Here is a 288,358-nt window from a genome sequence, read left to right on the forward strand (position 1 = left end):
ATAGGCCCTCTGCTTTAGTTCTGCCCCTGTAAAATGAAATGAAAGAGCACTTTCTTTTTGCAGTTTTTCCTGTGTTTTGCCTTTTTGGTTTGTAAGCTCTTGAGACCAGAGTTTCTGTCTTAAACACACTGTCTGGCTTGTTTGGACCCCAGTGTTATTCCAGAAACTTGCTGTAGCTTCACTACAAGAAATTTATACTAATATAGTATTATTGTAGGCTCTTTGATCAGCATTTCACAGCATAATGAAAGAAAAATATGTTTAGGAAGAGGAGTGTATCTCGTAGGAATGATCATTTGTTTGACCTTAATCTGTCATTGGCAAAGCTTCCAGGCTGCACTGTATTAGCAGATGGATAATCGGCTCCAGCTGAAATTACTTGCACAGTTAAGTAGTTTATTTTCTCATTTCCCTACAGTGAGAGTCTTTAAGAACAGGGCTGGCATATAAGCACTCACATACGTTCCTGTATAGACGTGTTAGGCTCACCATTTGGACTGTTTGCATGAGAAGCCGAGGTGTTACCCTCTCTTCTCCAGTGCTTTGTGCAAGGAACAGAAGCTGGAGCCAGGTCACTGTTGCTTTCCTTTTGCGGGGGAAGTCTGGCACAAATGTACAGCACCTCATTTGGGACCCATTCCGAAGAACATGGGGAGAGAGGTTTTTCCACAGACTTCACTGGATTTTGGATCATCTTCAGGGTTTTTTTCTTAGAATAGCTTGCAAAACTTCTCTGTATTGAGCTTTTCGGTGATCTCTTTGTGCCGTGTGGAGAGAAAGTAATTAAAAGAGGAAATTTACCATAGCAGTAAACAAAATTAGAAAATCAGAAGATTCAGAGAAAATAGGATTCAGGTGATAAAACCAGAGAAAACAGTAGAATGAACACTCATTTTGCATGCATACAATCTTACTGTCTATAACTTTTGTTAACAAGTCAAAGAGAGATCCTACAAAGGTTTTTATAAAATTGTAAGCAACATGAAGAACAAAAATTATCAATGCTGCTAATTACACAGCTTCTGAAAACTTTGACATCTCTGGAAAGGAATTCCTTGCACCATGACTGGATCAGATTTGCATAGTTTTTGTCAAGATGACTACTCCCCTAAATGTTCAAATACTATTAGGGCAGAATTAAGTGATGTGCAATTCCTGTCAGTGTCCCCAAAACAGTCTCTCATTTGAATACGAAGATGTAGAGTGCTACGGATTATAAGTTAAAAAAATGTAAGCAAATCATGCATAAACGAAGAGGTGCATCCAAGAGTTTTTTTAGGGAATAATGTATTTATTTACTCAGGAATGACATAAAGAAATTTGCATCTGATGAATAATAATAAAGATGCTTAATAATGTAGTTACAGAAATGTTATGTTTTTGGTATAGTAGAATATTGTCATTTGAATCTGGCTTCTCTCCTTGGCATATAAACCTGACATAATTCTTACCAATGACATAGGGTAATTTTAATGAAACATAATTAGAAGAAATTGAAAGGCAGGTTCAATTTGGAACTCCCATCTCAATTATATTAATTCTGCTTATATTAACCACAGACAAAAGAAATTAATTTACCTATGCTTTATTCCTAACAGAATCATGGGTAAATGACATTCAAAGAAAACTGAAAAAGAGCAGTTTCTCTCCTTAAAGTTGTAGAAGCTGAATAGAAAAAGGATTTTTTTTTTTTTTAAATAAGGAAAAGCTGTAGCAACTAGCAAAATAGTCACAGATTTTGCAAGGATATTCAGTCATTCCAGATTTTGTAATGTAAAGAAAAATGATTCAGGAAGACAAGATGAAGCCAACACTGTTGCGACAAATACAGGCTGGTGGTGCTAGTCTTCCAAATTATTTTAATTTGTGTATGAATTGCTTGTGTTGTGTGTCTTGTTAATATTTAGATGCTAAGAAATTGTTTGGAGAAAACATGCTCCTTGGAAAAGCTGCTGCAAATGGAGCTTGCTCAATCTGTTGCTACTCCGTTGTACCCAGTTCTTGATGTACTGGACCTTAGTGTTGGCCTGAGGTTCCTAGAAGAAGGGATTGCCCTTAAAGCTGTTTGACCATCCCCATTTCAGGTCCGGTTTATAGGTGAGGATAAAAAAATTTACCTTTGGAGTGTATCCAAGCAGGGAACTGTTCTCCCTTCTCCACTTAAAAGACGATCTTCCATGATCAGTTAGTATCATAAGTGGATGCCTGTGTCATAAGAGGAGGCAGCTCTAGTGCCTGGTGGGGGAAAACGTTCCAAGAACTGGAGCAATGAGTTTCAGTTCAGAGAAGTGTTTTGACATTTTGGGTTTGGGTGCATGATCTGGCTGTTCCAGTACGGGGCTAAGCCATGCACCAGTTTTTTCCCCTACTCTTGTTTGTTAGGAGTTTTTTTTTAAAGAAAACAGGTGCAAAGGTCAGATGGGGGTTTAGAGAGGTTCTACAAAGTCCCTGGTGTGGTTAACTGTGGGACTGGTATGGTCAGACATACAGTGGTCAGTTTAGAGGCAAGTAAAGAAGTATGGGAAGAACTGAATCCTCTGATGTAGAGCAGAAAGGAGTAAGCCATGACATGAAGTCACAAAGAAATACAATGGATGTTGAGTAAAAAAAAGTATTGGATCAGGAGCCACAGGTATTTCAAAAAGAGACTTTGAGCTCTTCAAAAAGATCTTTGACCAGTTTGGCACCCCTAAAAGAGTTGCTACCCCTCATGTGGAAAAGCCTTGCGAACGTAGGAGCCTGCAGTCTCACTTGACCTGTGGCTTGCCCACACCTTTTTTGCACCAAACCAGGAGGTGCAGAGCTGAATTACTCCAGCACTGAAGCAGCTTGGTGTTGTGTGTGAGCTCCCAGGAATTAAAAGACTTGAGAATTTGATTTGAGGTTCAATTTTCTCTGATTGCAAATATGCATGTTTTAGTGGGGGTAGGGCATCTGCAGCATTTCTGCTACTGCTATACAGCACACACAAATTAGCCCCAACAATAGGTTTGAGAAATCTTTCTAGATTGCTTTGTGGCTATATATGATTGATAAGATCAACAGAGCAGAAGCAGATGGGATAGTTTTTATTTAACTTTAGGGAAGCAAAAAGCATAGGCTGTGTCTACACTGAAAGATTTTACACTGTGATAGGAGCAGGTCAGTGGTATAAATGGTGATGAGCTCCCTACATCCATGTTGTGTGACGCTTAGGATTTTTACATGAGGTCACATGTAGTCAGATGCTACACAAGGCCCACAGCATATCTGTACCCTTCTGACACAGCAGCTGGGAGGGAGGTGGGATGCTCTGCTGTGGGATGCTCTACCTATATCTACATCTGAGACAGTTATGTGGGCTCCAGCTACAGTCAGTGGAGTCTTGCAAGGACAGTCAGTGGAGACTAGGTGTGACTCTCCACCGACAGCATTAGGTGGATCCTACATCTGGCCCAGATATATGTACTGCACTGTGACCACCCAAAATTAAGCAGTAAAAATCCTACCTACCTTTTAGCAGTTAGCCTGAGTATTGCAGCTCTGCCTGTGCTGCAGACGTCAATGGTACAAAATATGTTAATTACATATTTCTTGTACAAATCATCTGGAGACTGCTGTTGGTCAGAACTATTCAGGATTCGTCTAAGGGCAGGGAGAAAAGGTGCTAAAGAGTATGCATGCAAACGGTAAGTGAATGAGAAAGATTGGTGTAACTGGATATTCCCTGTAGAGGCACATGGAATTTAAATTTTTTTAAAAAGGTCATTTTTTTAAACTTCTATCAACCTTGTAGTGTGAAGTCTGTTGTTCCAGTGTAAATAATTATATTCTTAGTTCAGTGGCTGAATCAAGTAAGAAATAATGATTTCTGTTTGTTTGTTTTAGAGTAAAGTGTTGGAATGACAAAAATACTTGCAAAAACTATATGAAACTGTATTTTTGGTGGATTAAAATTTACAGGCAACATTTTCTCTAGTTCTGATGAGTCCCTGGACTTTGCATAAATCAACAAGCACTGGCATTTTCTTAATGTCACTAACGGCATTTTAGCCAAGACGGTCTCAGCTGACTTTGTTCACTACAGAATTGCACATGGCCTGTCCTGAGGGGAATTACTGCATCACTGTGTTTGTTTACATTACTCTTTAAGCTGCTGTCCCCAGCAAGTGTAATTAGTTGTCCAGTGAAGCAAGATCTTTCATTACAATCTTTCCTAATGTTTAATTTAGGAATAATTCTCTGGGATATTTGCTATATATGGAATAAAAAAAATGTTTTCTTCTCAGTGTGGTGAATAAAGTTACCATCATCAAATGCTGAATGCTGAAAGACAGTTTACCCAAAGGCACTGTTTTCGGGAGATAAATGAGGGAAACTGGACATTGATCTGATGTAATGTTGTCAAGGTTATTATATGGCAAATTTAGTTGAGAACATATTATTCCAGCCTCTTACAGAATTATATCAGCCAAGGGGCCATCTAAGAAAGTAATAATCTCTTTCCAAGAGAAAGAAGACCACACCGAGCATTTGATAATAACCGTGCTGTTACTCAAGTGATGGTGATGGATTAAGACAAGGTTAATGTAACCTAGCTGAACCCAGAGCTACCGATGTATAGAGGAGGGAGCTCTGGTATTGCCTCTAGCCACCACTCTGGAGAGCAAGAGGAGTGTGCTTACTGTTAACAGTCATACATCTTTATCACAGCATCCAGGCAGATTGAGTGCTTTTGGTGTCAGCCTTCAGTGCTTTTGGGATAAGAAGAGAGTAAAAAGTGCTCCTGCAGAGTAGTGAGGTTTTAGTAAAACATCTAAATCACTTATGAATCAGACTTGCATTGGAACTTGTGGGTGTAAACCACTTCAAGAGTGTTGTGAACCTGCACCCAGGATATCTGGCCTCCTACCAGTAGGGCAGTTCAGCCATGGCTCTGAACGTGAGCAGCGTTTTAGGCCAGCGCTGTGCTTTTAAATATCCCACCTTAATTACTTTTTTCCAATGAATGTATATTGACCTCTTTCTTCTGAAAAGGTCAGTCTCTGCCTAACTGGAGGGCTATGCTGTTACACAGTGTGTGGTGTCTTTTGGCACATCATACTTCTAAGGTCTTAACACCTTGTCTCTTCATTGCACAGACTGTGTTAGGGCAAGACTGTGTTAGTACTGATATCCCATTGGTCTCAGAATAGTGACATTAGAGGGCTCAACCTAATAAAGTGCACCAAGTCCAAATGGATGTAAAAAAGTATCTGACATCTGAGAAAGGCTTCAGTTCATAGGATCTGTGCTTTCTGTGCTCCATAGAGGTTAGTTATTTCTTGAGAAAAAATATTGTTGCTGAATGGCATGTTGGCCAGGAGGTTAAAATGCTCCCCTGTTTAATTGGTTTACTGATTCTCTTTACCATTAAGAAAAATTGCACCAGTTTTACTTGGAAATAGGCAGTAAAAGAGGCGACAGAACAGCTCATTAGTCCAGGGACCACTACCCGTGACTCAGCTTCCACAGGCAGAGAAAGTGGGGAAGAGACAGTAAAAACTACCAAGGTGGGTCAGGGGAAGTGGGAAGGCAGTTCTGACATTTTTTTCAAAATCAAGGTGGTAAGCCAAGTCTTCATGTAGGATTTGATTTATAAAAGATACAGCCTTGCTAATATTTTCAGGCAAATGAGTAACAGGGGTGGGTTTTTTATTTGATCAAAAAGAAAGTTATCAGAGAACAAGTAAGCAAAACATTACTTTTATCAGGCTGACACAAATGCAAAGAAAGGGAGAGAGCTTGCATTTAGATTCTGATGCAAACAGGTTGGACCAGTGGAGAGGTAAGTAGAGTGCTCGTTGCTCCTCCTTTAAAATGCTCTTCCCTTCTTGTCTAAACTTAGTTGCCTGACTTTCTTTTTAACTACACTGTCAAACAACTCCATGGCAGTTAGAGTAGTTTGGAGGAAAGGCAAGTCGTCCCCTTGCTTGAACTGTTCATCTGTCATGGCAGAACCTACGGAATAAGGAGGTGAAGCCTGCCATATAGCACTTGGCATGAACAGAGGACAATTTGCCTTGAATTGTGTCCCGAATGAAAGTAATGCAGTCTCTGGACTGCTGGTGTAATGTGGTCCTTCCCCCTAATTAGGTAAAAGACCTAATCAATTCTAGAGCATGCACAGTTCAAACATGTTTCGGGAGTATTAATTAACCATAGTCTAGGTATATACAGATGGAGAGAAATTGGTCCAGCCAAAAAGAGATTAAATAAGTGACTCATGGCCCCACTCACCCCTTCCTTTCCTGAATCCTCTGGCATTTGTGCTTCTTTACTACAGGATGAGTGTCTCACCTTGAGTAGTGGAGGAGGACTTCAACCTCAGCATACTCATGTCCTTAATGCCCTTTCAGGATCTCCTCTGTCTTAGCTGGAGAGTCTCTTCTGAGGAGAGGCTGGGGATGGTACAGTCTGATACCAGGGAATTTGCAGAAGACCTCAGATGAGCAGTAATCCATCACCCTTCCAAATTACTCATATCCCCTCGAGCAACCAGATTGGAACCTACATGTAGAAGCAAAAAAGGTACATCAGCAGCAGCTGAGTCTCTGCCAGCATGGAACAATGGCTGGGTAAGCAAAGGCCTTCCACCTGGAGGAGGTTCACACAGTCTGCTCAAGAGACTTGACAGTTTCTACTACTGCCCCAAATATCTGAATTCCAATCAGAAGTGATGTAGGTTTCAGTGCCATAAGGCATAACGCATCTTCTGGAAGCAGCCTGAGGCAGAAGAGCCTTCCAAATAGATACCAAATTGCCGCAATAACGTTGAGAGCTGGTGGTGGTGAGGGGTGTTTATCCCAATGTTGCAGTAGACAGCAGCCCAAATTCATCAAGAGGATGTCACTGTGACTGAGATTTACTTATGGAGTAAAGTTAGCCTTGAAAAAATCCATCTTAAGTAGAGGGAGACCTGCTACCATTAGACTATACATAGGGAAATGGGCAGAAACAACACCTGAACTGTGTTGCAAACTGGTTAGCCCAGGGATGTGATTTTCTCTGTTGCAATTTGCCATCCATCCTGCACATTACACCTGGGAAAGGTAACTGTTATGTTTAGATGGATGGTCCTCGAGGTCTGGGCTTTTTCCTGGTTGTCCTGCTACATACCAGCAATGCCACTAGTAACTGACTGCAAACTAGTCTTTAAATCACAGTGAGGAAAATTCTGCTCCCTCCCGAATGGGGCAGCGCCCCACTGTCAGTGCATAACAAAATGCCAACGCTGTACAAGCAGAGAAATGGAGGCAACACCAATACTCCTCCTTGTGATGAGATGGCATCACGGCTGAAAAACTGTGGGGAATACCAGGTTTCCAGTCAGTCTCCCAAACCCTGTTTCTTGAAGATTAGTGTAACACTAATTTTTAACTGTACCTGTTGTTCTCTGTCCACTCATGAGCTGTGTTTGATAAAGATTATGCTGTAAATACATCATTGCAAACAATGAGACTGGACAAGCACAACTGAAAGCATTTGCCTTACAAGACCTTATTTATTGATTTGCACTAGAGGAAGTTTTCTGAATGACCTGTTTCCCACAAAAAAATGTGGGGTTTTTAGATGCTTTGCAGCATTAAACGTGTTTAACATGTTAGATGGGAGCAAATCTATACAACGGCTTTCACTATCTCACTAAAGTGTTTCAATAATATTCAAAAACCATTAGAAGCAAAACAATATACATTTTTCTCTAACTTTGCCATTGTAATTTATTCCATTTTGACTTGTATGTGGTATTAAACTATCAGAATATACTGGTTTTAATGAATTTATTATGTATTAAATTGTAATATAAAAATTCAAAGTTGAAAATGCCAGGATTCCATTGCAGAACAGAAATTCTATTTTTCAAACAGCTCAGTAACCAGGCATTGCAGTCTGTGAAGAGTAGTTTGGGCTTTCAGTTGTAACAGCATGTTTTCAGGGCTGGTGGGTGGTGAGTCGGGATGTCCCAGAAGTTAGTTAACACATTAGCTTGAGACTACGACTGAGGTTCGTTGCTGTGCAGGCCTTCTGTGTAGCTATAGATGGATCACTTGCTCTTTCTGGGCCTCATTTCTCTAGCTATAAACATGTGAATAAATTCACAGATGTGAATTCACAATTTTTTTGAATTGGATCCTATGATGATGGGATTTCTTCACAGTATTCCTTACTTATTTAAGTCAAGTAAGCATAATAAAAATCAAACAAAGTCTGACATGTATAAGCAGTTTGAATCCTTTTTTTTACTCTGTTTTCAAGAAAATGACTGACAATTCAGTATTAACCTGATCATCACAGACTTTCATGAGAGACAAGAGCTTAATTTCTTCTTTAATGAAGAAAAAAAAAGTTTTTTGTCAAATCATCTTAAAACATTATACAGAGGAAAAAAAGCCATATACACAGCTATGGTCCTTCGTTTCTTGGCAGAGTACCTGAAATGTGAAGGGAAACATCTTTTATAATAGAAGAACATGTTATGGGATAAGTCTTTCCCAAGCAGTTACGTTCTTTCACAGTAATGCTTTCATGAAAGATAATATGGTAAAATTCTTTTGGTCAGGAGCCTATTTTTAATGAAATACCCTAAGGATATCTCTAAAAGAGAAAATATTTAGCTCACTTGGTTTTAATGGCTGTCAGTAAACCCTGAATGATTCACGTGGTCAAAGAAGCTGAATCTGTGAATAAAGCCTAACTCACCCCAGCCTGAAATCTATGGTTGGACAGAAGGGTTATAAAGTGAGTTAAGGAGACTCTCTCTGCTGCACAGACTTCTGGAGGCTGGGGAAGTACCTATACCTTCTTGCCCTGCCCCTATGCTTCTCTATAGGCATCTGGTATAGGACACTTTCAGATGGACCATCGGTCTGATGTAGTGCAGCTGTTCTTATGCTGCTATGTTTAAACTCCCTCGAGTTTCACCTTTTGCATACTCAGCGGTCTTTTGGGTCCCAAATACAATGAGAGTTCAAGCATGCTCTCCAGAAATGTTTATGCACAGCTCTGATGATGGGCAACTGAACATATCAGGGAGACCAAACAGTGATTTAGGGTGCCTACATCTCAAGTACAAAGGGGGCCTGAAATTTTTATATATGTATGTTAGACTTAAATATATATATGAAAAATACATTTACATATATATACAGAATACATTTTAAGGTTGTTCATACAGATTAAATGCTTACTTGAGTTAAGACACACAGAACACACAAAGGTCCCTGGGAACAAGTGTCTGGATATTTTAGTAAGATATTTTTGGGTGCAGCCAACAGAGGTAGCAGTTTGGGCAGCAGACTCTGCACTCTGCTTTGGGAGTTTCTGGACCTTTGGGGGACAAGGTCCAGGATCATTTGGTACACCTGGGGACCCTCTGAGAAAGTGGAGGGTGCCTGCTGCTGCCAGGCAAGGATGAAGGAATGGGAGCCACCAGAGTGTGGTCCTAAGGAAGCTCTAGCAGCTTCAAATGAGCATAATCAGCTGCCCTTGACCCAGGGTGCCTGGAGCCTTTGTTGCAGCTGCCCCTGATTAGGGAGGGTGAAGCAGCCTTTAGCCAGTGCTTCAGGAGAGGACTATATAAGAGCCATGGCCCAGAGCACAGCTCCTAGGGCAGCCATTTATGCAACAGAATGTGAGGAAGGGGGTCTCAGTTGAATTTGTACTGTTATGACTGTTTAAGTTCTGGTGGTGACATGCCACAGGACAGTATACCCAGTGGGTGTTGGAATAGCTGTCCCTGCTAGGGCAGAGGCTTAGCTGCAGACTGAGCTCTGGATAGCAGATACAGCTCTCACAAGTCCTGAGCTGCAGGGAGTAGCCAGGGCTTCTCTCTAATGCCAGGAGAGATGCCCTGCAGGATGTGTGCCATCTTGGAAGAACTCAGCTGCCAAATGGAGGAGTTACAGGAGAAACTGCTGTGCAGCATCGGAGAGAATGACAAAGGAGATATATGGGGTCTTCTCTGAGGCACAGCACCTCGACGGTGAGGTGGATCGAAAAACTGACTGAATGGCTGGGCTTAGGGAGGGGTGATCAATGGCAGAAAGCCTAGTTGGAGACTGGTAATTAGCAGTGTAGTCTGGGGCCAATCCTGTTCAACACCATTAATGATATGAGTGATGTGGCAGAGTGTAGATGATACTGAACTCGGAGGAGTGCTGATAAACCACAGGGTCATGATACACCCAGAGGGACCCTGACAGGCTGGAGAAATGGGCTGACAGGAACCTCAAAGTTCAAGGGGAAGTGTGAAGTCCTGCACCTTGCTGGGGAGAAAAAAACCCCATGCACCAGTACAGGCTGAGGAACACCCAGCTGGAAAGCAGCTTTGCAGAAAAGGTCCTGGGGCACACCAAGCTGACTGACCCAGCAATGTGCCTGTGCTGCAAAGAAGACAAATGCTATCTTGAGTTGCATTAAGCAAAGCATTGCCAGCAGGTCAAGGGTGGTGGTCCTTTCTCTCTCCTTAGCACTGGTGAGGCCACACCTGGTACACCGTGTCCAGTTCTGGGGTCCTCAGTACAAGAGAGACAGCCCTACTGGAGAGAGCCTGGTGAAGGGCTACAAAGGTGATGAAGGGACTGGAGCATCTCTTCCAAAAGAGGAAAGGCTGAATGAGCTGGGACTCTTCAACCTGGAGAGGAGAAGGCTCAGGGGTGACTTTATCAGTATGTCTATATAAATATCTGAAGGGAGGGTGTTAAGAAGATGAAGCCAGACTTTTTTTCAGTGGTGCTTGGTGACAGGGTCAGAGGCAATGAGCACAAACTGAAACACAGGAGGTTCCCTCTGAACATCAGGAAACACTTTTTTTACTGTGAGGGTGACTGAGTGCTGACACAGGTTGCCCAGAGAAGTTGTGACATTTCCATCCTTTGAGAGATTCAAAAGCTGCCTGGACATGGCTCTGGGCAGCCTGCTCTAGATGACGCTGTCTTGATCTAGGGGGTTTAAACCACATTATTGCCAGAAGTCCCTTCCACCCTTAACTCTTCTGTGATTCTTCCTGTTACTGCCACAGGGCTTTCTGATGGCAAGACTAGAAATGGTATTTCACATTCTGATTTCACTTCAAATTTTTAACTGCATCAGAATAGTAAATTTTCAGAGTGTTACCTTGAGACAATACTCTAATGAGAATATGCTCATTACAGATGGAGCTGTCTGAGCCCATTAGTTGTACACAGAAGAGTGTGTCTGAAAAAAAGTCCTTAGAGCATTAAAAAAACCTTTGCCTGATTAAGGCACAAGCTGAGACTAACACAGAGGTGTAACCTCATGTGTAATGTGCCAAAGATGGCCACATTGCATCAAATGGGCAGCCACTCAGCAGCCCTAGCAGTTTGGCCTTTGTCAGAAGAGTGATGGACTCCATCTTATGGTGTTATACATGTAATTTTAATTAATTCAGCAGCTAGAAAGGAGGTTTGTATTATGTGTGGCTAACATAGCATGCTGGCTGTGCACGCACTCATCCTAAAAATAGAGGTGGCCATACTGTCAATGGTACAGTGAGTTGAGTTTAATTTGGGGCTGACACGTGGGCTCAACATCAGCAAACAGAGCCAAATCAGAATACACTTCACCCAGAAGCAAAATTATAAATTTAATCTGTTTTAAATTTAACTTCATATCATTATGCTCCAAAAATTTTCTAAAGAGGAAAGAAACAGCACTTGGGTCTTCCACTGAAGATTTCTTCTGTTTACAAGTATTGATGAAATAATCCCCACAGTAAATAAAAGATGTATTCAGTTTCTTTGAGGAAAATGAAGCAACCAACAGTATAATGAGTTTCCCCAGGTCACACTATTTATTTATGTTCCGTTTAGAAATACAGATAAGACCTTTCCACTAGCTACAAGCCCCCCTTTCCTGAAAGTTCCTTGAGAAAATAACATCTAGATTAGGAGCCAAGAAATGCTTTTATCTACCAAAGCAAAGTTTGTAGCACAGAAGCAGACATGGTTTGAATGCTGCTAATAAGCTAATCAGTGAATCTCCATTTCTCCTGATCTTTGATGTACTAAAAATATTGATATGAAGTTTCTGATTAAAGTGAGTATTTCAGCAGGTACTTATTAATCAAGTCCATTTGTTTTTTACTAAGCTTGAACAAATGTTCTGATCATATGCAGTTAACATGCTTTTAGTTAAAAACAACATAGAAGCCTTAATTCAGGATACTATTAAAAATGTAACTAATGTATAGGTCCATCTTAAAGAAACCTTGTGAGTAATAGTTTCTTTTTATTATTTGAGAATGATATTTCTTTACTGGTAACAGATATTGAGTGGTCAGGATTTAACCTACAGTGTTAAGAAAAATTGTGAGTTATTACAACCAGCCACATCCTGAAAATGGTCACAATCAGCAGGCTGGCAGTCAAATTGGACTGTTTGGCTGAACTGCTGCAGTACTACCATATTGTTAATGACCAATTTCCACAGCAGTGAGTTTTCTTTCTGGAGCTGTTAATTTTTCCCTTGATTCTTTCATAGGACTCTGGTTGTCTTTTAGGCATAATACTGTCTTGCTAAAGTATGCTTAACAGTCTATAACGGCTGTTTAAAGCATCTTTTTCTCTTCCGTAATTTTTGCAATGTTTAGGAATAGAATACAGTGCATTGGATTAGAAAATGCATTTGTCTAGCTTGGGTATTATTTGCTCTTGGGGCCCTCAATACTTACCTGTTTCAAACCACAGGTTTCTCTTTGAAAGGAAGTCCTCTGCCCAATCCATCCTTTTACTGTGGTGGACTTGAACACTAATGCTCACAGAGCCAAAAGTGCATTTCCATGGAAAGACAGTTGTTCTAAATTTTAGAAAAGTTTTCCCAGCAAAATCACAAGATAGGGATCTGCTCAAACTCATCAAGGAAGACTTACAAAAGAAATCTGGAAAGGTAAAAAAATGCTGATTAATTTTTTTAAACCATTTTAAAATCAGAGCGGGTGCTGGAAGAATCAGATGGAAAAGAGGTCAGCAGGTGGGATGCAGAGCTACAATTCCATGAAGAGGGTCCATGCTGCAGAATCGTGCTTGGGGGCTATTGCTGTCCTCCTGCTTTATCTGTTCATTTTGTTGACTGTCACCTGTATGATGTGGTGTCCCTGCACTGCTCCAAGGGCAGACTGGGCTCAGGCACCCACTGAAAGTAGGTTCCTATTACATGCAAACGTATTTTCTTGAGTTCTTTAAAATGAGGACAGATGCAATCCTGAACTGGCTGTACATCTGTTACTCTCCTATCTTCCAAGACCGCATCAGCCAGTGCTAAAAGGAGAAGTTTTCATTCTCTTAATAAATCCATTCCTGTTAAGGACCCTAGAGCCATCTTATATGATGTTACAGCAAGGGCTGCTGATGATAGATTCAGGCAAGACACATCCAGCCATACCTGCTGCCATTCCTCCAGTTCTGTAGAGAGGAGCCAGCTTGAATGGTTGTTCAAGGGAATATAGTACAGATGCTTGCTTTTCCTCCGCTGTGCTTGGGGCGGGGAAGTCAAAACTCATGCCTAAATGTAGGCTCATGTCCCAGGTCTAGACATCTGGGAAGACGAGGGCTCCAGTCAGGGTAGTAGTGTGCTCAGATGTGAAGAGGTGAAAGGAGAGGGTGCTGCAGTGCACTGAGACCCACATGCAACACCTGTGGCAGTCACTAAACCAAGTCAAGTCCTGTTTTCTGATCTGAACTGCCATTGGTACAGTGTGTGTGCATACAGCTCTTCCCTCCCACCTCCCAAAACCACATGCTGCATCCAGACTGTCAATGGGAGCAGTCCCCCACTCACACCTGGGAGCTCTTTGGCCAGGTGCTGCCTGGTGCAGGCAGGTGATGTCCTGGGGACCATGCAGCAGCTCTGCAGGATGGTGGTAGGGCTGGTGCCCAGGGCTTAGCGGGTGACAGCCATGGCTCTAGCAGCTGGTGACACTGAGGCTGCATGGAGCTGGCAGTTTGAGAGCAGACAGAGCAGCCAGCTGCAGAAGACCAAGCAAAGTGGGTTGATGAGGTGAATTAAATTGCTTGTTCAATAATTAACCTCCCCCTAAGAAAGTGCCTTTTAATAAGAGGATGAAGAATGCCTGTGCTTTGGTTTTTTTACAGGGTTTTAGCATTCTATATTTGTGCCACAGATTATAATAGCAAAGGAAAATTTTTTTTAGTGCCTTCAACAATCCAGATGCTTTCTGGGGAAATTTTGGCATAAAGCAAATTGTTAATAATACTATAATATGATCATCAATAATAATGAGTAGACATAATGAGGTCATTATTATGCTATGCATAGGGCTTTTATTATGCATTGTATATAACTCCTGCTAAAGGGGCCTCCTGTCCTGAAGGATTTAAAGTCTAAGGCTCTAGTCCTGTAATTTACAGTATAGGAGTGCATTTCTTAATCTGTATGCAATGCCAATGCTGCCAGTTGCATGGGAGCAGTCAGTCACAGGACTATGGCCTTCCTAGAGCAGAACTGAAAATTGCCTGGTAGGACCCAGTGCTCATTTATTTCAATTTAGCTAATACACTTTCTTTTCTTGTAAAGTCAAGGCAGCTTTCATTTTAGGAAGAGTAGGGCAGCTCCAATAACTCACTGTGATTGCCAAGTGAATACTGTTGTGATGAGCCTCTGTAAGTCCCAGAAGGTCTCTGGGACCATGCCTTTCCCTTAATATGGAAATGGTTATTTACAGCTGGCAACTGCACTGAGAGTACAGAGAAATGAACAACTTGCCTAAAGCGCCTGCAGTTTCTGCCCTCTGACTGGACAGACAGAAGCCCCTAAAGCACTGATCTTAATAGTAGTCTAAAAATTGTCATTAGTAAATAGTTACCATAATTTAGTAGTACCAACTTTACTGCAGGATAAATGTCTAAGAAGTCATGAATTTTGTTTATTCATAGTGGCTAATGCTGGTGAAGGCACATCACTTTGCATTCTTTTATGCTAACAGGTCAGTGGTAGTGGAAGGGAAATTTTGCCATGTGTGATCTGATGCTTTATTTGTCTATTTTTGAATTTGCAATCACCATTCTCTGGACTGTCACCACAGTTTGACACCAGCTGAATGAGGGCTCACTTGGAGGGGACAAAGGGAGTCACCTGTGAACCAGTGGGAGGGGACCCTTCAGGGCTCTGAAAGGCAGCTGAAACCAAAGTGCTTGTTCAGCAGTGGTATTTATGGCCCAGCCTTGTGGTCTTCCAGTCCACTCCCTTGTTTTGCTGCCTGTGTGAAAGCTGAAGAGTCAAGTTCCATGTGTACTATGAGCACTTTCTTGTGTATTTTGGAATACAGAGCACATATGCACAAGAAACTCACTTTCCCAGCTGTGTAGTCAAGCAGTTTCTGAAGTAGAAGATCAGAATAAGCCCTATTTACTGCTGTTGTTTGTAGACAGCACCAATTAAAACATCTCTTGGGAATAACCATGTTTCATCACTCAGAAGTCCACTCTGACTACTACTTTTCTTAGACTTCTAAAAGAGAATGCCTGTATTTCCTTCTTTCACTCCCTCAAAAACCTTGACTGGAGTAACCGGTATTTCTACTGCATCAGATGCAGCTATCATGCTAAAATGAAAATTAGCTGTGTGGGTTTTTCCATTAGTTCTGAATGTGCATAACTTAAAATATAAGAAAATTAAGTGTGAGGAGGGAAAATAGTGTCTTCAATTGTTGTAGAATTTTTTGTTCATCTATCATATATTGTAGGGTTTTTTGCTGCTCTAAAGGTGGGTGAGATGTAGCAATACATCTTGGAGTTTCTGTTTCTTTTAACACTGGGTATCATAAGACTTCTTCAAAACTGAATTGCTGCCAGCTAACCTAAATTGGGCCTGTGCTTTGAGGAAACCAATTCCCCAGCAAGTGTGGGTGTAGCCTGTTGAGGGATGGCAGTTCTTCCTCTCTGTCCATCTGCCAGCTGCCTCAGCCCACAGTCTGCTATATTCCCAGCTGGGAAATAATGAGCTTCAAAGCAAGGTAGCAACATAGTTGAGCATATTTTGAAATAGCTAAACCATTAAAATGTCTATTTAGAAAAAGAATACCAGCTTGGAAGGTACCTCAAGGATCATTTTGTCCAGCCTTTCTTGGTAAAAACATGGTCTAGACAAGATGGCCCAGCACCCTGTCTCCAGTTGAATCTTAAGTGTCCAATGTTGGAAAATCCACCACTTCCTTTCCAACCTGGGATTCTATGATTCGGGCTATCACAGCTTAAAAAGAGCAAAAATCTTTGTATTAGTCTTTGTGCTACTTAGAGATGATATAATCAATTATTCTAGGGCAAGTTTACCTTCCAACATGACCAGTGAAAAGTACATAAAGCAATATATATAGCAGCTTAAAAGTATGTGCATTTAAAAAGAAAAGGAACAAAGAGTTAAGGTGAGCATGATGAACAATTAAATAGTTTGTCCCTATGTAGTCTTTTCAATAAAAATGTAGTTATAAAACCAATCTGTTTCCTATGAAAAAAATCTACATGTTAACTGCAATTTACTTTGTACTACACAGTGATATGTTGTTTCTCATTCTTTCTATACATGTATACATGAATATTTTTTCTCTCATACCAGCACTTAGAAGTTAGTTGTACTGCTACATATATAGAAGATGAGATCTTGGAGTACTGCTCATACTGTGCAATATTATACTTTCCCTCTGTCAGCTTTTCTCCTTACCCCCAGCCCAGCCTGATGTGTGCAATAGCAGTGCTGCTTGCCAAGCTTCATTTTTGCTACCAAAATATCTCCTTTTCAGTGTGAGATAGCCAGAATGCCACTCTGTGCAGCAGCATGGGAGGAGTAGACATTGACAGCACTAACACAGTATGTAATGTAGAATCTGACTCATTTGCAAAAGTGATAAGAATATTTATTGACTGTCTTGGTAGTTAGTTGAACACGAACGGAAAAAGTGTGCTTTCTTTATGGATACTTATAGTGTTTCTACTCACAGTTGCATAGGGAGGTGCAACCCACTTGCATCTGAAGCAATGACCCCCAGGGGAGTCCCAGTCAGGTCAGACTGAATTCTCATCCCAGCTCTGCTTCCCAGCTGTATCAATGCCTTCAGTATGCCCTGCTGGCTATTTGGCTCTGCTCTCCATTTGTCAGGTATGATTAATTGCAGTCAGATTTTCCTTTCTGCCACCAAGATTAGAAGGGTAAAGACAAGCATGTCTGTGAGGGAGTTGGGTGACATGTTGTTAAGAAACCGTTTTGTGGAAGTCACTCTTTAGCAACATGTGGTCAGGCAGGAATGTCTTGGATCTCCTGTCACCCTTCTCCACTAGGGAAGCCAAAAGCATAATCTCATTAGCTAATCTGCATTGCTGCACCTTTGTATTTTATCTGCACAGTGTTTTGCAGAAGAGCAATGAAATCTGTTGCAGGGGAACAGGGGAAAGGCTCCTGCCATCAGTGTCTGTGCAGAGGAGCAGCGCAGCTATCTTCACTGTTGCCTACAAATCACAAAGTGTGAAATGGAGAAAGGAGAACTGACGGGGCCTGCCATAGCATGCTTTTACTGTCTAAAGGCTTTTCATATAAAAGAAACCCATGCCCAGGTGATTTAAAGCATTGTTTTCTTTGTCCATAAGATTCTTCCCTGATGCTGCTCTGAGGCTTCTATAAGATGTTTGGTGACTATGATTTTTCTCCCTCTCTCAGGATTTTTCTCTTACACTTAAGGGATTCTCTGACCCCCTTAATACAAGCACGATGATGCTAGTTACCTGTCTTCTGAAGTTCAAACACACAGGTACAAAGATGCTGTGCTCTGACCACCAGCTAAAAGCGAGGGCTTCTATGTACAGCCTGAGTGCGTGAAGCCTTGTTGTCCCGTGAACACATGGTTTATGGTTGGTCACCACAGAGGTGACATGAACTCCAGGATGCCATCTGCCTAAGCAGAGGAGTGAGTATTACTGATGTCAGTTTCGTATTTAGCTAACCTGTATTTACAAGTTTCTAGCACCGAAGTTTTCACCGTCTCTCTGACATCGGTTTATTCCAGATCTCCATCATTTTTGAAGAACAGTGTCCCTGTCCCATCTAGGCATATATCTTCAGCAGGGGCCTTACAAGCACTCAGCAGAATGTAAGAAGCACTTGCAGGATTACTTGTAGGTCTTGTTCACTAGTCTCCTGTTCATACAGTCCTGCATGGCACTCACCTATTGCACAGCAGTCTGTCACAGGCTTGTGTTCAGTTTACGGTCCACTGTAATTCCCAGAATGTTTTCTCCAACACTTCCTATCTATTTGGTCCCAATTTGTACTCATGAAATTGATTATTCCTGCTGAAGGGTAGTGCTTTGCACTTGTCTTGACAAAATTTCATCTTTGCTTTTTTTGCAGTGTGTTTCTCCAATTTGTCAACTTTAAATTCAAATCCTGTCTTTGGTATGGGGGAGGGAGGTAAAACAGTGATGTACCAAATATGGTCACAGTAACCTTACAAACTTAGGAAACTGGTAAAAAAATGCAACAAAAGGAGAATTCAAGACTTGGCATGTTGCACTGACTGTTCTACATTTGCAGTAGGAGGGAAAAGCAGTGACTAGAAACTTTTTTCAAAATCCAGAAGTTTGTCCTCTGGCAGGCATTCGTAGCTGAGTTCTGCTTCTGCCCCTGGCTACCTGCACAGCCCAGTGGTCCCCCGAGGATGTCAGGATATGCTGGTGTGACAGCCTGTGCCCAGGCGTGCTCCAGCACCCACTGTCAGCATGTGTCTCTTCCCACTATTTGAAGTCACTGAAACTACAAAGTGAGGCCTGTTTGAAGCTAAGTGTGCATTTGTTTCTATGCTGGATCAGGGTCTTAATCAATCTTTAGATGCGGTGTGAATACAGGAATACAAGTAAGATTAACTGCAACCAGATTTTTCTACCTCCTAGTAAGAAGGATAAACCTAGCATTTCTTGGTTTCACACTGGTATTGGGCTGACAGGACAAAGAGAAGTATGTTATAAAATTTCACTATTGGCCCTTAAGCAAAGAACAATGCATGCTTTTCATAAACATACTCATGGTAAATATGCAGACTAAGGAGGTTGTACTTTTAGTCTTGCTTTCAGCAGGAACATTGTCTTGTTTACAGGCAGATTTGTATATTTGAAAATGATTCTCGTATTTAGCAGTGGCCTATTTTGGCCTATTTATTTGGAAACCTCTAATGGCTTAGTCTGGTTGAGCTAATTTCAGAGCTTCCCCTATCTGTGGGGCCATCTGTTATCCACCTCACTTCTTTCTTTCCTTGATTGGTTTCACACAGGCCCTTTAGTTCATTTTAAGTTAAGGTTGTTTGAGAAAATCATACTGTAATCTGCAGTTGTTGTTCCCCCACCCCCCCTCCCCACCCCCAGTTAGATGGGAAACATCCGATGATGAAGAGGATTGTTGAATTTACCAGGCTTAGTGGCAAAAAGGATGTGAGGGGGATTTTCTCCAAAGATGGAAGGTTTTTGCAGGTAAGCCTATAAAACCTGTGGAAGAGGGTAATAATTACAAGCCTGTACTGCCATCCTAGGTGATTTGCAGTATTTTTTCCACTAGACAGAATAGCTAAAAATAGAGACTCTCTTTATTCATACTGTTGACCTTTTATGCATATATGCACACACATTCATACATATATACACATACTGTTGACCTTTTAAATATATACATAAATAATACATAATTTTATAAATATACATCATATGTGTATAATATAAAAAACCTTGTCTCACTTCCTTGGGGATTTTCTCTTTAATTGAAAAATCTCTGGCTTCCAACAGGTCATGACTGAGGCTGGAGAAGTATAAGGGAAACAAAGAGTTATTAGAAAATTCCTAGGAGCCTCCTGAAAACTTATCTCCAGACAGATGAACCTGGAGGCAGGCCTGTTTTGTTTCTGGAAATTGCTTTTTTTTTAATAATTTCAGACTCTGAGCAAGAGCTAGAGAATGCTGAACTGGGGAATTGCTACTGTGGGAAGATTTTTAGAAACAATAGTTCAGAAACAGAAGAGCAATGCCAAGATAAAGGAACCTTGCCTCCCTTCCATTGTCATTTTGTCATAATGAATGGAGTCCTGTGAAATCCTCTGGGCTTTAAACAATTCACTGAGGGGGGAAAAAAAAGGTCAAGGAATAGCTGCCAATTTCTAATATCCTCTGTGTTGTCTGAAATAGTGTTGCAATAGACCAAACCATTGACAAGCACAGGAGTGATCTTAATTTGAGATGTTAATTTTCAAAGCACAAAGTTCACTCACTGGCTGCAGGAAACAGGGTTTTTGCTCATGGCACGTTACTGCTGTGGGTTTTGCCTGAGCGCAGCCATTCTGCCTGTCCTGTGGTGCCTTCAGTCTGAGTTTGGCGCAAGCTCCTCTGGTTGAAATCTTCTTGTATCTTTATTTCATAGCCCCAGAGAGGAAAGATGCAGGCAAAATGTGAACATCAGCCTGGAGGCATTTCCATTTTGGCTGGAAGTAGGGTGCTGCATGGCTGAGGCTGGCTGGGGAGCCCCTCGGCAGGGGGTTTGGGAGAGCTGCTATGTCTCCCCTGCCCCTACCCTCCTACAGCCAGACCATAGGTACCTGCCTGCAGCCCCGGCTTCTGCCATCCCTGTCTGCTCCTGGAGCCTGTGGGGAGCAAGAGGAGAGCACTGAGCTGCTGGTGGGACAGGGAAGGTTTCCAGGGTCCCTCGTGGGGTTGGGAAAGAAAACCACCACATAAAATGGGAAAAGGCGGGATGAAGGATGTGCTCCAGGTTTATGCTGGGAAGTGTTTGAGAGCTACCCCTGGTGATGTAAAGACACCAGGTCCCTCCAGCAGTTAAGGAAAGGGCTTGTGCAACTGTTTCGTTACTGACATATCACTGCATCTCTGGTGCTATGCCTTTCCCAGGCAGCCAGGCGTGAGATGCCCAACCACAGCCTGCGGCAGGCAGGGATGCGACAAAGAAGAGCCAGGGTCGCAAGGCGAAGCCGTGGACACCTTGTCTGGGGAAAGACAGCCGGTGCTGCCGGGCTTCGCTGGAGCTTTCACAGCCCCACCTGGTGTCGGGCCGCGGCAAGGGAAGCGTTTCCAGAACTGTTCCCATCCCAAAACCTCCCTCTGCCCTTGTTTCTGTGCCTAACACAAACTGCTTCTCCGTCAAAGCCTCCTGAGGTGCTTGGCGAGTACCACCACCCCCTGCCCAGGGCAGCTTTGCCCCTTTCCAGGAGCAGCGTTGGTACCAAAGACGTTTTAGCTTTGCAGATGCCATGGGCAGCTGGGATTTCTAAGAAAGGATCAGTTGGCATTTGACTCTTAATGCCAAGTATCGCTTACTGGGGTAAACTGGTGGTGGCCTTCTCGTTTATCAGCATGACCAGGCTGTGAGCAGCAACAAACCCTGGGTGCAACCTGAAGCGTGCTTCTGCACTACAGGGTCATGCAGTAAAAGAATGCACTGACTCAGTTAATCAGGCTTGCTTTCTGTAAGCAAGAGGAGCCACAGCTAAGGGTTTTTTTTAGTAACTGTGTTTACAACTTGCTGCACTGCTTCCCCTACAAATCCCAGGGTGAGGAGATGGAGGAGGTAGCCAAGGAGCTCTTTGCCTCCTCCCTGCAGCTGCTGCCTGGGTGATTGCACATGAGCAATCCCATGAGGAACCAGGGGGAAACCCAGGTATTGGGGAATGGGATCCTGAATCTTCAGTTCTGGGGTTTATGTCTGCAACCAAACAATAAAGCCTGATTTGCAGGATCTCATATTTTTCAGTTGTACACAGTAGCAGTTGCTTTTTTCCACTATCGAGTGAGGAACTTTATAGCAGCATCATCTCTGCTCTTACCTTGCAAGAGTATTGAGTTTAAATCGGTGTTTCTACCTGACTCTTCTGGTTTCCTATGTAGGCACCTCCAGCCTAGGAAATGCAACCCTGAGGTAAGGTATCCTGACTTCCCTGGCTGCATCTCCATTCCTGTAAGACATCTAAATATCCTTCTTACTTTTGCAAGGAGGGAATCCCTGTCAGGTTTGGGACAGGAGGTACAGCTTGCAGAACAACAAATTCCCAGAGGCAGCCACAGAGATTTTCAGAGGCAGCCCTTCCAGCCGTGGGCTCTTGCTTATTCTGCTCATAATCACGCTGGCTGTACCCATTAAGACCCTGCTTCCAGAGCAGGAATAGACCAGAGTAATCCTGGTGCTCAGCAGCCTTACAGATAGTTTTGTAATTCACAGCCTCGTGCACAATATCTTAATTCATCTCATTCTGCCGAGGCATTGCCATGTACAATGCATATGGGTGTGATCTGCCACCCGCCTGCCAAGGCACTGCTGTTCTCCATCCGTGCCACAGACGTGAGAGGCTGCAGCACCACATGTGGACACTCAGCTACAAATCTGGTTTTTCCTACATTTGAGTTTGCAGTTTAAATGATGTTGTTTTAAAGCAGCTCTTTTAACAGAGCTTATAACTGCATGTATGTATTAGGTGGACCCTGGATTGATTGACACGCTTTTGCTTTGCTAACAGCTTTTGCTGATGTGAATGGAGTTGTTGTCTTCAGATATGTCCTATTAGTGTTTCTACATTGCTTCTGCTGGGGCAGGCAAGAGATATATCTGAAGTGAGACACTTCACTGCACAGTGCATTTGGAAGGCATGAAGAATAGCACATGCAAAGTTCTGCCTGAATGTCTGGAAAGTGAAATAAACAACCATTAAAAGAAAATAACCTTATTCTTCATGCACACTTTCAGGGAAGCATGTGCTGGGGTGCTGTGTGCACTGGGATGGAAGATGCACCTGGTGAAGTGGGTGAGGGTGGGTGCTTTTCCTTTTCACTACAGTCAGGCCACTGCTTGCTTTGCAAGGCTGTGCCTTGTCATGAGAGACAAAGCGTTTGCTAGGAGACGTGCAGCAGGATGGTTCAGAACTGCAAAATTAATGAAGAGCTGAGCAAAGTGGGGTGTTTTGCTTGGCTGGGGAGCATTTCTTGTTTTGGAGGTAATACTGTAACAGTACAGTGGAGCAGTTCCTGCTTTTCAGTGAAGATTTTGAGTATCAGTAAACAGAATCAGAAAGACCTGGGATCACGCAGCTGCTGATGTGTTGGGTAGGGATACTCAAGAGGTGCGGATGACTGCAAAGCCATGGGCCTGAGTGGGGAGAAAATGGGGGAAAGACTGCAAAGAAGTAACAGAGGAGGGAAAGAAGCCCACACCGAGGAACAGAGGGATGTAGAGACCACAGTGTGTGTGTGTGTGTGGTGAGCGCAGTACTTTACCTGCAAACTCATAATGATGTGTATGTGCATGTGCGTAGAGTCAAGAGAAACTGGGCAAGACATGGAGTTTGACACTGTAATTCAGGCACGCGCAAGTGCCTGAGGACCCTTTCTGACCACACGCAAGCAGCGCTTCTGTTCCATGTCTCAGCTGAGAGGCTGAGCTTCCGAACTTGATGCCACTGGGGTGCTGTTTTTGTGCTGAGCTTGATGAAATCCCATCACTGATGAGCTCAGCAAATATGGTGATCCTGAATTATGAGTCCCTGTGAGAGCTAAAGCAACACTGTTTTCCCCATTGGCAATTAATGAGCGGGCTCTCCATTTCTCCCCTACACTCTCTTTCTCTCTATCCCCACCCCATGTGCTTGGGAAGCCTGAGATGGTGTGACCATCTGAGCATATGCCAATCTCTTCAAAGGGCATCTGTAATCCCCTGTGCTAATCCTCCTGCAAGAAGAAGGATACTTGTAGACAGCACTTGCAAATCCACACAGAGAATATTAAGCCTGTTATAAAACCTGCCTGTCGTTGTGTCTGATGACTCTTGTTTCCAAAGAAATTGTTGCAGGTGAGTAAGTTTTTCCTTCCTGTGGACCTCCTTTGTAATGTTGCTTCAGGTTAAAGTAATATTGCCTGTTTCACACACCCTTATGAGAAGCAATAGCACCTAGGGACATCCATCATTATCCACTGCACTAATAGTGCTGAACATGATGGCCACATTTTCAAAGCAACCTCTAAAGCTGTACAAGTCTGCAGATGAAGCAAAAGCAGGCGGCTTGATCAATGTGTCCAGACATTGACTGCTGGCCCCGTGCAGGCAAGGATCCCCCAGGGACTGGGGTACACACAGGGCCCCCAAGGAGGAGCTGAAGTTCCCTGTACCAGCACAGAGTGGAGCACACTTAGGACATGGCCACACGGCAAGTGCAAGAGGGACTTCAGCACCAGCTGAAACATGCAGTTGACACATGACTTCTGTGTTGCTCTAAAGCTTTTGAAGTGGTGAGAGTGCTGTAAGGTCTGTGCTACTTTGGCTCCCCATTACCTTGCCCTGTGTGGCAGTTCATCTGCCAGAATGTGGAAGGGCTCCAGCTGGCTGTGGTGCAGTGATGTGGGACTGGACTCAGCTGGCTCGCCTGGCAGTGTGAGGTGCTTCAGAGGTTGTAGGTGGCACAGAGGGAGGGACACCATCCTTCATGTGCCCTGTTGACAAAGGGTTGAGTGGGCAGCAAGGGGACAGCCTGCTCCAGCTGATCTTTGGCTCAGGAAATACAATCCTATTAATGCACACAAGGCAGGGGCAACAGCGACCCAAGGACAAAGGCCTGACAGAAAGCTGGGACAGTGACACGCAGAACAGCGCTCATCTGCTGCTGTAGCCTTAGATGCATTCACAGAGGGAGGGAAATGTAATTTGTGTCTAACAGCTTTCAGCCACATAACAAATTAATAAATACTTAATTCATTAGCTCTTGCTTTGGGGTGGGGACCTGTTACTGTGGAAAACAAAGCAGAGGCAGTAAATCATGTATTTTTGGAGGTGGTCCCATGTTATTGTGCCTCTGCTGTCCTCTGCCCACTGGACACTCAGACCCTGCTCTCAGACCTTCCCAGAGAAGCAGCACTGGTAAGTGGCCACCTCCAATGAACACATCCAGCACCTTCGTCTGAAATCCTGGTTTATGACATTGACACAGGAGGCCCCGCTTCAGCCTCCCTCGCACCTCTCCTAAACCTGCTACTCCTGCCCTCATGCCGATGCCTTTGGGGCTGCAGCCTGAGGCTACGTACAATCCAGAGTACCTGTGGGTATTGACAGAAGGGATGCATGTTTATACTGAGTTTCTAGAAGAGACAGGTGAGGAACCTTGGCTCTGAGCAGGTGGCAAGTACTGCTCAGTCAGAAGGCTCAGAGCAAAGGAAGGGTAGAAGGAACAGGCAAAGGATCAAGGATCTTAGAGCAGCAACTGTGAAGGTGCTAGGGCTTAAATGGGAAAACCCATGCGAGCTCAAGAACACGCATACTAAAACTTCAGCATGCAAGAGGACGTTTGATTTACTCCTGGGTGTTTAACGGTGAATTCCCAGTTCTGTCAAGTGAGAATGTTTCCTGTCAATATTCCTGCAGTGATACATCTTGTCACTGCTGTGTTCGGTTTGTGTGTGTGGCAGGGTTTCAGTAATGGAAGATGGGGCTACAGCAGTGGCCCCCTGTGAGAAGCTTATTGAAGCTGCCCTGGCTCCAAGTCAGACCTGCCTGTGGCCAAGATCGAGCCAATTAGTGATGATGGCTGCGCCTCTGTGATAACATATTTAAGAGGGGAACCTGAGATGAGGAGTTGGAGTTGTGAGGGAGATACCTCTGCAAACACCGATGTCAGTGGAAGAAAGGAGGAGGGGGAGGTGTGCCGGAGCAGAGACCCCCCTGCAACCCGCGGTGAGAGGTCAGTCTGTGCCCCTGCAGCCCATGGAGCTCCATGGTGGAGCAGATGCCCACCTGCAGCCTGTGGAGGACGCCACACTGGAGTATGTGGCTGTGCCCAAAGAAGGCCGGGATTCCGAGGGAAGCCCGTGCTGGTGCAGTTCATTGCTGGGAGGACTGCAGCCCACAGAAGGGACCCTGGAGCAGTTTGTGAAGAGCTGCAGCCCATGGGAAGGACCCACATCAGAAGTTGTTCATGGAGGACTGTCTCCCATGAGAGGGACCCCATGCTGGAGCAGGGCAAGAGGGTGAGGAGTTCTCTCCCTGTGGAGGAAGGCGTGGCAGAAACAGTGAATGGCAAACTGACCGCAACACCCATCCCCTGCCCCCTGCACCACTCAGGGAAAGGAGGTAGAGAAATTGGGAGCAAAGCTGAGCCCAGTAAGAAGGGAGGGGTGGGGGAAGGTGTTTTTAAGATGTGGTTGTATTTCTCACTGTCCTACTCTGTTTGATTGGAAAATTAAATGGTGGTGTTGGTGTTTAAATTTATGTTCTTTTTCTTCCCCTAATGAGTCTGTCTTTTGCCTGTGACCATAATGGGTGAGTCATTCTTCTCTGTCCTTCTCTCAAACCCCAAGACTTTTGTTTTATTTTGTTCTCCCATCCCTGAGGGAGAAGGGGTGATCAAGTGGCTGTGTGGTGCTCAGTTGCTCTCTGGACTCAAACCACAACAAATATGTTTAAGCACAGATGGTTATGTAACTTCCATACAAATCTGGCATGTGAGGGCAACACCAAGCTTTCAATTGCTTTATCTTTAAAGATAAGGATGATACCAACCTGATAAACTGATCTAAATCTGATGAATCCATGAGAGATCACATGGAGACACAGAAAGAGGAATCAATAAGGCATTAACTGATGCTAGAGTTGCTGCCTGTAAATCAATTTGGAAGTGTCCAGTGTTCTGGCTTGTAAAATACACCTTAGGCTGTAATTGTGGACTAAGCTACAAAAGAATAATCATCCAGATCCAGGAGCCAAGGATTTGCAGCAGGCTCTGAGCAGTACACAGTTGAAGGAATAAATCAGCTGCACTCCCTTGTAAGAGGAACCAGTGAGGTCTAAACAGTCTCTGACTTCCCTAGTTACTATCAGCACCTGTACTGCTCCACACTAGTGCTTTGGGATGAGCTGGAAGGGCAACAAAACTAGAACTCAGAGAGCAAACGATGAAAATTAAACTTTGGTCAGGGGTCTGGTGAAGGGAATTTTGAAAAATCTGCTTATACCATGAAGAATATTTTTATAAATTGATTCATGTGTGGTAAAGAAATTCACTTCATGTCCCTGTAGAAAACAAAGCTGATTCAGCTGAATATGTGCTACAGATTTTGAGTGTGGCATCTTAGCTGAAGTTTAAGGTAGCAGGGAGTAATAGCAGCAATGACAAAAAAATTGAAATTCAAGTGTCTGTGTGCTTCATCTTTACAAAATCTCTCTCTAGCTCAGTAACTTCTGCTGAGTGACGCCCAGGCTATCAGCCTGGATACCACATCTCCTTCACTGGAGAAAATGAGTTTGACACATGGGCTCTAGGGCTAAGGAAGAAGAAGCAGCACCACTACAGAGGCGAAGTAGCAGAGCTGCCCTGAGATGAGTACAGTCAATCTTACCAGCGGGGTGCTGGAACCCCCCACCTCCCTGTTCAACGTCCCCTGTTTCTGCAGTCCAATGGGTGAGTGTTAACAAAGCAGATGCAGTTTAAGTCTTGGCTAGAGATGAGGCAGTTTCTGCACAGCATATGCCCTGGGGGAGTAACTCCCTGCTGCAGGACAGATTGTGGTCTGCCAGGCACTGGCTGCTTACTCCATACCCTATGTGAGGCTAGATGCAGAGGACTTGGTTCCAACTTTGCCAAATATGTTGGGGTGGAGCCCAGCAAAAATCTGTCACAGTTGCAGGTCAAAAGCTGTATTTTCTGCCTGCCAGGCCTGCATGGGTTGTCTGGGGCCATAAGCCAGGCTGCTTCCATTTTGGCTTTTGCATAGTCCCAAGAAGTTTCTTTTCATCCTTCAGCTTGCTTTCTCCTGCTCTGTGGCCCTTTACCCATCCAGAAACATGCATGCTGAATATGGTAAGGCCTGAGAAAGCTGTTACAAAACTTACTTTATTTATCTTTATCAGAACCATGTTTAAAAGAAGGAATAATTTGAGCTTTCACTTTTTTTTCCTCGTTTCCAGGAGGAACTGTGAACACAATACAACTCTAAGTAATGCTTTGTATCTAAGGAATAGAAGGAATGCCTTCTCTTCCACGTTAGAGAAAAAATAATTTTATTCAAGTAGTCAATATACTACTAAATAAATAAGTGGCTGCAGAAAGCCTGCAAGGTTTTGTTATCAGTGATGGAAAAAACAAATACAAGCCATGAGTGAGGGATGCTACTCCACGCGTTAGCCATGTGGGGAAGGGTGCTGTTGCTCAGGATGAGCCTCTCACTCCTGGTGGATATCCATCAGAAAGATTTGAACCATAAGGGCAGTGTGATTTCAGCATGGTTTCAGCCTCTCACTCTAGAGGGGTACCAAGTGGCTTTGCTGGGTTGGGATCACTGAACCTGTGTTAAGGTTCCTGTGTTAAGGTTCCTGTATTAAGGTTCCTCCCTCAGGGTATGGTCCCCAATGTGCCAACAGCTGGATTATCTAGCAGTATGAATTCCGTCTGGAGGAGGACACAGGGTGCTACATTTAAGGAGTTCTCCAGGAGTGCTGTATGGACTTTATGTTGGCATAATGTATAGGCTATTTCCCTGTCGTACCTTCTGCTTATCCTGCAGTTTAGGACTGTTCTGCTGCACTGTGAGGATATTTGGGGCTGGTTCCCACAGAGACTTTCTCTGGAGATCCATACTGCCCGGAAAGAGCCTCTAGAAAAACACCACACCACTGGCATGCTCAGCATTGCAGCTCTGCAAGGGGGCCAGGCCATACTGACATACCCCCATGCTGGGAAGCTGCAGTCGGCAGTCCTGCCTGGGGAAATGCAGCTGTGGAGTTTCCTCTCTCCTCTTCAGAAGGGACCATGGAGACCAAGATGTGTCAAACTTGGAGGTGTGTTATTAACCACATTGCCTGCTGACAAAGTGACAACGGTGTTGGGCTGCAGCCAGCACAGTGCTAGGGTGCAGAAGAGGGTACCCCACAGACTGGAGACCACCAGCTGGGAAAGGTGATGTAGCTGCAAGTCTGTGGCGATCCCGCTCCTTATTTGATGGGAAACCAACACAAGCATGCCATTGCCTGGAAGGAAAAGTGGTGGTGTGAACTTTTGTAATGTGACAGCCTTTGTCTCCCATCAGTCTGCTCCTGCAAAGTTTGCAGCCAGAATACATAGGGGCAAAGTGGCTCATGGAACGCTCTTACCCTGCACTGTCCTTGATTTTCTTGTAAACCTATTTCAGAGGCTTAATCTTAGCCCTGTGCTGTTCCCAGCCCCGCTGTGGTCTGTGCTAATGCATTTGTGAGACAGTTTTCAAGACCCCGAAGAGGATTTCTGCTCCTTTCCTGAGCCCAAGTACTGTGGGTACATCTCTCTGGGTCCCGGACAGTGTCCTAGACTCGGCCTTCATGTGGCAGCCTTATTTTGATTAGTCAAGAGAGAATATTTTTGTTGTTGTTTCATGATACCAGGAACTGTTTTTTTAAAGGAAAATAACCCCCTAAGATCATTTTGAATGATTTAAAATGTTGTTTAGCAGAGCAAAACATCTATTCTGATCATGATTCTTAAATATCAATTTAATTTATAAGTAAACAAAATCAAAACGTTGTCTCATCTTTACTCTTAAAAAAATCTGCTTGGATACTTTGTCAAACCTGACTTTCATAATTTTGAAGAAATGATATTTTCCAGTGGAGGTGGTCAGAACAATTTTTCCCAGCTGTTCTTATTACTCTTTTGATAAAATGTGCTAACGTTAGCGAGCGTACTCTAGTATAGCATAGATGAAATTGCAAGGGCAGCTGGGAAGTCTTCACTATAAGTATTCTGTATCCTGTGAAGTCAAAGATCCTCAGGCAAACATAGCTAGAGACAGCAAATCTCTCAAAGGGCTAAAATCCCAGCTGAGTCTCAGATTCACTGTGCAGGAGAGAAAGGGTTGTAATCTGCTAATGAAAGCAGATGTACAAGAGTCATTCTGGCAGCTACATCTGTCATGCTGCCTGCCCCCAACCCTGCCTTGTTAAACCCACTCTTCCTCCTAGTCATATGTGCTTTTCTCATAGATGACAAAAATAGGCAAGCACAAATGTCAATCATGTGAAATTTATTCCTTAGGACAGGCGTTCTTTTCTCATCCTACATTGCAGTCTTATTGAGTCCTAATGCTCCCTCAGCCTCTAGGGGAAGGCTCTCATAATTTTGGCCAAGTAAAGGGCAGGACTCCCGGGGGTGTGCTGCAGCCATGCAGCTCCCTCCCACACCGACCCCTGCGCTGCATGTGCACGGGAGCAGTGCTGGGGAGAAACACACATCCTGGCCCCGTGCTGTGTAGCGTGCTCCTTATGGATCCCCTCACCTCGCGTGTGGCGGGAGGCTGCCGGAGGGGCTGCCGGCTCGCACCATGTCTCTTGTGTCCCAAGAGGGAAACAGGTATCAGGGGCTCAATGGTGCTGAGGAGGCTGATGTTCCTCCTGCCCTGTCGCTAACAGGCGTGTGCTTTTGGGGGCTGGCTCCCGCTCGGAAGCCCCAGGCAGGCACACGTTGCACTCAGAAAAGAAACCAGCCCTTGCTAAAGCTGATGAGCAGTTCAGGCCTGGGTCTAGCGAAGAAAAAGTAGGCTGCCCTCAGCGTTTGCTTTGCTCCTTTATGCCAGAAACCCAGAAAGCTACAGAAAGGTACCAGCGCCCTCACGGAAAAACAGCTGGGAAAAACAGATGCTGCCAGACTCTTCCCCAGAGGCCACACGGTGTGGGGCACCCCCCACAGCAGGCCCACAGCGGGCCTGGGCCCAGCCTGCTGCTGCCGAGGTTTGAGCTCACACCCAGGGCCGGGTTTCTGGCTGCGGGTGCTTTCCTCCGGCTGCCAGCCCCTTCCGCCGGTGCTGGGCAGCCTGCTGCCATCTTCTGCTGGTGCCACCGGCCTCAGCTCCACGCACGGCTGCCCCTGCTGCCCCTCAGAGACCAAGCATGTCCCCGGAGCACCAGGGCACAGCACTTCCCTGGGCTCTGTGGGTCCTCCTCTCGTCCCTCAAACAGGGTTTGTAACCCGGTGTGCAAAAGCCAGTCTCACACACAGAGCCGAGGTAACGGTTTTATTCCACAGCTGAGCAAAGATGGGTGCTACGGGGTAATTCCAGAAAGCCAGCACGCCACACCAAGGAACCACAGCCTATTTCTCCTATTACATGATTAGTAAAAACCTATCTAAGTTTACACTCATTGGTCTGTAATTACCATTCCATCTGCTATTGGTTAGTTATATTTAAATTAGCCTCACTTGCTGTGTAAATTAGCACACATGCTACTTCGGGTGGGGGGCAAGTTTTTCACTCTTGAATTGAGTCGGTGGTTGTGATCTACCCCCACTGCCTCTACGTCTCCCCGTTTCCACATATTTTTGCGGACTTCACGCTTCTTGGGCAATCATCCAGCCTCTGGCGCCTTCTGGGGCGGGATGCTCACCTCTTATTAATCTTTTATCTCTTCAATAGTGAATTCGTTAGCAAGGCCTGGATCGTGTCAGGCTTACACAATAGAGCCACGAAGTATCGGCCTTACACAGTGGAGCCGGTGACTAGCGGTCCTTGTGCTTGACGAGACACTTTCGTACCAGCTACATCCCGGCCGCTGCCGCCGCTGCCCGGCACCCGGAGAGGGCGACGGGGCCCGCGGCCTCCCCGCGCCGCCGCTGCGCCCTCCCGCCGGCAGGTGGCGCCCTGCCCCCGCACTGCGGGCCCTGCCGGCTGTCGCAGCCGGGCCGGCGGCCGCCTGCCCGCAGGTGACGGCGGGCGGACGGGCGGGCAGCGCGCCCGGTGCCGTCTCTCCGCCCCGACTCTTCCTCGGGTTTCCCGCCGCGGCGGGCCGGGGCTGTTACAGCCCCTCCCCGCGCTAGGAAGCAGCGAGGCTGCCGGCCGCAGCGCGCAGGCAGCGCGTCCTCCCCTCCCGGAACCGGGCAAGATGGCGCCGCAGCCCGATCGTTCTCTGTGGCAGGAGCGCCCTCAGTAAATATGGCGCCGGCTCCGCCCCCGCTGGTCACGGGGCCGCAGCGGCCGGCCCGCCCGCCCCGCGATGGCGGCTCCCTGCGCGGTGTGGCTGGGGGACGCGGTAAGGCGGCGGCGGGGGTTCCGCTGGGGCCGTGGGGCGGGGGTAGGGGTGGCGGTGCACGCTGACCCGTGTCCCGCTGGCAGGTGGAGCGGGTGCCGTGCCCCTATGACGTCCATCACCGCGTCCCCCGGGCGTCGCTGGAGAGGCACGCCGCGTCCTGCCGGCTCCGCAGGATGGGCTACTCCGCCGAGGAGGAGGTGGGCGCCCGGGGCGGCGGCGGCGGGCGGGTTACCCGGCTCGGGCGGGGAGGGCATGGGGCTGGCGCTGCTGCGCCGGGGACGGCGCCTGCCCGCCCGGCTCAGCGGGCGGCAGCGGCCTAAGGGCGCGGGCTGGGGGTCCCCGCTGGCCGGGGGCGACTCGGCGGCCGAGCCCGGAGCCAGTGTCGCTGGGGGCAGCCCTGGGGCCTTGACTGAGCCGCTTGGTCCCGCAGGCCGAGATGTACGACTCGAGCTTTTTCTACGAGAACCTGAAGGTTCCCACCGTCGCCATGGGTGAGCGGCAGCGGGGGCTTTGCCTGACGGGACCGTCCCCGTCCCCCGGGGGCGGCGGGGGGGCATCGGGGGCTGAGGGGAGACCCGGGGGGAGAGAACAGGGGATGGGACTGAGGAGAGACCCCCGGGGAGGGGCAGGGGATAGGGCTGAGGGGAGGTTCCGGAGGAGGGGGCAGGGGATGGGGCTGACCGGAGACCCCGTGGGGCAGAGTCCAGGTCCCCGCGGTAGCACAGTCCACTGCCTTGTCAGCTGTAAACTTTCCAAGGCCTCCTAAAAATACAGTGTTTCCATCAATTTACCCTTGGTATGCTTCTGTCCCTGTGTAATTCTGCTCTGTAGGTCACTTGGCTGTTTTCATCTTCAAATCCAAGGAGGATCTTTTTTTCCATCTTAGGTTATTTTCCAGGTTCTTCCTGTGTTCTCTTTGCATCAAGTGCAGAAAGTGTATTAAAATGCATGCTCAGAGGTGGAAAAACTGGCCCTAGAATTTGGGGATATAGGAATGGTACAGAAGGAGAGTTTTCTGTAACTCAGAAATCCTTCTTTTTTTTTTCTTCCCTTAGTTCAAATATGGAATAGATTAAAATTATGTTTTTAGTTCAGACCTTCCCTTATGCATAAATAAAACCACAATGTTTTGTAACATAACATGTCTCATAATAGAGGCTGGGGAATAAAGACTAACCCTACCAAGTACTCGATGTAAAAGTTCTGTGATATTTTTGACTTCTCTGTCTGCAGATAAAGATCTACAGTTTCATATTGTTAAGCAAGCTAGAGCTCAAAGTGCAAAAGAAGGTACAGGCTACAGCGAAGGTACGTAGCAAGCAGATACCGAGATGACTTCGTCAGCTCCCATGTGGAGAGCTACTCTTGTCTGCCCCCTCGCAGCTGCCTTCGTTCCACTTGTGTACTGCTGCGAGGACTTTTTCTAATTTATTTTTAATATTTCTTCCCTTGTATATTTTGGAGCATAACTACTTTCTCTAGTCGGGACAACTAGATAAGAGAAAATGTGAGTCTCTTGTTCTCACACCTCCGGTTCTCTTCAGGAGTGGAAAATTAACACTACAAAATTCAGGAGTTTCTTAAAGCACTAGTCCTTCACTTCCCATCCCACTACCTACACTTTGCTTTCTGCCTGTGTGTTCCGATATTATCCTTCTGGTCTTTGTGGCCCAAACTCTTCTAATGCTGCCTCCAGATGTGTTCTTCATGTGATGGTTCTTCATGTGATGGTTCTTCATGTGATGGTTCTTCATGTGATGGTTCGTTTAAGGATTAATTGCTAGACATGAGCTGTGTGTGCTTGTCCACTACTCCTCAGATCAAAAACCAACGTGTATTATTAGGTTGGATTGTTTCAAGACTGTCCTAAGAAGTTGTATAAGAAATATCCTGATACATCTACAAATATAATTGTGTCCTTTGCCACTGCTCTCAGCTCATTAGTTCCTTTATGTTTCATTTTTCAGTGGGTTTTGTGACCAGTCTGGGAACCAGGTTAAGACTGAGCTGTGCTTCTCTTTCAGAACTCAGACCAAGACAGAGTAGAAAAATAGGGCTACCTATAGAAACCACTTCAGACCTGCAGCATATAATTTTGAAATTATTGCAACACCTGAAGGATACAGCATTTACTGTCTGCAGTCCTTTAGTTTGGTAAACCTATATGTGCAGAAGGAAAAGTGCATTCGTTCTACTTTCCTTGTAGGTTGCTTGTGCATAGTTTTTCATGTTGTCTTTGTTTCTCTGGCATAGCAAACGGAGCCTTAACAGACAGTTGCTTGGGCAGGAGCTTTCATGTGATGGTCACTTGTTTGGAGCGTGTCGGGTGCGTTTCCTCCGGAGGGAACTAATTAATTTGACACAAGGACGTCCAAGCAGAGAACTGACTAAACCCTTTCTCAGGTGGTGCATGGCCAGGATGCATCAGTGAGCCACTAGATGCCAGTGTTTGCCGTCCAGTTTTCAACACAAGCTTACATTTCTCTGAAGATAACACTGAAACTGTGTTGGGGTGGTTCTCGTGGCATCCTGGCCTATTGTAAGATATACTGACTTGGAATTGTTTAATTTAGTCTTTGGCAACAGAAACGAATGGAAAGCATTCTTCATCGTATGTTTCCTTTTGACTAACTATCAAAGGAAGTAATTCTCTTTCTTTGTTTTTAACAAATTCTAACCATATTTAGAATATTAGAATAGCTATATAATAGGACAGGAAGGCCGGTCTTAATCACAAGTTGTGAAATTGTTGTAAAACCACAAGCACGTAACTATTAGGGCACTTTTATGGGCTTCCATGACACTGTAAGAACAGCACGTTTTAAAAATAAAATTCTAGTGTTCATGCTTAAATCTGTGAGTTTGGATTAGAGAAGTTCTGGTTTAGGCTTCAAGTACAGTAATGAAGAAATCTTGAATTTTAGGTTTGTTGTTGTAGAGTTACTGTGGCTCCTCTTCTTTGGTGTCTTTAGTTAAAGCAGGATGTGAAAGATTGCCCAGCTTCCGTTAAGTGCTGAATAATCTAGAGAAGCAGTAGCTTTGCTGTTATGAAGGCTCCTGCATATGCCCTGTCTTACGTGTTGGCTCTTGTGTTTGCCTGGAGACATACGTCTGTGTGGGACTGCGCCTTGCAGGGAGAAGGTTGCGTTGTGGGGAGCAGGATTATGGAGGTCAGGTCAATGGCTGCTGGGAATTTGAATGTTCTCAAGTAAAATGCTTTTCTGCAGGCAATATCCTAGAATACTGTATCCTGTATCTTGAGGGAAGTTACTTTGCTGCCCTTGCAATGGGTTGAGAATGGATATATTGTTTGTTGGGAGGATATGTGTTTTAACTGGGGAATGGGAAGAGCGCTGGGCTGATCGTTCAGGGAAAGAAGAGTGTGCAGTCAGCGTGTTTTCATAACTTTAGTTATCTGAACTAATCTGGAGCATTCTGAAAGTGCCTTTGTAGCCCTTTTAGTTATAAATGCCTGTGGCAGTCTATTCTAAAAGCTCTGCAGAGAAAGTGACAGTGTGAGTGAGACTGATTTGCACAGTGCCCAGTTATCTAGTCTCCTAGAAGCTTTCATTCTTGTTGGCAGAACAGGTATTTTGCAGCTAGTACCTTATAGAAAATTCTGGGATTAAGACAAACCCACAAGTTAGAGCTGTAGTTTGTAAGCCAAGAGCTGAAATTGATGGGACAATACAAAGTGTCCTTTCGGTCTAATCTACTACGATCCCTTCAAAGCGTATGAAAACCTGTAGCTAACATGTAAGCTGTCAAGAGAGGTTATACAGCCTGCGTGGGGCTGGGGAAGGATTTGGGCCTTTTTTTTTCTTTTTGTTTGAGCAATTTTTATCCTTTCAAATTAAGAAGGTTGAAACTTCTTACAGATATGTAGGGGAAGGATGAAAACAGCATGGGTGTTTACTGCATTGTTTGTTTGTTGAGCTTCTCAGTGTTTTCCTAGATAGTTATGCTATTTTACTAATAACAGCTCTCTGTTCAACCTCCAGGATCTTACTCATTACTGCCTGTAGAAGTTCCTCAGAATCACAAGCGTTTCACCTGTGACCTGACTCAAGCTGATCGCCTTGCTCTTTATGATTATGTTGTTGAGGAAACAAAGAAACAGAGGTCTAGATCCCAAATAACGGAAAATGACAGTGATCTCTTTGTGGATTTAGCAGCAAAAATCACCCAAGGTTTGAAGAACGATCTGTTGTTGAATTTATGGCTCAGAACTTTCACTTTGTCTAGTTAGATAACTTTTGTTGAAAGCCAAACAGAATCGCTGGCGCTATTTTTATTGTGAAAAGCATACTGTTCTTAAAAGCCACAATGACAACCTGACGTGAGAACACACTGGTTTGGTATCCTTTATGTTTCCTTCTGAGGAAGCCTCAGTGCTCTGCTCTTGGCACATGCATTGTGTGTATCTTAGTGGACGGATCTTTTTGTCTTTGCTGCAACTGACTTCAGGTTGCATAATGTTGCCAATTTACTGCGCAGCTTGGAACAGTATTTGCTGTGAGAGATGATGATCACTTAAGACTAAAAGCTGAACAAGAAGGGTTGGCAGTCGTCCGATGGAGCTCTTAAGCAAAATACAAATGGGTGTATTGGACCGAGGCCTCTCATCCCTGTTGAGTCATGCCAGTCTGTAACTATACCGAGTGCAGCATAAGCACCTGTGTTACCCTGTGGGTCTCGCTGTGCCTAGGAGGTAGGAGATAGTGTTTGTCGTCTACACAGGTAAATCTTTTACAGAATCTGGCTTTCTCAATCTTTGTGTCTTACTGTAATACTGGCTTTGAAAACGTGGCCTGTATTTTGTAGGCACTTCACCAAATCACAAGCCCATATGTTGATTTGGATCACTGTTAGCAGACTGGCATCACATAACAGCACTTGCTTAGTGGCTCTTTAGTCTTGTGTAAACTAGCAAGAAGGTTGGAGAGGAAGGTTGTGCTAAATTCGTAATAGTTACTAAATACCGGAAAAACTTCAGAAAGAACACTATATTTCATGTTTCAGACTTTCATCACTAAAGCACCAGACTTACATACCTGCAGGTGCTAATGTCCTGCTAATGACCATGTGTTTTGCTTCCAATTTTTTGCTAGATGATAGTCAGAAAGGTCCAAAGTCCCATCTTGAAATTCTGGCTGAAATGCGAGACTACAAGAGGCGGCGGCAGTCATACAGGGCTAAAAATGTTCATATAACAAAGAAGTCCTACACTGAGGTGAGATCTGAAAATAGGTTTTTGGACAAAAGTGCTTATTGTATATCAGCAGAAACAATGATATACCCTTTCAGACAAAGAAACTGTCTCTCTTTTTCCATTTCTTATGCCCCGGTTTATTAGAGTTGCAAACTATAGAGGAATCTTTTTTTTTTTTTTGATTTCTGGTTTGTTGCAAATAACAGGAGCATTTCTGACGTACATTTTGAATGTGAAAATGCCAGCGAGATACAGTTCACTGTCTATTGTAAAACAGTGCTATTTAAATTTGTGCTGAAATACCTGTTTCTGCAAATAAGACTTTCCATTCAAACATCTGATGTACAGGGTTTGGGGGGGATTTTTTTTTCTGAGATGCTTACCTTCTGCTGTCTAGTTGCTAGTTCAGGCCACTACCACGACATGCTGCTTTTCTTGTTGTTTGTTTTTAATATATCTTAATCTCCAGGTGATTCGGGATGTGATTGGTGTGCATATGGAAGAACTCAGCAATCACTGGCAGGAGGAGAATCGGTTGGATAATGCAGAGATAAGTGAAGGAGGGAAGTCAAAACCCTCAGGAAGGTATGTCGCAGTTGGCAAATTCCTCAGGGATGTCAGCAGCCTGAGCCTGTAATGTTATCCTATTACCTCTTTCTAATAGGCCATACACCAACCTGGGCTGAGACATATGCACAGTTTGTTTTATATTAATTCTGTTAAGCGCTTGCTTGAGAAGCTCTGTCTGCATGAAGGATGGGGAAAAATGAATTACTAACTTTCTTTCAGTGGTAAGGAGGAAGATTGCAAGTGATCCAGCTGAAGAGGTAGTTCCTGGTGGAGCTGGGGAAGGAATAGTGTTCCCTCTGTGTCCAAATGCATACATATATGTGATAGCTGGGACAGAGGACACTTGAAAATAGACATACACAATTTCTTCCCCTCCCATGACAGGACATGCTATGGCAGATATAATATGAAATACCTCAGAGAAAAGGTTTTCATAACTTACTAAATATGGTGACCCTTTACAGTTCTTATGACTGTGAATTGCCCAGGTGGCCAAGAAGGCCAATGGCATCCTGGCTTGTATCAGCAATAGCGTGGCCAGCAGGGACAGGGAAGTGATCTTACCCCTGTACTCAGCACTGGTGAGGCTGCACCTTGATTACTGTGTTCAGTTTTGGGCCCCTCACTACAAAAAGGACATTGAATTACTCGAGCGTGTCCAGAGAAGGGCAACGAAGCTGGTGAAGGGTCTGGAGCACATGTGGTACGAGGAGCGGCTGAGGGAACTGGCGTTGTTTAGTCTGGAGAAGAGGAGGCTGAGGGGAGACCTCATCACCCTCTACAACTACCTGAAAGGAGGTTGCAGAGAGCTGGGGATGAGTCTGTTTAACCAAGTAATAAGTGATAGGACAAGAGGGAATGGCCTCAAATTGCACCAGGGAAGGTTTAGACTGGATATTAGGAAGCATTTCTTTACAGAACGGGTTGTTAGGTGTTGGAATGGGCTGCCCAGGGAGGTGGTGGAGTCCCCATCCCTGGAGGTGTTTAAGATTCGGGTTGACATAGCGCTGACAGATCTGGTGTAGCTGGGAACTGTTAATGTTGGGTTGGTGGTTGGACTGGATGATCTTCAAGGTCTTTTCCAACCTAGATGATTCTGTGATGCTGCTGTGCTGCCTGGGAGTGTGGTTTATGTATACGTATTTCTTCCTGTGTCAAGCAACACCGCAGACTCTTCCAAACGTTTGTCACTGAAATGAAAATTGAATCATGACCTAGTGATGATAGTCTATTTGTGCTTCAGGAGATCTTTGAGATGAAAAGGTTGTTGAAACAAACTAAAAGGTGACACTCGAGGTGTTTGTTTTCAGCATTAAAATGAAGGTGAATGAAAAGGCTGTACAGGTGATCAGGCTTGCTGGGATCTCCCAACTGTAGAGAGCAGCTTAAGGCAGGTGGTTGAAGAGTCAGGGATCTAAAGCAAAACAGAGAGAATCCCTTGTACTGTCTCCTGTTTCATGAGCAGAGGTGGGACAGTGTTTGTAAGAAATAACTGGATTAAACAGTGTGCTGAGATGCGCACATACAAGAGCATGGACTTGGGGCCTCTTTTGGGAGGTACTGTATTTCTTAGGGAGATAGAGAGGCTTAATAAAAGATTTATCCTCTGACATCATTAGTAGGTAATTATATTACAAAACTGGTACTGAAAACAATAGTGACTGTGAAACTTTTTATTGAATGAAATCAATCTTTTTTTTTCAGAAAGGAAGACAGGCGGTCAGCTTCAGTGGACTCACGGCAGTCTGGAGGAAGCTGTAAGGATACTGAACGCACCAGACATAGGAGAGAGACCAGCAGGAGTCCAAATAAACGAAAAAGGAGTCACGAAAGAGGCAAAGACAGAGATTCTCGGAGAAAAAGAGAGAGGTGAGCATAAATAGTGACAGCTGACTCCTGCTTCTGAATCAGGCAGCTGTAGCCATAGTCTGTGAGAATTGAGTGCAGAGAACTAGAATATCTTGTCCAATTAAAAAGCTAGGCTCATCTCATACAGTATAATAAGCCAGTGGCATGAGGCTACTAATACTAAACAGAACATGCTGTGAGATCATAAACTGTGGGCCAGAGTTCAGAATTTACTCTCACATCTGAAAGGCAACACTTTCAACAGCACACGACAGGATTAGCACACTGCTGTCACAGGCTGTTTTACTCCTTGATCAACATAACATACTGCCCATTTAACCAACTAAGGGCACTTGTATCTAATGCTGATTTCTGCTCTGGTTTGCACTGGGACTTAAGCAGGATTATTTGTTTCACTAATATGTATATACATACAATCACTTGACTAGCTTTTCTATGGTATATGCTTCAAAACAGGGCTATTGCGCTTCGGTAGCTCTGGACATATTTTTAGGCAAAAGAAAACAAATCTAGGCCACACCTAATACCATCAACAAGGGCACATTTGCATCTGCAAGTCTGTAGGTGTGTGGGACCTGTGTTTGAGCAAAGACTTAGGCATGTGCAGAAGGAATGCTGCACTATCTCTAGAGCATGGGGAAAGTGCTGTAGATAACTGCATGGGTGGAAATGACTGCTTGCCTCAAAATTTGCTTCATTACACAGTGATGCCATTCATCCTAAACTAATTGCCCCTGTGGCACTGTATGGCAAGGCTTTGATTAAAACAGCATGGGAAAAACTGTTTTAAAGGAGTTCACTTTCCTTCCTTAGGAGAGGACATGATTACATTTAATGAGAGCTTTCCATTTTCCAAGTATTTTTTTTTTTCCCCTTCAGATTCTGTCAGTCTGAATCTAACAGCCCACACGATGTTTGTGGTTTTGTTTCAGGGATGAAGACAAGTATCACAGCCATAAAAGAAGGAAGTAGAAAGAAGAATCTGATCATTTTGTTTGTCAGCTCTTCAAAGAATTACTCGCACAGGAACTATCATAACTGCTGTTGTGCCAGGGACAGTGACACCATTGACATAATATTGGTGCTGCATCACAGCTGTGCTTGGAGACAAAACTGAACTACTTTCATCCTGACAAACCTTAATGCTAGGATATATCAGAAAATGTGTACATCTGTAACACTATTGCATCTATTAATAAATTATATTGATCTCTCTCATCTATTTGAGTTTAATCTGATAAGGCTGAAGAATGAAATGTGAGAGGCTGTACTAATTTGCCTTCCTGGCCCATAATTAGTGGATATAGAACAGAGCTAATCCCTGGAGTCTAGGACCAAGTGCAAACGGAAAAGGCATGAAAAGAGCTCCCCTCCCACCTGCCAGTGTCCCCTCTGGGAGCAATGTTCCAGAAAAACAGCACCTACTGCCTAGTTACAGCATGTACCAGAGGTGAGAGGGCAGATCTTAGAGTTCTCCAACTGGCTAAAAAACCTTCAACTGCAGCTAGTGGTAAAAGGGCAGTAATGGGAAGGTTACTGTTCCCAAGCTCATGCTAAAGAAATTTAGGATCAATGTCATCTGGCAAAGATGATGAGAATACAGCTCTCCACAGAAACTAGCAGGGAGGCACCAAGGACTGCATTTACTGACTGCCATTTTCAAACACCAGGTACATGCCCATTTCCTTCCCAAAATAACCAGAAGGAGTTCCCATCCTGTAGTCTAACATATAAATACTAGTGATAGAGGTTGATAAAACAGTAAGACTTAAGACATGCAGGTACATGTTAAGGGTGTGCAGGAGGATTCCACTTAACTTCAGTGAGACTTTTATTATATCAATTTCTAGTCCTGTTAATTCCACACACAGTCTACTACAGCAAAGTCACATCATCAGCAGCCAAGCTTGTTACCTCAACGAACAAGCTTGCAGATCCAGCTTTCCTACACTACTTCCTTCTGTTTGATCGAGTTGCCAGGAGAGGGCACTCCACGTGCTCCTGGTTTTGGCCGCCTCTGTCCGTGGCATCTCTCCAGTCTTACTGTAGCTACTAGTCTCTTGTCTCTTACTTCAATTGCTTCTGCAATTAAGTGTGATTATCTGTCACTAAATACTTAGTCTAGCTCTGATTGATTTAGACTTCTGTACCTACTACAGCTGTTCAACTCAAAACCAAAGTGAAGTCTGTCAGGCATTCCTCACCTAAATGACAAATGCAGTAGATTTTCTGGTCAGAAAACAAGACATATTTTAAAACAGATCCTTAGACAAGTCTATGTAAGAATGTAAAAAGATACTTAAGTTCTTGAAAGGGTCCTAATTAGAGTGAAAACAATAGGGAATTATTGCTGTCCTTCCTTGAGTTGATGTTTCTTCTACCAGCTCAGGCACAGGGTTTTCATGAAGTTCTCTGGAGTAAGGCTTGGTAAAACTATTCATTTAATAGGTCACGTTCTTGCAGACAGGGTAGTCAAAAGACAAGCTGTATTTGTGTAAGAGTCAAAAAAGTGTCAGTGCTACCAGAGCATAACAAGAAATGCAGCAATTGTAGCTGTCCAGTGTTCTCTAAATTTAATTCTGTGTTTTACTTCTTAAAATCACTGATGAAGTATAGGTAGGGAGATTCATAAAAAAACACCTTTTACTCAATATAAACGGATGAGTGAAGGTACCACTCCGTGGGTGTGAGCACAGGTAGTTGAGAGGCAGGAGAGCACTAGAACCATGTATTCAATTAACATCCACTGAAGGGCAATTTCAAGAGTGGGATAAAGGAAAGGAAGTGCCAGAGAAGATCTTCTTGTATTATAATGTGCAAATAACGGTCCTTTGAACACATTATTTTCATGCACATATTTATTGCCTTTTTTTTTTTCCCCTATCACCTGGTGCTGAAGAGTAGGCTTCCTCAAAACAGTGTTGAGGTCTGGGTCAGAAAGTTTCTGAGCAGCACCATGCCAGCTTGTTGGTCACTGGAAAGGAATAAACCAAATATTTTAGAACAATACTTTAACATAGTAAATCCTAGTGCGTTGGACAAGATACCTTTGAGGGTTATATTAATTGCAAGCAAGAGCAGTGTTATTAAAAAGTGATTCTTTCTCACTAAAAATTTTTAATCTGGTAACCAATGACAAACCAAATCAGTTCATTTGTGTGCTCATGCATTTTTGAGCTCCCACGTACATGGACCTTTTTGCAATCTAAGAGAGTGTATGGGGTTTGTGTGGCCAGGTTTTGGTAGCAGGGGGGCTACAGGGGTGGATTCTGTGAGAAGCTGCTAGAAACTTCCCCCATGTCCAGCAGAGCCGCTGGCCAAGGCTGAGCCCATTGGCGACAGTGGTAGCACCTCTGGAATAACGCATTTAAGAAGGGGGGAAAAGAAAACTGCAATTGCAGCAGGAGAGGGGAGAATATGCGAGAGAAACAACTCTGCAGACACCAAGGTCAGTGAAGAAGGAGGGGGAGGAGATGCTCCAGGCGCCAGAGCAGAGATTCCCCTGCAGCCCATGGTGAAGACCATGGTGAGGCAGGCTGTGCCCCTGGAGCCCTTGGAGGTTAACAGTGGAACAGAGATCCATCCGCAGCCCGTGGAGGACCCCACGCTGGAGCAGGAGGGGAGTGATAGAGCAGCTTTGGTGGGCACCTTGGCATCCAGCCAGGGTCAACCCACCACAGACAGAAAGACCAATTCCAGATAGATGAATCTGGTAGGCAGCTCTTGGAAGACAAGCCTGTTTCAGATCTTTTTAAATTGGTTTAAAATAAAATGCATTTTGTATGACCTATGTGTAACTATGGATAAAATGAGTGGTGGTTTATCACCGAGAGCTGGATTGAAGACACTGTCATTTTCATACATTCCTAATGCTAATTCCATGCTAATTCTAGCAGGAATAGATGCAGTTTCTCAGTGGATCCTTTCTTCCATCTGCTAAAAAGTTGAGAGGTTTTGACACTGAATTTTGTGGGCACAAGACTTCACATAACCATTCAAAGTCTATTAGAGTTGAGATTTTCACTTGCAGCAGTTAGCATGAGTTAGGTCTAGTTAGTAGAGCTGTTAGTACAAGCCTGTGAATTTCAAGTTTTTGCTGTTGTAGAAGTTGACAAAAATGTGATTAGCCATCAGTCTAAAGCAACAGAATAGTGCTGATGAGCTCAAGAAAAAAGGTAGCCAAACTATGCAAATAGCTTGTTGATCATCATAAAGTGCAGGTGTCCAGAAGTATTCAGAACAAACAAGCTGTGAGTGCCAGTGATGGTGACAGCACATCAGAAAGTGGCATTTGAATGGACTGATCATCAACAGGGTATTCTCTATCCAATCCTGTAAGAAGGACTCCTAATAATATTGGGGGAAGCTGTAATTTGCTAACAAACTACTTGATGAAGTCAAGAGGTGAGAACGGGGTTGCCTCTTCATTATGAAGCTAGCCAAAGATTGCACAACAGCACAGAAAAGACCTGAACACAGCTGCCATTGATAGCAAACCAGCCAGGTTTTTGCTTAACCTACGCATCTCCTGCTGTGAAGAACCGCATCAATTCATGGCTTACCGACAAGACTGACACCAAACTATAAACTCACCTCAGAGCAAGCAGAAAGAGGAGCACAGACTAGACACGTACCCATCCACCCCAGCTTGGTGCAAATAGCAATACAGGATGAAGTATTTGGGTGGGACTATGTCCTGCTTTTGTCCTTTATATCCACAGAAGGCAACCAACACCAAGAGCATTCCAAGGACAATCTACCATAGCCAACACTACAAAAATTGAAGCGCCAAACCATTTAAGACCAAGTGCATGCTACATGTGTTCTCAAGAAAATTTCAAGGGAGAAGGCAAAACACAATAGAAACTTCGGTCTTCAAGCAGGAACTCCTAGTTTCTCTCTCTGGTTTATGATCTATGTTAAATCAAAAGAGTAGCCCATAAGATGCTGCTGGTTCCAGTACCAGTAATATGCAGATGATACCAACCTGTATATAATTGCTTCCTACAGGAAAAATTATACCACCAGGTAGTGACTTCAATATTTCTAAGATGGGTAAATAATAATTTATCGTTTAACGGTTCAAACCCCGATGTTGACCACTTAATAAAAAAATAACTCTGTACACTTTCACTATAACCTTAGTCAACCTTTACTCCTGTCATTATGGCTACACCCAAAGGGAAGATAAGACTCTTCACTTGAAATTAAAGGTTTATGGAGAAACCAAAGGCGATCCATACATTAAAATTCTATGCACAGATTTTTACTTACGCTTGTTCTTTAATTCTGTGGAGGAATGCTTCAGTTTTCTCCTCTGGTATATCTCCGTCGATACTGGCCAAATAGGAGTAGAGGAATGAGAATGTTTCAAAGGGAATGCAAGCCGCTCCTCCTTCTGGGTCCCTTGTTAAGATTTCACAGGCGTGTTTCATTGAACTCAGTAAAGACTGCAGGGGGTTCAGTCAAGAAATGAGAGGAACAGTATCAGAGCCATGAACATTCTTTCCATACCCTGACAAAATCCACACTGTAAGCCACTAACAGTGACTGTAAAGGAGATGAAGGCTTTATCATCGTTACCTAGCTTTCAACACCAAATTTACCCTCCAGTGCAGGTCCAAGGATGGAAACGATAATGAAGTTCTAGTAGAGACAGGAGTAAAGAAATACCAGAATCCCATGATGTTTAAAGATTGAGCCGAGTAGTCTGAGCCCTGTCTCCTGTATGGCCAAATTGCTCTGTTCTGCTACTGTGAAAGCTCCAACATCACTCTACTTAGTGATATATATATATGCGTGTGTGCCTGCATGTGTGTGTTTACTTATTATCTCAATGGATCTAAATGATTTCTCTGCAGCAGTTAAGACAGACAAATCTACAAACCCCAGAAAATTCATATGGGTTTGATGATTTTTATTAGGATGTAATATTATATGATATTAATTTTTAGGAGTGCTGATATTTACTGGTTTCTCTAGTTGTATGCAAGTTCCATTGTAGTAGTTAGTAGAAAAAGCACTGAGGCAAAAAGCATTTCACAAATATTTCAGTTTAGTCAAAGCCAAATAATGTCTGAGCTCCCTTAAAAACAAACATGCCTCAAAGTATTAGTTCCAAATATACTTTGGAAAAATCCTTTATTCAATACAGTGTCTATAACCCAGTGCCCTACACATGCTGAGCTATACAGGGAAATGTGTGGAAAAATTCAGCATTGAGCTTCATTGAGTCAAGGACTGGTTGGATGCCATTAAAACAAAGGAACAAAACCCAAAGAAATCACACAAGTGTTTAACTCAAGTAGTAATATTTTTGCTGTAACTTTTTCAAAGCTTACCCTTACCTCTTCATTAACAAGGAAGCAATGATTTTGTAAAAAGATAAGTATTTACTATCAGTAGAACAGCAATATTTAAAATAAATGCAATACCTGTTCAAGATCTAGAACACAGGCCAGAGAAATGTCATTTTATAATCCCTTAACAGTTTTACTTAATGCAGTTCTTCTCCCAGTAGGCCCCTCTGGGTAAGGAGAGGCAGCTGCCTACATGCTGGCAGACTCTACCCTCTGCTATTTGCTACCCCTCTACTGCCATTCCTGCTCCTGCTTCTCCCAGCTGCCACTCGCTCGCTCTCACAGCGCAGCAAAGTTATTCACATTGATTTTGCCACTTTTGAAAGGCTACCTGTGTGGTCATTTCTCCAAGGCTGTAAAAACACGTCAGTGCTTTGCAGAAAGATACTTCAGATGACTGGTGTTATTAAGAAGCTCATACTTGTCTACCCTTGTATCTTTCCTGTGACCCTATTCAACTATGAACACAACCTACAGCTGCAGGAAAGTTAATGCAAATTTCTTGTGTGCATCTTCCTCTCTGGTTTAGAAAACTTAAGTTTAGGTTTCAATATGTAGAGCAGAAATCAAATCATTCACTTAATATCTGAAAGGATGGATAGATGGAGGTAAATTTAGACTGTCTAGCTTCATCAGAATGATGTTCCTGTGACTCTGTTTTTGGTTTAAATTTTTTTTTTTTTTAAATAAGTAACATTGCTGTTACTTTTTTTTAAATGAAGAAAAGGACCCAAACTACAAAATCATATTGGTAAGAGGACTGAAACCAAGAAATACAGTTAAAATAAACAAATACTTATACATGATTGCATCATCAGGCCAGGTTAACATTCAGGGCTTCCAGATATTGCAACATTCTCAAAATATTATTTAACATGTATTTTCTTTTCAGTACCCCTTCTTCCCTACTGTAGAAGCCATTAAAAATACTATACTTAAGAACATCAGCTTAGTACATTTTATAATCTCTCATTCTGTTGAAATGCTCTGCTGAGATTTTATTACTGACATTAAAAGAATTAAATGTAGATTTAGTAACATTAACTGCTTCTGTGAAAATTTAATTGACTACACAATCAATTAAAAATTGATATTTTAATTTCTCCCTCTAGTCCTCCTCCACAGACATTTGTACTGATGCTGTAAGCATAATTCCTCTATCATCCTCTCTCACGGTCCGAGCTCCCTGCAGACATGCTTGCTCTTCTACTGCCATCCCAGCAAACTGAGGACTTAGCCCTCTTTCTGGTTAAGCTCCCCTGGCCAAAAGCTGATGAGGAACAGAAGTAAACACACAAGCCACTTTGCCAGCTGCTGCAAAAGCAATCAGCATTCCCCAAAGTCCATTTGCAATAATTGTTCTATGGTCTACCTCACGTATGATCGTATATGACCGTTCGCATTTGGATACGAGGGCTCCTGCTGTGAACATACCCTGCCGAACACGCTGCACCCAAGCGCCAGAACCTTCATCCATTCCACCTCCTCACTGAAGTCGTCCAACTGCAGGATAGCTTTCAGCTGCTCTTCTGGCAAGCACAAGTGCTTCCATTTCTCCTTCAGTTCTGCAACACTCACCATGCCTTTGGGAGACAGCTTTAAACAAAACCATGGTACCACAATAAGAACTCCAAAAGCCAAAATGAAACTAAGAACACACAGTCCCTCCCCAAAATACATCAAAATACTTGACAGTCAGTCTCCTCAGCCATCCTCAGCGCATCAGCGTTCCACATTTGATAACGGCCAGTTTGTACCTGCTCGTGCAAGATTTTAAGGAGTCCTGGGGTCAAACCAGCATCTGTTTTCTCTGTTGCTAAAGGCATTTCAATCCTTTTCTTCACAGGAAGGGGCTCGCCTTTTGACAATGCTGAAAAATACCTAAGTGAATGGGAAGAGCAACACACTTCAGTGCCCATGGCTGTTATAAGCTGCACAGAAGTAAATGCTCTTACAGTTCAGTGTATGAATCCACACGCTCCAGCGCAGGAGCAGCAGCACTCAGCAAGCTGCCCCCCCCCCCCCAACTCCCATCTTCCCGTGCCCAGATATCACCTTTCTTTTTAGTGGAAACCACAATCTTTAGACTTTACACACTCCTTTTTATGACATTCTAATAATTCTTAAGGCATTTAACTTACTTTGTGCATGATATACTCAAACTTTCTTGGCAAAGGCAGAGTGATTTATTAACATCAGAGTGGGCTTGCAAACCAAAGTGCAGGCTTTTCCCATTTGACTGATAAGCACCTTAGGGCTGATTTGTTTAACATTCCCCTCACACACTACCTGAAAAGCACAACTGGCTATTTGCGCTGCAGCTATCTCATCAGCATTTCTGTTACTTCTGTCCACTCCAAAGTAAAATTTACGACTAGAGCAGAAAGGGAATTAGATGCACATCCTTTTAATTTATAAGGCTACCATCACCTTAAGAGCAACCACCTCTGCCATAACTGGTCAGCAATCCAAACCATGAAAAAAAACCCCACCACCTTTTGTTTTCATTCAGTCGATAGCAGGTCTAACTTAAGGGTTTCTCCATTTGTCCTCCCTCATCTGCCCTGGTCACCCATGTCCATGCCCAGGCTATCCCATGCTGTGCAAACACTTGCCAAAATGCACAGCAAGCAGCACTGCAGAACTGAAGTAGCATGACTGCAACAAATAGATGCACAGTATATATGTATGTATAACGCCTGGGCTATTTTTCAGCCAGATCCATTTCCCCATCTGATTATTCACAGGGACAAGCACTACAACACTGGCAGCGGTGTGAAACTGCAGCCTTGCTCTGCTTGGCGTGGCTCCCAGGTCCAGATCGTGCTCCACCCCAGGTGCTCTCACACCAGAGCATATTCCAGAAAGAGGGATGTGCGACCAGCAGCAGTCACCCATCCATCTGCGGGGGCTCCTCCGACTGAGCTGGTGCAATCTTTAAGCAGAGGCGGGGGTCTGGCCGGTGGCGTGGCCATGGCAGTGCTGCGCTGCCCCTGCTCTCGCCAGCCCCAGGTCTCAGCAGGCTCAAGCTACCTGGTGGCTGGTGCTTCCAACTGCTCAGTTGGGGCAAGCTCCCAGCACACCCATCACCCGGACGTCTGCCTCACCCCACCTCCATCATGTTCCTAAGAAACGCTGTGCCATTTTAAGATGTTCCCACCACCTTTCTCCAACACTGCAGCTGTAGCAATTCAGCTTCAAGGTTTTTTTAATTCTTAATGGACAAGCCAGACTCCAGCATGGCTTTGTTAACAGCCTCCCCTCCCTCATGTACATGGTACAGCCATTTTCCAATCCCCCCAACTGAGAACATCTCACAGATACCCTTCTAAGAGCTTATTCACACAAACTGTAGGACAGGAAGAAATGATAGCAAGTGGTTGAGGTAAAAGAAAAAAAGAAAGAATAAACATTTAAATCTCTTAAATCAACTTTACAGTGAGAGATCTATCACGTGGACTATCACCTAAAAGTTGCAACTTTTCAGGCTCTTTTCCTATTTCAGTAACATTAAGGAGACCCTTTAATTTTGCTCCTGGAAACAGGAAAAAAAAAAATTTAAGCAAGCTTAAGAATTAGAAAGCTATTTTCTAGGTTTCCTTTAAATTCCAAGAATTAAGTCTCACATGAGAGGAGGAAAACAAAAAATTTAAGAAAAGGTTTGTCTTCAGGATAGAGAAATAACAAAAAAAAAAAATTACAATGCATTTTTCTGTATGGAAATCAACATATTCTAGAAATATGCCAGCCCTAAACCTCAGCAAAACAGAAAATAAATCTACTACACTATTTTTAAAAGGCTCACATGCTGCATTAACGCAGAGAAGCGTGTATGCAATATACAGGTTGATTTAATACTCAGCCAGCTCCATTGTACAATAAACAGAAGCAGTGAGATTTTGTGGGTCCATACGCATAGCACTACATCATTATGTGAACATCATACTTACGCAGCTGCCCACTGCAAAACATCATGAGGTTGAGTCCTAATAGCAGCTTTAGTAAATTGCTTCAGAATATCAGGTAGCTCAGGGGGGATTTTGATCTGCTGAGCACAGAACATGGTTTCTGGAAGAGGCATGGTCTGTTTGTGTTCAGTTACAGGGACCTGAAAGAAATAATAGTAAAACAGCAGTTCATAGATGCTAAATGTGAATGAAAAGCTGTGTGTGCACATGGGGGCCAACAGTGCTTGTACCCAAACTCCCTCCTGCCCTACTCGACAGCTGGGGCTACTGCAGAACTGAGTGACTCAGAAGGGTAAACAGACAAGCATTGCGCACCTCAACAACTTAAACTTGATAGTAACACCAAAGAAAAGACTGGAGCTCAGACAGCAACCACAGCTCCGGGTAAGGAGAACTACTATTTTAACAGATAACTTTAGATAGTTTTAAATCGATTTTTCTCCTCAAACCTACCACAATATGAATTTGTAAAACAGGTAGTGCAGACAAGTCACACCACACATGCCAACGTGAAAGCTAACGATGTTGACAACTCACTACTGCAAGCCAAGAAGAGTCTTGTCAGTTTGGTAGAGAAGCTAGAGTATGCAGATTACCAAGTTTCTACCGCATTCACATATTCAAAAAACTGTAGCAAAAAGTTACTAATTTGTGCTGCTGGCATACTTCACATTAAAAAATTACAGTGATGAACAAAACATTCACATGTGCTGCAATCACGCACTGTACTTTGCTCATATAGCTTTACAGGTAGGCTTGTCTCAGGGCATAACTTATTTGTTGCAAGGAATCCTGTTCCGCAGGATCCAAAAGAAGGGACAGCCATAGGTTATTGTATTGCCCTTCTCCCATTACAGCAATGGAGCACATTTGGTGGGAAATCTGGGCACTTTCCTCATCGTTTCAAGGACAAACTACAGCCTACTTAAACTGATTTAGCAAAAAGATCTGAAAAAATGTTAGTTATTTAAAAATGTTAGTTATTTGCAGAAGGGAAGAGCAGTGAAAGCAATGGCGTCAATGTAAAAATCAGTGTAACAGCAGCATCCTTTAAACGTTTAGATTTATTTTTAATTTTTAAAATTAAAATAAGAGTATCTGGCAGATGGCTTTCTCCCCCTATCATGTGAATTCTCCTGCAAAAAAATTAAAAGTCAGCGATGGAGCAATGGGACTACTGTGACTCAAGGCTCCTTTGAGGATCAAACCATACTTAGAACTTCACTTCTGGAGAAACACTGACAGGGTACAGTGTCTTCATTACTCCAACGCAGCAAATTTGCATCAGGGACAGTCTTCAGAGTGTGGATTTAATTGCTACATTGGTCACCCACTTCCAGTAATGATTCAAGAATGCAGCTCTAGCCAAGGGACTGATGCTGAAGGCAAAAAGTTCCGGATTTCAGGATAAGCTAGAGAACAGGAAAACCTTGAGGAAGCAATAGACAAGAGTGTGCACCTGTCCTTGGGAAGCAGTCAAAAAAAAAGAATAAAAAAACTAATCAGAAAAGAAAAATTAGGGGGAAAAAAAGAAGCATGAGACCTGCTTTTCTATAGTAAAGTCATTAATCACAGAGTCTCACAGAAGGGCTGAGGTTAGCAGGGACCTCTGGAGATGCTCTGGTCCAACGCCCCTGCTCAAGCAGGGCACCTACAGCCAGTTGTCCAGGGCCGTGTCCAGATGGCTTTGGAGTATCTCCAGGGATGGGTGCTCAGTCATCCTCACAGTGAAAAAGGGTTTTCTGGTGTTCAGAAGGGAACCTCCTGCACACATACACACCTCATGAGCAAAGGAAAACGCGTTCAGCTCAGAGAGCCTTCGCAGCTTTTCACCATCAGCCCACAGCAATACTCCAACTCCCCTTGTACTCCAACACGGGTTGCTCTCTTGCTGAACACAAAGGTCATCTAATCTCCCCCACCTCCTATTTGCTCTTATTTTCTATTTTTCTGCTCACGCACCCAAAACTGGCCCCAGGCGCTCTGGGGGCTGAGACCAGCCGGATGGGCGCGCAGCCGAGGCGGCCGTGCCCTGCCCTACCCTGCCGCTAGCAGCCCACAGGCCTCGGTGCCGAAAGGGGGGCCGCCAGCTTCGCCCCGCCGCCCCCTCCTCCCGGGACACCCCAACTGTTAGGAGCCGCCTGACGCACCCCCACTCCTCCCCCTTCTCCGGAGGCCGCCGCCAGGCCCCGGCGCCGGGAAAGCTGCGGCCGGAGGGACCGCGACCGCCGTCCCACGGCTCTTGGCCGGCGGGGCAGCGGCCCCGGGCACTCACCCCCCCCACCCCGCAACGGCAACACCCGCCGAGCCGGCCCTGAGGGGCCCCCTCTGGCTACCCGGGGCTCGGGGGAGGCCCGGGCGGGCCAGGCCGCCTCACCTGCCCCTCTCTCCGCGGCCCCGCTGCCCCGGCAACGCGGCAGGGGCGGGAGGCCGCCCGGGTGCTTAACGGGGAAGGCGGGGGCCCGGCGGGGGAAGAGGGTTGTTGCCAACGTTGCTGGAAATGCAAGAGCAACACCCGTTTTCTACAAACCTCTGACAAAACCTGAAGCGCCTCAGCGCTAAGTCAGCGGCAGAGCCCGTCGCGGGGAGGTGGGGCGCTGGGTCCCCGGGGCCCGCCGGCCCCCCCAGCGTGTCCCCCGGCCACGGTGCTGCACCGCCTGGGGAGCGGTGGTAGCGTGGCACATTCCTTTTGGCTTCGGCTCTCTCCTACCTCCTTCCCAGGCTTGGATAAGAGGGGAACAAATTGCCTGAGCTGCCAAAACCGGGTAACGTATTGCCTCAAATTCCTGTTACTCACCCGAAGCTGCTGCTTCAAAGGACAGCTCGGCCACAAGCACCGGGTGCCTCGGCCTCAGCAATGGCGCTGGCGGGCTGGGCTACCCCACCAGTGCCCGCTGCTTCTCAGCACCCGCTGCTCCAAACCTGGCACCACACCTGCTGACGAGGCGGCGAGGGCTGTCCCCCTGCTCTGGGACGGCAAGGACCTAAAGGGCCCTCTCTGCCTCAGAGTTTTGGTGGAGGACTACAAGACCTCTGCTATTTCCACTGCCGATAAAAAGAGCACTGGAGGTAACCTGAAAGGCGTCCTCTGTAAACACACCAGCGCATCTCTTTATAATAAAGCAGTGCCCCTCCTGTCTCTTCTGACAGGGCTCGAAGTAGCCCGAGCACTCCAATGAATTTGGTAATAGGATTATTCACTTCAGAAAGCCTTCACAAGCCATTGCTCCAAAGAAACTTTGGTGCCACATGCTTGAAACAGGCCAAACAGTTACTGAAAAAAGAACACGATCTTATCTGAAGCCAGCCCTTCTTAATCCACGTTATGTCCCCATTGATGAACATGCAGGACAAAGCTAGAATAGTGGTCTCTGGAAAACAAAAAGCACACATTTTAACAATTGCTTAATCTTTCATAAAACATGAATACTCCGGTACAGGCCAAGTATTTCATGTAGTCCTGCAGCCACATGAAAACAGCAAACTTTCGACATCATGACATACCTGTTCTTTAAATGGGTAGATACTTTAAAACAATTAGGAACACTACAGAAAAAAAATATCTGTACCAAACATTATCCTGCAGGGGTTTACAGAATGGAATCTAATTAAATTAATTTCACAATGCAGTTTTTCAAAGGGGTCTAGGGATAACAGTTAAACAGCAAAAGTTTCATCTCTCTCCCATCTGCAGTCTTTGAACACCCTTGGAACTATCCTAATAATGCTCAAAAAAATAAATGCCATACCCTCAATTTTTCCAGATATTTGATCCAGCGCAGTGAAGTCATGCATAAAGCTGCTAGACCATATTATGAGAAAAAGCAGCATGTAGGTGGAAAGTTTTTCTATAAATATTTCATGAAAAACTGTGTATTCTTAACATGTTATATGAATTGCAAACTGGTGGAAAAAGCAAAAGGCTAGTATTTTCATGTAAGAGTGAAAAATAAGTGGAAAATAGGAGACCAATTAATCACATGCTGCTCCAGAACATGCTTAATCTATAGAAACATGACTAAATTAACCTAAATGCTTACATGTAACAAAAATTAACAAGACATACTGCATCAAGTAATAAAAAAACCCTCTGGGGAATACGCTGATTGCTCTTCACAGAAAGAGGAGTGTGGGCATTGCTCTCCTCTCTCCTTTGACACCAACTGGCTGGAGATGAATGCGTATTTAACTGCGGGTGGCGGGGGGAAGAAGGATGGACACCCACAACTGGATGGATCGGGATGGGGTGACAAAAACCTGCAGTTACATGAGTTCCGATCATCCTTACTACAGAGTCTCCTGATTTATAAGCAGAACCAGATGTACTGCACATTTTCTACTCATTACTCCTGTGTTAACAGCACACAAAGTTATGTGCATAATTACTCATGTTGTTTTAACTCTGGCATATTGGGATATCGAGTCCCTTTTAAGAAGTCATTTATACTTCAGGGAACTAATTTTTAGCTACAAGTTGCATACTTTTCACATACAATTACACTAAAACATCTGCTTAAAGATTACTGTAATTCATGGATATAGAAGGGAGAAGACTAAGCGTAACAAATAATAAAGAGGAATAACCTCTGAGAAAGTTGGTGAGTAAAATTAAGAGCAAGAGGTAGGTGAGGGAGGGAGGCTTCAGCTTTGGTTTCAAGTGTTGGTGGTGTGACAACAGTTGTTAGTTATACGCAGGTTAATGCAAGGCTGTTTAAGAAACTCAGGATTACACAGGTAAGTAATGTGGCTGTTAGGTCAACAAATCCCTTTCAATGAGGAAGAGAGAGAGATCACAGAAAGCACAGTGAAAGGGACACTGATGGACCATATTGAGAAACTTGGCCCAAAGTCAGAAAGGTAGTAAGGCCTAGACAGTATGTTAAGAAAAAGCTGATCAAACTCTATGAAGACACAGGTACTACAAGTGTAGCTTCAGTGAAAGAAGTAACTCAGGTTCTTCTGAGGCACTGAGTGCCTCCCCCCCCCCCCCCCCCCATGCATTTTACTGATTACTCTGATAAACAGCATTTCAAAGTACATCCACTGACATAATTGTTGCTTTATAGTGGCATTGCCTCATTTCAGCTTCAAAATTCTGATGCTGCTTCTTGCTTCTATGACTCCTGGTCACAACTAGCCACAATATCTCACGTATACTCCATTCCAATGCAGCAGTATTTTTAGATTCAGCTCATTTTTTACTGAATTTCATCAGGCCTTTAGGCACTTGGCACCTGCTGAACATGGCACACCAATGAGGATCTTCACTATTTGGGTTCTGATACATAAATTCCATTCAATATAAATAAATAATGAGCTTTGCAGTGTTCGCTGTTTTTGTAAGCAACAAGGAAGTCTCTTCTCTCTAGGTAAAACTAGGATCATTTTCCAGGAATAGAAACACAGTCCTTGAAAGCCAAGTGATACAGACAAGTAAGGTTAAATGCCCCCACCCCCACAATATCAGACAACTCTAGATGTTTGATTTTTCCTTATACAGGGAAAAAAACCAACCACCTATGCAGCTTTAGCACTGACCACTACTCCACAAGAGGTAACAGCAAGCAACCATTTAAGCAGCAAAACTGATGCGCAGAGTTGTGAAATTATCTTGCCATTGCTCCATCCCTCTGTATTATATTGAATTCAAAACATTCAATCTATTTTGGAACAGTATTTGGCCTCTGGAAATACCATCTTCTAAAAATTTCCATTATTGAGTAACTTTGATTTTCGCATATCGTTTCTCAATTTATGGTGACTTCTAAATGAAGCAAAAGAAGCATTGCTTGTCTGGAATAATCACAGACTTAATAAAATTGCTGTTAACTATGCAATTCTTTAGTTCTAGTTAATCTAATTAAGAACTGAAATATCAAGAGTAAAAGAGATCTAATTTACCATTATGCTTTGTAAAAGTTGTTTCCTTATCTGTTTCAGAAGATGGCTTTTTCTGCATCCTGAACTTTATCATACTACCAAGATTCAGTTCCCTGTTTAATGTTTTTACTATCTGTACTATCATTTCTGCCAAGAACCCCACTCATTGCTCAGGCTGCACAGTGCCCGCTCACAAGGCAAGCAGAACAATAACACTGACCCTGCCACAAACAATTTCCAATCTAGATATAAACAGACAGACAGACAAGGAAACAGAATGACATCAGCATGCCAGGCAGTGGAGTCACCAAACAAGCCATTTGTGCTTTGTAAGGTAAAGGGTATTTTAGAGTTCTCTAAAAAAAATAGTGGGGCTGCTGTGCAGATTTTTACAGAGACCTTTGTTCAAGCTTAGGGGAAAGCGAGGAAGGAGTTAACACACTCAGCTGAAGTGATGTGAATACTGTAATTGGTGTTGGAGATGGCACCTTACCCAGGAAGTTACTCACAGAAAATAGTTATAGGTTCCAGAGGGCCCTCAGAAAGAAAAACAAGTAACTTAGGCTTTACCCAGTGGAGAAGGGGGAGTCAGAGAAAGGATGCAGAGTTTTAACTATTTTTAATCAATATAAAATAATCTGTGTAAAACCAGTCAAAGCCATGCTGCAATAAACTTCTTTCAGCATGCAACAGATAGCTACAGAGCCATCTGACAGTTCTTGGATGAAGGCCTGCAGAACTAGTGACAGCATTAGATTCAACACCACAGAGGGGATACAGTGAAGCCAGTATGCATCTCCCACCCCTCCATTTAAAACCCAAGGTCAACACAAATTGTGCTGAAAGCACACACAGAGAATCTTTCCCACTTGAAGAGTAATACGAGACCACTGCATGCTGTATTACTCTAGCACAGATGGGAGCCACTGGTACAGAGCTCATCAGCTGTCTTAGTAACAGGCAGTTAACTTACATGCTTACTATCAAGTTTCTATCCCAGAGGAGTACACACAGCACAACAAGGCAAACTATTAAAATTTAAAACAATAAAAAAGTAGTGTTATTTGATTCTTGTTCTATACAACCCCCATCTTCTTTCCCAAAACACATGTAAAAATAAGAAGATAAGGAGATGAGATTTTCTGAAAATTCACAATGGACAGTTTCAGAAACAAACTTCACCTGGGATCTATAAAGCAGTGCAAAAGCAAGCACAACAGTTTGATTTGAAACCAGTTCTCCATAACAAAGAGTGAAAACAGATAATGTAAGCTACATTAAAATAGCTACAGTTCACATTACATGACTGCCCTGATTCAATTTCTAATGTCATGACTTGTAAAATAGTAATAAGAAACAGCACAAAGGCTTTTTCTTAATAAATTTTAATGTTAAGACCAGTTTGTCTGGATAAAAACACAAGGCTACAAGAACCACACTACTGCAAATTCTGCATGATGCACAGTAGTGCTCGCAATATTTGAGTGGCAAGACCATTTTGGAACTGTTTACGAAAGATATGTCAAAGAGAGAATCTTGGCATAAGTAATAATGTATGTTACCAGTGAATTTAATATTGTGAAAAAATATCTGTCCCACAATGTACACCACTGTAAATAGTCAAATGCAATTATTTGTGCACATCAAAAATATATGGGGCGAATACTCACTTTAGCATTTAGTCAGCAACAGGGAATGAGAGAAATATTTTGGTTATTTTTCTATGACTTAATTTCACTGGAAATTTCCTAATAAATCACTCCAAAGGGTACTATTTGTGGTTCAAAACCATCAGGACAACAGAAATTCTGTAAAACAGTAGTTTCTGACCTTCTGACAGTGACAGCCCAATCCTCCTGCCACTAGATTCAGATGCATTTGGCTTGTGCTCACTGCCTTAGAACATGAGTTCAGACACCAAAAAATGAAATACCTCCACCACAGCCTGGACCACATTAACTCAAAATATGTCAGATTAGAGATGCAACATCAATAAAAGGAGATGACACTCTCAAAGCCTCTGCCAGATTCTCAAGTATTAATTATATACACATATGGTTAAGTACAGAATACTGAAGGACAGTGTACCGAGTAGCAAGTTAAATGTTCCATCAATTCTCTGATTACTGCGATGGATATTCACATTTTCCCCATTTAATCTAAGAAAGATACTGCAATCTAAGCATGTGATTTGATGCTACTTAAAGCTTTGCGATACTGTTATGTATTTTAAAATATCTACATAAAAAAACCCCAAACATTACTGCAAAAGAACTCTATCTACATATAGAAGTAACACAGACTTGATTTGGTGGCTCGCTTGACTGTGTCCTTGCAAAGAAATCTGCTAACTCTTCCTTTTCTGTTTAATAGCATATGTATTTCCCTGCCCCACAGGCAATAAATGGTACGTGATGAATCACTTCCTTCAATATTATTCCCATAAAAATTCAGTGACCAATTCTGAAAGAGGTTTTTTTTTTGTTGTTGGGGGTCCTTTTTTAAGTAATTGTGCAATATAAAATTCATACTACAATTTGCAACTTTGGTAACTTACAGAAAAAAACCCCCACTTTTCAAGCTCTTTAATTAAGGACCAGGTCAGAACATTGATTACACTACACTTTTTGTTTCTGTGCACACACATCAGATAAGGTTCTTCCCTCCTCCTGAAGGCCTTAAAAATTCTATTATTGATAAGAAATTGGCTACAATTTAAGTTGTGAACCTATCTAATTTTCCTTGGTACCGTGAAATGCTTCCATCACCTAGCATTCATAAATTTTTTACTTACTGTTTCAATTCAGGAAATCCTGATTCCCAAAGCTAACCTCTGCCTGTTCCCCTTCCTCCCCCCCCCACCCCCACCCTAAAGAAAAACCCAGCTGAGCCTCAACAATTACATCTGAATTCTCAGAAGAGGAAATATTTTCTCGACTTAACAGCAACTGTACAATATTACAAACTCAGACACATGAAAAACAATCAGGCAATAGAAAAATGTACAACAGCTTTGGTGTTATACAAAATAATAAAAAAGACTTGACAGCAAGATACATAGTTCATTATGTTCTCACTACAGCCACTTCACTGCTGACTGTAAGACAATTATTTACTTTTGATATTCTCTGTGTGGCCTTTCCACTCATGAAAAATCATACTATATTACTACAATAAGAACTGTTATGAACACCATAAAGTAAGCTCCAAATTTTATAAAAACATCTTGCCTCTTCGCACTATTGCTTTGTGGCACATTGTCAACAGAACAGCAGTCCAAAATAAAGTGACAACTAGATTTAATAAATTAATATACTTTTTTAAAGATGTACAATGCACATTCTTTTTAATCCAAGGTTTTAGGGTGTGAGGATACTTCTATTTACACATATACAGACCTCAGACAGCATTGATAACATCAGAAAATGCAGATAAGGATCAGAGCCTTAACTGCTATCTGGATGCTACTAACAGAAGCCAAAACACTGCTGAGAGTATTATTGGGAGAGATATCCAAAGACTGAAGAAGAGTCTATGAAAAAAGGACAAGTAAAGGCAAAGGGAAGGTCACGATGTTTAATATGACCATCTATTCTTGTGAAGACTGAGGTGGAGTTGTTGATGTGCCTTGTTTACCAGACTTTCGTTCGTAGTTCACAAGTCGTTGCCCAACAAGGTACCTGGGATTATAATAAAAACAGTGAAAAATTAACAAAAGTTAATACAATTCTGTAACACAAATTCACTCTCCTTTGATGCAGAAGTAGCTTTCTCATTGTATGGCTTTGGTAGTCATACAATTCAGGCATAATCTAAATAAAGATATGAAATATAGAGTGTGTTTGCATTATTTATATACCCAGCCCCTTTGCTGCGTGATACTTTTAAGAGCATCTTCGTCGCAGTGTCTGTTTGAGCCACTGCCACTTGAACATCTGGAACAACTCAGATATAAAACCAAATGAGAGTGCTAATGAGGTTTTAAGTTCAAAAAAGAATCTGCCACTATGTAGCACATGCATTGGGTAACAGTAAGAGGCTCAGCTCACATATAGAATGAAAAACACCCTGAGTGAAAAGAGTAAATATTGTAAAGTAAGAACTTTTACTGCAGCTCAATCTTTCTTAAAGGGAGATAAGATAGCCTAATGCTCAAGCCTAAGGGCTGCGAGATTCCTTTGTTTAAATTCTGTTTCAACATCTCACCATCTCATCAGTTTAGCGGTTTTCCTACCTTTCACATTATTCCTTACTTCCTCTATATCATTGTTTCACACTACTTTTTGCAATCTAAATTCCTTCCCTTGCCTCCTATTTGTATTCTGGTTCTACCTGTAGATGAGCCATAATATACCTATAAATTCTTCCCCTGAAACCTGTCATCTCCTTTAGAAACTTTTTCACCACTGCTCCTTTTCTCGCAGTACCATAACCAAACAACATCATGTACTTTTGTACATTTTAGAATGTCACAAGAACTTGTATATGCTTTTGGAGTTTGTAAAATGAAAGATTTAATTAAGCATATTTCTAAACCATAAATCTCTACTGGCTAGCATGACTACGCTTGCTTAATTCCTAAAATGAGATCATTAAGTTAAGTTGTACAAACTTCTTGTCTACAAGGATGGTTATAACATTTAATAAATTCATTTAATATCAAAGTAATTTTCACTTAGATATATTTTCACAGCTTTGTATACTGTTTACATGCCTTATTTACACAAGAAAGCAACTTACAACATGAATGCAAGTTGCTATTCAATACACATTCTGCCTGAAAGATACTAACATTTAGCTCAAACCCCATTTGTAAACATAAATACCAGCTTACTACATTAGGCCAAGTACTACAGAACACATTATGAAGGCAGGTGGGGAACAGGATTTAAATCAGCTGATCAAATAAAAGGTGCTAAAATATAAATTGATCTGTTCAGAGTTTTAATTTATTTACAACTCTCTTAATACTTCTAGATACTATTACTTTCACATTTACAGCCAACACTTAATGTATCAGTCACTTCCTATCATTTAAGATTCAAAGAAGTTTATTTTAGGTTTGACTCCTTTTGTAGTCAGTGGAAAGCAAAACTCTTCTAGGGTAACTCAGGATATGAACACAACAAACTAATTTATTCCTTTTCAATACAAAAGCAGCCTGGGAAGACTAGTTGCTGGGATTCAAAACTTGTTTTTCTAAATAACCAATACATAAGGTAATTAGGGTAACACAAAAAATCAGGTACCAAAGATAATACAAAAAAAAGCTTAGAAATTAAGCAGGAGAACCAGAAAAAACACTGGTAAAATTAATATTTTATCATGCATCTGAGTAATACAGAGTAATAATTACTGAAAACATCAGAAAACAGTACAAGATTTGGTAAGGACAAACTCTATCAAATCAACTGAATGTTCCTTAGCAGGTTAATTGGACTAACGAGTAGAAAGAATAAGAAAAACAGTTATGCAGAAAAGGTTGGAGAAATGGTTTTATAAGCGGTAGTGAGACATGGTTTTACTTCCAGATACATCATAATTATTACATTCACTTGTCATTCAAGCCCACAGAGGAGGAGACAAACAAGAAATCAGCTTGTTTTGTGGTAAAATGCATTCAAGTTAGACATAGGGGAGTGTCTTCCATTTATAAAGACAGTCTGTTCCTGTGTTTATTTACCTGAACCACAGATCAAACAGTTGGCAAGAAGAGTTTAGGTCTGCCTCAGAGGGTCACTTGTCTAGAAAGCTTCTTAAGATTCATTTTAGCCCTAAGTATCTACAACACTTGAATTCAATTTGAAGTTATCATCACAATTTAAAGTGGAAAAACACCCACATTATATACTTACTTGTCATTTTTAATATGTTCATAAAGGCGCTTGAACTGGCGGACTTGGAAGGAGAGAATTCCCATCAAAACCACCACCATAAGCAGAAAAGGATAAATCCGTCGCTGAACTAGGTTTTGCATTTCAGCAGTAACTCCTACAAAACAAGACAAAACCCTCACATAACCTAACACTGCTAAAGTAACACACATATTTCTGCTTCTGTACCTGCTTCTATGCTTTTTGTTATACTGTAGCTTCAGTAGGACTATGAAATAAAAATACATCAGTTTTTCTCATAGATCCAACTTGACAGCTGCTGTTTATTTTTTTCATCCGAAGCATTAAAGTTGAAAGTTTTCCATTAACATGGTGAAAATCCACAGTAAAAAAATTGGGCTTATCAGCTCTTCTTATTGATATCTGTATACCTCACATCAGAAAAAAGTTGACACCATAAAAGTCCACATTAACGTGAGAGGTTGAAGAATAAAACAGGACTTCTTGAACATATTGTTAATATCAAAACTAACTAGCAAAAGACAACTGTTGATGAAAAAAGCACATCTACCCTGCTTCTAATAAAATTATTTCCTTCAGTTATGAATAGATAGAAAAGTCTAAAAAAACCCCTACATTTACAATTTACGTTATAATACTGAAAGAAAACCTCAAAGCAAAACCTGTATTTGCACCTGTTCTAAGCTTCCTCTAGAATGTCACAAGTCGGAAAAGATGTATAGCTGTTAAAGAGAGACTAAAATTAAAGGTTCATTGTCCAAAGAAGAAACTAATTAATCACCCCTTTCCCAGACTAGCTAGATACCTACATTACTGCTGTTAGGTATTATGTGGTCCCATATTATTGATGTATTCTGCATTTAGTTTAATAAAAAGCCAGTCAGAACAATGTATTGCATTTCTCAAAAAATCCCCAACTTTTAAGATGACACAGCAATCTTCAAGCATTTACATTTGCTGGCAGAATAGTGAGTTGTTTTTTTGTTTGTTTGGGTTTTTTTAAGTAACTTAGAGCTTGACATTTTATTTCCAGATATATTTACATTGCTCTAAACCATCAGATGATAAACAGGTATTCTGAATGTATACATACCTAATAAAGGTACAACACCAGAAGCTATGATGTATGGTACACACAGGGAAAGTAACAGAACAGAGATTACAGGTGCTGCCAGTTTACGGATTATGAAGTGTAAATCAATGTTACGAATCCCATTTGCATATACCTAAGAAGAACAAGTTAGAAGCAGAATGGATCAACCAAGAAAGCCATGATTTGCGTTTACAGTAATAATTACAAGGTTTTACACAATTCTCCTTGTGTAACTTGAAGAAAACCAGGATGGCCACAGTCAAAGAAGAAAAACTCGGTGTCAATCTACATCATGAGGGTTCCAGAAAGTCATTTAAATAGTGCCCAGGAGAGCAACTTAACCTGGAATAGTGTCGTGATTTGGTTGCAGGAGTGCAAGAGACCAGCTGAAAGATCATTAAATAGAGCTGTGGATGGTGGTTTTGTGGGTGATCTGGGATCACTTTGTGCTGTTAACCTGCTGAAAAATGATCCTGTGTATGCTTATAGAACAAATCTATTAAATTCAGTAACACAGGCAGAAAATAGGATCTTATTTTGTACTTGGTTGGGCAGACCAGAGCCTCTGCATGTGGAGTCTGTGCCTGAAGACAGGGCCTCCACAATTCTTGAGTTTCTGCAGCTACTCTCAGGAGCTAAGGTCTCAACATGACTAAACATGGGAAAAGACCAATTTCAAATGGTTACCACATATAGCTAGTCAATGGCCTCTGCCCCACAGCCTGGATGTAACCATTTCTAAGGATGGCTCAAGGAGAGCATGTGTATAACAAAAAAAGGCCATGGAGAGCATTCAAAATGGAAGAGCCATGGTATGCCTCAAAAGGTACTCACAGAATTAAGACTACATTTCTCCAGTGTGACACCTAAACTGATCAGTAAATGGTTTAATAACTAGGACTATGTGCTAGCCTTAATCAAGAGAGGCACCTTTTGTACAGAGGTCATGACGTGCTCCACAGCCATTACATATAGTGCAGGGCTGAAGTTACTTTCTGACAAACAATTGAGATACTTCACTGAGACAACAGGGTAGAACTTAAAGGTTATAATCAAGAAAATACTTCTGCCAAAAAAAGCAACAGGCCATGTGACTCAGAACTGCACCCAGAAGCTGTTCTGTCTTGCTTAATAATCAAAGGGGAATGGAAATGGTGTCTTTCATATGCACTTATCTATGAACGAGGTAACCTCTACAGATCTGGAGAAGGCAGAAATTATCTGTTCTTGAGTGGTGGACATAAATAATGTCCAGAGTTTGGACACATGTGAATTCATTTGAACAAACAATGATGTTTCTCACTTTAAATACAAACCTGATAAAATTGCACAGATGTATACACAGCATTTTCTTGATTTCAGAGTTTTACTTTTGTGTTATTGTTAAGTGTACCTTAATGGATTAGGCTATACAGTTTAAAATGATGCTACAAGACAAGTTTTACTCAATTACTCCATTACTACAACAGTAACTCTGTTTTCTGACTCACACATTCAAAAATCATTCAAAATGTATTATACAGATAATTCACATGGACAATTTTTTCCTACCTGTTCAATAACAGTTTTCAGCCACCATTGGGGACCCATCAGTGTTATGGCAGCAATTATTTTGGCATGTAGAACTCCAAGAGCCCAGTCCTAATTTCATAAAAACGGACTGTTAGCATTAACGTTTTTAAATAGTTTGACAACCAGAAGCTTTTAGAGCAACTTGTTCCTTATAGGTGAAAAGATAATTACTTTTCTATTTACACAGTACATTGTTTAAAAGAGTTGACATCTTTTGGAGACTCCTAAGAAAGTTGCTCTCAAGCTTAACTGACATCTGTAAAATACTCAGCTTCCGGGAACAAGGAATATCAGCTACTACTATTAAACCAAAGGCAAATACAAAATAAAAGCATTACACTTACTTAAAGCAACAGACTAACATTCTGGTACAAACTAATTAAGACTAGTAACATTTACCTAGAAATAAGTTCTTTTGATTCCTTTAAAAAAGAAGAGAAACAAGATACAAAGATGCTCACACAAGTCAGGAAACAAGGGTTTTCTTTTAAACTTGAATTATTCACAAAACCCTACCTGATGTGAGAAAAGCTAAACAAAGCAAGGCAGCGCTCTTCACAAAAGAACATCACACTATTCAGAGGAAAGTTTATGCTTTAACATATACCACAATTATTGTGGCATGGAATTAAAAGAGCACAATATAACTACAGGCTTCTAGTAAACACATCATGAATTACACACATTTCTAAGAGATTCTTCAATAAAAAACACCAAAAATAGAATGCAAAGCATAGGTTGACAAAGCAGAACAAACAGCCACAGAAACAGTAAGACTTAAGACATCATAGATGAACTTTCTTAAACTGCTGGGGAAATATCTTTAACCAATTATTTAAAAAGACAGCTTTTGTTAACATCTGCTACCCTAGATACATTGAAAAATTTAAAAACTTGTCACAAAAAAGTCAGTGTTAAAGTTGCTTTCTGTTTGCTCAAGCATTTAATCCTTGTATTAACTATTCTCTTCTGTGAAAAATGGAACTTATTCTCAATTTCAATAGCTCCTCGTTGATTTCAAACAAGTCTCAAATCCCTCTAATCTGGTATTTTGAGGAAACTCTGCCACATGAAAATAAAATCTTTCAGTATATTTAATTCCAAACTTTTAAAGAATTAACATGCAAAAATTAAGAATTTTTAGAATCTCTAGCACTACAAATTCTTTCCAAAACTGTTTGGAAACCATGATCATCTACCACTGCAATCATATGACATCCTGACTTATTAGTCATTTAGTTAAACAGATACCCCTGAAGTATACTCGTATTATAAAATAATGGAATAATTAAATTAGCAGTCACATTCTTCTTTGTATTATGGCTTTCAAAGATTTGGCTACTGAAAGCAAATGAAAGCTTTTTTATGGGCAGCTCAGAAAATCACTATCCCTGAACACTTTCTTGTTATTTAGTAATATGCATTCTAGGCCTTTTGAGTTATGGTTCCCTCAGTGTTTCTTTGAGTTACAAGTTCTTTCATAATTCAGCCTAGGTGATACAAGCATTTGTCACTCAATCCACTGTACCTTCATTTCTTCCACCAACTTGCAGGAAAAAAGTTTGCACTCCCTTAACCTGTGAGACTTGACTGAAGAAAAACAAAACACTACTACCTTAAAATCTTGTATTAATGATTTGACATTTCAACCTAAAACCAGAATGATCCTAAAGCCTACCAAAATTACAGAGTGTGTATCATCACTGAAATAAAACCTTGTATAGCAAAAAAGATCAACTAAACCTCTTCTTACATAGCTGTAGGCAGAAAGTTTTCCAGAAGGGTCAGACGATTTGTATGTCTGTGCATATGTAGATACAGCTATACTAACTTCTGTACATAACTTTACAATTATGCTACTGAAAAGAAGTGTCTATCTGATCACTGAAATGCAAAGATCCTCTGATATCATCCCACAAAGTTCAGCTTTTCATACTTAAAAGTTCCTAAGCATATTATTTTGGTTTAAATAATCCTCACACCCAGACTGTCTGTCTTTTCTCTGCCACATGGAAACATACTTATGGAAAATGCTCTGAGGCACCAAATCAACATGAAACAAGAACTCCCATACTCCTCACTTTTAAGTAAAGAAATGTATCAACAGCAGAAAAATGGGAGCAACTGACCTGCCAAGGATAGAATAGAGGTGTTTGATCCAAAGGAACTCTCAAAGGTGCAACGATGACCAGTTCAAACAGAAGCCCGAGCAAAAGCGGAACCACACCAGCTAGCAGTATAGCCACTATTAATGTCTTCATTATCTAAAAAACCCAAGACATCTAATAAACATGCTTATCAGGGGATTCACTTTATTTAAATTTCAAAATGTAACATAAACTACATAAACATATAAAGCTGGAGGAAAAAACCTGCACAAACCTTTAATTCATACATATACACCCCTAGAAATAATTTATTACATAGTTTTGCAATGCAAGTTTTCAAGATTGGGTCATATTCCATGCCCCTGCCACAAAAAGGCATGACTGTGTCTCCTACCTATAGTTTTAAACCATAAAGTCACGTTTGACCATTATCAGTAGGGAATACTATCCAAATGCATTTCACTATCTTAAGTATTCTTGTATGTTGGAAAATTAGAGAAGAGTCTTTCCAAAACTGCCCATTTTTCTCCAGTGAAATCCAAACCTTAAGAATTCACTCATTATAGAATAGTTCTGACTTGGAATACCATGCTTGAATCTTTCTTTATTCTACAATTCTCTTGACTTACACATATCACCCAAAAATCAGACACAAAACTAGTCTGAGTTAACATGATCAGGAGAAGGGACAAAGGACAAGTAGAACATTACATTTTAGCGCTGAATTTTCTTAAACAAGCTTAAGATTTCCTAAATGAAAATGATGGATATCTGGGAAACATCCTAATACATGAAATACACACTTATGTTGCTCTTCTGTTTCTAATAGTCCAATAAGCACACAAGCATGTCCATCCCAAGATACAATTTATGCTATGAATGTTTAAAATTACTATACTTAGGCAAGAAATCTACTATAGAAATCATCAAAACCAAGATAAAAAGGTGGGATATAAATCTGTTGCCATGGTGAGAATCTGAACTCCTAGTAATAAAAAAGGATATTTTCTTTAAAAATATTAATTTGAACAACACAAAGATCTGACAACTCATAAAGATCTTTCTGAAAATACGCATCAAGCTACTTTGTAGAGACACGCTCATCATCTATCAGCTTTATTAGTTTTTTTATTTGATAATGTCAAGTTGCTAAATGAGTAATAGTTAAGCTTTCAGGTGTATGTGAAAACGTAAATTTATTTGAGGACACATCACATATAGGATACTATAATGCAACATATTGACTTTTGAAAGAAAACAGAAAAACGTACATGCCTATATAAACACATGTGTCTATATAGGCCAACTTATTTACACTCATTGCTTAACATTGTGCTAAATGGCTTCCAAAAATACAGTTAGCCTATGCAATGGGAACATATGCTGCAAATGCTTCAAAATAGTCTGAACAGGAAAAAGTAGTATACATTACAGAGTAAAACATGCAAGCAAAAAATGAAACAAGTATTGTTAACTACTTTTTTGATAATTCAGTAAAATTTTTTCACAAGACTCACCATGAGAGACCATTCTTTGACCTTCTGAAAAATCACTCTACGACCCTGTGGCATCCAGGCGACCAGCACTGTCACTGCTCGGATAGTTAGCCAACAGACATAAAGACCACAAGCAGCTGTGTACAGTTCATGGATTTTGGCAGTCCCCGTCCAAAATGACATTAACCATCGGCCAGCAAATACTGAAAACACAAACACTGTTAAATAGAGTAATGCTTTTTGATGTATTAAGGAAGGATGCCTATTGAAAAATACTTACCAAAGTTATTGTTAAATATAAATAGCGGCACAAATAGTATTCAGCATAAAACAGTATTTTGGTACTATACCCATAAGGCATGAATGTGTGAAGCACTGTGTAAATAGTTATGTAGAAGACACCAAATACATATGTAGATTTTTTTTTTTCCCTTTGGGAAAATTTTATTACACCAGCAATGTGTTCTGAACAATTGCACTGAATACTGCACTATTCAGAGCCTAAACACTAATCTTCAGAACTGCAAAGGCAATAATGGATTAGCGCATAAGCTTGAACTTGCATCTTATGAGCTATGTTTGGGTTACTTCACTGCCTCATAATTTAAGACTTAATTAAAAAGTGGGGCTTCTGAAGCTCTCCAGCAAAAGTGGCAGACTCATTTGCTACATTTCATTTTTTAATAGTGTTTTGACTCACTAGTATTGTAGTGAAATTATTTTATGTACTGCTATTAAAACCATCACAAAATTCATAAGTGATCTCAACACATCATTGACTTTAGGATCACTAATACAAGGAGGTAAAAACGCAGTGGTAAGATGATAGTCAGGTTATAAAACTCAAAAGAGTTCACGTCTTAATTTATTTCAAATTATTTAAAAAACATTTTGATTTGGTTGAAGTACTTATTCATACATATTTGGGAAGTGGCATGTATATCACTTCAAAGCCTCATAGTGACCTGTCGTAATGACACCTTCAGAACATTTAATTAAAGAAGATGCTATAGAAGACCTGGTAACAACCTACATGTTTTCCTTCTCTAAACAGTGAAGCAGGTGCAAGAGTTTCAGTTCTCTTTTTCTCTCAATACTACTACACAGATCGCCTCAGCACTTGGAGCCCTAGCCTTAAAAGAGAATTATTCTACAGCAAAAGAAAGTAAATGTCAATCTCTATCATTTAAATACAGGTATTATCTCTATCATTTAGATTATTACAATTTGATGATGTACCATTAAAAATGAGACATAATTTCCCATGTTTTCTCCTTTTAACCTAAACAATGGTTTCAAAACATCTGCCATTGTTGAGCATGGCAACATGCTGAGTTGTTTTTAATTGCAGTTTTACAATAACAGACTTACCTGGTAAGGTAAGGCAGATAAGACTAGCAATCAGTAATGTTATGCACATGAAAACAATCAAAAGAAATATCTGAAAGAAGAAAAAAGAGAAACAGTTTATTAGAAGGTTACTTAACCAAAGCAAAAAAAAAACATTAAAAAAATGTATCATCCTAGAAAGGCAGCTAAACTACAATGTTGAAATACCAGCTGATGTTTCACTTCATAAATAACTCAGCAACAAGAAACCTATCCACAGTACATGTGGCACACCTACAGTGTTCTGTATTTCTTTTAAGAGTTTGCATCAGTTGTCACAACAGTAGAAACATTTGAATCCAGAATGACTGAAGTTCCTTGTTATGTTACATTAAAAAAAAAATCTCTACTTCTGCACTGACCAGCACAATGACTCTCAATTAACCCCGAAAGGTTTCCAGTTCTGTATGCCAGATTAGCAAGACAGTGGTTTTATAAGGAAAACCTTGCTGATAAAATTCTTCCAGATGCCCTCAGATTTATGTGACCAGCAGCTGACAGCAAAGCTGGTGGCTCCTTAGTCAGGCTTACAACTTATCAGAGAATTCTAATGTACTTGAATTCTTTAAATATTTGAATGTCTCAAGCACCATGTGCTATGAAGTTCTGCTTCACTAATCAAAGCCACACAACAAGCCAGCTAACTATGGGAAAACTAACACCTTATCATAACAGACTACTAAGAGAAAGTTAAATCTGTAACACATTTTCCTCGATGAGACTTTTGGGGATAATGTAGATCAGTCTCATCTCTAGGTTGGGATCTTCAGCACTGCTTAAAGGAAAAAAAAGCTTGTGATTTTGTAGACATTAGCCTGTGCGAAGAGGAATGATTCCACAATACCCAATTACTTGCCAGGTGACAGCCACATACCCTCTTTCACACAGAACACTTTATGTAGGGTTAGGAATCCCAAATGACAGAAAGAAGAAAACCAGAGTAGCTGACAACTGGATTGCAGGCAAAAATGTTTCTCAGTGGTGAGAAACACATGGTGTGACTTGCTTGGGACCAATAATGTCTAAATAGCTACTTAGGGAATGCTGGGGAAACGTCAGTCAATGTGGGAATAAACAACACATGAAGGACTAAAGCTGATAAGGAGTTTTAAATGCTATAGATGGCTGCTTCTCAGATCGGTGAGCAAGAGAACATACAAGAAGAGCAGCAACTCTTGACTTGGACCTAAACAATGCACAGGCAGCTAGTCACACATATCACAGAAGCACTGACAGTGACTGCAATATATTTAGACTCAAAGATCTTGCAAGGACAGCCCTCCTCTCTCCAAAATCAACCATAATAATATTATTTCAAAAAAGAGAGCTAGCTAAATTGAGGACATTTATTAAAAGAATATTGAAAATAGTAGTCAAAAGGAAAAATGCTCAAAGGAGATACATTTAAATATACTAAAGTGAAGGTTTGGCACAAACTCACACTAAACTTAAAAAAGAAAAGTCTCCCCAAAGTTGTCACAGTACACAGTAAAATAAAAATGGCTTCCAGAAAAAGATATTTCCAGAAGTTGAAAATAAATCCACAGGGGGAAAAAAAAACCCAAAAGAACCAGAAAATGGATGAACTCTGGCAAGTGAAATTAAAAACTGCAGTAGGACAAGCCAAAAGGGATTTTAGAAATAACATACCAAGTCTATGAAAAGTAATGATAAATTTATTTTTATAGATGTTTTTTTTTAAAGTATCAACAATAAAGTAATAAAATCTAAAAGTCCTCAAAAGAAAGCTTGCCAGAGAGTTTGTAGGCTCTCCTGACAACTGTGGCTTATGAAAGGAAGGATAAAGGAAGACAAGGCAGTAGCAGGAAAATTCAACAAATTCTACACATCAGCATTTGTTCTGGAGAGGCTTTGGGAAGTCCCCACATGATAACATTTATTTTAAAAAGTAATGAGTTGGAAGAATTGTCTAGATAACCCAGTAAAACTGATGATAGGCTTTTATGTAGAATTATTAAAAATAACTTTTATTTTGTTCGAGATTAACAGTATGTGCTTAAATTTTAAAACAAATAATCAAAACCAGTTTTACATGCTTATTTGTAACTGAAATAACATGAAGGATCAGTCCTTATTGCTCAATCCATATGGACATGATGAGTAAGTTCTAGTGGAAAAAAATTCATACATAATAAAAACTGAATATAAACCACCTTCTAGGTTCTTACAACTTGGCTAAAATGAAAAAAATTAATGAAAGCATAGAGAAGATCAGATGTTTACAACTGTTTGGTTTTTTTTCTTCTCAAATGCTTAAAATCCCATTTGAAAAAGTAATTAAAATATGATGTTGTTCCAGAGCAGAAGTCTGTGTGGGAGACATTTTCCATAAGATGAACTTAACCAAGTAGAACCAACATCAATATACCAAAAATCATAACTGAAGCACCTACAGTGATCTTGTATGATTCATTATTTAAAGTGGAATCAGGGACATAGAATCATTTCCGTGAGCTACCATGTGTTCGAGATTGTGCAAGTGCTCGTCATATCTCTTGATGAAAACAATGGAAAGAAATTCAGTTAAATCATCTTCTTTTATTTCTACATTCTGTAGAAGTCTCCAAGAACAACTTAAAACATCTAGGGGAAGGTAAGTAGACCAGAAGAAAGTGTCTTTGACAACTGAATATGAAACTGCTTAGTTATTATCACCAGTTCAAGGTTAGCACCCCAAATTACTGAAAGCTTATACTATGCAATGGCTTCAGAGGGGAAGATGATTTCAGCCATGTCCTTATCCAGAGGCATCCACAAAAACAAAATAACCCATGCAAAGGTAGTTCTAGAAAGGATTTAATGAGTCCCTAGTTAACACACCTATTCCTTGAAAGCAGCATGTCAGTGAGAATCCACTTTAATTACCTCCTTAGCAGCCAAACAGGGAACTCATTTTAATTAACCTGTCTGTCATCCCAGCAACTTCATACGAAATTCACTCAGTCTAAGTGAAAATGTCACAAGTATCACATTTTCTTCAAAAATAACACTATGAAGTCTTATCTGAACTTTCAAATGTGTCTAATGCCCTCTGCATATTACCTCAGTTTTCAGCTGGACTGGCTTGCTGTTCCAGCTCATCATGTGTATGCTCTAGCACAGCCATTCATGCTAAGAAGGGAAAAAAGGAGCAACTGCCATGGAAAGAAGACTGGCACCACTCCTTTTAGCAGTAAGCGCATATTTATGCTAGGTTAAATTGGTCTCAGTCAGAGCATGCTTTGACTTCCTGTTATGACCAAACTGAGGTATGGCAGCAGCTGCTGTGAAAGGGGCAAATTCATTCTGCTTCCCCAGCCTTTTCACCCCTGAGCTACTTCCTCCCACTGTTTCCTCTACAAGAATGTTGTAGCTCATGCGTTCCTGTGGAGAGCCATTTAGAGGGTAAAAACAGCAGTGGAGGGAATTAACACCACCCCTCACCCCCAAAAAAAGCCCCAACTTCAAACACCCAGAAGCTCAACAGTTGTGAAATCCTAAAATACTTTCAAATTTGCCTTCAGTTCTACTAGGTTGAGATTTATAGCGAAAAAAAAGCATGCTTTATATTGTACTTTGTTACGAGAATTGTGGCAGATTCAGTAATTTAAGGAAACTTCAGGGGCAACACTACACTGTTCTAACTTTAGCCATTACTTCCATTCTTGAGCTGTACCTCAAACCACAGTAAATGAGCTGTGTTTAAGTTTGTATTTGATTAACTCAGAGTTCTGGTGACAACAAACCAATTTATCTAGTTTGACCTATATATTATTCTAGAACTTTAAGTATTTGCCAACATTTCCTTTCTAGTCATAGGGATTTAGGACTTTCAAGTATTAGAACACCTCTCTATGTTTAATACAGATGCAACAGAAGTTCTCCATTTAATTTCTTAATAAAGCAAAATAGTTTAAAATACACTGCAGCTTCAAGACCGAAGTATGCCCTCTTGAAAGCCATGCCTTGTCAGAGACACTCCTGAACTACCTGTTTGCTGGCGGTTATTATATTTCTCTCCATTACGAAAATAAGATGTGAACTAATAGATAATGCACAACATGTATGGGATCTATAAATAAAATGGTAATTGAACGTCTTAAGTTAAAGGCTGAAAAAAGCTATAGGTGAGGATAACTGTAAATCTACTTTTTAGAAAGATGCAACCTATACAAAACACAAAACAACATGACCCACCACTTGACTTCTGATAACATGGGGGCTAAATCTTTCTTACAAAAAACCAATTATACCCATTTTTCAAATGCCTTTCCCTTTTCTCTTAATGCATTAGATATACCTACCCTGAGTGGGAATTTTAAAGGCCTACGATAAGGCTGAAAACCCACAGGTCCTCCTTGTTGAAGTATGGCTTGGTGGGCTGCATGAAGACCTTCTCCCACAACTGGAATGGCATTATTATTGCGAGCATGCTGGTTGTTAGGCTGCTGGTTTGCATTGTTTTCATTCTCTTCCTGGTCACCAAGTAGGTAAGAATGGAGATCCCTGTAACAATCAAAATTTCAGTTTTGTTCTGTTTGATACGAATGAGAATCTTACAGAAAGACAGGCCTACTCAGAATGAGTACAAGTTGTACAAAAGTTATACTGGAGTACTGGCAGAATCTTGGTAAAGTAAAATAAACCATTTTCTGATAAAGTACTGAGTCATCCTAAACACAGAATTTAGAGGAAAAATGGTAGCGTGGATGCAGATGAGAACAGTGGGAATACAGACACAAATACAGATAAGCGATCTTTTTGACTGCTTTAAAAACAACATCTGGTATTAAAGTTGTTGTGCATATAAAAGGAAAATTGCATTGATACTTCAGTTTGTGTAAGCAGGCAGCTCAACTGACAGCTTTTATTTTACTGCTACTAAGCTCTATTGGAAACAATTGCTTTAAACCTAAATTGTACAAGGACAGTACTGTATTGCTGAAGACACGTTTTCGAAAGTACAGTCACAGTCTTTCAAGAAGATTCTAAACTGCTCAAAACCTGTTCACAACTTTCTAAGAACATCAATCCTAGAAAGAGTCAATCTACTTTAAAAACTATTCTGTTGGTATTTTCTGCACACACCATTAGATATTTATTAAATAGATACTTATTTGAGTCTGATTGAAAACCCCCAAAACCCAATATGAATATTTAGAAGTTAATTTTCCTCAGCTTTAGCAGAATTATTAGCAGTAAGATGCATGCAGGTATTCTGCTGGCAGACAATGAAATAATTTTCACAGTGGTTTGCTTTTTAAGAAAAACAGAGGAAAAGATTTTCATCTTTGCTCAACTAAAATTGCTGAAGAGATATTTCACAATTGTTCTTAAGAGTTGCAAGAGTGCAAAAAGCAAAGCCATTTCTACCATCATCTCCAAAATTCTCTTCTTGCGTCATACTCAAACACTACCAAAACATGGACAAATTCATTCAAAAAATAGCTTTCTAAAATGCAAACTAAGGGAACAGGGGTGGGCAGAGTTTCCATATGAGAAGCTAAAATAAATATTTTGAATTGCAGTGGGAGAAAAAGGTCTTTCATTTATTTTCTCAGTCTCAGGCATAACTTAGCAAAGAATAAATCTTCATCCTAATAGTGCTGCATTGGCACGACCCACAATGAGCAAGACGGTGGGAGAATGCCAATATACTTTGAAGTTAAATTTAAAACTTTACAGAAACAAAGTCAACTTTAATTTTTTCTTGACTAATTTGACAAACAACATACAAACTAAAAAATAATTTCAAGTGCTAGAACTCTGCCTGGCAGTCTAAATTAAAGAAACTCACAAAGATAGTTTTATCCTTCTTTAGAGACTGAACTTTTACCTTTAAAATATCCAATTTAAAGGCACTCACTTCTTCAGCTTAATGTTCTAACATGAATTTTACTTAGATGATTCATGGAAATGCTCTGCTGACACTTACCTCTTTCATTCTTCCACATAATAGGAAGTTATCAAGCTGGTAGTTGTATTTTTATAGATTTTTTACTAAGCAAATGCTGTAATAGCATACCAAAAGAATTACCTGTCAAAGACTAGACCAGAAGTTTGTAAAACTATTACTTAGAAGGTACTTCCATAGGAAATCACTATAGAAGTTTCGTGTCATGTATTTATCTGTAATATAGCTATTAAAGCTACTTGTTGGGATAACTCTCCTGAAAGCATGTTCCTGTCACATTAAAAGGCTAAGCTGGACACAATGCTTGTAGCTGATCTTGGCTTTCTGTACTTACAGCAAGTATCCAGCGGTAACAGTCCATGCTCGTACAAGACCTTTCAACCACTGTCTTGTATGTCCTTGTTCTAGCAAAGCTGGAAGCACCACCTGAAGCAAGAGGAGCTCTAGGGAAAGTTCACTTACTGGAGCATCACTAGAAACAATGGGAAGAGCAGTAAATCAAACATAAGGACCATTCTGATAGTAATCTTAATCATACTAACACCACCACAATAAAAAAATATATTGGATACCAACAGGAACAATTCTTAGGTTTTTGCAGCCATTTTTCCCTATATACTACTCTGAGCACAGGTTAAGCATTCATGAGTGTTTAGGCACTTAGGCACACAAGAAATTTAAGAAAAAATGTTGAGAAAGATTGTATCAGGGAATATGATTTGCTCTTCTATTTTATTCTATCATTGCTGTTTCAATATTATTTAGAAACAGAAAGATACTGCTATCATTAAAAAGAAATTCAGTTACAGGTATTCTTTTATTCTTGAAGCAATGATAATCAGAAATGAATGTGAAAAACAAACATGGCAGCAACTTCACTATCAAAAAACTGAAGGGGAAAGGGTTTTGAGGGCATATAAACACCAAATAGTTACCATTACAGAAACAGCACAAAATGCCTTTTATTTTTCTTAGTAGCTTTTTATTTGACAAATTGTATAATGTATCCGTATCCTCTACCTTTTTACTTTTCTAGAACAATGAAGTTTAGATTAATTGAAAACAAACAAAACATACCAAACAATGCCACACTAACGCTGAGAGTGCAAATAGACATTTTTCTAGTTAAAGGGAGACTGAAATAACATCTTTCTTACATTAAGTGCTTACCTGTAGAGCATAACATTATATGGAAGAAAATTAGGTAGCAGATACTTAATGATACGTATAGGAAGCCAGAGCATGAGCAGTACAATTGATCCAAAGACAATCTGCAACAAATAAGTAAAACAAGATTGTCTGAATAGCAGAAACAATCAAACATAGTTTCCCACCCATCTCTGACATGTTTCCTGTGTGTGGTGGGTTAGCCCTGGCTAACAGCCAAACATCTACCCAGCTGCTCACTCACTCCCCTCTCCGGCTGAATGGGGAGAAGATAGAAGGAAGGCAAGAAGACTCACGAAAATAGATAACGACAGTTTAATAGAGAAAGAAAAAGCTGTGCGCACAAGCAAACCAAATTGGAATTCAGTCACTATTTCCCACCAGCAAACAGATGATTAACGTCTTCCTGGAAAGCAGGGCCTCAGCACATGTTAACAGTTGCTCAGGAAGACAAACGCCATAACTATGAACATCACACAACATGATATGGTATGGAATACCCCTTTGGTCAGTTTGGGTCAGCTGTCTCAGGTATATCACCCTCTCAACCCCCAGCTTATTCACTGGAGCAGTGAGTGAGCAGGGCAGAGCAGGAAAAAGGAAAAGCCTTGACACTGTGCAAGCACTGTTCAGCCACAGCCAAAACAACTGTGTGTTAGCAACACTTTCAGCCCCTAATCTGAAGTACAGAAGGACATGGGCTACCATGAAGAAAATTAACTCCATCCCAGGCAGACCAGTACACTGTGATGCCCTCGCCAAATAGGACTGCAGCTGAACAAGCACTGACTGGCCAGCTGACAGTTAGGATAATGTCAGACAGTTCTACCTTCTTCCCCCTCCCCCAGCACCGGGATTACTAATTTACGATTCCTCTCTTTTCTTCGCAGCTAAGTTTTCAAGCGACTTGTAGACGCCTCAAAAGATCTTTCAGTTTCTATTTGCTCGCATTTTAAATTGGCTGAAAGATCAAAATTTAGTAGGGGAGATCAGGTGCATGAAGACCCTGAACTTCTATAAAATCCTGTTTCCTTAAAATATACTTGATTTTTAATCTGGTTCCTTAAACACATTCTTACACTTCATATAAATGCACCACCAGAGACTAAAAATGGGAAAAAAAAAGTGTTTAACTATGTAAAAAAGAAAAATCAAATCTCATTCTTCTTGAAACTTAATTGTTTATGTACTGCACAAGAAATTTCTTAAAAATATTGAGAAAGAAACACAAGTTGAAAAGTGTGAGTTGTTTTTGAAACAATAAGCTGTAAATGATTGCTATTCTGGGTCCCATATTCTAGCACGAGGCCAGTAAAAGTTCTGAATTAATTAGCTAAGCAAATCAAAAGTTCAAGTAACTGCCAGTTCCAGCACAATCTGAGAACGTATCTCTAAGACCTTTAGCAACAAGCACATCGCTGCTTCTACTTGGGCCACTTGCTGTGACGCGGTTTCAAGCAGCTAAAGCATTATGATTATCTAAGGAGAAAATACTCTGAAAGGTGGACAAGTCAGCTCCTCTCATGTACTGAAGGGCTCTCTAATAGAACTAATATCTCTCTATGAGCTTTCACTGCTCAAAGCACTTTAGGTGTATTAATACAGTATGTCAAATAATAATGTTTCTTGTGTGTGTCAGTTTTCCCAGCTGATGTGACATTTATGTCAAAGACAGCCTTCTCTTACTGCATGCTAGGCAAACTTCAGATAAACAAGCAAAAGTAAAAAACTTTCATTGTTTTCAATATCTTACAGTGATAATTTGGAAACAGACACCACTGGCTAGATCAGCATAATACAATCCAAAACACTCTACCTCTGCTGCACTGCTTTAGCTGAATTGGACAGACAATGTTTACTGCAATAATAGGAGCTTCATGAAAGTTACCCAGTTTACAATATCCATAATAATAAACACTTGTCTGAATACACAAACATTTCCTGTGATTTTGCATAAGGAGAAGATATCACAGAAAAATTGTTTTAGAAGGGACATTCTAGAGGTAAACTACAGCAGCTCCCTGCTCTGAGCAGACGCTGTTACATCAGGTTGCTCAGAACCTCATCGACTTGAATTTTGATTATCTCAAAAGACATAGAATCTGTTGGCAACCTGTTCTAGTGTCTAATCACCTCCATGGTGAAAATGTTTTTCCTTAAATATGTGGTAGCATATATGGGAGCTAATATATGAAATAAACAAATTGTTGAGAAAAGTTCCTACCACTGATAAGATAAACCTCCTGAGATGTCTATAAATGGGCAAGTGAATCATTTCCTGCACAGGGTTGAAGTCTGGATCATTCAAATTCCTGAGAAACCATAAGACACCAGGTCTCAATACCTGAAGTAGAAAATAGAGAACAATATATGAAGAGAAAATTATCTTTGTATTCTTTTTTATTCTAGATGAGACTGCTGCAGCAAATAAGTTTTAAACATAACAAGGGTATTTGTTGAACAAGGTTCCACAAAATGGTACAGAAATAGAATGAAGAAGCATTAAAATAGAAAAGTAGAAGCAATAACCAATTACAAGTTTAATTTTCAAATATTAATCAATCTTAAACAACTGAAATTTATTTAGATTCATTTGAAGGCAACACCCATGTTTAAGGGCTCTTCGTAAACTAAAAATCTCTAAGTAAAATATACTCTAAATCATCACTTTTCACTGCAGTAAGTATCAGTGTGACCCTTTTACCATAAAGTTGAAATCCAATATACACATACAAAACACAGTAGCAGCAATACCCACATGTGAAAGATTTAACTAACAGTTCAACATGCAAGCTTCTCTAACTATGTTACATACCAGTCTTGTTCTTACAGACTTACCTCTCTCAGTAAAAGAATGAAGGATGCAAAATAAAAGACGTAAACCATTCCAACTAACCAGTGCAGAAACATTGTGGTACCTGGGGCAGACTGAAAGCTCAATTCTCTATCTTTCAAAGTGGCATCAAACATCTCCTAGAAGGTAAGTAATAAACAAACATGAATAATGTTTGGCAAACCTCCACATTTACTCACTTTGTTTACCCTAGTTCATATATACTACTAGACATTTAATTTAAATGTTTGCTTTCTGCTAATGCATAAATAATTATAGCATTTAATTAGAAAAAAGGCAATAATTTACTGTGAGAGACTGAAATGTCCTATTTACAAAAGAACAGCAAATAAAGATCAATTCTGATCAATTTATTTCTTCTGACAGAAAGAAGAAAGAAGTCAGCTCAAACACTAACTGACACTACATAAGTTATAAATCAGTTCAAATAAAGCGGCACTGTGATGGAAGCAAATACTTATTCCCTTAAGTAAAATTCTATTTCTACTAAGGCTAGAAGAAATTAATTTCCTCCATTTGAAATTAATCACTTAATTTTTTTTCAGGACAGAAAAACTGTTCTCAATTCCAAGAAAACACAGCATGTATCTTGTTCAAAAAAGAAAGAGATTGGACAACTATTAAAATATGAAGTCATTACCATTTCACATAAGATGGCTATAGTTATAGTTTGCCTATAAGCAAGTTCATTATCACGGTGGTCTTGTAAATGCAGTAAAAAGGATTAGGATCTTATTATTTTAATAACAGTACGTTAATTTGTATTTAGTAACATAAAAGAAAACAAAATTAGCATTAAGCAGTACCTAAAAACCCTCCTTCCCTCTGGAAACACTATGTTTATAAAAACAGAAGAGTGCTATTGAATTCCTGTCAACAACCCTCTTTCTCATCAGAAATTTTTTTTCTTTAACTGTTAAATAAGATTTTATCCCATTTATTTCCATTCTTACCAAAGAGCATATATCCAGCCACCAGCCACAGATGAGAGGAAACACACCAATTTCAACCACCACTAACAAGGAAACCTTTAAGAAAAAAAGAGAAAAGAACATCTCACTAGTTTAACAGAAATTGCTAAGAAAACTATAATGTTAAATTGAGAGGGTTTTTTGCTACACACAAAAAAATAGGGATTACCTTGACAACAATATAGCAAACTCCTAATAAACGACGTGATCGCTGGAACTTAACAAGTGCTGCCAAACCCTGAATAGTTTTGTCAAGAAAATAACACTGAAGAATATTTTATAGCATAGTATGATTAATATGAAATACTATATTATGTGGCTTTAGCAACAGGAAAGTTTATAAAAGACAGAAGTGAAATAGGAAGTATGTATTTTATTGGGGCTCTATTTTCAAAATTGGCTGTGATTCTGGAATTCACAATCTGATGTGCTGGATAACCCCCCCAAACATGCATCTAAAATAAATGATTAAATAAATAAGTAATATTACCACCCTTCTTAAATTAAGCACCCAAGAAATAATCTAAGAAATAAACAGCTGCCTTTGAAAACATCTGACACAAGTAAGCAAGTGCCTACCTTAAATGCTAGCTTTCCTTTTCATGCAGTCTGAAAAGAATTCTCACCTTTTCCAAGAAAAGCTGGATGCATATTACAGTTTGGGCATTTGTTTTGTTTTCTTTTAAGGGGCAAAACAGAGACAAGCAACTGTTTTACCACCTTTGCACTGCATTTTGGTATAGCACAGTCTAAAGTTGATGTACTCCTCTGTGTACTCTTGAACAGAAAACTGCTAACAAATGTTTATTTTTTCAAACTGAAGTTGGTGTAGTCCCTTTACAAACATGCAGCTAGAATGTAGACCTTTTACCTGTGACCAAATCCTTCTAGCTTTCAGGACTCTGCCATTACTTAATTTTCTCTGTGATAATGAGGGTTATCACCTGAAAGAAATCCTTGCTGCAAACTCTCAGTGGTTCAGAGACATAAAAGAGAAACTGGAACAATCCACACTAAAGATCTGGCAGGATCAAAAAGATGTGAATAAATTTTCTATTGTACCCTACATATTTTCATAATCCCATTTCTCTTTTCGCTGCAACTATGTAGCTCACAGCAATAATGTAAGGACAGTGAGGAAAAAACAATTGTTCTATACTCTTCCCAGACAGTCCTTCAAAATCTGATTGGAGGCCTTCAAGCAGGCATAAAAGCCTATGATTTTGTGTGTTAAACATGTGCAAGTGTTCTGAAGAACGCAGTCACACTGACAACTTTTAAACGTCCAAGAGAACAGAAGAGACCTTCTCTTCTAATTTCATCACCAAAAGAGCAGAGCAAAACAGTAAATTAATTGCAACTGCATCTTGCCTGTGCCTCCTCAAAATATTGCCAGAAAAACAATTTATATGTAAAATCTGAACCAGATAACTACTGACAAAAGGATACATGACAAACAATAAGAGTCACCGCTAGCAGAACATATCCGACTATAGTTGTAATCAGGCCTTCAAAGTGAGAAGCTTGAACCTGGAGGGGAGGAGGAAAAAAAAGGGAAAGTTTATCAGTCTTCTAAAGATTACATCTCTCTTTTATGTCATTAAGATAAATTCTAAATCTCAACTCTTCTAGAATAATTACAAGTTTCTTTAGTTTTTACATATTTTAGTAATCTACTAGTTTTTTGGTATCTCCATCAGGAGTAGAAAATGTTTACATTTACTGGAAAAGTCAAACAACTACTTTCTTCAAACATGAAACAACCTCTATATATGAAACAAAAAGTGTCACCTTATACTGCCTCACTACCTCCTAACTTTCACTACCTATTACTATTAACTATGAAAATTAATCAGTACAGAAACTAAAAATGTACATGAGGAACAAGAGGCTGTTAAGAAAAAAACAAACAAAAATGTATGCATTTTTTGTAAAAGGTTTCCCCTCTCCTGAAATATAAATAACAGAGGAAGTGGGAAAGTGTGAGAGAACATTTTTGATCATAGGTTAGAAAGGGTTTGAGGAGAAAAAAAGGAGACACACTCTAGGTTACTTTTGCAATCACAAATAAGAGTGGAAGAATGCTACAAAAATACTGTGATTAAATAAATAGCAGCAGTTTTTCCATTCTGAAATTATAAAACAGTACTTACATATTCCTCAAAGCCCAGGCCAACAATGGAGAAGTGACCGATATGGTACGGACAAAATGCTGCATAACATAAGCAGAAAGAAGTGGAAAAAAGGCCATGAAAACTGCTAAATGGATCGTATTTGCAGGATGTGTATTGTAACATGGCAATTATTCTACTTCTCATCAATTTTGTGAAAACAACAAAAATTACTTTCTGTGCAAATATTTGGAAGTGTTATATTTCTATAATTTTATAAACAGTGAAAATCAGATCAGAATTCACACTGAAAGACTACAACAATGTAAAACTACATAGAATAAAAGGAGAGTCTTTTCCTTGTTAGTTCATCTTGCTGTGTGTAAATTAGTTCAATTTCTCTGTTGTACGTACTAGGGGGGCATTGGGCTCAGACTGCTGTAGGAATCGGTTCTGTATATTCACTCTTTCCCATGCACTAGAAGACTTAAGTAGCCATTTTACATCTTGGTCAGATGGGACTTGCTTTATCAAGGTTTCAGTTTTAATGCTTTAACTTTTAAGAATACTGTGAAAAATGCAAGCCCTACAGAAATTTGCAAAGGGAAGAGAAGATGAGGTAGAGAAAGACAATGCTCCAGTGAAGGGATAAGGAGCAACTGAGAGGTCTTTTACTTTGAATTAATGTACTAAGAACTGTCATCATTCCTGAGAACTCATTCTTGCCAATGCTGAGGTCTCAAGAGGAATGAATTAAAAAACACAGCACTTTCCCTATTTTTTGACACCTGTGTATTTGCAACAGGATCAAGTAGTTGTTTTAACTCACTGTGGTATTCTAACCAAGCTATGAAAGACTACAGAATTCAACATCACTTTCCTACAGGAGGGAGTCAATAGGAAGTAAAGGGGCTGCAGTAACTGCAAGCTTTTATTTTCACCTATAGTGTCTTCACTGTATCACAATAATCCACTCTGGGGACTACTGTAGACTAAACATACCCTCAAATGAAAAACCTGATGATTTTCTCTCCTTCTCATTTCCACATAACCAATATGTAAAAAAAAAAATAGAAAAGACTTAGCAGGACTTGTGTTACCCCAATCAGTGATCAGAAAGTTTTAATTTATGTCCCTTTCAGAGAAATCAGAAGTTACCGGGAATAGCAAAACCATAAAAGATAAAGGGAGGACATAAGCTTTTCCTGCCCAGTAAGAAGAGAAGCAAGATTAAAAAGAAAAAAAAAAAAAAAATCACACTCGCAACTCCTATAAACAGACTCATGACTTAAGTTGTATCTTTTTGACAGTGCTGTATGAGATTATAGTGCACATTTATCATGTTTTTTTAAATAACTTCACTGAAAAGATTTCTAATAGATCCCTTTTAATAAAAAGCACAAAGGAGTACAAACCCCTCTGCGAGTACTAAAATGAGCTATAAAAAAACATAAATTAAGTTGAACTTAATTAACTTGTCCGAGAAAACATCATAGGAGAATTTCTGGACTAGTAATTAAGGTTCTAAATGCCTTCCTTCTGTTTTATCTTCAAGAAAGTACCTCCTGTGACATTTGAACTCATCAGGACTGTAATTATGAATAACAAGAGATTTGGCAGTTGTAAATTAGACAGTATTACTTAGTGGGAAAGATAGTAAAAATAGGATTGAGATCATTCCCCTTCTCTTTACTTGTTAAAGCACACTTAGAGCTACTGAAAACATCTATATGACAACCATATTAATTATTCTTATTACTCACTTATTATTGAATTTAAATCAAGGATTTAAAAATTTCATATTTATTATCTACTTATTTAAAAAGCCTAAATTTTATAGTAGCTAAAAGACCTAATTAACTTCTGATAACTACAGATTAAAATAGACTAATTATCAGAAAAATAATTAAAGTATTTTCCAACTCCTAGTAGAACAGTTATAGTTTTTTGTGAATTAAATATACGTGATAATTCTTTTTGTTTTCTTTTGGTCTGCTGATTCGTTTCCATAACTAGATGCTCAAATCATCAGTATTGTGAGCTTTACTTTGTAATCAAAAAATTCTTATCTACAGCATGACTTCAGTTTTTAAAGCTCAAACTCTTCTGCCAAGAAAGACCACTCAAAAAACCAAAGCAACCTAACCAATCCCTTTCTAAACTGCTAATTCAGAGCAAGTGAAATTTTGTGTCCGGTATCTATTCTAGTGTGTAAAATGCTCTATCTTGTCACTAAGATGCTGCTGCTTCTGCACACAGTTGCGTCAAATTAACAACACTAATAAGCTTGAGCAACATAATCCAAAAGCTTCTGTTAGCAGCAAAACAGGCAAAATTGAGGCACAGGGAAGAGCTGGTTTTCTCCCATGTCACTCAACAACAACAAAAAAAAGAATCTGAATCATAGTCTAATGACTCTCAGGAGGGTCCCAAAAAAAAAAAAAAAATTTCTAAATTTGTTACTGTCCTTTCTATAGTAAAACCAGAGTAGAAATGCAAATTTACCCTACATATTTTAAGCAGTAAATACAAAATTGGAATTCCAGAAACTCTCTAGGTGGATCTTACTGCTATTTACAATAAGGCAGGCATTTTACCCTTTTCTTTTAGGGTTGAAATGACTGAGAAATATGTACCTACAGTTTGGGATTTTTTTAAAAATTTTTTTTTTTTTATGTTTTGACAAGTTTATGTCCTGGAAATTTTCCTAGTACTAACTATACATGGAATCAAACATGGCAATATTCCTATCTTGTACTAGAAATAGAAAGAGTCTTGCAAACATTTAAAGTTGCAGTTAAGCTTCAGCATCCTCAGGAAGGAAAAGGGAAGGCAAAATAAAAACACACCACTGATTAGAATTTACTGTTTTCTAAAATTTAAGTGAGTCTAATTTTATGAACTAATGAAAGTTGTTCCATAGCAATTCTGGACACAAAATGAAAGTATATTTGACAACAGTACGCGTCAGCTACATTCTTGTGTGTCCCATCTCTCCCAATTTTGACCTCCAAAAAGGATTCTTGATGGAAAAAGTGATTTAACTATATACCTAGTGAAAACTGTAAGGAGAAAAAAAAAAAATCCTAGCTATTCCTGAAAGTACTATATTTGCTCATAAATTAAATTCCAGGAGGCTTGTCCTTTAATTTAACAGTATTCCAAACAAGTATTATTTTCTGTGCTTTGGTTGACACCATTAAGCTTTTGGTAGATTTCCTATTTTAAACTTATTCACTTAAAAGAGATTAAAATTACAAAACTAGAAGCAATAAAGATTAATTATTCATATTCCCAGTTAGCTTGTGGTTCCATTTTTAGATATCACAACTTCATTTTTCGCCCCGAGAGAACAGCCTTAAAAATAACCTGCATTATCACTTCACAACGAAGGATCTTTTTAAAACCGAAGAGCAAATGATACTTACCAAACACAAGTATGAACAACGTATTTAAAGATACCACCCAAAAGACATGTTCCTGCAAGGAGTATGGGGGAAGGAGGGAGGAAGACGACAAGGAAACAGTACAATCAGTCATTTAAATAAGTGACTTTACTTTTGTATCTAAACTTCTTATTTCAACTGCCTATTATTACTGGAACTTGCACATCTCATGTTAGAGCCAAGAGATTTGCTCTAACACAAAGACCAAAACATGCAGGACAGATTATAAAAGCATCTGTTTACGTTCATGGACATTTACCTAGATAAGATCATTTGTACTTGCTTTAACACTCCTATTTTGTAAAAGAACCTTTATTTTAAAATAATCAATACAAATAGTTCTACCCTTCAAAACAAGTACATGAAATACATGTAGATATTTGTTTTATAAACGAGCAAATGTTCATCTGAACTTTTAATAATTAGACTTTGTCACATGAAAACATTAATAAAAATGACAGCTCTCACTCTAGAAATGACAGCAATTTCTATTTTTTAATATTACTTTTAGTTAAGATGTAAACTCAGCCACAAGTACACTGAAATTTTATTTCTTTTTATATTAATATTTAAGGTCAATCACTAATGACATAATAAGCTACATTATTTTAAACATGAGACATTACCTTAAAATATGAGACATTGTATTTGAGACACGAGACATTTATCCACTACAGTATCTAATAAACACACTCCTATTTAAGAATTATATTTCTTTCACACATTAAATAAAGTAAAATTAATACTGCTGGAAGAGAGCACAGATCTTTTTTTCCCTTTTATAAATGACTTCTCTTTCTAAAGTGATCTGGCAGATGATACCCTATCAATGTAGCTGGGATGGGTTAAAGTTTTGTTGTCATTGACTCTCTACACTGTCTCCCCCCGACCCTGAAGTCGGAGTGAGACATCTCCAAAAGTCAGCTAGGATGGGCAGAGTGCCCTTCAAATAAACTATAACAAAACCCACAAGAAGATATGCATTATATATGTAAGAGTTTTGTCAGGGAGATAATCAACACAGGTTCACCCACAGACAAGTGTTAAAAAGCCAATAGCCTTTTTAGGAGTGCTTTGCTATATTATCAGAATCATAAAGATTTTTGTAACCAATTTAAAAGATAAGTGCTTCATAAAACAGACTAACTATTGTGAAAATTTAAAAAAAAAATTTGATACTGATATCAATTAAAATAATATTCAAGAAGGTAAGAATTTCAGGGAGGAACAAGAAAACCCAAACCCTAAGTAAAGTCAAGAAACATAAATGAATATCTTAAATTTTAAAATCTAGTCTACACTAAAAATTCACTAGTGGTGTTCTGGTGGCATTAGGGCAAATCAGAGAGGTCTGAATGAGGACACTATTTTAATCATAAAGAGCAAAATTTAAGGCTAGAACAGATATATATTTTCAGTGTATGCTTTTTTAAAGGGTCCTACTTTGATTTACAGTGTAGTACGTGACCCAAAGTTAACGATGTCTTTTAAGAAATTCCACTTTTAGGTCACACACACAACTCTACTCTGTGAAACTCCTAAAAACACCGTTTGAACATGACATCATGTGAAAGCCTCATTAAAGAATACATATCATATGAAAAAAGGGACTTCAAATAGAATGACATAATTTTTAAAAATACAGTTTCCTTTTAAAGTAGTCTTCTATAGAAATTGTTGAAATGCAGGATTTTACTTACTAAAAAAACCAGAGATCCATCAAGTCCAAGCATCTGTGAACGTAAGTTAATTTACTTATCAGAAAAACCAAGCAACAGTCATCTAAAATAAGTCTCATAGAAGCCTCTTTCACACTAACTTTTAATGTTCAATAGAGTCAAAAGCTTTTTTTATTGCTCAACCAATAGAACCTGGACATAAAGTCTTAAAGATGAAGATAGAAACTAAGTTCTTGCTCAACACAGTAAACTCAGTTGATCAAAGGTGATACACATGTGGAATATCTTAATACACATATATTTATATATGGCAAACCAAACATATAATCAACTAATTTATAGGCTATTTCTCTCCAAGACTTTGAAGACTGACAAAGATTTTGTATTTACAAAAGATTTTAGTGATCAAACTCTTAAAAACTTGCTTAAACAACTCAATATTAAAATACAAGAGCAAGTGGTTTTTTTGCTTCCTAATTGCAAAGTATCAGTTTATGTTGCACTGAGAAAAGTCAAAGGTTAATATTTTACTTTCAATGTATAAAAGCAACTAGTAACAGGAGAATGTTGCTACACTGTATGTTAAGTTTAGAACAGAATTGGTTTACAGCTAGGGAAGACAGGACACAAATCCTCTATCACTGCACAGCTGTTACCGGGATCATCCACAGACGAGCCAAAAATAGAGCATCTATTAAAAAAAATAATCTCTCCTTTCCCCCCACTTCAAGGATTTCTTACTATTTCAATCCAGATACTCCTACTCCATGATTACTGGTAAAGTACCAGGTTCAAGGCTACTTTGTACCAGGATTTTGCATTAAGTTCCAAGATATTGAAGTTGTACACATTTTACGAAGTAAAGCAAGATACAAATATTTCTGAAAACTCAGAAAGCTTGCATGCTATTTTCACAAGATGAAATAGCAGAAAAACCTACCCCAGTTTTGATACTAAATGCCAACTAGGTATCTATTGGCTATGCCAGCACATAGGACTGGAGAGGGTTATGAGATTTTGCTGAAACTAATTTCTATATTAATGGAGAAGCATCAAAATATTTTCAATTAGGAGTACATCAACATTTCCCAGCACATAAACTGGGTTCAGAAATATAACACTTTCAGCTTGAGATATACAGTAGAATGGTTCAGAAAGCTGAATTTATATATGCCCCTTTTTTACTAAGGATCTTTCAAAACAAAACAACAAGTTTTCACTAGATACAAAACAAAGATCAGGACCTCTCCCTGGTGATGAAAACTATTTCTACTACACTACAATCAAGGCAACAACTATATCACAGCCTAGGGATACAGTGACTAGCTTTACAACTGTCTGTCATAGGCACTAGTGACACAGGTAAATCTGGTGAAGCTGCTGTATCTACCTTCAGGTAGATTTCTGCTGCCTGTGGTGAGCTTTGAACTCAGATGTTGGCTACTTCTAAAACAGATATAAAAAAACCTAGTTCTTTTCTACACTGCTCTCTGATTACAGTGTACACGCATCTCATGCTCTAATTACAGAACCTGTGATCCATAAACAAAACAGAAGCAATGTTACATTAAAATGTTCCATCTTAAGGAACAGAATTTGTCTTTTGTAAATAAAGACAGAACCGGAAGTTTTGCTTAATTGCTTTAGTTTAATGCTTTAATGAAAAAAAAAATTAATCATTAAACTATATATAACACAACACCTATGTGCTCCTAATCTGGCCTTGCATCCTCAATGCAAGCTGCAACTCATTTCTAAACCTGGCCAAGCTGAAAACTCCAAAAAAGTCTGTGCTACACCATGTTTTAAGTTGCTACTATATTTCAAATCAAAAGAAATGTATTTTTGGTAGTTAACAAGTAGCAGAATAACATTTTGTTTTCAATACAATTACTTTTTTAGGTCACTACAATCTCTTACTGGTAGTTTTCACACTGGACAATGGCATCCAAATTATCTCAAATGGATTTTAACACAGCAATACTACAAATAATTTCAAGTATGAGCCTGAATTATTCAAGAAAGTGATTCTTACTCACTCGCTCCCAAGTAAGCTCTTCTGCTGCTCGATCCCATTCCAAAGCATTCCAGTTCATGTCATCTGAGGAGACAAGAGCCATTTTTACAGCTGTTAGACTCACCCAAAACAAGATGTAACCACTCCATGCTATGCTTTAAACAAACAAAAAGACTTAAGTGCGTAACATTCCACTCATAACTGCTGACAGCTTTTCAGCAAGCAAATGCTTCAGCATTCAAAAGAAGCATATGAAATTTGCAAAACCAAGATAAATTAGCTGAAGTGAGAATTTACATAACTTCCTTGAATTATGACAGTTCTATTTCAATGGTTTAATTTATGTTTGAAAAGAACTAGAACATTACTGTTTTGAGTCACCTGTTACCTTGTGCTCCATTGTTTGCATCTGCTGCATCTTCTACTACAGCATCTTCTTCATCTTCATTATCATCCTCCTCTTCATCTACTTGTTCTTCTTGAATTTCAGGGTTCTCGCCTACAACTACATTCTCAGCAGCCGGGTTAGCAGGTTGATCAAGCACAGCGTTTTCAACGCCTCCATTTACAACAGCCTGAGCCTACAGAAACAGGATTTAGTATTCAGTTAAATTGATCAATCTCTCTCTGTACTTTTATCCTGTGTATAGAAAAAATGAATCGTATTAATGTTAATAATGTATTTTTTAGATAAGCATTAAATTTGGGACCACTAAACCTTTTGAATGAGGAAGAGAAACATTTACATGAGGAAGAGGTTGGAAGGGGCCTCTAGAGATAGTCTAGTCAACCTACTCACTCAAAGCAGGGTCAGCTACAGCAGGTTGCTCAGTGCTGTTTCCAGTTGGCTTTTGAGTAATTCTAGAGATGGAGACTTCACAACCTCTCTAAGCAACCTGTTCCAGCAGTTGATCACACTTTCAGTGAAAAAACCAAACTACTTTATTTTTTCCTAAATGGAATTTTCTGTATTTTTAATTTGAGCCTACTGCCTGTTGTCCTGTCTGTCACCCAATACTACCAAGATGACTCTGGCGCTGTTTTCTTTACATCCTTCCATCAGGCATTTATACACACTGATGATGTTCACCCTGAGCCTTCTCATCTCCAGGCTGAATGGTTCCAGCCCTCTTAGCCTCTCAGTATGTCAGAGGCTTCAGTCCTTCAATCATTTGTTGGCTCTTCACTGCACTCACTCCACTATGTCCATGTGTCTCTTGTACTGGCAGAGCCTAGAACTGGATACAGCACTCCAGATGTGGCCTCACCAATGCTCAATAGAGGGGAACTCTCTTGACCTTATGAAAGCTATCATTGTATTAGAAAGACGATAATTCAAGGACAACCCAAGTCAGTCATCAAGCTGAGAATCTCTAACTGTCTTTAAAAAAAATTGATGTTTATTACAAAAGAAAACAAAATGTTAATTATTCCCCCCCATGCATGTATTGCTTATATCATATCTTCTCCTGCCCAAGAGGATCCTGTAAGCACTAAAGGGGTGCATGTGGGCGTTGGAGGGTGGGGGGAGGGCAGAGAAGCTCCAACTTCAGAGGTTTCAACAAAATCTTCAACTGCTCTGAGAACAGTTAATTGTTACCTCATGAACTACTGAAATACTTATGAAAAAGATAAAATAAAAGCAAGCTGCATCTTCGTTGATTATGGCTGACAATTCGTCTTTATATGCACAAAATTATCTTTAAAAAAAGTGTAAAGATACAGACATAAGGATCTAAACAATGTTAAAAGTTACTTTACAAAAATTATACTATAACAAATCCATTAACATTCCATTTTACAGAACTCCAAAAATATAACAGTGGCGTCACTGAGTTTATACAAGAACACACGTTCAACTTCTGCTGACATACCCTGCAGCAAAATAACATTACTGTTGGGTTCTGACAACGTATTTATTCACAAAAACACGTTTTCTAAATTTATCATTTAAGTTTTACCTCATTTGGTTGACCAACACCATTGAGTGGCTGTTGCTGATTTTGTTCCAACCACTGTGGTGCTCCTCCGTGGACGATCTGTTCACGTAACCAAACAAGGCTGATAAACGCACACAGAGTGCATGTTACCACAAAACAGCCCTGCAAACAGTCAGCCAGCAAGTTCTCCCTGTTAAAGAAAGAAAAAAAGACAAACATCAATGACAAATATATTTTGCTAATAAGACTAAACTTAGTCATTGTTAACTAACACAAACAAATCCTCCTAGTCCAAATCAACAAATAAACTGGTATTTGTGCAAAAAGCTGAATTAATTTATGTGTCTAGGTGAAGAAAGTATCTAGATGTAATTTCAATTAAAAAAAAAAAATCTGTTTAAGCAAGGTTTCTTTTAGGAAGGCTGTACATACCTGTGTACAAATGGTTTTAAGTGCCAAGATAAACAATGATTTGGAAAAGATTTTATTTCCCTCTGGTTTGGTTTGTCAAATTACTACTGTTTAACATAAATATTCCTGCAAAACAGGATCTGACTCAATATGAAGAAAAGCTTCAAGAGTAGTTCGGGAAAAACAATCTTCAAGAATAGTGAAGAAAACACAATAGTCGCTAAGTAAATGACTTGCTACAGTAAAAGGCCTGTTTAAATGGCTAGATGCATAATATCCAGTCCACTGAAACATTTTCTCTGCTGAGCTACCCTAACCAAAAGAATGGAACTACAAGGTTTGCCTTCGACTGCTCTATGTGTCGGATAGTCTTTGGCCCCAGATACTATCTCTATACTTTAAAAATCCTAATCTACAAGTCATACATAACTGTAAAGCAGTAGCAAAACAAAGTTCAGCTAGCCATCTGAAACTAGGGTTTCATGCAATGCAAGAGGTACTTACATTGGCTTAAGCAACCTTCATCCCTAACTCCAGGTACCCCCTCCCACTTGTTTCCACCCTTGCACTACTCCTTGACCACAGTGAATTTGCTCACAAAGCTAACCAACTACAATATGTTCTTCAAAATAAGAAAGAAATATGCCATCATAGTACTCTGCCATCCCCAAAGAACTATCAGTCTGGCTCTCCATGTAGCTGCACAAACACTTATGCCTGCACAGCACAGTGAATAACATGGGGATCAGAAGTCCAAAATTAAAAGATGACACAAGATGCTATTGAAATTGACTCTGTCAAAGAAATACATGTTAAAGAACAGCTTCACATGCCATTAAAATTTGACACATACTTGAGTCATTCATTTTCTCCCTAGAGTCTAAAAGATATGAGAAGAGGTAGTCTAGGTTCAGTTGTTTCAGATTCTTCTCAGAAAAATAAAAACAAAATCTACACTTACTGGGAGATAACAGTATTTTTCCTGTTAATCTCAAGTGTGCATCTCTCTCCATTAATAAAAATTAATTAAATGTAACATGATCTGATGTCTCAAATCAAATAGCCCAACTGAGATGACTTAGCTGAACTACACAGGCCATTCACTCAAAATTTGCTTGATGTGCAACTGATTGTACTCAAACTGAGTTTCAGTTCCTCAGGTTCAAGATAAAGAAAAAGGTAAGAACCAGACTGAAAATCTGTTGTGTTGGTATTTACTGATTCTTTAAGTAAAATTGATTTTAAGAAGACAAAAGACAGACGATATTCGATAGCATATAGCTGGAGGATTAAAATCTGTCACCTAGAAGGCAATCTGATAAAAAGAAATCCCTACCACATAACAGACTCATGATGGATAAAATTAAATTCAAAATATAAAAATGTAACAAAGCAAACAGAATGTGACATTAATATTATTAGCAATATATATTAATATTCTACTATATGGCATCTGATTTAAACCACAGGAGGTTTTTTTAAGTGTAATTTTGCAGCATAAGTTTCCTTGACATCAAATACAAATCTTCATTAACCAGGGCCCATTTTGTAAAGCCAGTTTTCCATCTCCAAAGAACCTGCATAACAGAACTCCAAAGTGAGATGATTTCTACTGTAATACTGTTTGCCATACGTCTCATTATACAAGGGTAATGGGCAGCTATTCATGTAAGATGATGGAAGATAACAAACATATCTAGAAGAAAGGGACACTAAGTTCCAAAGCAACCATTTTGATGGTAACCTGACTAGAACACTTATTTATATCAAACTGTTTAAGTACTTACGTTGACAGAATATCTAATGGCAGTGTCAGTAGTGAGCTCACAGAGCCAGTAAACAAGCACTTGTAGATACGACCTGTATGAAGAAACAGAAGTGTGATATAAATTCGATTTTGGTTACAGCCTCACTTGGAAAGGACCATAGGTACCCTCTTTTCACCTGCTGTCCTAACTAAATTTATGACAAGGAAAAAAAAAATCTCAACTTTCAATGAACTAACAGAACTCAAGACCATATGCAACCACATGGAACAAAACTGTGTTTACTTTATCTGAACATTCTTTATGAAGTATGCATTCAAAGTGTAAGAATTGCCATACTAGGTTAGACCCAAGATTCATCTAGACCTGTCTCCAGCACTGGTCACACCAACGGATGCCTAAGGAAGAATATGGAAACAGGTTAAAGATACTTGCAGCAATACCTCCTCAGTATATTCTCATATGCTTCATGCAAAGCAGCTCAATTCCTGTGCCATAATATCTCAGTGCTAATTAATTCTTGATGATTCCCCCCCCGCCCCCCATTTATTTGCTCAATCACATTCTGAACCTGTATAAACCTTTGGTATTATGACACCTTGTATCAAGGAGTCTTACCATTTCATTACCTGTTTTAATTAATTCTTTGATTGGTAAAAAAATGTCAACTGAATCAGTCCAGAAAAATACATTCATGTGCCATATCAGGGTACGAACAGTGATTTCTAGAATTTGAGATAAAGGAGGCACTTCAGACAATCCAACTCCCACTCTAGCATTTCCTACTGCCTCAGTGTACACATTCACTTTACTCAGTGTGTACACCTCTTTCTTACCCTGCATACTGTGTAGGTACCTTGGATATTTCACTCTAGGAACCATGCAGCTAAATACAATTATCACAGAGAATAAAACCATTTTGGATTAAATTGGCCCAATTAATCCTACTTTTCATCCATTAACATAAATATGCTTTGTGCTAACAGAATAGCAACAGCATACCAGAGCCTGCTGGGAGTAGGCTGAGGATATGCACAAAGAGATAAATTCCTTTTACTCAACACATAAGATGGGTATGCAATAAAGAAGTGAAATTACCAAAAAAGAATGTAGAATTTATCCCATAATGGGATAACTGCATGAGTAGCACGTTTATCTGGAAGACAGATTTGTTCAACCATACATCTCCTTTGGTATGTTTGACAAGTTTTTTATACTGCACCTTTTTCTTCCAGATATAAAATAATGAGAATACTTCCTTGTGAAGCCAGCCACACATGATTCTGTGAACCATATGACAGAAACAGGGAAGGCAAAAGACTACATTAAAAAGTATTTAAATATTACAGAAAATGAAAGATTACATTAAAGGAGTTTAATGCAAGATGACAAGATCTATACAAAATCACATCCACAAGGCAGATCCTGACAAATTTCAAAAGTAAATGGATTTTTCAAGGTTTGTTAGACTGAATGGCTCTATCAGGTTGGGTACCTTCCTGTGCAAATATGTTACCCTTCACAATACATTAATTCTTAAAGGAATACATAAATAGGGGTACATGTGCAATGTTAGACATAGAAATTAAGACAGAACAAAAAAAAAGGTCACTTGCAAATCAAAACCTTAAGTCAGTTATACTGGATTAGTAAATGAGCATTAAAAACCAAAAATGACATTTGTTAAAAAAAAAAAGGTCTCATAACTAAGTTATAGGTGGTGACTTCTGGTAACATTTCAGTATTACTCAAGAGCCAGCATCAGGTTTACAGACAGTTATGAAACATAATTACCTTAATTAATCTATTGAATATTATTTTGCTGTCCCTCAGAAGCTTTAGTAAGAAAAATGTACAACACTTGCATTTTGAAAGACAACAGTAGAAAACCAACATTTGTCTAAAAACCCAAGGAAGAAACTTGAAATATTTTTAGTTTTAATGCTTCAGTTTGCTTGCTCCATGCCCAAAAAATCTTTCTTCCTCGCACAGGAAGGACAAGCTGCAGAAACCAGATCACTTTTATAGCTGATGCCAATATTGTGCTATTCTCAAACTAAGCCAGTGCCAGATACAAATAAAAGCACAGAATATATTGAGAAACTGTCTAGGAAGACACATTTACTGGCTCCCCGGTCTTTTGTTCAAGGGGTATATTACTGTTTGTAAAGATGCACTTCCAATTGTTTCCTTGACTGAACACTATATCCCTTTTACCCTTTTTCATCTTCTTTATATTTTTAGATTGTTGAAACATCGATAGTTCTCTTTGTATTTGAAAAGTGAATTTCAAACTGGATACTACAGTAATTCAAATGTGTGCTCTCTTTTTCTGTTAAATTCCTTTACTACTTATAGACCTTTGTTTAAGATTTTTTTAAGAGGTGTTTTATTAATCACTTTATGTATGACTGCAAAGGAATTTCACTTTTCATACTAAACAAAATATTGCACTTTGATTTATAGATGCTTAGAAAAACCAGGACAATTATTCTATCCTAATATTAATAAATGGTATCAAATAAAAACTTCCATGCAGATTTTAAGGAAGATAATTGAGAAGACGCATTTTACTGGAATAAGAAGTTTAAAAGCCCTTTCAAGCATTTTCTCCTGTCTCCTACCACCTTCCTGGATTGCACCACTGGCTTAAGAGTCAAATAGCTAGAACTTCTGAGTGAAAATAAGTGAAATAATGTCTTTGATTGTTTTTATAAATAAACCAACCATGGTCTCATAAAACTTTGTTGCATCAAGTGGAATGTTTTCCTGCGTATAAGAGTATTACAGTACAAAAAATTAATACTTACATGCAGTAAGAGGTACTACTCCCAACCATGCAAAGGCCACAAGTGTATAATGAAACCAGTATCGTATTGCTGTGCCAATACTTGTAACCAGTCCAGCAAAGATGTCTTGGATTGGAAGCCGTGAAGGCATATCTGGGGAATAAACTGTGTAGAAAAGGCACTTATGAAACAGTTGTTCTTTTAAAGAAGCATTTATGTAAAAGTCCTGGCAACTACAAAATGTTTGTATTTGGCAAAAGCTTACTAGAAGAATAAACATATTTTATAGATTCCCAAGAGATTACACCAAACAAATAAAAAAACTTTAACATATGTTACATTGTGTACTGAGTGGAATGGCAAAAATTAATAAACGTCATGCTAGTTTTTGACTTAGAGAAGTTTTCTTAATAGCTTTATTTATCAACTACAAACTCTGATTATCTCAAAATAAGCTCAAGCCTGCAAGGAAAAGCAGATTCTAAATTCAACAGCCCTCCCACTCAGCACTACCTCAAAGATACCCCTGTCTGTTATTTATAAACCTAGTTCAAGGAAAGAGCACAAGGAACAAGAGCAATTAGTAATTTTGCATATGTCAATTTGCTAGATAATTTAGATTCCACTTGATATCTAACAGCACCAAAAAAAAAAAAAAATCAGCAAAATGAAAGCACCACACAGACAGGAAAAATGAAGGAAACTGATTAAGTATCTACAGACACCGAAATTTATACAGAATGACTTTTACTTTCAACAGGTATCTGTTTCATACCATGCAAGACTTCTTCTAAGGGCACTCCTGTTACAGAACATAACGCAAATCTCTCAGCCTATATAGACATTTTCATAGTAGTAAATTTTCTCGACTTTTTAACTTCCAAATATATATATATATATCACATAAACCCGTCCCTACTCAAAAGTCAAGAAAAACAGTGACACGGCTTCTTCTTTTGCAAACGATTAGAAAACATCTATCTCTAACAATTTCACAGCATTTAGTTAGCTTCTACACAGTCACATGGATGTCGTGAAGTGGTAATGCACCGTATCAATAACGGATTCGAATAAAGAAGATAAACTACAGCTAGGAGTTGCACAAAGACGTCGCTGCCTGGATGTTTAACAGTTATGTTGGAAACAGCTGAGCTTGAAGACTTTAACATATTTAATTAATGGACTATTTTTTAAAATACCACATACTTTTAAGTACCTAAAGAAACTAAATTTTTGTAAGAACTACTCAAGAAAAGTTTTGCTTCCCTCTCGTGGACAATCCTTTGACTTAGAAGTCTGAGAAATACTGCTTCATACAATCTACCTGCATCCCCCCTTTTCTCTAGTGAACATCCCTGCTACCTTTACCTACATTCCTAATCATTCTTTTACTAATCTCAGAGAGGAAGCCTCTACAGGAGAAAATTCTCTTCTCTCCAGGGATATTTCCCTAAGTTTCTCTATTGTAAAGAGAACTCAAGCACATAGAAAAGCAGTATCAACATGCACAAGTAGCCAAAAGAAGGTGGAATTTGGCGCATTTCAACAACAAGTGGATTGCATTGACACAAAGTAAACACAAAACAGTAACTATAAGACAAATAGTAACCGGTTTTAAGTTTCAGAGGTTCTTAGTTGTCTGCTACCTAGCAAAGAACCAGAATTCCTAAAAAAAGTGCTAAAAATATCGCACTAGGGAAGTGTAGCTGTGAGAACATAAAGCAGTAAATTGAAAGCAGGACACAAACATATTTTGACACTGTCTGCCAACTTATAATTTTCTTATTATAAAAACAGATTTAGGACACAATTTGGTAGTATCATAGAAAATGCCAACTGAAGACTTAGTAATGATCTCTCAGCTTACAATGAACAAATACTCTGGAAAATTATCAGAGGAGACAAGCAGACCTTTGTTAAGGGTGCTAGAAGAATACCTACCTAGAGTATATTTGTTACACATTTATGGTATCACTCAGACAAAATTGAACTAAGCAGATATCTTGAGGCTTATTTTTCATTTTCAAAAAAATGTATTTTCATCAAAACTTTGGAACTGCAATAGAGGCTACAAGGAGAACATTAACTTTCCATTAATGAGTTGTTAGGGGGAAATTGGGTAGGTTTAAAGTTTTTTTAAAAATGCATCTTTCAGGAATTACTGAACACTTACACAGGGGACTGTAAAAAAGGATGCCCGTCCTAACTCAGTAAAGCTGAAGTCATTATAAATCTTAGCACTTCTACATGCTTGTTTTTCTAATGGCTTTAGGATTACAACTGAGCATTCAAATAAATGCCCAATGTAGCTACTACTCAGAGAAGACAAGCTACATTCCCCAAGTTTTAATAATCTGGTGATTTTTGATGATTTCAAGAGCTGGGGGCAGGGCAAGACTGCTGTCTTCTCTGCTTTGCCACACCTCAGAGGATATAAAGCTTCCACCCCTAGAAGCTTTATACCAGGATGATAAGATAAGGTCCTTCTATGTCCTACAACATTCGGGTGGGTGAAACAAAAAAATTCCTAGCATGACAGGAACCCCTGGTGTGCAAGCACACTGCAGCACTGAAGCTTGCTGCCAGTGATTTTCATAGCTAATCCTCCTCACTTGTGTCTGTCATCTATTGCCATCTTTTCTCTCCACATGCCACCCCCTTTTATCTACTCCCCATTACCACTATGAGGCCTGAGACTTTGACCCCTGCCTCCATGGTATACATCCTCTTCATTCCCTTTCGCACACTTGTCCTCCTCATCTTTCCTCCATTCCTTAATTCTCATCCCAGTAATCTCTCATAACTCAGTTTGAGAAAGCAGTTTCCTGCATTATTTACAAGTTCCTCCAAATAAAAACATCTTTACTAGAGGCCAATCAAAGCAATTTTTTTTTTCTATTACAGCATGAAATTCAAACAGACTTTGGCTGAGCTTATGTGAGCTTTCACAGCTTTAGTTCAGCAACTGTTCAGGCCATGCGAAAACTACTAGAAAGCTTTCTGGATACTCAGGTCACACCTGTGCAGTGTAGCTGCTATTTTATTTGTGAATACTCAATTTGGATGGGTTTTTATTGCTTAGCTGGTTTGTTTTCTGGGGGTGGGTTTTTGTTTCACCCTTTCCCACCTCCCATAAGCCTAACTTTTTCAGGAACACAATTAATTTTGCTTCTCCAAAGCAGATAGCTAAGGACAAAAATTTGCTATTACATGGATACAAATAAGGTAGGAAAAATACAAGGCTGTCTTTAGAATTTTTCCTTCTTTCAGAAAAAATAAGGAAGAAAGCATACAATAATGGTTAGTAGCTTTCAGGGAAACAGTTTGGCAGTAGATTTCAGCTGACAAAAAAAATCCAGAACAGGAAAGCAGAAAAAAAATTCCCAATGCTCTAGGTTGCTAAAGTGATACCTTTAAGTTTATTACAGGAAGCTTTCTCATCCCCATTTCCTCAGAGGCTATTTAGTACAAACTGTACAATCACACAACTGTACTTTGACAAACACAATAGGGACAATCTGCTGAACCTTAATGCTATAATTCCCACCAAACTTACAAAGAAATAAACCAGACTAACACTTTCAATTTAACCTCTCTTTCCCAAACTTTTCAAAGTATCAAAACTTAATCCAACCAAAAACTATATTGCCCAAACAATTTCCCTTGCAAGGTGATATGAGAGATATTTAGTCATGACATGGGCAGTACAGAAAAGAGCTCTCATCAGAGCAGTATCTGAGCAATAAGAGGGGCTTTCTGAATACCTGTATGTTCTGTTATGATAATGTAATATGTAAGGAGTATTTTATAAATATTAGCAAACCTGGATAGTTTCAAGACTTCACTTTTGTTGCTTGTATCAAAAAAGAAAAAAAAAGCAGCAGCAACATCAGGAGCACTGGCACTCTCTGTAGTCATAAATGCCAGCTACCCAACAGAAAAAAAAAAAAAACAACCAATACAGAGAGAACACCAGGCTCTTCCTAATCCTGAAATTCTCTTGCTCCTTTTTCCTGTCCCACACCAGCAGTAGAATCCCTGTACAAACCCACTTTCACAATGTATCATCAGCAATGTGTAACTGATCACAAAACAACCATCCAAGACTTTTCCTGTCTAAGGGCTTACTCCCAAGGAATAAGGACAGGTTGTGCAGGTTTAAATATGTGTATCTCCCCCATTTATGGCTAGTTCTGCCACGAGGTAAAAAGTGGATACTTTTGGAAGCATGAAAACATTTACAGAGAAGCCAGATATATGATCATTATGAACTAGTATAAAATACTATGGATAACTTTCCGTTGTTTTCATGTTACTGGCCAGTAGCATTCTGAAAATGTAAATCTTCCCCCTAGAAGGAAATAAAGATCCTAAACGTATTTCCCCAGTTTATGTTATACCTACAGATTTCATGTCTTCCACAAGTCCCTTCCTATAGTCTTACTCTTCACTGAAGGAAGCAGAGCTGCAGAAAGACACTAGAAAAGCAACAGCCTTCTGACATACGCAGTATCAAAAAAACGCTACCACTATTCATTATGAAGGCTCAAATTTTGTTATAAGTCTTATTTTTCTCCACAGCTGTCACAATGCAACTGTGTCCTATTTCATTTCTCACTCTTTCCCCATCCAAGTCAGCCTATTTATTTGCCCATAACCTAATCAGGTGCTTGCCTAGTGTGGAAAAAAGCAAAACATCTATCTTTGATTAGGTAAAACTGTCATAAAAACAGCCTACTTCACAGAATCTCCACACTTCCAAGTCCTCTTACCCATAGATATTCTATTTACTACTACACTTACAGCCATTTATATGCCACCTCAATCATCCTTGTACACTGATCACGAAATAAGACTATGTTACTCACTAGTAAAAAACGTGTTTTACAGTTCATGGGTTAAAGCACTGGTTTGGTAAAACAGGGGTTGTAAGTTATTCTCTAGGTTGGACTAGATGATCTTCAAAAGACTCTTCTAACCCAAACCATTCTACGTTTCTGTTTTACACTCTTGAGACATACACAGACTTCACTCCAGACTGCTAAGGTAAAAGGAGAAAAAAAGCTACCCCTTATCATGCAAGCCACGGGTCTAACAAAACATACGAAATGACACTCATCTGCATCTCAACTGCATTGTTACTCTGCACCCTGGAGCTGGCACCAGACATGTTGAATTCTGTGCCAACATGTAGTATTTTGTTTCAGAAGTTTATGCTTTTCCAAACTAGACTCTTTAGAAATGCTGAAGTTATGGACTACAGTGTTAAAGTTTGTCAAAATGAACAAATTAAAAAATCAGCCCATTATATCCTTCAATAAAATCTTAATTACTTTGAATCATGACCCCAACAAAATGGCCCACTTATTTAATATAATTACATAGCTTCTTACAGATCATTTTGTACAACATTAAAGATCCGAAAGTTCAGAACTTAATGATTGTTACTACAAACAACATGCAGTTGCTAAGTGGTGGTTTTTGCACAAATTACTTAAAAATACAAATACATAACAGTATTTTACAATTATGTCAGAATGATTCTCATTTTTCTTTGCCTTAAAATCTATGAACCATGAACTCTTTCACATTAAGCTAGATATGCTAGTCATATCTGGAAGGCTTTAAGATGATCAAAAAAGTATCAAGGCTTATGGATTAATTAAAAAAATCCCAACCTTAAGTATCTAATGTGGAGAATTTCAGTATGCTATAGGATAGCTTAGGAGCTCAATCAGTCCAAATGATTCACAGGAACAAATAGTTCCTGATCCAACAAACTTTCATATCGACAGTTACATGTGAACAAAGGTGGCCAACAACAAGAAAGAGGAAGAACAGTAACAAACCAGGACTACAACAATACAAACAGTGAGGTCCAAGTGCATGCAAGCCTTGAATTAGTAACTTCGCATGCATGAATCAAAAGCTTATTTCAGATTATAATGATTTATAAACTGGAGAACATCCTACCCATGTGGCTTCCCTCCATTTTACAATCTTTGTATGAACTAAGTTTGTGACATTGTATCAATCACTTAGCAGCAATGCAGCTGCTTAGGAAGCGGAATGAACCCATCCCAATCTCCAGCCAAAGATCAGGCTAGTCTACTTCTATATTTGCATTTTTGAAAATATTTATATTAATGTTACCTTGTACATTGTACAAAAGAGAAGTTTTGAAAACTATCTTCTCATAGGAAGTACAGCCTCACCTTCTATCACGGGTCAGTGCTTATGAATGTTTAGTGTGACATCAAGAAAAGTGCATCCTAGCACATGACAAAGGAAAGTGCATGTGTGGGGAGGAAAACAATATAGAGTAGTTGCTCTTTAAAAACTCAGAAGAAAAACGTATGAGTTAAAAATGAACAAGCACCTTGACATAATTGAAAAAGTCCAAAGCTGTTTTTAAATAGTAGTATTAATTCATAACTTGAAGAACTGCAGAAAATGAATTAATAATAAAACACATAAAATCTAGCTTCAAAGTGTGCATTTGGAAATCCAGTCATTTGCTTACATGACAAAACATTTTTAGAGAATAATTCTATTATTCAAAAGAAAAATCAGTTCCTTTGTACTCCTGCCAAGACTCAAGCTGAGCCTTCTACTCTTTCCTTCCTTCCAAGCAGTAACTAACCTAGTAGTTCAGGTGCTAAAGAAGTCATAAGATGTTACAGAACTTAAAGACAGTGAAGGACTTAAAGAATATATGCACTAGCAATATTTATGAATACTCCATAGACAAAAAGTTATACTAGCAAAGGATCATTTTTGACAGAATGATAGCAACAGCCTTAACAAGCAAACCAAGCTAAAAGAGGAGTTGCTGGTATTACTGCACTATTATTCTCAACTTAGTGCCTGTCTGTTGAAGCACTGATACTAATTATGTACATGCATTTATTCGACCACATCCCATGGTGAATTAACTTATCTGAAAGTGCTTTAAATCTGGTATGGTTATAGGCCAGATCCATCTTTGTTTTGGATGACTGGCATATACCTCAATCCCACCTCTCCCTTGTTACTCTCTCTCCAGCACCTGTGACACTTTCCCAGCTCCCACAGGCAGATCCAGCTTCCAGACTGGACATCCACATTATCTTCCAAATAAAGAGGGATAAGAGAAACTAAGGAAACCATAACTGCATGAGTATTGGCTGCAAGGGAAACAATGAAACAAGACACACTGGGCACAGAGGGCTGGAGGAATCTGTGCTAGGCACCTGACACATGCTACTGCTGTGTGCAGCCTGGTAGGAAAAAAGCACACTGTGCAATGTGGGAAGCCAAGAAGAAAACATTATCAGCTGAGGGTGCTCAGTCTGGGGAGTGGCCAGCCTGTGACAGGAAGATAAGCAGACCTTTGCTAGAGGCTGAATATGGAGGAAGTACTCTATTACACAGGAAAGAAAGAGGTTCACTTATCAATTTCACGGTTCCTATAACAAATGGTAACTTGTTAAACCACAGTAATTCAATTATGTTTTCTCACGTGTCCATAATCTGCAACTACATTACAAGCTGTGCGGGTAACAGCTATGTCAGTCAAGGATTAAACTTCTGCAGGAACACCTCTGTTGATAAGGGCAGTGAATAAGCTTTCTAGTATCAGCAGTAACACACGTACAAAGTGTATTTCATTTAGGACTTGTCATCCTCTTTTTTCTATATCCTAAGGAAAACACTATACACTTTTGTCTTTTTTTCTCCATACAAAACTAGAAAGTCTTCTTTCTTCTTAACAACTAGTATATCACTGAAATGCAGTTTTCTGGTCCTGCACAGAAAATTCTGTAGAGGACCTAGTAGGAGAATGCAATTTTGAAAGTGGCTAATTAGCTGTAGGAAGTCCAGAACTAGGGATCACTCTCAATTTGCAAAGCTTATACGTCTTTACAAAAATGTTTAACAAATAAAACCTGCAAGCAGATGACATCTCTCTTACATTTCTTATACAGGTCTCTGTAGTATTTAAAAAGAATAACCCGAAAGCATTGCTGTCATCAACGTAAAACATGCTGTTCTCCTCAGTGGTAAGACAGAGTTAATACTGTACATTTTTCTACCGACCATTTAAAAAATGGTCTAATGTGTTTAATTGTTGGCAGAAATGGAAAATTCTGAGGTTCAATATATAGAAGGAAGGTAGATTACAGGATTTTTAGAACAGAAAATACTTGAACCAAACCATCTGGCTCTTTAGCCTCAGTCTTCTCTAACAATGTACAAAACTAGCAAAAAAACCCCGAAAAAGGTGAGAGGGGAGCAGGAGAGGGGATGAGCACTTATCTTTCTAACTGGGACCTACTGTCTTGAAAAGGAGCTTTGATTTTTATTGTACCACACACATAAAATAGTCAAACCTCATCATCTTTCCCATCTCAAGACAGCTTTTACAGTGCAGATACTCCTCAGTTTAAAAAAAAATTTAAATTACATATCTGCACCATGAAGAACAGAGCTCAGCAGTTGTAAAGAATAAATCAGCACAAATAATTATAATGAGAAAAACATGTAGCACAAGAACTACTTTACCTGTTCTACAGGCAATAAGTTGGCAATACTAAATAATGAGCCTAGTCTGCCACCAAACCAAAGGACCTCACTTATTTCTACTACTATTGGTTAAAATGTAATTAAGAATCCTCGGGGAACTATACAAAGATACAGTCATTCCTCATCACAAGTAGCCTAACTTATTTAGTTGAATCTCAACATAAAAGGCAATGTAATACTGGGTAGTTACTGTATTTTGACTGAAATGCAAGTGGAATAATTATCAAGACCATTTGAATTGAAACTGACAAAAGTCATATGGTAGTGTTGCAGGTGGACAGTACAAAGGTAACTGAAAACTGGTTTTCAAATTCAAATTTTGCAGGGGTTTCACCTTAACATTCAGACTTCCAAACACTCACATTTATCATTGAGGCTGAAAACATGCCATACACTCTAATGCTGGCAATAAAAGAATGGGACTGAGGCAGTCAGAATAGATACAGAATAATACTTCTTTTATGGCTCACGTAAGATTATGAAAGAACCAGATTATTCATTATTTAAACAATGTACACAGTCTGCAATAATATGCATAAGAACTGCAATTCAAACAAGAATATAGAAGTTAAAACACAAGTTTGAATCTATCATGCTGAATGAAAAAGTAATCACTTCATACATACTAAGACAAAAATAAAAGAAATTCTAAAAAAACCCCCAGTAAAACGTACTTACTTGGTGTGAAAGCAAATCTGTGCTTACATAATTCACAGTATTCTTTTCTGCTGTGTTTAAGCCACTGAACTAAGCTGCAATAAAAAGTGGTCATATTAAAACATGCTATTGCATCCCTCCGCCTTATCCCTCCCATTAAGGAAAACACATCAATTCTCTGTTTTCAAATATAGATCAGGATGTTGGTACTATCAAGGTAGGCCTTAAACTAGCATGCTTATTAAGTCCATTTAGGCCATCAAGTAAGTTTCAAAAAGTAAAAGTTAAGCTGACTGAGTAATAGTGACTCTTCAGTTACATCCCTTACATTACCAATAAAGCACACCCACTAGTGACTCCAATCCCTATAAATATTTCAAGATATGACACATATACATACACAGCTAAGATTCAGAACTGTTGTATTTGTGAAAAAATGGTTGTTAAAATACCATCAAAAAGAATGTGTGCTATAGACCAGAATTATAGTTTTCACTTTAGCATTTTCCTGATCAACCATGCACCTCAAAATGACCAAAAAGTACTAGAGTATTTTTATTTCTTGCTATGAGGTTAGATGTTCTTTTTATTCATAAGTGGGCAGTAAAAGCCCAAACATACTGATTTTTCTGCTTAATTTTCATAAAGCTGACATATGAGTAGAACTGTAGTCCTAAACACAAACAATTAACAGTACTTTTCATAATTAATTATTAAATTCTTTGTGAAGTGTAATGAACCATCATGTAAAAATCAGCAAAACCCCTAAGACATTTCCACTGAAAACTGGATTTTCTTACTAGTTAACCTGAAGACTTAGGAAGTACTGTTTTTAGAGACATGTTAATGTGTTATATTAAAAAAAATAAATTAAAAAAACTCACAAACACAGAACTCACCATTCCTGATGGATAAATTTAATACTGCCAGTACACACACATGGATGATAGAGGGGTTTCTCAGGAGTTCCTTCAGACCGACAGACTCTGCATATATCTGCTGACAAGGACACAAAGCTTATTACACTACTGCTTAAAGAACTCAAATTTACAAGACAAATTATACAATTAAATTCTAGAAACTTTGCTATGTAGCAAAATGAAGCCGAAATCAATTGAAAGAGGATGAAAGACAGATTTCATCTCATGCAAGACATGAGAGACTAGACAGATCACCAGAAAAAGCAACAAGAATGTTATCTGCCTGATCACATTATAAAAAACACAAACCATGTCTAATTATATTTTTAAGATTTTTAGGAAATAGACACAGTAAAACGACATGCAGAGGTGCTCTTTGTCTAAAAAAGTTATCAGTAAAACAACATACAGATTGTTTAGGATAATCTTCCTGAAAGTGAACACTTTGAAATGGAAAAAGTCTATCTGAGATTTGAACAAGTTAAACAGAGGCTGAGCAGAAGCAATTTACTAATGTTTAACAATGACCTGAACACACCATTTGCTACTCTTGAACCTAACATGGATATTCCTTGGTGCTCTTGATGAAAGGGAAAAAACCACATCAAAATAAACAGAAATAGGTATTTTGTGAGTTTGCCACCTGAGTTGAATAAGGCCATCCATTTAGCAGTCTACAGTCCAGTCATAAGAAGAAAGATATTTTCTGTTTCTTATTTCAGTTTCAATAATATTTCAATAGGTCCTGCACCTTCTTTATTCTCTATTTTTGACATTTTCTTTCAACTAAAGATTGCAAGATGTTTTGTGGACAAAGTAGTGAGTATAAACCTCTCCCTCCAAAGAACAGATGTCTATTTCAATACCATTCAGTTATCCAGAGCAGATATAAATAAAAATCAAGTATTTTATTTGCTTATTGACAGATGCGCGGTATCTTCCCTTTACTCCCCCTTTTACTTCTATTAAAGAAATGAACATAAAATGCCCATTTCTATAGAAGATTTAAGTTTAGGATTTTCTCTTTTGTTAATTATTTCTCTATCAACCAATATCCAGAAAATCTGCAAGAATGTAACATACACGTCAGAGATCTTTGCTAGAAAAATACCAGCTTAAAGTACTGATGTAAGAGTACTCAAAATATGCAATTTCAAGTTTGAATCACCTATCTCTGTTCTTGGTTGATATCTCCAAAAGTCAATGTTTGTCTACACCATGCTCTAAAAGGTGTAAAACATGAAAATATCTTTTTTTCTATAGAGAAGTCACAATAAGACCGTATCAATAGTTCGCTCAGTATTAGACCAGTTTCTACACACAAAGCATAGAATTCAAGTGATTCCCAAGAAAAAAATAATTTTTTATCTATAAAAGGATTTGAATTCACTCAGGCAGGCCAAAACCATAGAATTAACAGAAACATGTATTCAGTACCACATCAGTGACACTACAGAGACATAGACAGTACTTCTGTCACAGCCACAGTGAGCAACGACGTATCGCTGCAAACATCAAGAGCCCCTGGTTTCTCCACCAACAAGAACAACCAGAAGTGCTACTTCACCTAACAAATGATTCTTCTATCCTAGAAAGTACTTCCAGGTAACTGCACAGGACAGGTCTCTTCAACTGACGGGCAGGACCTACCCACTAGCTGTGGCATGCCCACCTTCCTCCAGCACTCTTCCAAGCCAAGCTATTTCACTACAGTAAATTGACAACTTTGTACACTGCATCAGCCTCACAAAGGGTCAGACAAGCGCTAGAGCCAGCACAAGAGACAGGATGCGAAACCGCTGCTTTAAGAATACTTTCTGGCACCAAAGAAAGCAAGTTAAAAGCACACTGTTCTCTGAAGACCCCCATAGCTCTCTGAACCCACTCATTAATGGTCCATTGGCTTTCACAGCAGACTGTTCACTTATTCTCAAGACCGCTGGGGAAAAAACCCATAATTTGCTTTACTGAAAACATATGAATTCTTTATTTGAAAAAGGATTTCCTCCCTTAAGTTACTAAAATAAGGTAAACCTCAATTTTATTTTTTCAAAGGCTATGAGAATTTCTAGCTATTCCCACTTGTTTTATAAACCCAAATAAACATATTATGAGTGCAACAATCTGGACTGTTAAGTAGCCGATCGCTTCAAATCAATAAACCCCAATGAAGTACATGTAAAGATATGCACCTTATGATCTACTGTCACATTCAGAGGGAATTCCACTGTGTAACAGATGCTATTTTTCCACTTGTTCACACACTCTGCACCCCATTCTTCATGTGTGCGTTTTGGAAAGAATGACCTTGGGTAACGCAGTCCTTTTTTGTTCCCCCTGGGAATGATTCTCTGCCTATCACCTCTCTTAACTGCATGTTCATCACTGTAGTATCCAAAAGTGAAGATTATGTTACGTAGCAACAAACTGATTTAACTAGAAAGACAGAAATATCAAAGCCTGGTATCTGGTGCATTTGGGTGCTATGGAGAAGCAATTTTCACATTCATTCCAAGGCGAGGAAGCTGCCACATAGGTCTGACCATTATTACCCTAAACTGCCTCTTACCTGACCTCTCACCATCCAGTTAAGTTTTCTAGCTCCACAATACAATTCAGTCCAGCAGAAACGCACCAGAAACCAAATGGCCATACTACCATTAATGGGGTAGCAATAGTTAGGAAAGTCCATCTGACACTGTAGCAGAAGTTCAGGCACAAAATAATGTTAGAGCATGGACTCCATCTCCCTTAATGCACTAGCAGTCTTTCCTGCTCCTAGTGTTTAAAGCTTTCTAACCTTGGGAAGTCTCTTCAGCATTCTGGCAAGTGTCATGAAATTCCAATAGTGGGAAATTCCAATAGTTTGAAACTGTAGAAGTTGTAACATTCTAGTGGTATTTATGGAAAGTGAGTATATAGACTAGTTACTTTCATCCTACTACTCAGAGCTTTCGAGGGTAATATTGATAAAACTACAATATAATATCTAAGGCTACATGTATATGTGTTTGTGTTTGTATAGAAAACCAGAAAAGTCCAAATTCCAAGTGCAGAGTTTAACATGAAGATTTAGTTAAAGAAGACAATGCCTTCGGATGTAATTAACATCCCCCTCTTCTTTCTCTTTCTTGTCTCTCCCTTCACCTACTTAAGTCCTGTAAAAGCAGGTAAGATCAAAGACTACCACTGTTAACAGCCTGTAACAAGCCATCAACTATGTTCTTTCAATTAAATCTACAGAGAGGGATTTACCAACTACTGGAGTGGTCCTTCAAAAATGACGTACTCAGCTGGTCATTTCCGAGTATCCACAGTTTGCAATAATCTAGGTTTTCTGGGCAACCAGAGGCCAAGCAATCAAAGTTTCACTATGTTAACTTCATCAGTGTAAGTAACTGTTGGTCTGCAGAGGCATGACAGCATTGCAGCAAGCAATTTTAAAAACACTAATATTTTGATAAACCATCTGTTTTCACAGGTACTAAAGATGTCTACAGCACAACCCAAGGGACATTTCTACAAAGCTGCTGTCATTTCATCTGGTGTTTCATGTTTTTCCAGCTTTTTTTTCTTTTTAATCCTCTCAAACTGGAAAATCAAGTGCCACTAGATAAAAAGCTACATTGAAAATGATGCCAAAGTAACAAAAGCCAAGACACAAAACACTTTCCTTGGAATTGACTCACTACTGCAATGTGTATTTGTAGTTATTGCTTAAGATGACAAACAAAGCTCAAATACTGCAAGAAACATAGCACAACACACATCCTTTATTTATTTTGGTTTACGCTACAATATGAAGTCCTGGTTTATGAAAGTTCTGCATTATCAGCTTGAGCTACGTAGTTCCTGAGCATTATCTGAGCAGAGCAAAAGTGCTGACAAAACATACCCACATTTGACCTCAAGTAAAGCAATACCCTTAAAAAAAGAAACTACACATTAAAACACCATGGCTATGATCTCTTGGCAACTTCTTTTTTAAAATGAGGAAAGTTACTATGTATCTCTTGTAGAAGAGACAGAGAAACACGTCAGCTCCTGCATCATTTTACTATTTCAGTTTTTCACGCAGATTTTCCAGCGTACAAAGTTAACCTTGCAAAAGCAGCAGCTACAGCTGCTGTTACTGTTCAGCCGAAAGTGGAAATTTAAAACACGCGAAGTTACACCAGCGGGTACGACAGCGTCTGCCGGCCAAGAGAAAAGTGGGTCTGGCGACGACTTTGCGCGGCTCGGGGCAGCCCCTTCCCTTCCCCCCGGCCGCCCCGCTGCGAGCGCCCCGGCTTCTGCCTCCCTCCCGCGCCGGCATTTCCTCTCACAAAACCTTTAACGCGCCCCCCGCCCCGCCGCCCCCGAGCGAAACCCCAGCCGCAACAGGACGCGGCCGGCGGCAGCCTCCGGCGAGTCCCCGCCGCCCGAGGCCCCTGGCCGAGCCCCGGTGAGGGCCGGCGCCGCGCCGGGGTGTTACGGCGGCACCACCCTCCCCACCCCCACGCAGCGCCCGGCTCCCAAGGGCCGCGGTTATGTAAGGGGCCCCCGCGTGCGCACCAGCCCGCGCGCGCGTCCGCGTGTGCCCGTCCGCGTGTGCCGTCCCCCCCGCCCCGCCCCGCGCAGGCCGGCGGGCCCGGCAGAGGAGGGGCGGGGGGGCAGGGGGCGGCCCGGGCACCTGCCGCCCCGGTGAGCGAAGCCCCGCCGGGCGTAAACAGCCCCCGGCCCGCCCAGCGGCTACCGGGCTCAGAGCCGCGCCCCCTCCCCGCCTTCACCCCTCGCGGCAGCGCGGGCAGAACCCCCGCTCGGCCGGGAAAGGGGGGGTGCGGGGGGTGTCAGCGGCGGCGGCAGCACGAGCGCGGTACCTTCCTCGGCGGTCTCCATCTTGTCTGGCTGACGCAGCGCCGGCCGAGCGGGTGGTGTGACCGCGGGGGGCGGGGCCGCGCGGGGAAGCGGTGCGGGCACCGTAGAGACCGCACCACCGAGCCGGCAGGGTTAGAGCGCCGCCCTCGCCGCGCGCGCCGCCTGGCGGGGGTGGCGGGGCCGGGAGGCCCGGGGGCGGGGGGACCGTGCGGGGCCGCGCCGGGTTGGGCTGCCGTGCCGGGCCGTGCCGTGCCGGGCCGGGTCGGGCGGCGGGCGTGCAGGCGGCCCGACGGTAGCTGCTCCGTGACTGCCCCCCTCCGGCAGCGCCTCGCCCTGCCTCTGCGGGCGGAAGCGAGTCAGGGCGGCACAGGGCGAGTGGGAGAGCAGGGTTGGTAGCCACGGAGGCGCCGGGCGCGGCGGAGGGACGCGTTCGTGCTCTGGGCAGCGGCGGTGCTGGGAAGAGCACGGAATTCAGACAAAATAGAGCTAAAACCGAACCTAAATTCTACCCCAAACATCGCATTCATACTTGAAGTCGGCCGAGCTTTCGGCAGGGTCAGTGTTTTCACGGACCAGGAAAGCGCAGGCCGCAGGATTCCTTGGGGAGCAGCTCCCTGCCTCCCCGGGGGAAGCAGTTAAACTGTGCGCTTCTTCAAATCCCAGCTCTCCTTCCCAAGCCTGAAATTTTCAACAGAACTATTAAGCTCTTCAGTAAAACTCAGAAATCTCTTTTAACTTAATCATTTATGTTTTCAGGTCTTGCTGGCCTAAGTAGCTGAGACAGCATACATTAAATCTTCGTAGTCTGCAGGGTGCACAGAGTTACCGGGTGGCCTCTGGTGAGTGGACAAGAATCTTATTAAGGAAGAAAACAAGTTCATTTTATTAAGGGTAAAGAGAAATTCTATAGTGATGAAATGCATGTGTGTATTATTCTAGTTTTCCATTGTGGCAGCTATTTTAACCCCTCTAGTTGATCAACAAGTCATAGCAACTTTCAGCTCTCTTTACCACATGACCCTTTGTGTCCAACCAGTCATTAAATCCTTTGCATTAAACCTTCGGCCATCATGTCAGCAGTAGAGTGGATGGTAGTTCAAGTCTGGACTTAAAGTGCAGAGGTGGCACATGCCCAAGTTACAATTTTTATAACTCTTTCTCCCTCAATTTTAACCACATTAGAACCTTCAAGATTACCTTCTTCAAGCTGGTAGGGTATATGATACTGGCCGGTGTAAGCAAAATATATCAGGAAAATGTGAAGGCTTGGTGTGGCTCTCCAGTAGGTGTATAATTAAAGTGCTGCAATAAAACACATGGGCTATGCTATCATATTCAGCCCTTCCGTGTCCTCCCTCTCAGAAAGGCAAGGTAAAAAAACTCCCACTTTTAACTTAAAAAAAAAATCAGTTTATTGTAAAAGTAAGATCATTTTCCCCTTGACAAATTATTTTGGCATATTAAAAAAGTGCCAGCATAGTACTGAGGATATGAGAAATGCCAGTATATTCAATTTGTCTGAACAAGGGAAAATCGATAAAAAAAACAGACGAAGAAAACAAGAAATGGGGCCCTTCGGTTTCCAAGTACATTCGTAATTCCCACTCTTTATTTCCCAAACGTAACCATTATTGTTACTCTGCTGTGATAAATTAAATGTCATATAGAAGTTTCTAAATTAGCATTCACATTCAAAAGACCATGGCAGGATTAATGTATATAATTTTCCCATTTCAGTCTTTCATGGTAGGCTTTTTTAAATTAGATGAAAGCTTTTGAAATGAGTTGCTATATATTGCCAGTGAATAATTTCATTCCTGTCTGGATCTATCTATTCAGCCATTTAAATTGCCTAACAAACATTACACGTATACCATCTTCTCAGCATTTTGAGAGAATTAATCCCAAAATTTTGTTCTTACTCAGTGTTTCAGCATGGGCCACACAACAGCTTACCAGTAAACATGAGTTGAAGGCAGGCCGTTATATTGTAAACAGAAAAGAAAAAAAATTGAATCCTTTGTTGTAAACTGAATTAAATTAAATCTCTCTCTCTCAGCCTTCTTGGTGGTTTTGGTGAACATATTATTAATCCTCATCTATTTGATAATATGTTAGGTCTTCTTCACCTCAGAAATACCCATGGCTTAAGTAGTTCTTAATCTTTGGTACAAAGGAAGATGTTAAGAGATTATTATTAGCTTCTGACTGTCATCAAGGTCAAGAATTAGTGCCAACAGGCACTGGACAAAGATATGGAAAAAATAATATCTGCTCCAAAGAAGTTATCTGGATAACAGAGGAAATAAGGAAACTTTACAGGTGGAAACTGAAGACAGTAATGGATGTAACCCCAAATCACAGAAGGTTATGGCAAAAGGAAGACCATATTTAGAGTGGGTGGGAGGAGCAGAAAAAATACAAGATTCTTTTGAACGTGGTTTTATTTCGGTAAAACATTTTAGATTTGTAACTTTTAAATGCTTAGAAAATATATTGTCTTTTTTCCAAAATTCTCTTAAAAAAATACAAAGTAAATATTGCAAAATTGAAACCATCCAGCTTTTGTACTATTGAACTATCCAGCATATGACATTTCTAGTGACTTCATAAAAATTATTCCCTTACACTTTTACAGTTATTTTGAAAAAGCCAAACAGCAAAAGCTAATGCTTTTCAGTTTTTCTTTAGCTGAACATTTCAAAATGCATTTATTTTCTTAATCAGTTGTTTGATTTATTTCAGTGCTGCCCTAGTTCTTTTCCTCAGCTGTGAGTGCCTGAGTCTCACCACAAAAATGGTTCAGCTGGTTATGAACAGCAAGTTACAGAGATGTGGAAAACATAATGGATTATCTTACGGAAAACCGAATGGATGCCACTGTATCTTCAAAAATCAGGCAGTATTTGGGGTAAACATGTATCTATTTCTGAAACAACTGATGCACCATGGCTAGGGAGGTCTAGAGCTTCCGTGGCAGGAGAGAAACTGTTAGAGCAGGAGCTCTGGCATGTAGCACAAAGTTTGGCCTACAGAAAATTAGCCTGGCACAACCAGAAAGCACAAAAGTCTGTGGACTACAAAAACACATGGTGAAAACCACGGCCACCGTGCACTGCAGGGCCTTTAGAGGACATGCTTCCTGGTGACTGGCCATTTTGCCATGCCATCTCATAAAGCTGCCCCTAACCAGCAGGTAGCTGCTGTGCCAGCGGATTCATGGCACAGAGATGGAGAGAAGTAGTCTCAGATGTACTGCGTCTGTAATAACGTTTACTGCTGCGCCAGGAGGGTGGCCCAGGCTGTTGCACTGATGCTAAATACAGACTCTGAAGCCTTAGTATTGACTGGTGTGTTTCCTTTCAGCTGATGTTCACTTCTTACCAAACCTAGGCTATGATCAGTAGCTTCCTGAGGAATCAACCTTCCTGAATGAAAATGTGACTTGTGATTCATGTTTTGCACACCTGCTGTATGCTATAAAATGTGTAGCAGTACTTCACTGAACATAAATATAGGGATGGACATAATGGCTCAGCACCATCAGACACAGCCATGATATAGGGTCTAGATCTGCTTATTTTAGAAAATATTTCTGAGATGCTTGGCTGTGCACTGGGGTTTGTCCTATGGATTATTAACATTTCAACCAAAAAAAGAAACTATGCCCTCTAGCATTTTCATTAAGAGGTGAGGTTTGGCTAGAGTGTAAACTACCTAGTCTAAAATGATATTACAGGAGAAATCACCGTGTAATAGGTTTGACTGAGAAGAAAATCAAGGCTGTTTATATATGTTTAGATTTCAAGAAGCTAGGTAATACTTGGATGATTGACACTTATCTGTTTCCAGGCATTAAGGAAATATTTTCAGAACTTCATGACTCTTCTCAAGATCTGCAGAACGTGCATCACCAAATTACATTGTTTAAACACAGCAGGGATCTCTTCACATGTATTAATTACAGTGGATTTTCTGTTTAAAACATAGGTCCTATCAACTTGGTTGGGATCCCGCTGTCATGCTGAGAGTGGAGCGGATGGCTGTCATTAATCTACTTGGGATTCAGAGCTCTGTGGCTGCTGTTGGTCGGTGAAGGGCTCCTGGGTTCAAAACAACAAAAAAAAAAGGGCTGTATTTGTCTTCTGGAATATCCCATTCCTAATAACTGTAGTATCATTTGAGGCATACAGTTCTTTACCTAAGACACTTCCATCAACTTCAAGTGAATCTTTTAGAGAGTTAGATATTTGTGTCATTAGATTAGAATGTTTTTGGTTTTGATTTTTTTGCGTATTTCTCCTTGCTCTCATTGGTAATAGAGGGTGTGGTGTGAACCATATTACCATTGTCAAGCAACTGCTTATAGGTCCTTCTGAGGACATGTTAGTTCTCATGTCTTTAAAAATCTGTGAAAATATCCTTAAAGATGATAGCAGTTAGGGATTATCCTCAATATTTAGCAGGAGCAATCTTACTTTGCCAGAAGCCTTTTTTTTTTGACCTTCCAGATGTGATTGGAGGTTATGATTGCCAACCAAATTAAATTGAACTCCTTAGGGCAGGGTTCAGTTCTACTTCATTTAAAACTGTGAGCTTTGCCAAAAAGAAAACGTGTCTGTTGTGGAGAATGATCCACATCGTCACCACAGATACTTTCTATGACAACACCCATGTTTCTGCCTGTGCTTCTGCTGCACTGACTAGGAGAGAAATACAGAAGGACTTAGATTTTTAATGACTTGTCATTACTTTTTCTGAAACATTTGCAGCAAAAGGGAAAAGGATGGCCAGGGAGAAGTGAGCTATGGTCTAAAGGTCAGAGTTACTACAGGTTGATCAGAGTCAGTGACCTCTGTTTTATGAGGTTGTCTGATTTCTGTAGTAACTTTCACTTCACTGTAGCTTGCACACTGAGAATTTGGGCATAAAACCCACTTTTTGCTTGCTTTCCTATGGCAATAATGCATTTGCTGTGTGTACGACCTTCAATGCAGGGTCGGTGAATACAGTAAAGAAACCACTGATGTCTAAAGAAGAGAGCAAAATGCTTGGTTCAGTGAAGTAGATTTTCAGCTGGGTGACTGACATGGAAAATCAAACATTTACCACTCAAAATCTACATTTTCTTGACTCTTCTTATTGGATCAATTAAACATTTTGTTCTACTCATTTTTTTAATGCAGTCATGATGTCAGATGGGCCTCTGCCAGGGCCTCAGCCTGGTTAAAGGTGCTAAAGAAAGAGTCATCTCACAAGGATGATGAAACACACAGAAATGGTAGTGCATGGCATTTCTTTCTCACAGCCTTATCCTCAGAGGGTCTGAAGAGTATCTGAGGAGCTTAGCTCAACTTCCCCATTCAGCTCCTGAGAACAAGTCTGGAATCCATCCTTTGCAAAGCAGAACATCTGGGAAAGTCCCTACTTTAGAAGTGTCTGTCTAGTTTATCCATGCTTTAGAAGAGTCTTCTGAGAGCCTGTATTTTCTGATTCATTATCAGCTGAATCCTGAGAACACAAATTACTGTCAGAAACCTGCACCAAATTTTCTAGTCAGGACTTTCATATTCAGGTTGGCAAATGGGGTTCTCCTTCTCTTTCATTTTTCCCTGGATCCTCAAATTTGGTTCCCTTCCTCCTTTCTCCTCTTCTGTCACTGATCTGTCACTGGAGGGAAAGCAGGGGTCTTCCAAGTTATTTACAACCTCTTGAAGATATGCATTATCTCTGCTTTCCTTACATACTCCTGGTCCCCCTGAGCCAGTTCCTGATCCTGCTTCTGTGGAAGGGCAGGGGACAATTTTATACAGGAAAGGGCAGGAGGTTCTCTGGGAGGCCTGAACCTCACAGTAGCTTCAAGGAAAGCAAAGGCTCATGGACAACTCCCTTTTCCTCCCTCAGTCTCATTCCTGAGCTGTACAGATGCAAAGCGTGGTGGAAAGGATTATGGTGAATAGCATGGCCAAGATGAGTCTGGCAAGTCAGGAGGGGTGTGTGTGCAGGTGGCTGAGAGGAGAGGGGGAGAGAGACTAGAAGAAGCCAAGAACTGGTAATAGGCGGAGGTCCTTGAAAATGGGGAAAAGGCAAGTGTCACGGCCATCTTCAAGATGAAGAAAGAGAATCCAGGGAGCTACAGGTCAATCAGCCCAATCTCAGTCCACAGGAGGATTACAGAACGTGCAGTGAAAGAGCCTCATGGCAACAGAGACCTGGAGACGGGGAGCAGGAGCACGGGCAGATCCAGAGAGGTGGCAGCTCTACAGATGCCACAAGAGGTCACCTCTGCTCCAGCCCCAGGAGGTGGTTTAGCAACTTTGAGAAGAGGGTGGCAGAGGAGATGGAGCATCTCTGGGGCGGGCAGTGGGTCAGCCAGGCAGGGACCATGGTAGTATGTACCCAGCTGGGGTCATCTGGCAATTTGATGGGCCGTGAAACGAGCAGGTGCAGAGGTTAGGAAACGCATTGCCTCGAATGCTGCCACTTGATAAAGCCTATTACCTGAGGGGCCCCAGGGCATTTCCAGGTGTCTGAAGCCTTCAACATCAGAAGCAGCATCCTGCACAGCTGCCCTGCACCGGCAGCAGCAGCAGGAGTGAGTCACCAGGGGCTTCTGATCTGCTGTTCTGCTTCAGGCTGCCCTATCTTGCTGTATCTTCACTGCAGTAACCCCCAGATCACATCCCACAACTGCCAGAACCGCTTGAGCTGGGTCAGTTATTGCCTGTGCTCACCTGGGGCTGGAGGTGGTTGGGGAGAAAGATCTGGAGACTTAGCACTTCCTCCAGGAGCACCAGGACGATGTGCCGGTGTCTGATGGTCTTTGCCGCCAGTCAGCTGCAGAAAGTGTGACACTCCTTGAGCCCCAGCGGGGAGCAGTCCCAGCTCCTGCCCCAGGGACTGGCCCTTGTCTCACTTTTCAGGGTGAGGTGGGAAGAACATGCTGGGAGTTTCTAACCTTGCCTTATTGATGAGGGCCCAGGGTAGGGGTCACTCTCACCCTAATGACATTTGAATTTTTAGTTCAAGTCCAGGAAATTCTGTGCAAAATGCTACCTGCTAAAATGTCCTGTTGGCAGTATCAAGCAGTCCAAAGTCAAGAGGAAAGAGAGAGGCTTTAGCTCCCCACCAGGAAGGAGGCAGGGGGCAGGGATGGGGCGTGGGAGTGCTTCAGCACTGACACACCAAATGGTCTCATGCGAGGAGCCTGTTGTGTGAGCCTGGCCCTAAAGGATTGGATCTAGTCTGGCAGCATGTCAGCACAGTCCTACTGAGCAGCATGTGTGTGTGAATTGATGTGTTCTCACCAGCAGCCTTTATCTTGCAATGACAGGAGAAAATCCAAGTAGGTCAAGAGAGGAGAGACCCAGAGCTATCTAGTTTTTTCTGAGCAATGGGGATCTGTGAATGTAGGTGAATTGGAAATCTGTACAGCAAAGAGAGCTTGCACTTGGTTTTCTGCTTTAGATTTTCTCACTGCAGTCCAAAATTGGGGTTTGAAAATGTATGCTTATGTTAAATATATTGATGTATTTATGTTAATAGATCTTTCATGATTATATATGAAATGTTCTTGGACCTGTAGTGTACTTTGGATTGGCTTGTAGATTTTGGATGTAGGATCAATTCCAGATCAGCTATCATGACCAAAAAAGGGTTGAATTTAGATTGCCACTGAAAGATGCATGAGAAGAAAGACATTAAAGACCTCTTTCTGGTTTTGGAAACTCATATTTATAATATGCAGAGCAACAAACCATTTAGTAAAATCTAATTACAGTTCAGTGACTTTTCCATCTATTTTTCCATCACACTTTCCCTACCTGCTATATTCCAGTTACTGTATCGATCTCTGTCAATTTCTCAAAGGTATTGACTAATGTCCTGCACTTTAGTACCACATATAATCACAGACACTCAATAAGATTCTTTGCCTACTCATTTTCAGTTATTTAATATGACCATATTTTAATGAAAGTTGGAAGCTGAAAGATACAAATTTTCACTCACCTGGATGTCCATCCTAAATCCATTGTACTTAGAAAATTGCCACATGTATTTAGTGCTGTGTTCCATGGACAAATCAAAGTCGTGCCTGGAGCCCAGGGAATAAAGTGAGTGGGGCCTTGGGAAAGTGGTGTGCATTGTAGGACTGGGACGCGTACTGGCTTGGCTCTTCAGAAGTTGGCTTGAGCTTGGCGTCTTCAGCATCTCAGTCATGATCATTTTTTTTTTTTTTTATATCTGGAGACAACAAGCTGGAAAAAACCGTATAATTCTTGTTTTCAGAAAAAAACAGACTCAGCAAAAAAAAATTTTTCTTTGTAAAATTTACATTTAAGATAAATGGAAAGCCATTTAATACAAGAGAAAAGAAAGTTACAAGTGTGATAAGGAGGTTATAATTGTTAGCTTTCAGCTGCTGTTGGGAGATCACAGAAAGAAGAGTTCCTCAAAAAGATACCATATCTAAAGAATATGAAGAATTCCTAACAGACAGCCTTTGAAGTCTGCAGATTCTCTGGGAGGTTTCCAGGAGTAAGCAACATGACTGCAGTAGTTCAGCTACCTGAAAGATTAACATAAACACATCAAACATTACTCTGAACTGTACCCAGGTGAAACGTGCAGAATCTAGTTTGCATTTAGGGAAACCAGTTGTTTCCCAAACTTCACAAAACCTTTTTATCTCATCAAAGCAGAAAACATAAAACAAGCCTTTTAACAAACCTAAATTATAAAAGCATCTTGAACGCTAATGAAGAGCCTTAATTACAAATGCCAAGGCAGGAGTCTGTTGTTTAATTTCTGACTTTCTATTTGCATAATTCACAAGTTCACTGAGGAATGTGCAGTTTCATTGCTGTTCTTCTGAGTCATGCCATGCTTACTGTTTGCTTTCAACTAACATAATATGTAGTTGTCCCTGGGAATTTATTTAGCTCTCAGAGCTTTAAGTTTGAAAATATTGGCATTTATGTCTTTTCTCACAGGAAAGAACTTATCATGATTGTTGGATAATATACAGAAATGGTGGTGCTCAGCTAAGTTGTGGGTTTTAACTCTGAGGAATTGAAATGAGCTGGATATGTTTTTTTCTAGGATAAATACATCAGAAAAATCAACATGATCAAAATTCAGTTTTGGTGCCACTTCTGAAGAAATTTCAGGGGAAGAGATAAGCAGCAGGCACCAATTTCTGCTTAAAACCAGAGAGGGAATGTTGGAATAGCTAAGAGTGTACTGGTATCGGACTGGAACAAGAGGAATCAGGCTTCTGGTTCCTGCTCACGTGAAAACATAAGTGGCTGTACAAAGGCAGGATCTCCCAGAGAAGACAGAGGGTAAGAAGTAGCCATGTGGATATGGCAGTCTCTTCACGAATGCGGTGGTGGAGCCGTAGCTTGAACATGGATCTCTGACCTAGCATATTTATGTTAAATCTTCAAAGCCACACAGAGGACATATGTCTTGGATAGAAAGTCCTGGGTCCTTCTTTCAGGACCAGCCTACCTAAGACTTCCTCCACCAGCATTATTCCTATCTCCTCTATATGCAAGTTTTATTTTTTGTATGGTCATCCAGACAAATGCTATCCCATTAGTGTCAATCTATCACTCTCTCATTGGAAAGATTATGTGATGGTAGAGACACACTGTGAATTCCTTCTGTGGAGAAGATGGCTAATTTCCTTTTTTTCCCTCCACCTCTTTATCCAGATAACAACCTGGAAGATCATCCACACGCTGGAGAACTTGTTCATTGTTTGTATCTGGGATTATGGAAAGGTTTGCACAAGGAGGAAAGGAAACCCACTGGGGTCTGGCTTGGTGAAAGCACTCAAAAAAATGGATCTCGGCTTCTCAAGCAAACTTAGAAGCAAGCCGGGAGATCTGGGGAAGCTAATAAGTTGTGGTACAGACTTTTGGTCTCTTTGAAGAGAGGCAGGTGACTGGGGATTTGATTCCAGCTTGCTGGGGAAGGGTTTCAGGTTTGAGTTGTTTTTTCCTCCTGAACCAGGAGAACAGGCTGTAATGAACAGACAAGCTTGGCCTGAGGTCTGAGCAGCTGCTCAAGACAGGGCTCTGGAAGGGGCCTGTCTTACGGTCAAGTGCAGACAAGCCAACATCTCTACAGCTTCCTGGGGAAAAAAAGGGAAAATCAAAGCACCTTAGAGAGGAACCTTGTGAAGGCTCAAATAAGGTGGCCCTAAGCTTTTTGCCTCACAGCCCATAACTTGTCAGCTCTTTGAGATCTCATTGTGGGTCTATCAGGCAACTGAGGTCCATTTGTTTCAGACCAGAAGGAAGCAGTATGCTGGAAACTGTCAGGAGTGGAGGTGCTAATATCAGCCCTTAAGAGCAAATCTCATAAGGCCTTGAAGTTTTCTGCTTAAGCTCATGCTTTCTCCTTGCTGAAACCTTCAGTTTGAAACTTACTAGTTCACAAACTAGCTGTGGAAGAGCGAGCTTGGAAGTTCACTCTTTGTTGGCATGGCTGCTTCCACACAAATAGCCTTTGCAAAAGTTTTAACTGTCCAGGTGGGCAGCGGGAGACAACATCTTCCACACCACCACATTTGATGGCCTATGCAGCAGACGTCCTCTCTGAACCAGATAGGGTGGGCAGTGACAGCAGTCTGGCTGGCCTCCTTGTCCCAAGCGTTCCCTTCCACACGTAATGCACGTGGCCTGTGTGTCTGCCTGTGCCTGCCCTGGGCAGTGCGGGGGCAGCAGACACGCGATGGGCTGGCCCCTTCCCTGCCTGGACCCTTTCTCCTGAGACCCTCCGTTATGTGTTTACTCCACCATATGCTCAGGGACCCTTAGAAACTGATTTTGTTAAATTGGCACAGACTGTAGGGTAGGTATACTCACTCCCAGCACAGACTCAACAATTTGCAGGATTACACTGAAATGTAATTTCTTTCTGCTAGGCCAAAGTTCATTATTTCGCTTTAGAAAAAGAGTAAGAACAGGTGCTCTGTGCAAATGTATTTAATAAAGTACCTTGATTGCTCTGAATTGATTTATGTGTGGTAATTACCTTGTAATATAATTAGAAGCTCTTATGTTTACTTTCCTTAAACTTGCTGCTTTGATGTTGCACTTGGGCGTCTGTATTGCTTTGTGGGATACAGTCCAAAGCTGCCTGGATCCAGTCCAAGATTAGTAATGCATAGACATGTTTGCAAAACAGGACTTTTAAAGTCGAGCAAACATGGGAAGAATGTTTTTTTTTTTCCTGGCACTCTGTTTAAAATTTTGGAGTTTAAAACACTGATTTAGTGTAATATTTTTTTTCCAGAATTGTTGATTGATCAGTGACAGTAGCAAACATTTCCCCTTTTTCCAGTTAGGAAGAACCCCCTAAATCTTCATCTAGAAGATGTATAGCCTACAGGGCTTATCATATGTAAGTGGAAAGTTTGGGGTCCTCTTGGCTTTAAAAAGGATCTCTTGGAAAATCTCAGCCAAATCAAACTGTTCAAGTGCACCCTGGGAATTTACAGAGGAAAAGTCAGATTTCTACTCATGCAAGTTGCCTCTTCTGAAAAGTGGGATAAATTCTACTGGCACAAGGTGCAGCTTTTTGTTGGAGGCAACTTATTTGTAGTGAAGAATGAAATTGTGTTTATATCTTAGTGCAAACACAGCCTCAATTACAAACAAACAAAATTACCCCCTTCCAGCTGATTAATGCCAGAAAGTTCCTGAAACAAAAAATGAGCATTAGATGAGTTTTGTTTGAGGGGACAACTCATACCAAGAAAAAGAAAAAAAAAACCCCAAATAAAAAGAAAAAAGAACTTGTGCCCTGGGGCAAAACAGACCAAATATATGTATTTTTAAATCACCATTTTATGGGGAAAATTCTGCATACAAAATTCATATGACTAAATATGTGGAATGAATTAATCCTTGAAGGTAAGAGTCTGAATAGTGTATAACAGAAAGGAAAAGTACTTTTTAGTCATTTCTGGATTCCAAATTTTTGTAGATTTAGAGAAGACAAAATATTTGGTAAGACAATATAATAGAGATATTCTTAAGTCATGCAGAAAATAGATGTTCAGGTTTTTAGATAAGGAAATAAGCCCTTAATCCATGCAATTATCCATGTAACCGTAATTTCCAAGTAATCTTAATTCTGTTGCCTTGCTCATGTCTCTATTTATAGTGTTCAGTGCAACAATGATGGTGCCTCTGATCTTGGGTACCTATTTTTGAGACATTGCTCCAAAATTTACTATTTTCCCTATATCTTGCTATTAATTCGTTATTATTTGTAATATTTGGAATCATGTGCCTTGTACTGAAATTCAACAAAAAGTGTTTTTTAATAAAGTGATGAGCTACTGAATAACCTAGAAACACCTGGACAGTGTTAGGTAATTTTAATAAGCCTCTTTGCATGTCATCTGCAATATTAAAATAGTTTTCCAGTTATTGCTTTGGAGTAATTAAAGTTATACTCCACCCTTTTTCCATAAAGTTCACAAAACACGCCCTCTGAAATCCCACAAGCTCTTTCAGCAAAAATAGGAAATCTGAGACTAAGCATTCACAGTTTATTTTAGGTAAAAATTAATCCAAACCAGTCATGAGAAACCCAGAAGCTGTTGAGTCAACCAGTTCTACATGCCAACAAGCAAATTAGCAACATACCTACTGAAAACATTTTTTTGCAGATCATCCTTCTGTCCCTGTGGTCAGAGCCCTATTTTTTATTTTGGAGACAAAAGCAGTTGTATGCTCCAAGAGCTGATCCTCACCTACTCAAAAGGGAGATGGGACACTCAGAAGGACGTTAAAAGGGACAACCAGAAACCAGTTGACACTGGTGGCTTCAAATAACTTACAGAGATGGAACGCAAAGGACAGAAAGATGGGAGAGCAGAGAGGAAGTGGAAAGCCAGGAAAAGGGGCAGATGCAAGGGGGAGATGGCCAAAGGGCAGACATGATGGCAGATTCAGTCTATTATTTTTTTAGCAGCAAATAAAAGCACAGGGGAGTGGGAGCATGGTGAGAGATGCAAAGATTAATAGCAAAGAAGCAGCAGTAGCCCTGGCCTGGGTCCTGGTGCCCTGTGAGGAACAGCAGGTGCTTTGCTCAGTGCAGGGAACACCAGCACTGCACCAGATGAAGCAGATAAGGTCACTCCCACACAGGAGAAACTTCGGAGCCTTTCTTCTTAGACACTGCAGAAAGCATGGGAAAGAGCAGGGATATGGCTCAGTACTAACTAAATCAGAGAATTCCTGGAGATTTCTTTCAATGCTCCAGGCAAAGGCAGTCATGAACTCCAGAGTACAATGCTAGGTAAATGACAAAGAACAAATTGTAAGTGTGAGACTAGTTTTCCACTGATGACAGTGAAAGTAGCTGTACGTGTAAACCTCCTGCCAGGCCTTGATAGGCAATAACAAGAGCTGGCTCAATTTCCAAGGGTCTTATTCAAACACTGACTAGAGACTGAAGCCAGAAACATGGAAAATGAAATCAGATTTGTTAAACTATATTTCCTCACTCCCAAGGGACGACTCTGTAGATAAGTTTAGGTACATAGCCTTTCACTGGATGAAGGGAAAGGAATCGGAATAACATACAGAAACAAAAGCCACAAACCCAGCTCCAAATTACAAGCCCACTAGTTAGGCTCTCTCTTTTCAGTGAATTTGTGTGAGAGGGACTAGCTATACTCCCCTCCTGTAACCACCCAAGTCCCAAGGTATGCCTCTTGCTCTCAGGTCATGTGCTGGGTACTCACTGGCATTACAGCTGGCCCTGCAGAGCTGCGCTGTTCTGACCCCATCCCACCATGTCTCTCCGATAACCCTTCCCAGAGATCCTCTCCACCGGTTTCTCACCAGGTACCCTCAGCGGTGTTAACCCCTTAACAAGGCAGCTATTGCTGGCAGGAGCCGTGCGACACAAGAGGGGAGCCTCGCCGTCCCTCTTGCCTTGTCTGCAGCTTCTAGGCTGTGAGCAGAGCACTCATCGTAGGTGCTTTGAACAGGTTTTTCACAACATGAATAAAACATTTGTAACGATTTCAACTTTCTGACAAGTCTGTTGCTACCAGCAGCACTCCAAATACTGTACCAGGTGATGGCAAATGGGGCGTGTTTAAGCCTGTCCATTGGTCTCTCCATTGGACTCTCACTAGATGCCAGCAGAGTTCTTGCCTTTCTTCCAATAGTTGTCTGGGAGAAACTATCTTTCTATTTTGCCTCGGGAGGCTTGCATTTCCTAGGATCTTGTTTCTTATGCTAACATACAGCTAAAAATGCAGCCAACAGCTGTGAGGATTTACTCTGGGTTTTATTCCACGCCCATTTCTATACAGCCAGGAGGAGCAATTGGAGGAGTATTGGTGCAAATCTTCAGGAATAAAAAAAAACCAAACCAACCAACAAAAACCATATGTGTCTTTCATGTGAAGGAGAAATTTGACCACTGTGTGTTTGAACAAGTGAATCTGTTGTGCTCATCCCAACCCTCAGCTGTCTTCTTTTTCTTTAAAAAAAACCCACCTAAAAATAGAGATATTCACAGCAGACTTAAAAAAATAAATATATAAGTTGCTTGAGACTGTAGGAAATATAAGTGTGCAATAAACTCCATAATCCTGAGTTCATTACAGAAGTGATTATATCTTATGGAGGAAGAAACAGTCTCTTCAAGTATGGGAGATCTAAATGATTTAGGGTTTGCAGTTCAAACATAATCATAATGTGCAGGCAAAGGCTTGCATTACAGCAGAGCAAGTCCTTTGCTCTCCTTTCACCCTAACCACCCCCAATTAGAGATTTTGGGCATGAAGACAGGATTTACAGTCATGAGATGCATGTGCGATCAGATGTCTGGTTCTGCTGGCCCAATCTGTTCCACAGGGAACCACAGCTCGGACAGACACAAGTCCTGGGGGGGGGCAAGGCAGGAAGACAGTACTTCAGCCTTGTGGATCTGCGTACAGCAGGCCCACCCAGGTACGGTTAGGCAAGCTCAAGCAAGATGCCATTAATATCAAAGTATAAACCGATCTTTTCAGTGAAGTCTGCCCACTCCCTCCCTTGCAACACAAGTAATCTTTTTAATGGTTTCTTATACAATCCTGATGCGCAAAGCTACTGACAGGTAAGACAGGACAAACACCCTATGTCTGGTCATGACAAACCTTAATTTTGAGCTGTGTGTAGCTCCCACAGCACTCAGAGGTGGGACTCACCTTGCCTGACTGATGATGCACTCAGCACAGGAATCTACACCTTCACTAGGTGGGTAGGCTGCCATTAAACTCCAGGATCAGCACAGCTGGTGGCATCTAGGGGACTATCCATTTCATTCTAAAGAAGACACCCATAGAGTGTGAATCATACCCTAAATCTTGATGACAACTGTGGGAGTGTAGACATCTTGCTGACATACAGACATCCTCATTGTAAATGTCTGAGGTTAGGTGAACTGAATTAAACCATCACCTGTTTTACCTAGTCCTTAGATTACACAGTGGTCACTGCCACAGAGTACTGCTGAGGATCTACAGAGTGACTGTGGGATTTATTTGTCATATACACTTACAATCAAGATTTCTTTGCTCTTTGACTTGAAATGACATTGCCATTTTCTTTGAGCTCTTTTGTCTCTCTCCTTCCTCCCCCCCAACATGCACACACACACACAAACCATGTGCACACACAGAGAAAATTAAAGCTGTAGTAGGCATCAGCCTGAGGGCTAGGCTAATGTGCCTTGTATATAAGGCCAGTATGAAAATAGGAATGGAAAATTTCAACAAGTCACCATCAATAACAACCAGCTCAGACTCAAATGCTTCTAACTTGCTGAAAGCAAGTCTAATCAAAAATAACCTTGAACACTTTTGGACTTGTTGAGAATACTTGTGGGTGTGGCTGTAATATGTTTAATCTGTGTGCTAGGGAGACTTCTACAATTTTTTTATGCTGCAAGTTTGCCAGGACAGATTCATCTTAATTTGGCAGAAAGTCCATTAAAGACATTTATTATGGACAGTAAAAGTGCATGAATATACTATAAGAAAATGCATCTCTGAATTTAACAATGCATCAGCAAATGTACCACTGATGCTAAATGTCTCAGCTCTAAATGCTGAGGTCCAAAGATACTGCAGTCTTAAATGGCTGTATCACACACATCATTTGCTTTGCAGTGTACAAGTCTGGAGGGGAAATTTTCCCGGAAAACTGAAGTGTGCTGACAATAAGATTCAGCAGCCTTGTTTCAACTTCTCTATACTATTTTGTTAGGAATCACACATATTTAGAGAGATGAAAAAAGCGCAGTATAGTGTTTGTGTGCATCTGACTTTCTAAACTCCTTAAATAATAAATAAATAAAGGGTAGAGCAAAAGGCAACTGATGTGGAGCCTGCTGCACCCTGCCTCTCTGCCTGATCTGTCGCCACGCCTTCCGGTAGGGATGACTCCTGTGCTAAGCCTCTCCTCCTCACCTCCCAATCCCAAAGTCTGCAGAAGAGGTGAAGAGGACCTGGAAACTGGATGGGCAGCAGCAGGAGCAAAACTGTCAGCAGAACTGGTTTTCTTCTTTTTGTGTTTAGAGAAATCTAGCTGGTATCTCACTGAGCAGAAGCAGCGAGCTGGGCTAAATCAGGATCCTGTACTCCAGGTATGTGATGGCAAACTGGGCCACAAAGACTGAGTTGGCAGCAGAGAAAGGCTAACTACTTTTAACTGTTTTGAGAGGGAGAAATCTGAAATTGCTAAGCAAGTAGATATAGCTCTTTGAAAAGGCACAAAATATTCCTTTAAAGAGAGACTTTTATTTTTGTTTTGGTAAAAAAATGCACAAAGAGAAGTTTTAGGGAGGAGATAAGGTAGAGATAAAGGGTGTCAACTTTGGAAAAGACTGGATTTCATTTTGAGTCCTTGCTGCAAGCTGTGCACAGCAATAGTTCTAAGGACACTGATAACCATTTTATGTCCATCAGTAGCAAGATCACATTAAAGGACCATAATAATTTCTTTTGCCCTTATGGTAATGAATTCCCATTCTTTTCCTTCTTTGGTCCATTGGAACACTTACCATTGAAATAAATCATTGCTGGAGTTTAAAGTGTTATCACTGGATCCAGGAAAAGGGCAGAGATGTCACATCTTGGCACCACTAGTCCAAGGTCCTGCCAAACAGCACAGCACGTTGAGATCACGTGGTCATACTCACTTTCTGAGAAATGGGGATTATACTTAGGACTCTCTTTGTCCCTGTTTAACCTGATTGTTTTTTAAAGACTTTTAGCCTCACCTTCCAAGTAGGGATTTGTTTTTTTCTATTGAAAATTAAGACTCAGCAGGATTAAAGCATGTAATTTGTTGCTCCCTAAAAATGTGATTGTTTGGGTCTGTCCTACCACCCAACGGAGCCCACCTTTACCTTGTGATAATTGTAAGTAACTCTCCTCAGTTTTTATGTTACCTGCATGAAAGCTGAATGGCTTACATACAGTGTCAAGACATCCAAGGAAGAGCAGGACCACTGGAAAGAAGGAGAAGCTATAAGAAGGCCTTTTCTTAATGAGCAGAAGGATGACAGCAGACTCATGGATATCAGTCTTTTTTTCCCTGTTAGCAGCAGTCAGTTTTTCCTCTGTTCCTAGTTTCCCACCAGGCCCTGTATCTCCTCTGTGCTGGAACTCAGCAATGAGGAGCAGGGCATAAAGGTGAGATGCTGCCTGCTTGGAACCATGTCATGGGGAAAGCAGGAAAAGGAAAAGTGTCATGGCTGAAGTTGGTGGGAAGAGGGAATGAGGTGAGACAGGACAGGTAGGAAATATCCTGGCTCGTTGCTTTGCCACACCATGTTGCGTGGGACAAAGCAGGCGGGAACAAATAAAGCTTCTGACTGAACAGGATCCCATCAAAGACTTCTAAGCAGTTCAGGTGTGGCTGACTATTTACTAACGTTCTCCGCAGCCTGATGCCTGGAGGAGAGCCAGCTGGCTAGTATGAATCAAGATAGGCCAAAGAAATGATTTCTGGGAAGCATCCAACAGATAGGGAGTAGGCTGTTTCACAACTATTGCAAAGCTTAATGCATCCTAAACACTACTTCCGTGAAGGGGACACCATAGGTTGTGCCCTTCTGAACAAAAGACCTTAGTGGAATAAGACTTGGCTGCCATCTCAGAAGCCAGTGATGTTAGCTGTCTTTGGGAATGCCTGTGAATTCTCCAGGCATCCTCTTGCACTTCAACAAGCTCATTCATCTTAAGTTAAAAAAAAGGAGGTAGGAAGCACTTTTGCATGAACAGACATCTCTCAAGCATTTTCAGGCCTGTTAGGGGGGGCTTAAACTAGGAGATACTCTCCCATGCATGTTACAAATTTCACTTTCATATGATGCCAAAATGGAGGTTTTACTTCTGAAGGTCAGACAATATGCTTCCTAGCACCAATCCTGACATTCAGATGTTGAGAATGGTGGGAGAACAATTAGCAAATGTAATCAGCTCTCAGTTATCAGCACAGGGGATTACTCACGATGTGAGATCATCTGCTTCACGTCTATTTCTGAAGCAGCTTGATTCTAGCAGTAAAACTACATTTGCCCAGTTCCTGTATCTCTACACCACACTCTATCAGCCAGGGGTTACAGTTGAAATCAAGCGTATCTGTTCAAACTCAGTGCTGGCCCTGCCAGATCTGGTGACAGCAGCCCCAAGGTTGGGAGAGGATGAGGAAGAATAGTGTCTCTGTGCTATACATTGGGAAGGCTGATTATCTTGGGTATAAGGTAGTTTAAATGCATATACAATTTGGATGCTGTTATTGAGCCTGTGTTAATCATGCAAGCTGGGAAGTATTGTGTAGGCATAAGCAAGCGGTGAGTCTCTGTGGCATCGACTTTCTGTTCTTCATTCTGCTGGCACCATGGTTCCAAATGGTGTCCGTATTGTCCAGGTGAATTTTCCCATTACTCAGTGAAACCTAGTTCTCTGCTGCTGTGGTTAATGGATTGCTGAGGAAGGTATACATTTTTACTAGAATTTGCCACTCTTGCCTGATGACTAGACAGTTTCCTGAAGTACGTGTTACAACTCAAACAGAAGTAAGAGGCTGATGCAGAAATGATGAAGCGGAGATAGTCATAATGTATATACAGGTGTGTGTACTGTGTCCCCAAGGACAGTTTCAAAGTCAGCAGAGTACAAGGAAATGCTACTATTAACACTGCCCCTGCAGACTTAATTGGATTCCTTGTATAGATGCATTATAACACTACTTTTAATTACAGGATCACATCCTACCTTTTGCACAGAGTCCATTCCAAGCTCCTGACACAGAGAGTCAGAACAACTTTTGAGTTTAGTCTCTCTAGCACAGCTACTGGCTCATTGTCTGTAATTGCTATTTTTGGAGAAGGGACAAAACCAAACACTCTCTTGTATTTTGAATGAGATTTGCATATCTGCCTTTTTTTTTTTTTTTTTTTTTTTTTTTCCTTGCAATCCCTTTCAAGGGCATATGGGCCCAAGGCATTGGAATCTAATTTACAAATTCATACTGCAGCCCTTCCCCAACTGTGCCTGATATATCAGCTCCCAGAACAGCTGTGATGCTGCTACCAAAAGCACAGATTAGTTAGCAGGCACCAGCACTGAGAGAAGCACCCAACACTGTACTTTTCTGTAGCAGTTGAGTGCTGTGGTCCTTACCCGTCTCATAATTCAGAGAAACCAGCGTGTGATTCCCCATGAAGACACACATGATGGCCCCATGCCTGGGGAGAGAGTGAGATCTGAAGCCGTACTGCTTCACACCAGTGCTGACAGAGCGGCATGGGAGCAAAACAAATGTGATTGAGAGCCAGGATCTACATGTGCAGGTTGCTTGTAATTTTATAATTTTGCTTTTGATATTTCTCTTCATTCTCAGCTTAATAACACATAATGGACAAGAGCCATTCTGCATTGGAATGTTGCTTTTGCTTTTTTCTACTTTCTCCTTTCAGACAAAGATGTCAATGTTATTTACAAAAGTTATTGAACTACTTTCTGCAGATTGTATTTGCCTTTATTTGCCCTTAATAATTTGTGTTAACAAATTCTTTTGACTTCCTTGCTCTTTTTTTTTTTTTTTTCTTAATTTTTTAGGTTTCCAAATGGCTGATCCTTTTCTATATGATACTGGAGAAAGAACTCAATATGGGTGCCTTGGACATGAAGTACAAATTGAACACATCAAGGCATATGTTTGTAGACCATCTTTTTTCACAGACAAAGCTGTGATTGTGATTCATGATATATTTGGATGGCTGTTCCCAGACATTAGATACATAGTCGATTTGATTGCAGGTCATGGATACATGTAAGCAACTGTCTTTCCTATATTCCTCTTAAATGCACTGATAGATCACCAGGCCCAAAGCTCAGCATGGCATATGATGTTTCCCATACACAGAGGGCAGCCATATAATTTCAGTCAGCAAATAAGAACACAAAGGGACAAAATGTTCCCATGAGGCCACCAAAGCTACTAAAATTGTCCCATCAAAAATGGTTACCTGAGCACAAAGTCACAAGGAGAGTCTTGAAGTGCCAGTGTTTGTACTCATGTGGCAGCATGGGTGATTAAAACATAAATGTTGGTATCTATCCTTAAGTTGTATAAGATTTTCAGAACCAAACCTTTTGAATAGTTGCTTTAGCGTTTACTAGCAAAGAGATATATATGTGTTTATATAGAATCAGGAGGGTTGCTTAATCCCTTTACTTTTGTATTAAGTACGTATAAGGAAATAATGAGAGCTTATTTGTGGGTTGTTTTTTTTTTTTTTTTTTTTCCATACAATGACATATACTTTTAGCTCTGCCCATTGCCAGAACAGGATGAGTAGAATATGATTCAGATAGTAACCATGTAGATGTGTACTCTGGAGTAAAAAAGATATTAGGAGACATTCAGAATCCACAGATTCTCCCTGCCTGGATGTGAAAGTTGACTTGATTCCATGTCTTACACAGAACGATCTGCCCTGACTTCTTCAAGGGGACAGACCCCTGGAAAACGACTGATCACTGGGCTGACTTTGCTGACTGGATGAAAGATCATGATCCTACGAAAGTAGACAAGTAAGATACATATTTATACTTGAACTTTAAAGAACACACAGCAAACAAGGGGAATTTGTATGAAATGTTAAAAGTGGCACCTCACAGCAGGGCAAGCTGGCTGCACATGCACAATTGCTTATTCTGGGCGGTTCTTCTGTGGTTCTGGGCACTGCCTTGGCTGGAATTTAGACAGGATCATCCGCTCCATCCATCACTCTGCTTATTGTCCCCCATCATGTTTTCCTGGGCCCTTTTCTAACTGTTTTATACTGGCCACAGAGTCTCATAGTGAGTGTTTCACAGGCTATGAAATACACAGCACTCTCACAAGTGCTGATTCTGCCTCCAGTTCCTCAGGATAATGAGGAAAACTCTTCAACAGCTGCTCATGTTATCTGCCAGTTGTCACTCGCTCATCTTGCTTTCTGCCTTGTAGATAATGATAGGTGCAGATGGTATTGCTCTGAGCAGCACTAGATCAAAATCTGCAAGACTGCCCAAAACTTAAGATATATCTGATCAACTATACTGTTTTTTCTCAGTGTGAAGTAGAGGACCCACTATCTGTAGAGCCTAGCAGTGCCTGTAACAGGACTTCCCTGAATTTTGTGAGGCGTTACTGTTTCTTCAGCATCTATCACCACAGTCTAAAACTTCAGAAGATGATAGTGAGGCAGTGACACTCAGCTATCATCTTGTAAGCCACAGGTATTCTTCTGATCCTTTCAAGAGGTCCAGGGGTCACAGCCTAACTTGAACATCTCTCAGTAAAGCTTTTGACCATATAGTTGCAGAAGTTGTGACTGATTTTTTTGAAAAGGCGAATGACTAACACTTGTAAAAAATCCTACTCCAAAGAGTAAGCAGATATGTGAGCACTGTCTTAAACAATTAAGACCTCAAAGACATGCCTGTGCTGTCTTTTGAGGGTTCACTTATAGCTGGCCTACATTAAAACCAATTTTCATATTTTTTGCATTATACCTCATGCAATACCTGTTTTTTTAAACATAGCTACTGGCAATTTAATTTTGAGTAATTGCTACTTTAGTATAGTATTATTGCATGTGGGCTTGGTAGGATATTTTAATATTAACTCATGCAACAGGAATGACATACTCAAGATAAATCTTTATCTAAATAGGTGGACTCTGTAGAGGTAGCACAGTGAAGCTTAACTATTCCTACAATCCATAATGCAGGATGTTGTTCTACTTGCAGATATGTCTTGTCTTTAGTTGTCCTGTCCTAGACAAAGTGACTCAATTAAAAATTTGCTTATTTTGAAAACAAAGGAGCAGGTCACAAATCAGGTAAGTATTTAAGTACCTACACCTGTACTTCCCTAAACTAGGACCAGAGATGTTAACTCCCATTTAAAAATAGAAGCCACTGCTTTGGGCTGAAATGTGTTTTTTAAGTATTCTCTGTTTTAAACGACTGGGGGTACAGATGCAGAAAAATTCATGTATCTCTTTTAATTTAGTTCTTAAAATTATAAAGTACTGATTCTGCAATAGATTCCTTAGTTTACTTTTGTTTATATGTCTTAGGGAAGCTGATGTTGTCTTGAAGTATCTAAAGGAACAATGCGGTGCAAAGAAGATTGGTATCGTTGGGTTTTCCTGGGGTGGAATGGCAGTACATCACTTGATGCTGAAAAATCCTCAATTAACCGCTGGGGTGTCCCTCTATGGTAGTGTAGAACACATGGAAATTATATGGGCTCACATGACTATGTGTAGTTTGTAAGTCTAGCTATTTCTTTGTAACAATTTCTGTAAATACTCAACTCAAAGGTGAGTTGCAGATTTTAATTATGATTATTTCAGCAATATGCTATATTGGTATCAAAATTTAAGAATGGTGGAAACCAGAAAAAAAATGTTTCCTTTTGCAGAGTAATTTTCCATTCTTTTTTTAGTGCTTGGAGAGTGGGGAAATACATTTTCCAAATGCTTTTTTCTCCATCCAAATAGAAAATGTCCTGATCTAAAAGATGTGCATTATGAGTAAACCTAAATAGAAAGTTTGTCTTTTAATTTGCCATTTATCTTGCAAGAACGTTAACCTCACTAACAGACTGTTTCTCAAAAACATTATAGGAATTATTAGGGACTCTGAAGAAAGATACAATTTACTAAATCCCACATTTTTCATTTTTGGTGAGAAAGATCACACTATTTCTTATGATCAGGTAAGCTGTTGTACTGGAAATGCTTTTTCTTTTCCCATAGTTCTTTTATCCCACACAGAAATACTAGCTTGTTAGAAACCAGTTTTGGATATGAAAAATCAGACAGGATGGATTGTTTTGTTTACATTTCAATTTCCCCCATGTTTTGCTTAGGTTATTCAAAGCTTCCTTTTTGAGGTGAGAAATGCAGTAAAGACCAGTCGTCAGTCTCTGAGTGGCTGGACAAGCAGAGTGTGAAACTGGGCAGGGAGGTCCAACTGGTATAAGCCAAACATCTCAAAAACTTGAATACTACTGCTATGGATGAGAGAACAGATAGTTAAACCACTGAATTTGGACACTGAATGGAAAAAAGTAATTTCAGTTTAGTAACTGAACTTCCCGATGATGTGGACCAATGACTAATTGATTTTGGTACAAGAAGACAAAATGAACTGTGTCAGAAGAGTGGGCATGAATTTTAACTAAGATGATGACAACTTGTGGACTCTGTTTTGACTCCTGGCTGCCATCTATATTCTGATATAAGCGTATCTGAAAGGTTGGATAAATAAATGGGTAGGAAGCTGGTGCCCTCTTCTGTGCATAAATTCTTTCTCTTCAGTGACAAGGGTAACTACCACCTCTAGCATAGTTTGTTGTGTAGGAGTAGGGTCTAACTGGGGAACTCGCAGTGTGCTCTGGGAATGAGGGAGCCAATCAGTATTAACTTCTGTGTTATTCAGCATGCTGATCTGTACCTCAGGTATGTGTCTCCTCTGCACAGGAAAACAAATCCTTCACTCCCTGCCCCCTTTTTATGGTCAAAGTGTCTTTTTCCCAGGGGCGTAATTTTCATAAATACATTTTTTTCCATCGTGTACTACACATTGAAACGATACCTTTTTCTCCTGAAGCTTTCTCTCTGAGCTACCTGTGCAGATTGTGTAAGAAAAATCCCTGTGTTAAAAAAATTAAAATCCTCAAATACATCGTTTTTTGCACTGAGCAATAAAGGGCTCTGTGGGGAAAAAAAAAAAGTGAACATGAAATAAATCATAATACTGCCTAATCTGCACAATGGGTAGAATTGAGTTTGCAGGGGCAAAATAAGTGTTCATTCTCCTATCTTCTGACTTTTTAATGGAAATGAGCACAAAAATGTGTCTACACGTGTATACAGTATATGTATATGTAATGTATATGTAATCATATAATTAGTACTCTATGTGTAAGCATGTGTGTACTTATCATGAAAAGATTGTGCAGGAGCAGTGTCTTTTTGTTATACAGTAAACTAAAAAACCACCCTGTGTTTTCCTAAACTCTGTCACTAAGCCCATCAAAATATTTTGGACTGAGAGTCACTGATGTTTAGGGAATATGTTCTGTCAAGATCAGAGCTTAAAATTAAGTTACAAGCCTAAGTCTCTGAATAGAAATACACCTGTTCCTTTATAGGAATGAGATTTACCAAACCATCTTTGCAGTAACTGTTGAGGTTCTTAGACTCACCCATACTTTCAAAAAATGTTTCAGTCATATTCTAAAGAGGGGTTTTCTCATCTGTTGAGCAACAAAACCTGCTTCAAGTGTGACAATCAAGAAAAGACAAAGATGGAGCAATATGAGAAATGGCAAGTTTGGCAAACTTAAAAAAAACCAACCCACACCATAATGGAAATATGCTTTCTTTTACAGATCACCTTACTGGAGGAGAAGTTGAAACAGTACTGTAAAGTTGCATATAAACTTAAAGTTTATCCTGGACAAGTTCATGGGTTTGCACAATTGAAGCCAGAAGACATGAAACCTGATGATAAACCTTATATTGAAGAAGCTAGAAGGGATATGATTGATTGGATCAAAATGTTTACTTGACAAAAGCATGAAGTAACACTAGGCTTCAAGATCAGTGTATGATTTAATTCGAGAGAACAGCCAAAGGAAAACTATCTGGTTTTGAAAATTGTCACAAAGAAAAATAGGACCATTTTAATTTATAGTTCTTAATTATTTTTTACAAGATTTACACAAGATGGTGAAATCAAAGTTGGACTAAGGGATGATTAGGCATTAAAAAGTTGCTTGAATTTATCTTGCTTTGTATTTGCTTCATTATTCTACATTATGACATCAATAGTAATGATATTGTTTATCCATTTGTCTATGCTAGTGAGTATGACTTCATCCTGACTTTAGCTGAGTAACTCATGCTTTATTTTGGTATGATGATTGGTGGTCATAGGTGTTAACCCAGTGACACCCTGGCTTTGCATATAGACATTTTTTTATTAACTACAAGGCATTGTCTCAGATATACTGCTGTACCAAGCAGAATTTCCCATGCGTGAAATGAACATTTGACTATGTCCATTAGGAAGGAATGATGTTGTTAGGTGGCAACCTCCGGGTGTTGCCTTGGCAATGTTAAGAAAGGCACTTCTAGTATTCCTTCATCAACATCAAGGAAAAGCATAACCAGTCCCTCCTGGCTGCAGAAGGAACACAGGCATGAACACTGGGGAAACAGTGGGTTTATTGTCCTGGTCCAAACTGTGGTGATGAGGCATCAGGCTGACAAACAGGTACCCCCACTCAGTCTTGATGATATTGTTTGCTTTACATGATATCTCTTGTTCTGACCTTTTTTTTTTTTTTTTGTATTTTTTAATTTCATTGCCTTGGTAATGACTTGGCAACTTGTGTTTACTGAGAGATCCTCTAAGGGACCCATGTCCCTTTTAATTTTCTACATGTCAGTTTCTCACCCTGTTGCCTTGTTAACGTAGTCATAAATCAAGGCTAGCTATCTGCACAGATATTACTTTCCTTTTGATAACAGGAACGTTTGACAGTTTCACACATTGCTATCCTACCTGTGTAACTATCCAGTGTCAGTATGCTGGTTGTCTGCATACCTTAACAGACTATGTCAAACAATACAGCTGTGAGAAGTCGTGCAGTTAGAGGCACTGCACAGACTGCACGTTGCTCAGCTCTCGGGCCTGCCAGTCAGCCTCTGCGTGGCCAGTCAGCGCGGCTGTACTTGCCTTTTGGGCACCCATATCAATAGACTATGGAGCTATAGACTATGGGCAGCTGTGTCAATGTAGGTGTGGCTATAGTGATGGAGGATGTTCAACAGTTAGAATGAAACTTGAAATGGAAAATAGAAGCATTGTGTTACAGCCAAGAGAGACGTCCCGTTGTGAGCAAATGGGTACCTCCAGTGCCTGCTTTTCTTGCTAGGGTGCCGTGCTTCTGTAAAGCTGGCAACAGCAGCCTCGTGCTCCGCAACCAAGCATCCTGCTCTGGGCACTGCCCTGCTGAAATAAATTTCTTCTGACACCAAGACAGAAGGATAAAAGAAAAATATATGTGTGGATTTTGGGTTTTTTTTAAGTGCCTGCCTGGATGTGCTTTGCGGCTCTAGATCAGGTTTTAGGCAGTCCTGGGGGGACCTGGGGAAGTCCTACCAATCCCCCCCCCCCCCCCCCCTTTTTCACCTGCAGGCCTCGCCTCTCCCCCAGGAGGCCGGGGCAGCCGCCTCCAGAGCCCGCCCGCCCCCCCCCGACGCTCTTTGCTGGCAGCCATGAGCTCACCGAGCTCTGGGAGCGGAGCCCCGGCCGTCCAGAGCCACCGGTAACCCTCCCCGCCGGGACCGCTCCACCGGCTCCGCCCGGGAGGGTCCGCCTCGTCCCGGGGGCGGGAGGCCGCTTTTCGTCCAGCGGGGGAGAGGCACCTGCGGGCGGGCGCCCGCGGCTGCCCAGAGCCCTCCCCGCCCCGGATCCCGGCAGCCAGCGCCGCCCGCTGCACCCCCGGTAACGGCTGCGCCCTCAGGCGCGGGGGAGGCGCCCGCGGTGGCGGCGGCATCGCCCCGCGCTTCCCGCGGAGGGGCGCGGGTCGGGCCCCTCTTGGCGAGAACGACGCTGGAAAGCGGGAGCGGGGCGGGCGGGGGCCGGCGGCTACAGGCCGGGGAGCCAGGCGAGGCCGAGGTCGCGGGGCGGTGGGGCCGGGGGGCCGAGGGGACCCCGGGCTGCTACCGACTTCGCCCTCGACGGGGAGGTGGAGGGGGCACTGTGAGGAGGGCGCAGGGGAAGGCGAGGGGGCAGCTGGCGTTAGGGGAAGTTCTGAGCTCAGAGGAGAGGAGGGTGTTTCACAACCGAGCTCTGGAGCAACCTGCCCTGAGAAGTGGTGGAATCGCTTTCTTAGGAGAGTTTCAAAACCCCCCAGGGTGAAACCTTGAGCGGCCCGGTCTGGCTTAGAAGCTGCCCTGGCCCATGGCAGGAGGTTGGATGAGGTGACTCGTAGAGGCACCTTCAACCCTAAACCTCCTCTGACCCCCCAAAATCCCATGCTGACCTGGTGCTCTCTGCATGATAACCCGAGGCTGTGTTAGCCCCATGTCCCCAGATGGCCGTACCAGGTCACTGGCTGTATTTTGTGTAGTCAAACATCCAGGTCCCGATGCTGCAGCCCACCTACCCCAAGGAGCGCTCCAGGCCCCTGGCACCACTCCTGTCCCTGTATGCCTTCGTGACCTCAGAAAAATCCTCCAAGTACTGTGGGTTTGTGAAGGCAGCACCATACATAACGTCATTTTTGTGGCAGATGAGGGGTGAGCATGATGAAGCTTTTGCGAATCAGGAAAATATAAATTTGAGGGAGCTGGGAGAGCAGTGTCGGCTGTAGTTTGTCCTGAAAGATGCCAGTTGTGTTGTTGGTGTGAAAAACCCGTTTGAAGCGTGCTAGAAACATGCATTGCATGTGTGACAGCTTTCTCCTGTTTGTTTTCCCAAATACTACACAGCTTCTTAAAATAAACATTCAGGGGGGAACCTCCTTAGATGAAGCTAACGAGCTGGGTGTTGTAGCCATGGGCTAGCATGTGGGACTAAGCTGCAAGTTTGTAAACAGCTTTTGTAGAAGAGGTGTGAAAACCTGCCTGTACTCTTCTCCAGATGTGCTGAGCCTGGGACCTCAGGGCTGGCACAGTGTCTCCAGCCATGCTGGGGATCCAGGGTCTCCTGCCATTCACAGCACACGGCCATGGGTGCCATGGCTTCTGGGGCTCCTGATAAATTGTTCCCAGGCTTGGTTGGTCAACCTTGGTGGTAGTGGATGCCCTGACCTCATTCTGGTTCATTGTCCTCTGCCCTCATTCTTCCTCCTCACTGTGCTGGTAAGGAGTTTGCAGGCAGCACTTTGCTCCAGGTTTTTAAAAGCCGTATTGAAGCAGGATTCCTCACAACCGCAGAAAGGTGAGGATGCTTTGCCTCGAGAGAAAGAAAGAAGCCATTTTCTGCGCATAACCCCTAGCTGCGCAGCCCTGACATAACTCCAGTTTAGGTGAGATCTGATGCAGATCGCTATCATAGCCAGCTTTTCAGCACTGCATTTTAAAAGCGCTGTGGTTAACAGCTTCACAGCCATACTCACTCCAGGAAACGTCCACAAGATGGGGCCCCTCTCCGTGATTGTCTTGAAGAAGACTTTTAGGGGGTTTAGCTCTAATTACAATAATCAACGCTCTGAATGGTCCGTGTGAAATCCTGCAGTAAAGGTGAGAAAAACTGTGAGAGGAAACCTGGTTTCCTACAAAGTGGGAAGCTGTAGCGAGCAAACCTGCTGAATGTTGTCTCGGCGTGCAGCAAGGCACTGCAGCCAGCTGGAGCACGATAAAGGTGGAGTGTCACCTCCTCCTTAGGACTCTAGTTACTCAGAGGGAGCCCTGGTTGTGATACAATATGGTCACACCCTGCATTTTATTTTGTACTACCGAATGTTTATCAGTTTATCTCCTGTACACGGCAAAATCAGATTGCCTTGGGATATCATTAAAATTTGATAAGCCAATGAGTTGGAAGAAGCATGATTTGAATTGTACCCTGAGGGTATTCTGTTTATGCTTGCTCATCATGAGTAAGATCTTTTTTCTCATATAAACAAATATAAATAGAGGTATACTGAGCTGCTTAAGGGAATTTTAACTGTGACAAACAGTATGAGGTCCAAAATGCTGAGTTAATCTCCTGCAATTCTGTTATTTAAACTTGATTGGCCAAATAGTGCAAAATCACATTAAAATGACTCAGCAAACTTAATAGAGAGGGGATGTATCTTAGGCAACCCAAATACGCATTACTGAAGAAGTAGCATTCAAAGAATAGCAACTAGTAAATCTGAACTTCAGCCATCCAAGCACTGCCAGCGCTCGTTAAAGGTAGGAGAAGCCTCTGCTATAGTATGGACTATTGTGGAGATCATTTTTTCCGGTTTTGTGTCTGGCACTCCTATCACTTGAGGATCAGAGTTCACTGGATGAGAAAACAGGGAGCTGCCACTTTGATGACATGCCATAGAAGAAGCAGGAAAGGGGCTGATGAGGTGTTTCTGAGCAATGGGAAGAATAAGCAGAGGGATGGAGGAGGAGGAACGGAAGTGTTTCACCCTAGAGCTGTTTTCAGTCTTGTTACCTATTGCTGTGTCGATGGTGTAGCCCCAGGCTCACCACTGTGGGTGGGAGAACAGCACAGATGCTGTTGTGCTATGGCCACAATATTAGAAATTCACAGGTCAGACTCTGCCTAAACTGGATCTTACCAAAACTGTTTTGCTATTTGGTTTTATTTTACAGAGGGGTCTTATGTGATACCTAGATCTTGAAGCTGGGAAGGGTAAATCAAGGCAATGGAAATGCCAGATCTGGGCTGTAAATACGTCATGTGTGGGCTTGATAAAATGTGACAAAGTGTCTAAAACTGTGAGACTGTAAAGTATAGCAAGTAATTTTTTGAAAAAAGGCAAGGCATGCAGCATTTTAAAGTCATGATGAAATTCACACTTCATAAAGCTTTCAAAGAAAAGTCAAACGAGATGGCAACGCAACTGATTTCTTAGGTGGAGCTCAGACATGAGTAGTTGATATGTTAAAAGTCTTCATGTGTCTGAGCTGCGACAAGTTTGAACTGTATTTCATTTGAAGTTTCACAAATGCAAAGAACTGATCTAAACTGCAAATACAACCAGATTCCTCAACTAACAACCTTTTCTCATTAAATTTATAGTGACTGAATTACATACAGGTGTAAATTAGAATTCAATTAATAAGCAACTTCTAAAATCCTAGGTTCCTGCAATTGTTATTTAAATGTATTTTAGCTGTGCAGGGAGAAAAAAAGTGTTTTGCTCATGGTCTGCTCAACATCTCTATTTATCCCTTCAGTGAACTATTCTTACGTACTTTTGAAAATCTGCATCTGTGTCAGTTTAATTAGTAATTTTTACCAAGCGTTCACTCTGTTCAAAGAAATGTTATGCTGTGAATATTGGCATGTTTGTAGAGATAGCCTCAGCAGATGATTTACCCCTTTCTGTGAATAATTCGTAAACACCCTTCAAGTCATTATGTTTTTAAAAAAACTTACTGATGCAGCATTGTTTTTGTTTATTAAACCTCGGCAATATTATTATTTGTGTTTAAACACAGTTTGTGTTTTAACATGTATTTTAAAACAGATTTATTTTAAAATAAACAAGTCTTACTTAAATAGAAATACATTTTTGTTGGCTTACTCCTCAGATGAATTGCCCGTGAAGGAAAAGAGTCAGCAAGCACCGTGGTAGGAGAGTTGTTCTGAGTCTGGTCGGTTATACTGAGTGTGTTTGAAGTCTCATGCCTTTGCTTTGCCTGAGATTTGGAAAAAGTACTTCTGCCTCATTGTAATGCTGGCAAAGCTGCAGTCTAACCGACAAGTTAAACTCCAGCTGCATCTTTTGGAGATTATGTGGTGCTTGATTGCAGAAGATGAGGAGATGAGCTTTGTTCAAAAAAGGCACTGTTGAGAGACATCCTTAAAGGGGGCCGGTTCTTGGTGCTGGGAACCTGTCCATGTATCACCCAAAGCATATTGTCCTGTGAAAAGAGCATAACTACAGAAGCAGGATTTGGGGTAATTTGTGTTGTTGTTCACTGTGTTTTCTTGATTTGTTTTTAATACCATTTACATGTTACACACATTTGTAGCAGAGAAATCGGTGAGGAGAGGGAGTATTGGAAGTGTATTAAAGGTCTTATTTGATGTCTGTTTGAATTAGTTAGAAAATCTAGAAGGGGATGAATGGTTAAGATGTATTCCTACAAAAAATAGTTAAGCATTGATTTTTATCGCCAGCATGCTGCATTTCACTTTAGTAAGGGAACCAGCCAGACCAAGGAATATCGTTCCAGTGCGTGCGTTTACATGCTCTTGTTAATAAGCAAACGGTGTCATTTTGATTGCTTAAGAGTGGCAACCAGAGCTAGGTTAAACAGCTTCTCAGATGAGGGTAGAAAAAAAGCTCTATGTATGACCACCTGCTGCTTGGTGGAGGGGGAAGAAGAGGGGGCACCAAAAGTTAGTTGGGTTTAAAAAGGTGAGACAGTGGCCCATCTCCAGTTCAGAGGAGCAAGAAGTTAAACTGAGCTTGAGGGATTCTTCTGAGAAGACTTTTCAGGCCATAAACTCTTCGGAAACCTTTCTTCACTAGAGGAGAAATGGAGTAGTTTCCAGTTTGTCCTTTAAAATGTGTACCTCTAGAGAAGTTGTATATCTGTGATGTATGAGGATATGTTATATGCACAACACTGGTGTATGTCTCTCTATTCCCCTGACCACTCTCAGTTCAGATTACATAGCGTGCAACTCTCAGAGAAAACCCCCTTCTGATATACCTTCTTCAAGTTGATTTATTAGAACTTTCGGAGATGCCAGTTAATGACGGGTTCCCTGGGAAAGGGCTGTACGCAGCAGGGGTTACAAGGGGCCAGCAAAGTGCATGTAGGCAGCAGTAGCAGCCTTGGATTCCCCATGGAGGAAGGGAAAGGGGACATGCACAATGAAAACTTGAAGAGAAAAAGTAGTCAGAAAAGCAGCATGCTGGAAGTGGGGTCTCACAGGAGTAACAGCAAGAGGTTACAGGTCCCAGCCTGTGAGGAGGAGCTGTGAGACCATGAGAGGAGTTGTTACAAAGTGCAGCGTGTGGGGACATCACATGGAAATGTAGTTACCACATGCTGGATTGCTCCAGGCACAAAGCTAGGAATGGTGGACTGACACAAGCCCTTCTTCTGGCCTTGCTGCACTTGTGGGTTATGCTGACTGACCTGAAATTCATGAATATTTATGGAAACCAGAGAGGGCTGGTGTCAAGAGCCTGTTTACGGTAAACACCTGGAGCTTTCACTTCTAACCTTGCAGTATCAAGGTGTTACTAGGTGTCTGAAGGGGACTGTGGGGATTGCATGAGGATTATGACCCATAATCGCAGTTGTTACTACAAATAAATTATATTACTTGTCCTTTTTGCTTTCCTGCAGATTCCTAGATGGCTAATGAATCAAGGCCCTGCCCATGTGATATCAGAGACAGGTTTGACTGTGAGGGTTGTGGGCAGGAAGTAGAATTGGAGCACATCAAGGCGTGTGTTTGCAAACCAGCTGCCAGCACAGACAAAGCTGTGATTGTGATTCATGATATATTTGGATGGCAACTCCCAAACACCAGATACATGGCTGATATGCTTGCGGCTAATGGATACATGTAAGAAATCCTTTCTTCTCCAAGAAATCCCACTCTTTAGTATTTCTAGCCTTATGTTAGAACTATTTTTCCTGTACACGAGAGGAATTCCAGGTCAGTTTGAGGGATATATTTCCATAGTACAAAACCACAAAGGAACATTGCTGTGAAATGTTGCAGAGTACAGCATGCTTCCTTCATACTTTGCTGTTTACAGAAGAGGTGACTGCACACACAGAGTGTGTAGAATATTGAAAACACAATGCAGTAAAAATGATTCTGATAAAGCCATCTCACATTGCTGGGAAAATTAAAAAATAGTGTGTTCTGAAACAGATGTGTGTATTCTGTTTTTAGAAGTATTTTTAAAATCATTAAGCTAAATTATATGATGGGATTTAAAAAAGTTGTCAACAGAAATGATTGAATGTCATATATTTTGAATATGCACATTGAGTATGTACATATGAATGACTCATGCACACATGAGGTACTAAATACAATCCCCTTCCCACCTGCAAATCTTTCACACTCATTTTCAGTGCCCTACAGCAGTTAAATTCCAAAATGCAGCAATATCTTGCAACAACTGGATATGCTACAAAGTACTCCATTTGCAGTATACATTACAAACATTTCCTCATATAGGATTGGGACTGGCCTGCAGTTCAAGGAAGGCAAACCTCCACCTAATTCTGTAGCGCTCTAGTTTTGAGAGATGGTGCCTTTAATGCTCTGAGCCTACGGACCATGAGGAGAGTCAGATGTCAGCAGATACTTGTCATGGGGCTGAGATCTGTCTGTGGAGCTGAAAGGAGCTCTATGTCTCTGCGAGATAAAGATAATACCTCTGTGAGGATTAGGGTTTTCTGATATGCTGGAACAGTGAATTGGTTCTTGCTACTGTCTTTCCTGAGAACTTGACATCCCCTGTTTTGCTCCATGATTGGAAGTATGTTTGTCTTGTGACGAAATGCAATCATTCTGAACATGAAACTGGACCTACACCTTTCATGCTGTGCAGGATACTGGCAAATCACTAATATGACAGTGTGCTTCCTTATTCTGCTCAGTCAAAAGTACCCAGTGTTTGGTGAACTGGTATTTCTCCACACTACCTTACTTCCTATAATTTTCCCCGTGATTCATGCCATGTCGTACTTCTTTTTGTAATACCTTCTTTCCCTCCTCCTGTACTGCTAATACTGCAGTGGTCAAGGGGAGCAGACTGGAGGCTCTAGGCAGGAGGAGAGCTGAGAGTTTTCAGACAGCAGTGTCTGAATGAAGAGAGGCTGGCTGTGTCTTCCCTGATTGCTTCAAGGTGCTGCTGAACTGGTGCACCGATGTTTATTGAGAGGAAAATAGCTAGATTTTTTCCTAGTGCAGTATGGGATGAGGAGCTATGGGAGCTGTATTTCAGAGACCACATTAAGACTGATGGCTTGTAGTGTCTTATCAGGCTAGTTTGAGTGGGGAAGAACCTGTTCTTCTGTGTGGGCTTGGGAAGGTTCACTTTCAAAGCAATACACAGCTTTTCTGACAGGTACTTATCCAAAGGCTGTGCGATTTTGCCCATACCTTCCCAAACACAACTGTACTGTGGATGTTACTGGTTTTTTAACAGAAATGATCAAACACAGTGGAAAAAAAACCTCTTGCAACATACTTTGGCCTGCATTGGGCCAAACTGATCTAGTCATTTCACCATGATCATTAAGATACATAGGGTGTGTCTGAGGAGGGAGAGAGCCAAAGGCATTTAATAAGTGAAAGGTGATTGCAGGTTCCCAGGGATCCCATTGCTTCCTTATGGGCTGGGCTTGGGAGAACACACAGCAGCATCTGGGAGTGACCTAGTGATGGCAGCCTCTAGAGTCCCTGCTTGTTTCCTTCTGCATGAGGAGACTCTATTATCCGCTAGTGACTGCACTGTCACAACTCTGCTGCTGGTTATGCAACACATTTCAGCTGAGGTCATCCTGAGCCAGGGTTTGGGCACCCTCGTGATGCAGGAACTCTTTAGTACTGAGTGGACTCTTACTGTACTTCCCTTTTTACAGTCACCAAATGATGTCTGCAGTAAAACACTTTTCCCTTTCTTCCCACACATTTTCCCTTCACTTCTTTGCTGACCTCAGTCCATCAGGTGGTGTTTTTTTTTCCCTAGGTCATAAGTAGGACTCATGATGTGCTCTGTAGTAGTAAATAACTATTTTATGTAGTTGTCTTTGTTTAAATGGAACCCATTAATGATGAATTTATGTTAAATGGTATTAAGTTGTATGCAAAATCTAAAATTGTTGTAATCAATACCTGGTTTGATCATCTTTTACAAGATAATCTGTTTTACTGTGTATAGTTTCAAATTATGTACTCAAAACAGGTAAAATAGTAGGGATAAAAATATTTGTATCAAATTTGTATTATGTGGTTTAGTCATTGAAAAAAGCCTATGTAGAAAAAAGCCTGTAAGTGAAAACATAAAGCTCATAGGCATTTCTGTAGAATAGTTAACAATGATATCTAAAAACATTACTTTCGCAGGAAAAAGAAATCAAAACAAAACTATGCCTGGATAGAAACTTTCCATGCTATGAAGGGCCAAAAAAATCTCAGTGTTTGATTAATTCATTCAGTTTTGATTTTTTTGTGTGTGTCTGTGTGTGCAGAGCCATCTGCCCAGACTTTTTTGCAGGAAGAGAAGCTTGGAAGCCTTCCGATGACTGGTCCAAGTTCGATGATTGGCTGAAAACTCGAGATGCCAGGAAAATAAACAAGTAAGTTATCAGGGAGCTGGATATCACATTGCCACCTGCTGTTAGATACTGCCTTTTTTTTTCCTCTTTTTTTTTTTTTTTTGGTTTGAGATTGGATGCAACTAATCTACCAGTGAAGGTGGCCTTTTTTAGTTACTCCTTAGAATTGGATGGAATCAGTGAGCTTTTATTTTGCCTTGTACAGAGTTCGAGTAGAACTTTCAGCAGTGGCTTAGTGAAGAGTTCCGTCATCTGATGTTGATAACATAGACTGCTTGTTGCTTCCTCTGCCTCAAAAAGCGTGGTTTAAAAATGACCAGTGACACAAGCAGTAAGAAAGCATAATTCTCAACTTGAGTCTCACCGAATGGAACAGACTGATCCTTAAGATGTTGTATGGAAAGAACAAAAGAGGTTTTGATTGTGCCATAGTACTTGCCCAGCACGGTGTGACTGGCCCCAGGTAGCTGTTGGCTGGATCATCTCTTGTCAGGGTGCAGTGAGGGCTGGCGGCTCCCTGCGGGACAGGGTGCTGGCAGCCAAGAGGAGTATCGTGTCTTCCCCTCCCCTGTGCAACACCGCCTGAGCATTTGTCAGCAAAGACCTGTCACTAGCAGAGGTGCTATGCTGCCTTAGTAACACAGAAGGAAGCTGTTGGCAAGACAATACTGAGAAGGGGTCAGACTAATTAGAGACCAAACTAATTACATTCCTGAGAGAGCAAATATCTTTCTTGGAGGGTTGGGAGTAGCTATGTTGAAGGTTGCTGGGCTTAGGTATTTGGTGAGAAGGTTATGGGAGACATAACTGAATCATTTCCAGAGGGCTCTGGTCTCAGAGGGGTCAGTTGTCGTGGAAACTTTTTAGTTTGGAATCTGTCCCCTCTCTGCTGCAACGGGAAGGAAGGCTTGGGCTCTGCCTGGCATTTCTTACAGGAGATTCACATGTTTCAAGTGTCAGCTCCAGTGAAGAAAGAATTTTTTGGCACTGAATTTGCTTCTGTGTGTGTTTGTGTGTTGATGGATAATGTGGTATTTGCGAGATTGATGTACTGACAGCATATATAACTTGCGTGCCCCAGGGGGTGAGGAACTGGGGCTGAAAATACAGTCTTGAGGTGGTATAAAAGACTTAACTGCTATCTCTCTCCCACCAATACTTTCTCCTTACTGCCTCTCCATGGTGATAGCTGTTTCAGGGGTAAATGGTGTTTTCAGAATACAGCATTCTGGGTAAGGTGTATTTCAAGCTACACTGTAAATTCCGAAAACATCTACCATGTTTGTTACATTGACATTCTTGCAGCAAATATCTCAGACTCTATCCTACAGTTATTGTCAGCATTTTGACTTTCTAATGAATAGTATTTTCTAGAGAGGCTTTTATTACTTTTCTATCTACATTTACAAAGCAAAAATTTGTCCAGCTTCTCAGAGAATGTTAAGCTTTCTTAACTCTTAGGTAGATGTTTAATCAATCACCTACTTTCCATCCCTTTAGGTTTCCTTCAATGTGTGTTATTCATGTTGTGTTTTTATTTAATTCCATTCAGTTGGGTTTTTTCTCTTATGATTTCAGATTAGAATCCCCTAATATTTGTCTGAAATAATGATTTATTTAAAGTATGTGAAAGAAAATATAATAACAGCATGATGTAGGGACAGTTATATGCATCTCTGTATTTTCTTTTCATATTTTCAAATACTGATTTTACTATGGGTGCTTAATTTGCATTTGCTTATATGTTCCAGAGAAGCTGTTGCTGTGCTGAAATATCTAAAGGAACAGTGTGGTGCAAAGAAATTAGGGGTCGTTGGTTTTTGCTGGGGTGGTATTGCTGTACATCACCTGATGATGACATATGCAGAATTCAAGGCTGGTGTATCTCTCTATGGTAGGTAAATACAAGGATGTAATACAAGCAGATACACATGCATATGTATATTGTGTAGCTTAAGTACTTGATATAGCATTGTTTCTTCAAATTAAGCTGTTAGCTGATGACGAGAGATACTTTCAGCAGAGTAGGAAGGATATTATGCAAAGAAGATGGTGATAAGGATATTTGTTCCTAGTTTCAGAATGGGTCATAGCAGCCATGTCTTTATTTCAGGACTGGACAGACATACATGTCCTTTGGTCACCTTCCCAATTTAGCTCCCTTTTCCTGTTACTACTGCTCTGCATGCTGCAGAGCTAGAACGTCACTTGGGAGCAGAGAGTGTTATTTTTGTTCTAGCAACTCTGTAAAGTTAGATTGTGGTTATTTTAACACCAGCTTTCTTTTTACGCTCTGCTCAAGAAGCTGGGATAACTAAGCTGCCCTGTGCTAATGTTCTCAGAATGTAAATTTTGGACTAACTAAAGCATTGACTTTCCCAGTCAGTTCAGAAGAACTCAAGCTTGTGTGCACAGAAGGGATCTTTCAAGTCTTATTAATTCAGAAATTCAGGCTGTATCTTAAGAAGCTGGCTTAAATGGAGTTTTAATCTAGGAAGATATTCTTCGAGGAGCCATGGTTACAGTAGCTTGAAAGTAAAGCTAGTATGTATGGCTACATATTGCATGAGACATGAACACTTTTCAGGGCAGAAGCAGAGTGCTGTATTGGAATCTGGGTTTCACCTTAAAAGTCCATTGAGGAGTTTTTCTCTTTGTTTAATATTTTCTAGGACTAATCAAGGATTCGGATGATATATCCAATCTCCTGAACCCTACATTTTTCATTTTTGCTGAAAAAGATGACTTCATTCCCCTTCATCAAGTATGCTAATAACCTCCGCCTTCTTTCATTTCTGCATGTTTAATTTTCCATCCTGAATTGGGATTCAAAATTCAGCCTCTTAGTAGTGCTTGAAGGTCAAAAAAAAAGCAGCAAAATTGAGCTAGACATAGAAGGACTAATGTAGCCTAGGCAAAGAATGAAAACTAGATTTTTTATTTTTTTTTTTAGTCTCTTTTGTAAAAGTATGGCTAGTAACCCAGGTAACAAAGTTTTATCAAAATCCCATTTTGGAGTGCTCTACTCAGGAAGCTATCCTTTGCTGTATGGCGCTATTTGCTATTGGTCCTAGGTACCCATAAACCATGTAGGATAAGCCAAATTGCATCCATAGGTGTCTGTTAGAAGCTTTTTGTTCGGTTGTAACGTATTTAGCATTGTCATGTATTTCACATATAGAAAATCCTTTTGTTATATCCATATCTTTACAGATTGTTGGACCTATCTTTATATTCTGACAAATTTTCTAGACCCTTACTGCAAAGGTGGTTTTTCTTTATATAATTTTACTTTTTGTTTTGCCCATATGGAGCTTGGTTTTTAGTGTCTAGCCTGAATAATAAATTAGGGAGTTGAATTATGAATAAGATGAAGAGTGGCAGCATGGAATATGACTTTATTAATATAGCTACTACTATGCTCTATATTACAGGTCAACCTGCTGGAGCAGAAGCTAAAGAAAAACTGTAAAGTCAATTATGAAGTTAAAATTTATCCTGGACAAACTCATGGTTTTGTACATCGCAGAAGAGAAGATATCAATCCCCAAGATAAGCCTTATATTGAGGAAGGAAGAAAGGATATGATCAGCTGGCTGAATAAATACATTTAACAGAAGAGCAAGCAACTTAATTTGTAATGCAATTAGGTAATACACTGTGGAAATTTTCAAGAACACATTTTAGAAAATTGGGGGGAGAGTTTGTTGAAATAGAAATTAAAGAAATAAGCAAACAGAATATTTTAGACATTTTTGTCAGTAGATTCTAACTGACACTTTCATATTACATTCTTTTGAAGAAGTCTAAAATTTCACCTAGCAGTGTCATGTTACGCTGTGAAATATTCTCCAGTTCCTTGAGATTTATCTTAACGCTTGACATAAGTTAGACTAATGGTAAATTAATCTATTTATGTATTATGGCCACTGGTCATCTAAGTTCTACATAAATCACAAGCCCTAAATTTAGGTACACAAATACGTTGTTTGGTGAAGCTCATTTTGAGAGAATAGGCTTTTTTGACTTGTATCCTTGTGGTATATATGTATTTAACATGTGACTTAAGTGGTCATATCTTGTTTCAAAATTTGTGGCTAAGGTTATTCAGATGGGGTACTACTTTCTCAGATTGCCTTTGGTTCTGTGAAACTCTATAGATGATTTCCTGGTTGGTTTAGGAATTCAAAAGTACAATGCAATCTGCAGACAGGGCATTTTAATGCATGGCTTACAAACCATGCTTGCTGCTTAAAGAAATGTTACATGTTTTTGCATAATGTACCTTGTTACGCAATTTTTCCATCAATGATACAACAAAAATCTCCATATTGCATCAGCTCAAGATTGCATCTGCCCCAGCACGCAGCCTCCGTCAGTGGCCAGCAGTGGCTGCGGAGGGAATTTCCTCTGTCACTCTGGATCCTGGCAGCCAGCCGTTCAGGGGATTCCTGAGCTGGATGTGGCCACTGGAGCAGTGTGTTGAATGGCCACTGATGGGCTGGACCTAGCCTCTGTGGGTTTGCCAGTCCCTTTTTGAACCTGATTGAAATGCTGACCTGAGTCTTATGACAGTGACTCCCACAGTTTAATTATGCTTCATGGGGAGAACGGCTTGTGTTCATTAGTTTGAAAGCAGCTGCCTAGTATCTTCACTGGGTGCTGGTACTTCTAAAGTTGTAAGGAAAAAAAAAAGAATGTATGGCCCTTTTCAACTTCTCAGTGCTACCGATAAAGACTGCTATGTGATTTAATGGGGAGAAAATGTAATTTAGAAAAGTCTTAATTTTACTAATTAATTTACTAAATTAAATACACTATCAGAGAAATATACATTGTGGTGTGTCTCATATAAAAATAGTCAAGAGTATTAATGAACCATCTCTCTCTCAATGGGATTTTAATGCCTTTTTACTTTTTCTCATCCATGTTTTTCTCCTTTACATGCTGCTAATGGCCTTTCCGTGGGGAGGTCTTCAGAGAATTCTGGCCTATGACTGCTGATTAACTGTTGCTTTTCATATGACACCATCTATATGTAATACATTAATCCAGCTGTTGCCTGGGTGATACAGCTCTGATAACACATTTTTCTAGAAGAGTGTAGAGGCCTGAAGCTTTATTGTACCTTAATTACCCCAGTGTAAAACCTGAGTAACCCCACGTTAATGGGGTTCCATTAGCATCAGAAGGTTAGCTGATGTGCTGCAAGAGGATGGTCAGGTCATATATTTAGAGAACAGCAGTCATTCATAAATACTGAAATGGCATGCGTGCTGTAACACTAACACCATGACTAAGCAAAAAGAAGAAAGATGCAGCATTTGTTCAAAGTGAAAGGGTAGCTACGAGTTACTACAAGTACACTGTACCTTCATGATAAAACTGTAAGTCACTGAGTAAGCTGTAAATGCGCGATCCAGAACTATGTGTTTATAGTACAAAGAGCAGCCAACTGTGTGTACAGAGATCATGAATGTGTTGAATTAAGCTTTGCTTTCTAAGTAAAAAACCTGCATGCATTGCCTATCAAGGAACATGAAACAACAGGAAAGAAAAGCTATTTAATTTGTCAAGTTTAATGTTAAGGTAAAGGGGGATAGTCTTATGTACAAAGAAGAATTTGCAAAGCCACATTCTGTGACTAAGGAAGTGGGAATGTGATTAATCAACTCCAGTGGAGAGAAGGTTCTGCAAGCACTGCTGTCCTTTCTCTTTTCTAGGAATAACTTAAACTGCCAATTTTTCTCGCATTTATTTTACTACTATTCTTTGAAGTTGCTATAGAGTATCTAAGCATCTTGTGTGCTATAATTTGTTGTTTGTAGTATACAAGTGGGAAGACCCAAAAAACCAAACCAAACCAAAAGGGTTTTGAACCTTGTAACTTCACTCTGGAATTCTTTGGTAGGCTTTTTTTCATTCGTTTGACTTTATTTTAGGAGTTGTAAATAAATAGCATTGACAAAGTTATTTAGAATATGGGAGAACAGCTTATATAATGAGGACTAAATTGTAAGGCCAGTTGCCTTCCCAAGGCAAAAGTGTGGTAGACCAACATGTCTGTTCAGTGCTTCTTTCTAGATGTGCCTCAGAGGAAACAGTGAATTTTGGATTGCTAGTATCCTGAGATAAAGCTCTTTAAAGAATAATCTTAATAATCCAATAAAAAGAAAATCCAGAGAATGGGAGGAATACAAGGATCAGGCAGTCACTTTGATTCAAAAGGAAAAAAAAATGTGTAAAATGTCCTGTCAGGGGATAAAAATGTATCAGCATTTTAAACACTTGTAATGATATGTACAGCAATCTACAAAACTGTTACCTTTGTAATGTTACTTATTTTCACTCTGAAAGAGAAGATATTTTTCCTGTACTATATAAACATTGTCTTGTATAGAGCTTTGAAATGATGTCTCCACTATCTCATCCTGCTGATGAATTTAGATATTTCTTTCACCCATAGAGGAATAGTCTAAGGAAAGAATAGTAATGCCGACGTAATGTTTAAAAATGGTACTACCACAATCTTTAAAAACAAAGGAACACCCTTTAAAAAAATAAAGTTTTGTCTAAATGAATTACTCAGCTAAGTCAACATGTTTCCTAAACTGAAAAGACCTCCAATGCTTAATACCATTTTGTGTAAGTTAAAAGGAAGGTTTGGTACTCTGCTATAGCAGTACTTCTCACAGTAGCACACCCTGCCTACACTAGCAACAAAATTAATGGCTTTAAAAAGAGTGAACTTTAAACTTTGTGGCTCTGCAGTATACAAAGATAAAGGCAGAAACTTACGTAACTCTTATTTGAAGAAACCTGATCCTCGCACTCACCCTTTCCATTTTGTGGGTTAGCACTTTCTTTTGGGATCACGTTCAGTGGTAACTGTCCGCACTGAGCTCTTGCGACTTGCTTCTACTATCTGGCACACTTGCTGTACTACAGGTATGTGTGGGTTTTGTTGGTTTTTTGGTTTTTTTTTTTTTTTTTTAAACTTTCACGGCTTTTTCCTCCTGAGGTCTGACTCAGCATGTTCGGGGGCAGTTTCATTTTATCTGTGTGCTTTTTTAGAGAGTGCATGCTCATTTAAATGCTATCGGGGTCTACGTTCTTCCCTAATTTTTTAAAATGATGGTTCAGAAACCTTTTATTTTCCCTCCTGAGGTGAGGAAGACCTCTCAGGAGGAGGACTCAGAAGGGTCTGTTGAAAAATCAAAGAGCCACACAGCAATATCTTTATATTTTTCTGGTTGTACGTTCAAGTTTCTGAACATTAAAGTTATTGTTTGGTCTTCAAATAAATGCTCAAATGCTTGCAGGTGGAGGTGGTGGAACACCAAGGCTGTGGGTTTACAGACCCCTTACAGAATAGCTTTGATGCATGTAAGAGAAGGGGATTAATTTTTAAGGAATGTTGCAGTAGCATCTTAGAAATGGAAAAAGATTCTCTTTGTATGTAATGCATACTATGGTGAATGTGGAAACACTGAAACATTTTGACTAAGCTACAGAGCTTACAAATGTATGATTTATAAGCCAGTGCTACCCCTCACAGGCTTGTGTCTGGAGCTCTTTTCTGCATCTTTAAATATTTCATGTTTTACATGTTGCTTTACATTTTATCAGGTAATGTGAAATGTTTGCAGTTAAAGCCTTTAAGGATATAGTGACTGGTGAGGGAATTGTGTCTGTGTTTCTGGAGTTCTGAAATATATTTCTTCAATATTCAATTGCTGTTTTTGTTATATTCTCTGATTTTAGTCTAATTGAAATAGTTTGTGAATGGAAAATTAGTTATCAACTCTTTCCTGTTACATATTTAAATTGTATTTTGTCTTATATGCTCATCTATTAATTCATTTTTTCCAGGTAGACTTATTTTAAATTAGAAGTCCTATATGTGAGACTACAACATGTGAAAAAAACCCACCTATGGGTGGGTGTGGCTTATTTAGAAAAAAAGTAAAGGATTAGTATAAATGTGTGCCCAGGGTTAATACAACTTTCAAATAAAACACAGCTTGTCTTGAACTGATCTGTGAAAATAAAATCTCACAGGATCTGCAGCCCTAGCCCTGCTAACACTGCTTGGGATATTCTAAATTTTGAAGTCTGCAAATTCAGAACATCTTGGTCCCTGGAAATCTGTGGAAATCTCCTGGCTGTAGGGTTGTTTTTTGTTTGTTTGCTTTCCTAAAGCTGTCCCTTTAGTGCCACAGCTATTTAAAGTCCCACTAGTTCAGGGACTGTTCAGTAACCTGCTTTTTCCTATTTCTCTCTGCAAGTATATTTGGCATAGTCAAGTTCGAATGTCCTTGTTTCTGTACTAGCAAGGTTTTCTTTATCTGTAGAGAGGTTAAGTAAAGCTTTATCTAAATTCTTTCCACATTCTTTAATAATTTGGAGATGCTCTGTGCGTATTCTTACTCGGGTCACTTTGCAGCAATATGAAGTCAGCTCGTCCAGTTGGTTAACCTAAGGTTGATGGCATAAAATCATTAACTTGAGGCCAAGTTGCTACATAAATCTGTGTTAGATTCTGCTGGCATTTTTTTGACCTTTGTGAATTACTTGTTTATTTCCATTTAAGTAACAGTTTGTAAAAAATTAACCATACCCGACTTTACCTTCTTGATAAAACATTTGCCTCAATTTAAGGAATTTTTCCTTATGTTCAGTTGTCTTTTTTCCTGACTTGGAGTTTGAATACATTCCTTATTTAATGTTAAATAAATATGATTTTATACTCTGGCTTTCACTGGTATATTTTTCTTGGCACCCTTCTTAAGTAACCTCCTTTAAAAGTCTGCAACATCTGAGGCTAAAGCTGGTTTAAAAAAAGGATTTCTTGACACTGAAAAAGTCAGCTATGGGATATTTTAAGTCTCTGGAGGAAAGTATGTTTAATGTAAGTGTAATTATATCTTTCTACACAGTAGCTGTGGTTTGTTTTTTCTTCAAAATGCTAAGTCCTGTATTAAGCCTTTACAGTTTATACTAAAGAAAGTTATGCATTCCTGACAAGGACATACACATGGTGAAGAAGAACTGGTTTCATTGCTATTTAAATAATTTGTGGTGGTTGGCTGGTTGATTGATCATAACTTTATTTTTGTTATATTACTTAGTGTAGGGCATGGAAGTTCTAGTTATGTACCAGGTCCCTGCTGAAGAGTTCATAACATAAGTAACTCTAACAAGATTATTATTTATAAAAAATTACCCAGTGGGCTTAATGAGTAATGTTGCATTATAGATCTAACAGTAATCAGCATGTTCACAGTATTACTGTAATGATTCAAAAATTCAACAGTCTGTGATACCGCTGTATTTTGATCCTTTTCATTATGGTATGCTGTGGTTTTCACAACTGAGTATTTTTTGTCCTTTAGTATCACACATGGCTAATGAATCGAGGCCCTGCCCATGTGATATCGGAGACAGGTTTGACTATGAGGGTTGTGGACAGGAAGTACAAGTGGAGCACATCAAGGCGTATGTTTGCAAACCAGCTGCCAGCACAGACAAAGCTGTGATTGTGATTCATGATATATTTGGATGGCAGCTCCCAAACACCAGATACATGGCTGATATGCTTGCGGCTAATGGATACATGTAAGAAATACTACTGTTTTCAAAGTGTCTTTTTAATAAGAAAGTTTGTTGAGTCAACTATTTCCTTTTTTTATATAAGCCATGCAAACACAATTTCATAGGCCTCGCTTATGTGTTTCTCTAAAGAATTTCCTGTTAAAACAGTGTAAGAAGTCTAACATAGCTGAGTAGTCCTACTGTAATGAGATAGTAAGCAAGCACAGAGGAAGAGAGGGGAAAGAGAGAAAAATCTTATTCTGCATCTTTCATTCTACATGATCCCAAAGCAGCCTGCTTCCTCCTTCCCGATGCAGCATCTGTGCAACTTTGCTGTTATGGTAAAAATTCCAGAGAAGCTGAAAGTCATTCCTTGAAGGTAAAGTATACCAGCTTGTGCCAAAGAAAGAAACAAGTTCTCAAATATGTGAAAAGCATACTGGGTATCCTCTTTCCTCTATTACTGGGTTAACATTCCTTCTAGTGCAAATGTACGTACCATGTAAATTGTAGGTTTGGGTTTTTTTTTTTAATTCATTAGGAAATCACTAAAGATTTTCAATTGCAGTTAACAATTTGTCAAATTAATTAATGAATTTTAACAGGGCAAAATGTATCTGGAAGTTATGCTAAATCTCCTTATTAGACATAAATAATAATGAGGGTTGCTTGTACAGTGCTTTGATGTAGATTAAATTCTATGTGTATTCAACAAAATGAATTTGTTGTATGGTACATACGGACTTCCCTTTAATCCTTTCTCAGTATTATTTCATGGCCATAAAATGTTTTCATTTCTCTTGCAGAGCCATCTGCCCAGATTTTTTTGTGGGACAAGAAGCTTGGAAACTTTCTAATGACTGGGCGTCTTTTGATGACTGGCTGAAAACCCGAAATGCCGCCAAAATAGACAAGTACAACCATTATTCCTTGTCCAACAAGTGGACATCCTTCTTTCATAGGAATTTTTTCCTCAGTAAAGATGCAGGATTAGTTCCTAAATTATTAATGGATGAAATACAGCCAGATGTCCACAAACAGAAATTTCATGCAGCTTGTGAGTCAAGCTCATAGTTATGTGAGGGGTGCATTTTGGAGTAAAGTAGAACTTTGAACAAGAATAAAAGCACCCACTATTTACCTGTGCAGAGTAGAAATGAGATGAATGACTCCAAAGAAAAGAACCGGCAAAGGCAAAGGCTTGCTCCTTCCACTTCAGTTTGATTTAGATCCTACAGGCAGGCACAACTTCCATGGATTTCAGATGGGGTGCAAACGTAATCACCAAACACTATTTAACTAGGGAACATTGGTCCTGCTCCCCATCAGATCCCAGCTAGTTCAAAGCATACTACTTTCCCATTCTTCTAGCTATATTTTTCCGATTTTTATCTGGCACATAGCTTGATTGCATAATGTTACTGCTGAGTTTGAAACGACAATTTCAAATTTACTTCCACAATTTCATAAAATACTTGTCTCCCTGATGAGAGATAGTTTACCTATAGTCACATTTGTAATAATGGGATGCTCTGGACTGGCTGTGTCTTTCTTAAACTTTCATTTGTGTTAGCCTATAAGACAACTATTGCCATTTGTGAAATGAATTGGACTGCTGCTTATAAAATCACCTTAGGTTCTAGTAACAGTGGTCTAGGAAGACTGATTTTCTCCTTTGTCTTCTCCCCTGGAGTTTCTTCTGTATTTTAGAAATGAATAATAGTAAACTAGTGTTGTGGGTTGAGCCCAGCCAGCAGCCAAGCACCTATACTGCCACTCACTCATTCCCACCAAGAGGGATAGGGGAGAGAATAGGAAGAACAAAGCAAGAAAACTCATGGGTTAAGATAAAGACAGTTTGATAAGTGAAGGAAAGAGAAGAACCAGGAGTAATGTACAGTCAGTCACTCACCACTTCCCACAAGCAGACTGATGCTCAGCCAGTCTCTGAGCAGCAGCCACCTTGGAGGCCAAGGGAATGGAACTAGAGCCTTACTTCACTTTCATTTACATGTCTCAGAGAAGTTGATGCCATCCTGAAGTATCTAAGGGAACAATGTGGTGCAAAGAAGATTGGTGTCATTGGGTTTTGCTGGGGTGGAGCAGCAGTACAACATCTGATGCTGAAAAATCCTCATTTAAAGACGGGGGTGTCCCTCTATGGTAAGTCTCAAATACCTACTATGTTCTGAGCAGACATGACCTATGCAGGAACTTATTCTGTAGGAGTATTACTGTAACAAAATTTGGGATGACATCTTATGGAAGAAGATGATTTTATTATACAAAATCTTTAAGAAATTTGATTTTGCACACTCATATTTTTGTACATAATCATAACCACCAAGATCTATTGTATTCAAGTGGCATGGCCAGGATTGTTTCTGCACAACATAGCGTACAAGGGACACCAAATGCCAAGGCCTCACTTTGGCTCAGGTTCCTTTTGGCTAGCAATGACAAAATGGTTTCTGGGAACATCTTTTAGATATTTTAGGAGCCAGCAGTTACTATGTGGTGGATCTTCACCGCAGTATATTGCTTACCTCCATCTGCATAAGTCAGAACAGATTGCTGCCCTCTAGTTTTCATTGGGAAACTTGTTTGACACACGTCTGTACTCCATTCCCCTGTTGGGCTAACAGGGAAAGACATGACAGTAGTGATACACTGCAAACTTTTTGCTGTCCTGTTAGAGTGCAGGGCCTTTTGCTGATGAGTCATCTGGGCTGGGACATGCACAGGCTGCAGACCTTCAGGTCATGACATGAAAAACTTAGTCCTCAATGTTACTGCTGGCAGTGGTCTCTCATTACTAATATGAACCATTTTAAATGGTCTCTGTTTTAACCCTTACACTGTCACACTTACATTTTTAATGCATTTATGCTACCTTTAATATTTTTATTATTGTTCTGGTTTGAGTGAATGGTAGGGGCCTTCTGAGCTCAAACCACGACAATTATAAACCTCTGTACTTCTACATCATAGAATCATAGATTGGTTTGGGTTGGAAGGGACCTTAAAGATCATCTAGTTCCAGCCCCCCTGCCATGGGCAGGGACACCTTCCACTAGCTCAGGTTGCTCAAAGCCCCGTCCAACATGGCCTTGAACACTTCCAGGGAGGGGCAGCCACAGCTTCTCTGGGCAACTTGTGCCGGTGTCTCACCACCCTCACAGGAAAGAATTTCTTCCTTATATCTAATGCAAATCTACCCTCTTTCAGTTTAAAACTATTACCCCTTGTCCTATCACTAGACTCCCTGATAAAGAATCCCTCCTCTTCTTTCCTCTAGGGCCCCTTAACCCAAAGCAATTTATATTAATTTGAGGTGAAAGGAAGTTGAAGGTATTTTTCCAGAAAGTTTATGGGGACTGTTTTGCTGCACTCATTTGCTGATCAGCTGGGTCAATTCAACAATGCTACTTGCTAATTTTTTATGTTGTAAAAATTTCAGTAATGAAAAGAGTGGCCAGGGTGGTAGCTAGTTAGTTTTACTGTTACCTAAATTCAAATATATTTGAATAGTCAAAATTACAATATCAATTTGTTATGAATTTATATCAGTATAAATATATGTACACTGAAACCCTAACCATGTATCTGGAATGATGAATATTTATGATTATCTTAAAAATTGCCATGCCAGGCTAGAGGTGAGCAGCTCTGAAGTGTCCATCTTTCACAAGACCCTGTCTCTGACAGTGGTCAGAAGCAGATGCCCAAAGAAAACCACAAGAATGGGGCAAATGTAACTCTTCTTCCCTGACTTTTTCAGACAGAGATGGTCTTTCTATCTTTAATGACATCCCAAATCACAGGAAGTTCTCACAACAAAAGGGACTTTTAAGCAAAACATGTTTAATTCCATTACCAACTGATCAGCTCTAACTGATCAGAATATCTTTTATTTTGACCCTATAACTTTGGTAGAGATTTAACCACCTTAAGTAGCGTAACTCATTGTATATGCCTCTTCTTCCCTAGGAGTGATCAAGTTCTTTGAGGACAGATACAGTTTGCTTCATCCCACTTTCTTCATTTTTGGTGAAAAGGATGACATCATCCCATTGGCGCAGGTGAGTTTCCCATCAGAGATATTTATCTTTTTAATGCTTTTCATGCTTGTTTTGTGTTTTGATATTTAATTAAGAAAAAGTAGAAAACTAATTTGCATTTTTCTTCCTCTTTCACTAACTCTTACAGTAGTTCTACACAAATTTATGTTGTTTATCCCCAAATCAAAAAGTTTTACAGTGATGCTAAAAATATTTCCTGTTTCTGTTGCAAAATGTGGATGATTTATATATGAGAGTTGCTAGGAGGAAAAGGGCAAGAATCCAAAGGAAGTCTTCTGTCAAGTTTAAGATAGGAGACCCTCTTTAGTCATACCGATGGTGCATAAAATCAGCAGAAAGTCCCCACCTGTACCGGTGGAATCACTAGTTTCAGGAGAATTAAAAAATCCTGTGACTATCCTTTTCCTTTTCCTTCCCCCACTGTCCTGCAGACCTTCTCCTTTCTGGTACTCTCTTAAACAGCCTTCCTGGGGAGCGCAGGTGGAGAATGACTGGAGAAAGATGATTATCTACCAAGGGGATCAAGGAGGAAGACATGCTTTCTTTGAGTGGTGTTGGCTTTAATTTTGCTGGCAAAAATGCCAGTAGCTTTGAACTGCTGATTTTGTATCTGTGCCTCTCCTCCCTCAATTTCAAATTAATTCAAAATCTTGCCCCATATTTTTTTTTTTTTTGTGAGGTCTATCAGCAGTAACAGTACAGTGATCACTACATGTTAACCTTCTCATGACACTGAGCAATAGGTGTTTTTACCTTTATAGGTATTATTACAGTAACCCATATACATTTTTTGGAGTTTTATACAGTCACATGCTGTTATTTTACTGAAGAAAAATAGTTAAATAAAGAAAGTGTAGTGACAGAAATGCATTTGGGTATGAAATTAGTAGAAGAGAAAATGCTGACAAAGGCACACTGTGTCTGTCTCCCAGAAAAGCAGAAAACCAGGACAATTTGAGGACTGTAAATATGTAACATGTTAACTCTGTACTCAACCAACATGGAACATTCTGTGTTACAGGTCACCCTATTGGAACAGAAGCTTAAACAAAACTGTAAAGTTGATTATGAAGTTAAAGTTTACCCTGGACAGACGCATGGGTTTGTACATCGCAAAAGAGAAGATATCAATCCTCAGGATAAACCTTATATTGAGGAAGGAAGAAAGGATATGATCAACTGGCTGAATAAATATCTTTAGCATAAATAAGTGACAATAAAATAAATCAATTGTATGAAATCAGAAAATAATACAAACTATATTGATTAAAATGTTCTTAAAACCATCAAAATATTTTGTAAAACTCTTTTGCAATAACACTACTTATTTGCACTTATTTTCTAAGTAGATGCTTAGAAATGGCTTTTCAAATGCTAGAAGTTATAAACGTAAAAAAGATTTTTAAACTTGATCTTGTGTATCTTAAAATTATTAGAACCTTGTGGGATATTTTCTAGAATCTGAAAGTTTCACTTTTATATATTAATGTGTATATATAAAAACAATATATATAACATATATATATCTCAATGATAAAAAATCATTGAAACTCTGCCCATGCTTGAGAAATGCTCTCTTAAAAGCCATGTTTAGAGTTGTTGAGCTGTGAGATTTTCAGCTCCATGATTTTCAGCTTTGAGGTAAATATAGTTCTGATTTTGAAGGCTGGGATGTTTTCTTGGAAATAGAATATCCTATTCAGGATTCATAAAAACAGATCTAGAAGGAGGGAAGGGGAAGGACAATGGGAAGAAATGTATGCAGACTGAAAGGGGGCTGCAAAACGTTGGGAACGATGACTGAAGTGAGGAGACTAGAGGAATGAGCAGGACCAGAGAAGAAGGACATGAACAAGTGGGAAGAGGGTGGGACACAAAAGAGACTGTGAAGAGCAGGAAAACTCAGAAGAGAAAGAAGAACAAAGTAGGAATAGGAGCTGCCATCAGACATACACAGAGCATAGAAAGAAAATAGAGTGAAGACTTCCAATCCCTCTTCTTCCATTTCCAGACTGGTCTAGCAGGGAGAGAGCTCAGGAGGGCAGGAGTTTCTTGTTGGCTATTACCTTTCTTAGGTTGTTATTTCCTTTAGCATCTTATTATGTTAGTCTATGTATGACAGACTCCATGTCTATCAACTGACTTTTGGGTAATCTGTTTTCATATCTTTCAGGCATTACTGGTAGTGTAAAAGTGCTACCAGTGCCTTCCTTTCTTCCACAGAAAGGCTGGCCTCTGTGTTTGTCCTCTTCCAGTCCCTGGGGACATCACACTCTGCCTGTGTAGTCAGAGACATCATGGCTCACGGTTCACAGACGTGCTTAAACTCACTGACGTGAATTTCAAACCTGTCCACATCTGGTTATTTTATTTTTTTCTCCCCCCCCTCCATACACCTGTACTCTTGTTTCTGCTATAAAATTAATTTCATTCAGATTGTGGTTAAAATTAATTTTTGTGAAGACTGAACCAAAATGCTCTGGACACTTCAGTCTTCACCAGACTTTATGGTATTAGTTCTCCTTCCTGCTAACAGCCAGCGCTTTCCTTTTGCCCTTCTCTCATTTTTGATGCATTTCCAAATACTTTTATTACTAGTTCTGTGCTGCTTGATAGCAATAAGCTATGATGCTGCCTTAGCCTTTCTACGGGGTGTGTTGTTTCTTTACTCTTGTCCTCAGACACATGCCTGTGTTTCACCCCTTTGTAAGCCTCCTGTTTGATTCTGAAACACTTGCAGACATCTGGATGCAGCTGCAATGGCCTCTTGCTATGCTCTCTGCCCTTCCTCCACATCAGGATTGTCTGACATTTAATAACATCTCTTTCACTAAGCACCGGTGTCCTCCACTCCTTTCTCCCCCACAGTATTTTCATAAGAAGCCCCAGCACCAGCTGAGTTTCTGGTGCTGCTCCTTCCTTTTTTTCAGGAAAGTTCATCGCATCTTTTCACAATCAGCTCAATGCAAATCCTGTCATCTCACATAGTCTCAGGCAGTTGCCCTACCCTCTGCCCCTCATTCAGAGTTGAATCTAAACCAACCTTGATGACAACATTACTTCTTCACCTCCACAAATCCTTCCAATATCATCAGGCTTCTCTCTACTGTGATTTAATTGGGTATCAGGATTGGTAAGGCACAGCCCGTCCCTAGTGACTAGGGGAACATCACTGTGTTTCAACTCCTTTGGTCCCTCTCAGTGTAATTCACAGTAATTATGTGGTGAGGTCTTGCCTTCATCTGTGATGCTGAGGGAATAGATGTGGCTAAAATATCGTACTGAACACAGCCCAGTTTCTCCTCACTGAAATACATGTGAGCCCAGGGAGCTCTCAGCTTTCACAAAATATTGCCCTTCAAGGTGCAGCCATTGTTTCTGTTGCCCTACAATATTTTTCTTTTTGCAGTTGCCTCTGCCAGCCATGCCTGGCAGCTCCCTCGTGCAGTCACCTTCCCTCTGGCTCCCTCCTAGGCAGGGGCATGTGCCAGGCCAGCCCTAAGTGGTCTATGGTGGAGCTGCAGCTGCACGTGTGTCTTTGAACTCCACAGTGCCTCTGCTTCAGAGCCTCCCACCAGGTGGGTCCCACCTCAGGTCCCACGTCCCCAGCGGTTCTTCAGCCATCCCTCCATCTCAAACCTCTTCTTCACGTTACTCCTTCCACTTAATCCTGCAATGCACTGCATATCTCCCCTGAGAAGATAGTTGTCTCTGTACCACACTGAGTTAATATTAAAGAAACTCTCCTGTCTCTCAAAAAGATTTCATGCAGGCCCCTGAGGTGAAAGTGCAAAATCTTCCCTTGTTCCTTGGCTTATGCCCTCTGTCAGTGATTAGTGCGCTCTCCTCTGGTTTGGGCACTGCACATTGTGTTCCCATCTCCTTGCTGTTTGATTTCAGGAGAGATGAGCCTGTTCTTAGTGGGACCAGCCAGCACAGGGAAAGCTTCTCCAGGTCTGCAGGGCATTGTTGCCATGAGTCATGCTGGTAAAAATAGTCCTCCACATTGGAGGTGAGAATTTCCATGATGCCCTCTCCAATCCTGCCCTTGGGCTGGATCTGTGCGCCTTCTCAGTGAAAAGGGAAGGGCCAGACGGTGACTTCTGTGCTTCCTGCCAGTCCTGACATGGTTCTGGACTCAGCATGTAGAGGAGAAATGGTTTCACGTGGGAGAACTGAAGACACCTCCATTCACTGGTGCAGGCACATCTGATGCGTGTGTCTGTGCAGCTCTGGCGTAACGGGAAGATAACAATGCACAAACCTTCCCGAAAGAAAGCAATGTGGGTATGTGGTTCAGATAGTCTGTAAAGTGTGAATTCAATTCCCAGCTATGGATTCATGCCCAATTTATCAGGGTTGCTATGAGAACAGACAGAGATGATGAAATTAAACTCCCTACAACTATTGTCTCACATGGATTTTAAATAAAAGATCCTTGGTTTCTCAGAAGGTAGTATCTTGGCTGGCAAACCATTCCAGCTTGGTTTTTTATGTGAATGAACAGATGTCTCAGGGAATTGGGCTAAGCTTTGCCAAATTTCTCTTGAGACAGGGTAAGACTGTGAAACAGAGGAGTATTTTGTCAAAATTCATTGTCCTTGAAGGATTCAGAGTGGCTTGTTGTAGGACAGGTATTGAGTTTCATTATGTATTTGTTTTTGTAGATACACGGCACCTAAGATGGAACATTCAGAATTTTGCCAGTGTTAACATTTACTTTGCTAAAAAACACACACACATTCTCAAAACTCACATTTGAGAGTATCCTTTGTGCCTAGAGAGCACTGATATATAGGCGTATAGGTTAGACATTACAAACTTGGGTCTGTAATGCTCAATTCTACAGAACCTGTCAGCCTTGATATAAGGTAAATCAGCTGCATAAAAACACTGAGGTAGACATAGTAGACATATGTAAGGCCTGATCAGGGGACCTCATGCAGATGCTTTTGTTCCCCTGGGCATTGTGGTGTCTTGTCAGATCTTTCCTATTAACTTAAAGCCCTTTGGTAAATTCCAAACGAATTTGACAAAACAGCTAAGTCCTCAGTGCTATTTAGTTCTTCAACATGTCTAGAAAATCTGGACAGCACAGAAGAGACAGATTCACTGCACTGAGCAAAATAGTGTGGCATGGATTCATCAGTTCTTTGTATTATTTAGGCTGCTGGCTGGCCAGTCAGCACATAGAAAGCCTGAACCGCTTGTGTAGGGTTTGTCATAGGATACAGGAGGGAAGTGGACTAAAGATTTGTGGGGGGCAACCAAGATGCAAGGCAGTAGGAGGGCAGAGGGAATGGGCTGAGGGCAACCCCAGGCATATGGGGAACGGAGACCCTATTGCGGGCAACAACACTGTATGTGGACAAAATGGAAGAGAGAACCTAGAAGACCCCTAATATCACCTTTTGTAGACTGGGATTTTGGACACTGAGAAAGTGTTATATGGAGGAATGCTCATGGCCTGCACACAAGGAATCCTTGATGCCTGAGTGAAGAAGTTTGCATGGACTAAAGCAAAAGAGGTCTCCCAGGGGAAAACCTCAAGGACTGGAGATAGATATGACAAAAGAACATGGTAGAGTTGAGAGTCCTGAAGAACAAGAGCACATATCCTGTCCACTGCTGATAATCTCCTCTTCACAAGAAGACTGAGGTCTTTTATATAAAAGAAAATACTAAACCACAGCTTGAATCTGAACCACTGCATCCTCTGCCTTTTTGAAAGTCAAATTCCAGGTTCTGATTTCTGCTCTCTGGAACAAGTATTTTGGTAGCATCTGATATCTTTGATCGGTTTAATACTACACAGACTTAACTTCTAGTGCTTCTTCATTTGCTTGCTTTATTTTTACACACTGAATAGGAGCTCTTTTATGGGTTTTCAGTTTAATCTTTACGGCAACAATTTCAGTTTAGTCTTTATGGCAACAATATAATCTTTATGGCAACAAGATGAGTCTTCGACTCTACTCCATTTTCTGCATTCCTCTCTGTCAAGTTAGCATTTATGCATCTATTGGTTTCTTGGTTTTGTTGTTTTGTTTTGGGTTTGGGTTTGTTTTTTGTTTTTTGTTTTTTTTTTTTTATTTTTTTGTTTGTTTGGTTTTTTGTTTTGTTTTGTTTTCTTTTCTTTTTATTGTGGTGTCTAAACCAGATAGTCACTGTTTTACCTTAATAATTTTTCTCAGCTTTTTTGACTCCTGAGCTCCAGACAGGAATGGGCTTTCAGTGTACAGGCCACAGTCAGCAAGCACAAAGAAAAGCACTCCCCCACTGCCCTGTACATGCACATGCATACATAGCACTGCCAGTATTCCCATAATGTGCACTCAGTCAGTATAAAAAAAAATCTAATATCTTCTGGCCTACAGGCAGGATGGCATCTATGCTTTATGATATATTATAAAAGACCGTGCACTTGTTTTAAAAACATGTCCCTCTGCACAGCACCAGCTGTACTAGTGTGAGGAGCAGTTGTCCTTCCTCAGCTGCAACCTCTGGCTCCAAGGAACTATGCTGCTAGGTCTTGGAGGGGTTTTTTGTCTTTGCCTTCTTCAGAGCAGGCCCTAGGGAGGAAGCTGAATGATTGCTATGCTGGATTAGTGAGGCTTCAGGGCTAGAGGACTGATTAGAAGTTGAACTTGATGGAACTTGAGGAATTGATGGAAGACATGGTAGAGGTGACTACACCTTCAGCCCATCTGAGGGCCTCGTTGTAACTCATTTTGGCCACATCTACAGGCGTACTAAGATTGTTATTTAGGACTGTAGTTGCCTACCTCACGTAGGTTTTAATCAAACTGGACTTCCTACCTTTAACTAATGACACTTCAAGGTGTTTCACTGCAGGCAATGAGTGGTAGCTTAGCCTCTAGAAAGGTGTAGTGAGGGGACCATTTCTCAGGTAGGTAGGTTTGTCACAGGGACACAAAACAATCCAGCTTAATTTAATTTATGATGATACAAAAAATTAAAGGTAGACCCACAAAGAGTATTTTGTTGCAGAGCTCCCATGGGAAGAGTGATGGGAGTTTGGTGCCTACCTCCTCTTCATGCCTTCAGAAACCTCCCTCAGCACATTTTACTTATTTGCCTGTTTCTTATCTTTGGCACTGAAGCATATCAAAGTCCAACAAATAACAGAATGCTGAATTTCAGAAAGTGGGGAGTGGAATGGGCTAATAAAGCTCCAAAACAAAGTTTCCCTTTCAGATCATGGAGCAGATGGTGGCACCTGTGGCAATACATTTTCTTTCCTTCCCTTCCTGCCACTGCTATATTAAGAGCTGGTGAGGAAATTTTGCATCTGGGCTGGTAGTTTGCCATGGACTGCAGCAAAGCTATGATAATGTTATTTGTTAAGGGGATTGCAAATTATTCCAACTGCTCTATTAAACTGTTCTTTAGTTTTTCTTCCAGGTGTTGAGCTTAGAGATTGTTGAAAATTTCTTTAAGGTTCTTTCTTTTTTTCCAGAATCCTTAGAAAATCAAGAAAGTTGCCAAGATATCTCAGATGGGTGGCTAACCACAAGTAAAAACCACATGTCCTTCAGTAAAGACAAAACATTACTTCCTCTGATTCTGTTGAGGATAAAGCTGAAGGTAATTTTTAGGCACTGGTGTTTGCAAGCAGGAGATGCAAGGGGAGGGGATAGTTTGCATGTTGTTGTATGTATTTGCAAACACTGTACTTTGTAGTGCTCTCTGATGTTGCTTTAGAGATCAGTGAGCTGTGAAAACGCTCCCTGTCAGTAGGGCTGTTGCTGTGAGTAACTGTGTGCAGCAGCTAACAGCTCGGGGTAGGTGGGCAGTGCAAGGTAAGGTGATCCCATCAGATGGTTTGAATAGAATGAGTGCTTGTTATTGTCCCAGCTTTTCCCTGTTTTGCTAACCCGTCTGGTTTAACTCTGACTTCGCTCAGATTTTTTCTTTCTCAGAAACACAGAGATAACCTGGGGCAAAATTAAAGGGGCAGGCTCACTCATGTCCACTGTTCACTACAGGTGGAATCAACTTCTGGCTCCACAGAGTAAGGCAAAGTAGAGCTCACCTCCTGCTCAGGTGTATTCCTGATGCATCCTGATGCATAACACCAAGGCAGACAGCAACATTGTTGTGTTGCTCTGTCAAGGCTGTTGCAAGCAGCCATGAACTTGTTCCGCTCGCAGCCTGAGCCAGGCTAAAGTTGCATAGCCTTGTCAGAAGGGTGCTATGTTTAAACAATCTTAGCAGGTTATGTCAGCTTGAAATCAGTATTCATAGCCAAAGGGCTTCCAAGTGGGACTGGGCTTGTACTGCAGTGGCTGGCAACACAGCTAGAGTGCACATAGTCCTGAAGCCCAGCCCTAAATATCTGTCTGTATAACATCCCACTCTCACATTTTTCTCACTTTTTGCAGACTAAATGTCTGCAAGCACCTACCTATGGCAAGTGACTACAGGCAGAGCAGCAGAGACCACAGAATAGGAAGAAATGGCACAACTTTAGGGTCTTTTCTGTAGGGCAGGAAAGAGGGAGGCACAAGGAGTCTTTGATGAAACTGGAACAGGCCAAGAGTGAAGAGTTACCAGGTGGGACGAAGAGGGAGCATATGGTTGGCTGTGAAAAGGAAAGGTGTGGGAGATGGGCACTGAAGAGAGCAGAGAGTGGTGCTGGTTGCTGAAAATCAGAGTTGTGGGAAAATTAAGGAATTCAAGGACCTCAATGAGAAGGAAAAGAGACTGTGAACAAGAGGAAAAGAGACCTGGGGCTGACCCTTGAAGACCACCTTCACTAGTCCACGTACACCTTACCAGTGCAGATTTTTTTTTGCTTGCCAAGGATCTGTTGAATGTCTTGTCTGTCTGCGAAGACAGAGAGATGAAAAAACAAATAGGCAAGTGAAAGGTGTAGGAGGCAGATGGTAAGGTGGAAGTGGGATGTCCGGGTGGAGAAAGACAGTGGCAGTGATGGTGCTTCCTGTAAGTCATGGGTATCCCATGCCTCCCCCCCATCTCCCTGACTTAATGGGACAAGAATTAACCCTGGCTGAACGATAGGTAACATTAGCAGAGGTACCTTGGTTGGAGAGGAGCAAAAAGCCAGCAATACTAAGTGGAGGCACACCCTCTCTGTGGAGAGAGATAAAGGGAGATCTGCTTCAAAGGAGAGGCAGTGAGTCAGCACTGGAGAGGCAAGACAGGGGACATTTCTATTTCCAGATGCCCTAGAGATTTGAGATAAACACTCCTCGCTGTCACTAAGCCTTTCTCCATCACGCTGTGAGCAATGGCACTGTAGGAGACAGGTGGTCCTGTGTCACTTCATGGTTGTTGCTGGGTGATTTGTAGATCTTACGCCAAACAAATTCCCAGAAATTGCTGAACCCAGGATAATGGCAGGAAGTAGACAGCGAAGTTTATGGGATGATGGAAGTTAATCCTTAACAGGACAAAAGCATCTTGGGGAAAAATGGGCATCTGGGATTTTTCTGGGATCTCACCCCACCCACCCCCTTCTCTTGCTGAGCCCTAATTTCACTGCCTTTCCAAATGTACTTATTCTGCTGTGCTGAAGCCAATTGGTACATGCAAAGGGTTTTAAAAGGAACGTGTCAGGATGTTTCAGCAGAAAGACAAGGAGCTGGAAAGCAATTCAAAGGAGAAGGAAATAAAACGGGAATGCATAAAGTGGAACAAGTTTTAAATATTAATTCCTTCTTTCCCCCAGGCAAACTGGGGAATGGTGGGTCTGAAGGAAGGGAAAGAGCTGGAAGAGAAAGCAAAAGAAAGATGTCTGTACTGTTTCATGCTATACCAGTAGGAGGGAGGTGGGGACGGTTCAGCAAAGATCCCTACAGGCTGATGGGGTGGAGAGGCGACCATCCCAAGTCTTATAATTTTCCAGCTGGCTCAGATTGCTGGTGTTTGCTATTCCCATGATATCTTTGATAGCATCTGTCTGATATACTAATGATGAGATGCTCCATTCACCACTCAAGAGAGGGATTAGGGCTCAGATTGCCATTCCAGCTTGTCACTCACCAAGGAATTAAAATCTTCTTTGAGTGTGGAATTTACTGACCCCATGGGAGAGCCTAAGACTAAGGAAATGATGCTTTAAACATGAGATCACTGAAAGAAAATAATGCATTAGCTGGAGAGCTTTCAGCTTTCCAAGCTGTGGCTGAGAGCTGCTGGGCAACATTGCACAGAGGCACCTAATTCATGCTCCAGCCAGATCATCACAAATACCCTAGCCATTTCCTCCTTTGAAGGAATAGCACAGTATAGTGCAGGGACCCCAAGAGATGGATAGTTTTTAAGGAGTTTACACGGCCAATATGGAAGAGGCTTTGATCTGCATCTTTCCTAGTGGGGGAAAGTATCTACTTAATGTCCTGGTTTTATCACTGGCAGCTGGCCATGTTCATGAATCTGGGTCAGTGGCTGTGGAGAAAAGCACTTTGAATTTCATCTGAGCGAAAGACTGATGCTGTTATCGATGACTTAAGTGAACTGATATAGATGTGCCCACATGGGAAGACCAGCTTCCTGTAGTGCAGGCATGTGATCTCTGCTAGTCAGCTGTGCCACGAGATTTTTCAGCTGAAGTGAGCAGGTACTGAACTAAACATGCACAATGGTAAAGAGCAGCAATGTCAGTTATCTCAGGAACCTAGACTGTTGGGCAATGATACACAGTCACTTTGGGTACTCTCGGTTCCTCCAGAAATTACTGGCATTTGTGGTTTTAGAAAGTCTGTGGACACCCCTGGTCCCCCCCCATTTAACAACAACAAAAAAAAAGTCTTTAGATGTGTCCAGGAAATAAAATCCTTTAAAAAATGATCCTTGGATTCAAGTTCTTACTCTTTTGTGTTTGTTGGTTTTTTTAAAAATTATTATTATAGGCCTAGTTTCTGTTCATACTACACATAATTTTGTTGGAGTAATTCTGAACTTATCTCCATTGGAATATAAGTGCTATTTGAGCCAAAGTGTGCTGCAAATTGGAACAATTATGTTGCAGTTGGTGGAGTTACTATGAACTGAGGGAGGTACAAAAGAACAAGATGTGACTCAAGGCCAAAACTCTTTTTCTGTTCCCTGTTTTGCAAGGATAATACAGGATGGACATGTTTATCCTGGAGGTATTCTTCAGTGATTCAAAACTGAGGATTAGGAGAGAAAAGCCTCTCCACAAAGTGTGGGAATGTTATACCATGTATATGAGGTTGCTGAGAACTGGTGGAGCCACCAGCTACGACAGGGTATAAAGCTGAGGTAGATCAGGGTCAGTCTGGAGTTCCTTTCATCTCTGGAACAATCCGTTCTAACATCTCTGCACCAGCAGCTCTCTCCGACAGTCTGATGAAAGAGGACTCTGAATCTCCCATGAGTGAAGCCTGTTTTCATGTGGTCACAGAGTCTGATGAAATATCCTCTCTGGAAGACTTAAGCTGTATCTGAGCTCCCCTAGGGATGGAGCACAGCTAGGCATCCTATAGCTTGTGTCATGCCTGCAGATCATCCCTCAGAGGGCAGTTCCCTGGATGAGCTATGCAAACTGAAATATCTCCAGAGACCACAGCAGTGGACAGGTCCTACAGCTCCTACAGGGCAGGATGGTATGAAGGTAAACCCAGGCTAGCAGGGATCAGGGTCTGCCTCAAGGCAGCCAAAATTGTCCTGCCTCCTTTTTCTGCAGAGAATTGTGGTAGCAGGGATATTGAAGGTGAAATCCCTACCCCCACTATACATATCCATCCAATAACCTCTCATCAGGTTAAGGAGATTTTTCTACCTCTTTTGATTCTGCTTGCATATTTGCATGTCTGCACCCTATTCATTTTTGTCTCAGGTCCTCAGCCATCCATATATCTAGGTATTCACTTAGTGTCATCTCATACCAGAGATGGATCATTGGACCACAGTGACAAGGAAAGCTGTAGAGCTCAGATTCTGGAAGGTCCCCAGTTCAGAAAAATGAAGGCTTGAAGGTCTTAGATGTAACAGATCATTTCTATGAAACTGAATTTCAGAGCAGCTAAATGAATCTATACAATGAATGTATTTGTCCTTAGTTTAATATCACCCCCTAGTGTCACTTGGGGCCAGTTTCCACGTGTTATATTTTTCTACACCCGTCTTGATTTCTTGCCTCTGCCCTTCATTAGTATCACTTTGCAGATGCAGCAACAGCCACGACGGCAGCCATGCTTCTGGGAAAGAGTCAAGAGAATTCAGCTCGAGCGGTGGATATACCAAGACATCAGACCTCAAATGTCTCTTTCAGTGAGTTCAGGAAGCTTTAAAGCTCCTTTGTTTTACGTCTGTCTGGGAGAGAAGCCTTGGGATACAGATGCTTCTTCCACCTTACAGGAGAGGCGTGCCTTGTTTGGTGGGGAGATTTCCTCTCCTGATGCTGTATTTGCATTAGATTGATTAGAGGAAACAGCTTAGTCTGAAGTAAAACCAGACAGATACTTTGAATGTTACTAAGTCACTAGGACTGCATGACATTTGCCTGAAAGTCCTGAAGAAATTAGAATGTGGAACTGCAAACTGCTGGCCAAGCTATATAACCTGTCATTAATGTCTCTGTGCCAGAGCACTGGTGGGCTGCCAGTGTAACCCCCCCACTATAAAAAACAACCAGTGAGTCTGACTTCTATGTATGGTAAGAGAGTGGTTTCTATAATAAAGAGTAAGACCGATGAGTATGTGAACAACAGTCTGTTGAATCGGTGTGACCTCTATAAAGGGAAATCCTGTGTCATTGCCATGCTGGGTCCTGTGAGGGTCTCAATAAGCACAGGAGAGGGATCCAGGAGACATAAAGTATTTGGTCTTCCAAAAAGCCATTGACAGGTTCCTCACCAGAAGTTATTAAAGGAACTAAGTTGTTACATGGTTGGAGGAAAGCTCCTTTTATGGAATGAAAGCTGAGTAAAGGACGAGAAGCAAAGTGTAGGGACGCTTCTCAGGGTGCAGAAGAATAAGCAGTGAGGATGGAATAGAATAGAATAGAATAGAATAGAATAGAATAGAATAGAATAGAATAGAATAGAATAGAATAGAATAGAATAATTTCAGCTGGAAGGGACCTACAATGATCATCTAGTCCAACTGCCTGACCAGTTCAGGGCTGACCAAAAGTTAAAGCATGTTGTTAAGGGCATTGTCCAAATGCCTCTTAAACTCTGACAGGATTGGGGTCACTGACCACCTCTCTAGGAAGGCTGTTCCAGTGTTTGACCACCCTCTTGGTAAAAAAATGCATCCTAATGTCTGGTCTAAACCTGCTCTGGTGCAGCTTTGAACCATTGCCATGTATCCCATCAGTGGATCCCAGGGAGAAGAGCTCAGCACCTCCCTCTCCTCTTCCCCTCCTCAGGAAGCTGTAGAGAGCAATGAGGTTCTCCTCAAAGGATAGCCCAGGGATTGCTCCTGGGACTAGTTTTATTCAGCATCTTCATGGATGACCTGGAGAAGTGACTAAACTGTGAAATCTCCAATTTTGAGGATGATGCTGAATTTGCTTGGGTGGTCAAATGCTGTTCTGATGGCAAGGAAGTTCAGAAGGATCCCACAAAACAAAATGGTTGGGCAGAAAAGTGTCAGATGAACTTCAACATAGATATATGTAAGGTAATTGTCCTGGTTTAACCAGGATAGGGTTAAGTTTCCCCAGCAGTGGGGGGGAGCTGTAGCCGGGTTATTCAGATACCATGCGGACGTCACATCCTGGCAGGTCACATCCTGGCGTGGGAGCGGGGGCGCGTGGTTTTACACATCTGGTCCTCTCACTGCTGTATTGGTAGATATACTTTGCTCTGTTCATTGTTATTACTGTTTTTCTTATTGTTGCTGTTTGTTGTGTTGCTGTTGCACTGTTGTATTAAACCTTTCCTTATCTCAGTTTCGGGGCTTTGTATTTCACTCCCTTTGTGGGGGAGGGGCAGCGGCTGCGTGGTCTCAGACCCCCGCAGGGGCTAAACCATCACAGTAATATATTTCAGGAAAATAATCTAGCTCATTCCTACATGGTGCTGAACTCAGAGCTCAGATCTGCAGTTGCAGATTAGGAAGGAGATTCTGGACTTGCCATTTGTTACCCTATAAATGGGCTTATGCATCAGCAGCCAAAATAAATGTTGGACATCTCTGGCAAAAGTATTTAGAATTAGAAAGAGGGTGCCATTTTAGCAGTATATAAGACCTCCATGCACCCTGATCTTGAGCAGTGGGGGCTGTTCTGGTCTCTGTGTTTCAAGAAAGACATGGTGGAGTTAGAGAAGGCACAGGGAAGTGATTCATGGAAACAGACTCTACAACTTGAATAGAGTTACTCTGGCACCGGGATGCAAGGGAATTTCTCCACAAAGCTTGCATACCAACAACACATTTTACCATAAACTTATAGAATGTGGATATACATATTAATTGGATTACATAATACAAATATACATATGCATAAGTAAGGCTGGGTTAGTTCAAAGGCTTGTGTCAACAGTTTATATTATCTTTGTGCCTGTGCATTGCCTCCTGGTGGGCGCCTTTGGAGGAAGGCTCACAGTCTTTCTCACCTTGTACTTTTCCTCCCAGCATGCGCAGATTCTCTTTGCCAATTTCTTGAACAACAAGAGTGGTTCCAGCTGGTTTATCCCATCTTATCTAAAAGCACTAGCATATTAGTTTCTACTGTCCATATATGGCTATCTATAGTCTACAAAGACTCAACTTGTTAGAACACATCTGCTTTCCAAGGACATGTCTCTTATTTTTGCTGAACGTTGTAGTTCTTGGTAAGATTCCACAGAAAACTGCTTTGTTTTGATGAACACAATAGTCCTTGGTAAGTTTCCACAGAACAGTCTGGGCAAGCAGGATTATTAAGCAATATTCAGAAATCATTATAAGTTGCTATAAGTAAATAAGTTGCAAAGCAGGTGATCAGTTCCCTGTATCAGAAGGGCAGCTATAGCAAAGGGATGGAATAGTTGCTTTATGAGGTACTACGGAAAAGGCTGCAGCTCTTCAGTTTGGAGACAGGAAGGCTCAGGGAAGTTATGAGTGAGATTTATAAAATCTTGAAGGTAGTTTGATAAATGAATGCAGATCTGTCTTTCACCAAATTCCACAACATGAAGCTGAGAGCTTCCCTCAGTTACCAAATAATAGTTTTCTAAAAGGCTGGCTCGCTGCCCCCTCCTCTGATACCATCCCATAGACAGAGGACTTCACAGGTGGCCCTTGAAGAGAAAGGACAAATAATCCAGGACACTACTGCTTAGGGCTGGCATCCACTCCTTCTCTGGACGCCCTCTGTCCTGTGAGGTCTCTGTTCCACCCACAAGAAAAACTCCCTCCCATCTTACATCTGTGACCCTGTCACCCTGGCAGGGAGAGACTGCAAAGGTGACAAGCTAGCCCAGGACAGACAACCACTAGCCAGCTATTTAAATAACAGGTATGGGGCTGTGTTGGGAGAAGTGGTTGCAGCGCAGGGCCATGGAGCTTCTTGCCTTGCTAGCTTTGCCTAATGGGTGCTGCAGCACACTCCTGCCACTGGGGCATTTCATTAGTGAAATGAATGAGAACAGCTGAACCAGATCAGTATAAAACAGTTTAATGCTATATCCTGGTTGTGAGATTATCCAGTGGCAAATTCCCTGTGGAAGATATAAGAGCAAGGAAGTATGTAGTAAATACCCCAAATATTCTCCTAGTCTCCAGCAGTCTGAGACAGGTGTTGAATCTTTGTATTTAATTGTGCTTTTCCTCTGCAGCGTCTCCATCCAGTTATTTTATGAAACCACATAAACGTTTATTACCCACACTCTCCTGAGGCAAGGTGTCCATGGCTGAAGGCGTCCTGCATGAAGAAGCCATGTGTTTGTTTTGGACCTGCCTCTAGTTCTTGTGTTTTGTCTTTTGAAGAGACAGTGAGCGGTAATCTATTTTCATCTTATATATCCCCCTCAAGATTTTATTATACTTATTTATTATAGCTATTACAGCTTTTCTCCTCTGTCATTTTTTCTTTAGAGAAGAAGGCAGTTTTGCAGGCAGCAGGGACTCTATGTCACTGGATGTCTTGCAGAGAAAATAGGTCAGAACTTTTTTCCAGGAATGACCTTGGCTGAAGCAGCTCTGGGATGGGTGCTGGGAAGCACAAACTGGCCTTGAGAGCGGTCTCCTGGCACCGTGATGCTGCGATGCCCCTGACCAGTGTCAGAGCCCAGCTGACCTGTGTGTACCAAATGTGCACCCGTGAGAGCTCCCAGTCCCCCAGTCACCCAGACCTGTCAGAAAGCAGGGACATACTGCTGACATCCCATGGGGGACACATTCTTTCCCTCCCAAATTTGTGGAGAGGCCCGTGCAGTGACTTGATGTTAGATGAGACCCTGACGTCAATGGTCAATGTCCCAGCAGCAGTGGTCCCTAGGGGCTGGTTGGTGGAAGATGCTTTGCAGGGCACTGGCCTGCTGCCCTGTGAAGACAAAGCTGTAGAAATGAGGTGAGGTAGCACAGGAGGGATCAGCCTTCCTCAGGGAGTGGGAGCATCCTTTGCCTTCCAGAGGCAGACATGAAGCTGCTGAAAAGTTGAGAGGTAGGCAGGAGACATCGTTTTGCCTTGCCCCAAGGGTACTGATAGGTCTTGATGGCCCTGACCAACCTCACCTGGGCCTCTATCTTCAACCTTTGCCCATGGGAGCAGGAGCCCCATTTCAGCTCAGCCCTGGGCTTTTATTCCCTGCCTGAGCTGTATTATGGTCTGTCTCCACCTCTTTCACGTCTCTTTCTGCCCATAGATGCTGTTTGTCTGGACCCTGGCACATGGACTGACTTCCTGCCTTGACCTCAGACCTGCCTGGCAATCACTGAACTGTGTCTGGCACTGGCTACCACTGCTGGAACTGACCCTGACATACAATCAGCTGGACCTTGGACCTGCTTCATCACAAGCTCACCTGATGATCTCAGCTCCCAGCTGAACCTGAGTCTATCCCTGGGCCTGTTCTGCTCTCACCTTGTGGGAAACTGTGGGACAAGCCTTGACTGGAGAGTCCTTGCCCTGTCAACCTTGTTATCTCTCTTGTCTCCTGGCTCCCTGTCATTTAAGGAAGCTGGTCCCTCTCTCTGCCCTGACAGAAGGAAGCTTTCCCAGCAAAACATGTTGTCTCTGCCCCATCACCCAAGTCCCACTTTTCTCCTGCAAAGCCCCACCACAGCCCTTCCCTCCCTAGGCTCTGTCTCCACATTGTTCAGAGCCCCAGCCAGCTCAGCCTCCTGCAATGGCACTGTCTCTCCAGGCCAGAGTGGGTGCTGCAAGCTGAGCTGCCCAACGGACAGTCCCTAGCTGTAGCTGTGGTGGCAAATAAGTTACTAAGTCTCAGGGAGAAGGCTCATTGCATCCTGGATACTGGATATTGTATATTGCTTTAAGCCCTGGAGGACAGACTGGGAGAGATCGCAATGGAAAAGGATAAAAATACAGCTATTGTGGGTCCCCATCCCTGTGCTTGGGGGAAGAGCACTGCCCCAGCATTGCTCTGAGGCACTGGGACCAGTGTTCATGGATCCCAGTGGATTAGCACTGCCTCTTGCAACCACTCTGCATCCAGTGCACCCAACGGCAGTGTGCAGGGAGTAGGCTGGAGTAGGACTGGGCAGAGTGTTTTGAAGCAGATATGGTGGCCAGTGGGTAACCAGAGGTTTTGGGTGTGAGGGGCTTTGCTGAAGCTGGGGAGCATGGTTGGGAAGCACCTCTGGGGAGCAGGGCAGGCAGGCTCAGCATGAGCGTGTTGTGTTAGCTGGCAGGCAAGGTGGGACATTGTACGGCACTGTCAGGAAAGCAGCCAGCAGATTCCTCAGCGATGGGGTAGCTCTGAATGACCTCAGAGCACAAATGGTCTGCACAGCTGGTGGAGTCCTCTGAGCACCCTGCCTGTGCCGAGAAGAGCTTAGGGCCCCAGCTATCTGTCCAGGAGGCAGCCCCTACCCTCTAGCACCCTGCAGATTGGCTGGCTTGCTTGCCTGCTGCTGAGGCTGGAGGGAAGGAAACTCACAGAATTATTAACAGAATAAGTAGGAAGGCAATGGGGAAAGTCAAAGAGCTATTCCCACCTCAGCATCAGGCACAAAACTGGTTCTGAAAAGAACTGAGCAAAATTGAGTGCTGGAAATGAAGGGATTGTAACTGCTCTGAAAAGCAGTGATGTTCTGGGTAAATGCTTATGGTAAGTTTGAATATATACAGACAAACTGAGTATTGCCACACACTACTATATTAAAAGAGCGGTGCCATTTTAGGTCTTGGTAAAGGAGCTTGATGTACGTATTTCAGCAGCTTTCTCTCACAGATACCCCTGCTGATAAGCCTCCATACCACCAAAAAGTGTTCTCTTGGGTTCAAATGTCATCAAATCTTTCATCACCCTAGATGCTGTTGGTGCCTCTGAAAGGAGTCATTGCAGTGGACAACTTTAGGCAATCTGAACAGAAATGCCATTAATACCCACTTGTAATTCCACCCCTCTTCCACTTTTCCCCTTCCATTAACCTCCAATGGTTGCCTACAGATTTTGCCCGAAGGATGTGTAGAGATCCACAACAGACCTTGACTTATTGAAAGATTCTTTGTGGGTCTGCTCATGACACTGAAGGCAAATTGTTCTGCATGGCTGGAGACAGTGTATCCTCAAGTCCACAGCCGGGGACCAACTTTCTGAAAGACAAAGGTGATTTTGGTTATGTCATCTTTCCAGATCCATCTTGAACAATATCTTGGTTGCCAGCAGGACAAAATGTGTGGAGCATGGGTGAGATAGGTGTGGGTGTTAAATTACAGAGGTCCTGAAACGTAGGAATGGAAAAGATAGGGAATCTGTCTCTTAAAAAATTAGCTGGAAAATCAGGAAGACTACTGTATTTTATTACTAGATATTGAAGCAGGTTTGAGTTAGTGACTGGAGTGGAGGAGAGAGGTACTGGGGAGTCAGAGAACATGGGCTCCTTTCCCAGAATTGCCTTGTAACTGTGACTTCAAGCAAGTCCCCAGGGACACTTCTCAATTCAACTTCTGACTTGTGTCTCAAGTCGAGGCAATGGTCTCACCCATTCTGTCCCCCAGAAGACTAGATAATACAGGGGCCATGTTCCTGGAGAGATGTAGTTACACTACGCCATTTATTCCAGTGCTGAATTCTTGGATATTGGATAGGTTTCTCCTATAAGACTCGTACTGCCCCCAGCTGTAATGTTCCTGCCTGTAGGGACTTTGCACATTGAAGGCCTTTCACAATCACTGGAGCATCCTTCAAGTGTGAAGGAGCAGCCATGAATGGCACAAAACCTTTAGGTCATCAGCACCACAATCTCACTCCCCTCCTCTTATCCAGAAGCACAGGGACAGCTGGGGGCCTGACTGTGACACTCCTTTTGCCCTCTGATTCGCACCACCTCTGACTGGCAGCAGACTAGCTCTTCACAGGTCTGTGACAGCAGTCCAGTGCATGTCACCTTATTGCTCCTAGGTGGGGCAGAGCACTGAATGCCAAGCCCTTGGTGTAATTGCCGAGAGCAGGCAAGAAGGTTCAGTCCTGTGCTGGACACCCAGAGCACCTATGGTTATGGGGGCTGCTCTGCTCTCTTCTGTTAGACTGTCTTCCACCTCTGTCCTCTCTCAGCCTTCCTCACCATACTGTGCCCTCAGAAGGAGCACAGAGGCTGATCGGGGCAGTTTAAGCCTTACAGGTCCCTGCATGACCCCAGCTCTAAGGAACAGGGAGGCTAGTGCTGTGACACTCCTGTGTCACAGCTACATGCATCACTGCTTCAGATACACAAATTGATCCTTCTCCTTGAGAGAAAAAAACAGTGCTTCAGAGCCAGGATCTAGGACCTGCACAGTGTCTATGTCCCCAGGAGCTGCTTTCCTCTCCACATTCAAGTGGAAGAAAGAGGGCTTTGGCACGGGAATATAGTCTGGATGGTGGTACTGCGAATAAGTGAAAAGCCTGCAAGTCGTTGTAGCTACCATTAATAATTTCAGCTTTGCCGTAATGCTCTGTAGTACTGGTGTGTGTAAGGAGTCTGACTCACCGGGCCCCATGAAGGGACTTTGATCTGGTCATGGTTTGTGCCTGATCTCTGATGCAGGCAATTGTGACTGACATGTCTTTGGCCCCTTTGGCAGTCAAGGGCAAAGCACTGGCAGCCCACGGTTGTTCTGAGCCCTGCCATAAGGGATGTACTCTTGCTTGGCACAGCCCCAGAGCAATGACCATGCACCAGCCCCGGGAGCGGCTTTGCTCCCTCAGCTGTAACAAGAACCCAAGCTGGAGGGAAGGGCTGAAAAGAGTGGATTTGCTGAAGGGTCCCTGGGGCTTATGATGGTATGGCTAGAGCAGAAACAACAACCCCACCCCGATCCCTGCAACACATCCCCTTCCATAGATGGGGCAGATGGATAGCCCCCTTCCTCCCCCCCTTTCCCCTCTGTTCTTCCCTCCCAGAGGTCACCTTCAGCAGGGAGGCAGTGTGCCCCCAGGACCAAAGACATGGGGAAGGGGCGGAGCGTCACGCTTAGCCCCGTAATGCCTGGCAGCCCCCTCCGGCTGCTCAGCGCAGGCTGGACCCAGCCCAGAGGCGGCAGCGAGGGAAGCGAGGCAGCCCACGGCCGTCTGTCCACACTGCGCTGCTGGAGAAGTGAGAGGCTTAGTACGGACGGGGCAGGAGTGTGGGAAGTGAAGTTACAGCCGTGGCAGGATGAAGGAGAATGGACAGGTACGTAAAAGGGCACCCACCCCTCACAAACTAGTTTTGGAGACTTCGGCACAGCATGCTGGCACAACTGGAGTGCACTCATTTCCCACATCTGGTTGATGGTGAGCTCGTTAGGTGGCTCTGCCTCAAAAGGTTGCTTTGTGTCCAGTTGTGTCCGGTGGGATGGTGCCGCGGTATCGGCTGGTTGGTTGTGAGGAGGGTGTGAAGTGGCTCGGTCCCAGTGAGATTGCTGCTGAATTCTGTCCAAGGAGGCTGCGGTGCAGAGACTGTGGTATACTGCTTGCTGGGGAGAGGCTTACGGGGCTCTTTCTGGGGAGGCTGCTGGGTCTTTCTGCTCGAGAAGAGCAATACGGAGTTGTGCTAAGGGGACAGTCATGCTGTTTGCCGCAGCGAGATTAAGAACTAGCCTGCCGACCAGTTTTAGAAAGAAGCTCATAAATCTATAAACCATAAGGCCAGAATCAACCACTGAGATAATCTGTTCTGATCTCTTGCCTGTATTAAATGTGGTTTTCACTAGAGTGGACCTCCTAGGGGAAAAAAAAGAAGTGCCATTCTTCAGTTAAAAGTCCCAGAGATGGAGGGATATTCTTCCGTACTGTTTGATGAGATTTTTAGGGGCAAATATCCTTCTTCACAAAATCTGCGTGACAACTGAGGTCTGAAACTCCCTCATTTCTGCTTCAGCTATTGGGCTTTATTATAATGCTTTTACTTAATTGGGAGGGCCCTCTTTAGTGAATTTCTAGTACCCACAAACGTACATACAGATGATAGAGTCACTTCTTTGCTGTTTGATAAGCTAAAAAGACTGCTCCCCTGGAAAGTTCCCCCTGTAATTGTCAGCTCTGTTGTCATTCTCATGGTTCTCCTCTGGTCCTTTTTCTGTCAAACTGTGGACACCAGTGTTAGCTTGCTGAACCGCTACAGCTGAAAAGATAGAAAATATCCAATAGCTAATTATGTTGACCCATCAGCTGGCCTCCAAAAGAGTTCAGGAAATTTACGTTAAAGAAACGAGGCTTTCGCATCAGTAGATTTTTAACATTCAAAGAAATCCCATTAAAAAGTAGATAAATAGTAATGCAAAGCAGAGCAAATGGAAGGAATGCATTTCTAATAAAAACACAAAATCCAGGGGTGCACAATATTCTCAATTCTAGTGCAGAATTCATTAGCAGGTGGCCAACTCTTCAGAAATACAGCTTTCCTAACTCAGCTGATTTTCAGAGATTAAGTTTCAGACTCTCTCAGGACATCTGTGTGTAGGAACCTCTGCAGAAACTAGAGTTCACTGTAAGAGGCACATCGTCTCAGAACAGATCTCTCCCTTTGTTATGATCTATCTTAGCCTATGTAAAGCTGAATGGCTATATCTATATTTTTGTTTACAGTGAAGCTTATTTTCTTAATGTAGCATCTAGAAAAGGCTAGTTTGTCTCTCACTGCTGCTGTTTCCTGTGTCTTTTTAGGCATTCTCTTCAGCAGAGTGAATGCAAAAAGTGAAATCTGCAACATCAATAACCCTTGCACGGTTACTCTCTTAGACTTGTATTTGTATCATTAAAATGTGTATCTGTATCCCTGTAGATTATTTCTAGTACAATTCTGTATCATCCTACACATTAAGGTCTGCAAAGGAAGTGAGGCTATACCAGATCTATATATTTCTGGGTTTACACAGTGCACATTTTATCTACAAAGCAGTGTGAAGAACTTAGATTTATCTGATTAATGTGACATTTCTTTTTTTTTTTTTTTTTTCTGTCACTCAATGCCAGACGAAACTCCTGACTTCTCTGGTCATTTGAAACACTTTTGTATGTGTGTATGTGTGTGCACTAGTTTTATCAAGCAATCCATTATCTACCCAAACCCAATTTGTGTCATTTGCAAACATTTTCTGGATTATTTCAGTGCTTTCTTCTAGATCATTGACAAACATAAAAGTATTGTAACAGAGTCAGGATTTAACAAAATTAATTGGGTAGGGTGAGGACACCAATAAACCACAATAATTCCCACTATACTGGGCTTATTTTTCAATCCATTAAAAATATGTGGCTTATTGATTTGACCAATTTTAGGATGAATTTGTATGGATAGCTTTCAGGGAATGGTCAGTGAATGGGATGTTTCTGGAAGGTACTGTAGGAATCAATATTGGGCTGAGAACTGCTCCAAACTCCCACTAACGGTCTAGAGGTTGATGGGAAAACCCCGCAGGGAGGGTCCTTACACAGCCCGTAGACAGAAATGAATGCGGTAGTTTGATCACAATAGAGACATGAAGTGATCAGAATTACTTAATATATGAAGTCTATTCAAGCAAAATGTGCTTTATTAAAGGTGGTGGACAAGTATTCCAGTAGAAACAAGGCAGGCAACACCCAGAAAGAGACGTGAAGAGGAAGTGGAGTTTTTCCCCCCAAAACCTAGTAATTTGGAAAAGCTTTGGAGTCATAATAGATGTATAAGGTAGTGCAGCCTCTCAGTGTGGCGTTCCTGCAAAAAGAGATCTTGGGGCCATAGCATGAGGGAGAGGGTAATTCTAGCTGAAGGTGCCACAAGAGGCATTCCCTCAGGACAGTCAGTGTTTTAACACGGGGGACAGAAAAAATGGTGAGGCTTCAGAAAAGAGCCATAAAACGGATCTGAGAGCTGGACAAAAGGCCTTGGTTTGAGAATTGAACAATTGTTTGAAGGCATTTAACCAATAAGAGGACTGAGAGGTGTCTTGATCAGAGTGCATGGAGATGTTTATTCAAAATTCAAAATGTGACTACAATTTCTGGAAGCATCCTATCTGTTTTTAAACTAACTGATATGGGCACTACAGAAGCACAGTGTGCCAGATGGTTTGTGAAACCTAAATAAAGTGTTGGCTAAATGCATAGCCTGAGTTTCATGCTGTATTCTGCTAGTTTTACTCAATCTAAGTAGTTTAAAATATGTTCTCATAGGCTGTGGTCATACCTCTGACCACAATGGATATAAACCCTGCAAGAGTCAGGAGGAACAAAATATGCGTTTAAAAAACTCTTTTGTCTAGCTGAGAAAATTTAGCAGCAGGTTAGGTAAATTTGGATTGGGATATTGTATAAATATGTAACAGCAAGAATGTTAACACTGGCTTTTATAGTTGGCCAAAGTTTGTCTTTGGATAAAGTCCGCATGATTTTTTGTAAGAGATGTCCCAGGTGTTGTTGGTTATTTGGTTTGGGTTAAAGCTCTATGGAAGATCAGACAAGAAAATGGACCCTACATGCCATACAAGACCATTTTTAGTGGAGCATCTCTGATATGAGGAGAGGGTGAGACAACTGAAACGCTTCATCTTGGAAAAGAGAAGGCTCAGAGAGGATCTTACCAGTGTATGTAAATACCTCATGAGAGGGAATAATGAAAAGGGAGCCAGACTCTTCTCAGTAGTGCTCATTGACGGGGCAAGAGGCAATGTGCACAAATCAGAACACAAGGAACTCCATCTAAACATAAGAAAACACCTTTTTATTTTTTTTTTTTTTAATTTGTTTTTACTGTGAGGGTGGTCAAACAGCATGATAAGGTGACCAGAGAGGTTGTGGAATCTCCATCTGTGGAGATATTAAAAACCTGACTGGACATCTTCCTTGATAACGTGCTTCAGCTGCTGCTGCTTGAGCATGGGAATTGGATTAGATGATCTTAATAGGTCCCTTCCAGCCTAAACACCTCTGTGATTCTGTCGTCATAGAACTGTCTCTGTTATACAGAGATTGCACTGTCTTTGGCTCTTGACGTGTATGAAGTGCTTTTCTGGACCAAATATATTAATTGTTTTGGTTGGAGAACCAGAATAACATTAGCTAGACTAAGACACTGTACCTCTGTAGGCTAGCTCCTTCTCAGCTCCTCAGGAAGTTGGGAAGCATGTCCTGATGGTGGAAAGGATGTGATATTCTTGCTGCTGTAATTAGAGACTCTGTTGACGAATTAGGGTTTCTCACACATCAGCAGCCTGGAAACAGGACCTCTAGCAGGGATGAAGTACAGGAAGGGTAGTGGAGGAAAGAACAGTTTTGAAAAGGACCCTGCCTGCTGCCTTCGGTACAGCACAACCACATGATGAGTGCATCCTGGCCAGGGCCCTGGTGGCCTTCTCCCCAGTGCTTGTCACTCTCCAAAGGGCAAATGACACTCTAGAAGGTAACAGAGGTAGGTGCAGAGCACCCAGGCACACTCTACTCAGTAGTGACTCAGATTTGGCCCTCCCATAGCTTCCTAGCTAATGGAAGTGGTATCTCGGAGAAAGACTTGATAACTTTGGCTATTTTCTGAAGTATGGACTGTGTCCTGTACTCAGTTTCCTCAAGGACAGCAAGGGCCAAAGCCTGCAGACTGTTCTGGAGTGGCTGCAGCTGGGGCTTCCTTCATATGGAGCCCTGATGAGACCCACAGGGTTGTCACTGTCCCTCAGGACACTCTACCCATATCCTCTGGATGGTCTATTTTTCCAAGCCAGCTATTTCACTTTGATGTTGTACTCTGTACCCAGACAATCTGGTGGGGCCATGCATGGAAGCAAGGATCCTTGCCCCCTGTATTGCAGTTCACTTGAAAGGTGGAGTGGAAGGACACAAGGTTTTTTTTGATTTTTTTTAATTGCAAAAGATTATAGACTGAAATGAGCTAAGAATATACAGAGCATCAGATCCTCCCATTCACAAAAACAAATTTTCACACAGTAAATAGGAGAGAGGTAATGAATCATATAAAAAAAAAGAATAGATGAATCATATAATAAATAATTCAATACAAATAAAAACAGATTAATGAATAGATATTTGAAAATTATATCATTATCGAATAATACGTTAAGTGGATGCAGCGAGAAGATTCTAACCTTTGGGTTAGATAGCAATAACAGCCAGCCTACAAGGGAAGAAATTTTTTCTAACTCAAGTTTGAGAAATTAAGTTATCCGATAAGATCGTGAACCATTTGCTGACAAGAACTTGTATATGACCATGAATTTAATACAAGAGAAACACTGTCTTACAGAAGAGATCCTTTGATTTTTTTTTCCCAAATATAAATCTGATGTGTTCTGCACAAGACAAGCAGACATCTCTCTGTTGTTCCACTCCCTATTTAGTGTGGTTTTAGCCTATCTAATATCAAGCGGAAGTTTATACCTTTCAAGGGTCTGTTACAGTTTAAGTTTTTTCTCTATATTCCTAGCTAGGACTCTTTAAAAGGCTTTTTCAGCTATTCATTTCAACACCTAAATGTGGCAACACCAGTTTGGAAATGTTGGTGGGAGAGTGGGTTGGTTTGTGGGTTCTGCAATGCCCTTGCTGTGTGGAATTTCACAAGCTGTGCCGGCTGGGCGGCAAACAGGAGGACATCAAAGCAAAATCTCTAAAATACTTTCCAGACTGTCTTTCCCTGTGAGTTTCTCCCCAGCCTTCCATCCATCCCCTCCCACGCACACACTTTGTTGAACTCCCTACGGACTGTACTAACTGATTGCTGTTGGCTCTCACACCAAGCCAAAGCCTTTGCAGAAAAGTACGGCCAGTTACTTGCTACTTCTGAATTGGATAAGATTTAGCAATGCAGACTAGGAGACAAGGGAAAGAGAAGGGGAACTCTCCCACAAGTAGTCCCAGTCTCCCGTACAAATCCAGACTTTCTGTGGTTTTCCTAGGTTTAAATAATTCTGTTGCTAAATTACTGGATTCTTAAGAATGACCAGATTTAGCAACAGTGGGAGCTGTAATAAGCTCTGGTCGCAGATAGAGCAATGTAAAAACTAAGGGAAAAGGCTTCATTCTGCCTGTTCCCATTCATATTTCCAGGATGTCATCTTCTTTTTTTAGCAATGTGAGGTCCTATTCTCTACCCCAGAAGGTGTTATGTGAGTCAGAATGTTTCATGGGAAGAGATCCTGAGTTTGTAGGTGCAGAGCTGAGCCACTGGTTTTACACCAGAGCTCTGTCTCACTGCACAATGTTTAAGACACATCCAAGAGTGCTGCAAGCCTCAGGCTCTTGGGTTGCATCGTGGGCTGCATTAGGCAAAGTGTTACCAGCAGGTTGAGGGAGGTGATCCTTCTGCTCTACTCAGCACTAGTGAGGCCACATCTGGGAGTAGTGGGTCTAGTTCTGGGCTCCTCAGCAGAAGAGAGATGTGGGCCTACTGGAATGAATACAGCCCGTGAAGATAATGAAGATATAGGAGCATCTCTCATATGAGGAGAGGCTAAGAGAGCTGGGACTTGTTTAGCCTGAAGAGGAGAAGGCTTGTGGGGATCATCTTATTGATGTGTAGAAAAACCTGTAAAGAAGACACAGCCAGAGTCTTCTTAGTGATATTGAGTGACAGGACAAAAGGCAGTGGGCCTGAAACACAGAATTTCTATTTAAGCATAAGAAAAAGTTTTTTTACCATAAAGGTAATCAAACACTGGAACAAGTTTCCCAGAGCAGTTGTGGAGTCTCCATCCTTGGAGATATTCAAAACTGGACTGGACACAGTCCTGAGCAATCTGCTCTAGTTAACTTTCCCCTGAGTGAGAGGTTGTACTAGGTGATCTCCAGAGGTACTTTCTGACCTCGACCATCCTGTGACTCTGGTTCTGTGACCTTGCTCCACAGCCAGGAGGGGCTCCCAGGCCTGGGGTGCCTGTGTTCAGAGCACAGGGAGGTAGTCAGGGGGAGAGTGCTGCCACAGATGCCGTAAAATGCTGCCTGGTAGCTGGCTGGGGGGACTGAAAAATCATTTCTCTGAAATGGGTCTGAGGCAGCTGGCTGTAGCTCAAAATGCCATTGATGTCCAAGCTTCCTTCCTGCCTAAGTTTCTTGGCTGCACAGATGAGTGACTTTGGGTCAGAAATGTCAGCAGGCATGTGAGGTACTGAGATCCTTTGGCTTGCTTGGAACACACTGCCTCTGACTAGTAATCTCTTTTTTGTCATGGGCTAGCTGTGCCTCTTCCTAAGGGGTTGCTACCTCAAGGACTTTCTTCAGTAAGCAGTAGAGGTGGATTTCTGAGCAGAGAGACACGGTCTTGCTGCAGTAGGCTAAGGAGAGCAAGAGGACCGGGTCACGCTTGGTAATCTGGGACTCTGTTAATGTTTTGCTTGTTGCCTAACACCTTGGAGACTAGAATAAGAGGAGGCCTGGAAGACCAAGCTTTAGTACAGCTGACACAGAAAGGTGATCCAGGTCTTTGAAATGAGAGGCCCCAGGGACTACAATTAGAGTCGTGCACCTGTCTAGAGGCCAGAAAGGATTAGAGGGCTGAAGGAGGTTTCCTTCAATACAGGGACCTTTTATATGAAGGACTTTGCCCAGGGGCATACTGTATAAAAGCATGAGCTCAACTCTAGCACAGCTGTGAGAGTGCTCACACTCCAAGTGGCAGAAATATTCCCTGCCATAGCATGGTCTGTGTGGTGTGTCTGATCTGGTTTTCTCTATGCATGTTGTGATGTTCCTGACCCAGGCTGTGGTGTTTCTGCAGCACTCAGCAATGGCCGAGAGCTCAGCTGCGGCAGCGGCAGGAACAGCAGCACCAACCATGCTAGATGAGCTCCTGGAGATCACAGCTCAGAGTCTGGTGCGCACTGAGGTGGCTGAGCACTATGAGGTTATTCGGGAGCTGGGCAGGGGCAAGTATGGCCACGTGATGCTAGTGACCCACAGGCAGAGAGGTAAGGAACCGACTGCGCCCTATGAGCTACTGTGCCTTGTCTCCTTTCCACTCATCAGGGCACTGGGTGGGCTAGTGGCATCTTGGGACCAGGCACCAGGCACAGTGGGGCATCCCCAGGGAGACTGGCAGGACAGGGACCATCCCATTGCACCCAGACAGGGAGCAGGTGATACCAGGGGGCAGCCCAGAACACCAGGCAAGGTTACAGTGATGAGGCAGGTCCAAGGTCAAGCCAGGAAGTCAATCCACAAGTCAGGATCAAGAGGTTTCATGGCTAGGCACCAGCATGGATGTGACGTAGCTGGAAACCAGCACTCCCCACCATACAGCTCAGGCAGGGAGTGAAGCCCTGAGTCTGAACTTAAATGGTTACCATGGACAGAATGGTGTGAATGGAGGTCTTAGGTGGGGCTGGCCAAGGCCATTAAGGCCTATGACTGCCCACAGAGCCCTGACACTACCTCTTCCCCAGTAGTCCCAGCTCAGACTGATGGGCCCACATAGCCTGAATTTCCCTTGCTCTGCCTAATGCTCCTGTGCATGCACTGACTGGCTTAAAACCCACACCAGTGGCAGTGCCTGCTCCCAGATCTGGTGTCCACAGGATATGTCCACACAAAGCTTTGGGCCAGAGACCTCCCTGTGGCTGTGAGTGTCTGGACCCATGGCTTCTCAGTGCCCTCTCTGTCTGGCCTTGGTGTGAGTGACCTTCAGGGGAGCCTAATCCACTCTTCCCATCCCCAGGGACTCCTATGGCTCTCAAGTTGCTACCCAAAGCCAGTACTAAGCTGCACACCTTCCTGTATGAATACTGCGTGGCGCTCTCCCTCGCCACCCACCCTGCCATCATCAGTATGTTTGGAATTGCCATCGAGTCCAGCCAGTACTATGGCTTCCTCTATGAACCAGCACTGCACAAAGACCTCATCTCTATCATCAAACCTCGGGTGAGTGCTGCTACAAGGCTATGGGGACTGGCTAGCGTTTGGTCCCTGTGGAGGCTGGCTGGGTTGGAGGGAGGGAGATAAAGCCAATGGGCTGTGGGTCTCTCTGGGGTCTACAGCATTAAAGCAGCTTCAGGCTTGCAAGACCAGAAATGCAAATGTCTTCCCCAGTGCAGAGCACGCAGGTGAGAGCCCGACTGGCAGGGCTGCCAAGGTGCCCTGAGTGTGCTGTACCGCCTGTCTCTCTCCCAATGCAGGATGGGATCCCCGAACCAGCTGCCAAGCAGTGTGCCAAGCAGCTCGTGAGCGCACTGGAGTTCATCCACAGCCGTGGGCTCGTGTACCGTGATGTCAAGCCTGAGAATGTGCTGCTTTTCGATCCCGAGTGTCGGCGCATCAAGCTGACTGACTTCGGGCTTACGCGGCCCAAGGGTACCAAGCTCAAGCTGGTGGCCGGGGTAATCCCCTACACCGCCCCGGAGCTTAGCAACACTGCTGATGCCCAGGGGGTGCCCATTGACACCAGTTTGGATGCCTGGGCCTTTGGCGTGCTGCTTTTCTGCCTGCTGACTGGCTACTTCCCCTGGGAGCAGAGCCTGCCAGATGACCCTTTCTTTGAGGACTTCATGCTGTGGCAGGAGACAGGCCTGGAGGAGGACCTGCCCCGCCACTGGAAACGCCTGACGGCCGAGGCCGCCCTGATGCTGCGGAGCCTGCTAGCCCTAGATCCCGCCAAGCGTGGCCCTGTCAGTGGGGCGCTGCACTACGTTGATTGCCCTTGGCGGCTGGAGGACAGGCGCAGCGAGGAGGCTCTGGTGAAGCCCTAGAGCCTGCTCCCTGTGGCGGGAGGGAAGGCGGGTGTCACCCTGCATGGGGCTTTGGAGTCTGGGGCACCATGGTGGCCTGGGTGTTGAGAGGCCATGGTGACCTGGAGAGCAGCTTCTTTGCAGCGATGTCCCTGCTGCCATGGAGCCAGGCTCCTTCCCCAGCTGATGGTCCTCACCCCATGGCTCAGTGTTGCCCCGTGCCACCTCCCTGTGCTTCCTTGGGGCTTGAAAATATCTCCTTTCTCTTGGAAACAACTGTCTACATGTGAAACACCCACTCGCTTCCTGGCCACAGAGACTCCAGAGTGTTTTCTAGGGGCTGCAGCACCTGCCTTGTCTCGAAATAGAGCAAAATATGTACTTTTGTGTGTCTGTATGTGGCTCTTTTTCCCTCATAATAAAATGCCTGTTGGGGACAGCTTGCTGTGGGAGACCAGGGGCATGACAGAGCCTGTGGCCATCTCAGGACAACCTGCGCAAGTCAGGGGCCACCCCTGGATGCTGCCTGGGCCTCCAGCAGGACCCTTGAAGAGTGGCTTCAGGCTGGTGGGGTGGAGGTGCTGGGGAGCATCCAGCATGTGGCTGCTGGGGGCTGATGATGGCGTTGAGAAGGTGGTGGGAGCCCTGGAAGTGGGGTGCTGGAGAAAGCCACAGGGAATTGCATGTTGTAACCTGCCCACTGATGTGCATTTCTTCCCATTTCCTTGTGTTCAGGACCAGGTGACAGATGGGTTCTTCTGCACAGAGGGTTGTTAGCAGCAGGAGTCTGTGTCAGTTTGCACAAGTGTCCTCCTTTACTTCCTGCCACTCAGGAGAATAGCCTTCTGCAAACACCAACAGCCCTGCTGAAGCACAATTCACCCCCCTCCCTCCTCGAGTTGCTTAGGTGCAAGTGGAAAGATGAGCTCACTGCCATGGATGTCCACATGTATGATTCAGCTGAGAAGACAGTAACACTGTGAGGGTGGTCAGCCTGGGCATCACTGGGAAAGGCTAACAGAGGACCTGTAACCACAGGTTGCATAAATTTATCCGTACAAATAACCCCAGCAAAATTCTCCGAGTGATACTTCCAAGCAGTCCTACACCATTGCTTTGCTCTTACTCCTCATCCTTCTCCAGACTGACTGCTCCCTCCTCATAGTGCCAGACCCTTTCTGTACAAGCCTCCACTACCACTTCTTCCCTGCTTCTATTCTGATGAATCCTTCAATCCCAAGAAACCATTTCCAAGACTACCCAAGCACACCTGCTCCCTTCTACTGCCTTCAGGTCCTAAAAGAATGTCCTTCACACTCTTTTAGATGCCTGATAACCCATCTAGAAGACCTTCTCCTTCCCACTTCCTTTCATCACTTTAATGCTTCCCCAGCAACACACCTCTCCTAATCCCTTAATATCCTTCTAGGTGCACATTTTAATCCTGGAAAGAGGTAGCAAGGAGAGAATTAGGGGTTAGAAGCTCTTCTTACTTTGCTACCTCTTTCCAGTCCCCAGCATTATACTGTTGGTAATCCCTTGCAGATTTTAGCCTGATCCTATTGCTGGAAACATCCCCAGCTGTTTCCATTCTCAGTGACTTCGTAAATTCTAAAAATGCACTGTTCTAACACCATACTTTCTGGCATCCCAGCTTTTCTTTCACCTCATATCCTTTCCTGCACACAGTCTTCTGTAGTTTCCCAATCTCCACCTCTCTTTTTCCGGCTTCTTCTCACCCACTGACATTTTACCATTACTTATCTTCCCCACTAACATTCCCTTTCTACTACCCATCACCTGGTAAACACCCTTTGCTCATTCCTCTCTCGGCAACATCACCTCCATACTACTCTTGTGTACTTTTCCTGCTCCCTACATCGCTTATTCTTTGTGTCTTCCTTCCAACTCCCCAACCTACCTTATTGATCAGCGTCATGCTCACCCTGTTCAAGGTATAGTTTTCTTCTCTCCGCTTCCATCTCTTAGAATCTTTCATTAGCCAAAAACGTAATAAATGCTGTTCAACTCTGGCCCACTCAGATTTGGCTTTAATTACTCTTTAATTACTGTAGGAATAGCAGAGGAGTGTTAAGATACCAACACAGTTCTTGTATTTAAAGTGGAGAAGCCCTAAGACCAATGGATCTAGAGGCCAGGTAGCTGACAACTATCAAGTGAAAAAAAATGGAAAATCTGATACAGGTGCTTGCTAATAGAGAATTATAGAATAGGAACATGGCTTTTTGGAAAGAAACACTGTGGTGGGTTTGAGTGTGGTGGGTTTTTGGTAATGGGGGAGTGGCCTACAGAAGTGACTCCTGTGAGAAACTTCTAGAAGCTCCCCCAGCTCCAAGCTGGACCTGTCTCTGGCCAAGGCTGAGCCAATTAGCAATGATGGCCATGCCTCTGTGATAACATATTTAAGAAGGGGAACCTGAGAGGAGGAGGAATTGTGAAGGAGATACCTCTGCAAACACCGAGGTCAGTTGAAGAAAGGAGAAGGAGAGTTGGGAGGGAGGTGCGCTGGAGCAGACACCTGCTGCAGCCCGTGGTGAGAGGTCAGGCTGTGCCCCTGCAGCCCATGGAGGTCCACGGTGGAGCAGATGCACACCTGCAGCCTGTGGAGGACCCCACACTGGAGCAGGTGGTTGCACCCAAAGAAGGCTGGGACTCCAAGGGAAGCCCATGCTGGAGCAGTCTGTGGCTGGTAGGACTGTAGCCTGTGGAAGTGACCCACACTGGAGCAGTTTGTGAAGAGCTGCAGCCCATGGGAAGGGCTCACATCAGAGGAATTTCATGGAGGACTGTCTCCTGTGCAAAGTTCCCTGTGCTGGAGCAGGGCAGAGTGTGAGGAGTGCTCCCCCTGAAGAGGAAGGAGCGGCAGAGGCAATGGGTGATGAACTGACTGCAACCCCCATCCCCTGCCCCCCTGTGCCACTCGAGGTGAGAAGTAGAGAAATCAGGAGTGAAGCTGAGCCCAGGAAGAAGAGAGGGGTGGGGGAAGGTGTTTTTTTAAGTTTAGTTGTATTTCTCACTGTTCTACTCTGGTTGGTAAATTAAGCGGTGGTGGCAGTGGTGTTCAAATTAAACTGATGTTCTTCTTCCCCCGTTGAGTCTGTCTTTTGCCCTTGATCATATCAGGGGAGTCATCCCTCTCTGTCCTTGTCTTGATTCCCATGCCTTTTGCTTTGTTTTCTTCTCCCCATCCCTGAGGGGGAAGGAGTGAGCGAGTAGCTGTGTGGTGCTCAGTTGCCCTCTGGGCTTAAACCATGACAGACACTCAGCATTCTATTTGATAATAAAGTTGCATTCGATGAAATAAATTCATAGCATTATGGTACACAATTTTTGTAAGCATGACCTACTGATATAAAGAAAATTACAGTATGTTGTATTGATTAAGAAGATGTACTATGCAAAGTCAGTAAAGCATACTTTAAGTGAACTGAGAACTTCCAGTGGACACAAGAAATAATTGTCAGTTGGGAATACTCTTTGGTTATTTTGGTTGGTTTCTGCAGGGATCAATAGTTGAAGGAAAACTGGTCAACATTTCCATCCATGATTTGAAGGTAAATACAAAGCCACTGCAGGTAAAGCCCTGCAGATGACACAAACATTAATAGGGTGATAAACAGGAGATCTGGATAACTTGATAAATTAGGCGTATTCAAACAAAATACATTTTCTTACAGGCAAGAGAAATTTATTGAGGTAGGAACATGTAGGAATAAAAACCATCCTTACAGAAGGACCCCTGAAAAACTTTGCAAGTCATACAGGATACACAAGATTCTGTGAGTTCTTATTGTGTTATTCTGTCAAAAAAAGGCTAATGGACTCGCATGGCTAAAGAGGAGCAGACACTCAAGATGGTCAAATCTCCAGTAAAGGCAGCTAACAAGATTCTGCTGGCCTAAATAGGAATGCGGGAAGTAGGAGTGAGTGATCAGTGTTTGATGCCTCACAGGGCAATCCTGGGGATGGCACCACATTTACAAGCAGGCTGGAAAGCTGGAAGCAACTCAGAAAAGAACCATGATGGGGCTGTGGTTTAAGGCTGTAAGGAAGTTGTCTTAAAGAAGGTAATGAGCTAAACTATCTAAAACAGGAAGACAACCATGATTTGGTTATTGTAGAGAATACTGGGAAGAAAATACCTACTACTAATCATGTATTTTAATTTGAGAAAGGTCCATGTGCAACCATAAGAGGCTGGAGTCAAACACATTCAAGTAAGCCACAACACTGCAGTAGTGAAGCTTCTTGCCTACTGAAAGAAACCATATGAGGAAAGGCTGAGAGAGCTGGGACTGTTCAGCCTGGAGAAGGGTCAGGGTGGCTCTTATACTTCTTTATACTTCTGGTCACAAGTATAAATTGAGAGAGGAGTGGCTGGAGAGCAGCCCTGCAGAAAGGGGTCTGGGGTTGCTGGTGACAGCAGGCTCAGTATGAGCCAGCAGTGTGTGCCCTGGCAGCCAAGAGGGCAAACCACATCCTGGGGTGCATCCAACACAGCACAACCAGCGGGTCAGAAGAGGCAATTGTCCCACTGTATTCAGCACTGGTGCAGCCTCACCTTGGGTACTGTGTGTGGTTCTGGGCCCCACAATTTAAGCAGGATGTGAAGGGCCTTGAATGAGCCCAGAGGAGGGCAAAAATCTGGTGAAAGAACTGGAAGAAATATTCTATGAGGAGTGGCTGAGGACTTTGGGCGTGTCTAGTTTGGAGAAAAGGAGGCTGAGGGGCAATGTCATTGCTCTCTACAGCTTCCTGAGGGGGGGAAATGGGAAAGGGAGGTGCTAAGCTCTTCTCCATGGGATCCAGTGACAGGATGTGTGGGAATTGTTCAAAGCTGTGCCAGGGGAGGCTTAGACCAGTCATTAGGAAGCATTTCTTTACCAAGAGGGTGTTCAAACACTGGAACAGCCTTCCTAGAGAGGTGGTCAGTGCCCCAAGCCTGTCAGTGTTTAAGAGGCATTTGGACAATGACCTTAACAACATGCTTTAACTTGGTCAGCCCTGAATTGGTCTGTTGGACTAGATGATTGTTGCAGGTCCCTTCCAACTGAAATAGCCTATTCTATTCTATTCTATTCTATTCTATTCTATTCTATTCTATTCTATTCTATTCTATTCTATTCTATTCTATTCTATTCTATTCTATTCTATTCTATTCCATTCCATTCCATTCCATTCTACTCTACTTTGTCAACGTGTATAAATAGCCAATGGGAGGCTATAAAAAAGACACAGCCAGAGTCTTTGCAGTCATACTGGGTGACAAGACAAGAGGCAATGTGAACAAATTGAAATGCAGGAAATTCCATGTAAATAAGAAAGATGCCTTTATGGTGATGGTGGAACATTGGAACATAAACATTGGTTGTGGTGACTCCCTTTGGAGATATTCAAAAGCTGATTGGACAAGGCCCTGGTCAACCTGCTCTAGCTGTCTCTGTTTTGAGCAGGAGGTTGAACTAGGCAATCTCCAGAGGTCCTGTCTAGCATCAACCATGCTGTGATTCTGTGACATTTTTCATTTTGAGGACACTCTGTGTAGCAGCTGGAGATGTGTGGGCCTCCCAGTGTCTCTGCTTTGAAACTGCTCAGCATGTTAGGCAGTGGTCTCAGCAGAGCTGGGCACAAGATGCAAAACTGGTTTGACAAGTAAGGATTAGTAAGATTTTAGGGTTTATTCCAAATAGAAGCATACCTGAACTGGTGGAACACTGACATCTTTGAGGAAACGGATCAAACTATACGATTTCATCAGGCCCAAGGCTGTTTTTTTTGCAGGAGCTAATTGTGCTGATGAGGATCAGGGATTTGGTGCTGCCTGACAAAGTCGATGTGAGCACTGGCAATGACCCAGATTGTTTTTCTGTCTCCTTTATCATGGAGCCTTAAGACTTTGGCAGAAGGGGTTTCTGCTGCCAGAAAGTGGTGTGATATGTAGCTAAGTGATGAACTCAGCACTGTGACTGCATCATGTGCATGATGGTGGTGCAGACAGGGTTACAATGAAGCAAGCACAGCAGTGAGCACAGTGGAAAAAGCCCTGCCCTGAGCCAAGTCCCCAGCCTGGACTTCTTTTCTCAGTGGCTTAATCATAATTGTAGCTGGATTTCTTAAATCAATGAATAAACAGACCTGTTGAAGCCTATCCCCAGGGGGTCTGAAAAAAGATCTGCTTGTCCCCATCACCCCCGCAGCAGCTGCTGGGAGAGGCTGAATGGAACGGAGCTGCGTGCAAACACGCCGGCCCTTCGCACGCGCAGCCGCTGGCTGCAGGAGGGCTGGCCAGGAGCCCAGCGCCGTAAAGGGCAACATTGCCGCTAATGTAGGCACAAGGTATGGGGTGGATCTGGTGTCATCCCCGAAGAGGCATCAGGTGGCTCCAACGGGGAGTGAAAGACGCGGGTACTTCACTCCTCTCCGGGATGGAACGAAGAGATAAATTGGGTAATTACAGAGCTCGCTGCACTGTGTGAGTTCTGGCTGCAGCGACTGCCATCCAAGAAGCGTGAATCCAGGCCCTAGTGCCCTGGTGCCTGCAGCACACTGCATGTGCAGGCTGGGAGCATGGATCCCATGGCTTTTGGTAGGAAACATGTGGTCTATGTTTCTGGATCCCCTTGTGCACCTCACAATGGATTCTGCCCTCTCTTCTGCACTGCACACTCCACACGGCTCCTGAATAGTGACGATCAGCAGCAGCCTGGGGACTGTGATGCAGACCGGAGCCGGCAGGGTGTAGGGAAGACATGGGCCAGCACTTTGGTATTGCAGGGGCAGGGTGATGGGTTGAGCCTGGATCTGTTAACTGGTCAGATCCCTTGGTCATAACACTCCTTCCAGTTAGGAAGTGTTGGTAGGAAGAAGTGGAAGTGGAAGCTGCTTGCTAGACAGAGATGTAAAAATGCAGGCAGATATGAAAGTGGTTGCTCCAGGTCGTAATAGTGGTCAAACAGTGCCACAGGTGAGTCATCTCAGAATTAAAATGTTGATTGTTGAAGAGAGAATTTAGGCAAATTATTTGGACTAACCACAGATCAGCAATGTCCCCAACATTGTTGTGATGTTGGCTGGACTCAGGACATAAAAGGGAGGGTAGGACCGGGTTGGATAGTGGGGTCAGTGTCACCTCCTCTTTCTACAGGAAGACTAATGAAAGACTGTCAGACTGGCTGACCCAGTGACCAAAGGCAGGGCAGAAGTCCAGCTTTCAGGACCTCTCCAGTTAAGCTTCTGGCATAATTTCTAGAAACTTGCAGCATATAATCTTCCTGCCTTCCACCCCTTCCCAGTTAAACCCTGTTAAGTATCATTACTAGAACTGTGACTGAAGTTCCTTAGGAAAGGTAGCAAAGGAGTAATTCTCCATATTCTCCAGAGTTCCCTCATAGCCTTGTCTCCCAAACAGGACTGCATGCTGACCATCCTGTGTGACCTTTCCTAGTCTGCACACAGATGTCAGGTCTTGAGACTGCAGAGGGACTGAGCACCAGATCCCAAGAATGAGTGGGAGAAAGCATCTCAGGCCAGGGAATATGATAGGGCAGATGCAAGACTGCATAGTACCTGTGCCTGCCTCCTCCCACACTGCTTGTTCTTGAGTTTTGACTTTCACTTCAAAGACGAAGCATGCCAGAGCTTTGATAAAAAACACAAAATATGACCCTGTTCTGAACAGCTGTCCTTCTGAGCACAGGGATGGAAAGAGATAATAGCTGGCGGATAAAGATGGTGAGAATTTATTACCTTTCATTTCATGCCCTTACTCACCTAGGGGCATGTTGGCAATGACTACAACCCAGCTGATGTCTTCCAGAGCTGCTTGTAGCTGAGAAGCCGTGAGAGGTCATAGAGCCCCATTGTCATGCCAAAGGACAAAGACCTGCAGGACTAAAAGTGGCTGGATGAGAAGACACCTGGTGCCTGACTGGGAAACATGCAATGGCTCATGGAGTTTCAGCCATTAGCCTTTTTTCCCTCAATCCTGCATCCCTGAGTGGAGATGCATGAACCAGTAGGAAATGGCTTAGACAGAGAAATTGAAGGAACTTCCTCTGTGTTTTCCACATCCTGTAGCTTGTGTTGCACAGTACCTTGCTACCCATACTAATGTTAATTCTCCTTGTGCTGTGCTGGGCTATCTGTGTCAGTGCTGACCACAAGAAGAGGGCTGACCACAACTAAATCCTGTAATGATTCTCCAGTATCCTAGACTTCCCTACTTACAATCCATCCAAGGTCTGACAGCCAAGCCATGCCAGCCAATAGTCTGGGCTTGCCCATATACAGGCCTGGCTGTTGCTGTGGGTGTGTTTGTTGTTTTCCCCCCTGGGGCTGACAGGCAGCTGGGCATGTTTATAAGCCCCGTGCCTTGGCCCAGCTTTGTGCAAGAGAGGGAGGAAGGGGGATTTGGCCTGGCCCAGGGTGGTGACAGAAGGTGGTCACAGTTGTCAGACAGACTAATTGCACTTCTAACCCTTCTTTGCTGTTTACAAGCTGCCCCCCACCAAGGACTCGTGTCTCTGGCTGGATCCTGTGTCTCAGGGTGGAATCACACAAGGGTCCTGCTCCTGATCTGGGCCCTGGTAGCCGCTTTGTTTGCTAACTCTGAGCGCAGCTTCCACCTGAGCTTTTCTGACAGATTCTTAGGGGGTAGTGACCGAATGGATTTATTTAAGTGAGGTGCTTAGGAGAAAATTTATCTTAAGTGATAAAACAGTCTGTTTTTTATCTGTATCTGACATCTATCTATATAGAGCTGGCTTCAGGCAAAGCAGTCCTGTTACCATGATTAAAGGCTGCTGAGATGTCTGCAAACAGCCTCTTGAACAGGCAGCTCTGAGTCCACCGTCCTTTTCCCCAGCACCGTATGCGCCTGGCTCAGCTGGTTAGCTTCCCTTCCACTGGCTGAGTAGGAGATGGAAACAGAGCAAGGACAGCAATGTGCAGGTGTTGGCTGACATCTGCTGAATCTGCTCGCTCCAAAACCAGGTAGGGAAAAAGTGACAGCTTTCACATCCACTTGTTCTGCCATTAACACTTGTTGCAGCTGACACTCTGCATTGAGAAATTATTTCATCTTCTTCTTCAGGAGAGTAAACCTTGCAGAGATTGACAAATGCAGAGCTAACTCACAATTGTCTTCCCCATGGGCATACTGGGCAGGCTTAACTCCTGACAATTCCTTCTGCAGAGCCTTTCTCTGCTTTACCCTGCACCCCTCTCTGAAGATACTGGATAACTTCTGGCTGCTCAACCCTCTTGGTAGGAACCAAAACACATTTAATTGCCTGTACCTTTATGATATGCTAAGCGCTGTGTCATCTACAGGTCAATTCCCTGAGGCTCATGGGTGTGGATGTGCTTACATGCCCAAACCCCTGAAATGAGCAAGATGGTAAACCTTCATACCTGTGGACTGGTCAGTACAGACTGAGCACAGGAATTCCACTATATTCTAGATATATGTGATGGATCTGACCACAGACAGACACAAGACTGTCCTAGCCCAGGACTCATAGTGTTATTGCATGCAGCCACACATGTTTCATGGAGGCATGACAGTCATAGTTGTGCTATGCTCAAAGGTATATATTATCCTAGCTGGGTGGTGAGAGCTGCTCCATGTGTATAAGTCTTTGGTAACATTACAGTGCTCATGCTTCTATGGACTAAACATCCCTCACACTGAAGAAAGGCACTTACCAGGGGCTTCTTTCCTCCTTCAGCTCCTAAGGAGCTTGCAGGGATCTTCCTTGTGTGGTACTGTTTCTTTTCTCTCCCTTTATTGCTCTTCGCTCCATCTTTCTCACTCCTTCAGCCCTATTTCTTTATCACCTGCCCATCCATTATTTCACCTTTATGGGGGTCATCCTGCTGCAAGAGAAGTATCCCTTGACACAAAACCCTGGAAGACTTTATGCTCTCAAGAAGCAATACAGGGTGCTCAGTGTACAACTCAATGGCTCCTTTCACCCAGCTGGGAGAGGTGCTGCTCTCTTTCACTCCTAACTCATTTGAATCAGTTTATTTCCTTGCACTACTGATCTGGGGAGCTGTAGCAAGAAAAGGCACACACCTGTGTCCTCAGGTTCCCCTCCCTTATACCCATGCTGCTCATAGTACTTCAGAGAAGACCGCAGCACCTTTATCCCACCAGGACTGTTAATCATTCAGCTAGAAATATAAGAAAACACTTGCACAAAGAGCAGCTGCTCTTTGGGTACTGCTGGTAGCAGGGTAAGAGCGAACTTCAGCAGGCAGGTTGGGCAGCTTCTATTCCCAGTGCTGGAGGCGGTTAGGGCAGAGGCAAGCTGGACCTCCTGGTGACTCTCTGCATGTCTTTGAAGGTAGCCATTGCCAAGCTCTGTTTGAGTTTACTGTTGCTGGGCTACCCCAGGAACTGCTGAACTGGTTGGTCTCTTCTGTACTGCTCCACAATGGAAATCTGGGGATTAAGTGGGAGCCACGATAGGCAGTGATTCTGCCCTGCCCCTGAGCAGCCTGCCACCCTCCCACTGGTTCCTGCCTGCGCAAGGGCATGTCAGGAATTGGATAGAGCTGGCAGAGACCTGACTGTAACAGGATGCCCCTGTCCTTTCCTTTCTTTCCATCACTGCAGGAGAGAGATGAGTTTATGGCACGTGGTATGTGGGTGCTGCCAGGTGGCACTGGCCAAAGGAATGATGAGACCTCAAGAGAAGAAAGTAGCTGACCACCCACCACCAAGAATCAGTTTGGTTCAATAGGTGGAAACGTCACTGATGAGAAATTTGGACAGAGAGTAAGATCCTGAGCTGTAACTCAGGTCACCCAGCAGGCTGGGGCTGGGAACAGTATTCAGCAATCCTGACTTCAGGTTTCCTTAATCAGTAGACATATTGCTGTTCTCCCGAGCTAGGCAAAGAATTAGAAGTCCTGACCCTGAGCTCTCATTTTTCCTTTCCACCACTTCCCTTCTTGCCATTAGTTCCCACCCCTTGGACTTCAGCTTGGGACTGTGTTCTGTGAAACTTGAGCCTTGACTTCCTTTCACCTTGTCTTCAGTTTACAATTCACTGGACTCCTTGCTCTGCCTGCATTGCGGTTGCCATTTCTTTCCCATTGTGTGTGCCAACATCCCACTATGTCCAGAGGTCAGAACCAGTATTTCTTGTTTTGCTCTCACTACTATGTGATTTCTGCCAACATATGAAAAATTTCAGTAGGACTTTCTGTGTTTCACCACCTCAGTCCAGAAATAGACTGTAGGCCTCCTCAGGGCTCATCCATAAGAGACCTGGCATTAGTTTCTTTTCACAGAGGGGTATAATGAGTCTCATAGCTCTGGAAGACAATCTGTTTAGTCCCTAAGTAGGACTTATATACAGTTTGGTCAATGCTACATCAGAACCTCCCTGGGCATCTCTAGGATGGCCATGTTCTCCACCTATAATGTTAATCTACACACTGAAACATTATCAGTTGGTCTGGGCACAGCAGAGGCTGCTTGGGGGGATCTCCAGGGTGGTCCAAAATTCCCATCTGAGACTCCTGCAGCAATTAGTCAAATACTTAACTGTGAAGGTGGCTAGGAGTTCAGTCAATTGCTTGGTCTCAAGTTGGCCCACTGTCTCAGACCAGTCCATTGCCTCATCTATGCAGCCGGGGAGTTCCTGGACCACCAGGGGAAATAATGGTTTAAGTATGCTAGGTGTGAATACAGACAGTGCCCTGCCACCCAGTTACACAACAGTTAAGTCTAGGACAAACCTGAGTTTCATGCTTGCAGCTTAAATTCCATATCTCTTGCTACAGATCAAATAACTAAAGAAAGAATTACATGAAAGTTTAAGTTGGTCTTATCCAAACACATTAGCATTTTGCTGTAGTTGCAATCATTTTTGCTGGGCCGGTTGGCTGATAATTCATGAAGTCTAACAAAGATATTTGTCTGCACACCCCACACAGTATTTCCACAGAAGCAAAGTATTTGGGGCATTTCTGTTGCTGGAGTTGCATTCCCAATGAAAGACAGGCACCAAAAACAATACCTCTCTGTTTAGTGTTCTGAGCAGCTCTGGTAGTTCCTTTCCAGGTCACTTAATAACTCATTTCTCTTGTCTTGGTTAAAATAGACCAGTTTATAGTCATGCAGTGTGGTTCTTATATCAGCAGTGGTAAGTGCATACCTCACCACAGTCCATATAGGCTCTAAATTCCGAATGTTTGGGAAAGCAGGGGCAATAATGCCTGTATGGACCCAGGTCCTGTTTCCTGTGTTCCCAGTTTTTGGCATGGCTACTCATTTTGCCCGGCTCTGATACAGATTTTGTTGTTCTTCAGTGGCTCTTGGGACTGTTTCTGGCTTGCTAGCAGAGGATGGCTGGGTAGCATCCACGTGTTAGAATTATTCAGGGGAGAGTAGCAGGTCAGGACCAATGCTCAGGTTGAATTAGGTTGGATTTCACATCCCTGCTTCTACACTTTCAGCTTGTTCTTAAGGTCTGAGGACAATGACACGGGGAAATTGCTATTTTCCCATAGGTAATCCTAATCAGACAATGGTAAAGAAGAAGAAGGAGAAATGTGAAACTCTTCTAGAAGTGAGGAACCTTTCCTTACCAAGAGCAAACACAGCCCATTTGCAAGGCAAGCTCACTTTAGGATGGGTAGCGTTCAGCGTCCTTTTCTGGCTCTTCCCTTGGGATGCCAGTATCTCACCAGATGCTGGCAGAAATTTCCATGCTGATTCACAAAGCTGTTGCCTTGTAAATCTCTCTCATTAGCCTTAGCTTCATTGTCTTTGTGATTCGAACATGTATTTACTTTGGTGATAAATCTGCTCACCATTTCATTGCCAGATCATTTTGTTGCAATTAAGAAGAAGGGCAACTATCTGTCAGCCTGCAAACAAGGGAAGAGCTTATGTAGACACATATTGCTTAGATTAAAAGCCTAAAACTCACCCTTTGGTTTATCTTGTCAGGCAAGCACTAACACACCTGTCATGTCTGGGCAGTCACTAAAGAAGATAATTTCTTGCCTGTGTCCTGGGGCTGAAGAGAAGCATTTAAGAACAGAAAATCAGCCAATACATGTCTTGAGACAGACTTCATAGCCTCAGATCTGAGGAGTTAATTGGCTTGTCTTCACATCTCCACATTTTCCTTCCTTATAGTGCTGTTGATAGGCTAATGATTAGGGAATATCTATGAATAGTTCCTGAGAAAGGGATTTATAGCCTTCTCAAACCCACTTTTTCAGGCCTGCAGTTTTGCCATGAGATTCAGTTATGTTAGTACACAGAGAGGATAAATGTACACATTTTCTGTCAGTGGGAAAATTGTACAGAAGATAAATTCAACATGCCTGGATTAGGGGCTGGTAAACTCTGGCAGCATGTAAACTGGGATACCTGTAAACGATTTCATGCACACCCTTTCTGTATCCCTCCTCCATGACGGAGCACAGCCTAGGTGTGCAGTTACAGGTCATTCAGGTCCTATTTTCCACAGAAATCCTAGCACATACATCAGAAGCCAACAGGGCCAGGTCTCTGATTTGGACAATCAGGACACCAGAGCCACTGAATTACCTTCTCTGTGTGCTCGACAAGACCTCTGCTATATCATATGCGGTACTACTTAAACCCTCATAGGAGCTAGGCTGTCTTTCTTTGATGATCTGAAGCAGAGCCTACAGCTCAGGTTTGGAGGTAAGAGTTATAATCCCACACTGCACAAGCACTGGTGTGCAAAAGCCCTGTCCCTATTCTGCCTTACCTGCAGAGCAGTTTCTTGAAGCAAAGTGGGAACTGGTTTTTGCAATACCTTAGAGGGACCGTTTCACTACAGAGATTGTCAAAACCACATCTCAGTCCCTTGGATGCTTGCACTACGACATTGCTGTAGTTGAAGCTTCCAGTGCTGGGAGTGCGCCAAGGATTCAAACACCCATACCCATAACCCCTGCCTCAGGAATCCAGATCTGCCTGGGACTTAGTAACATGACCTGTTTTCCACCAGCTCTAAACTGCTCCCTCTAGAACTGAGTTTCATCTTCTCCCATACTTAGTTTCAGCCAAGAAATGAAATCACTGCTAAATACCCACTGAACTTTGCTGGCCCTGTTATCTTCTGCATGTCTACTCAAAAGCAATAATACTCAGTGATCAGTTTTGAAAAAGACACATCTCTGCTTATGTTCTTTGCTCTTCCTAAACAAGTAGGAGCTGGAGGGTACATACTTTTTGTATTGGCAAAAGAGAAGAAATTGCTGCAGACTTTGTCAAGGAAGAGAAGACAGGCCTGTGCGGATTTGTCCGTCACCTGGGCACTGGCATGATCCCAGTATGAAGGAGCAAGAGAGAGAGAGACTGATCCAGATCCTGAGGAGTCCTGGACCTCCCATGGGATTTGTAGCGGTAGCTTTTCTTAAGGGAGTGAGTCAACATAGCTGAAAAGTGAGGCGATGCAACAATTATTAAGAGGATGTGCCATTTCAACCTTGTGCCAAAGTTACTCAGCAAAGGAAGTTTCCTAAGTGGTTTTTCAGTCATTTCAGTCACTCTTGCTTCCCCAGTGCTTGCCACACATCACCTTCTGTCCCTCTGAGCTGATTCCCAGTCACTAGCAGTCATACTCACTTAACCTTAACTATTAGTGCTGCCCTTAAATCAAAGACAGTGTTGGAAACTTGCCTTTCCCAGCCTTTGGCCTTCTTCCAATTACAGGAGACGTGTTAATGGGAAGACCTCATATCTAACCGTCTAGTCAAGGCACTTGCAAAATGCCAGCCAGAACAGTAGCTGGATGTGAAAAACAGGAAACCAGCTAATGTCGGTTCAGACCAAGACTCAAATTCAAACAGCAGCAGAGAGCAGGGAGAATCAATGACCACCTGGGGCAAACACATCAAGAGATGGTTCAAGGGTCCTTGAAGAAGTGCTATGTTCACTGGAAAACCCAGCTGAGTGTGAGGACCATCATCTCCTGCCAGTGGGTTATGAGGACACATACCTGGCAGCAGGCAGCAGAGGAGTCAGTGGTGTAATGCGTGGGAGAAAGGTCAGGAGATTGCAGAGGGCTTTTCACTTGGGAGCTGGGTGATGGGAATGGTCAGTGAGTGATGAATATGAGCAGCTGACAGAGAAGTTCACCATGAGACAGTCCAGTTAGAGAGAGGGAACTCAGCAATTTTAATGTTAGAGGTTTTTTTACGATACTCTGAGAACTAGGTGCCATAAGGTACATAAATCAAGCAGCTTCTTGAAACCAAGACAGTCTGAAGCCCTGATACCCTGGGATCAGAGCAGCTGAGGTGACACTAGATAGTCTCCTCTGTACAGGGGCTCTGCTTGTGCCAGCGGGGAAACCACTCCCTCCTGATCCGGAGTGAAAAATTAAATGACATTTTTGAGAAATCAGCTCGATTACTTACAAGTTTTAGAGAAAGAGACAGTTTTCTTTGCATGTTGTAAAAAGGCACTATACTGTATCAGAAATCACAAAATCTTTAAATTCAACCCACATTTTAAATATTTGGGTTATATTTCTTTTTCTTTTAAAAACAAACCATTTGAGATTAAATGTGAATTCAATAAAATATTTTCAAGACTGTTCATTTAATATCCAACTAATAAAAAGATTTAATGAAGGAAAGCAATGCTGCTTCAGTGGCATCACTGTAAATTTTAATGAGTTAAAGCTTTTTTGTTTATTGAAGTGGTACAATATTGACCCAAATATAAAGCAATTTTATTTGTTTTCTGCCAGAAATTAGGGTATGGGAAAAATGTATTTTCCCTACAACTTTGGACTATGTTCCAGGGAGAGAGGTACATTTAAAGGCCTCTTTAAAAGTCTTAGGCAGCTACATAATTTTGACAATTGCCTTATGAGAATCAGAAACAATCTGCCAGTTCACCAGTATCAGCCAGCTAATCCTTGTTCTTTAAATCAGATAGTTTTATCTGTGACACAAATTTTGCAAAGCTTGCCTCAACATAGCTGTACTTAGCTAATAAGAATACCTGTACCACATCAAACCAAAGATCTAATATAACCCAATATCCTATCTCTCAAAAAAAATAAAGATAAGAACAGGACAAGTATATGGTGATAATTCCTCAAGCACACTTTCCAGCTTTCAGCAGATTTTGACTTAAGAGGAGCCTGCAGATAGATGGAAGCTTTAAATTTAGTGGTCCTTGATAGTTTTCTTCTTCCATAGATTTGAGAACCAAACTACACATTGGAGTTCAGGGGATGGAATATATAGTTCTTGGCAGCACAGCCAGTCGGTGCAGAGAAGGAAGAACGAAATCTTCCTTGACTTTGATAGAGACAAAGAAGTGTATCTCCAGCCAAGCAGAATGGGAATCCCTGAGATATGACCACAGTACAGATGAATAAACAAGTCCAGCATCTTAGTTCACTCAGCATTCTGAAGCTCCTTGTTACTGCTCTCTCTTTAGCCATTGCATTGGGATACTTTGAAGATGAAGCTGATGCAGTCATGATCTTTTCCTGTTGGCAGAAAACACTGTATTATGGGCCCTAGTGCAAACAGAAAAAGAGTTAGAATCCGCATCAAGCATTTATAATGCTGTGTTACTCAGCTGCTTGGCTCTTCTGAGAGGGAGAGAGGGCTTATGGTAGTACACCATCCCACAGAGCTGATGCTGTTATCAATCCTTGAGAATGTTACTCACTGACATCTGTTTTCCTAATTCTAACATTTTATTCTTCTTTCCCTGACTAAAGTGTCAAGTGCCCACCATTCACTGTAAGCAAGATCGTGCTGATTTCCTTGAGGTTCCCCAGCTTTCCTTTGCTCACTCCACCTTTGCTTGCACAGCCCTTCTTGCCTGGACACTGCAGGAGAGCTGTCTTCCCACTGCCCATCCCAGAGCAAGGACTCCTTCAATGGCCTTCTGAGGTGCTCCTTCCAGACAACTTCTAGCCACTGTTCTCCAAAACTCCTTGACATCACCGTACCCAAGCAAGAAAAGCAGAGCAGGTCCAGCCATGGTGACCAGGGTCAGTGAAGAGTCAAGATCACCGGTCAAGTCCAACTTGACAAGGCTAAGGACAAGCCAGGAAGTCAAACCAGCATCAGTATTGACAAGTCACAGGCATAGCTCAGGCAAGGAGCAAGAACTTGGGCCTGAGCTTAAATGTAGCTTTGGAGCAAAAGTGGGAGGGCTTCTCCCAGCTCTTTCTCACCTCCATCATTTCCCCAGCAGTGTGATTCAAGGCGACACAGGTGTGCCATGCCAGGACTGGCCTTGAACACAAGTAGCCAAACCCCTGGAGGGGAGGAAGGGGAGTGCACTCAGGGCCCTGACAGCAGTGTCCCATGTTCAGCGAGCACCCAGACACCAGAGAGCTGACAGAGACCTGTTTCTCTCAGTGTCTGTGCCGCTGCCGTTCTGCACTGCAGAGCAGGAGCCTCACCATAACACAGTTACTGGTCCCAAGTAGCTCAGGGAGGAATCTCATGAGGAGACAGATTCTAGTGCATGTACAGCAGGCAGGTGTTGCAGGGCCTACATCTTACAGAGAATGTACTGAAGGTTTGCCCCCAGTCATTTGAGTTTAGCAAACTGTCTCTCTTGTATCAGAGAGATGAGTTGTTCACAAAGCAAACACTGCCAATCCATTTAATTGTCTCTTTAACATTGTGAAAAATGTTCCCTGGCAGAGAGTTCCTGGGAAACCCTCCAAGATGTGAAATGGAGAGGTGTTTCTGTGCAGGGAGGACAAACAAGGCTAGTCTCCCAGACCCAAACCTCACAACTGAATCAACCCTCCTTGGATGATGGTAAGAGTCCGGGGGTGTAATAACCATCCCTGTGGTCAAGATAACAGTAATTTTTAAGAGTGCAAGGGACAGTCATGCCATTATGTCACAGAGGAGAGCAGCTCCCACCGTGCTCTCTTTTCTGTACAGCCTTACCATAAAGACATACAGCCCAGACAGGTTCTGGAGTCAGTCAGCTTAGTTTAGGTAGGTCTGGATCTAGGTATCCTAACATCCAGGTGTTTTGATATTACAGAGGGAGCTAGCAGACCCACATGTTAGCAAGACCGCTTGATTTGCTTCACTTGAGACCCTACCTATGGTTGCCTGTAAGCTTGTCAGATCAGATCATTTGGACAGGAACTGTGTACATTATGAGGCATCTTTTCCCATGCAGAACACAGATCAGAAATGATCAAACAGCAAGGAAAAAATACTAATTCCTAAGCAAAGGAAAAATAAGTGACAGTTCATAGAGAAACGAGAATGTTGTTTCAACTTAACCCTCTTCCTGAAAAAAATCCACTCACACCTGATTTCTCTGAATCACTGCAGCACACCCAAAGTCAGAAGCCCGCCCTGGGTGCATGGCACCCTGCAGCTGCTGTGGGCTGGGTGTGATGGAGAGGAGTCTGCGTGCTGTGCTCCTGGCAGCCTCACTGCCTGTGCCTGCAAAGATGAGCATCATGTAGCTCTGGAGATGTGAGAGGTCAGAGAAGGAAAGGAGCCCAGGCCTGGGAGCGCAGCAGGAAAGACTAAGAAGCGAGGCTGGGAAAAGCTGGCTGGTAATAGGGGAACTAGAACTAGCGGGATAAAGAGGCAGGGCCACGGTAAGGGTCCTAGGGAGATGTGAAAAATTGGATTTAAGAGGGCACATTGGGGCCAGTCATGAAACTATCTCGAGTAACTGAGCCCTTGAGGGGAATTCGGAAAGACTCAGGTCTTGCTGATGACATACGTGTGCCATGTCACTGATGGCTGGGAAGGGCCTGCCCGGCTGCTTCAGCTGGCTTTTAAAAAATTTGGATACAGTCTGCTGCGGCAGTGATGCGCGTATGTTGCCCTCCGCTGGTGAACCTCGCATTTTCCCCAGAGTAACGGAGTAGAACTTGAAGGGACTGTGGGGCCTGTGGCCCTCAGCCCCAAATACACAGCTAGACAAGGCTTTTATTTCCTGATGGTTACAATGATTAATTTGAATATCAGTGTTTGTCTCCCACAACCTTATCATTATTCGGATTATGTTTGCTCTGTTTTACTTGACCAGAGGCAGACCACAGCACAAAATCACAATACTGGTATTCCCACTGTTTTGTCAAAGCAGAAATTTAATTATTCCTGCTGTGACAGTGTACCAGTTTGAGCTGCACTGGTTTCATTAATTTGGTCTAATACATTCAGTTTCGTGTTGCATGCTGTAATGAAAGTTGTTTGTCCTCCAATTGTCTCTATGCAACAATTATTGATAATGACAATTATTGATAATGCTAATGCTATACATTTATGTTGAAGAGCAAAAATACAAGCCTCTAAAAAAAAAGACTTCCTTTTCTTACACTTTTATCAAAGTTCCAAACAAGCTTCAGACTTCCAATATTAAGATCTGGTTGAACATTAAAGATACTTACATACAGAGCACAAAACCTTTATTTCCATAAGTCAGACCAGCAAAAGCACGCATTCTCACAATTTTTAAAATAAATTGTCCCATGTCTTAGAGGTTTCTGAATTAGGCAGCAGTTTACAGTCAAAACCTGCCCTTGGAAGAAAGAAAAACCCCAAACCAACACCCCACTACCTAATTCCGACCAGCTCTCAGCTCACACATCCTTAGCAAGTACCAGCGCATCACGTTGAAGGTCTGTCCCAACGCTGCTGACCGTGAGCCCCACGTTGCTGGGAACCAACCCCGTATACCAGCTGCGGAGCACAACTACAGCCTTCCCTCCCCCCACTTGCAGTGTGGCCTGCACAGAGCCCCCCCTCCTCTGCCTCCTCCACATCTCCTGGGCAGGACATCCAAAGGCAGAGCAGTACAAGCAGTGTGCAAGCAGTACTGCCCATTTCTTCTCAGCATCTCATGTTTGAAAGGAGTCATGATTTCTAAGCCATGCCAAAAGAAAATGTAACTGAACAAGAGTTAATAGGTGAAGCGTTGAAACAATTTGGTAACGGGATTCACCGATAGGGGCAGGACAGTTGTACTGGCTCTGGCTGGGATGGAGTTAATTTTCTTCATAGTAGCTGGTGTGGTGCTGTGCTTTAGATCTGTGACCAAAACAATGCTGAAAAAACACGGATGTTTTAGCTATTGCTGAACTGTGCTTGCACTGCATCAAGGCTGCCTCCGCTTCTCACTCGTGCCTACCTCCCACATAGGCTGTGGGTGTGCAAGAGCTTGGGAGGGGGCACGACGAGGCAGATGACCTGGACTAACCACAGCGACAGCCCATGCCGTGTGACACCATGCTCAGCAATGAAAGGCTGTGGGAAAGGAGGACAGGAGAAACACTGAGTTTTGATATTTGATATCCCAAGTCACTGTTACATGTGATGGAGCCCTGCTGTCCTGGAGATGGCTGAGCACCTGCCTGCTCATGGGAAGTGGTAAATTAATTCCTTGGTTTGCTTTGCTTGTGTGTGTGGCTTTTGCTTTACCTGTTAAACTGTCTTTATCTCAACCCACAAGTTTTCTCACTTTTACTCTTCCAATTCTCTCTCCCAACCCTTGTGGCTGAGTGAGCAAGGGGCTGTGGTACGTAGCTGGCCAGCTGGGGTTAAACCACAACAGGGGACAGAAGTTGAAGGGAAAAAACTCATAAAAGTGCATAACTGTTTTCTCCCTATCACATATACAACTTCACTAGGAGGTGGAAGTGGTACATTAGCACAACTAAATTACTCCCTTTTAAGTTCTAGCTACACCTGTTTTCTTTTTTTGTACTGAACAAAGTAAGGGATGGCTCTCCAGGAGCCAATGTATTTGTGGGATTTTAGATTCACAATTACAATCATGAATCAATTCAGAATGTCAGACTTCAGCAGCAGTAAAACCAATTAACGGTTGTAATGCATGTAAATGAAGCTAATTTTGGGAAAAGGCAAAAGAGTAACAATTGAAACACTCAGTACTCATTTTCTAACAGCGAAAATAAAGCTTTCTAGGATTCCTCAAATGGTCCTGGAACTTTCCCATCATAAAACTTGTTTCTACTCTTCTTCCTCTATCAACACTTACTAAAGGATTTTGATTCAAGGGACAGTTGGATGAGGCTTTGAGCAACCTGATCTAGTGGAAGGTGTCCCAGCCTGTAGCAGGGTGTTGGAACTCGATGATCTTTAAGGTCCCTTCCAACCCAAACCATTCTATGATCCTATGATAATCACAGCAAATAATGATTAGAACAAGACCTGCTAGTATCAGGCATCAACGAAAAAAAAGTTTCCCCTGTAGTGCTATGTTTTGAAACTTTGAAACTATGCGCATGAAATATAACACAAGTAACACTGAGTTGGTATTTTCAGTACTTCCCTACCTTTTGAAATCTGAAAAAAATAAGAAATAAAGCACATTATTTCTGGTCTACCAGAAATTACTTGCTAGTAATTTCCCGAGCAAGGCACCTTACTAGTAAATTTCACTCTACCCTTCTAAGATCATACTTGGGGCTTACAAAGTAAGTGCACTCAATGGTGGTAGTTGAGACAAAAGTTTTGGAAGAAACCCCCACTTGACTGAATGTGTATACCCCTGGAAAAAAAAAAAAAACCCTCCTTGCACATACATCAGGAACATACTTAAAGCATACCAAAAGAGAAGAAATAGAAGCAACTGGAAGCATGAAATATAGGCCCCTTAGATCTTCAGACTGAAACTTCATACTTGATATATTTAACACATGAGAATTACTGGAGGCTACAATAATTTTCTGCCTCCTCCAATGAAAGAGTCACAGACCTCTTAAAATGAGACTCTGTGGGCTTTGCTCACAAGCAGCCAGCCGAGTTTGCTGCAGGAGCAATGGAAAAGAACCCATGAAATTTTATTACGGTGTTATCAGTATTTCCTTCCTATACATTCAAGCAGCATTTTCTATGGATATTCACATCTATCTAAGAAAAGATACGACACTTCTGAAACAAGTCTTGAAACCACCAGTGCTAAATTGTGTTTTATTTCCAACAATTAGCCATTACAGTATCTGAAACAAAAAGTGTCCAAAATAAATAGCTGAAGATGAAGTATCAGAACACTACCGTCTTCGCTACTGCTGTGGCCCCCTTAATGTTTCTTGCTTTTCAACCTTCACTCTTCAGATTCCCCAGGCCTACGGATATCATCAATCTTCAGAATCATTCTAACAACCTGCGTCGCCAGAGAAATCTGCTGTTTCTTACCAATCAAGGTTTCTATAACATGCTGTTGCTTCATATCTGCCAAAAAGAAGCCGAAAAATTAGATACCCACCTTAAATCTAGATATAACATTTAACCTGATATAGTAATTTTCATGTAATTTATAGAATGTTTTAAGATTATTACTGTTGGCCACCACAGTTGACAATCTGTACAAACTAGAGTTTTATGTCTGGGTTCTTACCAAAGATCTTGGAACTTTAAGATCCAAACTCTTTTCCCAACTAAGTCTTCCCCAATTGTAGCTTTTAACTTTTCAGCATTATTTTTTGAAGAGTACAGTTTCCATATACAAATATTAGAATCATCCTAAAGGCTGAGCAACCACTAAAGAAGTGAAAGTTCAAGTTTCATAAAGCAGAAACACCTAATTAAGGAGGGTTATGAATTTACATAAACACAATGTCTTACATTGTATTCCAAAATTTACCACCTTCTGAAAAAAAAAACCCACCAGAATAAGTGTGAAAAGTTTATGTCTGGATGAAAATAAGTTTTCATACATTGGTTTCTTAGTCTTCACATACTTCTTAGAGGTCTATATATGCATACGTATTGCTGTGAACAACACTACCTAAAGACATTTCCAACCTTTTGTTTACTCCTTCACAAGCCATTTCTCAAAACAAGTTTGTCAGGCTGCAGGGTAAACTGGATCACTAGAACTGCAGTATGTAAAACACAGCCTGCTCTTGCCTCGTAGCAAGTAGCTTTCACTCCTGTACAAGGTCAGTCAACATCTTCAACTAACCTTGCCACCAAACAGCGGTTTTCAAACAATTACATATTTTCTACCTGGTAGACATGCACGTATCTCTCCACCTGCATTCCTATTTATTACAACAAGGGGCAAGAATTCATAACTGAAGCGATGCACAGGTTTAAAGGAAAAAAAAAAAAGCTCTGAGAGATATAATAGTAAGCATTTTGATCTTCTGAGAAAGAAAACCCTGTTATGTTCCTCCTTCACACTGCGGTTCTTACCATTTGTTCCTTTCTGCAAACAATCAATGCCGAGGGCAGGATTATTTTCTTTCACCTGCCTAGCCCGCACTTCGGTCATAGTCTGTATTGGATTCATACCACTGTTCTCCGAAAGTGCCATGGGAATTACCTCCAGGGCATCTGCAAAAGCTCTCATAGCATACTGTTCCAAAGATGGGCACTAGGGGAAAAGAAAGTCAAATTCATACAGCTATTGACTCCAGTGTTAGCAAAAGCAGATTTTCATACTATCTATAAAATATATACATGATATGCAGATTTTCTTGGAAATATAACAACTGATTGAATAGCTCTGGATGATAACTACTTGCAAATTAAAGCAATTTTAAACTGCTCTTATCATAAAAGGAAAAAGGTACCAGTAATGACTTCTTACAGAGAGGGGAAGGAAAACTGTTAACATTGGTTATCAGTGAATGTCAGGAAGTTCCATAATATGCACTTTCTGAAAGCTCTTTGAAGTTTTCTGGAATCTCTTAAAATGGACTTAATCCTTACTTTCCCTTCATAAATCAAAGTAAGTTGTAACTGCTCCTTTCTTACCTTATCTGCTGCTTCACTGACTGCCAAGGCACAGGAAATTTCAGCTGCACCACCACCATATACAATACGATTATCACGAACAAGATTCCGGATTACACACAATGCATCATGAAGAGATCGCTTTGCTTCTTCAATAATCTGGAATTATAAAATAGCATGTATTTTACAATACACACAACTGAAGGCTATGAGGATGTATTTCCTAATACAGAAATGGAAACTGCAAATAAACTGTAGGATCTTTTCACGGCTCTAATGCAGCTTTACTGCTGCTGTATTATACTACTTCGAAATATAAAATGTTAGACATTCAGTGGCAGAGAAGGAACAAAAAAATACCCCTCTTCAATGTTATTTGTGAAATCTATAAATTGAAATGACAAAAACTTACATATAAGGTTTTTAATCTTGCATATTTCCAATATCCAGAACAGTTAAATTTAAATGCCAACATTATTTTCAGGCTGGAATTTGTGTCAACTCCCAACAGATGTAGAATACTTTAACAAGTTATACTAACTTTTAAAGCAGTATTTTTGCTTTCTTAAAGAACTCTTCAGAGTAGGGGGTTATGTTCTTTTCTTCCTAAGGTTTTTCACTCAAAGTAGGACTTGACCTATACTAAATACAATTTAACACTAACAGTACAACCAAGAACCAGGTTAAGTACATAAGCACTTAAAATTGCCTCATTCTGTGTGTGCAGGGGTTGGTTTGGTTTCTTAAGTATTTTTGACTGAACTAAATCAGAAGTGACATACCTAGGTCTATAATAAAACCAAATCTTTCAAAACCACCAATATGTCTTTACTCATGAAAGTGACCCTCCCATGAGAAAAAACAAATTAGAGCATCCACAGGTAATATTATTTCTGTATTTATGAACTATATGGTCTAAGAGTGAGAAAACAAAGTTTTGATTCAAAAACATAGGATGTGAATCTAGCAAGTGACTTCTAACACAATCACAGCTGCCTACAACCCTTCCCCCCTTCTATGTCCACCCTGCAAGGAAAATTTAGACAAAAATAAGAACTGTTAATATGCTTTTGAAAGAAACTCCACATTCTGTAACTTACATAACAAACATTCGTAACAAACTAAGGACCTCACCATTTTATTTCCTCCTCTAATGAAAATGGTCACAGCTCTGGAATTCTGACACTGTTCAATGACAAGCATTCTGTCCTTCGTTGTTCCAAAGGAGATCTCTCGGACAATACCCGCAAAACCCAGCTTCTCTGCTGTGAGTTCACAGAAGCGAGGAACGATGCGTCCTCCAGTTGCAATGGCGATCAACTGAAGTTAAACAACCATCGATTATTTTGAGAAGACTTTTCCATTATGTTTTTCATAACATAAACCCAGTGGAAGAGAATCTGTCAAAGGGCTACTCCAAGAGGTTATCTTCCCAACACTTCAAGTATTTCAAGCAATGCCTTGTTTCTGCAAACAGGGAGACTAAAGCAGAAACATTCCTAGCCTCATAAAACTGTTAAGTAATATGGATCCACGCCAACTATAAACCACAACCCCATTTGCTGTAGGGTCTTCCCACAGATCCCCAACAATTTTTCTCCAATATGTACCCATACATGTGATTACGCAGTTCTACCCAGAAAGCCCGAACTTTTAATTGGCACAGCATATTACTTAAATATTTGAGACCTAGTACAAAGCCCCATTTTAGAAGATTTTACTTACTTCTATTTCAGGTCCACCAACCCAACGAACAGCAGGCAGCTCATTCTGGAGCAGCAAGTGATTCGCCTCATCATCAAAACCCCACTGGCAAATAGCAAGGTTTGCACCGGTGTCTTTTATCTGAAAGCAACACAGAACATTAATCTTCCAATCAGAACACAAAAATGAAAAACAATCTCTTCATGGTTTTAATTCTCCTAATTTTCTCAAAACACAAGTCTGAAAAAGAACCATCTGGCATACATAAAGACCAAAGTAAGTGTCAAACCAGGGTGGTATCTTTCTTACATAAACTTAACTTGTCTTTATTCATAGCCTTACAATTGCTTGTATGTTTTGTCTTATGAGGATTATTAGCTCATTTCCAGAAATAAATCAATGCACTATACTATCTTGTGTAAAGGCTATGAAAAACATAAAAAACCAAGAGAAATAATCTTGAAGACTACCTGTTTCACCATCTCTTCAAACTTCTCCTTTTCATATTTCTGCAGTGCCTTGTAATCTTCCACAGATGTGACATCAAGCTTATGCTTGGTTTTAGGTTTAGGTGGTTCAAAAGGACAAGTAAGGATGGCAATTTTAGCATCTTTAAGCTCCTGCACAATTTCGAAAAAAAAGAAAGTTGAGTTTTGACCTCAGTAACACCTCTTTCTTACGTTTCCGAAACATATAGACATATCTTTAAAAACACAGGGCTAAGAAGAAACTTGAAGATCATTTGACTTATTCTAAAGTGAACGTAATTATACCCCAATAATTCCATCAGAAATCTCTATAACCCACTTCAAACAAATTCCACAGCTGGAAGACACTGTTTAAGCCATAACAATCTTTAACAGTGATGTCTTTTAGTAGTTTAATGTTTAAGCAAACAGAAAAATCAACTTCAATGAAACTATTATTTGCTGTATCCACCATGACCATTGAGAATACTACATTCTCATCTTCATAGCCACCTTTTATGTACTGTACAACTGATACTTCCCAGCAGTCTTCCTTTTTTATAGGAAAAACAGTGTCATCTACTAGAAAAATATTTTAGAATAGTAGAAATTTTAAATTGCCTTCATCTTTCTTGAAGTACACTGCACGAAGACTTGGAGACCTTACCTACATCAAATAAAAAGGACAGTTTCTGCAGTGCTCTGAACAGGACAACATGGCAACTCATAAAGCTTAAGAAGCATTTCTTGCTACTGAGTTGCATCAAGCATCTTAGGTGTATTACACACTATGGATGATTATTTCTGCTTCAACATAGAACTCTGCACCTGTCCTCACTTAGTTGTACAGTAATCCCCACCCCCTGCCATCATTTCTCAACTTCAAGACTGTTGTAAATTCTAAGGTGGTCTCTTCCAACATGAAGAATTTAATGCTCCTCTCCCCTTTCTCTGTTGATACATGCATGAAAAACAAGCCAAACCACAACACTCTTTAAATACTTAAAAAAATACTAGGACAGCATTTGAAGTGGGCTAGACAATCTTATTTAAGCCATTACTGATGAGAGACGCACACAGGGACATCACTTACTTTAGGCATCTGTGGATGACTGAAATCTTTATCCACAATCACTCCTTTAACCAACTGTGTATCTTCCAGTCTACCTCCCACTTTGCCTTGTACTTTGATCAGCTCAAAATCAACATCTTTACGTTCCATATCTGCTACTGTCAGTACAGCGTTTACAGCAATTTCTGCCATTTGTCTGTGACAACGGTTAACCCTAGGTTTTAAAAAAGACAATAAAGTTACATTACATTTCCACAATTTGAAAGAAAAAAGTGATTCTATCAAACAGAAAAAAGAAGTATCACTATAGCTAACAACTTTTGTAAGCTACATTAAAAGAGGGGGTCCTGCTTGTCTGTTCACAGAAACAGAAGATGATAAATATGGCAGAAAACAGAACACACAATATGGTTTGTCTAAGTAATCTTTGTGGACATAGTCTCAAGATACAAATTTGAAACAAGTGAGGAGGATTAACTACTGAGAAATATTCAAAGACTCAGAAACCACTATTAAGACAGCTCTGCAAAGGAAGCCCTTACAGTGTCTGAATTTATATACTACACATAGAACCTGTAACGAAAAATGCATTTATGGAACTATCCTACAAAAAATTTTTCTAGGAAAAAACCCCCAAGCCACAAAATAAACCTTTGAAATACACCACAATTATTTTTAAAAGGTTTGCTTTGCTCTTGGAATTTACCATGATGCAGAAATCTGAAACTAACAGGTTAGAATGAAATTGATATTGGAGCTGTTTAACCTCATGGAATTGTCCCTTTAGAGAAAAAGGATTCAGTTTCTCAAGTGAGACATAGAATCCATTGAGAAATTAGCCAAAATCAAACATATTGGAGTGGTTGCTGAAGGCAACAATTTAATAATACATGAAAACACTTTCAAGTGTTTTTAAGGGAAACTTAATACTCTTCTGAAGTTACTGTGACTTACACTTTAGAGCCCAGTGTTGTCTTTGCTGTCTGGATCAGAGGTTCAATGTTCTGTGGATCAACTGGAAAGCTGTCACTGATTTTGTCTAGATGCTCAATAGCAATGCGAGCTGCCTGCTCATAACCATCTGCTATTCTGATAGGGTGAATACCACGGTCTAGTAATTGCTCGGCTTGTTCCAGTAATGCTCCAGCCAGAACTATAAAACAAAATTTTAAAAGAAAGCTTATTTTTCCACAGATTGAAGCATCATTTTTAATATATTATCAAAAGATTAAAAAGTATACTTTCTAATTTTTTTCTGTAATATTTTAACAGTTCAAGGTTTCTTCGTAAATGAGAAAATAACCCTAAACCCCCTACTTGCTATGCTTACAAAGAAAACTACATTATGTTAGACTAAAAAGCATGCATGTCAAGGCGTGACAGACAGAAGATTATGGAAGCAAATTATGCAGAAAAATTTTGAAACTACAAAGAGGAGCCTCAACAGTAACTCAAAATGTAACCATACTTAGAAAAGACACAAAAGTGTCTTTCTGATTAAAAGACTTCTAATACAAGAACTGACAAGAATACTGAAGCACTAAATACTCTTAAAAATATGCTACAGTAAACCTACTGCTACTTCACACAAAATTTCTTAAAATAGCTGAAGAAACTTGATTTTAAAGCCGGAAAAGCTAAGCTAAATTTAAAACCTTTGCTTACCAACTACTCCAGTAGTCCCATCCCCAATCTCATCATCTTGAGATTTAGACAGCTCCACCATAAGTTTGGCTATCTGGTGATCGACATCCATCATATTCAGGATGGTAGCACCATCATTTGTCACAGTCACCTCACCATCTTTGTCCACCATCATTTTATCCAAGCCTAAAAAAACATATTCAAGGCATGAAGGAAAAATCTAGAAAATCCCGAGAAATAATTACTGAGAAAGAACCACTAAAATGATTTCATTATTACCATTGGGCCCAAGGGATGTTCTCAGAGTACTTGCCACAGCCTTTGCTGCCATTATGTGAGACTATAAAACAAAGGACAAATAAGTTAAATCATTATCGTACATCCCAAAATCATAATATTAAGCTAAGAAAAATACAGGGGGAAAAAAGATAATGCAAATATTGTAATTTAACTGACAACAGTCAACTATAACCGAAAAAAAATAATATATACGTATTGTTTTTATGCTAGAAACATTTCCCGTGCCTTCTCTTGCACAACTTGCACAGTTAAAACACGTAAAAGCAGAGCAGCTAAAACGACGGTTCCGACATTTAAAGTGGAGAAGCAACAGAAGCAAGCAGCGGCAAAAGGAGAAGCCACTGTAATTTCGTCCCGCTCTTCCATCAATCAGTACCTAAACCACATGCACTACCAGTATTTAAGCCACACGCATTCACCCGAGGCTGCCAACCCGCTCTGCCACGGCCCTTCTTGGGAACAATGACCGAGCTGGGGGGTTGGTGCGGGTCTAAGGAAGGGGGCTGCGGGGACCCTCCCTGCCCGCGGCGACCAGGAGCCCCCCGGAAGGGTGGCCGCACTGACACAGAAGACGACCCCGAAGCCACTCGACTCAGGCGTGGACTCACGCCACGGAGACCCCACAGACCCCAACGCCGCGGGTGGTGAACTCCCAGTGCCGGGGCTGATGCCTTCTCTCTCCCGCCACCTCCCACCCCTGCGGGCCTGTGGTGGGGCAGAAGACAAGCGCAGGACCACCTCGTCCCAGCAGGCGCCATCCTCCCGCCGAGGCCGCACGGCGGCCGCTCCCCGCCCCTGACGGCAGCATGGCGCGGCCCGCCCAGTGAGCGCCCGCGGACGGCCCGGCAGTCCCGGCAGCCCCCCGCTCACCTTGAGCGCCTCGAGCCCCATGAGGCGCGTCTTGCGCTCCTGGTCCTTGAGGATGAGGAAGGGGCGCCCATACTCATCAAAGGCCAGAGTCCCCATGGCCGACATGGCTGCCGCTGCTCCCCCACACCGCGCGCACACACACGCACACACGCACGCACGCACGAGCCGGATGCAGGCGCGCCGTGACACAGCGCGCTCGCGCACGCCCCGCTCCGCGCCTGCGCAGCCGGCAGCCGCGCGACACTTTCCGCGCGCGGGACCTATTTGGCGCCTCCAGCGGAGCGTTCTGGAAGCATCCGGCACGGCGCGAGTCGCGCGGTGCCCGCGGCCCCGCTCGCCAGCTGGCGGGGAGGGGAGGAAGCAGGCTCTGTGAGGTAGAACAGGGCCGCTCGGCGCGGCAGCAGCGCCTGCACGGGGGGACATGAACGTGAAGGAGTAAAGACAGAGACACGGCAGAAGAGTGCGCGCCGCTCCTCTCGGAAGCGCCTTCAGAAAGGTTTCTGTCCCCCCCTCCCCGCATAGCGCAGTGGTATGGCCCTTCCCTATAAATACCGGCGGCCGAGGACGGCTGCTGGGTGGTTTTAAGGGAGTTGTTGGTTTTGGGGCGGGTGGTTGGCCGAGAGGCGGCCTTGCAGAGGGGATCGTTGTGCTTGGGAGAAAAGTTCCTCCTGAGGGGAAGAACAATAACTACTCAGGGACTCGGTTTCCCTGAGCGCGGGCTCCCGGGCGGTCCGTGGCGGGGCGGTCTTTGCCTGCCCGCCTTTGAGCTGTGCTGGGGCGCGCTGCTGCCCGGTCGGGTGGGAAGAACTACGGGCTTAAGTGGAAACTGCTCTCAAAAGCAGTAATAGTAACATTTCCCTAGGGTCTAGGAATCAACTAAAGGTATATAAGCTTTTTTCCCCTGATGTCCTATCTCTCTGATATAATATACTACTTTGTCTTAAGGGAGTACATAATAAAGCTATTAGAGAAAATACTCTCTCTGTCTCTAGGGGTGATGTCCAAGGCGCTAGCGAACAAAAGCCATGAAGCAGGCCCACAAGAGGATTGTGAGGGCAGCTCCAGAAGGAGCGGCTGGGGGATGTTGGTCACTGCTGCTGTTGGTGGGACCTTGGTGGCACTCTATGCGGTGGTCACCCCCTTCGTGACCCCGGCTCTGAGGAAAGTATGCCTGCCCTTCGTTCCTGCAACTTCCACTCAGATCCGGAATGTGCTGAAAATGTTAGAAAACAGAAGTGGCTCCCTAGTTGACATTGGTAGCGGGGATGGCCGTATTGTAAGTTACAGACATCACCTTCCTTTTGTATCGCCTCTCAAAAAAGTGCCAAATGCTCCAGTCCTGGCTGCTGTTTTTTTCTTGTATTTATGAATGCCTTGTCTTTGGCATCCAGTGTTTCTATTTCAGTCTTATAAAAAGGCTTAAAGCTGAGAAAGGTTTACATTCAGTTTAGGTGAGTAATTAATTATTTTTGCTCCAGTCTTACCTGCAGCTTGACAAGGTAGTGTACGAAAGAATAACCTTATCCTGTTGGCTGGAGGGAATTGTGCTACATTCATGTGAAGAGATGTGATCGAAGTATTGGTATTGTGATTGCCAAAGAGCTGTGATTCCATATAGGTTTATAGCTGCAGTGTGTGAGGCTGTAAGATGAAATAGCACTGTGCTTTTGGAGTTGCAGCTCTATGCTTATTGTATAAAAGCGATAGAAGAACAAGAGAATGAGAAATGAGCAATGGATTCCAAAAAAACTGGTATTGTTAGAACTGTAGCCTTCACGCTTTTGTGCAGTGAGGGCTGCCCCGCTTCAAAATCAATGTGGTGAAACTAGAATAATTACCAAGAGAAATTATGAGAATCACCAAAGCCAAAGTGATACTGTGCTTCCAGGATGTTGTTTGAACCCCAATTTGTAAAATGTGGTGGTGAGGGTATGGTGGAGAATGGTGTGGGGTTTTTTTGTAGTTGTGATGTTCTGTGTATCATTTCATAACTATCTGCTTTAAGTCAGTTTTAGCAACAGGATGGTGTGCTAAATGGTTTTTTTATGGAAACAAGTAAGTTCTTGAATGCTGCCTTTGTCCATATTTCATGTGAATGAATCAACTATTTGTCCACACTAAAAATCTGATTTGTAAATTAAAACTGTGAAGGTGGCTTAGATGGAATCGTACCCAAGTAAGAAACAGAGAAAAGCACGTAGGTACGAGAGAACTGCAGTTTCTGATGCTGTCTCTGCTCAGCATTCTGGCTGTTGACCCTCATCTGAGGCATCTAATTTGACTAGGTACTGTGTGTTTAATTCTGATTTTACTTTTATATATATATATATAGGTGCCTAAATAGAGACTGAAGGCTACTTGGAGAGCCCAAACCTGAATGCTTGATGTTGCCTTAATGCATCTGTCCTGAAAAAAGTTGAGCATCTGTTAAGATGCTTTTAAATATTTGGCACTTAGGTGTAATCAGTGGAGAAATATCACCATATTTTTATTTCCAAGCATGGTAAAAATGTCGAATTCTTTCAGTATATTTGCAAATGCTGTGTGTGTGATGGAAGATGCATTATTTTAACAGTGTGAAACGCGCTGTCCAGGTAATGCTGTTTGAGAAATTGTATTAAGAAATTTGTACTTCTTCCTGATTTCACCTTGCCTGTTCTGTAATTCATAGTTCGTCAGTCTTTTCCTTATTAAAACTTGACAGTAACCTTTTAAATTATGACTTAAACCTTAATTCTAGAAACTGATGCTTTTTGTATTTTCCTTATTTTTTTTCTTTTTCTAAAAGATCAGTAGGCTTTGATCTTGTTTGAAGACACTTGCAATACAGTTTAACAATTCTAAATCTTAGCATCTAATTTAGAGGAATGTCTTTGAAAATCTCTTATCTGAGTTACCTTTTGCCTTTTAAAATGATACATGAAGCTTAGCATTGGATGAAAGCTCTACTGTGAGATTTATATGTAGGTTTTTAAAAATTTTTTAACCTACATTTCAATTTTTGACCTATATTTTAAAAAATGATTACTACATTTAAAAAATGACTTTCATGCTTGTTCTATTGGTAGGTCATTTTGACTCTGATTCGGGGGTCTCTCAATTGCCTACCCATCACCGCTTTTCAAATAAGTGCTCTAAATTTGAACGTTTCTGTTGTGTATTTCACTGTTCTCTCCGTGGTCAGTTTTGTTACTCTCTTAATTCCAAGGTAGCGTCATGAATATGTTAAGTGAAAGTTTTATGTAGATCACAGACGTACTACAAGCTACAGCTTTGCCCTGTGGATGTTTAAGTGGTTCATTTTGTTCGTCTGAATATATCTATTCATTTCAGTGGGACTAGTCATAATAGTAAAATATAGTTAGAGTTTTTGTCCACTATGCTACTAATCTGTTGGGGATTAAAACCTGAGTGATTTACAGAAGTGTATTCCTTTGATTTATATTGTAAATAAAACTATGTGCTCCTGTTTAGATGAATGCGCTTTCTCTGTTTTCTAAGTGAAGATTTATTTTCTTCCTTGTAGGTGATAGCAGCTGCAAAAAGGGGATTCAAAGCTGTTGGTTATGAGTTAAATCCCTGGCTAGTCTGGTACTCCAGATACCGTGCCTGGAGAGATGGGGTGCATAAGAACACCAGATTTTATATTTCAGACTTATGGAAGGTAGGTGGTGAAATATATAAGAATGAATCTGGGATGTCTGAGAGATTTCCATAATTTGGAAATCCTTGAGGAACCAGAATGCTGACTGGCCACAAGGTGCTGTACTGGGCTTTGGGAAGAGTACCTTGAGCCCACAGAAACTAGACTCACAGCACAGTACTCTGCTCTGCTGGTTTTGTGCTTTGGTGAAGTGCTGTCCTTTTGAAGTACGGGCTCCCCGAGCATACGATGTTATGCTTGTGCCTGATGAATGATGTGGGGTGCTGTAATGTCAGGCTTCACTGAGAGCTGATTCTGTGGAGTCAGTAACAAGACTCTTATTAACGTAACATGCCAGATCACAATCTGATCTGACATTTCATTACACATGTTCTTTTCTAGCTGTGCAATGTGTTACCTGGTTTTGAGTGCTGCTTTAGGGTAACTTACATACACGTGACTGAGATTTTTTTCAAAATTTTCAATCATTTGAGTCATAATTGCTTCTTCCATGATGCGTGTTTTTTTGGATTGTATTTATGTGGGCCTCTCCCCTGCTATTCCTGTCAAAGTTGTGGGGTTTTTTGGTTTGTTTTTGGCTTTTTTGTTTGGGTTTTTTTGGGTTGTTGTTGGTTGTTTTGTTTTTGTTTTTTTAAAAATGGCATTTTGTAATGGGTAAAGTGGATACCAGGAATTATAGGGAAAGGTGTGAATATACTGTTTTTATCCTTATTCAGAGGGGAGCATAGGAAAACTTCATGGCACTGACTGGAAGAACCCAGGCATTGGAATGCCTGGCAAATTTTTATAGCTAGCTAATGTTTAACAAAAGTGGGGGCAAACTTAAAACATATGTTATTCTAACATATACAGGAGTTGTCAAAAAACTTAGCTATGAGTAAAATCATGTAGGTATTTTCTAAATTAGTACTTTCTGTGCTACTAGAATTGGTGCCATATCCTTGGCCAGGCAGTAGAAATTTCTTGCTGTTCAGCAATATAAAGCTGTCTTATGTGGAAATTTGTGTGATGAAAAGCTGATACGGGATCTCCTTTCTTATTTTTGGTCTAAATCCCTGTTCAGAGGAGTGTAGCTAGAAGGATTAGGGGAAATAATGATGAGAACTTCTCTAAATATAAATGCCATTTTCCTTAAGGTGTGTTCTCAAATTTTGTTTTAGGTTTCTTTTTCCCATTACACGAATGTTGTTGTTTTTGGGGTACCTCAAATGGTAAGTTTACTATTTTTGCATTGTTTAATTATTTTAATGCCAAGGCATTCAGTGTTAGTACATGCATCTGTAAAATGAACCAACCTGCAGAATTTCAAAGGTAGTTAGTACTAATATTTGATATTTTATTGATGCTTAATAATGTCCATGAGAAAACCTGGTGAGACTTGTGACAGTATGCAGTCTGGAACTCTGAAAATATACATGTTTTTTTTGAGAAGTATTTTCTGTCCATTAGTTCAGAACCAAAATGAAAACTGCTGTGCTCAAGTTGCTTGTGGGAAAGGTGATAGACTGGTTCTTGAAAATAATCAGTTTTTCATACTGAGAAAATGAAGAGCTTGCAGGGAGAAGATGGAGTAGAAACTGGCTACAGGTGATTTTTGGGAACCTTCTTAGAGGAGAGTATTGAACTTTGCTTATGTTATTCTTCAAAAGCCAGGTCTCCTCAAATAGGCCAGCAGCTGGTATACTGAAATACTGAAATATATGGTATATAGCCCATGCTAGAGTACAAGTCCACAAATTCTTTGACTTTTAGGAAGGGTTTGTAACCTGCGTTCATCGTGACCCTGCGGAAAATGTGTTCTTCAAAACTGGTGTAGAAATTGAGTTGCATAGTGACTCCTTTAGTGATATATTTGATAAATTCAGTCAGACTTTGCATTCACTTTGGCTTTCAGCTTGTTCTGGTTTTCTTTTTTACTAGAAAAGAGAAAAAAAATTTACATATTTAAATATTCTTGATGATTTATTATTACAATTTTCTATATAGATTGCATATGGAGGAGTGAAACAAATATCTATAAATGCTTCTGTATTGGTTCTTCCTCTGCTAAGGAAGATGTGGGATGAAATGAGTGAAGAGCTTTATGTGTTGCTATACCATACAACATACACTGATAATATTTCTGTAGTAGTAATAGGAAGATGCAACAAGAAGCATAATCAAGGTTCCCTATTCTCTGCTTTTTCTTTAACAGCACTGGAATTAAATACCTACTTCAGATTCAAGTTGTAAAGTCCTGTTGGAAAGTGAAGTGAAAATGCATGGGTTTTTTTCCCCCTACTTTTGTGGGTGGCATATTAGTGAGAGCTGTGATGTTACTTGTGCTACAGATGTTGCCAGGTTTGGATGTTATCTGCTCTCTACCTTGGGTTCCGGGAGGGGGCAGTATAAATATTTGAATTTGCAGTCAGAAATTCTACACTTGCACTGAGGGGAAGAGTGCAGTTGAAGAAAGATATTTCAGTAAACTAGAAATAAACAAATGCCCTGGGAAAATGTGAGTAAACCTAGCAGAAATACTGGCTTAACTTTAATAGTATAAAGTGGGATAAATTAGTAACAGCTATGATAGAAAGAGTAGCTGTAGGGCTTAGAATAACTTCAGTAAATTCAGTAAATACTAGGCTAAATTCTTGCAAGAAAAATACTGTCATAAATGTAACAGATCCGAACATGTGAATTACTGTGTTTCCTGAGCATTCGTTTGCTCATGATCCCCTTTAAATTTACTTCGGAAGTTGTGAGTGCTTAGCTTCCTGAATGACTAAATTGATTTTCTAGAAACTTTAATGCATTTTCTCTTTTTTACTGAGGGCAATAGATCTCTTTAGCTTTTTTTAATAATACTGGTCTGATCCGATGCTGTCACACAGTGTTTTTATTTCATATCCAAGATTAGTTTACAGAACTTGGATTTATTGATCTTCAGGGTAGACTAAGACCTCTGTTCTTGCAAGCATCTGGGGGAAGGTGTGTTTATCTATGAGTCATTGCAGAGAGGCTTTTACTTGTTCAGGGTGGGATGACAGAATTCTTACCAGGTGTTCATGTTTGCAGCTTCTGTGTATTTTAACTGATTATATACGGTGAAAAAGGTTTATTAAACTGCATATTTGTATAGACATACCAAAGAAACCGAACTCTGACTTGATATAGAATACAACATGATTATAACACCTAATGTTACTGAGAGATTTAGCTTAAAAACTAGTTTGACTGACTGGTTCAAGGATACAATTCATTTTGGCTGAACTATTAATGAAGTTTTCTAGTTTGAGCTCATATAGACATGAGATTTTCATAATTACTCAATAAAAATCAGGCTATGTCTGTATTTATAATTTCAATAACAACTTAGTCCTTCCTCTTCTGGTGTCTCAGCTCAGTTTGAGATACCAAAGTGGGCTTATTTTTCTAGTTTATTTAAGGTATGGTGGCAAAAATGTTTAAAGCATTTGTTGTATGGATTAAATCAGAGCATAGAATGCTTAAAAATATTCAGAAGTAACTCTTTGATATATTGGATCCATGACTATAATTTTCCTAAAATATTCCATTGTAAGCTTAAATGTAGCTCTAATAGGATGTTACATCAAAGGCACACCCTGCATGTATGTGATAGTGGAAGCTATCTGCAGCCTTTGGAAATACATTTTCTTTAGTCAGTCTTTTTTTTTAATAATGTTCTGTTGGGTTTTTTTCCTTTTTTTGTGATTTTTTTTTTTTTTTAAATATATCTTTTGTTCTTCCTGACTTAAATTGAGCTGTATTTGTAAATAATTGCTGTCCTTTTAACCTTTTAATATCTAAATGTTATGTCATGATATCAAAGTAAATGGATTTTGACATGTAATAGAGGTAACCTGTGGAGCTTGCAGTTATAATTACTCCTGAGATAGATACAGTATGTAAGAATAAAAGGAATTTCAAATGGATGTGCGATGATCTGCTTAAGCATAACATCAAGCTTTTTCAAAGGACAAAAATGGCTAAATCTGTCAAATTTCATTTTTTTTTCAGAACATAACCACTATCTGGGATGGGAAAAATTTTTCTTTGAAGTCTAGATGTGTTAATTCATTCCTCGCTTAATCCATAGCAGAATTTGCAAAGTACTTATTGGAGCTAGAGTATCTGACTGGGCAGGGTGTTGCTCTGTTCTGGAAGAGTATTGATATTTCTCTTGACTTCCATATCTGCTCAGTTTTTGCAAATGGAGGAAAACTAGACTGCAGGTCTTCAACAAAGGAGAGTTGCGTAGTGGTATTTGATGTAGTCCCTCACAACATACTTCTCTATAAATTGGAGAGATATGGATTTGATGGATGGACTATTCGGTGGATAAGGAACTGGATCCAGAGAGTGATGGTCAACAGCTCAGTGTCCAGATGGAGATCAGTCACGAGTGGTGTCCCTCAGGGACCAATATTAGGAGCAGTACTGTTTAATATCTTCATCAGTGACATAGACAGTGGGATTGGGTGCACCCTCAGCAGATTTGCAGACGACACCAAGCTGAGTGGTATGGTTGACAAGCCCAAGGGATGGGTTGCCATCCAGAGGGACCTGGACCAGTTCGAGACGTGGGCCCATGTGAATTTCATGAGGTTCAACAAGGCCAAGTGCAAGGTCCTGCACCTGGGTCAGGGCAATTGCCAGTATCAATACAGGCTGAGGGATGAAGGGAGTGAGAGCAGCCCTGACGAGAAGGACTGGGAGTTACTGGTGGATGAGAAGCTGGACATCAGCTGGCAATGTGCACTTACAGCCCAGAAAGCCAACTTGTACCATGGGCTGCATTAAGAGAAGTGTGGCCAGAAGGTCGAGGGAGGTGATTCTGCCCCTCAAATCTGCTCTAGCGAGACCCCACCTGCAGTACTGTGTTCAGCTCTGGAGCCCTCAGCACAGGAAAGGCATGGACCTGTTAGAGCAGGTCCAGAGGAGGGCCACAAAAATAATTAGGGGGATGGAACACCTGTCCTGTGAGGACAGGCTGAGAGAGTTGGGGTTGTTCAGCTTGGAGAAGAAAAGGCTCCAGGGAGACCTTATTCTGGCCTTTCAGTGCTTAAAGGGGACTTAGAAGAAAGATGGGGACAGACCTTCTAGTAGGGCCTGTTGTGATAGGACAAGGGGTGATGGTTTTAAAGTAAGAGTGTAGGTTCAGACTAGATGTAAGGAAGAAATGTTTTACAATGAGGGTGATGAAACACTGGAACAGGTTGCCCAGAGAGGTGGTAGATGACCCATCCCTGGAAACATTCAAGGCCAGGTTGGATGGGGCTCTGAGCAACCTGATCTAGTTGAAGATGTCCCTGATCATTGCAGAGGGGTTGGACTAGATGACCTTTAAAGGTCCCTTCCAACCCAAACCATTCTGTGATTCTATATGCTGTTTCATACAGTACTGGTGCAGGACTTATGTGCATATGTTAACAGGCTGGAGCCAACAAAGCTCAATTGCAATAGTATTTAACATACCAGTACTTTACCATAGAGTGACAGCAGGATGTTTGCTTTGGGTTGTTGGCTGTGTGATGTTTTGAGTCTCCCAGGATCTGTCTTGGGGTTAGACTGGAAATTACGAGAGGCATTGGCCTTTGAGTATCACATAATAGTTCATGTAACTTGGGTGCCATAAATAGCATCATTTCAGGGGGCTGAAATCTCTCTACAGAGAAGAATCCCACTGAAGAGAGTCGTGAATTGGAACATGTAAAGTATTTTCTGAACTTATGGGTTTTTTTGTCTAAGATATTATCTGCATTTTTTGATTGAATTTTTAGAACTTAGAGTTATGCTTTTCTTCTCACCAATCAGGGCACAATAACCATTTTCTAGTTTTAGATATTCTTTGTTGATGCATCAAAGCCAAAATGTATATCATGAACACTTTTCTAATTTTTTTTTCCAAAAATTCCTCAAACCTTGGACTTCTCTTGAACACTTGAATTAGATTCTAAAGAGAATGCTTCTGGTTTTTACTGCTTCTGAAAGCTTTTTATTGTTGCTCAACAGATGCCACAGTTGGAGAAGAAGCTGGAAGAAGAACTTGAATGTAATGCCAGAATCATTGCCTGTCGTTTTCCTTTCCCTTGCTGGATCCCAGATTGTACTGTTGGAGAGGGAATAGACACTGTGTGGGCCTATGATTTGAAACATTCTAGAGGATGTGAAACAAAAAGCTTGGAAATGACACCAAAGACAGAATCCTAAACATTTAATTTGTTTTTGTACTGAAATTTTTGGCTTTGACTTCACCTGTTAAAGATAAGATTAATGTGAATAGAGCTGAAGGATATGGAGATACATATTCACTAAAATAACTGAAGTACACTGGTTATCTGAAAGCACACAAAGTTTAGTGAAAGGTGTAGTTAAATGTCTTAATGTAGTTAGTAAAAATTATGAGAAAGTTTTATAGAAGCGGAAAACTTTAATATGGAAAATATGATAAAACACAGTTCACTACTGTTAAAGGGAATATACGTTTAAGTTAAAATGCTCAAATTGGCGAACTTAATACGTGCATTCTTTCTGAGTCTACCTAGAATTTATTATTGGTGTTGGAAGTGGAGTGCAAGTGGCTTCTCAGATGAGCTGTGGTTCCCAAATGTCTTCGTTATGTATGCCAAGTAGGCATAATGCTGCATACGTCAAACTGATGCAGATTGAGTATGGTGATGATACCAGTGTTTTGCACCTCAGCCTTGAATGTGTACTTTTAAAAGTGGAATATGACACAACAAGCAAATATAGCAAGTTGCTTATTCATTAACACAAGTGCAGTCCTTGATTATATTAATGTACTTTTATGTAACTTGTTATGTGAAGACAAAACTGCAGAAATGTGCTCTTACTGAACATTTATTGGTATAAGCCTTTGTAAATAACCATGATTTTTCCTAACATCTCTGATTTAGGAAGGGTTTCAAAAGTCACTGTGGTGGTTTAGCCCCTGCCGGGGTCTGAGACCACGCGGCCGCTGCCCCTCCCCCACAAAGGGAGTGAAATACAAAGCCCCAAGACTGAAATAAGGAAAGGTTTAATACAACAGTGCAATAGCAACACAACAAACAATAACAATAACAGTAATAGTGATAACAATGAACAGAGCAAAATAGCTACCAAATACAGCAGTGGGAAGCACGATGTACAAAACCACGAGTGCACCGCGCTCCCGCCAGGAAAAATGTGTCCTGCCAGGATGTGACGTCAGCCTGGTATCTGAATAACCCGGCTAGAGCTCCCCCCCACACTGCTGGGGACACTTAACCCTATCCTGGTTAAACCAGGACAGTCACCTACTTGGCAGTGAAGTGTCATCACTTCTGTGTGCTCAAACCTTGCATGAGGTATGGGTGAGAATTGCTTACTTGAATGTGTCATGAAGACTGTCTCAGATTCCAGAGCTAGTTGGTCTGGCTAGCTTAGTTACATCTGATTAGACCTCATTTAATTTACAGTGAGATGGGAAGGGAGGTTTTCAATCAGTCTTCCCTTCTACTTTTCTTGTTACCTGATGAGAACTCAGAAACTCATGGCGTTACTGCATGGCTTTTTCTTGGAACTGAAGCAAGTTCTCTGTGTCTTTTTGCTGATACTGGTTTGCAGTGGGGTACTGTTACTGCTGTTACATTTTCCTTTTCTAACGTGGCTACATTTTCTATTTTGTAACAGTCTGTTTCCTTGGTCTTTGTTTTGGTTCCCAGGTACACTTTTACTGTTTTCACCATTAACAATTAGTTAGCCTTCTCTGGCCTCAGTTAAAATATAGACTGTTTGTTGAGCAGTATCTACTTAACTTTGTCAGACCTTTGCATGTATGGTACCCATAGAACAAAGTTAAAATGGGCTAGGGTTGCCTGACTTCTAGTCAGTCGTTACCACAACTAAAATTGACTCAGGCCAGGAGAGGTGCTGAGACCCTGCAATTTCAGGTAAATACAAAGCCTGTGACATTTTATTAGATGTTGGGAAAGTGCATTTGCTGGTCTATGGTATCTGACTTGAAGAGAGGTTAAATGTTATTTGGGATGTGTAGTCTACAGTTACACCTGTACCCAAACTTTTTATTTTTGGTGGGAGGGGAGGAGGAAGGAGAACTGAAAATACAAATCTACAGTGAGGATCTGAAGTGGAGCAGTAGAATGACTTTGTCCTGATAATATGAGTACAAAGCAGGAGAAGAAAGGGGCAAATGAAAGGGGCACTTTGGAGTTTGCAAAGGAGAGATGATTTCAACCTCATGTGGCAAGGCGCAGCTTGTAAATGTGGAGACTCTGTATTGAAGAACACTGATTTCTGGTAAGCAGTCTTTTACAGCCTTTCACCGAGTGTAACATAGTGTGTCCTGTAAAACTACACTAAACTTTCTACCATGATTTAAGTGTTATGATTATTACACAGTGACAGGACAGAGCTAAAATGGCTTATCTAAAATGGCTGAATTTAGTATCCCAAGGCCATAGAACTGGAACCTCAGACAACGGAAATCTGAAATTATTTCTAGCAGAAACAGACCATACAAAGGGAAAATTACCTTAATTAAGCCAAGCCTTTCCTGAATGATTATAAAGGAGGAGAGGAGGTAAAAGATTTTGATCAAGTGAATTGGGACTTACCTGCAGTGCCGTGCTTTGACCCAAGTTTCTGCTGCCTACTTTCACTAAAGTTAGTTTGCAGGGAATGAAGTGGATATTTACTTCTGCTGCTGCCTTTGGCTATAGATTTGTCTATTGCATTATTGTTTGCCTGTTAAAAGGTAGAACTGAATTTCTCAATTCTGCCTGTGGTAAAGGCTTGGGGCATGTAATTCTTAGTTGCCACCTATTGCCTTAGAAATACTTGTTGAGGAGGGCGAGATGAAATTAATGATGTAGCGTGAGCTTTAGGAGCACTAAATGCTGTCCTCAAGGCAAGGAGAGATTTACAAATGCTTTTAAAGTAAAGCAGAAGGCTGTTTGTTGTTCTGGCCCTTTACTTTTGGGGGCCTACACTGAGATAGACAGTGATCTGAAGGTTTGGAATTTCTTATTACATAAGGTAATGTGCTGTATTTCCTGTTTCTATGGCTGAAGTGTGAAATGGAAAGCAAATTGCTCCAATTTACACAGGGGGACTGGGAAAGCATTTTCTTGTCATGTTGCCCTCAATTTTTCTAGCACTGGCCATGTTCATTTGATAGTTTACAAGATTAAATACTTAACTGTGACTTCAGTTATCACTGTATGGATTATTATGCTGATACACTTGGAATTGCTAGGGTAATGTATTATGATTTTGTTGATATGCTACTTCAGAGTACAAATTTGTTACTTCTGAAAACCGGGAAAGCCTTAGAGAACTGGCTTAATCAAATTATAGTGTAGGTCTGAAGCCAAAAGAAGAAAACCTTCAAGCTACACATGCTGTTCAATACCAAAGTAATTCAGATACACAGGAAAACCTATAGTTTATCTTTGTTTATGTCTTCTAGTAGAATCACTTGCGTTTTGGGAGTTACTTGTTTTATTCCTTCATTGCCCTGTCAGATCTTAGCAAAAAAGTTGCTACATTGCTAGATGAGTAATGCTTTCCTGAGATATTGTAGAATTTGATCTGTTTGAAAATAATACAGGTCAGAGTTCTCCAGGAGTCAGACTTTCGAATGTTTTCTTTTTTCTTTTTTTGTGTTGAGACATATTATGTCCCCACAGGCTTTATGATGCAAGATCAGTTGTACCAATGCAGTATCCAAGTGCTACAATTCCAATTCTGTAGTTTTCTATTTTGCATAAATTTCTAGGGAGAAGGAAAGGGGTATGGCTACAAGAGACACATTTGATACGCAGGTTGCTCAGTATACTACACGGTCACTAAAGCTACACAGCAATGTCAACCAAACTTGTCCAGATTTGTTTGTGAAATGTGCACATATTTTGTGAGCTTTAGGCATTTCTGTATTACTGTGTGTATCGAAGTTCTTGACTTATCTTCTGGTCTGATTATATGCTGCCACTGAATCTAATATTGCTCCAGGGAAGTTAATCCCTTGTCTCTGAGCTGCTGTTTATTTCTGACTCATGAGTTGTAGCCAGGTAAGAAGGTACAGAATCAAGTCTAAAATGAAGTACCACATTTCACAAGCCAGTTGAATGAGTATGGTCTGTTGGGAAAAAATGTTCCAAAGCCCAGGCTTTGGGAAAGTCTTTCACCTTTAATGAAGGACACAGCTCAGGGGGCAACAGAGATCTCCTGAATTCTGCATAAATTTTTTAAGAATGACTTGAGCTTTGCTTTTCTCATGTGTCCTTTAAAAATTTTTACCACCGTAATACCATTCTAAGATCTACAGGGGAAGTAAGCAGAAGTAGAGTTTTGTTTATCTTTTATGTTTTGAGCTATGGGAGGAAAGGAGGAAGGGAATCTTATAGCCCAAGTATGGCAGTTTGAACTATTTCAAAAGCAGTTTGACAGACTTGCACATCAGCTGTTTGTATTTCTCATTGGATAAGAGCATCCATACTAAGAATGGGCTGTGATGAGCATTCAGTCAGAAGTGGGTTCAGGTCTGATACCATTACACTTGAATGAACTTGAATTATTGATAGATCACTTCATACTTCTGTAGTTCCACTTTTCATGATGGTTTGCAAATACTGAAGTATTTATTCAAGAAAGGACACGAATCCCTCAAATTCATGGTTGAAGAGGGCAGCCTAACATCAGATTTAATGCCAGTAAATTCTGCTTTGAGCAAGTTATTTTTCTTTTACATTGTGGTGGTTTAGTCCCTGCCGGGGTCTGAGACCACGCGGCCGCTGCCCCTCCCCCACAAAGGGAGTGAAATACAAAGCCCCAAGACTGAAATAAGGAAAGGTTTAATACAACAGTGCAACAGCAACACAACAAACAATAACAATAAGAATAACAGTAATAACAATGAACAGAGCAAAATATCTACCAATACAGCAGTGAGAAGCGCGATGGCATAACACACGTGTTAACCGACCCGTCTCGCTTCGGTGCCAGGATGTGACGTCAGCCTGGTATCTGAATAACCCAGCTAGAGCTCCCCCCCACACTGCTGGGGAAACTTAACCCTATCCTGGCTAAACCAGGACATAATCCACCCCTTTATTCTATACCATGTGCATCACATCCAGCTGCCATTTAGCAATTAGCATTAACAAAGAAAAATTGACAAAAGCACAGTATAACTCATGGTGTGTTTTCACCCACAATGAAGTCCCCTTGTGGTACGCATCGGACCTCTCCATCCTTCTGCATCACCCACCAGGTGCACCCAGGTCCTTGAACAAAAACAATCCCGTGGATGGGTTTGCCTTTGCCCGGCGCAGGACTAACCCAGACCATTTTTCTCAGCAGGTCCCTCATGCGCACCACAGGGACTTTATCCCCGTCTACAACACGTGGAAGTTTTGACTGAGCTGGGCCAGCTCGATTGGCAGATCTTCTTGTGTTGACTAACCAGGTGGCCTTTGCCAGATGTGTGTCCCAGTGTTTGAAGGTTCCACCCCCCATTGCTCTCAATGTAGTTTTTAACAGTCCATTGTAGCGCTCGATCTTCCCAGAGGCTGGTGTGTGGTAGGGGATGTGGTAGACCCACTCGATGCTGTGTTCTTCTGCCCAGGCATCTATGAGGTTATTTCGGAAGTGAGTCCCATTGTCCGACTCAATCCTCTCTGGGGTGCCGTGTCGCCACAGGACTCGCTCTTCAAGGCCCAGGATGGTGTTCTGGGCGGTGGCGTGGGACACTGGATAAGTGGTTGCTTCCACCATTGTGAGCACGTGGTGCTTGCCTCGGCGGGTCTGTGGCAGTGTGATATAGTTGATCTGCCAGGCCTCTCCATATTTATAGTTCATCCGTTGATCTTCATTCTGCTGGGGCTTCACCCGTTTGGCTTGTTTGATTGCAGCACACATCTCACATCCGTGGATGATCTCTGCGATGGTGTCAATGGTGAGGTCCACCCCTCGATCTCGAGCCCACCTGTATGTTGCATCTCTGCCTTGGTGGCCCGAGGTCTCATGGGCCCACCGGGCTATGAACAGTTCACCTTTACTCTGCCAGTCCAAGTCCACCTGAGTCACTTCAATCTTAGCAGCCTGGTCCACCTGCTGGTTGTGTTGATGTTCATCAGTGGCCTGACTCTTGGATATATGGGTGTCCACATAGCGCACCTTCACAACGAGGTTCTCCACCCGGGCTGCAATGTCCTGCCATACTTCAGCGGCCCAGATGGGTCTGCCCTTGCGTTGCCAGTTGTTCTGTTTCCATTGCTGGAACCACATCCACAGGGCACTTGCCATCACCCACGAGTCAGTGTAGAGATAGAGCCTCGGCCACTTTTCTCACTCAGCAATCTCCAAAGCCAATTGGATGGCTTTCACCTCTGCGAACTGGCCTGATTCACCTTGTCCCTCAACAGCTTCAGTGGTTTCTTGTGTGGGATGCCACACCGCAGCCTTCCATCGTTGATATTTTCCCACAATGCGGCAAGACCCATCAATGAACAGGGCATATCGTTTCTCTTCCTCTGGCAGCTCGTTATATGGTGGGGCCTCCTCAGCACGTTTCACCTCTTGTTCTGGTGACATCCCAGCATCTTTGCTCTCTGGCCAGTTTATGATCATTTCTACTAATCCTGGGGGGTCGAGGTTCCGTATTCAAGCCTGTTGTGTTATCAACGCAACCCATTTACTCCACGTGGCATCTGTTGCATGATGTGTGGAGGGAGCCTTTCCTTTGAACATCCATCCCAGCACCGTCAGTCGGGGTGCCAGGAGGACCTGTGTCTCAGTGCCAGCCGCTTCTGAGGCAGCCCGAGCTCCTTCATACGCTGCCAGTATCTCCTTCTCAGTCAATGTATAGTTAGCTTCAGAGCCTTTGTATCCCCGGCTCCAAAAGCCTAGAGGTCGGCCTCGGGATTCCCCAGGTGCTCTCTGCCAAAGGCTCCAGGAAGGGCCATTCTCCCCGGCTGCGGTGTAGAGCACATTCTTAATCTCCTGCCCTGTCCGGACTGGCCCGAGGGCCACTGCCTGGGCAATCTCCTGCTTAATTTGTTCAAAGGCTTGTTGTTGCTCAGGGCCCCATTTAAAATCGTTCTTCTTGCAGGTTACGTGGTAGAGGGGGCTCACAATCAGGCTGTAGTTTGGGATGTGCATCCTCCAGAACCCCACAGCGCCCAGGAAGGACTGAGTCTCCTTTTTAGTGGTTGGTGGGGCCATGGCTGTTATCTTGTTTATCACCTCCATTGGGATGTGGCGACGCCCATCTTGCCATTTTATTCCTAGGAACTGAATCTCCCTTCCAGGCCCCTTAACTTTCTGTCGCTTGATGGCAAAACCAGCCTTCAGAAGGATTTCAACTACCTTCTTTCCTTTCTCAAAGACTTCCTCAGCTGTGTCCCCCCATACAATGATATCGTCAATGAACTGCAGGTATTCTGGAGCCCCACCTTTCTCCAGTGCAGTATGGACCAGTCTATGGCAAATGGTGGAGCTGTGTTTCCACCCCTGGGGCAATCGATTCCGGGTGTACTGGATACCCCTCCAAGTGAACGCAAACTGTGGCCTGCACTCTGGTGCTATTGGAATGGAGAAGAACGTGTTAGCGATGTCAATCGTGGCGTACCACTTGGCTGCCTTCAACTCCAGCTCATACTGGAGCTCTAGCATGTCTGGCACTGCAGCACTCATCGCTGGCGTGACTTCATTCAGGCCACGGTAGTCCACGGTTAGTCTCCATTCTCCATTAGGTTTTCTCACTGGCCATATAGGGCTGTTGAAAGGTGAGTGAGTCTTGCTGATCACCTTCTGGCTTTCTAGTCGATGGATCAGCTGATGGATGGGGACCAGGGAATCTCGGTTAGTACGGTACTGCCGCCGGTGCACCGTCTTGGTGGCAATTGGCACTTGCTGCTCTTCAACCTTAAGCAACCCAACCACCGAGGGGTCCTCTGAGAGGCCGGGTAAGGTGGACAATTGCTCAATCTCCTCCAGGGCAGCTATACCAAAGGCTCACCGGTACCTTTTTGGGTCTTTAAAGTACCCTCTCCTGAGGTAGTCTATACCCAGGATGCACGGGGCATCTGGGCCAGTCACAATGGCGTGCTTATGCCAGTCCTTCCCAGTTAGGCTCACTTCAGCCTCTAATAGGGTCATCTGTTGGGATCCCCCTGTCACTCCGGAGATGCAGATGGGTTCGACCCCACTGTGGCTTGATGGCATCAGGGTGCACTGTGTGCCAGTGTCTACCAAGGCCTTATACTCTTGTGGTTCTGATGTGCCAGGCCATCGGATCCACACCATCCAGTAAATCCGATTATCCCTTTCCTCCACTTGGCTGGAGGCAGGGCCCCTCTAATCCTGCTCACCATCACTCACTTGATCTAAGAGTGACTCCTGCAAGAATGACTTCCTGGTCCCCTCAAGAGGGTCAAGCATACTGTTGGCCATTCTATTCTGTCTGGGGGATTTCCGACTAGACACTGGAGCTGCATCTCTCTTGGAAGACTCCCCTTTCATGGGGGTCTTCCCTTTCAGTTGCTGTACTCGTGCAGCTAGGGCGGGAGTGGGCTGTCCATGCCACCTCCTCATGTTTTCCCCATGGTCATGGAGGAAGAACCACAGGGTGCCCCGTGGTGTGTACCTTCCACTGCCCTTCTCTTGGGTGGGGAAGCGCCTGCTTCTAATAGCTGAGACATTGGCCCGTGCAGGTGGAACATAGGACATGTCCTGTTCCACTTTCTGGAGCCTCTGAGACAGTTCCTCTACACCTGAAACCAAAGCATGTTGGGAGGAAGGGAGACTTCCCTCATGTTGTTGGAGCTGGATAATCACTTCGTCCACTGTCTGAGTCTGGGTGTCTCGCCACCAGGACAACTACTGCTAATGCTTTGGCATGTCCCTCTGGTCCACTTTGCAGGAACTTCCGCCACATCAGCTGTGTGCAAGGGGCCTGATCTGGATCCATGGGTGACCGCTCATCATTCAGATCACCATAGACCATGTCAAACACAGCCATTTCCCTGAGGTTCTGAATGCCTTTCTCCATGTTGGTCCACTTGCCTAACTGACATAGAACATCATCCTTGTAGGGGTACCTCTCCCTCACAGCGAGCAGGAGTCGCCTCCAAAGGCTGAGGGTTTGAGCCTGTTTCCCTATTGCCTTGTCAATACCAGCTGTTTTGCTAAAGGTCCCAGCTGCTTGGCCTCTCTCCCCTCCAATTCAAAACCAGCAGCTCCACTATCCCAGCATCGGAGCAGCCAGGTGCAAATTTGCTCACCTGGAGTGCGGCTAAAATCCTTCCGCATATCTTGCAATTCACTGAGGGATAGAGATCGGATGATTACCTCCGGCTCTTCCTCCTGCTCTCGTGATGGGCCTGGTTCATTATCACCCTGTGCACTGCGAGGGGATTTTTTGGTGTATTTGGTTTTCTGTATTGGAGCAACTGATATTGGTACTGCTTGTCCCTCTGGACCAGTTGCTGTGCTGGTGGAGGCGACTGGTACTGGCGCTGCCTGTCCCCCTGGCCCAGCTGCTGTACCAGTAAGTTCACTTTCAGATCCTGCAGCCAGCCCTTTCTCCCCTTGAGGGCAGTGATCAGTGTTAAGGACGATATGGTAAGCATGGGCAAGCCCCCAGCACATCCCAACAACTTGTGTCTCCCAGGGTTTGTCAGATTGGCAGCACACCTTTTCCAAATATTCCACCAGTTTATCAGGACTCTCCATTTGTTTGGGAGTGAAATCCCAAAGCATTGGGGGTGACCACTGACTCAGGCACTTGCCCATCTTTCCCACACACCTTGCCATTCATAACTATCTGCCCCCGGGGCAGGTTTCCGGGTGGTGCTATTGTTGGAGAAGTACCGCAAGGCCCAAAACAAGATCTGACAGACATTTAGAAAGCACAGTGCCGCAAGCACACTGGCCTGGGTGCTCCAGGGATAGCTGAAACTCTCAAAAACCGAGAGAATCTCTTCCCCTGGCTCACCCATAGAGGGGGTGAGATCCCTAACAAAAGCCCAGGCAGCAAACAGGTACCGTTCACCCCCACCAGCAGTGATACAAGGCCATTATAAGCAGATAGTAGCCAGTACAGCAAAACAAGACCCTTGGCACATTTTCCACCGCCAACAAACACTAGAACTGGGAGCACACAATGGATATAAAGGTTAATCCAGCCCCACCACGCAAGCAAATTGGTCAGCATTGCAAACGTTTCTTATCAAACAAATACCAATAAAACCAGAAAAATTACACCTAACAGATTGCTCTAACACACCTTCTCCTTTTGTCCTTATCTCAGACTTCTCGTGCCCCACGTTGGGCGCCAAAGTTGTGGTGGTTTAGTCCCTGCCGGGGTCTGAGACCACGCGGCCGCTGCCCCTCCCCCACAAAGGGAGTGAAATACAAAGCCCTGGGGCTGAGATGAGGAGAGGTTTCATACAAGAGTGCAACAGCAACACAACAAACAATAACAATAAGAATAACAGTAATAACAATGAACAGAGCAAAATATCTACCAATACAGCAGTGAGAAGCGCGATGGCATAACACACGTGTTAACCGACCTGTCTCGCTTCGGTGCCAGGATGTGACGTCAGCCTGGTATCTGAATAACCCAGCTAGAGCTCCACCCCCCGCACTGCTGGGGAAACTTAACCCTATCCTGGCTAAACCAGGACATACATTTACCAGGTTTTCTGTTCTCTAGTTTTACAAAATAGCCCCACCTTGTTTTTCAGAAGTAACATATGTTTCTTGATAAGTTCTTGATAAGACAGTGTGGCATCTATTTTTAACTTAAAAATCACTGTTGAGTGAGATAGCGGCAGAATTAATGTTTTCAGTATTTTTCTTTGTATAATTTTTCTATTCATCCTTGTATGCTTTACAGAGGGAGACTTATACATAGATAGTTACCATTTTTTCTTCAGTTTCTGAATTCTCCGTCTTATTTCAGTGTTTGCTTTTATTTTTCATCTTGTGTTTTTACAATTTGACTGTTTGACTTCATAAGTTCATCATTTCTCATTTCCTTTCTCATTTTCTCATTTCATTTCTCATTTCCTTTAAGGTTTTTTTTTTTTTTTTCTATAAACTAGTTGCCCTTTTTCCAGCAACTTTGCAGGAAGACTAAATATGTTAAGGAATGTCCCTTTTCTAACATTTTAACATGTATTTAACTAACCTCTGATTTATTTAGCAGTTCGTATGCTGACATAGCATGACTTTTGTTTCCAGTAAATGAAAGAAAAACACATCCACCCATATGGTATTTAGACTGAAAAATAGCCTTGGTCTACAACAATTCTGACTAGTAGTTTTAAGTACGTAATTTCACACTTTTATTATATTTCATCACTTGGCAAATGAATACAGGCCTTTTATCCGCTCAGTAGTTCTTTGGATTTGGGTTATTTGTTCAGGTGGGACTTTTACTGATTTCTTCTTCTTAGTATAATGTTGGGGTTTCTATTAGAGGCTTTGGTTGAAATGTCGGACTGATGTTTTTCCTGTGAATTGCTGTGTAGTCTTTGAAGAATTGCTGTAATATAATCCAGTGAACTGCTAGCATTGGTAAAAATTAAATAAAACCTGCTTACCAGTAAATGTGCAGGGATCTTTTTCAGCTTACTGTATATGTTGTGGTTTTTAAAAATAAAGTAGGTTTTTGAAGACCCATATAAAGCTTGTGGCATAAAGTTTTGAGGTGAGCAGAGGTCTTTGCAAGGTCAGAAGCAGTAAATTAATGGCTTTCAACCTGAGGTTTGTGGGTGCCTTCTGAAGAATCCACAAAAAGTAATTTAAAAAGTAGGTTTATATTTGCTACTCGTGGTTGTGTCATTCGATTGGAAAATTTTAATGTGTCTGAAATGATTGTTTGAGAATCCCTGAACTAAAAATATGGGTTTACGTAAGACATTAGCTAAATGGAAATGAGTTTATCCAAGTGAGGAGTTTTTTTTCTTCATTCTGTTGTTGCTTGCATGGACTGTTGAGTCTTGAACCTCTGCAGTGTACAAATGTATGAGCCTCTGTGTCTCTTTTGGTAAGCATGTAATTTCATATTGTGCTATGTGAGAGCAGCCGCATGGTTTTGTACATTCCCATTGCATTCTAATAATTCTAGCTTTTTAGTTAATCTATGATTGATCTGGTTTAAGGGTCTAATTGCTTTTTTTTAGGAACTGCTTAAACATGAGATTTACATTTTCAAAACACCTGATCAGCTGCCACTGAAGCCTGTCTAAAAAGCCGACGGACCCTGTGAAACTCCTTAATGCTGTAACGTCTGCAGCTGTCCATGCCAGAACTCTGGTTCAGATGAGCAGAAATGTGTCTAGCTCTTGCATAAGCTCTCCCGATTCTTGATTTCTTGATTGAAAATGGAAGTGTGAGGAGAAGACACAAAATGAATGATAAAAACTTGAGGATCAATGTAAGTTCTGGGAGAGAAAAATGTGAATGTTGTGGGATATAGCCAAAATCTAAGGGGCCTTCTCTCTTACTATCACTGTAACCCCTAAGGTTTGATGCTGTCTCTTTTTTTTCCCTCTAGGACTGCATAGCTCTTCTTGAAAATACACTTCTTTTTCTCTTTCCCGTTGTTTTTTCAAGCTTTTCAGAGTGTACACAAATCAAAATAATTTATATCCACATGTACCATTCTCTAAATTGTTTACAGGGACTCTCATCATCTGTGTTCATGTATATTTTATTGCTGCTTCCTTTTTTTTTCAGCACACATAGAAGCCAAATTTATACTCTGACTACCTGTATGCTCAGTGCATAAATCAGCTTTGTGGGTGTGATCAATACAATTAAGTTTATTTGCAAACACAGATCTCACATTGAAGCAATTTTAAACAGATTCTGAGCAGGAATGGGAGAAGTAATGGTCATGATGTGAAAATACTAATGTTACTTAGTGACAGGGATGGTAGAGTTTCTTGCCACTGAGGTACTTTTAATTTCAGTTGTCAGTCTGATATGTCAAGCAAATCCAGGGAATGAAAGAGTAGTAGCAAAGCAGCACTGTTGTGTGGTATTTTAAAAGAAATTTATTGTGTAACAGTATTATCAGAGGCTGCCTTCTGGGTTCATTTAAATTGTTAAGTACTGTTACTGTTCTGATAAAGAGTATGTCGGTGGGAGAATATGACTGGCTGAGCTAATAAAACTAGTGAGCATCCTGAAGTGTTTATTCTATAGTACTTTCACATATTTTCTTTACCTTTTCCTCTTCACATAAGCCCCCCCACCCCTCCCCCAATATAATCTTTAGAGTGATAACACTACAAATTTAAACTGGAAACCACATTTATCACCCTTAGAAATGAAAGATTAGGAAATGGCTTCTAATATGAAAAAAGTTGCCGCCTTCAGCAACTGGGTCTTATTTACCAGAGTGATTAAGTATAATGTAGGTCAGATCCAGACTGACTTAATGAAGGGTTTAAGTTTCTTGGAAGAAGTTAGCACTTCTTGTGAGTCTCCTGGTCATGCAGTCTGAATTAAGTTGTTTGCTTATTCTAATAAAAATGTTGATCAAACAGCACTCTTGTAGGATTATTTGTCTACTGCATGAAAATTAGGTAGTCTAAGCACTTTCCATGAAAACGGAAACCTGGATGCTGGATCTTTCATGAGGCTTTGTCTATAGCTGTTTTCTTCATGTTTGTCTGCACTTTCTGTGATTGTAAACATCAGCTGATTGCAATGGGGAATTTTGCCTGCTTGGGTGATACTTACACATGTAAGGACAAAGGACAAATTGGAGGTTGAAGCATACCTTTAATTCCTTTCAGGAGAACTAATCAAAAGTGACTCTTTCTCTGGTATTGTTTTGAGCTGACTCTGGTAAAATTTTCATTTCCACAGGTGAAACTAGATGTTGCTTATGATTCATTTATCTTTCTATTCTGTTGTATACCTGAAGAATCTATGTTGGCAATATAAATCTCTTTACAATGTGCAAAATACACATTGGATATTTTACTGGCCTTGAGTGCCCTTATTACTGTGGTGAGACAGTATTCCCTCCTGGTGTTGGATATGCAGGTCATTGACTGACTGAGCTTGCTGAGGGTTGTGAATGATGCAGCTTTCTTGTTAGGGTGCTCTAAGCAGTGCTGAACCCAAGGATACTGGAGCTCAAGCTCCACAGCAGATAACCCAATCAAAAGTATCGAGCTTCACTTTGCATTTGTTGTTGTTAGCAACCTCCTCCTCCTCAATCACTATCCTCCACGCAAAATAAACAGTCCTGTCCCCCCCCGCCCCACACCCCTCGTCCATCTGAATGTGTTCTTTGGTTTTCAGCTGCTGGTGCAAATGACCATATTACTTTCCAGCTTTGTCTGTGCTATGGGCCTTGTGAGGCCTTCAGAGCTTATGTTTCTGTGTAAGCATGCTCACTTTTTAGTTTCAGCTGTCTCAGTCAAGGGTCTGCCTCAGAAATCCTCATAGTCTCCGAAGGCAACGAAACAAGCGGGCTCTGGGTGCTGAAGACTTTCTGAAGCTTTCTGTCTTAGCATAGTGAGACACAGTATCAACATTTTTGGCAGGTTTTTATAAAGACTGCTTTAGTGCTACTGAATTTGATCTCTCCCCCAATTTAGGAAGTCTGCAAAGCAGAGGATAAATTCACTCCAATTTTCCCTCTGCCTAATAGTAGTACAGCATTGTTCTTCAGTTTTACACTGCAGTTTCTTTCTGGTACAGCCTAATCATAAACTTTCCTTCACTGGAAGGAAAGTCCTAACACCAGAGTCCTTGGTCTCCAGCAACAACTTAAGAGAAAGGCTCTTTAATTGAGGGGCTTCCCCTTTGGAAAGTCTCTCAGCAGCACAAAGATCCTGTACCAGTAGAGATGGGAAGGCTTTCTCTCAAATTCCTGTTGCTGATACAGATGCTGTTTGTCAGGACCATTATTAGGAACAGCTTGGTATTCCACCAAGACTTGGTATAATTACTTATGCCTTAAGGTTAGTTTAAGGGGGTTGATACTTGGTCTGGTACAGAAGCTTGGAGTAGTAGGACTCTTAGTCTGTTTGCCTTTTTGGGGAATGTAAAAAAAAAAAAAAAAGTTTTGCTCGTTATAGTAGTATAATTTGTTTTATATGTTGGTAAAAATACCACAATATATTGATACAATGAAAATACAAGAATAGTCTTCTGATACTAATACTCTGGTGATAGACTAAGCTGAATGTTACTGAATGGAGATTTCTAGGTTGGAGAAAGAAATGCAAGTTTGTTCTCTGTTCAGTAAGCATGTATTTTTCCTATTAACTTTGAGGGAATTTGTTTGCACATGTTTGGGGGAAAAAAAAAGTAGATGTAGAAGATGGCAGTTGGAATGCCTAGTTATTAGTTTGCATTCAGCCCTGCAGTAAAATGCAGCATTTATACAGCATTATTCATTTTCAAACTGCCACTGAATAGTCAACCTAGCAACACTTTTGTAGGGTTGGCTGGTATTATCTTCACCCTTTACAGCTGCAAAAACTGTAGCAAAGAGCTAATTTGTTCAAGACCACAAAAGCAATCCTTGTCAATGCTGTGATTAAAATGATTAAGTCTGCAACTGCATGTCTGTGACTACAGCTGGAAGAATGTATTTCTTAAATGTCTGCTCCTGAAGGTGGCAGTACCTGTGCACTTTCACAGCTAATGGAGCCAGAGATATAAAGGTCAGATGCTCTCATATGCCATTAGTGCTGCCTTACTGCTTACGGCTGTAAGACATAGCACCTACAGTGGTTGTGTCTGTCTGGTTCATTTGTTGTCTTCAGTCTTACCTTTTCATTAGCTGTTACTACATTTGATGTCTCATGGTTACTGCTTGTAGATGCATTTGGATCCTTCTGTCACTGTTTATACATGCTACTTCATAGTAGAACTTATTATTTCTGTTGAAGTATGTGACTTTGCGTCATGTACTACATCTTGGTCTGTTTTTGTGTGAGAGTCAGTCTGGTTCTTTCTGCTTTGATGATTGCCATTTTTTATGACAGAAGAGTTCAGATCTTTAAACAACTTAAATCTCTTGTTAATGGGAGTATTAAATATAAGTTGGCTGCAATCCATCGTAGGCATTTTGAGTTTTGTATCTTATTGTTTTACTTGCCTAATAATTCTCTTTTTTTTAACCTTTGTACAAGGTCTGTGTCTTAATTCCTTGAGGACATGTCACTAAATGTAAATGAAACTTGATTTTTATGAAGTTGTCAGATTGATCTGTCACGGCCTATGTTAGTAAGCTTATATGTTGTAATTTCTCACTTTTATTTCTATATTTGTTCATGGGTACAAATGAGATGGGCTGAGAAAAGATCTATTTTCCTTAGGCCTTAATAACTTTATCCTTCATCAAAATGACGTGAAATTGAATAAAAAAGTTTTCTGTTGGTGTTACTCCTCAACAGCCCTTGCTATTACAACTTTCTGTCCTGACAAGCCCAAACTCATTTTACCCTGACATAACCATCAGTTTTCAGTACAGTTACTGTCTTGATCTTCTGGTTCAGAAGCTGTTTGATAGCGATCAGCTTAACCACCTCAAAACCAGCACTGATGCATGTTATATTCATCTGCTTGGAAAACAGGCTGCTGAAAGCACATATGGAATCTTACTAGATTAGTTGCTTTGACTAATTTTTCTAAAATAAGAGGCAACAACTGGACATCATCTCTAAATATGAACAAACCCAAGACAAAATACTTTCTCTACCATATGCAGGAAAATGCATATTGAGCAATGTATGAACAAATACACTATGGCAGTCAAATCACTGATCAGTTAAGTAAATATAGTCAAAGTTTGTTAGTCCAGGAATGATGCAGTAAACAGCGTTGCTGGTTTCTGCCTCTTATCACTGAATCATGAAAAGCAATCGCAAATTCAGACCAGTCTTGCCAAATAAAAAAGCAATTCAGAATGAGTATGCAGAAGAGGCTGCTTGAGACAGTTTTCTACACAGCAGCATGAATTATTTGTTTGGGGTTTTTTTTCTGCTAGTTGAAAGGTTAGTGACAGCCCTTCCCCAGCACCCAGACTGAAAGACTTTCCTCTGCATCACCTAATGCAGACTGCTACTTTGCTTCAGTATGTTGATATATGTAACTCATACCACTAGAATTACATAAAATAGAAAAAGTGCTAGGGAGAACAGAAGTTGCTACCAATTAGGTAATGTTACCCAGCCATTGTGACACTTGGATGTTCGGCCTGCACTACCTCTGTCATGCCACATTGATGATACAGCAAGAGCTATAAGATAGGTAAAAATCAATACACTTTTTCAGCTGGGGCCAAGAAGGGAATGAACAATGCGAAAAGGCCGACTGAATTGAAAAAGATTAAATCTGCTTCTGAGGAGCAAGAAGTCTATATGCTACCTGCTTTTAAAATGTTTATTGAAAAGTGATAGAGAGGAAATGTGTATCTCTTGATTTAAATTGTTTTCCTTATTACAGAGTTGTTACACAGTCTATTACATCTATATGCATTAGGGAGTATCTGTTCCATAGACTGCTTTAATATTAATAGATTATGCTGATAAAAATGCCAGGAGGCCTGCATGGATGAACAAGGAGCTCCTGGACAAGCTCAAACACAAAAAGGAAGCCTATAGAGGATGGAAGGAGGGACAGGTAGCCTGGGACGAATATAGAGAAACTGTGTGAGCAGCCAGGGATCAGGTTAGGAAGGCCAGAGCCCTGACAGAATTAAATCTGGCTAGGGACGTCAACAGCAACAAGAAAGCTTCTACAGGTATGTTGGTGATAAAAGCAAGACTAGGGAAAATGTGGGCCCTCTCTAGAAGGAAATGGGAGACCTGGTTACCTGGGATATAGAGAAGGCTGAGGTACTCAATGACTTTTTTTTCCTGTCTTCACTGGCAGGTGATCCAGTCACACCGACCAAGACACAGAAGGCAAAGGCAGGGACTGGGAGAAAGAAGAACCACCCACTGTAGGAGAAGATCAGATTCGAGACCATCTGAGGAACCTGAAGGTGCCCAAGTCCATGGGGCCTGACAAGATGCATCCACAGGTCCCGAGGGAACTGGTGGATGAAATGGCTAAGCCAATATCCATCATATTTGAGAAGTCATGTCAGTCCAGTGAAGTTCCCACTGACTGGAAAAGGGGAAACATAACTCCCAATGTTAAGAAGGAAAATAAAGAGGACCTGGGGAACTACAGGCCAGTCAGTCTCACCTCCGTGCCTGGCAAGATCATGGAGTGGATCCTCCTGGAAACTGTGCTAGGGCACATGGAAAATAAGGAGGTGATTGGTGGCAGCCAACATGGCTTCACTAAGGGCAAATCATGACTGACAGATTTGGTGGCCTTCTATGATGGGATTACAGTGCTGGTGGATAAGGTAAAAGCAACTGGCGTCATCTGCCTGGACTTGTGCGAAGTGTTTGACACTGTCCTGCACGACATCCTTGTCTCTAAATTGGAGAGACATGGATTTGATGGATGGACCACTTGGTGAATAAGGAATTGGCTGGATGGTCACACTCAAAGAGTTGTGGTCAACGGCTTGATGTCCAAGTGGAGAGCACTGACGAGTCATGTTTCTCAGGGATCGGTGTTGGGACCAGTGCTGTTTAACATCTTTGTTGGTGACATGGACAGTGGGACTTAGTGCACCCCCAGCAAGTTTGCCAGTGACACCAAGCTGTGTGGTGTGGTTGACGCTGGAGGGAAGGGATGTTATCTAGAGGGACCTGGACAGGCTTGAGAAGTGGGCCCATGCAAACCTCATGAAGTTCAATAAGGGCAAGTGCAAGGTCCTGCACATGGGTTGAGGCAGTCCCAAGCACAAATACAGCCTGGGCAATGAGTGGATTGAGAGCAGCCCTGAGGAGAAGGACTTGGCAATGGAAAGAACTTAGTGGATGGAAAACTGACTGTGAGCTGACAATGTGCACTGACAGCCCAGAAAGCCAACTGTATCCTGGGCTGCATCAAGAGAAGTGTGGCCAGCAGGTCGAAGGAGGGGATTCTCCCCCTCTACTCCACTCTTGTGAGATCCCACCTGCAGTACTGTGTCCAGCTCGGGCGCCCCCAACACAAAAAAGGACATGGACTTGCTCGAGCAGGTCCGGAGGAGGGCCACGAAAATGATCAGAGGGATGGAGCACCTCTCCTGTGAGGACAGGCTGAGAGAGTTGGGGTTGTTCAGCCTGGAGAAGAGAAGGCTTTGGGGAGACCTTATAGCAACCTTCCAGTACTTAAAGGGGGCCTACAGGAAAGATGGGGAGGGACTCTTTATCATGGAGTATAGTGATAGGATGAGGGGTAGCAGTTTTAAACTGAAAGAGGGTAGATTTAGATTAGATAAGAGGAAGAAATTCTTTCCTGTGAGGGTGGTGAGACCCTGGAACAGGTTGCCCATAAAGGTTGTGGCTGCCCCCTCCCTGGAAGTGTTCAAGGCCAGGTTGGACGGGGCTTTGAGCAACCTAATCCAGTGGAAGGTGTCCCTGCCCATGGCAGGGGGGCTGGAACTAGATGATCTTTAAGGTCCCTTCCAACCCAAACCATTCTGTGATTCTATAAAAACTATTTGAAAAAAACATCTGTCATGCAGTTTGTATTAAAAAGAAAAATGAGACCTGTTCATTAAGGGTGAAAGGAATGTTGGAAATTGGTAAAAACTCTGCCTATCTGTAGTGTAATTCTGCCATCAAGAAAGCTGTTGTGGGTTTGTTTCTTTTTTCCTTGAACTTTTGTACAATGGAAGTTTAATTTTCAAGGATCAAATATCTGTACTGCACATGCCAGTTTTCAAAATGTTTAGATGGATAATCTGCTGGAATAGATTACAATCCTTCTCTTTTATTGTTTACCGCACAGAGCACTCTGAATTTATACCATATGCTAGTCAGTCTCAATAAAAATATATTTTCTTCTATGTTGTAGGCTAAGCATGTTATTGGTACATGGTACCAATAGGCACCAAAGATTTCAGAATCAGATTTCAGCTTTTGTAGTTCTTAACACTGAAGGCACTAAGATTTCAGAAACTGTGACATTAATGCACCTGTTCTTTAAGAATAACTTGATACCATCTCATTTTAAAATCAAATGTTTCAAAATCTTGGCATGTTCCATGAATGATTTATGATTGATTGATATGTTATAGGGGAGCTGTAAGTTGCAGGACCGGCAAAGACTCTAAGCCTTGTTCTGCTTCTTTCAAATTGTTCTTTCTGCTTTCACTTGCCTTCCAGTTTCTGAGTCAAATTCTGTTAGTTGGTCTCCAGATAGAGGTCAGAATTTTGCCTGCATATCAGCAGTGCCCTGTTTGCCATTTGCCTGCCCCCCCGCCCCTTTTAATTTTCCTTCCTGGTTGCTACATTTATGGAGTTCTAGCTAAATTGGTATGGGGTTTATTTCTACATTAGATACAATTTCTTGGTTTAGAAGATACCAATAGGAGAATTTAAGTCAGTGCCTTCACCAGTGTGTTAATGTGTATCTTAAAGCAGCCTTACTCCTGGATAGAAAAGCCCCTTATGGCAATTCTTTTTCAAGGTGCCAGACAGAAAAAGCAACAACATAGATGGTATTATCTAGAGAACAAAGTTTGTAAAGAACTGTCTTAATACTTGACCAAAATGAATCTTTAAAATACACTCCAGGCTGCAGTTGCTGATTGCCTCAATTAAAGAAGGTGTGGGGGAAAAAGCAGAGACTGAAAACCAGATGATGGTTATCCTGAATATTGCTAGACCAGATGTCCATCAAAACTGCACAGAGAAGAAAGAAATGTTGAACATACAAGCTTTAGTGAATGTTCTTCATCTTAATGCTGCTCTTTCTTAAACAGTCTTGCTCTCCTGAATACGAGGATCAGAGCCCATCTGCAAAACAGACTGATGAGGTGGCATTTGTCCCTTTGCCAGAGGTCTGAGTTGTACCTGTGTGTTGGCAGAGCCACAGCGAGAGCAGCTGAAAGCCCCAGTTCAGCTCATGTCTGACAAGCGAGGAGAACGTGGATACTCACGCAGGGGAAGTTTCACATAGGCTTTTGCCTCTTCCGGAAGGGTCAGGTTCTTTTAACTGCTGTCTCCTGGTATTTTCTGAAACGAACGGGTAAGTGCATGCCAGCATATTAAATCCAAACATGAGACCTAGCTACAAGGATTGAAATACTACTAGACATGAAGAGAAGGTGCAGCCTCCTCTGAAGTGCGTAGTGCAGAGGTGGCTAGCAATGTCACGTTACAGTGAGAAGCTTAGAGCTTTTTTCTTGCTATTGGCAAGACACTAATAGTTGTTAGTGTTCTTGTGACTTGCACAGTAGAATTAACTTTCTATCTCCTCAAATAGATCTAGATGGGGGGAGTAAAGATATTAATTAGCCTTTCCTAGTGATAAATTCCCTGAAGTGTAATTGGTCTGGACCTACTACACTTTTATATTTGCTGGATTTCAGCTGATTGAACAGTTCCTTGTCCTTTGGCCTATGGAAAATGAAGCTGATCTCAACACGAAGGTTGCAGACAGCTTCTGCAGGTGGGGATTTATATGATCATATGCAGTTATGCTGAATCCTGCTGAGCTACTTCCTCAAAATACTGACAGAATATAATGAAACACTAACATAAACAAAACCTGAATTAGTTTTACTCTGGTCACTATTCTATGTCTACTTTTTACATGCATATATAAATCATTTAGAACCCTCATTTTGGTTATTCTGCTTATCTGGGTCCTGACGTAAATTTTACATTCTCCTTTATTAGTATTCCTTCGGTATGGATAATATAAAAATACAGGAAATATGTAACCTCTTTCAGAGGGTTGCAGCTCTCGTTTTGTATATGAATCTTAGTGGAGGTCACTTAGAAATAGTAACATATGAACCTGTTGGAAAGAAAATTGAAACAATAATTGAGATGCATACTTTTAAATCAGTAGTAAACCTTGTATCTAGAAGACTGTCTTCTTATTGATATTCAGTTAAATAGTAGCAAAACAATCCTTAGAATTTTACTGGTTGGTATTGTATGTCACAATATTTGTAATGCAACATATGTTTTACACTATAATCCTTATGGAGGATGTTCAGTTTGTTGCTTCTAAGCCTTTCTAGATGTAATTGAATCTCTCTTCCTTGACAAATTGTTAATGATAAGGTAGTCAAATAATAATTTTCTTGTAGTATGCAATTCTGTCTCCTTAAACAGGGGACTCTGAGATATTGAAAGTAATTGAATACAAGGCAGATGTAACACTTCTATCACAGAATTCTCTAGATAAATGCCCACACTTATTTTAATCCACTATAACTTGTATTTCAGTAACAATTGGAAGACTGAACTGTGACGAAAGCCTTGTGTACTCTTTAGTCTTTACCTATAACCATATGAAAAGAGACTTTCTTGACATAATTAGGTTGGGTGCAACTGTTTGCCAGCTGAGGTAAGCACAGAAGCCCTCAGTGTCCACATCAGCTATTTTCAGTGAAAAGCTATGATTTGGTCAGTGAACTTCCCTGGGCATACAGAATATGCGTCGTCTTTTATAAGGTAGTAGACTTTAATCATATCTCCAAATGGTTGAAGAAAACTTCAGAGTTCAGCCAGCTAGTGCTGGCAGGGGCAGGGACTTGGCAGTCACATGAATATCAGCTATTTCCCATCCTGACTTGCATCTGAAGGCCCAAGCATCACTAGATGGAAATGGAGCTGTGGGGCTGATGGGTAGTTTTATCCATTCTGTAGGTAAGAAGTTTCTGCTGCTTGATGCTCACTGCACTGGACTATGGATGCACTCCATGGGGGCTCCCACGTTCTGGTTATCTGCTCCTCATGACCTGGCTCCTGGTGTTGTCTAATGTAGGTTCTGGTTCCGAGTCGTGATACCTGTTTTTTATCAGCCTGCATTTGCCTTGTCTGCCTCCCTCCTGGCTCTGGACTTTCATCTGTCCTGTGAGCTCCTTGCCAGACTGACCTCAGTCAGCACCGGTTGGTTGATGAGGACTCAGAAGTTTATTCTGTTTATTGAGACTTGGTGTTTCACTGTTGTTTTTACAAGCCAGCAGTTTCTCAGGTGTAACAAAAGCTAATGATAAGGCACAGCCCTGTGTTTGCTTTGAGTAAGATTTTAATCTTTCCATTACTTTGAGCCATTTAAGGTATTAATATTTTCTTAAGAAAAAGCATGTATGTTTTTCTTATCTAAACCATGTTCTGCAAAAGATTTAAATTCCAAAACTCTGATTTGTTTAGCTGTTTCTGTGTGCATTTGTCCATGTTTTCACACTTCTGGGTATATTTCCTACTGTTTTTGTCATGATAACCATCTGGTTGAGGCTTTTGTGCTTGAAACTCTGACCATAATTTGACTGTTTAATGGTGCAGAATAAAAGTTGTCTATTAATATATTTGACTCCGAAGCCATTATTCCAATGCAATTACAACAACAAACCCTTGTACTATTACTTGTTTTATATTTTAGATGAGATGCTGTGTTTTTTCTGCTTTAGTAATAAACTGTTTTCTTTTTTTCCTCTTCAGGCTCGATGTTTTCTGCCATTGCTTTATATACTTAGAACTTTCTGGGTAGTAACAGGGGAGGCTTCATGTTGGTGTTTTATCAGCTTAATGAAGATTAAGCAATGGAGATACGAATGCTTAATGTAATGCTGCTCCTCCACACAAACAGTGACTGACTTCCTGGTATCTTCGCAGTCTTTGCTTCTGCAGCATTTGCTCCTTCTACCAGTTCCTGATAAATCTGATATTAGAGCTGGTGCTTGTCTTACATGGATTTAAACTATTTTTCTTGATTATTTATTTAATAATTAATTCGTTACCTTAATTATGAAAATGGTAGCAAGTCTGTGAAAGGCAGAATTATTTGTTATATATGTTGTTTGACTTTTGCCTCTTCCTGTATATTTTTGACTCTTTCTGTATGTTCCTGTTGTGTTCATAGTCACTGAGTGGAGGCTCACATGGATATTCTAGGACCTGATGCAGAAAAAATGATAGAATGTGTTTTGCTTCCTGCAAATGCCATTAATGATAATTATTGTCACTAAAACAATATGTGTCTGAAATTACTCTTATTTGTGAAGGATATTTTTAAAAGTTGAATTTAAGGCATGGGTATTTATGTTGCATCCCTTTAGCAAAAGGCAGCAGGGATAAATTATATTGATGCAATGAGGTCTAAATCTTTGATCACCAAGTATTTAAAGGCCATGAAAATACAGACCAAAAATGGTTTTGTATAGCAAAATGAACAAAGTGTAGATATTCTGAGAATAGCACAGAATACTTAAGCTTGCCTGCAAACAAAATGTTCTTGGATTTTAACTTTTTGAAGGAAAATGTTGAAGGAAAACATTCGGACTTCTGGGGGTTTTTCTTGTTTTTTGTTGTTTGGTTTTTGGTTTTTTTCTTCATTAAAGCTATTCACTGAATTGTGACCGAATTCACAAATAGCTTTGACCCTGGAACTGTATTTTCTGTAAGTAAATGAGCTTTGATAAATATTGCACAGGTCTCTATGCAACATCCCTTACAAAGCTGTATATAGATAATTCTGCTCTGGCTGGGTTCTTTTAATTTCTAAAATATGTGGATGCTGCTGCTAGTTTTTACAGAAGCTGAGAAGGAGAACTCATGTATCATCTGGCTATTTTTGTCCAGGTAGTATATTATTTGGGAGAGTACTGTTTGGTATAATGGGTATAATCATGTCTCATTTATGTAAATGTCAGATCTTTTTTATTACATTGCATAATTTTCCAAATTTTTGGCCTAAACGCTCTTTGGATTTATATTGGATATAATCAAATTTAACTGAATTCAAATATTTTTCCGTGTTGAAATTAAATATAAAAAAGTGCTCTGTTTTTCAGTGGAAAATATTCCAGTTGCATGGACTTTAATCCTTTCTCTGCCTGAGGGAATTTGAAGTCTGTGCCCCTTAGTACTAGGGCACAGAACTCTTACCACTCTGTATGAATAATTAAGCAACCCCTGCTGCAGGGCCTGCAAGCTGGGAGTCCAACATCTCAGGAGCCAGTACTGAAACACAGTCTTGGCACTAAGATCCTAACCAATGATGAAGCAATTTCTCTACCACCAGAGGAAAAGACCAAGCAGCAACTCCTTTAAACTTCTCTTGCCTCTCGTGTCACCTGTGTTCCCCATATTTTCAGCAAATCAGTGCTGTCTGTGAATTATTGTGGTGTGGAAGTGACATGGAAGCTTCTCTGTCGTAGGGAGACTTTGCCCTGGTGTTTCCCCTTTGAGGAGCTGCTGTCTACTCCACTGTCTCCTCCTTCACCCAAATGAAGAGTGAGGGGTGCAAGAAGAGGTCACTGCCAGCATTGGGCATGGTTCTTCTTGCTTCCCCCAGCCCCCAAGTTTTGACGATGCCGTTGGCGATGAGGACAAACCTGTTCATTTTCTGCCTGTAAACACTTCAGGCAACACTAAGGCTTCCTTTTCTGTCATCATAGATCTTTTTTTGGACTTTAATGACAAATAAGAGACAGATACCTGTGTTGCTATCCAGTAAAGTGTCACTTTGAATCATGCCCTAAATCCTTAGCTTGACTACCAATTATGTCATATGTGTAAACTGGAAAGGCTGTCTTGATTTCCTGATCTTATGTTATGCGTAAACTAACTGATATAAAAACTTAAATATGGAGTAAAATTACCAGCTTCTTAGTATGCAGTCCTTTGATTTGTTTTATATTCTCTTGCAGTGTATAATTCAGTATAGCATTCTGTTGTGGCACAGTGAAGACATGTTAATATACTTACTGTAGTCCACTCTAATACGTGGAATTTTTTATTTCCCTTTTGAAATACTTTATTTTTTTAATGTGCTTTAGGATGAAAGAGGCTAAAAACCTGACGGAGCTTTAACTACTACAGTGTTGCAACTGAAAACGTTATAATTTGTCGTAATTAATAAAAAAACTTTTATTTATCTTCAAAATGATTTGAAATCTTAACAAATTTTCAACCAATCTTTTTTAAGACAAGAGGGTGATATATTTAACTGGAGAATACTTGGTCAGTAGATGGAACTAGGATGCCTATTTTGTTATTTACACAAGTTTGCATCTTACATTCACACCAAGAAGGTGAATAAGGTATTTCATATTTAATGTAATTTACTTGAAAGCTTTCAACAGTCAGTCATCAATTCCTTTCCACAAATGGAATTAAAAATCTGTGATTGAATGACACTTAAAACTATGATGTTACTTTGTGAAGATGGCTGTTATTTGGAAATTAGTAAACCCAGATGCTAAAGAGAAGGAATTTGAATTAAAAATTGAAAGAGCAGCAGCCATGGAAAGTATGTTAAGATTTCAAGTTACAGTTCTTGTAGCAATGAAGTGACTTTGTGAAGCAAACAATTTCAAAGTGCAGTGAATTTGCTATTCTCATCAAGCTAAATGATAAGAAAACAAGAATGGAATAAACCAAGAATGTTATAACTTGAATGTAAATCTTGCAGCTCAGTTCCTGCATGCTGTAGTGCTTTGCTTTTTGTTGTGAAGGGTTCCTACATAAATCCATTTGTAGCATATCTATTTTTGTGTCATTTGCTCATCCTGACAAATACTTTCTTGTTGAAATGTTTGCACATCATGAAAAAGAAATGATGGTTTGTTTACAGTCATAATTTTCCTGTAATTGTTGATAGAAGTCTGTAGTTGGAAGGTTTTCAAGCAGTTACTGTTCTTGGATTGTTTTTCTTTAAATGGGAAATCGGTAAGTGTGAAGGTGTTTCTAAAATCAGAAGTTTTCATGCAGTATATCACCTCATGTTTTAGTCTTACGGTAAATAGCTTTTTTGAAAAATGAGCTGTTTAGGAAACCTTTGCCTTAACAACAACGATTTGAGGTCATGCATGCATATATTTGCAAAAAGTCGATTTCAAGCATTCCCTAACTACTTGCCTGCTTAGCTACATTTTTAGTAGTTGATTTCCCATGAAGGAGTGACACAATGTTGACATCAAACAAAATCATAATTTACCTGCTGTGTACAAATCTGTTGCATAACAAAATGTCTCTGTTCTGATGTTGGTACAGGGAAACAAAGGATTTTTGTTACTGAAGAGCAATTTCAACAAGGTGACTAGAGTTGTCATGTAAGCACAACAAATGGAAGAGTGTTCTTGATTTCCTTACTGCAGAGAAATCAATGGATGCATCTTAAAAAGAGGTGAAGTTTAAATATCAACTTCCACATTAGATGTCCTTGATTTTTTGTCAAGTTAAATTTTGAACTTTTTCAAAAAGTATGTCCAGTCCTAAAAAAATGAATGGTCAGTAATTGTACAAAATATGGCTGACATTATTATGAGGGAAAAATAAGAAGCTTCCCTCATGTCAGGGAAAAAAAACCTTAAAGTTAACACAATATCTTCTAAATAATGCAAATTATACAGAAGCTGTTGTTTTCTAATGTGTTTGAAGATAAACTTTGATATAACCAGAAATGAAAATTTTTAGTAGTATTTTTGAGAAGTGAGCCAAGCCAGTGAGAGATGTCATCTGTTCAGAAAACTGGATGTCGTTAAGACAGTTGTATCTTCATTAATGTTCTGTATTTTCATGCAAACATCAGAAAATTTGAAGCATGTTTAATCTTCGAATGGAAAAATGCATATAGGTAAATAAAGAGATAACTGCATGAGGTTATTGGAGAAGTGAATCCAGGTCATTATCTGAACTCAGCAATCTGCCGATAATGTGTATGAATATTGAGTTTGTGTTCAATTTATTTTAAAAGTTGAAGATAAAAGATTACTTTGTTACATCAGGCAGGTGAATGCACTTCAAAAGAGCCGTTAAAAGTATTCAGATGATTGTTGAGATAGTGCTATGTCTGGCAATTTGTAGTCTGAGAGAAGAGTAATGAGTTATCAATTTAAAAAAAATCTTGAATTTAATTAAGTAAGTATGGATAAAAGTATACTGAAGTTCTTAAGTTGATTGTTTTTTAAAGGCTGAAATTTCAGCTATGGAAAGGGTAAATACTTAACTACTTGATTTTTTTTTTTTTTCCCCCCGAATTTGTCTTGGAGATAGTTCTATAAAAATCCCAGGTATTTCTTATGCATTCACAAATTATTTACTTGGTCCTCTGTCAGGACAGTTAGCAGTTCTTTGGACATTGTAAACTCTAGAAATACTTGTGAAAAACTGTGGAGAACACCAAGGGTTATGAAAGGTCAAGCATCCTCTTCAGTAGTCGTAAGCATCAAAGGAGATTTTACAGTAGCTGTAAACCTTTCACAGTTCCTTCTGACCGCTGTAAAAATTCTGGATAGCATATCCAACATGAATTACATTTATTAGCAGGTATTTCTTTGGCAATAGTCAGTTTGCAATGTGTTTGTGGTGCGAGTCCTGACAGTCTCCTCTGTGGAAACTTCTTTGGTAATTTTTAAATCTCAAAAGATTCTGCTGCCCACTCTTTAATGTCATTGTGTTGCCAACAGATTGAATATGCAGGGAGTGTTCAACCTGTGACACTTGCTCTGCCTACTTGAATATGATGCTGCTTTGAGCTATCTTTCTGTTGTATGTCTCTATAGTGGATTGAACTTAATGCATAGTAGGTCAAGCCAAATAAATGGATTTGTGAAAGGCATACAATTAATTATGTTTGCCACAGCAGTCTTGATGTGGAACACAGCCTTTGTGTCGCACAGCATGTTGTGGCAGCAGATGGATCAGAAGAATAATATCAAACCATCATGCAGGTATCAATATAAACCAGTAGATGTGATGAATGTGTTTTCTGGCGTCTGCTGATTATTTTAGCTTGTAGTAGTAGATTTGATTGGCTTGTAGTTATGCAGTAGTTATGCAGTAGTTAACTTCATAAAAAGAAAGTTCTTCTATAAGACAGTCTGAAAGTTCTGAAGACTGAAGAAAATGTAATTTCTAAAAAAACCTCACAAACATTTTCCAAATCACAGTTAAGCCCCGTGGGCAGATATTGAACTTTTGATACTGTCCCTGTGGAGAGAATGTGATGAATGTGATTATAACCTACACCGTTTCACCTTAGACTCCTTAGAAACCTTGGTTTCTCAGCCATTGAAATCCACTAACAGCCCCGAGATGGTGAAAGTGTTTTCTGTAATAAATACAGTAAAATAAGCAAAGCTTTAACATCTTCATTTCAGTAGCATTCTTCTAACCTAAAGCTTGTGTCAATTAAAACTTTAAGTTATTTATTAAACATGAGTAATGTGTCTAGTACCAATATCAGTGGTAGTTATATAGCTTTATATTATGGGCTTTTTGCTTATTTGTCTAAAAAGTTCAGGTTTCAACTTTTCATGGATATTCGTGTTTACAGCCCATAACTACATTGTGGGAGCGAGTGTGGGGAAAAGCTGTAGGCTTCGGTAATTGTCTAGGGAACAGTAGATGTGATCACTGGGATCAGTTTGGGATCTTGCATTCTCAAGGTCAGTTAGGGCTTTTAGCATGTGCAATGTCCTTTTGCCTTGGCAATGAATATAGAGGTGTTTTATGACATTAGGGGACTCAACTCAATTTCCCATTCTGTAAAGTTTTAAGTGCACCTGTTTGCCTGTTCTGCTATTGGCTAACATAACAAATGGATATGTGTGTTGTTTGTGCTGAATTATCAGCCATAAATTTGATAGCACTGAATAGAACTGTTGGTGCCGTAAAATTAGCAGTGGAATTCAAAGCTAACGTTAAAGTCTGTGCTGAGAAGATCGTGGCTATTCAAATCTTGCACTACCCTCACTCCCCAATCTATTTGCGGGCTGAAGAAGTTACTGTTTTGTTTTATGTTCTGTGCTACACTTGCAAGGTTATGCGTTCAGTCATTAAGCTGAAACCTTTAGCTCAGCATCCTTAATGGAGAGCCACTTATAGTGGGACAAACACATGACCAGACTACTACTAGTTGGCATTGATGGTGATTCTGCATGTCTGCTGATTTACTTTCAGAAAGCTGTCATCTTACTTCATAGAGACCAGTATATTATTATTGTTGATCACTGCTCAATTGTGTTGATTTTAAAAAAATCTGGTATGCAGATAAATATTCTCACAGCTCAGATAGTATTCCACTCTAATTATTATCTTGAGTACACATATTAGAAAGAAATCATACTTTATGCAGTAAGGGAACAGAAAACCTGATATGTTAGATGTGAACCTTAACATGACACAGTGATACCTGTAAAGTGGAGATCTTGGACATTGTTAGTTTACTCAGTAAAATGCTTCCTTTGCTTTTGAGTTCTCACAAGAGACGTTTGAGCTATCTGATGAGACCATTACACTGATGAGCAATCCAGGGGACTTATTAACATGCTGATATGAAAGGTGGAGAATATGGTGGAAAGGGAAGATCAAGGTCTATGTAAAACCCCATAAGCTTTACTTTATGAGCTGCTTCAATTTTTTTCTAGTTGAGACAAACAAACAAAGAAACCCAGCTTGATCTGGACATCTTTTATTGCAGCATTAGCCTTACCTTCCAGCTATGGGGAGATAAGTACAACTCTGTGCTGAAGCTGGAATACTAACCCATGCCTTAAGACAGATATGACCAATTTTCCTGAGTCTGGAGACTAAAACAAAACCTGCGTGTATCTGAGAAAGGTTTAGGATGTGCTTCATGGGCAGGAAATAGGAATGACTTCCCCAGTTCTCCAGTTCACTAAAGGTAGGGCTGGACATAGACATATATGTTGCAGCCAAGTGGTTTATTTGAGTTTGATCATTCGTTTCTTGTAAAATGGGAAATGCACCAGAAATTTGCTTTATTCCTTTTTCTTTTGAAATTTTCTTCTCCATTCATATAATCAGATGGCAACAGTTCTAGATCAGTTTTTTTAACTGCATTTCAACCTTTTTCTTGAGGTATGAGTAGAAAATGGATATAAGATAAAGTTTAATTCTTTATCTTTCTGTGCTAAAGTTGGCAAAGAATGTTCATTTAATCAGGTATTTTAAAAGACTATGGTATAGTATAAGGCTTATATTGGTCTAGGTCTGTATTAAGAACCCCATCACATGTTCTTAAACAAATTTCAGTGCCTGACATTTGATTTCAGTGGGAGCTAGACATCTAAGGCACTAAGATCCAAGTCCTGTTAAGCATCTGACTTCTACTGATTCTTCTCTTGTTGATTTTGCCATTAACAGTGCCTTTCCTTTATCTGGATTTGTCTGTAAAAACATAGAGATATAAGAAGAGATATCTGAAAAATGCTAAAATGCAAATGGTAATAACGAGGAAAGCTATTTTGAGATTTTAGTCACTCATTTTGGGAAATCTCATTTTTTTGCTTTTTGGCAAAAGTGTGATCTTTTGTTTGGATAAGATGTCAAAGGTATTTGGGATTATTATTCTTTTGGAAAGAGAACGATAAGCATACTTTTATGATATGTGAACCTTTTACTTAAAGGACTGGGAAAATGTATTTATGTTTATTACAAGATGGTGGTGCATTTTTATCTTTCCTGGAGCATTAATTGTCCAGGAGAAAGCATCAGATTTATTTTGCTGAAAATAATTTCTCCAAAATGTAGGACATTATAATAGCAATGATTTAAAGTGTATTATTTCTATATACTCACTTTCTGTATGTTTATATTTACCTGCAAGGACATGTTTTTGGATATCCAGAGATACTGTTGGCAGTGAATAAGTTAGAAGGGGTTTGTTCATCTATCTGTAGTTGAGAAACTTCTAGAAATAACAAGAGGGTTTTTTGTGTTATTCCAGGAGAGAAAACAGTCCATATGGTCTTTAAAAGGCTTGACTGACTCAAAGGACTGATGATTCATTTTTTTATGGAGAGTTTGGAAATGTCATGGATTTGTTAATCCATGACTGAAACCTTCACGCCTCAGATAGGAAAACCATTGGGTTTTGGTTACTCTAGGCTTAAGGCCTCATTATTTTCTGAGTTCAAAACCCTTAACCAAACCACACGCACATGAATGTGATTCATTTGCTTGTTGCATGCTACCAGTTATAAACTGTTATCAGAAAGTCCTTTTTGTTGACTGGGAAACATAGAAATACCATATAATTTCAAGAAGGAAAATGAATTAAGAGGAACCTCTTTCTCTCCGAAGCCAATATCAAAATCTTGAAGAAACTTCTAATGGGGAAAGGATTTAGAGTGTTACGTTTTTGGTTTTTTTTTTTTTTTTTGCTTACTGAATTGGGTATTTAGAGAAGGAACAGTTCACTCCATTGGAATTGTCTTTGGACATCTCAGTTCTGCCTTGGGATCTGAATTCCAGCTACAATTTCTAACTTTTCCTATGAATCCCTATTTCTCCTTTGCTCAAACCTGTTACAGTTTGGTTAATTTGTGAATTGTTGCCAAGGTGGAAGTTTGGTTTGAGATGTATTAATCAAACTACATGGGAGAAAAATTTTCCCTCCTCCTTTCTCCTTGCTGGTTTTGCATAAAGTGTTTAAAAGCTGACTAAACTCCTCTGAGGCTGCAGGAATTCCCAGAGACTTCCTTTGCGAAAAGGAGATCCAAGACAAGCCTACAGCTTTTCTATCAGGCTGCTTAGTTCAACTTTTAAGAGGTGGTTGAGCATCTGAATAAAGTATATGAATCTGCAGGATAAAGATAAGAGGAAACTGGTGTAGAAAGAGGTATTTAGACCTAATCTATACTGGCTTTACCAGCAAAATCTGCTGGCTGTAGATGCAGTTCACTCTTGCCGAAAGATACTTTTTTCCACATTGCTCAAATAACTAAGTTACTTGTCTAAATACACCATTAAAAAGTGGCTGTTAGGACTGAAAAGCAGGGGGACTTTGGGGTGCTCCTCTTCCTTTCCACCTCCTTTGGGTTTCCTTCACTTATAACTTGGAGGGGAAAGGAAGGAAGGGCCAGATAATTGTGCTCAGGTCTTAGCTTGATGTGGAATTAAGGACATGGTGATTGCATCCACAGTATAGTCTGTATATCCACAATATAGTCTGTATTTGCCCCTAGGACATTATTGGCATATAAATATTTGAGTATTTGCACACTGGTGTTATGCCAAAACTTTTGCCAATATAGTAAACATAGTTTTAAGTCCTGAGTGTGAAGGTGGATTGCTAATGCTTTATGGGTAGATGAAAAAAGAGCAAGACTGGAGAAGTGTAATTGAACCAATGACTAAATAATCTAACATTGCTATTTGTTATTTAACAAACAAACAGAAAATCCTTTCACCAGAAATAGATCCCTAAAAACCATGATAAATGAGCATTTGTCTTTTTCACAGTTTGTTACTGAGCCAGGGCCATGCAGTGGTGCCCATATAGTAATAGCAGGTGGTAACAGAGAGCAACTATCAAATTATACATTTTCCTAAGCAATTGCAGCATCTAAAATAGGTTTTTTTGAGAAAAAAAACCAACATCCAACCAACCGCAGAAACACTTCCATATAAACACACCTTTCTTACTGTAGTGTCAGTACTGCCTCATTTAAACAGTTTGTGATTGTGAGCTGATCACCAAAATGTCATGAGCTTCATTTAAGAATAAGGAATTTTTGATTGGATGGCTTCAGCTGTCTTCCATAGCTATTACTGCCACATAACTTTCCTAGTGTGCTATTTCTACATGCTCACTTATGCAGGCAGAAACTTTAGTCAACCCATGAGCAGCTTTGCTAAGTTAGGAAACTGAGGGTGTGCATCAGAAAATGTTTATTTAAATAACAAAATAAAACCATGTGTGAAATGTGCACTTTCTTGGGTGGGTTTATTTTAGTCTCTCCCGGTACCTCTACAGTGAGGAAAAAAAAAGAGCAAAGCATTGTTAATTCAGGACATTAATTTACAAATACCTTAAGAGAGGTTTCCCTGAGCAGGTTGCGTGAATGCTTCTAATCTTCTAGGGCTTCATTTTATCTTGGAGACTTTCTTGGAGAGTTAGATGTAACTCTTGGATCTCTCCTCTTTGCTTAAGTGTTCCAGTCATTGTAGTTTGAGTTTTTGCCAAAGTGGATGAAAGGTTTGTATTCTTTAAGATGTGCTGTGCAGCTGCTTAAGGTGTGACTGACTTAACCAAAAAACCCCAGCAAAAAACCTACAGTGGAATAAGTAAGAGCTAGATTTCAAATATTTTAGTCTTTCAAAGAAGAAGGAAGATTTGTTCACAGCTGAGCACTGAATTCTCTGTAGCAAGCAAGGAGATTCAGTCTACTTTATATTAGTATTATCACAGGAGTGCCTACCCTTGCAGCATTCTGTTCTGTTTCTCTTTACATGTTAATTCCATGCTCCCTGCATGTCTTTCCATGATGAGTTTTCATGCTTAATCTGAACATGAAGACATCTTTTCTTTAGAAAACCATAAACAAACTGAATATTCTTTTTGGATCTCGGCTACCGGAATATTTAACATTATTCAGTTTAAATAGGTACTTTGCTGTTTGTCTTTTCTTATCTCACAGGATTTGTGTTTAGCAGAACAGGCTTTTCATAGCCTCAGTTTTGTCAGAGCAAGCGCATCTGTCTTGTTGGAAAATACTTTCATCTTAAGATTTAAAAACTTTTCTATATTTCAGCACATTATCTTCATGGCACTGGATCTAATCCTTCCTCCTTTTAAGTGCTTTTATCATAGTTGTCACTGGCATTAGAAACTGTGGTCTTTAATCAATCCTTCCAACAGTGCTGTGTGGTAAGTAGCTGAAATGGGCATGTGATTTAGAAATGAGTAACTCAAGCAAACATGGTAAATTAACTTCTGACCTCTAAATCTTTATGGGCAAATGTACAAATTTATAATTGAGAGGGGATGAGCAGGAGCACATAAAATGTGAATTAGTGTGAAAGTTCAATCTGAATTTGAAACTGAACTGAGTAGTTTTTAATATTCCAAAAATATTTCTCATTTCTGTGCCCTTTTATCTATTTTTTTCCTGTGGTATAAAGCTTGCTGAGCTTTTGGACAGCAGAGAGGCAGTGTAAGTATCCAGAAACTAGAAGATACAGAAATGAAAATTAGTTTGGCATTAGGATAGTGTTGAAGTACAAACCTTAAAGAGTTCAGCAAACAGGAGTGCAGTTTCTGCACTGTTCTATTTGAATGGGCAGAATTTTTAAAAAAAAGAAGTATAATAACTGCTCCATACCTCACCTGATGCCTTATTTAATGAATGATTTAAATTTTCTCCTGAAAAGACAATTTCTAAAACTAGGTTTCTTACTGTAGTATGAATTTCACAGCTATCATAGAGATGCTATGAAAAGAATATGCAAAGAGAAGAAATAATTTGTCTTCATTTTACAGAGAGGAAAACGAAGTACAGGGAGATTTAAAGCTAAAATTGTCACACGTTCTCTAATTTTGTGTGCTCTTTTAAATGCCCAGAATACTTGGAATGGTTTAATTTTTTATTATGAAAATAGTGTCTTGATGTACCTTTTTGCATGATCAGCATTTCTGTAAGTCGATCTCAGCAGATGGATGCACAGAATATTCAGTGATCAGATGTGATAAGTTTAGTTTGCTTAAGACTGAGACCTCCAGGACTGAGGAGGTAAAGATCAAAACAGTCAGGTGTCCCAGGAAGGCTTTGAGCTGCCCTATCCTTCTGTCTCCTGTAGTCCTGGGACTCATTTGGTACAGACTTTTCCCAGTCCTGTAACCAAGGGTGCAGGCATCCCACAGACAGAAAACTACTTCAGTGGGTGACTCTCAAGAGAGGAATCTTTCCATCTTGTGTATGAAAGAAGTCAGGCTTCATTTGGAATGAGAGGGAGGTGCAGAAAAACTGAATGATACTTCATTAGAGTTGCATGCAGGAGTGGGGAGAGGAGTTGCAAGAGATTGAAGCAGAGATGCAGTGTGGAAATAGACTGTTTAAAGTTTGGCAATATTTTATATTGAGGTGAAAAGGGGTGTTTCAGCTAGAAAAGTGTAGCAGACTTCTTGCTGTTTATGCTGTCGTCTTCTAATCTTAGCTCTCAGAAGCCAAGCATTTCTGGTTTGATTCTACATCACTGTAAAGTGCGTTGTCAAAGGTTGTGAGGTGAACCCAGGTGTCCTGAATTTTAGTCCAGATTTCTGTCCAATGGATCACAGTTGGGAACCACATACAGAAGATCAGTTGCCTGTCTACTGAACAGTATTTGGGCTGGTTTCTAAACTCTCTGATGAAGCTTAGTTGTAAAAGCCTTACTGCAGCCGGGTAATGCTATGGTGTTATTCCAAGCTTAATTATCAGTATGATATAATGCCAGTAAATGGCTGTAAACTTTAAAAAGTTAGAGTTTTTGCTGTATAATACACTCTGCTTTGTCTATGAGCTATTTAAGAGCAAATTAGAAAACAGACACTTACTTGGTGTACATGGACAGATCCAGATCACAATTAATGTACTGTGTCACACATGCTTTCTGAGTAACTATTAAATTGAGAGCCTGAAATCTGTTCAAAACTCAGATGAAGAGATAGATTAGCACTATCACTTTCTTGATTAGTACTCTAATTTGTTCAACTTTCAACACTGAAATGCAATAAATGAGCTGACACAAAAAGAATAGTGCACGGGAGTTGCTGTCTTTGCATTGTCTAACTTTATGCAGTCATACACCAATGCTCTGATAGCCAAGGAGTTCTGCAGTGTAATTCAAACATTATAAATTGGTATGAGTTCATGTTTCTTCTTATTGCCAGGCCTTTCAGAATTAATGCTAAAATGTTTTGGCAAGAATTTGCACAGTAATTGGTGTATTGTGTTTCTGTTAAAGTGCCATTTAGTAAAGTATTCCTCTAAAGAAAACACCTTCAGTCTGTCCTGATGTGTACATGAATTTATTCAAGCGCACATTAGGGAAAAAATCCTGTCAGCCAGCTCTATCTGAGTGTCATGGTATCCTTTGAGTTTGCAATATATCTGTCTGGAAAAAAATTCTGCTTCATTTTGCATTTTCACTATACTTAGTTCCACTTGTAGCACCTATATAAACAGCTTTTAAAATAATGCCTGAACTCTCCTTTAAAAAGTCAGTGAGCATAATCTTGACCTCCCTGGCAGCTTGTTACAGTTAATTCATTCCCTGAAACTGACTCATCTGTCAGGCTTTGTGGCCAGTTCCAGCCAACAGAGATTCCCAGCTATCCTATGAGGAAAAATGAAAGAATGTGGCTGCTTGCAGGAGTTTGTTTTATACCTTTTACACCAGATCCATTGAATTTAATTATTGTCAACACTGATGCAACCAAGAATTTTATTGCTACCCAGGCATCAGGTTTGAACCAAGGGATTGCAGTGTCTGATGTGCCCTGCTGCAAGGGCGTGATCTGAAGGTGTTGCCAGAAGCCTTCCTGCTACACTTTATTCTCAGAGAATAGCCTCAAGTATTTTACATTAGCAGTGCTTGTTGGAGTCTTCAGCCCAGATCTGTTCCAGAGGAGAGGCTAATGCGACCAGGTTTCTCCTCTAGACGCCTGAGGGAAGCAGCACCTGGCAGCCTGGGTAGCTGGGGTAGCGGTGGAAAGTCTGCCTCAGGTGTGTTCTGACCTGTGCTCTGCTGGATGGCAGCCGGGCTTCTTTGCCCTTCCTGGAACAGCTGCTGCTTCTGCTGAGCTGCCACCTTGTCCACTCCTGTTGCCACTGCTCCCTCATGGGGTGTGGAAAGCTTGGTGTTTCATCCCTTTCCAGTCTCTGCTAGTTTGCTTTTTCATACAAGAAGATTCTTATGCTATATGTAAGCAAGTAGTTACCCCCATAAAAAGGATAGTTAAAAACAGTTCATTCTTTTTTTCTGTTCCTTGATAAATAATTCAAAGCAACAGAAATATTGGTGTCAATTTTGTCTTCAAGTCTAGGTCTTCCTAATATGCAGGAACACACTCCATAAATTTCTTGAGCTTGCTGGCTGGAAACACTAGATCTAGTCTTGGTGCTACAGTGAAAATTTCTTTATTCCTGTGTAAGACTCAAATGCCCGACACAATCTTATTTCAGCAGAAAAGTGTTACTGAAAGTGTAAGGGTCTACCATCTTTACAATTATCTTTACACTAGCACTTTCATTGGCAAGATCTTTTGGTTTTATTTTGGCAGGAAGGGGGGCACATGACAGGACATTCTGCACTATTCTGCAGCCCTTAACCTTGCTCCTAAGTCTGCAAAGCTAATAGAAGATTTATCCTGTATTAGGATATGGTTACCTTTAACTCCAGTGCTAGTTGTTCTAGTGTCTTCTCAACAGGAATGGTACTTGTGTACTGGCTTAGTATAACAATGTAATAGATTGGTTCCTTCTGCTTTTTTTTTTTTTAACTTTTTTTTTTTTTCTTTCCTTGGTTTCTTGTATCTACTCTTGTTTAACTGCATACTTTTCCCTCTCTTTTCACTTTTTAATAGCAAGAAGGGCTATTTTTAAAGGGGAATCTATAACATGCAGAAACAATTGCCTGCAATTTGTAATTTGAGCAGAATTTGTTCCATTCCTCTGTGTCATCTATGAGTGGGTCTAACTTGCATCATAGAACCATCATGCATGTGTAATTGAAATGTAACTCGATCAGAAGAGCACTATTAAGTTTTTCATTCCACTTAGGTTTTGGAAAGAGATCACAGCAGCAATAAAATTGCAGTTTCAAAAACTGAATGGAATAGTTATTAATCCATTTTGTATATTACAATGTAGAGACAAAGTAAACATCCATGGTTATAGTTCTGCTTTAATTTTCATTAGCTGTCACATGAGATCTCTTCTGTGTTAACCAAATGTAATTCTCTTCTGTCCGACTTGAAATAGCTCCTTGCAAGTCTTCTGTATTTGGGGCAGAGATTATTTCTTACTACTCTAATTTACAGCTTTATAAAAGAATTCATCTGCAACAGGTGCTGCATTGTTGGTTCTTCAGGTAGCATGATAAATTGAATTTTGTGACTGAAATAGTCATGCATCTATTTTTAAGATTCATCCTGTTTCCCAGACATTTTTAAATTTCAGTTTATTCTGAATGGTCTTTTAATCAAGCCTAAACACTCATCCCTCTGCCCCCCATTTGCACATTTGTCTGCTAGCAGGACAGAATAAAAAATTGAAATGTTCATAGCATAATGTGAAATCCTTTTGCTATTTTCATTTTTGTCATTAATATATTGTGGTTTCATTCCTTCCTGAACAAAGTCTTACTTTTCCAGAAGTACCTATACTACTTGTGTAATGACAAGAGAGCCATTCAGTTAGAAAACGCGATCTTTCTGATTGTGGTTTCAGCAAAGGAATGAATTTTACTGGCCACGCAAATGTCAGACTTCTGTTGTAGGTTGTCTGTATTTTATTTATCAAGGACTATAGGAATGGTACAGCATTTAGCTCCAGGGATTTTAGTCTCAGAACAATTTGTGTGTGTGCACACAATGGCTAAGTCTTTAAGAGAGCAATGGCAGAACATATTGAACACTATAATCACTTAAGCTTCAATAGTAGTTGTATTTTAGGGGAGAAGGAAGGCTGCGGTACTTTATTCAGAGTGGTGTTGAGAACTAATTTTTACAACAGCTGATTAAAAATTCTAGCACTGCTGTCGTAACTCAAATTTCAGATCCTTAATATGCTGCTGCCCATGCGTTAGACCTAAAATATTGTATGGAGTTTGTATGGCAAGGTTTTGGTAGCAAGGGAGCTGCAGAGGTGGCTTCTGTGAGAAGCTGCCAGAAGTTTCCTCCGTGTCTGAGAGAGCCAATGCCAGCCAGCTCCAAGATGGACACTGGCCAATGCCAAGCCCATCAGTGACAGTGGTAGCGCCTCTGTGACAACGTATTTAGAAAGGGGGGAAAAAAATCCACTTGTGCAACAGCAATTGCAGCCAGAAGAGAGGAGTAAGAGTATGTGAGAGGAACAACCCTGCAGACACCCAGGTCAGTGACGAAGGAGGGGAGGAGATGCTCCAGGCACCAGAGCAGAGATTCCCCTGCAGCCCATGGTGCAGACCATGGTGAGGCAGGCTGTGCCCCTGAAGCCTATGGAGGTTAACGGTGGAGCAGAGATCCACCTGCAGCCCGGGGAGGACCCCACGCCAAAGCAGGTGGATGCCTGAAGGAGGCTGTGACCCTGTGGGAAGCCTGTGCTGGAGCAGGTTTGCTGGCAGGACTTGTGACCCTGTGAGGGACCCACGCTGGAGGAGTCTGTTCCTGAAGGACTGCACCCTGTTGGGAGGGACCCACGCTGGAGCAGTTTGTGAAGGACTGCAGCCCATGGAAAGGACTCATGTTGGAAAAGTTTGTGAGTTTGTGGAGGACTGTCTGCTATGGGAGGGACCCTACGCTGGAACAGGGGAAGAGTGTGAGGAGTCCTCCCCCTGAGGAGGAAGGAGCAACTGCGACCCCCATCCCCTGCCCACCTGTGCTGCTGCAGGGGAGGAGGTAGAGAAAATCAGGAGTGAAGTTGAGCCCAGGAAGAAGGGAGGGGTGAGGCACGGGGAGCAGGTGTTTTAAGATTTAGTTTTTGTTTCTCATTATCCTACTCTGACTTGATTGGTAATAAATTCAACTAATTTCCCCATGTCGAGTCTGTTTTGCCTGTGATAGTAACTGCTGAGTGATCTCCCTGTCATTATCTCAACCCACAAGTCTTTCATTATATTTTCTTCCTCTGTCCATCTGAGGAGGGGAGTGATAGAGCACTTTTGGTGGGCACCGGACAGACAGCCAGGCTCAACCCACCACAAATACGGAGGTGCTTACCATTCTTAGAAGCTACTGATTGTATTCCTCTACATGATTCTACCAAGAAATTATCTTGAATTTATTCTGAGCATTCCTGTGTAATTCCGTGTTCTTTATTTCTGAATTACAAGAGTAAACACCAGTAAATTTAAAAGTGAAATGAAGCACATACTTTTGAAAATGGGCAGAGTACTAGTATGTTTTAGCAAAAGATCACAGTACAGAAGTGCAGCATTGTGACTAAAATGTAAATCTACCAATTCCAGTTTTATCTCAAATGAATGTTTACTTCACATTTCAGCTGCCCAATTTTCTGATTGACTGACTGAAATGAATGATGTATACAGCATATTGGTATGCACTATGTTTTAGAAAAGTGAGATTAGTGTTTTAATTAAATATCAGCCATATAACAGAACTAGAAACTAGTATTTTAGAAATTGCAAGATAAAGTTCTTAAAGTTCACAAATACAAAGCTACATGATATAGATATTGAATCAAAGATGGCTTAGAAAAGTTTCAGTGGTGTATTTTGTACATAACACAGTATTAAATGCTGAACATTTTGCAGGGAAAGTTGAGTAATTTCCTGTGTGTTTTGTTCCTTAGTTTAAAATCTGTAAACTGCACCAGTTGCCCTGTTCATTGATTTATTTGACTTCATTGTTGCTATAATTAACAAAAGACTTTGTGGTCTGTACAGGCATTAGAAAGCTCAGTTTTTGTACAAAAATATAACCCTTTTGTTCTTTGTCCTTTTTAGATTCTTCTTTCCTCAGCCATTCCTTTCCCACAGCTTTTAGATGCCATATTGAAATTTAACATACATATCGGCTTCACAAACTCAATGCGATAGAAATATTTGATATGATGAACTCCACCCTCCTTCCCGTTTCCCTTTTTTTTTTTTTTTTTTAAATGCCGCATCTGACCTAGCAGTACCTTATTAATGAAACATCCTATTTGCATGTTGTTGAAGATGCCGGATGGCTGCTTTTCAGCACACAGTGAAGAAGGTGTCTTAATCAGTTTTCAGGACACTACTTCTACAACATTCCTCACCAGCTATCTTAGCTTTGCATTGTTAAGTGGATTTATTTTTCTGTCTTCTTGGATAGCGGTGGTGTTTCTTTTCTCATCCTTTTCTGCCAGAGGCAGTGGGGCTACCGAACAGCACTGATCTCTGGATGAAAACAGATCTGTGTGGAAAGTCCTTCATGAAATATTGCTTCTGGCTATGTTTTTGCATCCTGCCAGGAGCCTGATTGCTGCTCCTGAGAAGTCCTAAATTTGACCCTTGCTTCCTGAATATCTGATTAAGGTGTCAGTGTTTTGAATTTTCATAAGTATTTGGGATGTTGATAGGAACTGGGAGCTTCAGCTTGTCTCTCCATTTTTGGAGCTTGTCTAGTTTAATCTTTTTTTTAAAGTGCCTTCTGCTACCTTACTTGCTCACTTTCAGAGGCAGAAGCATCCAATTAAGTCTGCCAGAGAGATATGCTGAACTCATCCCTTCTCCCTCCTCCCCCATGCTGTGCTCTCATCTGGAGCACAAGAGAAAAGAGCAGAAAGAACTGAACAGTCTGAGGAGTCCACATAGCTGGCAAGTAGCAAACACAATTTCTTTGCTCTTTTCTTCTTTTACATTTAGTGTAGGCAGGGAATTGGGGGTTCTGCTAAGGCCTGTCATGACCTGGGAGAGCGGAGTGAAGAGTACTTGGAGAAGAAATGAGGCTGAGGTTCAGTCAGAATGGATGGGTTGAAGTCTGGGTCAAAAACCTCAGAGAAGTTTGGGGAAGGCACCAGGCAGGTGTGCAAATTGGAGTTTAGAAAAGACTTAGAGCATGGTTATATCAGAAAGCATTTATATTATTTATATATGGAAAAGGCCTGATTTGTAGGCTGGTCAGTAAAATAAAGGGATTAGCAGGGAGTTGATAGTATTTTGAGATTATTTGCAGTACTGAAATGGTGTCAGGCAGATACTGTTTTGTCTGCTTCACCTCTACAGTACCTCTCTGTTTACGCTTCTGACTGTGTCTCAGCCCTTGGGATTACTTTTCTTTAGAGGTACCATTGCCGTGGTCCAAGTAGCAACAACAGGATGCCTTTTACAAATCCTGCTTGTGTTCCCCGCTTCAGTACATGGAAACTTTCATAGACATCAGGGAAGTTGTTATCCAAGAGTAGTTTGATGCTACCTCTGCTTTTTCTCTGTTTCCTTAAAAAAATTTGGATTTACTGACCTTACACTTCAACACCCTTCTCTGGGCCCAGCTCAGCATTCAAAAGGATTTTTCTTAGAGATAAATGAAGGCAAAAACAGCCAGGAAAAAGGGTTCCTTTCAGTATTTTCTCAGCATGGTTTTCACCATCCACTTTACCTGGAGGTTCTGGGTGACATAAATTAAGTATTACTGGTACAGGAAGAAGACTGAATGGTTTGAACAGCCTGGCAATGGGACTTGGAGATTTCTTTCTTTCTAGTTTCATTTAGTCTATCCTAATATTTTTACATCAGTGAGATGTTCCAGAAACCAAGATGATAGTTTTTATTTCTTTGTGAGGCTGAGAGAAAGCAGAATGCAGAGGTCTAGGTAAAACAGACTAGTTCTCTGTTTTGAGCTATATTGGCACACACAAGGTGAGAAGAGGACATGGGAGCCACCAACACCACTCTCCCTAAAACTGCAGGAAGCCTGACAGCAAAACTTTTCCTCTACTAGTTCTCACAGAGCATCTGCCCCAGGACTCTTCCACTCCATGCCCAGACGCTTCCCCAGTCTGCAGGGAGCTGAATGCCTGTAACACAAGAAACGGTACCTATAGTATGCTATAAAGGAGGGAGCAGGAGAGAGGAACAATGCTGCTCACATGTAGCCTAGGCCCCTGTAATAACAAGGGATTTGGCATATGAAAATGGAGCTAAAGGAACTTCTTCCTGAGTCTTGCGTCAGACTGGCTTTTTCTTCTGGCCCTCCACCTGGATGGCTCACAAACTCACCCCAGACATACCTATGTCCAGAGAGCCATTCTGACCTCCAGGAGAGGCGTGTCTTCCCTCACCTCCACTATGTTATCCATCCTTCCTAATAATTTTCCACAGTGCTTAGTATTTGATGACAGTTTGGGGTGTTTCATACAGGCAGTCCCATCCACTAACCATGAGTGTCTGCAGACTTTTTGCCCAGTTCTTGCATCCTGGTGCACTCCTAACACCCACAGAAATGACTACCATGATCACCATGCTCTTCCCTGGACTTGGAAGCAACAAGTGACTTATTCAGACTCCTACAAAGGTCAGGATTTTGTGGATCTGAATTATAAACTTTCCCTGAAACTCTGCTGGACTTGACAAAGTGCACAGCTATTACACCATCAAAAGCAAGAGATAGGAGAAGAAAGAGAAGGTTCCCCAGAGAAAGGGGAAGAAAGGCTGGACAGTTCCATTCCCCACAGTGTTTTTTTGATCAACCTTCAGAGATTTCAGTCAAATGCAGGATTGTAATGAAAATGTTACAGTGGATATTTTACAGATGTAAACTGTACACACCAGGTACCCAGTATGCATATGATATAAAAATATTTTAAGTGATTTTGTACTAAACCCTATGCGCTCCTGGAAGCAAGTAAACCAGAATATATTCAAATTCTTTGTTTAGCTCTCTTCTTTATGTAAGGTTCATATTTTCTTCTAACATGGTGGTAGGAGAATTGTGAAATACAAATAATTTATCTTTTTACTTTTCACCATTATGGACAATATTGACTGCTCCCACCCACTAAGACTCTCTACTCTCCCGTTCATTCAGTAGTTTAGTAAGCGCTTCCATTTTGTATTCCATGTGTAATCTACGCCGGAAGCAATAGTTGTAGATCTTATAGTTGTTACTTAGCTGGTATAAATATCATCGCTGAGTCTTAAATACCAAATTTTGGTAATGTAGCTCTAGTGCCAATGATTACACTATTTAAAATGTGAAAGAGTCAGTGCTGAAACAGAATTTTCTAATTTAAAAAGGCTTTTGACAGATTTTCTTGGACTATGGATGCTTTGGAGAAATTAGTCTTTGAAACCTAGACTTTCCAACTGGACTGTTCCTTGAATCTCAGCAAAGAGCAAGCTATCACAGTTGCTCCCTTCAGCATTGGTTTGAGAAGTGGATGACTCATGAGTGTTTCTTCAATGTGGAGCACATAGTGGTTGGAAATGGAGCTGGTTCCATGTGAGCACTGCCTTCTTGTCCCTGTCTGTGGTGGAGTTAGAGGAAAACAGGTTGACTCTAACTTCTGCCTTCTGCTGGCAAGTGGCACCTTTGCTGCTTTAGAGCAGATGTCAGGACAGGTATTCTCTGTATTAGAGATGATGCTTCTGCATTGCATTACCACAGTGAAAAGGTGTAAGCTGATCCTGTCACATCTTTGCCAATTAGTTTTCCTTCCTTTTTTCTTTCTGATTTTTCAGAAAAGGTTTTCTTCCTACTGTTTTCTTCCATATATTTATACCACTTGAAAAAGCTGAGGACCAGATAAATTCCCCTCTTTTTATCCAGCACTTTCCCTGTGCTTTGTACAACCTTGTCCTATGCCTAGCAGAGCTTTCTTCCTACATACTTGCAGCTGCTCTTTATATTTACATGACAGTACATGAATGACCAGTCACAACTTCTGTCCCTCCAGGACAGGAGGAGAGAGCACCCTGGGATGCTGCCATATGACTGGTAAAGGAGGAGCAGGATGTCCAACCTTGCACTGATGAGCACAAGACCAGACGAGTCCTGTTTCTAACAAGAGTGTGGGTGAAGCCAACGAACTCTCATCCCTCTTGTTTTCAAAAAGGCTCTGGAAAATGGTGAAAAGCAACCAGTTTATGTCCATTTGGTGGAGTGAGGGTGGAAAATGCATTGCCACCGATGAAGACCTCTTCAAACAGGAAGTGCTGGGCAGGGCAGGACCGCTGCATGCCTTTGCAACAGAGAGCAAGAGGAGTTCCATTTGACAGCTCAACCTCTACAGATTCATCTAAATGTAATAGCATTTCCAAAGATCAGTCTCACTTCCTGAATTTCTGGCTGAAGAAGCATCAGATTCTGCTCACAGCAAGGTACAGCTGTTGCTCTGAACATCAACCAACTGATGTTCACGTAAGATAAAGTCTTGTAATATAGGAGATGAGGATGGTAGTGAGTGGTCTGGTTTTAACTTCCTTCTCAGCTTATTTTCAGGAAGTTATGAGTTAGTCCTTCTGACTAGTAGAAATGTGGATAAGATGCATTGTGGTTATATCTGCTTAGATTGAACCTATTCAATGGAAAGACAGACTCAGTGTGACCTGATTTCTTTGAATGTTTTTGCTACATGTCTTGCTGTACCAAATCTGAAATCTTCCTGTGGCATCTGCTGAATGCCAAGAAGATACATCTAAGGATCATAGTATTACCTGTGTGCTTGTTCCACATGCCAGTAGCTGAAAAGTAGTGATATTTGACTTTCAAAAGCAGTTCTTGTGCTTTGGAAAATCCTACACTGCTCTGCTCCTGGACAGCAAAAACCCAGGGGTGTGGATGACTTAACAGAACCATCTTGTAGCATGTTAGCTTAAGCTTTGGTTTTCTAACACACCTGAGAATTTTTTTGAATATCCATGTTTGTCTTTTGCAATTCAATTAGTTCTCATAGCTTGGGCTTTTCCAGTCTCTACATTGTTGCAACTAACTCTTTTTCTTTGCTTTTTTTAGTTGCTCCACTACTATAACTCCAACTTTAACAGAGAGTATCCCCACCTGCTGGAGAGGTGCAAGAGAAGAGTTGACCTCCAGCGGAGAGCCCTGGCTGCATCAGGGCAAGGTGTGGAGATGGGTGAAAGGCAGCCCTCCTGAAGCCCAGATGGTCAACCTACAGGGGACAAGCAGGTGTTTCCATCCATGGCAACTGCACCCACCAAGTGATGGACTAAAGCACCTCCTGGCTTCGGCAGTGCCCATACATCTCTACAGGCAGCTCCCACACTTCCAGAGCCTTCTGAAGCAGCAGGCAGTAAGACGTTCATCCCTCTGGACCTCTTCTTTCTACCAGTGCACAGCAGTTGAATCCTGGGTGGCCTCCAGCATGCTGCTTATGCCTCTCCACCACATTTTGCAACTTTTCCACATGGGCTGGGACATCCCACCTCTGGACCCATGCAGACAGAAGCCCCCGGGCCTGCCTCCCTGCTGTCAGCCATGGTTTGCGATGCCCATGCTGGCAGCCACCTCAGCTCTGCCATTGCCAAGTCCACCTCAGCATCAAAGCTCAACAGTCCCCCACTGCCCAAACTATACCTGCAGCCCAACATTGCAGATGCAGTCAATGGCACTGTTGGACCTCAGCATGGCACATGCTAGAGAGAGTCCAGATGGTCAGTTGCAAGTCAGTAGTGTCTAATAGTGTTGCTAATATGTAGAGCTTAGTAAACTTGGTTAGAAATAGAGCCTAATTAGACTTTCTAATAAACTGTTTGAACAATAAGACTTTTTCAGTTGTTCTGCCCTGTTTGTACAGCATAAACCCAGAGTGAGATTGTATTTCATCCATCCAGGTAGACTCAACTGGTCCACAAGCGCTTTAATCATTTTGCATGGGGAGCTGCTGCTAGGGTGGAGAAGGAGGTGTTTGAACCAGTTCCACTGGGGGACACGCAAGCATCTGCTCACAGAAAGTCCATCTTTGCCAAGCTAAAGCAGCTAATGGCTAAAGCACGTCCCTGCATCTGCAGTCCCCTGCATCTCCCGAGGCAGCTGCTCCCCCACTTCCCAACCCTGCTTTCTATCTGCTGGCCTGATTTACAATACTGGTGTGCTTACAAAGAGAAGAAGGAATTATGAAGAGGAAAGTCAGGCTTGGTATTTTTGCACCAATTTTATGGTGAGTATTTACATTAGGTGGTCATGTGATTAAGAGACTGATCCACAGCCCGCTGAAGTGAACAAATGCCCTCTGTATCAAGTAAAGCTCCTAGGAGAGGTGAAGAGATTTAAAAAAAAAAAAAAAATAAAAAAAATAAAAGGAGGGATAAGAAGATTTGGAAACTCCATTACTTAATAGATGTTTCTGTGTCTTGAGTAGAAATGTTCTCTAAGACTGTCAGAAAGTGGTGCCCAGATAAATTGTCTTGATTGCCTCTCAGGCATTTAGTGTTCTTTACCCTGCAAGAGGTTAATAGACTGAAAGATTTTTTCTGAGCTTCCTCAGAGCTAAGAAATGCTTTGGGCCTGTACATGTTGGAAGATTCATATCATAATTATTTTTAGATGCATCTGGGGCTTCAGTTTATTGCAAACATGTTTTTCTTCGTGCCTTTACTCTTTTGTAGGGGGGAAGGGGAGACACATTAATAGAAAAAACAATATTTTTTTCCTCCAATAGTGATACCCATTTAATAACATTTCTGTTCATATGGAATATTGTTCATGTGCATGTTGCTCTGAGGGACAGAAATGTACCAGCTCATTGATGAAGGATTTGAACTTTTGAAATGTGTTTCACATATTAACTGTACATAGATTTCTTCCTTTAACAATTCTGAGTCATATTCATTTTTAATCACTTGGGTGCTACAGATAATCTTGAATTTAAAATAGAGACTTTTATTTAAGGTCTACTGTAACATTTTTCATGGTTAAATTTGTAGAGCAAATCTTCATATGAATTATGCTTGTGAAACTATGTAATTCACTATTTTGCTAGATGTAATTCTGGTGAAACACCATAAAATATAGTAATTTTTATGATTTAGATTTTAATCTTGTTTCTTTCCATTTATATTCAAGCCTCACCTTAAGATACTTCATAATAATTGAATTGCAGCTATAAAAAGTGCGTTTTCCTAGATATAATTCCTGTGCTTTTGTCATAACACATTACCTTTTTTTATAGTTAGGATTTTCTTAAATTGCATTTTCTCTGTATTTCTTTTAAGAACAAATCTTACTCTCCTCAGTAGTACAGAGTAATCTTCCTGTGCTTTTCTGTGGTGTGAATTCTTAAATCAGTCTCTTCTTTGAGAAGGATATCAAAAGCTTAGGCCTGGCTTAACTGATTCAAAGTGTATTTCTGAGGACAAAAAGTCTGCTTCTGGTTTTGGTCATGTTGGTCTGAATGAGGAGCTCTTTCAGCCCATTCAGCCATGAAATTAAAGGAAAGATATGCTAAACTAAATGAAAATACTTCCTGTCGAGTAGTTATTTTTACCAGGCAAATCTGAGGCACTTGTCATTGGACAGTATAATTATTCTTATTTTATGAATGGATAGCTTGGGGTTTGTATGAAGGATGTAGTAAAGAAAAACTAGAATTAATGAGGTGAAATTAAAAATATAAATTCAGATTGATTGTCTAAGGCAGACAGAATTCTTTGCTAAAATTTAAGTAGTGTTCTTTTAGAGATTACTGTTGTCTTGTGCTGATTTTGGACAGTTAAGATACAGGATATAATTTGTGAGGGTTGTGGGCTTTTTAAGTGACACTTAATCCTGTCACTTTTTAAGTGACAGGATTCCTGTGCAGGGTTCTGGTGAAATCTGAGTGGTATCATGCAGCCACAGTGCTGACTCTTTCATCAGTCTCTGTGGTACTTGTTATTGATGCTTACATGAAAGTAGTTGATTAAATGTATTTGGTAATTGTAAACAGTAATATTACTGTAGATATTAAATGTATTGAACACTGCTGTCAGTACTGAAGCCTAATTTAGACATATCCATTAAAGAAAGCAATAACCTTTGAAAGATTTGCAGGATTCTGCAGCACCTGGTAATGAACAATGTTATGTATTAACTTGTTTCTTTCTATTATAAAAAAGCCAATACTTGAAGTTATGCAGTGAAACAAGAATTGATTGTCAATAAATTTATAGGTCAAGATGGTCTCAAAGTAAGTTACCAGAGAGATAGTGGCCTCATAGAAGGTGCTGATACATTTCTTAATAGCAGCCTCCCATCTATGATGCAGCTGTAGTAACAGTAAGTGGTGTTTTTGAAGATCTGCACAATAGGATGTCAGTAGGACAGAGATTTGCTGGATTAAGCAAGGGAGATCATTGTATGCAAAACAACACTAAGATCACTCCCTAAATAACCTGCAGACTTAGAGATGAATCTTGGAAGATGCTGAAGATCCTCTCAGAGGTGCTGCTGAGCTACTTTCTGTTCTATTAAGACTCCTTAGTTTGATCTTTGTCTGTGCTTTAAGCATAGCCAAAGCAAGTCTTAAACTTGGTGTAAGCATTGCTTCCTGCAATGGAAAATACTTGGTTGACATGGTTACTGTAGTAACTCTAGCACCTTTTCCTCTAGATACCATCCAGATTAAAGGTATCCAGTGGGAACATTGATGTATGAACCTTGTGCTGGCCATTTAGATGATGATGAATTATGTTGCATGAAAGTACTTTCCTCACAGTTGCGAAGTCTATTTTAAGATTTAATTAGAAATGGTGGCTCCATACAGTTTCTTGTATGCACATTGCTATGTGTGTCCTATGAGGTCAGAACATGCCTTCCGGGTCATAAATGCAGAGCAGGAAACCCTATCTTTATGCTTCTATCCATGTATGTTGTTTTTCTTTTCATCAGAGGTGATCTCAATGATTGCTTTCATGGCTGTCATAGAGCAAATCTGAGTATTTTCTGGCTAGTTATGGTCAGCTCAGAGCCTGTCACTCTGTATGTCAAATCTCTTCTCATTTCTCATATGCATAACTTTAATATTTATCAACAGTGAATTTCATCTGCCGTGTAACTCTCCAATCTTGTAAGACATCTGTGTGAAGACAAAGACAATGCGAATGTACGTGCCCTTTACAGGGCTAGTTTGGGGAGCCTTTTTTTCTTATGTAATTTCACAAAAGTTATTTTTTAGAATCTTCCTTCTCCCTCAAGGCTCAAATGCTATTTTTTTAAGAGACCTTTTGCCCCATCCCTCTTGAGGCTCAAACTCCAATTTCCTAACCTCAGTGTTAAATAATTAGTTTTGGAAGGCTGAGCAGAAAATAAAACTAAATTAATAGATGCATTTGAATGGTAGCTTTGTGCAGTTCTTCTTCTACAATTAGAAAATTGTCTCAAGTGCTGGTCTTCCAAAGGTAATTATGAGCAAAAGGTTGAGTTCTCTTTTTTAATGAGTTCTACTGATGCCAAGAAGAAAATCTAGTCTGGTGCAGAGTATATTCAATAGTGCTAATTAAACCGTTCCTCCCACTTATTGTAAGTCAAATTAGTTTGATCCAATTGAGAAACTAATGTTTTACTAGGGCATCTGTTTAAGCCTTAACAAAATAGTTTCATGTCAGCTTAAATAAGAGTTTTTTTTTAATGAAGCAAGTACCAATCTTCACTGAGTGGTGTAGCTTTTTTTTTTTTTTTTTTTTTTTAATATTGTGACAGTCTTCAGTAGCCTCTGCTACTCAGGTATGGTGATACCAATTATAATCCTAGGTGTGTGCCATTTTTTCCTGTTTTTGCAGGGAATCACTATTTTTTAATTTCATTAGAAGGAAAATGAAAAAATCAGACATTATTGCTGTTCTCTCATAACTCAGAGACATAACTTGTTTTTATCTACTCACATGAAAGTAATAAAAACTTTATTATCAGAACTGCAGAAGCTGGCTTACTGAATCAAGCATCACCCTAAAAGCTCTTTAGAGTGTTTAGGGCCAGAAGTTAAAATGCTTAGCAAGGTTAAATTTTTTTGAGGCAGTTAAACTGAGTAGTGTACCACTTACTGAATTTCAGTGGTTCGATGGGACTATACCACATGAAGTATTTTTCTGTTATGGTTATGGAAATATTATCAGTAAGTAAGTGGAGCATTCATATCAATATCCCAGGCTAAATTTGCCTTTGCTCTATTACTACTCAGACCTGCCCAGGCATATTGGATTTAGGTCGGGGTACTGCAACAATTTTTAAGGTGTTTAACATCCTGTTCTGGATGTTCTGTTTAGGGAAGACATTCAGTGCCTTTCCTGCTGAAGTTGTATGACTGCATCTGCACACACTAAAAACTAGTTTACCTCTGCCCAGCAGCACTGGAGAAAAACCCTCTGGTGTGTTAGAGGGGGCAATCTTGCCCCTGCCTGTCGACTTGCGGGTCTGACCACCTGGGTGTGCTTGGTGTTTGGGTACAGTTTTGGGTCTGACAGGGTGCCACTGGGGATCTCTGTCAATCCTGTTGGGGCTTCCACATCAGCCCAGCTTCTGTTTGGCAAGAGTGGGATGTGGGCTGTTCTGTGCATGTCCACCTGTGAGCTCCAACCAACCTGGACTCCAGGGTTGGTCAGCAGCTGAAAGAAACTTTGAAAATCCCTATGTCTTCTGAGTGCTGGACTTTGTGGTATGTCTGTGTTACAGCAGCCGCAGTTGGGGTGAACAAGTTGAGCTGACTAGAAGTTGTTTAGCTCAGGTACTATCAAAATAGCTGCAGCAGAAAAGCCACAGTTGAAACTGGTTAAAAACTCTACCTTCCGGACTGAGCTTGGCTCTTTCTTGCTGTGGCTGCATTCTCAGCAGTGTCCAGGCTCTGCATTTTGAATTCGTCAAGAATGTTTATGTGAGGTGTGGTTACAGTAGTGAATGCTAGACATACTCATTGCTCCTTGAAGGAGTGGTAAAGTGTCACGCTGAAGAGTAAAAAGCACTGGAGAACTGGTTCTGGAGTAAGGACAAACTAGTTGCATTGGTGATACCTGATACTATCTGTGGTTTTGACATCCATTCTGATTTTGGGGCACAGGAGAGTGCAGTGCTGATGCTTGTCCTGAGCAGCTTTCTTGTAGACCCGAGGGTTGTGGCCATGGTAGAAAATAAAATGGACCATAGTGTATTTATGCATTCATAACACACAGTCCTTGACCCATCTTATCCTGCAGACTGTACTTAATCTCCCACTGTCTGGGAGAGTACTAATGCCAACTATTGATGGAGTATACATGTTAGCAGTTAAATGTTATGGATGAGTGTAGGCTGGTACCTGAGCCCTTGCCCTGACTTTCTTTAATTTATTAATATAGACATATGCAGTGAATTCAGTAACTTTTTACCAGCTCTGAGTATTCTCTATGACTTCCCAGGATTTGTCCCCGAGCCATTTTTGTATTTTATAATTCCAGTACAAATTGGCCTTTTTATCCCAGTATACTCTCAATAGATAGCTAGATATACCATTGAACTCAGTAAGACCAAATGGCTGCAGCAGCAGGACTAAATAGCTCATTGGCTTTGTTAAAGATGAGCAGTTCAATTTTAGTGCAATGATTAAAAAAGAAAACTGTTTTGCTGAAGGAGATATTGTGGATCCTACCAATTAATGCAGTTTACAAATAAATTTCTATTTTTCTGCTATTTGAGATCACTAACCAATAGTAGGCAAAACCACTTATACATTTGACATAATACTGTAATATGCAGATGTTAAATAATGTGCATGGTAGGAGGCAGGTTTTTTAACAGACAGCTTGCCAAGGCAGGCATCATATCCAGGGGTTTCCTTCATAGCCAGGAAGGTGAAGCCAAATTCAGTGGTACATGTTTATTATTTGGCAGTGGGAAAGCACACTGTGCCATACTTGTTTTGAAAAACATGAGCAAAATTCTGTATCTCATTACTTTCTTACAGATTTAAATTAAGTTTTTAAATTTGTAGTTTATTAATCTTTTGGGGGTTTTGGATTTTTTTTTTTTTTGTGGCAGACTATTTTCAGTCTCATTTAAAAGAAGTATAAGATACTTGCATGGGATAGCTGCCAGAAAGTTGAGGGATAATATTCATGATTCTTCTCTCTGAGCAAATATAAGACACTTCTGGCACTCTTGAGTTGAAGGTGCCATGTTTATAAAAAGAGAAAATGTTTAATGCATCTAAATGTATAGAAAGGGAATGGCATTTCATGCTGTTTTCTGATGAAAGTCTAGGCCACATTCTGCCTATGAAAAATTACCTTTCAGCATTGATTTGTAATTCAGTAAATCCATGCAGTTCCTAAATAGGTGAGGTATTGTCCTAAACCATTAACATTGTTTCTTCATGTAGGTATAGGTATTGTAAAGAGAGATCTTGCCATTTCAGATTAGTCCTTTCTCTAATGTGGTTACATTTATTCAGGGCACTTCATGAACAAAGGGCATATTTCATAACCCTTCTAAGCATTACTGTAAAAAGCAAGTTACACTGGCCAGTGTGATATGTTTCACAGATTTTCATAGAATCATGGAATCAGGAAGTGACCCCTGGAGGCCATCTAGTCCATCCTTCTGCTTGAAGCAGGACTGTTAGCAACTCTAGATCAAGTCAGCTGTCGTTTTGTCTAGACAATCTTGAAAACCTCTGAAGATGGAGATTCCACCTATGTGAATAATATATTCCAGTGCTAAATATTTTTCTAGTGAAGAAATTTTTTTATAATGTCCATCAATCTTCCTAAGTGCAACTACTCCCTGTTGCCCCTAGTTTTGCCATCAGCCATATTTGATAAGAGGTTGTCTCCACTGTCATTGTAGCTACCTTTCAAGTAGCTGTAGGCTGTTGCTAGATCACCCTCTTTGCCAGACTAAACAAGCCCAGCTCTCTCAATCTCTTCTAATGGGTCAAGTGCTGACCATCTTCATAGCCTTCTACTGGACCCTTGTCAACTTCTCAGTGTCCTTCATGAACTGCCAGAGCCCCAGAGTGGATACAGCTTTCCAGATACAGCCTCTTCAATGCAGTAGCCCAGTATTGGCTTGCCACCTTTACAGGGAGACTGCACCATGGCTCATATTCATGTTGGCATCCACCATGGCCCCTGGTCCTTTCAGCAGGGCTGTGACTCAGGCAGCCAGTTTCCAGCTGTACTTGTGCTTGAGGTTGTTCTTCACCACATGCAGAGCTTTGCAGTTCTCCTTATTGAGCTTCAGGAAATTTCTGTTGGCCTAGTTCACAAGTTTCTCAAGATTGCTGTGAATTAAAACTCTACCACTCAACATATCAACTTTCTTTCCCTTTAGTACTGTCCTCACACTCTGGTAAGTGCAGTCTTCCTCATGACCCATGTTGCTGGTGAAGATAAGGAATGATGTCAGACCCAGAAGCAACTCTGTGATTCTCTTTGTGTTATTGACTGGCAACCGGACTTTGAGCCATTGATTACTGTGAGCCCAGTGTCCAGACAATATTCAACATATCTGAGTCCAGTCAGCCAATAGTTTCTCAGCCTCCAAATCAGTGTTGTGGAAAGTTGTGTCAAAAGCCTTATGAAAGCCAAGGTGTATCATATCCACTGCCCTCCCCTGGTCCATACATCTAGGCATTTCATCATAGAAGGCAATCAGGTTGGTCAAGCATGATTTGCGCCTGGTGAATTCCTGCTGACTATTCCTGATGAACTTTTTGTCCTTCGTGTTCTTGAAAATCAATTCCCTTTTTTCTTAACATGAGTTGGTGGAGAAAAGATATATTCTCTTTGAGACAAAGGCATATAAATGCAGTGCTCTACTGACAGCAGCAGAGGTATTTTATCTCCAGTGGAGAGAAGCAGGGATGCTTTATTGGTACAGATAACTTCTATTTTAATGAGGAAGAGAGATAACTCCATAAATGCTAGAGATTAGTCTTTGTTTGGCTAAGGTAAGATTTTTCCAGGAGTATAGTGACACCTTAGGAGACTTATCTACCTTGGAAGAGAGTCTTAGAAGTATTGTAAAGTCTGTATTTGTAATTCACTTAGGAAACATTATATTACATGATAGATCCAGAAGAATTCATTGACATCTAAATTATAATTATAGCCCCTGAGTTATGAAAGCGAACAAGTAAATCTCCAGATCTTTAATAAAAACAATGATAACTTTCTCTATTTTGGATGAAATATTGACTAGAAATTGTGAAATTAAAAGTTAATCAGTTCCTAATTAAATCACTGGGCACTTGAGGTGAGAACATATAACCCCTTTTGAGGGAGAAATATACTGTCTGAATATCTAGCAAGTAATAGTTTTATTCTTTAGTGTATTTAAAATTCACCTTTCTAAATAACTTAAGGGAAACTCCTTAGTCCTGCCTTCATGTAGTTCAATTAATTGCTTTCTTACTTTCTCCTATGCCTATATTAAGGTGAGCAGAAGCTATCATTCAGAATATATGAAGACAACTGCACAAATGTGTATCAAGTCCTAGGTAACATTTCTATTTCAACAAAGTCCTGATCTACTCTGCTGCTACAGTATTTGACAATCCCAACTTAGGGGTCCATAGCACTATTTCTGGTTGCTCTAGGAAGGATTTGGTTCTCAACTGCAGCTACATATGTTGCAGTTAGGTTTAAATGAAGTAAAAGAAAGTAAGCCCCCAAAACTTTGTTTGGACACTTTAAATTAGAACTTGGAAAGACCAGCTCCATTTTGTTTTCATAGAAAATAACTGTCTTTGCTTCAGTCCTCTTCTGTCAGACTTGCACAGTCCCAGGACTTCACCAGGTTTGCACTAGGAGTGCTTAGCATATTTTTGCTACTCTTCAGAGAGGAAGAGAAGATGGATTGGTTTCTGTGTTGGTATTTACAGGTGAGGAAGTCACCGGATGCCATGGCTTTCTTTCTTAAACAAGGTGTTTCCAGAGAGGATAGAACTTTTCTTTAATAACAGAGTGAGTGAAAAATTTCTCTGCATATGTTGCTTTTCCTGGGCAACCTATTCTAGCTGACCCAACCTGAGCAGAATGATTGGACTAGGCATCTTGAGAGGTCCTTCCAACCTCAACACTTCTGTGATTTAGCTGTGATTTTCAATTTTGTCTGGTCAAGGGGATATATGACATAGCATATTCTGGAAAAGAATTGTAGGACTATCTCATGACAGTACTTGCAAGAAGTCCAAAGCCTTGATGCAGAGAGATTTCGAGACCTTCTATGGTAGACAGACAATATAATTATAGCATCATAAGATAGTTCAGTTTGGAAGGGACCTAAGGTCTTTAGTTCAACCTCATGTTCAAAGTAGGGTCAGCTATGAGGTCAGACTGTGTTACTTAGGGCTTTATCTACTTCTGTCTTGAAAATCTTCAAGGAAGGAGACTGCACAACCCTTCTGAGTAACGTGTTTCAATGCTTGTCTGTCCTCATGGTGAAAAAAAAAATTCCCTTTAGCCACTCTCAGTCACTCATTTCAACTCATGCTTGCTGTTTCTTTCCTTCCCATCATTCATCATTATGACGAACCTGTTTCCATCATCTTTGTGACCTCTGTGTAGATACAAGAAGGCTGCAGCTAGACTCCTCTGAAGCCTTCTTGTCTCCAGGCTGAACAAGCCCAATTAATTCAGCCTCTATTAATAGGGCAAATGCTCCAGACCCCTGACTGTCTTGGTAGTTCTCCCCTGAACTCTGCTGAACTTACTCTAGTTAATGTCTGTCTTGTGTTGAGGGGGAAAACTGGATGCAGTATTTGAGATGTGGTATATAACGTGACTTTTTTTTGCTGCCAGGGCATACTGCTGGCTGTCTACCTGAGGTCTTTTTCAGTACAGCTGTTCCTCCTCTGCCTGCATTGTTGCAAGGCTTATTCCTTCCCAGGTGCAGGAATTTGAATTTGTCCTTGTTGAAATTCCTAAAGTTCCTGCTGGCCCATTCCTCCAGTCTGTCTAGGTCCCTTTTAACAGAAGTCCTACCTTAAGCATATCAGCTGTTTCTCCTAATTTGATGTCGTCTGCAAACTTGATGAAAGTGCATGCAATCACTTTCCTCCAAGTCATTGGTAAATATATTAGAAAGGACAGGTCCCAGGATAGACCTCTGTGGTACTCCACTTGTTACTAGCCTCCAGATACAGTATGATGGGATGTCTACTGTCTTCTGAGACTGATCATCCAAGCAGTTTTTTCCCATCTATGCCTACCAATCCAGATCATAACATTGTAACTTGCATACAAGAATATGGTGAGACAGAGTCAAGCATATTTCTAAAGTTGAAAGTAAATGACATCCACTGCTCTTCCTTCATCCACAAATCTAGTAATTTTATCCTAGACAACAATCTACACTTAGTAAATCCCTGTTCCCAGTCACCTTATCATGTGCCCAGAAGCATGCTTGAAAAAGACTTGCTCTGTGATTTT

General features: G+C 41.3%; 9 protein-coding genes across 20 annotated transcripts; 6 read left to right on the top strand and 3 right to left on the bottom strand.

Moving 5' to 3' along the window:
* The first annotated feature begins 31,786 nt into the window (after positions 1–31,786).
* Positions 31,787–40,927, top strand: SNRNP48 (small nuclear ribonucleoprotein U11/U12 subunit 48). Of its 2 annotated transcripts, XM_074874438.1 has the most exons (9): positions 31,790–32,058; positions 32,142–32,255; positions 32,489–32,549; positions 33,292–33,366; positions 36,060–36,248; positions 37,170–37,291; positions 37,740–37,855; positions 39,545–39,709; positions 40,642–40,927. In XM_074874438.1, the coding sequence occupies exons 1-9, from the start codon at positions 32,023–32,025 to the stop codon at positions 40,679–40,681; spliced, it is 918 nt and encodes a 305-aa protein (XP_074730539.1). In that variant the 5' UTR covers positions 31,790–32,022; the 3' UTR covers positions 40,682–40,927. The 2 variants fall into 2 exon arrangements, with proteins under 2 accessions (XP_074730548.1, XP_074730539.1); XM_074874447.1 differs by lacking the exon at positions 33,292–33,366 and having other exon boundaries at positions 31,787–32,058.
* A 1,207-nt stretch (positions 40,928–42,134) lies between these two features.
* ROPN1L (rhophilin associated tail protein 1 like) lies at positions 42,135–52,423 on the bottom strand. 2 transcript variants are annotated; one of them, XM_074874469.1, is made up of 6 exons: positions 52,414–52,423; positions 50,019–50,176; positions 47,826–47,949; positions 47,503–47,664; positions 44,984–45,159; positions 42,135–42,683 (listed from the first exon to the last, which is right to left on the bottom strand). In XM_074874469.1, exons 2-6 carry the CDS (start codon positions 50,147–50,149, stop codon positions 42,620–42,622), a joined length of 657 nt encoding a protein of 218 aa, XP_074730570.1. In that variant the 5' UTR covers positions 50,150–50,176; positions 52,414–52,423; the 3' UTR covers positions 42,135–42,619. The 2 variants fall into 2 exon arrangements, with proteins under 2 accessions (XP_074730570.1, XP_074730561.1); XM_074874460.1 differs by lacking the exon at positions 52,414–52,423 and having other exon boundaries at positions 50,019–52,254.
* A 4,862-nt stretch (positions 52,424–57,285) lies between these two features.
* MARCHF6 (membrane associated ring-CH-type finger 6) lies at positions 57,286–111,563 on the bottom strand. 7 transcript variants are annotated; one of them, XM_074874536.1, is made up of 26 exons: positions 111,496–111,563; positions 106,616–106,712; positions 105,738–105,811; positions 96,516–96,659; positions 93,727–93,799; positions 91,550–91,718; positions 89,977–90,169; positions 89,611–89,672; positions 87,593–87,625; positions 85,875–85,926; positions 82,489–82,547; positions 81,785–81,865; positions 80,505–80,573; positions 80,318–80,392; positions 79,349–79,483; positions 78,735–78,854; positions 76,514–76,614; positions 75,678–75,815; positions 73,734–73,935; positions 69,412–69,481; positions 68,062–68,243; positions 66,566–66,700; positions 64,416–64,505; positions 62,865–62,997; positions 61,772–61,907; positions 57,286–59,596 (listed from the first exon to the last, which is right to left on the bottom strand). In XM_074874536.1, exons 1-26 carry the CDS (start codon positions 111,512–111,514, stop codon positions 59,506–59,508), a joined length of 2,733 nt encoding a protein of 910 aa, XP_074730637.1. In that variant the 5' UTR covers positions 111,515–111,563; the 3' UTR covers positions 57,286–59,505. The 7 variants fall into 7 exon arrangements, 5 of the variants coding, with proteins under 5 accessions (XP_074730637.1, XP_074730603.1, XP_074730612.1 ...); XM_074874502.1 differs by having other exon boundaries at positions 68,062–68,258; XM_074874511.1 differs by having other exon boundaries at positions 106,616–106,715.
* A 19,967-nt stretch (positions 111,564–131,530) lies between these two features.
* LOC141937023 (carboxymethylenebutenolidase homolog) lies at positions 131,531–136,665 on the top strand. Its single transcript, XM_074854820.1, has 5 exons — positions 131,531–131,862; positions 132,519–132,626; positions 134,162–134,304; positions 134,714–134,805; positions 136,486–136,665. Exons 1-5 carry the CDS (start codon positions 131,657–131,659, stop codon positions 136,663–136,665), a joined length of 729 nt encoding a protein of 242 aa, XP_074710921.1. The 5' UTR covers positions 131,531–131,656.
* Positions 136,666–138,517: 1,852 nt separating this feature from the next.
* Positions 138,518–152,416, top strand: LOC141954011 (carboxymethylenebutenolidase homolog). 2 transcript variants are annotated; one of them, XM_074893076.1, is made up of 6 exons: positions 138,518–138,608; positions 144,146–144,368; positions 147,017–147,124; positions 148,855–148,997; positions 149,776–149,867; positions 150,538–152,416. In XM_074893076.1, exons 2-6 carry the CDS (start codon positions 144,154–144,156, stop codon positions 150,715–150,717), a joined length of 738 nt encoding a protein of 245 aa, XP_074749177.1. In that variant the 5' UTR covers positions 138,518–138,608; positions 144,146–144,153; the 3' UTR covers positions 150,718–152,416. The 2 variants fall into 2 exon arrangements, with proteins under 2 accessions (XP_074749177.1, XP_074749185.1); XM_074893084.1 differs by lacking the exon at positions 138,518–138,608 and adding an exon at positions 142,233–142,739.
* A 1,483-nt stretch (positions 152,417–153,899) lies between these two features.
* Positions 153,900–162,071, top strand: CMBL (carboxymethylenebutenolidase homolog). Its single transcript, XM_074893092.1, has 6 exons — positions 153,900–154,051; positions 156,499–156,721; positions 157,504–157,611; positions 158,718–158,860; positions 160,688–160,779; positions 161,801–162,071. The coding sequence occupies exons 2-6, from the start codon at positions 156,507–156,509 to the stop codon at positions 161,978–161,980; spliced, it is 738 nt and encodes a 245-aa protein (XP_074749193.1). The 5' UTR covers positions 153,900–154,051; positions 156,499–156,506; the 3' UTR covers positions 161,981–162,071.
* Positions 162,072–181,435: 19,364 nt separating this feature from the next.
* On the top strand, positions 181,436–191,398 carry LOC141954026 (serine/threonine-protein kinase SBK2-like). Its single transcript, XM_074893100.1, has 4 exons — positions 181,436–181,563; positions 189,073–189,262; positions 190,009–190,211; positions 190,466–191,398. Exons 1-4 carry the CDS (start codon positions 181,546–181,548, stop codon positions 191,033–191,035), a joined length of 981 nt encoding a protein of 326 aa, XP_074749201.1. The 5' UTR covers positions 181,436–181,545; the 3' UTR covers positions 191,036–191,398.
* A 21,567-nt stretch (positions 191,399–212,965) lies between these two features.
* Positions 212,966–220,981, bottom strand: CCT5 (chaperonin containing TCP1 subunit 5). The gene is made up of 11 exons (XM_074874547.1): positions 220,820–220,981; positions 219,929–219,989; positions 219,671–219,835; positions 218,960–219,158; positions 218,027–218,219; positions 216,937–217,086; positions 216,488–216,607; positions 215,897–216,082; positions 214,784–214,921; positions 214,220–214,400; positions 212,966–213,253 (listed from the first exon to the last, which is right to left on the bottom strand). The coding sequence occupies exons 1-11, from the start codon at positions 220,922–220,924 to the stop codon at positions 213,126–213,128; spliced, it is 1,626 nt and encodes a 541-aa protein (XP_074730648.1). The 5' UTR covers positions 220,925–220,981; the 3' UTR covers positions 212,966–213,125.
* A 146-nt stretch (positions 220,982–221,127) lies between these two features.
* ATPSCKMT (ATP synthase c subunit lysine N-methyltransferase) lies at positions 221,128–234,505 on the top strand. 3 transcript variants are annotated; one of them, XM_074874570.1, is made up of 5 exons: positions 221,128–221,348; positions 221,812–222,095; positions 224,346–224,483; positions 225,644–225,694; positions 230,499–234,505. In XM_074874570.1, the coding sequence occupies exons 2-5, from the start codon at positions 221,817–221,819 to the stop codon at positions 230,694–230,696; spliced, it is 666 nt and encodes a 221-aa protein (XP_074730671.1). In that variant the 5' UTR covers positions 221,128–221,348; positions 221,812–221,816; the 3' UTR covers positions 230,697–234,505. The 3 variants fall into 3 exon arrangements, with proteins under 3 accessions (XP_074730671.1, XP_074730663.1, XP_074730678.1); XM_074874562.1 differs by having other exon boundaries at positions 221,128–221,315; XM_074874577.1 differs by lacking the exon at positions 221,128–221,348 and adding an exon at positions 221,629–221,701.
* Positions 234,506–288,358: the final 53,853 nt, after the last annotated feature.

The sequence above is a fragment of the Strix uralensis genome, chromosome 1 (genome assembly GCF_047716275.1).
Source record: "Strix uralensis isolate ZFMK-TIS-50842 chromosome 1, bStrUra1, whole genome shotgun sequence".
NCBI classification, from domain to species: domain Eukaryota; kingdom Metazoa; phylum Chordata; class Aves; order Strigiformes; family Strigidae; genus Strix; species Strix uralensis.

What these genes read in the sequence shown, in the direction of transcription:
- SNRNP48 (XM_074874438.1), top strand. Translation starts at nt 32,023, where the DNA reads ATGGCGGCTCCCTGCGCGGTGTGGCTGGGGGACGCG. An exon ending in CGGTGTGGCTGGGGGACGCG is followed by an intron (nt 32,059 to 32,141) that starts GTAAGGCGGCGG and finishes TCCCGCTGGCAG; the next exon opens with GTGGAGCGGGTGCCGTGCCC. An exon ending in AAGTCAAAACCCTCAGGAAG is followed by an intron (nt 37,856 to 39,544) that starts GTATGTCGCAGT and finishes TTTTTTTTTCAG; the next exon opens with AAAGGAAGACAGGCGGTCAG.
- ROPN1L (XM_074874460.1), bottom strand. Translation starts at nt 50,245, where the DNA reads ATGTGCACACACAGCTTTTCATTCACATTTAGCATCTATGAACTGCTG. An exon ending in TTAAAATCTTGCACGAGCAG is followed by an intron (nt 47,665 to 47,825) that starts GTACAAACTGGC and finishes TTTTGTTTAAAG; the next exon opens with CTGTCTCCCAAAGGCATGGT. An exon ending in CACAGAATTAAAGAACAAGC is followed by an intron (nt 42,684 to 44,983) that starts GTAAGTAAAAAT and finishes ATTCCTTTCCAG; the next exon opens with TGACCAACAAGCTGGCATGG.
- MARCHF6 (XM_074874494.1), bottom strand. An exon ending in ATGGATCTCTGGTTTTTTTA is followed by an intron (nt 85,927 to 87,592) that starts GTAAGTAAAATC and finishes TACTCCTTGCAG; the next exon opens with GAACATGTCTTTTGGGTGGT. An exon ending in CTTTAAAATTCCCACTCAGG is followed by an intron (nt 69,482 to 73,733) that starts GTAGGTATATCT and finishes TTCTTCTTTCAG; the next exon opens with ATATTTCTTTTGATTGTTTT.
- LOC141937023 (XM_074854820.1), top strand. Translation starts at nt 131,657, where the DNA reads ATGGCTGATCCTTTTCTATATGATACTGGAGAAAGAACTCAATATGGG. An exon ending in ATTGCAGGTCATGGATACAT is followed by an intron (nt 131,863 to 132,518) that starts GTAAGCAACTGT and finishes TGTCTTACACAG; the next exon opens with AACGATCTGCCCTGACTTCT. An exon ending in GATCCTACGAAAGTAGACAA is followed by an intron (nt 132,627 to 134,161) that starts GTAAGATACATA and finishes TATATGTCTTAG; the next exon opens with GGAAGCTGATGTTGTCTTGA.
- LOC141954011 (XM_074893076.1), top strand. Translation starts at nt 144,154, where the DNA reads ATGGCTAATGAATCAAGGCCCTGCCCATGTGATATCAGAGACAGGTTT. An exon ending in GGCTGGTGTATCTCTCTATG is followed by an intron (nt 148,998 to 149,775) that starts GTAGGTAAATAC and finishes AATATTTTCTAG; the next exon opens with GACTAATCAAGGATTCGGAT. An exon ending in ACTTCATTCCCCTTCATCAA is followed by an intron (nt 149,868 to 150,537) that starts GTATGCTAATAA and finishes TCTATATTACAG; the next exon opens with GTCAACCTGCTGGAGCAGAA.
- CMBL (XM_074893092.1), top strand. Translation starts at nt 156,507, where the DNA reads ATGGCTAATGAATCGAGGCCCTGCCCATGTGATATCGGAGACAGGTTT. An exon ending in AATGCCGCCAAAATAGACAA is followed by an intron (nt 157,612 to 158,717) that starts GTACAACCATTA and finishes TACATGTCTCAG; the next exon opens with AGAAGTTGATGCCATCCTGA. An exon ending in ACATCATCCCATTGGCGCAG is followed by an intron (nt 160,780 to 161,800) that starts GTGAGTTTCCCA and finishes TCTGTGTTACAG; the next exon opens with GTCACCCTATTGGAACAGAA.
- LOC141954026 (XM_074893100.1), top strand. An exon ending in AGTGACCCACAGGCAGAGAG is followed by an intron (nt 189,263 to 190,008) that starts GTAAGGAACCGA and finishes TCCCATCCCCAG; the next exon opens with GGACTCCTATGGCTCTCAAG. An exon ending in TCTCTATCATCAAACCTCGG is followed by an intron (nt 190,212 to 190,465) that starts GTGAGTGCTGCT and finishes CTCCCAATGCAG; the next exon opens with GATGGGATCCCCGAACCAGC.
- CCT5 (XM_074874547.1), bottom strand. Translation starts at nt 220,924, where the DNA reads ATGTCGGCCATGGGGACTCTGGCCTTTGATGAGTATGGGCGCCCCTTC. An exon ending in AACATCCCTTGGGCCCAATG is followed by an intron (nt 219,836 to 219,928) that starts GTAATAATGAAA and finishes ATGTTTTTTTAG; the next exon opens with GCTTGGATAAAATGATGGTG. An exon ending in TTGGTGGACCTGAAATAGAA is followed by an intron (nt 216,083 to 216,487) that starts GTAAGTAAAATC and finishes GTTTAACTTCAG; the next exon opens with TTGATCGCCATTGCAACTGG.
- ATPSCKMT (XM_074874570.1), top strand. Translation starts at nt 221,817, where the DNA reads ATGTCCAAGGCGCTAGCGAACAAAAGCCATGAAGCAGGCCCACAAGAG. An exon ending in ATATTTCAGACTTATGGAAG is followed by an intron (nt 224,484 to 225,643) that starts GTAGGTGGTGAA and finishes ATTTTGTTTTAG; the next exon opens with GTTTCTTTTTCCCATTACAC. An exon ending in TTTTTGGGGTACCTCAAATG is followed by an intron (nt 225,695 to 230,498) that starts GTAAGTTTACTA and finishes GTTGCTCAACAG; the next exon opens with ATGCCACAGTTGGAGAAGAA.